The sequence below is a fragment of the Brassica napus genome, chromosome A1 (assembly GCF_020379485.1).
Source record: "Brassica napus cultivar Da-Ae chromosome A1, Da-Ae, whole genome shotgun sequence".
In the NCBI taxonomy this organism is placed as follows: domain Eukaryota; kingdom Viridiplantae; phylum Streptophyta; class Magnoliopsida; order Brassicales; family Brassicaceae; genus Brassica; species Brassica napus.
Genome location: NC_063434.1, coordinates 5,619,318 through 5,888,022, shown reverse-complemented (window position 1 = coordinate 5,888,022; position 268,705 = coordinate 5,619,318). Strand labels below are relative to the sequence as shown.

Genomic DNA, 268,705 nt, shown 5'->3' with positions numbered 1-268,705 from the left:
TTTATTTTATCTTAATTTTTACATTTAGTTAAATAAATTAAAATTAAAATATTAGTAAGCAAATAATAAAATTTAGGATATTAACAATATTTTATTTTTAAATATAATTAACTTAAAAAAAAATTATTTCTGTATATGGTGCAGGAAAACATCTAGAATACATAGAAATGAATCATTTAGTGAGGAAAATCAGAGAAACTTAATTAGCTGGCATGTGAAGATCATTGACAAGAACTACCAAAACAAGGCGAAAAACAACATAAGTAATTATATTAAAAAGAAATGAACTTGTTGACAACAACAAAAACAAATCTTTGAAATGAAAATTTCTTTGTGAAAAAAAGAAGACGAAGAAGCCAATAATAGTGTAAGTTGTCACAATGCATTAAGCATTGCTTTGTTTAATTTGAAATATTAAGCAATTTTTTGTTTGATTCTTGTGTTTTTTTTTTTGCTGTAAGCATAATATGTATGAGTCTGTATAAATTAATGACAAAAAAAAAAGATTTGAGACTAGAAAAAATATAGTAAAATATATCTGAATTTCATGAATAGATCAGGGCTAGATCATTTGCCGATTGTATCGTTGCCCTGGCACAACCAATATGTGATTATATGTCCTTTCAAATGAGGTGAGCATTATTAGCTGGGAGACACTATCAATGCATATTAAACTATGAGTTCCACCTTTAAATGTTTGTTGATGTGCATGATAAATTGTTTTGATTTGTGAACTTTATTTTGCTTATGACAAAAACACCGGTCTCAATAATTTTTTACAATACTACTTAGCTCATTTCTTTAAACAAGCTAAAAGAAAAGTTTTTAATATGGAAGAAAACGTTATAGTATGTCATTGACGTTGAGTTCAGGTTTGCAGTTAGCTAACTTTGTGTAACCTCCTTAATTCGCATCCATTTACTTATGTTTTGATTGCAAATTAACTATTTTAATTGACCTCTAGATGCATATATAAATAAGTAGATACTGGGGACCTAATTGTTTTACCACCTAACATGAATATAGACTAAAATTTTCAATTTTGCTATGAGAATAAAAGGCCATTTTCATCTTTCTGGTGAATATAATAATGTCACTGGAGTTTTTAATTGCATCTTTCTCTGTTCTTTAAAAAAATTTAGTATGAAGCCTTTTCAGTTTTGAAGAGAGAAACCTCCTTTTCTCTATAAATATACATTGCTAGATTTATTTTTACTTGCGTAGTAACAGAAAATACATTATTAAATCTTTTGTTTCGTTCTTGTTTCACATCCTCAGGCCTCAGATACAACACCATCGGAATCCAGAAATAGTATTTGGGATTTGAACAATAGAGAAACTCACAATCGAGACCATTACAAAGAGGTAACGTTTACTGATCTTCATTACTATAATGTTACATCAATTTTCCTGATAGTTTATTAGAGGGGGGAGTGTTTTGGTCTCGTGCCAACATTATAGTTTTATAAAAAATCCATATTAAAATCTTCTTCGTCATGAAGGTGTAAATGCAGATGACCAAACACAAAAATATTTGGTTTCATCCCCCCCCCCCCTACCCCCCCCTCCCCCCCAAGTTTTTAAAAAACATTAGTTATTAGAAAAATGAGTTTAAAGCACACATTTCATAAATACATAATATTTAATTTAAACCTTTCTCAATCGTCATTTGGTTTTCTTTTTATTTTATACCATTTTAGGCAATAATTTTTAAATAATAGAAAGCTGATAAAAGGACAGAGTGGCTGAATATAATTATATCTTCAGTTGGAAGAAAAATCCAAAGAAAAGGGAGAAAACTCTACCAAAAACCTATCCACCACTCAAACCTCTCCAAGCAAAATCACATGACTTGGTTTACCCTTTTACATAAAAAATCTAATCTCGTAAAGCATGAATCTATACCTTTATGCACTTTTGTTGGTCGTCTTCAATTTTCTGCAAACTAACTAGCATATTCTTACTTCTCTCTATTAAAAAGAATCAAATCACATAAAAATATTACAAATATACACCAAAGACGGCTGGTTTACCGGTAACTCAATATCATAAAACTGAGCGTTTAGAAGATATTAAGGTCTAGAACGTTTCGTGATTATGAAAAGGAGATCAAAAATGTAAAAGGGTGCAAAATGTGTGACTCCCTATAGAAAAGACAAAAGTTTTGTATAATGTTTCATTGGTAACCTTAGTTAGGCCCTTCTCTTTTCATGTGCTAACAAAATACATATATATAAATGTCTCACAACGCCATTACCTTCAGCCAGTCTCTTATTGTTGGCTCATTGGATTATTATAGGAGGAAACCATGGAGACAAGGAAAACTCAAGTGGCCGTGCCGGTTTTGTTGGCGATCATGACTCTAATTGTGAGTCAAGTGGCCTTCGCCGGTAAAGACTCCCTTCATGAACGGCATATGGCAGAACTGCAAGTAGTTAAGGCATCTTTGGTTCGTCGAAATCTACCGGGTTTCGTATCTCCTCCTCCCACCCCTCCTCAGGTATAATATACAACATTCTTTACCATAAATCATCATATAGTCTATCTGTTTGTTCAGAAGGTTTTGTCATTAGTTACAGTAATATGAAATGATAAATGATATTTGATGCATGAATGGTGTAGGCAGTACCCGGTCCACGCGTGTATCAAGTGATATCATATGGTGCCGATCCAACAGGGAAAGCGGATAGCACAAATGCGATATTGAAAGCTATGGAAGATGCGTTTGATGGACCAGATCATGGAGTTTTGATGGAAGGTATAAATGATCTTGGAGGAGCAAGAATCGATCTTCAAGGTGGTAGCTACTTAATCAGCCGTCCTCTCCGGTTTCCCTCAGCCGGTGCCGGAAACCTCCTCGTAAGTATCTCTTATTGAATGAAAGTTTTTAAAAAGAGTTAGATTTCCTCCGTACGTGTGCATATAGATACATGAACTAAGCATGTTTATATCAAAATATGTCTTCATGAATCATGGCCCATCTATGTGACGTGACATTCCATCCATACGTTAGATAAATATTTTAAAGCATGAAGTTGTCGGTAGAATCTTAGTTTGAACTTAAACTTGATTAAAGATGCTCGTACACGTTTGGTGAACCAAACAAAATTTGAGTAAATGATCATTACTTTTCTTTCACGAGAATAGAATGATTCTTTTCTTTTTATGCATGTTTCTCTCATAATTTCTGACATTGTGACATTTTTATGATTTCCCAACAAGAAAGTTTTCTTTCTGTTGGGTAAATAAAACTTTTTTGCTGGAGAATTATAAAAAAGGTCACAATGTCAGAAATTATGAAAATTAAAAAATCTACTTAAGTAGTATTGTGTTGTTTTTTTGACAGATTTTTTTTTGTTATATTTTGAAATGAATTAATATTGATGTTTTCTTTTATTGACTTGTGTAACACGTCAGATTAGCGGAGGGACATTAAGGGCATCAGATGATTTTCCAGTCGATAAATACTTAATTGAACTCAACGATGAATCGTCAAAGTTACAGTACATCTTCGAATACATCACTCTCAGAGACCTTCTCATCGACTGCAACTATCGCGGAGGAGCAATCGCCGTCATCAACTCTCTCCGAACAAGCATAGACAACTGCTACATCACACGGTTCGGAGACACGAACGGGATTCTAGTCCAAAAAGGACACGAGACTTACATTCGAAACTCGTTTCTCGGTCAACACATAACCGCCGGTGGAGACAAAGGAGAGAGGAACTTCTCCGGCACCGCCGTGAACTTGGTGGGTAATGATAACGCTATCACTGACACCGTTATATTCTCCGCCGCGATTGGGGTAATGATATCAGGACAAGCAAACCTTTTGTCTGGTGTGCATTGTTATAACAAAGCAACCGGGTTTGGTGGAACCGGGATTTATTTGAAATTACCCGGTTTAACTCAGAACCGGATTGTGAATTCTTACTTGGATTATACCGGTATCGTCGCGGAAGACCCGGTTCAGTTACAAATTTCTGGAACGTTTTTCCTGGGCGATGCGTTTATTTTGTTGAAATCGATAAACGGTGTGGTTCGTGGGGTTAACATTGTCGACAATATGTTTTCCGGGTCGGATAATGGGGTCCAGATTGTGCAGTTGGATCAGACGAATAAGGCGTTTGAGAATGTTGACCAGGTGGTCGTTGACCGGAACAATGTGAATGGAATGGCAACGAGATCGACGGTGGCTAAAGCATCGGTCGATGGAAACGGAACGTCTTGGACCGTTGATTTTAACCAGGTTTTGTTGTTCCCGAATTTAATCAAGCACGTTCAGTACACGCTCGTTGCACGTGATGGTGGTGCGTTTCCTATTCACGCGGTAAGGAACGTCTCGGATAATCGAGTGGTGGTTCAGACAAATGCACCTGTTACTGCAGAAGTTTATGTAACGGTGGACCAGTGAGGTGGAATGTCATGTTTTTAACCCTAATAATGATTTAATAATTGTAATCGGTGTTGGTTTCTGGTATTTTTTGTAATTTTTCCTAACCGGATAAATTATGTTTTTTATTAGTACTCCAGTAAATAAGAAACTCGAAAATTGTGATTGCAGTTGAAGAGTTGTTGGCAGACATTTACTTACTTTGTCAAGACATTTACTAGTCTCTCTCATATGAAATTCATTGCAATGACTGGTGAACTTTTTTTTCTTTTTTTCGTACTAATGTTAAGAATGACAGATGAACTTACATTAGTATCAAATAAAGCAACCATAAGTTGACCAATAACCAAACGGTCTACTATGCTTCACATTAGAATCAAATAAAGCAACCAGTAATTAGTTGTCTTTGTATATAACGTCGGCAACAAAAGAATAAAGATCCCTTAAGAGATCTTCATCCCTACTCTATTTTTTCCTCTAAAATAGAGTAAAAATGAATATGGAGTAAGAAATGCTCAAACCCAACTTCATATCTCACTCTATAATGAAATTTACTCTATATATAGAGTAATCTATTTTTGGTTGTTTATCACTCCATGAAATAGAGTAGGATTAGAGCAATTTTATTTCATTTTCACTTTTACTTCATTTTGGAAGAAAAATTGAGTTTAGAGTGAGGAATGCTCCAACATAACTTCATATCTCACTCTATAATAAAATTTACTCAATAAATAGAGTAATCTACTTTTTGTTTGTTTATCACTCCATGAAATAGAGTAGGGTTGGAGTAATTTTACTTCATTTTCACTTTTACTCCATTTTGGAGGAAAAATAGAGTTTTACATTAGAAATGCTCTAAATTTAAGTGTTATATTCCCAACTCCGTTTTCAGTAATTACTTGAAATCTTCTATAAAGTACAACTTTATTAAAAATAAATAAAACATTAATTAATTAAAACACAGTTAAAAATAATAGACAAAAGTACATGTTTACTTTTTAATGTGTGTGAAAACCTAAAACAACCTTTCAAATAAAGAGGGAAGGGAGTATAAAACTTGCATTAAAAGGTTAAATACTTAACAAACAAAAAAAGTGGGTGGAAATAAAAGTATTGTTTTCTTAGAGTATCTCCAATGTAAAACTCCATTTTTTACTTCAAAATGGAGTAAAAGTGAAAATGGAGTAAAATTACTCCAACCATATTCCATTTCCCACTCTATAATGAAGTGATGAACAAACAAAAAATAGATTACTCCATTTATAGAGTAAATTTCATTATGGAGTGAGATATGAAATGGGGTTGGAACATTCTTTACTTCATATCCACTTTTACTCCATTTTAGAAAAAAAAATGAAGTAAGAATGGAGATGTCCTTACAAGTGATGAATAATTTGGAAGAAAGCAAACTTTATGACGAATAAAGTATAAGATGGAAAGTCTAATACGAATGATTTATTTCCTCATAAATCATTAATGCTGTAGAAATTAGCAGAACATGAGAGATGCATAATAGATGATAAAACATAAATTAAGAAAGCAAATTATATGATTAAAAACTCACAAAATCACTTTGATATCCGCCAGTCATCAAACAACTCTTAAACTTTATGAACTTCAGCTGCTACCAACAACATGCTTTGATCTTTTCGAGTCTTTTGCATTTCCTTATGAATAAAGCAAAAACACCTAGAAGCTTTATGCTTAATAAATTGGAATTAGAGTCGGTTCATTGGAATAATAAAGCAAAAAATAAACAACAGAAACAATGACCTTTAATACACTGACACACGCTCATATCAACCTCTGCATCTTCTTATAAATCAGTCCTATTTTCTCTCTTTCTCTCTGTCAAGAAGAAGGCAAACATCAAGAGAACCAGATGAGACACTCTTGCTTTGTTTGCTTGTTACTGTTTCTCATCACTGTTTCAGTTCAGTTAGATGAGACAATATCCTTAATAAGAGACATGACAAAGCTTCTTGAAATCCAAGACAAGATCCAAGAAAAACTCGCTGTCGCTCCCTCTCTCCCACCTTTGTCTCCCCCTTCATCGCCATTTCCCAAAATGGTAAGCATCTCCCCACATTCCAGTATGTACATACATAAATATATACATGCACACGTGTGTAAATTTGTGAGCGTGTGGGGTTTGGTTTGGTGCAGGTAGGCAGAGTTATATACCCAATTAGCTACGGAGCTGACCCGACAGGTGGACAAGACAGCAGTGACGCAATACTTGAAGCTTTAACCGATGCTTTTCAGCTACACATTGAGCTTCACATGCTGCCACGTGTCACTGATCTAGGTGGTGTTGTTATTGATCTCCAAGGTGGCAGTTACAAAATCGGAAAACCTCTCCGGTTCCCTTCCTCCGGTGGCGGAAACCTCCTGGTTAGTAACACTTTTCTTTTTTCTTTTATTTTCTTTTATTATTATTAAGTTTAAATCTTTATTTATGTATTGAGTGTAATACAGGTAAAAGGAGGGACATTCCGAGCATCAGAAGTGTTTCCTGGTGATCGGCATTTGGTAGAACTCGTGGCTTCAAACTCGTCGCCGGAGGATACATTCTCCGACCAGAACTCAGGGATCTTCTTCGAGGATGTGACATTCAAAGACGTTCTTTTCGACTCAAGCTTCAGAGGTGGGGGTCTCGCGGTAGTAAACTCAGCTCGTATCCGTATCACAGACTGCTACTTCCTCCACTTCACAACACACGGGATCAAAGTCCAGGGAGGTCACGAGACATACATTTCAAACACTTTCTTGGGACAACACTCAACAGTAGGCGGCGACAGACAAGAAAGACAATTCTCCGGGACAGGTATCGATATCTCTAGTACAGATAACGCCATAACCGACGTAGTAATCTTCTCCGCTGGGGTCGGTATCTTGTTGAACGGCCAGGCTAATATAGTTACGGGCGTGCATTGCTACAACAAAGCTACATGGTTTGGTGGGATTGGGATTCTAGTGAAGTCTCATTTAACGAGGATAGACAACTGTTACCTTGACTACACAGGTATAGTCATCGAAGACCCTGTTCACGTCCACGTCACAAACGCTCTCTTCTTGGGAGATGCGAACATCGTGTTGAGATCGGTGCAAGGGAAGAAGATTCACGGTGTGAACATTCTCAACAACATGTTTAGCGGTGATCCTAAACACAACTTCCCGATTGTTAAGCTAGAAGGAGAGTTTAATGAGGTTGAGCAAGTTGTGATTGATCAGAACAATGTGGAAGGGATGACGTTGAAGTCAACAACCGGGAAGGCGAAGGTATCAGCTAATGGGACGAGATGGGTTGTTGATTTTGAACCGGTTTTGGTTTTCCCTAACCGGATAAACCATTACCAGCATTCGTTTTTGGCGCAGTCCGGAGAGATTCCTGCGAGTGCTGTGACTAATGTTTCCAACAATGTGGTGGTTGTCGAAACTGATAGAGATGTGATCGGAACCGTGTCAGTGATTGTTTATCAGTAGTGAAAAAAAAACAACATGTGTTCATATTTGATCATTGTCTTAATGTTTCTACGCAAATACAGACATAGTTTCGTGAACTTGGTCCTAACGATTAATACCAGCAATCAGCGACCTCACTACTAGCTGATTCTTCTGGCACTTGGAGCTTCTCAGGGGGACCAGAAGTTATGGGCTGTTGTTGGAAGTCACGCTTCCCTGGTTTCGCAATGTCTATATAAATCATCCTCCCATTGTACATCTACAACATGATAGAAACATTTTTGGTTAATTAAAAAAATGTAAACTTGGTTAAATCCAATTAAGGTTAAGCTTATTATTACCCTACGGTCCATGGTCTCTATGGCTAGAAAGGCATCGTCCTGAGACATGTATTGAATAAAAGCATAACCTTTTGATCTCTTCATTGACTCATCTTTGACTAGCTTAACTGTTTTTGAAAGACAAAGACACAAGAGCAAAGTTACATCAATTAACCAACAGTTAATATAGCTGATCGTATTCGTAAACCCAATGTTGGATTTGAGACCAGCGAGAAACAGAGGAAATAATGCAAACACACACACCTTCAGCTATCTCTCCAAAAGCTGAAAACTCCTTTTGCAGAAAGTCTTCACTTGTGGAAAACGGTAGATCTGCAGATTGTAAAGCAAAGAAACACAGAACTGATTGTTATTATGTTCACAAGAACTGATTGTTAAAGCCTCTAGACACTAAAACATGTTACAGCCACAATCCTGACTAAAAAAAATCCATTATTAACCATTAATACATAATAGCTACCTCAGCGAGAAGCGAATTAGAATCTGAAACAAAGGATAATAGTGAAAGGAAGAAACTTTACTTCTGACCATGATTTTGCTCGCGAGAGGGTAATTAGATAGCGAAGCTTGAATCTTGGGAAGTCTGGGTTTTGTGTAGGTCGATAGAGAAGTTGATGAAGCCACAAACGAAGGGAAAGCGAGCGTCGCCGACCACATGGTTTCACGGCTACCGGAGAGAGACAGAGAGAAGATACAGTTATGAAGAAGATATGATGTTACGTCTTTTCAAACGACAGCGTTTTAAGCTCGCTGAAAGCCCATTAATGGCCCAATGATGTTCTACTAAAACGAAAACAAGGGGTGTAAGTGTAACTGATAAACTCTATAGCTCAATTCAAAACAAATCGAAAACATAAAGGCCTTAAAGGAAATTACTATTTATTCACTTGTTGTAAAACCTCACACAAAAACCCTAATTTCGTCAAACACTCCAGAACTCTCTCCAGCAGCGATGGCTATGTACTCTCACCGTCTCCGACGAGCTTTACTCACCACCACTTCATGTCTCAACCGATCAATCACACTCTCTCCGTCTTCTTCCGTTGCTCCAACCTCTGTCACCCCATCTGTATCCACTGTGCTACAAAGATCCGTTTTGGGGCGTTTCACGGGAGCGTCTCGAGCTCCGGTGAGGCTGTTCTCTACAAGGCAGTACAAGCTTTACAAAGAAGGCGATGAGATCACGGAGAACACTGTGTTGTTCGAAGGATGTGATTACAATCACTGGCTCATCACCATGGATTTTCCCAAGGACAGTCCTTTGTCCCCTGAGGAAATGGTCTCTACCTATGAGAAGACTTGCGCCGCAGGGCTTGGTATCAGGTTCGTGTTTGAATTACATTAAATTAGATTTGTCTCTGTAGAAACTAAGACGAGAGTTTGATACATTTGTCTGAACCTTAGACGAAAGTGAGATACTTTGGTCGGAAATCTTTGCTTCAGTTTTGTTGTGTATGGAATAACATTCGATGGGTTTGTCTGCTGTTTGTGAGATACGGATGAGTTTTGTTTAAACTGATGCTTTAGTTAGAAACTAAGACAAGAGTCAGATACATTGGTCTGAAGCTTTGCTTCTGTTTTGTATTTTTTTTTTTTTTTGGCGTTTTATTGTGTTTTTTTTAATTGTGTTTGCGGTTGATTTACAGCTTGGAAGAGGCCAAAAAGAAGATCTACGCTTGTAGCACAACAACTTACCAAGGGTTTCAAGCGATTATGTCTGAAGAAGAATCAGAGAAATTCAAGGGTATATTTTTTTATGTGACTTTATTTTTGAAGAAACTGTTTGAATAGAATTCTCACTTGTTCTGTATTGCGAACAGATCTACCCGGAGTGGTGTTTATATTGCCAGATTCATACATCGATCCCGCTAACAAAGAGTATGGAGGTGAGTTTTGGTTTTTGATTCATCATACATAGAAACTGACTCTTGGAACAGTGTAAATAACTATTCTGTTTTCTCGTTTTTTATTTTATTTTCAGGAGATAAGTATGAGAACGGAGTGATCACACACAGGCCACCACCATTTCAGCCTAACAGAAGACAACCCCGTGATAAGTTCAATCAAAGACCTGACCGTCAAGGCAGTCCTCAAAACTTCCAGAGAAACCCTCAGTATGGTCAGCAACCGCCAATGCAAGGTGGTGGTGGAGGTGGATATGGTGGTCCTCAGCAGAGCTATGGTCCTCCAGGACAAGCTCCTCCTCCACCGTTTCCGGGAGGTTACAACCAAGGCCCTCCGAGATCTCCACCACCTCCGTATCAGGGTGGTTACAATCAAGGCCAGGGATCTCCCGTGCCTCCTTACCAAGGACCACCGGGTGGTTACGGACAAGGTGGACCTGGGAACTTTAACCAAGGGCCACAAGGAGGTTACAACCAAGGAGGGCCTAGGAATTACGGTCCACAGGGGGGTGGAAACTATGGTCCTGCACCGGGAGCTGGAGCTCCCAATCCTGGATTTGGTCAGGGATATGGTGGACCTGGACAAGAGCAGAATCAGACATTTCCACAGGGAGATCAGAGGAATGTAGCTGGAGACTGGAACAACAATAATCCAGCAGGCCAACCGGGACCTGACCAAGTAAGTTGTGCTTGACCGTAAATAAATCTTGCTTTTTTCCATTTTCCACATAGTTGTTACTGAGGTGGTCATTTCTGTTTCCACAGGGAAGAAGATACTAAGACAGAGAGACATGATGGATGCTTGCTGCTGTGAAATGAACTGAATAAGGAGAGAGAAGTATCGAAAGCCCTTTTATTTAAGTTTTAGAGTACATAGTTTGTTAGTCATCTCCTCTTTCTACTTTATTAGAACAAGAATCATCTCCTTTTTCTTCGTAAGTTGAGCTTGTTCAACGTTGTTTCGTGCATCTGTTGACTTCTTGAAGAACTTTTGCAAAACGTTGATTTCCAGTTACCTGTTACTCGAGATTTTTGCTATTTTTATGCTGAGTTCATATATTGACCAAAGATCAGAAAGGAATCTCTAATGAGTCAATTCTGATGGAAGTGAAGAATTTTTGTGAACATTTACGTGGAGATAACGTTTCTAATAATGCTATAACTGTCAGTTTACTTGTTCCTTCTGGACTGGTGGCTGTTTTGATAATACCTAAGTAGGAGACTCATTTCACCGAAGTGCTTCACCCATTTCCTGTGCTTGATGTCCGAGTAAACTATATCCTACTTTGTCTGTTCTGTTGTCCCACCATCTATCAACCAAGTCCTTCCATGATTCTTCTCCTACACCGTCTCAGACCGGATTTTGGTTTATGTAGATTCATATGAACATGGAAAACGATGGGGACTTTACCTTTTCAGTTGTTTCACTCCTATGGCTTTAGGGGCAAAAACATTAAACTCCAGCCCTTCAAGTTCCGGCAAACCCCAATCAGGAGCCTCACTGAGCCACGGCGAGAGACTACTGTCCTTTTTTAAAAATCAGGATGCCTTGGTTTTACTTAAGCGAGAAAAACGAAGTCAAAAACTAGTAGGCAAAGCACACACCATGTCAACATAACGGGAATAAGATGAGAATGCACTGAAACATATGGGCCATTTACCAATCCTTTGGCTTTAATTTTTGCGGCCATTCTTTAGGATTTTCAATGAGGCGATTTTAGTTAAAATTAAGATTGTGTACCAAAAACTGTAGTGAGACCCACCTTATATATGGTTTATTACAATGGTTATGTGGAGATTAATTCACTCAAATTCATGGGAATAATCGACATAATACTTATTTTTGTTCACACGTAATAAAGCTGTTCATGTGTTTCAAACATTTCCATATAATGATATCTTTAACGAGTAGTGGTTTAAGGCTCACATGGAAAACGGACTGAGCATCAATCTTATTTGGAGGATGAGAATTATAAAAAGCTTTCAGAAACATGAATAAAATCGCATTTATTATATGCGGTTTTAGCTATGCATCTCCGTTTCATCCGCTTCGGTCCGACATGTTTACTTATCTTTCTTATCCACTTGTCAGTTTAGGTTTACTAACATTGTACTAGTCTAGTTAGTTATAACATTTTGTTACTTGGTATTGTTAGCACCAGCTAGTAAAATAAAACTGCTTAACTATAAACACGACATATATTGTATACTTTACGGTTCATTGATGAGAGCATTATTCAATCTTAGACTTCCCCTTCTATATCATCTGCTTTCGTTATCGAACCAGCTAGGTTTATCGAGAAAATAATAATAATAATAATAGCTAAACTCCATGCACGTAAAACACGTACAAATATTAATTTGATTTATCTCGGCCATTTCACACTTGATCACATATAAAAACAAACATGTCATCTTTCACGCTATAACCTCAACTTTAAACAATTATAAATTGCAATAAAACATTTTTGTTTGATTAGGTGATACAATTAAACTTTTAAACTAATTAGATTGACTTGGTCGTCGTTTTGTTTGCTTTTTATTGTGTGTGTGTTTATTTTGCTTGTCGATGAAGTTAATTGTCCTTGCTTAATGCTCAAGAGTCACTTTATATTTTTTTAAATTTAACATAGCTATCAATACATTGTTTCCTTACATGTATGATAAAGTGTCAGTCTTTATCTCGCCAAGTATTTCTATTCATAATTTCGTAGAACCAATTAGCTTATGCGTGCAGGACAAAGCTATGCGTCTAACTTGTTTGAATGGGTCAGGTGCTATCATATGAAGTAATGAGTCAAAATCTAATCGAGAAATTAGAGTTTTCTTCGAGTCCATTCTCCAGTATGTTTTTTTTATACTGGATATTCGGCGATATGATATGCAATTTTTTTACTATATGGTTATTACCAAATCGTGACGTTCACGTTGTAAAAATGATTTCAATTTATTCAGTTAGAAAACAAACTGTATAGCCTATATATTCACTTGGATTCACTAAAACAAAATAACGAATGAACCAATATATGGTCCATCCAGCACCTATTATTACGTATAACAATTCAGATAATTTCTTTTAAAGCAAGTTTGAACCCAATTTTAGCATGTCAGTGAAATGTGAACGGAATCTAACAACCATTTACACAAAGTTGACTTTGCGATATAATCCGTAGGAGTGATATTAAACTTTGACCGAGAACTAAGATTTTTCATTATCTCTAAATCAATTGGAGACAGAATTGAGTAAATTTTTTGACTGCGGACATTGTTCAACTGATGATGCTTTTGGCCTTTATTTTGACTAATTCTCTCTGTCGGCTTCACTGATGAAATTACAGCATAAATAAATATCTCTCTTACGTTGCAGAATTTTCTTCATTCAAATGTTTGTAAACTGTCACCAATACATAAAAAATAACGAAAAATGTACGCGTTTTTGAACATGAGTATATGACTAAGTCTCCGACATCACCTTACTTCTTTATTAGTTTTATTTGTGTCATTCACTTTTGCATGTGTAATTATTGTATATGTACTAGATCAATTGTTCACACACGCATATCAAAAATATTTAAACCTAAGTTATAACACAAAAAGAACGTATAGAGAGTTATAACACAACAACAACAACAAAAAAAGAAGTATAAAGTACTACCTTATATCTTGGTCGTTGTTTAACTGTGATGTATATGATCCAGTACATTTTACTGAAACATATCAAAGTATTTGAAGTGATTTTCTTATAACATGTGGATTTAATATATAGTTCGAAACTTGACATAACATGTTTTTATCATCAATATATTAGTCCTGCTTTGTCATCAATATATTAGTCTTTTCTATAGGTACAAGAAAAATGTTTTCGTATGTACTTACATTCCTACAAATGTAAAACAAAATCACCCTTTCTTAAATCTTATGTCAAGTTTCGAACTATATATTAAATCCACATTTTCAAGAAAATAGAGTAAGATAATCGACGTACAAAATCTTCATCATCTATAGGAACAGAAAACAAAATGTTTATTACACATATTATTAGAAATGCTTAATGAAATATTCTTTCTCCTCCCCCCCCCCCCCCCACCCCCAAAAAAAAAAAAATCCCCTTGAGTAGTAACATCATGATAATCATTATTTTCATCTTCATCTAATTACTAAAAAGAAGCTATATTATAAATCAAGATCGCTCATCATAAACTCCTCCAACGTTTCCGTCGCTTGGTGAAAATCGTGATAATAATAATCCACATGATCCAAGCCATCATCATAACTACTGTTCACTGAATATTCCCTCAAAAGATCATGATCTTGTTGATCAAACACGGAGTTACTTTCTTCACCCAGCTGATAGGTCGTCGTAGCTTCCGTACCTGACCAAGTCACGTGACGCTCGTTATTCACATGCTGGTTAAGCACATGATCGTGACCATAACTCTTTCGATCTCCGGAGACCGGAAAGATAGCTTCTTTCGAGATTGTAGTTGGAGAACCGAAATCCAGAGTCACCGGACCCCTTCTACGGTTGGATTCACCACCAGAAGAGCGTCCAGTGAATTTCTGCACAAGAGCTCGGAAATTGCTAGGGTTTGCGTTCAGAAGAGTCGTTGGTACGGCTCTCCTCGAAGCCCTAGATCTTCTTCCAGACGTTTCATGAGCCTCCACAATACCACCGCCGTCTCCGAGGGATGATGGCATCATATTAATACCATTGAAGCATGGACTAAGCTCTTGAACTTGGTGTGGTTCATAGTGTTGTAACCACTGGCCTGCTCTAGACGAGTTGTTGTTCATTGGACTTTTTTTTTGTTTTCTCTGTTTATTTTATTTTTTTCTTTGGTGTACCGTGTATTCATTGCATATGCTTTAGGATTAAGGTTAAGGTTACACTTATATATGCGAAGGAGATGTAACCATTGATGGTCGTACTAACCCTGAAATAAAATAAAATAGAACTATTGATGGTCGTTGACTTGTACCTTCAATTTTTAATACGTTTTGTATTTTAATAACTCAATCAAATAATTTGGGCAGTGTGTAAAATCATTATGAGTGTTGAGGAAGTAATTGTATAAACTAGTATTTAGTTTAAATATTCGTATAATGTTTTCTTTTATTGAAAATATTCGGGTAATGTTCTATTGATGTAAACAATTTATGGTGATTCAGTAGTTGGTCACTACTATCTGCATAGTTCAGCTATGGTTAAATTATAAGGATGTTCAGCCTTTTCAGGGATTTTCATTATTCTTTGCATCGAAATTGACCCCAAAATTACTTCGGGTATATAGAAAACATTTGCTTCGTTTTGATTGTGGGTTTGATGGTAGGTTTTCTTAAGCGCAAGTAGGTTCATCCGTTAAATTTTCATCTTAAACATTAAATTTTCTTAATTATTTAAAATTTCAAATCGTTTCCTTTTTAGACTGGAAAATATTTTATATTATTTTCTAATGAACAAAATATTTGACACTTTCTAAAGCAACTGTATTTAACCAACTAATCATCACCCAGGATAAGTAAAATTTAACATTTTTTCTTTTGCAAATCGCTTCCACCAGAAGAAGAAAATATATGTTTTTCACAAACAAAAAACAAGAAAAGAAAATATATCCAAACATGATCATATCGAAGATGTCCGCATAAAACTACTATCAGTTGATTATATTTTTAGTTTTACCGTTTACATATTTATTTATTTTATCAGAAGTTTATTATAGTAATGTGCTAATTTTCAAAAATTCAATTTCATAAGATCGTTAGCTTATATGTAAGTTAATTTCAGTGTTGTATTGAAAGTTGTATATATATACATGTATGTGTAATGTACATTACACCAAAAAAATGTATAATGTACACCAATATTAATATTTTAGGTGGATGGAGATGGAGTGATCATGAAAATAATTTTATAGGAAACCACGAATGGTGATAACATGAAGCATGATACAGAAAGACTTGACTTTGATGATTTCCTCTCTTTTCGGTTCTCTCGATCGTTTACTGGTCAATGCATCTTTTTATATGCCATTGGTTTGGAAACTAATTACTTTTTAAACAAAATTACGATATTTACTTGTATGCAGGGTCGGCCCTTGAGGGCATCTCCAACCCATAACATCATTCTGGTGTCAAAATCACACCATTTTAGTATAATTTTAACATTAAAATTTTTTGAGTCTCCAACCACAACACCAAATATTACACCAAAAAGAATATTCTTTATTATTATATTATTAATTAAGATTCTTTTAGTTTTAATAAATACTAATTATTATATAAATATATTATGTAGCGAAATATTATATTAAAATATTAACATATTTCAAATGTAAATATATTATATTAAAATATTAATTTTAATTTCGTAATTTAAATTTTCAATGTCTAAATTAAAATTTGTTATGTATTTTCAATTTTCAATGTCTAAATTAAAATTTGTTATGTATTCTAAATTTTCAATGTTTACACTTAAGAGAACAAAATAATAATGATAAACTTATTTTTATTTAAAATAATTGATGCAATTGTAAAAAGGTAATATAAATCAAATGTAGTTATATAATACCCACTGAAATTAACAGTTGTGGTTTAACTAAAAAAACAGTTTGGTTTAACAAAAAAAAACAGTTTTGGTTTAACAAAAAAAAAACAGTTTTGAAAAAAAAACTTTTTGCCGTTGCTACAGTGTACCACCAAATATGGTGTAGCACTGTAGCAAGAAAGAGAATCACACTATAATACCGTCATATTTACAGTCTGGTTGGAGAAAAAAAACATTAAATTCAACACTATCTTACCGTTTTACCGTCCGATAGGAGTTGACCTAAGATTTTGGGGACTTATACTGGATCTATGTAAATTTTATTTTTTACAAATTCGAATGCCTAAATTTTTTTTAAAAAACTTATTTGTATATAATTTTTTCAAAAATTTTGGAGACCTGTTACGAATGTTTCACCTAGCGTCCAGAACCACTTGTGGGATGAAAGAAAAGTAATCTCCCCATTTAGACTCACATTCTACCAAGTCGTTTGGTAATTTATAAAATTCATCATTAATTCATTTAAAATGCATTTAGGATAATTGCATAGTGATAAAAAAAAAACTCCAAAATCAGTTTTTTTTCACATTTGACCAACTATTTAGAATATATATAGGATAGTTGCATATGTAAAACTTTTGCGGTCGGAGAGTGTGATAATCTTTAAGGATTGCTCATGATCATCGATATAAATTCAGGTATAAATTAGTTTTGCTAGTGCTGAGATTTTTTCTTGATCGATAACGAGGAGTCGATGACTAATTCATTCTTTCTTTCTAAAGGACTCAAACTTTTAAAATAAAATGTAAATGCTGTTAGAATGATTGGCTTGGATATCACTAAAATTTATTATAGTAGCTTCTTTTTCTTTAACTATATCAATTATATTATATTTGTAATTTTTGTTCAAACTTAAGATAATAAAAACTGAAGCAAACAAAATAAATTTCCCAATCCAGAAAACTTGCTATTAATTAAGGATCGTCTATATATGACGTGAGCAATGACGGAAGCTGATAACGTCGTTACAAGTAACAAGTTAAAGAATATAATATACTTAATTATTCATTAATAAATTTACTGTATGTATCATACTAACGTGACTATTTTATTGTAAGAAATTTTAAGCGTAAGTATTGTCATTTCAATAAACCCAAAATAGATTTAATTACCGTTTAACCAGCTGTCACTAGTTCGTCAATTAGGCGGTGGGTTTATTTGATGAAGCTTCCTAACGCCTTATTAAAATACACAAATCCAAGTACTATGTAATATGTACAAAAGAACGTACACGACCGATGGACCAGAAGACTTGAAGTTTTTATTAAAAAATCACCAATAGTATTTCAATTCTAAAAATTTTTAAAATCGATTTTTTTTGTCAACTTTAAAAATCGATTTAAGTTACTCAAATAACTTTAACATTAAAATTTACTTATCTTGAATTAAATATTAGGCATTCAAGTAATTGTAAAATACTTAATTAAACACTTGAAAACCCAATCCAAATACCAAAATTTCCACTATATAAGTACGAAAAAGGAGTCAAACACGCAAAAACTGTATATGCAGCCAATAAAAGATGCTTTCAAGAAGTCAATAGTAAGTTGGCGTCAAACATCTTGACCAAAAATCACAATTCTTAGTGCTCACCAATGTTCAAGGGACTATATGATAATATGATTTAAGTAGTTGACATGTGAGTTATATTATCTTTCTACAAGGAAAACCTCAAAGATAATTCTTCGTTTGAATTCAAACTTGTGGAAAATTTCTTCTACTTCTCATATTTGCTTTTGGACAGCAAAAAATTATGAGTAATTATATATATGATTAGTCTAACTACTTCTTAAACAAAAGTACGGTTTAAATTTGTTTTGACACAATATGTGTTTGCGTTTATATAAAAACAAAATAGAGAAACTATTATACTTTTGATACACAAAACATTTCTTAATTATGTGACAACCCGAGTTCAAACCCGACATAACGTGATCTCTCAGTCCATGTCAACCCGATTAAATGATTCAAGAGCAACTTCAGGACATGTTCGTGATCATACCAAAAATGTTCGTGATCTCTCAGTCTATCCTATCAAATATCTCACATTGAGACTTGAAAGACTTGTGGGCTAATATTTAATTGTATGGTAATCTTCCATTTTAATCTAAATCTGATACCGTATGTCAAATAAAATAACAATATTTTTTATTTACTTACTAAATTTTTCTATAGTGAAGTAACAAAAAACTTGTGTAATAGAATTTTGACAAAATAATTACCAAAAGGAATTTTATTATTTTATATTTAATTTGGAAAACAAAACTGTAACATACAAACATAGCCTTTAGTGAAGATAATATTTATTATAATTTTTCAATCTAAAAGCTTATTTTTTGCCCTTTTAGAATGAATACTAACAGATTAAGAGAAACTTATCCTAGTGATATTAATAGTGATATGTTCAAGAACAATATGTTTTCCTTCACAAAAAGAAGAAGAAATAATAATAAGGGAGAGAATTATGTCCTATATAAAATTTGTGAATATGTCCTATATAAAATTATGTCCTAAGCCAATGTTTCGAATTTTCAGCATAGCTCTGTGAATTATGTTCATATTAAACTTGTGGTAGAATTGAAATTTCCCTTTTAATATAATATAAGATTTCAATTTCTCTCGATTGTGGTTTGTCTATCCGTGGCAATCTGATCCCACAAACTTCACGTATTATTAGATATCTAATTCTGAATGCGAAGGGACATATCATATATATCTCATATTGAGATTTGAAAGACTTGTGAACTAATGAAATGTGTGGCAATCTTTCAATCTGTAGCTAGTTTTTGGATATGAAATCATTCAATTACTAATATATCATTCTGGTGATCTAAAGATAATTTTTTTCATTCAAGAAAAGGTCTCAAAAACGAAGATAAGTTTGTTTGGCAGTGACGAAGACATCTATGCATCTTACTAGTTTCAGATATCTCTGGGTCTTAACCGATGCTCACATGATTTTCTTTTGTTATATATATATATATGTGTGTGTGTGTGTGCGTGTGTGTGTTAAGGATCAGGAGGATTGTTTGATATAATCTTGACTCGAAAGCTACATGCAGAGAACCCTCAGATTCTAAAAAGGCATAACTCGTAAGAAGGAAACATTTTACCACCGCTAACAAGTTTTTTAGCTGTACCACTTGTCTGTACACAAACATTCAATTTTTTTTCCATCAAAACTTAAATCAAATATATTAAAATGTTAAACTCTCCTGCTTAAACGGACAAGTAACTCAGAGAGATACATTCTTGTTGGATTGTTGATGTTTTGAAGACTCGCAATGTTGCTGAGGATGATGTCTAAAACTTGTCTGTCCCTAACATTCATGAATAAACAAAAACTCTTTTGTGAAAAAAAAAAAAAAGAGAAGCGCAAGAAAATCCGAGATAGCTTCAAAAGGTCTAGTTCAAGTCTTTTACCATGTCCTGAAGTCTTTCATACATAACTTGATCTGGTCTGAAACTTAATTGATCCTGCCATAATTTTCAACATTGAATTTTAATTAAAACCAGCTCAAAAACTCATCTATGAAATAAATATTTGAGGTTATGCAGACTTGATTCAGTGAACAACTTACAGTTTCATAAAGCCTTTGCTGTGTTATGGATTGTCCCTGCAATGAGATATAATAAAAGGATCTTCAGCAGTTTAAACACCATAGAACATAAGCAGTTACATACATACCAGTGAGTGTATGTTTTGATGGGAAGTAGAATATCCATTTCGGTTTGAGGCCATCATGCTGATTTGTCCCTGTTGGTCACAGAGAAGAGCTAACAATGTTAGATTGAAGTTTGACCTTTTCTTATATTATATAGCTGTAAAGGACTTTTCTAGTGTACCATTTCATGTGACATTTGTTGAGCGCTGAGGTAGTCGTCAAGAATCGAGTAACGGTTTCTTTGTTCTTGCAAAGCAGTTTCTTTCCAGGCTTCATGTAATGAATGTTCCTTTAGACAAAGAGAAAGCCACGTTAGCCCAAAAACTTGGTCTTATGAAGACAATGATCATGAGATTAACCTGTCCTGTGTCAGCCACATTCTCATTAAATGAGTTGTTGTTGTTATGTTCTTCATGAGCTACATCAGAGTCTGACTCTTCAACAATGTGTATCACATTACTTGTGATCTCACACTTTCTAAAAGCTTCATTCAGCACATTCATCACAGCGTTATAACTCTCTTCAGATAAAGATGCTTCCTCACTCAACTTCAAAGACCGGAGACAAAGATCCGTATACCGCTGAGCCTTAGTTAAATCTCTAGACATCAGATCAGACTCAACAGCTTCTCTCCTTCTCGCATCTTTTCTCCAACGCTTCAACACATACCGAGAAGGAACACTAAGTTCTCCAGACATCTGCAGAACAATCATCGCGTGTCTACAAAGAAACCCTTTGAACTCAAACAACCTACACGAACAAACAACTTCAGATGATTCAGAGCTCCACACCACAACGAACGCACGGTTCTGCTCATAGTCTTGAACCCTGAAAGTCATCTTCTTGTTGTTACCCTCGTCGCTTTCTATCTTCGGATGACAAGCTACACCTCCCAACACCTCAACCTGAAACCTCTTGAACATCTCACGAGTGTACAGCTCAGCCATCTGCTTCCCAAACGGTGAAGGAGACTTCAAACCAGGCTGTTTACACAACGTATCAATCTCAGCCTTCTCTTCCTCTTCAACCCTCTCTTGCATCATCCTCTTGTACTGATCAAGAAACGCTCTCAAAGTGGTCTTCCTTTGAATGTACTTATCCAAAACAGAATCTGTACTACACATCCCCGCTAGAGAAACGTCTTGCATATACACAGGAACCCAATGTTCTCTATCTTCATACAGAGAACGAAGCCAATCATTGTCTCTCACATCAAACCTATCAACCACCTCACACCATCTCTCTTCAAACTCATCTCCCTCGCAAGAACCGTAAATAACTTCGTTTATCTCATCCACAAAGCCTTGACCAACCTTCTCAGACATCTGACCAAGAGTATCATACATGTTAAAACAATGTCTAGACGATGGCAAAGCTTCAGAGACAGCTTCTTTGAGGGTCTGGTCGTGTTTGGTGAGTATAACTCTAGGTTGACATCCGTGCATCGCCTTTAACCATGACTTAAAAAGCCAAACGAATCCTGATTTAGTAGACTCATCGTCTAACAACAATCCACAACCAAGTAACAACCACTGTCCATGGTGGTTAACTCCAATAAAAGCCACAAGAGGAAGCTTATACTCGTTCTTAACGAACGTAGTGTCTACAGACACAACATCAGAGAAACAAGCATAGTCCAATCTCCCCTTTGCGTCAACCCAAAAGACGCTTCTTAGAGTCTGATCAACGGCGTAGAAGAAGAAAGGATTCTCACCTTGCATATCAGTAAAGAAGCTTAGGAGTCTCTCAACGTCTCCACCCTCCAAAGCTTGAAACTTTCTGCTGCTTTTCATCTCCTTTCCACGTCCACAAGACTCTCTTATGGAAGTGGTTTGACCAGAGGGGAAGGTCTCGTGGTTATGTTCTTTGACCAAAGCGCGAATCACCCACCTCCCATCTTGTCTTTTCTTGACGTGTAAGCAGGCTTTACAATCTGTTTTGGAGGAAGAAAGGTTTGTTCTTCTCCCGCGTTTTCTCGCTTGAGGGATGTTTATGTCTTCTTCTTCTTCTTCTTCTTCTTCTTCTTCTTCTGCTTCATTTGTTTTCTTGGTTCCGTAGCGTGTACAAACGAACTTGGCGTCGATGAACTTCCCACTCATTCTTGAACGGCGGCTAGCTTTTATAATGGTGTTGAAACCGATATATTTGGCGTACCCTTTGTAGAACTCAAAGGCTTGCTCTTTGGATTCAAATTCTAAACCTTCGTTGATCCTTTGATCATCATCACATTCTCCTGACGACATTTCGAGATCAATCTCCATTCAATGAAGCTTTGCTTCACCCTTTTAAACTAAACCTGTGAACACAGAGTTGGTTAGTCATCCAAAGTTGGAAGCTTTACGTCATTAATGTAAAGCAAAACAGCTTCAGATATGGAAACAAATCATCTACACAAGAAAAGTCAAAACCTTTAATATCCATAATCAGCTCAAAACCAAATAGTTAAGAGATTTAAGACAAAACAATAAAACTCATGATTCAGACAAAAACACAAGGAACGACACGTAAGCAACTCTGATCGATGCACTAACTACGGTACAAAACAGGGGAAAACAGTTACATGAGGAGGAAAGAAGAGAGTGATGACTGGTGGCGAGTACAGAGTCGATCTTCGTTTCAGCGAAGTTTTGATCTTTAGGGCGAAGAACAGTCGTCTCCTCCGTCGTACTCGCCTTTTTTATACTCGCGGTTATGTTAGGCCTTATTGGTTCATTCTCATTTCTCACCACTTCTCCGGTTATTGTAATACTAAACCGGATTCTAATTGTCGATAACCGAATATCTTTTTTGTCGTAAACCGGATTCTTCTGTAAGGCTAAAAAGAATCTTGAGCTGTCCGGTTATGTTATTCTCACCACTTATCCGGTTATCGTAATTACTAAACCGGATTCTAATTGTCGATAACCGAATTGTTTTGCAACACCAATGAAAAATCTTGAGCCACACAGTTGTTTAAGTTTATCTTAGTTCACCTCTCTGCAGATTCTCTCGGACAAATCCGACACAAAGGTTTCATCTTTCATCGATTTTCATTAGAAATTAAGATCAAAGTTTCGACCTTTACGCTTCTGGTAGTTAGTTTCCTCAGGAAAGTATGCGTCTTGGAAAGTTGATTTAGCTCATTTTGTGTGATCAAGAAATGGTTTTTGCGGTTTGTGTTGGTAATGCATCTCTTGTATCTATGGAACTGAGGTGGGTGAGAAGAAGCAAATGTGATGATGCTGCATCTGCATTGCCTCGTTCGATACCAATTTTTATCTCTACCTTGAAGAAAGACATAAACCTAGAGGAGCTGAGGCAGTTGTATTCACGTTGTGACCACTCTTGCGACCGTTTGTCTAAGAATGGTAGTGGCATCGTTGACATGAAGAAGCTCCGTACAGCTATCTCCCGCAGCGATGTTGTTGTCTCTGTGTTTTGCAAACCTCATCACACGGCTCTTGTTGAAGATGATGAACAAGAAAGTTTGTCTTCCAAACAAAACAAGGATGAGAGTTCTCTGGGAGATATGTTTCAGGACGTGTTGCCTCTCACTCCTTCAAATGGTCAGCTTGTTGGATTCGGTCGTGCATATTCTGATTATGGCTTGACCGCTTCTATTCACGATCTAATGGTATTTTTTTTTATCTATATTCACAATTTTCAAAGATTGTTTAGTTGAATTTTGCTTTCATTACCAGGTCTACTTGAGATGTAGTAGTACCTTGTGTTTTGGTGCTAAGATGTGTAACTTGGTCTCAGTGTCTTCCAGGTTTTACCTTCACTTCAACGAATGGGGATTGGTAAACTGATTGTTAACAGAATCACCAGGTTTGATGGGACTTCTCTACTATGATCTTTCTTTACTTTAATCCCTTCTTGAAATATCAAATTGCCTCATTCATCGAGGGGGAAAAAAAACTGTTTCAATAGGCTTCTCACAAGTAGAGACATCTACGACATAGCAGCTCTCTGCTTCGAGCATGAAAGGTAATGTAATGCCTTTACCTCTGACATAACACTAATACACATCCTTAACAGCTTATGAGTTCTTTGTTGTATCCTTTCACCTCTAGGTTTAGAACCTTATTAAGGATTTGGTGATGGTGTCTTACTAATGATAGTGTTGAATATATATATATATATATATATATATATATGGGATTGATATTAGTACAAGATTGAATTAAAATGTGAATGGAGAGTCCTTATGCATAATCTACTGATGATAAAGTAACTCTTTGTGTTTGTCTCAGGCCATTCTTTAAAGCCTGTGGGTTTGCAGATGACAGAATGGGTTCCACAACGATGATGTTCACAAAGAGCTTAGAGGCCTGATCTAAACCGAGAAGAAGGCCGTTGGATCTTCTCAAACTATAGGTCAAAGCAAGTTGAATGATCTTTAGACAAAAATCTTTTATGAATCTCTCTCTCTCTGTGATGGTCAGAGAAGAAAAGCCAAAGATTCAGTGTCTTTTTTTTTGCATTTTTGGATTTGATGTCTTGTGACAAACTCGTTTTTCACTTCTCTCATGTCGTGTAAAGCAACGAATATAAGTTAGATTCGGACTATTATTACTCTGTTTCGAGAGGTGGAAATGTACATATCAATTGGATACAAACTATTTTGTCAAAAACGTACTGTTTCTATATGCTTTTCGTTAATAAATACTAAATTTTACTAACGAGAAGAAATAGATAACTTTCAAAGTTATCTTTGTGACTTGCAAAGTACTCCAATGACTTCAATAAATAGTTTACTCAAAGGAACTCGTAGTAATAAACAATAGAAACTATATAATTTAATACTCGATATATTAATATAAACATATAAATTAATAAATTTTGCAGGAAATTTTGACTTAAGCTCAAATTTTATACTATTTTTCAATTAATCTTTAAATGATAATCATTTTTTATAAATACTTTAAGTCTATTATGAAAAAAATAAAATTAATTTTTTAATCATTTATAAATGTTTAATAGTTAAATATAACTCCATCATCTAAATATTAAACACTAAAAAATAATAACTAAATCATAATCCTAAATATTATAATAATTTTGATCGAGTAATTTTAAAAGTGGTATCCAATTTAGTGTATTTCAAATAATTTTTCTAATTTTTTTCAGTCTTAAGTTGTCGATGTAAACTATAAAATAATAAGATAATAATTTAAAAAAACTCTTAAGTTTATACATGGTCCTATTAATACAATAAATTATAAATATATATAAAGTTATATAAAATTTATATAAACATAGAAACATTGTTTTGTTTGTTTATTTTTCAAAACTTATATTAACATAAACAATACATTACATTGTTTTTTTCAAAACAAAATTCATCTCTAACTTTTTCAAATATTTTGATGTTAATTTATCAAATTACAACTAAAACACACATATATTTTAGGATATGTGATTCCAATATCAAATAATCTAAATAAAGAAAGACACATGTGAATCTACAAAATTTAATTAGTATATAATACCTTTAAATCAAATTTCCTTCTTAAAAATTTAAAATTAAATATTATAGAATTATAATCTAAAATAAAATGTTTATTTAGATTAATAACTTATAAATTAACAAATTATCATAATTCTAACATTATTAAAGGTTTTACTGTATCATTAATACTATATTTCAAAGTTTAATTTATAAAGAGATAGAAAAAAGACTTCTTTTTACCATGTCTTTTTTTTGGGAAAATATTTTCATGTTAGGTCATATAACAAGTTGCAACTTCTTTTATTGAATTCCAGTTCTCTTTTGTAACTTAGGTATGATGTTTCCCCCTTTTGAGGAAATATGCAGAAACAAATCAACAATCTAAAGAAAGTGATGAATTATTGAATGCATGCCAACAAAAGATGTCTTAAAAGTGTGTTACTACCCAAAAAAAGTAAGAATGTCTGTTTGATTCGATAATAAATGCATCCACAAGTATACTACACATGTGTTGTTGACTTTACGCTCTCGGTTTTTTTCTGTCAACAACTTTTTCAGCTTCTCATACGTATAATTTTCACTTAAAAAAAGGGAAAATATTACAGTGTTCGAAATAGTAAGATGATTTTCTGCTCTTGGAACGTAAGTTATTGCAAAGAAAATCACCAAAAAGTTAATTAGGATCAGAGATTTAAGATTTCTGTTAAATTAATCTTCTTTTCCAACGGATATTCTTTATATTTTAAAATAAGGTCTCTTCGAGTAGTACAAAAAACTATCATATACAAAGTTATGAGAATTCTCTTAACATCATAATCTTTTATTAACATGGTTTATGGTTCAAATGATGTGATCAGCCATGCTAAACTGCTGGTCACGTGCTTTATACACGAAGTCTATGAATATATTATTTGTTAATAATTTCTTGATGAGGATCGATGACTATACTTTATATTTACCTTTTGCTCCAAATATATCAAAGTTATTTTTCAAAACATTTTGGACCAACCTCGTTATACTTTTTATATATGAGCACCACACAGTTTCATTTTTTTTGGTCAAAACCATATATTATAAATATAAGATCTTGAACAGAACTACAAAGGGGTTGTTGTTATTTTATTTTTTTGAACAACTTTGTTATTTTATTTATTTATCAAGATCTAAACTTTATCTCTAATTGATTTTTAGAAATATACTCATGGCCGTTTAACAGCACGTGCAAATGGAACGGTTGAACAAGGTCTGAAATATAAAAATAAAAAGTTTAAGATTTTTTTAAAAATATATAAATAAATTATGGTAAATTTTTTTTAAAATTTTTAGATATAATACTAAATTTATAATTTATAATTAAAAAACAGATAAAATTAATAAATTTTAAAATTACTTGATAAAATATACGATTAATAATTTTTTGAATAGAGTCTAAAATTAATTTGAAACGGCCATAAATGTACTCGTAGTTATCTTTATTACACCATCCGTATCTACAGATCCACAATGGATTAGATCGACCAAGTCACTATAAAGTATGAACTACTAACATGTTATCAAAGAACATAAAAAATTACTGACATTTTTCTTAGATTCATAATATAGTACATCAAATAAAATCAAAGTGATTTCTTAATATATAAAATGGGCGCATATTTCTATGCAAGCCTGTAAGCACACATATAAATATTATGATATGTGTACCGTTGTCACATGGGCCGGTTTCTTTTCTTTTCTTTTTTCTTTGTTTTAAAAACCTGAAATTTCCACTTGTGCATAACCGTGATGAAAATTGAAATGGATTAATTATTCAACCAACCATCAAAAACAATGGGCCAATGCAATTGATAAATAGAAAACGAGACATAGGAGGAGAAAGGAGAAGAAGGCGAAATCTTGACTCACCTTCATGTGTTTGATTCCTAGCCATGTGCACTGCATACCTACCATTATTTATTGACTAATCAATAGCAGTATATACACTCAAAACGTATTTTGAACAGATATCATATACTTGTATGTACTTGTAACCATATTGGTAGAATATGGGAGTGTAGATTAATTAAGCTACAATATAGTATTGGTAGTCTGCCAAGTCGATAAATTATATATAGTTACAAACAAAATGAACTACGAAAAAAAATCACATCTAGGTTTTGTCTATATATATAGAGAAAACATCGGCTTGTGCTTACTATTATTCCTAGTAGTTTTTATGTTTCTTTATGCTGATTAGGAGAATTTCAATCTGAACCCTCAACTAGTTTCCAAAATTTGTGAAAAATTACACTTTTTTTTTGCAATATGAGACGTTCACTAAGTACTAAAAATTGATTAAACTAAAGTAAAAGAACATAGATCATGGTATTCAAATAATTTTTTTATTAGTAATTCCTTTTTATTTGTTATAAAAGTAGTTACAGGTAACGTTTGCAACGGATTGTTCTCAATTGGTGAAGATGGTTTCGGAACCAGAAGAATGGCCAGCATTCGAAAGCTATTTGGAGGACATAAAGCTTCTCAAAGGAAGTTTCCTCAACTCTGATATAGTTCATGTACCTCGGACAGCGAATCTTCGGGCAGATAGTCTAGCACGCAGTGCTAGGAAACAATCGTCCTTTGTCGTTCACATGGATGCGGAGTTACCGATTTGGTTTACAGAGTCATCATGAGTCTGTAAATTCTTTGCTGTCAAAAAAAAAAAAAAAAAGTAGTTACAGGTAAGAAAATATTTTAAATCTCATTATATTGATCTAAAAAGAAAGAATAAAAAAATTTATATAAGACTTGAAAAGATGTGAATATCCTCTAAGACCTAGCTATAAATCGAGGGTATTTTAAAACTAATTGAACTAGAAACAAATTATAGAGGAACTAAAGAAAAAACTATAGAGGAACTGTATAAAATAATGCTACATGTTTTCGGGTTTCCCATTCACACTTACAAAGAAGCATTGAGATTTTCTTTTGTTTGGGCCAAAAAAGAGTATATTGTCTTTCTCTTAAATATATAACTAGAATTTATCCCGCACATCGTGCGGGTATATTTTTATTTTATAAATATTTAATTTTGATATTATTATATAAATAGAAATATACAATTTATATCTTAGTGTTATGTATTTTATAACTTTATATTTTTATTGTTTAGGTTTTTTATTACTTTATTAATATAGGAGTTTGTTTTATATATTTTACCATTTTTATTACGTTTTCGAGTTTTCATAATTTGAAATAATCAAATAAAAAATATTCTTCAACATATGATTTTTGAAAATATATATCTGTAGTAATAAATTTTTAACATATGTTAATAACTTCATTTGTATAAAAAAAATCTGACATGATTAATAAACTTGATCCCGTTTTAGTGGTAGATGATAATTTATTTAAATGAAAGCATTATATTACGTAATTACAAAATTAATTAATACAATATTTAATAAAAAATATTTAAAAAATTTAGTCGGATTTTGTTAGATTTTTCTCAACAGATTTGGTTATAACTGAAAATAAAATTCAAATCTATAGTTAAAATTAATTTATTATTAATATTTCTAGTAATTATTATGTCATATTATGTGATTAATGAAATGGTCCTAATAGACTTCTAAATAGTAGATAAAAATGGTACTTCTCTTTTAATAGAGAAGATATCACATAGTGTTATATATACATCAAGCAGGTTGTATATATTTTACATACAATTATATATAGACATACATACACACATACGCTTGTCAGATTATCACTTAGATTCTCTTCATCATAATACTCTCACTCCCTCTCCACTTTCCGACAAGTCACATAAATGGCTTTTTCCCGGCAAATAACCGACGGCAAGATCGCTGCCTCCACCACCGTGACTAAGAAGTCCGATGTTCCTACTCCGCGGCCAAACTGCTGTGTCACGTGCCTTACGAGGCTCATCAGAAAATTAAAGAGAAAGGGGAGGTTACTGGTGACGGCGACGGCTGCTCGGAGACAGGGGAGTTCGCTGCAATGTCGGTACGATCCAATGAGCTATTCACTGAACTTTGACGGTGGCGCGTGTGGTAGACTTCCCGATGATGAGGATTATTATTTCCGGTTCTATGCGTTTTCTTCAAGATACGTTACTACTAACATTACCAAGACGAGACCACCATTTACTCGTGAAACTCTCTCTACCAGTACACATGAATTCGCGTAAATTTATTTGTCGTTCACTCGTTTGACCTTTTTCAACAAAAAAGCGGTTAGAGCTCATTATTCTTTGTTACTATTCTCTACATTGAACTATTGGAGTCCGTAGTGCGCTATAATAGTTTTATTTTTAGATTGCCAAATAGAGCTCATTGTATTTGGTATTTTAATTAGTTCGTAGATTTAAATCAGTTTATTTTTTTGTCGATTAAGTTTATATACATATCACATTTTCTGGTTGGTGTTTATTAATCCCTTCACAAAAACAACTTGAGGAACTTATTTTTTCTTAAAACACACAACAATCTCAAAAGATCCAATCTTATACCACATTCAGATGTCGCACGTTAGCGCCACTCACTTCATTGTAATTCCGTCCAATAAATTATACACATATAATTTGATCAAAAAAATATATACACATATAATATTTTAACGCACAAATAAGTCTGAAAATGGTAGAGATCTGATTTACATAAACTGAAATCACTGTTTTTGTTTTTAACATCATTTAAGATATATATTTCTTACTTATTATTTATTACTTATTACATATGATGATCTTGTGACGAATGAATGTAACTTTTAAAAAAAAATGAATGTAACTTTTTTGCAGCACTTATAGATATATTAAACGGTTCAACATATAATTCAATAAAAAAAATTTTGTACCATGTTAAACCATGACAAACGAACTTTCTGATATGTTCCCAGTTCCCACTGATCTGCACTGGAATTTGAAATCTATACATAATGTAGAAATTAATTAACCACTGATAAATCGCTAGATCAAAATGATTTCCGCAAATCAATTAGCTTTAGTGTTTTATGATCGCATTACTCAAAACATATACTTACGTTCTTATTTGCATATATATTTTTTATAAGTATTTACATATATTCATCACCCTTAATAATTAATACAGATGATAAACACGACCGTTGTAGATTAAATACTAAATATAACTGTACGTCATTAGAATTAAAAATATAAAACCGAAATATAAAATTTGTTAGAACTAAATTATCATCCATTAGCCAGTTTGGACTTGGGTTTCGGTCCAAGTGGTTTACATGGGGGATCGTAACAGATGATCGGTTCATCCTTTAGTATTAGTATGGTAGTCAGTCCACTGTAGTACTAAGTATGTTCTTCTCGAGGTCAACCGGATCAGCCGATAGAATTTATCAAAAATAAAAAAAATTGTTAGAAAAATACATAAAAATGGGAATCCGTGTAAGCCATACTGGAAGGCGATGTTAGTGACTCGAGACAAGTTCGCCGAACACTATCTTAGTAGTCTTCTAGGGTTTCCTTTTTTGACTACTTGACACAAGAGTTTTAAATAGACGGTAACGATATTCGCATGTTACATTGCATGAAATTGCGAGCCATTCTAGACAAATGAGAAACTTAAATAAATAAAAATAAATAAAAAACAATCTTACTATTTGAAAATCATGTTTTCTATTCATTAGCCACAAAGCCTAACTTTTGATAAACTCAAGCATACTCCGTTTAAATTACACTGTTACAAACCATACATACGGAGTGACTGATTACAAACCATACATACGGAGCTGAAGTTTCTTCATTCTCTTACTACAAGCTCCACACCACATCAAAAAATTACTGACAATATTAAATACATACAAATGTACAATGCTTAGAATTAAGATATCACTGATCTAGCTTTTGGTTGGTTATCTAAACGTATTTGATTGATGTCTTCAGTATCCAATTAAAGCATATCAGGGAAAAGTTTGTTTAAAAATTAATAATCAAAATATTGAAAGTTAAAAGGAATAACCTAATGGGTGAAATCTTTTTGGGCCGAGAATACATCTGTGGATGCCATTTTAGGCCTTTGTCTGGCTCTATCTGAAAGTAATTGATCTGACTCTCAACTTCGGCTTTTTAGTAAAAATCAAAGTAAGGGTCTTTTATTTGCAGAGGTCAAGAATCTTTTCTATTGATTTTCCTGCGGAAAATTAGTGGTTACAATCATATGAAATTGTTTGTACGAAAACACTCAAGACTGAGAGCTTGATTGGTTTCCCCGCTACCACCCGCAAACGCAGCTTTAGCGGTTGGTAGCGGTTGACAGCGTTTCGAAACAATCATACAAACCGCTATAAATTGCTTCAAACCGCTCCGAACCTCTTAAATTCAAAAGCTGGTTCCAGCTAGCGTTTGCGGTTGCGGGCGGTTGCGGGAGGATAATTTTTTTTTTTTTTTTAAAAACCATATAAATACAAAAATAAAAATATTCAATAAATTTTTAAAAATGAAATTATAAAAATACTAAAATATATCTATGATATTTTAATTAATATTATAAAATTTTAAAATAAAAATATTTTCTATAATTTTAAAAATTTAAATCTATAACTTTGAAAATATAATTTATATATTTATTATAATATTATGATTTTTGATATTTTTATAATTATATAAAATGTAAATATTGTTAATTTATTATTTAACCGCTGCTGTATCTAGTAGTTAACCAGTCATAAGTATCCCGCAAACGCACCAATTTTTAACCGCAGAACCAGTCGTACAAATCTCTTAAAACCGCTAGAAACCGCAACCACCCGCATCCGCAAACGCCCGCAACCGCAACCGCAACCGCTGCGTTTGAACCAGTCAGGCCCTGAATTGGTGTCTTTCCTGTATGCAAAAGCTGATAAAAATGCCTCTTTATTTTTAATTTGTAGATTACGAACTAAAAATTATTAAAATCGGATAATATTAATATTTGTAAATATATTAGATTCGAACAAGAAAATAAAAAAATAAAATATTGCTAAAAAACTTAACTTTGATCTGAACAATAAAGAATTATACGAAAACATCAAAAATAACAACAACAATCATATTTGGTTACACAAAATTTGTGTAGACAATATTTTGAATATTTTAAAGATTTTGGAGGTTCCATATCAAATTTACCTGATCATTAGGGTTGTAATATTTAAATTTTTGGAATAGTTATGTCTTCATGAAATTTTTAAAGCTTTTTGTTTTGTATACTGTTGTTGTCTAAATCAAGTTTTAAAATATTTTACATATTATTTTCAAGTTTTATTTAATTATATGTGTAAGACTTAAATTTATATAAAAAAATTCAAAATATTTATGAGATATGGATTAAAACAATAAACGAATAAATATTTAAATTATAAATGTGATGTATAATTGTAAGAACCAAAATACAAAAAAAATATGAAACTTCAGATTTGAAGTTTTGAGTAGTGAAACTTCAAATATAGAATTTCACTCATCAAATTTTAAATTTAATGTTTTAAAGTTCATTTTTATAGAACAAAAAACTTTGAATTTATTTTGATTCTTGTGCCGCGGAGCCAGCCTATATTTACGAGCCATTTAATAGCGGGCCTCGCAGAACGATCATGTGTGGTCAGTTTAATTTATAAACCGGTACAAACCATAGAAACTGAGTACTGGTTTGGTAACTGAATGGCTTCCTTTTTCTTGGTTGAACACTAAACAGTTTCTTCACTCTTTCTAACTACAAACTCTACACCACACCAAAAAAAAAATACTGAAATTCTATATCACCAATTTCAGTTGTTACACCTACAAAAAAGCTTCAAGCAAACCCGTTTCATCTAGTTTTTAGTTGAATATCTAAATGTATTTGATTGATGCCTTCAATATCCAATTGACCATTTGCATATTAGGGAAATGTTTATTTTAAAGTATTAATCAAAATTGTTATTATGATTTCTGAGTTGTATTTAGTTAAAAGTTACGAAAATACAAAATGAATGAATTATTTTTGGGCCGAACATTCATGTGTCGATGCCATTTTAGGCCTTTGAGTGGCTTTATGTGAAAGTGATTGCTCAGAGCCTCAGACTTCTTTTTCACACATTTTACTTTCACTGAAAATCAACGATCTGAGTTAAAAGTAGCAAGTTGCTCAAAAAAAAAGAAAGAGTTAAGAGTAGCAATAATTTTTTAATAAAAATGAAAGCAAGGGCTTTTTGTACTAAAACCTGCGGGAAAATTCTTTGTTAATTTGATTACATAAATCTCCATATAAAATCAAGAACAGCAATAAACTCCGGTTATGACCATTGAAATGTCCTTAACGAAACTAGATTAATAACAGTAATCTACGACTACCATCACTCACACCCATTAATAACCACACTTCGGTGGAATATTCCATTTAGTCTCAGACACGGTCGTATTCAACGATACATATCGTTTCCAGTCTTCAAGAGCAGCCTTTAGATTATTCACTTTGTTGTCCAAACCAATACAACAATTAGCATGCATTGTGTTAACCACGTTGATGTCCCTGCTCGGCTGGCAAAACCCTCCAAAGTAAACCGTGTCAAGAAACCTAATGTTGATTCCAAGTTTCAAGACAAACTGTTTGTTTTTTATGAGGTTGAACACATCTTGATCGTGTTTTCCAGGGAACTTTCGACTCGATCTGATCCAGAACTTGTAAAAGTTCAACGTTCTGCTGTTTGCTTTGACGTATGTGAATCCGGAGTTCACGTGGTTATTCTTGTCTGATGGCTTTCCATTGTAATCATCGCATGTTATCTGAAAGTCGGCGTCTCGGAAGAACCGGGGAAATGGGTCTCTAAGCCACAAGATATCTGCATCCTGCATGCAAATACAACAAACTTATCATTTACACACTTCACAATCATCATATACAGTGTCCAGCAATCAAACAAGATATGTACAACTTAGTTATTGGTACCTTTATTATGATATGATGACAATTACAATAATGTAAAATAACGTACTACTATCTTAAGATAATTTCAGTATACTTACTTTATATCTAGAATTATATATCGTTGACAATAAAACCACTCTCTATATGTAGTTATGTACACACGTAAACATACATGTTATGCTGAAGTTAATCTCTATCTTAGAGTCCTAACCCGCCTCCTATTATGAACAAATCAATGGTTCAACAGTATATATCAAGAAAAACGGAATAAATGGAAGTCAGAGTTAGGCTCAAAATAAAACAAAGAATATCGATAGTCAAGTCTAAAACCTTCACCAAAAAAAAAATAAATAAAATCTAGCAAAAGGGAAAATATAGGGGGGAAAATATTCCTATTCATATCCATAGGTACATAAATGTCCGATAAATCAACAATTCATGTTTCTTATAATCATAACTATTTATATTCTTCTTGAAGTCATTTCTCTTCAGCGTACTTCGACCAAATACTAATATCTTACATAAAGTAGATCATTTTTCTTATTATATTATTAATACTTTTATTTGTATATAAATCGTATCATGAAAAATTGTTTGGAAAATACGCTGATGGTGGGAAAACATATCTAATTGGTATAGAGGAAATTTCATATTTTAAAGGATCAATATATATATATATATATATATATATATATATATATAAACTAATTATATATGAAATAAGGGGAAAAAATTAGTGTTACACGTACCGTGAAGATGAAGTTGTATCCTAATCCAAGAACTTCCTTAAGAAGATCCATTCGCCGCCAAATGAGTTTCAAGTAACCAGGCGTCATAAACCGGTTTGGACCCGAGAGTTGGTCTGAATCTGTGGCGTTAATCAAGTAGCAATGAGGATGAACCTCTATGCACCGATCGTATGCATGCTTATCCAAGCAAACCGCGATCACGTGTTTCAATAGTATCTCTGTTCCTATACCGGCTTTGAAACTCTCTCGAAACACGTCGAAAGTTGAGTTTGGTTTGACCCATGCTTCGTTTAACGCCGTGATGATCACCGTGTTATCCTCCATAGCCGCATTCATCAGTACTCTCTCTAGTTCTGAAACCGGTTCCCTCTTTTGCACCTACGAATATAGTTGAGATCAATGTTTCAAGAATCATTAGGTGAAAAAAAAAATCATTAGGTGAAAAAAAAATCATTAGGTGTACATAAAAGTCTCTGTCTAGATTGATTTTTTTTTAAAAATCGTTATAGAAAAATTAGTTTGCTTATGATCAATTTGTCACATAGATGAGTGTCTAGGCGCAGCCTGTACAGTTTTTCAAAATACTGGTTAAGATTAACATATCAACAACAAAAAAATGTCTGGTAGTGTAATTCTCATTAAATGTTTATGGTTCAATACTAAAAATCGGTTTGGAAAATCATCATTAACAAGTTCGCTACAAACATGAAAATAGAGCATTTACTCATTTATCAATAAGAAATCTACGTAAATATTAACTTTCCTGATGACAGTAAACAAAATATGTGCAAGTATATCTCCGTAAAGTTCTTCTAACAATAAAATAGCAACAATTCATTGGATTCGTAACTCATATCAATCTTCAAACTATATTGAAGTATTTAAATTATCAATGAACATATGTAATATACTCACCGTTAAGGAAGTCTCGTTAATGGTTTTTGAAGAATAACAATCGGTCTTCCATAGAGACACCACGTTGAGGGGATTATTTGCAGATTTATAGAACAAAAGGCAAGAAAGTGTCACGGTCGTGACCAACAACACGACTTTAATCATGTCTCTTCTTCCGAACAAACCATCGGTAGATATCACCGGCTTAGATTTTCCGTCGTCAATGCTAACTCCGCCGAACTTGTATCCCAAGGTAGAAGATTCACCTTTCGTGCTCTCCATTGTTTTGACTATGAATCGTTTCTTGTCTTCGTTCGTTTCCTTTATATGTATATTTTGTTGCTATAATGTTTCCTTTATATTGCCTTACCATATATCTCCATTTAGTAGTCTTGACTTTTCTTTGAATAGTCTTTTAAATTTAAGAATATAAGTTACTCGTGAAGACTTTTATAACGATTCATTATGTTAAGTAACTTATGAAGATATTTTACTTTCTCAAACGGGATACTTCCTTTGAATCATATGGTTAACCATGACCAAACCGGGTCATAACTTTTTATCGGTTCGATTCAATTGTGTCTCCAAATGAGAGTATAAGCACGTCAAGGTTACTAAGAAAACTATTACTATAACTAGATAATACTCGAACCAATTTGTTTTTGTCGAATATAAACTATCGTAGACATAAGTGACACTGGCGAGAAAAAAACAAATGATTTTGATTTCTGACAATCACATAATAATAAACGATAGGAAAATACAACTGTCATATTTATTGATGAATTAAAGAGGAAGAAAAGTGGTGATTAGTGACTTAACTATAAACCATATTATCATGTCACCATTAACCCATATTCGCCTAATATAAACATAAATCTAAAAGTTGAAGTATTATTCAAATTACTCCTAGACTTTAGTTCACCCATATAGTGTCAGTCTTGGTATAGTATTCTTTCTTTTTTTTAACTGAGAAGTTTCTTACAAGCATTAGAGTTAGAAATCATACCAAAACAAAATCAGAAATGATAACGTGCCATCAAATTTATGCTTTGTGTTATGGGTTGGTTCCGTTCCATGACATATTGTGTTACACCGGTTTAGCATCAAATCGGTCAATCATTACCAGCTTGAACCATCCGGTTTAAGTACTTAAGGATGTAAGTAGTAATTACATGTTTACCGTTGAATAGGTCAATAAGTTGCTACGACGTCTAGTTTAAGAAAAAAAATCCTTGAATAAAATGGCATTTGGGATATAAAGACTCGTTTTCTATTGGTCGACCTCTGGTCAGATGTAGTGTTAAAATCAATCTCTACTACTAAATTGAATCTCCGTACGAAAAAATGAAGTTGATATTTAATGTTGACGGCTCTCTAAATAACTGTTTTTTTAATTTATAATTTATCAAATATTAATTTATATTCCATAGAGTTTGTATCAAGAAAGTTACTCTTTCTCATTGAATATAAAGGCTGCATCAACATCAGTATGGCCTCATTTATAGAATTTCGCACCAAGTATGACCAGATCTTTATAATGGTTGTTTCTTGGCATTGCGTCAAGACTTTTAATACATGTAATAGAGTCAAATTGATAGAGAAAGTTTATGTGATCAAGGCCAGTAATAACAGATTCTGTTGTATAACTATAACCTTGAAATTGGTATCCTTTGATTCCATTTTATCTGTAACTGTCTTACAAAAAAATAAGAGAACAAAACTAAACATAAAAGACTTGTCCAACGTTCAAAAGGGTTTCATGAGGAACATGTAAGATAACACTATTCTCTCTACAAACCTTAGCAAGAAAAGCATAAACATAATCAATCGCAATCTTTTTGGGAAGCCCTGCTCCGCTTCTTGCTTTCACCACAGTGTTTCCCATTATATGAACAACCCCTGACTCTTTACATGTCTTCAAAAACTCCAACTCATCCTCCTCTTCTTCTTCTATAGTGTTGCTATGCCTGAAACTCATCCTGCTATGCGGAGAATCAACGGGAACTATGGTGTCTAAAGTCGATACCGTGTAGTCCACCATCGATGAGAACATATCCATGTTGTTGTTTTCATTGTTCTCATTGTTGTTGTTGCTGTTGTGGTTGTTGTTGTTGTTGTTATGGACTAATGCATCTGGTGTTTGGTTGACTGAGTATGCGCTGCTGTACGTGCTTGAGTTTGCACCTGGCTCCATCATTGTTTCGATATGGACGAATGATAAGAGTTTATTAAATAGTTTGGTTTCAAAATCATCGTCTTTCCTATGCAGATCTTTGTAACCATACCTATTAAAACAGTTTATTAAAACTCTTGTCTAAAGAACAGAGAAGATTTAAGGACTACTAGGATAGTACCTAGCTACGCAACGGAACATTCTGAATGTCTTTGGTCCGATTCTCTTGACAAGAAACCTCTCTTCTTCAGGGACGGTGTAAACAGGAAGGTACTTGACGCAGACAAAGACAACAACCGAGTGAATCGCTGGCAAGTTAGTGATGAAATGAGAGAAGATATGAGGGACACCTCTAGCTAACTCCGTGTAGACCAACCCTATCCCTGGGACACGGACAAGACCGAGGCTAGGACCAAGACCAAGTATCCAACTCATTGAAACTTTACTGTGCACTTCAAACTCATACTTCTTGACCGTTGCGTAATGCCAAACCGACATTACAAGAAGAGAGATGGCTGCTATGATGAGTGGAACCCATCCTCCTTCAATAAACTTAAAGATCACTGCTGAGAAGTAAGAAAGCTCCACTACCAGTGAGAGGACGGCGAATATAAGGACAAGGCTCCAGTGGCACCTCCACACAAGCAGCATGATCAGCACCATCAGCAACGTGGTCATAAGCATCACCAGCACAACAGCAGTCCCTATTAAGACCAAACAGATGAACATACAGTTTCAGTTTTGTTAGGAATGCTACTAAAATGTTAACATCTTTTTTCTTTTTTTAATACAAGGAAGTTCGGGGGTACCCCCAGGCCCGAAACCAATGTAATATTAGTTTCGTTTCAGCAGTCACTCGAACTGAAGACCTCAGACACAATGATCAGAGTCCTTTCCAGTTGAGTTAATGATCTCTGGTAAAATGTTAACCACTACAACCTTACCGTATGCATTTCCGATTTGGCTCTGATTCTTGAAACTAGCGGTGACGGCGATGCAGCCAATCATCAGTATCCAGTTAATATCGGGGCAATAGATCTGACCAAGGAACTTTTTAGAAGTGTGAACAATCTGAACACGAGGAAAACAACCATGAGACACAGCCTGCTTGACTATAGAATAAGTCCCTGAGATTGTAGCTTGGCTCCCAACGATTGCAGCTCCTGTCGCCGCTATAAACATAGGCCAATACACACTATCTGTAGACATTTCAGAACCAAAAGAGAGTTTTTGAGTGTTCTGTAAAAAATCTAAAAAGATCATGCACAAGGGACAGACCAGGGATAGATGCATAGAAAGCATCTTGGTAATGATCTTTGTTGTTCACAAGATACGCAGCTTGTCCACAGTATGCTAGAAGAAGACAAGGGAAGACGAAAAATGTAAAGGCCAGCTGTATAGCTAGTAACGGGAAGTAAGCAATGTCTGCGTATAGTGCCTCTGTGCCTGTAATGCTGAGAAGAATGCCACCGAGAGAGATCCAACCATCACGTCCTCGTCTTTTGAAGTACAAGTAGATGTATGTTGGTGAGAACGCTTTTAAAACGCTTGTGTCGTGTTTGCATATGTTGTATATACCAGTGGCTCCGATGAAGAGGAACCAAATGAAGACGATAGGTGCAAAGAGCCAGCCTACTTTGTCTGTACCGTAGTGTTGCATACTGAATAGTCCTATTAAGATGACGATAGCCACAACGACAACGATGTCTGCAAGAAAAAAAAGGAACATAGCAAGTGAGTTAAGACTAAACCGGTCTGAAACTTGAGTTGACATAAGCAATGCGCAAAAAATCGATAACTTGCAGAGGATTATCGACTAGGTGGATTATTCGTTAAGATTTAAACGAATTATTGATTTATTTTATATATTTTACATTTATAATATTTTACCGCTGCTCATCTTTGGATTGTTGACTTTGATCCCACCGGTAGCTGAAAGAACTGTAATGAAAAAAAGGTTTTGCAAGTTAAAAAGTTTCGGTTAAGCTGAAGAAAGAAAGAGGAAGAAGGTGGTTTTACCGGAGATGGCTGGGGTTAAGATACCATCACCAATGGTCATACAAGTCCCTAAAAGAACAATGACAAGAAGAGCTCTCTTCCTCCAATGTTTACCCTCTAACCACTTCTTTGTTTTAGCAGAGAAAGACCCTTCAGTGGATAGAGTTCGACTATAAGTAGTGAGATTCTCATCGCTGCGTTGATGATTCGGGATTAGACTCACTTTAGCATGTCTACAAAGCAACGAGTATATAGCTAAAGTCCCACCTGCACACAAACATTAACTATAAACTAAACCGGTTTTGGTTAAAAACATTGATCAAGTTTATTAGTTTATGCTTTTACCTTGACCATTGTCATTAGCTTTGCAGACAATGAAGACATACTTGATGAGAGGAACAAGCAAAAGAGAGTAAATGATCAAAGAAAGAGCTCCGATTACATCTTCACTATCTTCAATCCCATCAGGGAATGTATTGTAGAACACATACAGTGGAGAAGTCCCTAAATCTCCGTAAACTATGCCTAGACTTTGGAATGATAGTCTCAGTAGCATCAACATCGACAACTGGTTAAAGAAAACGCAAAATTGATTAAACTTTCTTCATTTCTCAAAGTCTATATATGTGAAAGTATTGACCTTATCTCTGGGCGTGGTGTTGAGCTTAGTAGCTTCTTCATCCATGGGTTGATCAAGCTTCTGCTCTAGCTCCCACATAGCTCCTACATGTCTTTCTTCTATCGTGTTTTCACCTTCTGGAACAGATGTTTCTACCCTTTCCGCCATTTTTTTTGTGATATGGAAAACAACAACAGAGCTTGTCCTAAATTGATTCAAGCCCTGATTTTTCAGATCAAACCGGTCGGAGCACTATGAATCGATAATCATGCGGAGGAATTGAGATGAGACCAAAGTTGAAACCTCTTGTTCTGTTTTTTTTCTTCTGAGTATAAGAAGCGACTTTGAGTTTATTACAGAGTTAATTAAATAAGAAAACAGAATCAGTCAATCATATGATAATACGAAAAAAATATATATACCAAAGAGGAATCTTTTTAACAACTATGATGATTACGCGAACAGAACACGGTTTGAAATAACGATGTTTTTTTCTTCTTCTTTGTTTCGGATATTAACAGAGAGTGACCAAAGAGAGAAAGAAGAGGAGAAGAGAGAGATGAAGACAAAGATTGAACGATGAAACTTTATAAGTTTATGAAAACGCTGACAAAACTCAAGTCTTGTGGCAGAGAGAGACACGGGCAGTTAAACTCTCTTTCTTTCTCTCTCTCTCTCTTTTTGTTTTATTTTCTGTTCTGGTATATACTTTTTCTTTTCTTTTCAATTGTTGGCCTATACTTCAGTTTCAGATTTTGATTGTGATATATCCAACTTTGATAAAACACAAACAAGGAAGAAAATATAGAGGAGACTACAAATTAAATTAAAATTTTATTTTCATGTTTATTGTCAAACAATCATAATTTTATTTGACACTGGATGGATATGTTTTTATTTAATTTTGTCTTGCTTTCATTTTCTCAAGGCAGGCCCGCACAACTTTTTGAATCATATACCAGGAAACCCTTTTGGTGAGAATATATATGCCAAAAAATACATGATCAGATTCACAATTGTTTGGAATACAAATATTTTCTACTTTATTATGCCATGTAATGATGTAAAATATATCTATTCTGAATATCATGTTACCTGACTATTCAATAATTTTGTTTAAAAAAAATCATTTCACACTCTACCTACAATTATTCAATAATGTTGTAAGGTGTTTTGATTAATACCAAGTAAACTAGTTTATTGAAAGTTGACTTTCCGTCCTACCTAATTCAGTATGTATATATATTATATTGTATGACCATGGTAGATTTTTGTTTTAATTAGTTACTTGTTTAACCATAAGTTTTAAAAAAGAGTAAGGCTAAACACTCTTAATAGTTATGTAGCCTATATTGATTATATACTTGGTTTCCTATATATTTATCATGGAAGACGTGAATATATGTTAAATTATATCTAGATCTATATGCATTTCTCCACAAAGAGAGAACGTGCATGAGATTACGCACATATATCATATTTTATGTGAAACTCGCAGATATAATAAGATTATTTTTATCAGTTTGTATTTTATATGTAGTATGTATTAGTATTAATTTAGCAACCGTCTGTCGAAGACCCACGTTAAAGAAACTGTCACCTTGATCGGATCTGCTAATAATTTCTCTTCCTTTTATAAAAACTGATAAAAAATAACAGTAGTACAATATCTCCTTGTTCTTCACATGACACAATTATAATCGAGAAGAGACCAAGTATATATTTCTATTGTTTATAAAAAAAATAGTTATTTCTATTGATTGAGCAAGTGTTTCATGGATTGTGACGTACTTAGTGGATGGCCAAAGGTTAGTTATTGGTGCCGTGATGTTATGAATTTCATAAAAAAAAATATGTTAAAGCGAATCTACATATTCGTTTTCAAAAAAAAAATCTATAATAAAATATAATTAAATTAGTATATAATAAGTATGAAGCATCTCAATTATTGTAAGTTTATTTTAAGGTTTTGATATGGAAATGCATAGCTTTTCAGTTTTCATAGATCAATAGTAATATGTAAAGATGTTAGGGTACTAAGTGGTATGATAAAATATGAAATCAAATCATTCTATTTACTGATTTGGTATAACAATCGTGAAGCTTACGTATACCATTTCATGTATGGCGCATCATATAAGCATAAATTCTGAAAAGAACACATATCTATGTATTTTCAAAACATATAGCTTGGGTGCACGCACGTACGTATGACTAAATATGTGAGCCTCAAATTTTGTATGTTAGCATTGAAACGTTATACACGATAGATGGAAAGAAAGGTAAATAATTTCCTCCGATAGAGTTTTTTTTTTCTGTGGTCAATGTCTTCACTTTATCTCCAGATTCAACATTGGTATTATTAATGGGAAAATAGTCTTAACTGAATTTGGAAATACTGTGAATAATTTGACTCCAAAAGCGAAAAGAAAATTTATAAAAAATCAAAAAAAAAATTGAGTATTTTTTGTACTTTCAATTTCATTATCTGACCGAAAACAACAACCAATGATGCATCACAGGTTATTAACAAAAAAATATTATTCTATCACGTCAATTTTCATTTTTGTATTACGTTGGTATATTTTGATCGTACTGGAAAAGAAATATAACAACGTTATCCTACTTATAATCTTTTTTTTTTTTGACGTCGTTTATCCTACTTATAATCGACAAAAGGAAAAACTAAAAACTGTCAATCAGCCCATAGTATGAGTTATGACTGGTGACGCATACTCTACTTAAGATCCATTTGCTTTAAATAAATGGCTACCAGATTATATGATTGGGACAAAAGTCTATAGACAATACATACCATACCTGATACCATCCATATGTATGTTGACCAAATAGTAAGTAGTACAATCAACTATGCAAATAGATTCAATCAAGAGAATGGGATCCCAATAATTTGCAGGCTTCAATTTAGATTATGGAAGTAAAGGGTCTTTTTACTATTTTAAAATGATTGTACTAGTAAACCGAAACTTTTTTCTTTCCATTGTTACTTCGGTGTGGAAAAAAAAAAGACTTCATTCATTTGTTCGCTTACCAAACAAAATCGAAAACCAACAAAACCAAACTTAAACCGTTTTGGTTATGCTAAGTACCTAACCAAAACCAATTGGTCACTCCTTTACTGCTCCCTATTACATCCACTTATAAAGAAGGCACACTTTGAAACCACAATATATGGTTATATCTATATATATATAAAGTAAGGTTCTCTCCTGTGAGAGCGCCACGTCACTAATTCGATCACCCTAGGTGCAACACCTGTCCTTTTTATTTATACGCTGCGTTTTGTTTGTGGTTTAGCTTATGATTTTGTGGACTTCCTGTTGAATCACGATTCAGCCCGATAGATAACAAGACCGACATCACCCATTCTAGGGTTCTTGTTCTTCTTCCACCTCCGAAGTCAAAAGTGTTTTTCTTCATGTTCTCTGATACCAGCTATGGAGTTTCGAGATGTTGAATTTACGTGTGGCTATGTGAATCTTCAATTTTGACTCTTTGTCTTCTCTCTTAACCATTGGAAACGTTTCAGCTAATTGATTTGTCGTCTTTCTCATAGTCCTTAACTCCATCTGCAAAGCGGTGTCTCTACTCCTACTAAAGGATACTTTGTACATTGATGGCCGAAACTAATATATATTTATGAAGGTTGGAAACCTTTGCTTCTTCGGTTTTCTCTGTGGGCCAGACCTACAAGTGTATTATGAGTTTTATTTTAAAATGAGGTTCATCACGTTAATCTTCTATTTATCACATTTATTTAGTATAATTGTTTTTAATTGATTTCATGATTCTTTGTTAAATAATATTATTTGCCGATTCCGTGATTTATGGGTTTATTCCCGCCTGACGTGCTAATCATTACATGCCATCTTTGAAAGCCGGTTGCATTGTGAAAGTCGATTGTTTTGAGGTTGCTAGGTGCTCAAGCATGTACAAGATAATTTATCATCCATTCCTCATTTGTTTCATCTCACCAACTATTATTGATGAAGTCATCATTGGTGCTCCTGAGATTAATCTCCATTCATTATTAGACTGTTTGACAATTTCCAAGTGATTGCGAACACAAACCTAGAACTCTCATGTATATTATCATATTGCATCTGAGTTTATAATATGTTTCGTTATCATAACTGATATTTAAACTCGCAGATGTGGTTGGGAAAATCCGTTCTGTCCAAGGCTCTGACCTTAGCAAAGAAACAACTCTAGTCGTTATCCGTCTCCTCATTGATCCGTAAGAAACAATCAACACACAATTCTATTTATATTATTATTTATATTGTGCTAACATCAATAATCAAAATATTTTCTACCCAAATTTTGTGGTCGTCTACTTATCCCCCTTACTTATCAAACTAATTTTACACAAACCTTTATTTTACAACTTAAAAAAAAACCACAACAACCCAAACAATCAAAACACCAAAAACTAGAATTCCAAAAAAAAGACGAATCATTAATGATCACCTCTCTTTTTTTTTTGTCTAATCTTAGAAATAAACTTCAAAACAAATATACCAAACCAATCACCTCAACTAATACTCAACGACACATAAATCGAGTCAGCTAAACAAATACAAACTACACAGCCAGCTATTTAACAATTTACAAACTTACTTTCACAACGACACATACATCGAGTCAGATAAACAAATACAAACTACACGGCCAGCTATTTAACAATTTACAAACGTACTTTCGTAACGAAGATACAATGATTTTTGTTTACATATTACCCATCAAATAAAAGATAAACAAACACAACCACAACATGAGATACAAGAGACAATCCCGACAGACACAAAGACGGCAATAACATCTCCACCTGCTCACTCCTCTTGTCTTATAAAAATGGCTTACATGCCCAATGTCAACATGTCAATGCTATTGTCTTCTTAAGAGAAATACATAAATTCGTTTAAAACTCATTAAAGCCCAAATACTCAGAACTATCAATCATTTTATAGTTATTTCTACAAGTCTTCATGTATTTGTTTTAAAGGTCCGGTAAGAGCAACAAGTGTAAAAAATAAAATAAAAACATATAACAAACATAATAAGGATAATAAAAATTATTACTTAATACACACAACTTACACAACTAAACTGGAAAAAATATCCAGAAACAAAATAACTTTAATATAATTTATGTACTCTCAACAGTACAAGAAACAAATTAAAAAGACAAACAAACAATAAGTTTCAGTGACACAACAAACAACAACACGAACTATATCAATCACATTATTAACACAGTTTAGTACTTTATAAGTGGAGAACAATGCATACACAATTCATCATCACAACTCTAACTCTATAACAATTAAAAAAACTTGAAAAACAACTCAAAACACAAAATTTACAACTACAATAACTCTAATAAATATTGAGATGAAACAAGAACTCTGTCGATAACTTTGCGCTTGCGGGGCAAAAGTGTTCCAAAAAAAAATAGCATCAAATTTAAAGAAACTGAAATAACCGAATTAGATTGAAAAGACGGACCAGAACCGAGCCGAGTGCATGTCCCTCTCTCTCTACACTCTATGCAACAGTTTGAAGAAGAAGAGCTTCGATGGCGTCACTTCTCGCTAAGTCGAATCGATTCCTCCTTAGACCTTCTGAGATACCCAACTCTCTCTGTTCCCTTTCCTTCTTCCGACTGATCTCTTCCATCCACGAACTCGACGACTTCACCCCTCCTTCCCCATCATCTCCACCTTCTCAATCTCTCGTCAAATCAATCTGCTCACTGGTCTGTCACACCTACCTCCGTCAAACCCACGTCACACTATCCCCTCACCGCGTCAACCTCGACCTCGACGCCAACTCTCTCACCCACGAGCAAGCAATCACCGTGGTGGCCTCCCTCGCGAGCGAAGCCGGCTCGATGGTGGCTCTCTGCTTCTTCCACTGGTCACTGGGCTTCGAAAAGTTCCGACATTTCATGAGACTGTACCTCGTAACCGCCGATTCGTTGATCGCCAACGGAAACTTGGAGAAAGCTCACGAGGTGATGAGGTGTATGCTGAGGAATTTCTCGGAGATCGGGAGGTTGAGCGAGGCCGTTGGTATGGTTATGGATATGCAGAATCAAGGGCTGTCTCCAAGCGTTATAACACTGAACTGCGTTCTCGAGATCGCGATTGAGTCGGGGTTGATTGAGTATGCGGAGAACGTGTTCGACGAAATGTCAGTGAGAGGAGTTCGTCCTGATTCTAACTCTTTTAAGCTGATGGTTATTGGTTGTTTTAGAGACGGTAAGATTCAGGAAGCTGATAGGTGGCTTAACGGAATGATACAAAGAGGGTTTGTTCCTGATAACGCCACGTGTACGTTGATTCTCAGTGCCTTGTGTGAGAATGGGTTAGTGAACAGAGCGATATGGTATTTTCGTAAGATGGTTGATTTGGGTTTGAAGCCAAACTTGATCAATTTCACGGCTTTGATTGATGGGTTATGCAAGAAGGGTAGTATCAAGCAAGGTTTTGAGATGTTGGAGGAGATGGTTGGAGTTGGTTGGAAGCCGAATGTGTATACACACACGGCTTTGATTGATGGGTTGTGTAAAAGAGGGTGGACCGAGAGAGCGTTTAGGCTGTTTTTGAAACTCGTTCGTAGTGATTGTTACAAGCCTAATGTGCATACTTATACTTCGATGATTGGTGGGTATTGCAAAGAAGATAAGTTGAACCGTGCTGAGATGTTGTTTAGCAGAATGAAAGAGCAAGGTTTGTTTCCTAACGTGAATACGTATACAACGCTCATTGATGGTCATTGTAAAGCTGGGAACTTTGATAGAGCGTACGAGTTGATGAATTTGATGGGTGATGAAGGTTTTAGGCCGAATATTTATACGTACAACGCTGTTGTAGACAGTCTCTGTAAGAAATCAAGGGCGTCTGAAGCTTATGAGTTGCTGAATAAAGCGTTTTCTTGTGGACTAGAGGCTGATGGAGTTACCTACACTATTCTTATTCAAGAACAGTGTAAGCAGAGTGACATCAAGCAAGCTCTTGCGTTCTTCTGTCGGATGAATAAGACTGGTTTTGAAGCTGATATGCGTCTGAACAACATATTGATAGCTGCATTTTGTAGGCAAAAGAAGATGAAGGAAAGTGAGAAGCTTTTTGGGTATGTGGTGAGTCTTGGCTTGGTTCCAACGAAGGAGACTTATACATCCATGATTAGCGGGTATTGTAAGGAAGGTGACATTGATCTAGCTTTGAAGTATTTTAATAACATGAAGAGACATGGTTGCGTTCCTGATAGCTTCACTTATGGTTCATTAATAAGCGGTCTCTGCAAGAAGTCTATGGTAGATCAAGCTTGTAAGCTTTACGAAGCAATGATTGACAAAGGTTTATCTCCTTCTGAGGTGACTCGAGTCACATTAGCGTATGAGTACTGTAAGAGGAATGATTCGGCCAATGCAATGATGTTGTTGGAACCGTTAGATAAGAGGCTTTGGATTAGAACGGTTAGGACACTAGTGAGAAAGTTGTGTAGCGAGAAGAAAGTTGGAGTGGCAGCTCTGTTCTATCAGAAACTGTTGGAGAAAGATGGTAGTAGCCTTGATCGTGTTACTTTAGCTGCTTTCACTACGGCTTGCTCTGAGTCTGGTAAAAACAACCTTGTTACTGATTTGACTGAGAGAGTCTCCAGAGGAGTAGGCTAGAAAGTGGTTTATATCTCTGATAAGAGTTGGAGAGTGTATCATCGCAAGAGGTTGAAGAGTTTAGTGAACAATGAAGTGAAGAAGTGATCTGCTTATTAAGAATTGGATTTGAACGAAGAGTTGGTTTTGGCGTTATGGAGAGGTAGTTATGGCAGTTAGAGTTGATCGAGCTGAGTCCACAGGAATAAGAGTCTCAAGTCATATTGTACGTTTGGCTTTAGAGGAATTGTATTCTTGGGGTTCTCTTAAGTGCTTTGCTTAGAGAATTGGGCTTAACTCGTTGAAAAAGGGGTTAAGAGTTACTTTGTACGTTAGATTGAGTGAGTAATACGAATATACATTCTTTATCAATCTCACATCAGCTGCTTTGAGCTCTCTGTTTAACGAGCAAATGTACCATTTTGCTAATGTAAAAGTAGAATAGTTATGACCAGTCTTCTCAAAGATATTAACTTTGTACAGAGAGACAGGCTGAGCCTAATTAAATAAAAATTATGTGAACTTTTTTTTCTGTTTTAGAATTGTAATTCGGAACATCCAAAATGATGAGGATCACAGGTGCTTCAGTTACTGGGCTTGACAAAAGCAGTAGCATGGGCCTCTGGATTGTATGCATATAAACACGAAGAAAGCCTGAAGCTACTTGATGTCTTACTCCAGGATCATCAGCAAGCAAAACAAACAAAGTTAACCGGATTTAATAGATGAAAGAACCAATAACGATAACCGGATTTAATTGATGAAAGAACCAACCAATGCATAGACCGCCATTGATAACATTATAAGACCGAAAAAGCGAAAAGTCGATTTAGTTTTTTTTTTTCCGTTAGTCGAGTAAAACCTCAGTGTGTCGATAGAGAGATTCGCACTGGCGTTAGAGATCTAGGGTTTATCCGTCGTCATGTGGAACAACAACGACGGTATGCCGTTAGCCCCTCCCGGCACCGGCGTCTCGATGATTCCGCCACCGCATCCTTCTTACACCTCCCTTCCTCCGCCGCATCCTTCTAATCCGACTCCTCCTCCGGTCGAGCCTACTCCCGAGGAAGCCGAGGCGAAGCTCGAGGAGAAGGCGCGCAAGTGGATGCAGCTGAACTCGAAACGCTACGGCGACAAGAGGAAGTTCGGATTCGTGGAAACGCAGAAGGAGGACATGCCACCTGAGCACGTCAGGAAGATTATCAGGTGAGGTTTTTGGAGATTCAGATCGTGATTTTACTTGAATTGTGCTTCTGAAGCTTGTGTGTTGTTTCAGGGATCATGGTGATATGTCATCGAAGAAGTTTCGTCACGATAAACGTGTATACCTTGGAGCTCTTAAGTTCGTGCCTCACGCGGTCTTCAAGCTCCTGGAGAATATGCCTATGCCTTGGGAGCAGGTTGTTATAACTGATTATCTGCTTTTTAGCTTCTTCAGCTGTGTTTATTGTCCTCTGTTTATTTATCTATTAGCTCTCTTTTTGCTTCCAGGTTCGAGATGTTAAGGTTCTGTACCACATCACCGGAGCTATTACATTCGTTAACGAGATTCCATGGGTTGTGGAACCTATTTACATGGCTCAGGTTGGTTAATAATAGCCTCTCTCTTTTCTTGCGTCTGAGTTTCCTAAATGTAAATTTGAGTGATATTTATTCTTGGTTTTACAGTGGGGCACTATGTGGATTATGATGCGAAGGGAGAAGAGGGATCGTCGTCATTTCAAGAGGATGCGGTTTCCACCGTTTGATGATGAGGAGCCTCCACTGGACTACGCAGACAACTTGTTGGACGTTGATCCTCTTGAGCCAATTCAGTTGGAGCTCGACGAGGAAGAAGATTCTGCTGTGCACACCTGGTTCTATGACCACAAGCCGCTAGTAAAGACCAAACTGATTAATGGTCCCAGTTACAGGAAGTGGAATCTCTCTCTTCCGATTATGGCAACCCTTCACAGGCTTGCAGGCCAGTTGCTCTCTGATTTAATCGATCGCAACTACTTCTACTTGTTTGACATGCCGTCTTTCTTCACCGCCAAGGCTCTGAACATGTGCATACCTGGTAAGCTACTTTCCTTCTCTTCTGGAATTTTGATAATTTTGTTTCACTTCGGTTTCATGTAATGCGTTCTGTCGCTCTTAACCAGGTGGTCCTAAGTTTGAGCCTTTGTACCGTGATATGGAGAAAGGGGATGAAGACTGGAATGAGTTTAACGACATCAACAAGCTTATCATTCGTTCCCCTCTTCGAACTGAGTACAGAATAGGTTTTCCTCACCTGTACAACAATCGTCCCAGGAAAGTCAAACTCTGTGTGTATCACAGTCCTATGGTGATGTATATAAAGACCGAGGATCCTGATCTTCCTGCGTTTTATTATGATCCGTTGCTTCACCCGATAAGCAACACCAATAAGGAAAGGCGTGAAAGGAACGTTTTTGAAGATGATGGTGAGGATGAGTTTATCTTACCAGAGGGAGTGGAACCTTTACTGAAAGACACCCACCTCTACACTGACACTACAGCTGCTGGCATTTCATTGCTGTTTGCCCCACGACCTTTCAATATGAGGTCTGGGAGAACAAGGCGGTCAGAAGATATTCCCCTGGTGTCAGAGTGGTTCAAGGAGCACTGGTAAGCTACTGGTCTACTTATGTTCTCTTTCCCTTTCATAATTTATTTGTATATTTCCTAATACTTTTCTGAACTCATTATCTGCAGTCCTCCGGCTTATCCGGTTAAAGTTCGAGTTAGTTACCAAAAGCTTTTGAAGTGCTATGTCCTGAATGAGTTGCACCATAGACCACCTAAAGCCCAGAAGAAGAAGCACTTATTCCGCTCTCTTGCAGCTACAAAGTTTTTCCAGAGTACTGAGTTGGATTGGGTTGAAGTGGGTCTGCAAGTCTGCAGGCAGGGATATAATATGCTGAACCTGCTGATCCACAGGAAGAATTTGAACTACCTGCACCTTGACTACAACTTCAACCTGAAGCCTGTTAAAACATTGACTACAAAAGAGCGAAAGAAGTCACGTTTTGGGAACGCCTTCCATCTCTGCCGTGAGATCCTCCGGCTGACAAAGCTTGTCGTTGATGCGAATGTCCAGTTCCGACTTGGAAATGTTGATGCTTTCCAATTGGCTGACGGTCTGCAGTATATTTTCTCCCATGTTGGCCAGTTGACGGGTATGTATCGTTATAAATACAGACTGATGAGGCAGATTAGGATGTGCAAGGATTTGAAGCACTTGATATATTACCGTTTCAATACCGGTCCTGTGGGTAAGGGACCAGGGTGTGGATTTTGGGCTCCAATGTGGAGGGTATGGTTGTTTTTCCTTCGTGGAATAGTTCCTCTTCTTGAACGATGGTTAGGGAATCTTCTTGCTCGTCAGTTTGAGGGGCGTCATTCAAAAGGAGTTGCCAAAACTGTCACGAAACAGAGAGTTGAAAGCCACTTCGATTTGGAACTGCGAGCTGCTGTCATGCATGACGTTCTTGATGCCATGCCAGGTTTCCCTTCTTTCAAATGTGGTTTTACTTGTGTTTTCAATCATGAAGTTGTTCTATATTCTTTTGGTTGATATTTTTCTTGATATGTACAGAGGGTATCAAGCAAAACAAAGCTCGGACAATATTACAGCACCTCAGCGAGGCATGGCGATGTTGGAAAGCTAATATCCCGTGGAAGGTCCCTGGGTTACCCGTGCCAATTGAGAATATGATCTTGCGTTATGTCAAGTCTAAGGCTGATTGGTGGACAAATGTTGCTCACTACAATCGTGAGCGTATCAGAAGAGGGGCTACTGTTGATAAGACTGTTTGTAGAAAGAATCTGGGAAGGTTGACTCGACTTTGGCTAAAGGCAGAACAGGTCTGTACATTTGTCTTAAATGTCTTCATTTAAATGCTTAAACAAATACTATAAATAAGCTTCATTTACAGTTTTGAGTAAATTAGTTCCCTGTATTCTTCATTATGAGTTCTCTGATGAATTATCCTTGTAAACCTGTCACAGGAACGGCAGCACAATTACCTGAAAGATGGTCCATATGTCACTCCAGAGGAAGCACTAGCCATTTATACAACTACTGTCCATTGGCTGGAATCGAGGAAATTTTCTCCAATTCCATTCCCGCCACTGTCTTACAAACATGACACAAAGTTGCTTATCCTGGCCCTTGAGAGACTGAAGGAATCATACAGTGTTGCCGTGAGGTTGAATCAGCAGCAGCGAGAGGAGCTTGGTCTGATAGAACAAGCGTATGACAATCCTCATGAAGCTCTGTCACGAATTAAACGTCATCTTCTCACCCAGCGTGGCTTCAAAGAGGTAGCTTGATCCTTCACTATATATGGGGGCAATGGTTGAACATATGTTGTCAAGGTTATTGTAGTAAACTGATGGTGAATATGTTCTCTGCAGGTTGGCATAGAGTTTATGGATCTATACAGCTACCTGATTCCAGTTTATGAGATAGAGCCTCTGGAGAAAATTACTGATGCCTACCTTGACCAATACTTGTGGTACGAGGGTGATAAGCGCCACTTGTTCCCAAACTGGATCAAGCCAGCAGACTCAGAGCCGCCACCACTTCTGGTTTACAAGTGGTGTCAAGGTATCAATAATTTACAAGGCATATGGGACACAGGAGATGGGCAATGTGTGGTGATGCTCCAGACTAAGTTTGAAAAATTCTTTGAGAAGATTGATTTGACCATGTTGAACAGGTATTTACTAGTCTATTAAAGGTGCATTAATTCTCAGCTTTAACTGCTAATAACTATTCTGTGTTATTTTTCCAGGCTGCTTCGTTTGGTTCTTGACCACAATATTGCGGATTATGTGTCTGCCAAGAATAACGTGGTTCTGTCTTACAAAGATATGAGTCATACTAACTCGTATGGTCTGATTAGGGGACTTCAGTTTGCATCGTTTGTTGTTCAGTTTTATGGACTATTGCTTGATCTGTTGCTTCTTGGTTTGACTCGGGCAAGTGAAATTGCTGGGCCACCACAGATGCCTAACGAGTTTATGACGTTTTGGGATACAAAAGTGGAGACACGGCATCCCATAAGACTGTATTCTCGGTATATAGACAAAGTTCATATAATGTTCAAATTTACCCATGAAGAAGCCAGGGATCTTATTCAGCGCTATCTTACTGAGCATCCTGATCCCAACAATGAAAACATGGTGGGATACAACAATAAGAAGTGCTGGCCAAGAGATGCAAGGATGAGGTTGATGAAACATGATGGTATGCTCTTTTCTTTTATGCGTTTCGATAGACATTCATGCATGCATTCGTTTTTATGTCTCATTTTTTTGTTCATCTTTCAGTCAATCTTGGTAGAAGTGTCTTCTGGGACATGAAGAATCGTCTTCCTCGGAGCATCACAACTTTGGAGTGGGAGAATGGCTTTGTCTCTGTCTACAGCAAGGATAATCCCAACCTGCTCTTCAGCATGTAATGTTTTATTCAATTATTCTTGTCCAGTTGTTGCTAGGCGAGGTCTTTGTTGGGACCATAATCTGTTAGTGTTTCTGTCTTCACTGATACTCTTGCAATTGTGTCTGCAGGTGTGGATTTGAAGTTCGCATACTTCCAAAAATCAGGATGACTCAGGAAGCTTTCAGCAACACAAGAGATGGTGTCTGGAATCTGCAAAATGAGCAGACCAAGGAGAGGACTGCCGTTGCTTTTCTGCGAGTTGATGATGAACATATGAAGGTGTTTGAGAATCGTGTGAGGCAGATCCTTATGTCTTCAGGATCAACCACCTTCACCAAAATTGTCAATAAATGGAATACAGCTCTAATTGGTATATGTTATGAGCCTGCTTATAGCTTTTCATAATGTGTGGCTAGCATTAAGCTGAGCGCAACTTTTTTTTGTGTATACAGGTCTCATGACTTACTTCCGTGAAGCCACTGTGCATACGCAAGAGCTCTTGGATCTACTGGTCAAGTGTGAAAACAAAATTCAAACTAGGATTAAGATAGGGCTGAACTCAAAGATGCCTAGTCGGTGAGCATATGGTTTTATTAAATTATGGTCTACATGTTAGAGCTGTATATTAATGTTTCTGTCATCTGATTCTTTTTTATTTTCCTTGCCAGGTTTCCTCCAGTTATCTTCTACACTCCAAAGGAAATTGGTGGGCTGGGAATGTTGTCAATGGGTCATATTTTGATTCCCCAAAGTGACCTTCGGTACAGCAAGCAGACAGATGTTGGGGTAACCCACTTTAGGAGTGGAATGAGCCATGAGGAAGATCAGCTTATACCAAATCTATATCGTTACATACAGCCATGGGAGAGTGAGTTTATTGATTCACAGCGGGTGTGGGCAGAGTATGCTTTAAAGCGGCAGGAAGCACAGGCCCAAAATAGGCGTCTTACATTGGAGGATTTGGAGGTACGTTTAACTTACTTGTCATTTGTTACATCCTTACTGAAGTAGAGTTCTGAGATGAATGTTAGTTTACTGGCTTGCCTTCTTGTGGTAGCTTGGAAGTTGTTTTTATTCTTTGCATGATATAGGTTTTTGGGAGGATATCTATGTGTTGCCTTGTTCTTTTTTGGAAGCCAAAGTTTAAGATTATTTTGCAATTTATGTCAGGTTTGCATAATATTTTTTTGGCCTGTATGATAATATGACAGGACTCTTGGGATAGGGGAATTCCTCGAATAAATACCCTCTTTCAGAAGGATAGGCACACGTTAGCGTATGATAAAGGTTGGAGGGTTCGGACCGACTTTAAGCAGTACCAAGTCCTCAAGCAAAATCCTTTCTGGTGGACGCACCAGAGACATGATGGGAAGCTGTGGAATTTAAACAATTACCGAACTGATGTTATCCAAGCTCTTGGAGGTGTTGAGGGTATCCTTGAGCACACTTTATTCAAGGGGACATAGTAAGGGCTTTTCCTTTGTTAATCATTGTTTCATGATAACATTTTCTGTTCAGTTGCTCGCAGCTTTTATATAAGGATATCACATTAAGTTGGCTAAACTTTTTTGTGCTTTAATTGAAATCAGTTTCCCAACATGGGAGGGTCTTTTCTGGGAGAAGGCATCTGGGTTTGAGGAGTCGATGAAATATAAGAAGCTGACGAATGCACAGAGGTCTGGTCTGAACCAGATTCCAAATAGAAGATTCACGCTTTGGTGGTCGCCAACAATAAATCGGGCGAATGTTTATGTGGGTTTCCAAGTGCAGTTGGATCTGACAGGAATTTTTATGCATGGAAAGATTCCTACACTGAAGATATCTCTGATTCAGATTTTCCGTGCCCATTTGTGGCAAAAGATCCATGAGAGTGTTGTTATGGATCTTTGTCAAGTATTGGACCAAGAGTTGGATGCTTTGGAGATTGAAACTGTTCAGAAGGAGACAATTCATCCAAGGAAGAGTTATAAGATGAACAGCTCTTGCGCTGATGTTCTTCTGTTTGCTGCCCATAAATGGCCAATGTCAAAACCAAGCCTGGTTGCTGAGTCAAAGGATGTGTTCGACCAGAAAGCTAGCAACAAGTATTGGATTGATGTGCAACTTCGGTGGGGAGATTATGATTCCCATGATATTGAGCGTTATACTAGGGCCAAATTCATGGATTATACAACTGATAACATGTCAATCTATCCATCTCCAACAGGTATTTATTACTTTTCCAGTTTTGCTTTGTTTTGTTAAGGTTTTACTTTTCTGCAGATCGTTTTATATTTTGAGAAAATCCTTGCAGGTGTAATGATTGGGCTTGATCTGGCATACAATTTACATTCTGCCTTTGGCAATTGGTTCCCAGGTTCTAAACCTCTTCTTGCTCAAGCGATGAACAAGATCATGAAGGTACTAAAATTTTTATATCGTGATGTCTTGCGCAGAGCCCTTTTTGTTTGAATATAGAGAATTTTTAAGTCAACTTATCGTTAAAACTATGCATATTGCAGTCTAATCCAGCTCTGTACGTGTTGAGAGAGAGGATAAGGAAAGGTTTGCAATTGTACTCATCTGAGCCTACAGAGCCATATTTGTCATCGCAAAACTATGGTGAAATATTCAGCAATCAAATTATATGGTTTGTCGATGATACCAATGTCTATCGTGTCACAATTCACAAGACATTTGAAGGGAATTTAACAACAAAGCCTATCAATGGTGCGATCTTTATTTTTAATCCAAGAACTGGGCAGTTATTCCTGAAGGTATGTCCTCTTCTACCATTCTTTACATTAAGAATCTGCATGTTGTGACGCAACTTTTTCTTTTCATTAAGTCCTGTAACATGCAGTTGGATGTTAAGTTCCGGCTTTTTGTTTCTTTAGGTTATCCATACAAGCGTTTGGGCTGGTCAGAAGCGTCTTGGTCAGCTAGCGAAATGGAAAACAGCTGAAGAGGTGGCTGCCCTTGTGCGGTCTCTCCCTGTTGAAGAACAGCCAAAACAAGTTATTGTTACTCGCAAAGGAATGCTCGATCCCCTTGAGGTCCACTTACTGGATTTCCCCAACATTGTTATCAAGGGAAGTGAACTGCAGCTTCCGTTCCAGGCGTGCCTTAAGATTGAGAAATTTGGTGATCTGATTTTGAAGGCCACAGAACCACAGATGGTCCTATTCAATATCTATGATGATTGGTTGAAGAGTATCTCTTCGTACACTGCCTTTTCAAGACTCATTCTGATCCTTCGTGCGCTTCACGTGAATAATGAGAAGGCTAAGATGTTGTTGAAGCCCGACAAATCTGTTGTCACTGAGCCACATCACATCTGGCCCTCTCTCACTGACGACCAGTGGATGAAGGTAATTCCGATATTTTAACATCTTATTCGATAAGATCCCTCTTAACCTGATTTTGTCTCTGTATCTACAGTTTTTTTTCACTGGTCTTGAGTTATTTATAGTATATTATGCTTCTCTTTCCTGATTCACAAATATGTTTAATTTCAGGTGGAGGTAGCTCTTAGGGATCTTATCCTATCTGACTACGCAAAGAAGAACAATGTGAATACCTCAGCTCTGACCCAATCAGAGATCAGAGATATTATCCTTGGAGCTGAGATTACCCCACCCTCTCAACAGAGGCAACAGATAGCTGAGATTGAGAAACAGGTACCCTTGATTGTGATTTCCATTAAAAAGAAATAAGTCCGTGCATGTAATTCTATGTTCACCGTGAACCTAAATCTCCTTTGCAGGCAAAAGAAGCCAGCCAGATTAATGCTGTCACAACCAGAACGACAAATGTTCATGGTGAGGAGCTCATTGTCACTACTGTTAGCCCCTACGAGCAAACTGCATTCGGTTCCAAGACAGATTGGCGTGTGCGTGCAATATCAGCTACCAACCTCTACCTCAGAGTCAATCACATCTACGTGAACTCGGATGACATAAAGGTTAGAATCCAATTTATCAGGTTCACTTTTTCCAGTTGAGTAAAAGCCTTCTGGGGTCTTACCCTCAACATTATTTCTTGCTGTTCGCAGGAGACCGGATACACATACATCATGCCAAAGAACGTCCTGAAGAAGTTCATATGCATAGCAGATCTTCGCACTCAAATTGCTGGATATCTCTATGGTATAAGCCCTCCTGATAATCCCCAGGTGAAGGAAATCCGTTGTGTTGTGATGGTGCCGCAGTGGGGAAGTCATCAGCACCTTAACCTGCCGTCAGCTCTTCCTGAGCATGAATTCTTAAATGATCTCGAACCATTGGGATGGCTGCACACACAACCTAACGAGCTCCCTCAGTTGTCACCACAGGTAATAATATATAACGCATTATCTTTCTATACCTTATTTTTCAGCCTGTTAAACCCATTACTAACTGATGTCTGTGATAGGATGTCACCTCTCATTCCCGCATTCTGGAGAACAACAAGCAATGGGATGGAGAAAAATGTATCATCCTGACATGCAGTTTCACACCGGGATCCTGCTCTTTGACATCATATAAGTTGACCCAAACCGGATATGAGTGGGGACGTCTCAACAAGGACACAGGCGGCAATCCTCATGGCTACCTTCCCACCCATTATGAGAAGGTTCAAATGCTATTGAGTGACCGGTTCCTCGGGTTTTACATGGTAAGGAGCGCAGTAATAATAGTGCCTCTTTTATGGCTTTGTCCTTGATGATGATATAACGCTGCTGATTTTGAAAATTGTGTTGTTGTGATAATAGGTTCCTGAGAACGGACCGTGGAACTACAACTTTATGGGAGTGAAACACACGGTGGGAATGAAATACAGCGTCAAACTTGGAACCCCAAAGGAGTACTATCACGAGGAACATCGACCCACTCATTTCCTGGAGTTCAGCAACATGGAGGAGGCTGACATCGCTGAGGGAGATCGTGAAGACACCTTTGCTTGACTATTATGTTTTAACCACGTTTTGTTAACTGAGTTTTACTGCATTGTGTGCGGTAAAGATTGAAATGTCCCTACATATTTTGCCAGTAGAGCTAAATCTTTTTTGTACACAATCGCTCATGGAGGGTCAAGAAACTTAGTTCTGTCTTTCAAAACTAAAATGCTATTTCGGAATTGAAAGGTAGGAAGGCAACTTTTTTGTAACAAAATGGGGAAAAGCTTGGTATTTTTTTAGCGGGATTAAATATATATTTACAGCAGGTTTGTTTTAAATACCTTCTCAAGTTTCCAGGAATAGCTTATCGATGATGATTCAAACCTAAACTACAGCAAGATCCTGATCATCTTATTGGTGCTAAAAGGTGTTTGGTTCTTTATAGGCAGTTAAGCAAGTGTAACACACTAGATGGATGCGAGGAGATTCTTGGGAAACATCCGTTTGTTTGTGACACTAAGATTTGACGAGATAATTGATTTCATTACTCTGCGTTGTAACCAAGAGAAGTGACACAAAAGGGAACGAGTTTGTTTTGTTGAAACGTTGATGCCTGTTTATGTGGTTCCCTTCAAGTGCAACAAGAAACTGTTAAGTGAGTATCTGAATCTGTTTAACTATACGAAAGATAAGTTCCAAGTCATCGGTATGAATAGCACTGTGAACATGAATTCACATCAAGCAGCGTTACAATGGAAGCCATCCTTCGATCAACCCTTTTGGGATTATCCCTTATGGACCAAACATCGATTACTCCTCACGTCATGGTCGACGCAGATTATCCATATGAAAATGTCTCCTAAAAGATCAAAATATTTCACACTTGAGTTGAGTTCTGTCTTCAGAAACTTAGAACTTACCAAATTAAGCTTGAGCCCTTAACATTCTAAGTAATGGTGAGTGCTACTTTGTTTTAAGAAAATAAAAGCTTCATGTTTGATATGTTACAATTTGCAGCAGGAGTTTACAGATATTAATTAAAAAAATTTATGGCTTTAATTGATGATCGCATTTTAGAAAGAAAAAAGACTAACATGACTTCATCGGTCTCCAAATTTTTTCAGTGATAAAAAAATTATTAAATTTTTGGTACATGGGTCACACTATATTCTTTTTACCTTTTCATGCTTAAATGAATTTTCGAAAAATAATTTCTTATCAAGTTTTGTTAAGAAACAAATCAAACAAAACTTTATATTTTTCATTTATTTAATCTTTTAGTTAAAATTATCATTTCTTTTCGTTTAACGTACGGTAAAACCTAAAGTTTTATATAAAATTTTAACAATATATAGCTTTCTTTGGCGATAAGTATTGAAATATATTTTGACAACTGAGATACTACTTTTATACTATTGTTTTTTCTTTTATTTTCTTTAAAAGGAGTCTCAATTATTCAATCTTGCGTTATCCATCCGAAAACAATATTTTAATTGATGATTGATAATAGCATATGATTTATAACAATTATATTTTCTCCCTTCTTAGACCATCTCCAATGTATTTCTCTATTTTTACCTCTAAAATAGAGGAACTCTATAATAGAGGTAGGTTTTACTCCAATGTATTTCTCTAAAATAGAGATCTCTACATATAGAGCAAAATATAGAGGAATGCTATTTCTTCCTCTATAAATAGAGGAGAAAATAGCAATCTCTATTTTAGAGGCAAAAATAGAGATGGGTTGGAGTGATTTTGCCTCTAAATGCTATTATAGAGGTAGAAATAGAGGTGGGTTGGAGATGCTCTTAGCTTGTACGCCTTATTTTCTATCAATTTTTCTTCAATCCCACAACAATAATTCTCCCCCAAATTGGGATTTTCTTGAATTATCCATAATCCAAATCCAAACCCAGCCATGGCCATATTGCTGGAAGAGATCATTCGATCAGTCGAAGCCTTTCTGAAGCTCAAAAACTCGACCCAGAAACCCTACGTCGACCCGAATCTCGACCCGGTTCTTCTCGTTCCGGGTATCGCCGGCTCCATTCTCAACGCCGTCGATCATGATTCCGGGAAAGAGGAGCGTGTTTGGGTCAGAATCTTCGGCGCCGATCACGAGTTTCGGACCAAGATGTGGTCTCGATTCGATCCTTCATCTGGTAAAATTGATTGATTTTGATGTTCGAAAAGATTTGATTTTTATTGTAAAGTCATCAGCTTTTGGTTTGTTTTAAGCTGTTAAACATGTTTTGTCTGAAACAGGGAAGACGATATCTCTCGACCCGAAGACGAGTATTGTGGTTCCTCAAGAGAGAGCTGGGTTACTTGCAATTGATGTCTTAGACCCTGATCTGGTAATGTTAGCTGTTTTGGTTCATGAGCTTTGTCTTTTCGTGTCTTCTAGTTGTTGATTAAGTCAAACGCTTTGTGTAGATTGTTGGGCGTGAGTCTGTGTTTTATTTCCATGAGATGATTACTGAGATGCTCGGATGGGGTTTCGAAGAAGGGAAGACTCTTTTTGGTTTCGGTTATGATTTTCGCCAAAGCAACAGGTGAGTACTCGCACACGTCTCTTCTGGTTTTGATTAAGGCGTTGTTATTGACTGTTTGTACAATGGTGTATAGACTGCAGGAAGCTATGGACTTGTTTGCGAAAAAGTTGGAGTCAGTTTACAAAGCGTCAGGAGAGAAGAAGATTAATGTTATTAGCCATTCTATGGGAGGACTGTTGGTGAAGTGTTTCATGAGTCTCCACAGTGATGTATGTTTATCTTCTCTCTTTTTAGTTAATGTTAGCTTTACATCACAATCTGACTTGCCTACTCTTATCAGATATTTGAGAAGTATGTACAGAATTGGATTGCTATTGCTGCTCCATTCCGAGGTAAGTTTACAGAGACTTGTAGTAGTTCTAATTGTACTCCAGACAGTTTACTAGATTAATTGGTTTTGTTTATTGATTCAGGTGCTCCTGGATACATCACATCAACTTTACTTAATGGAATGTCATTTGTCAATGGCTGGGAACAAAACTTTTTCGTCTCGAAATGGAGCATGCATCAACTGGTAACAATCATCCCTTTTGGTTATATTATATATCTTGTTTGTTTGATATCTTCTAGGGATTGACTGATTCAGTTTTCTTCTCTTGTTTCAGCTTATTGAGTGTCCGTCCATATATGAGTTGATGTGTTGCCCGTATTTCAAATGGGAACTCCCTCCGGTTCTAGAGCTGTGGAGAGAGAAAGAGAGCAATGAAGGAGTTGGGACCTCCGGTGTTGTTCTTGAGTCTTACCGTAGTCTAGAAAGCCTTGAAGTGTTTACCAAATCTCTTTGTGATAATAAAGTAAGTTACACCCTACCACCCATCTATCATCAAATGAAGTTATTCTGATCCTATGCTCTGCACATATTTGTCAGGCTGATTATTGTGGAGAGCCCATCGATCTTCCTTTTAACTGGAAGATCATGGAGTGGGCTCACGAAACCAAGAGAGTGTTACACAATGCTAAGCTTCCTCCTAAAGTTAAATTCTATAACATATATGGGACCAATCTAGCAACCCCTCATAGTGTTTGGTAATGTTTCTTGATTTAACGTCTCAGTTCTTGAAACTTGTTCTGCCTTTTTCTAAATTCGATGTACATACTCCGCAGCTATGGGAATGAGAAGATGCCTGTCAAAGATCTAACGGACCTAAGATACTTCCAGGTAACTATCATTGTAATAGACAATAAGCTTATCTTTTTTTTTTCTCATGTTTTCTGATCTTAGATTATTTTTTCTTGTAATCTCAGCCGACGTATATATGTGTTGACGGTGATGGCACAGTCCCGGTGGAATCTTCAATGGTATGTGCTTCCTCAAAAAAATCTTGGATTTGATTCGGTTTAGGTTTAATCATTGTCTCTTTGGTTGTTGTATTTTTTCTAGGCGGATGGGCTTGAAGCAGTAGCGAGAGTTGGAGTCCCCGGTGAGCACCGTGGAATCCTCAACGACCACCGTGTCTTCCGGATGCTCAAACAATGGCTAAACGTAGGAGAGCCTGACCCGTTCTACAACCCTATAAACGATTACGTCATCCTTCCCACCACATTCGAGATGGAGGAACACCACGAGAACGGAGTCGAGGTTGCTTCAGTGAAGGAATCGTGGGATATCATATCAGACGACAACAACAATAATGCGTCAACTGTGAGCTCCATATCGGTCTCTAGACCAGGGGATGATGAAAACCCTCAAGCTGAAGCTCGTGCAACGTTGACAGTCCATCCACAAGGAGATGGTAGACAACATGTCGAGCTTAATGCTGTTTCTGTCTCTGTTGATGCATAAGATGCGTCTTGCCTTTGTAATGTGTCAAGTGTATCCGCGTCTGTGTATAGCAAACGTATCCCAATGCCTCGTGTACATTAATCATAATAATAAGTCTCGTGTTCGATTTGTTGTTTAAGCGTACAAGATTCTGTCTTTAATAAAATAACACTTGAACAATTAGGAAAAAAAGTGAGTTCGCCCTAAAGCCCTCAGGCCCGACTATCGAGACTCGTTTGCAGCCGCCACCTTTCGACGCCGGAGAGGCCTCTGGCCGCCGGCGTCGGGATCTCCTCTTCAGTTCTTTTCGTCTTCCCTGTCTACAGTTTGTTTCCACCGTGTATGCCAGTTCTCCGACCTGGTGCTCCGTTTCTGACAACGTCTCTGCTCACACCAACGTTCCTCTTCGGAGAAAGCTGTTCGGTTCGAGTCAAAGCTCTTGTCTGTCTCTTTACAGATCTGGTTCCACCGGATCTGATATGTTCTGGGGGGTTCCCCAACCCGTCGAGTCTCTCGCCGGTTACAGTCGCCGTTCTTCATCAACATTGGTTTGCTACTACGCTTACCTCTCGCTCGACGAATATCCACCCCTTGTCGGGGTCGACACCAAGCATCCATCCGGAGTTGCGCCTCGTCTGCAAGATCCGTCGTCATCTCCACCGCCTGAGCTCTTCGTATCACCGAAGTTTCTCAGTCCTCGGCGGTTTAAGAAAAGATTTGGCGTTTTCCCTCCTCCGCGTCTCATCTCACCATCTGTTGGACGGAGGCCTGAGCCGATGGCCCGGCCCTCACCGTTTCTATCCTATCTACTTACCCGTCGCCGTACTTCCTCCGCCGTACTTTCATTATACCGACGAGAAGCGGGATCGCCTTATCTCTCTTATATGAAGAGTTTAATGTTTGCTCAGTCACCGATGGGTTCACCGGGATCGCCTTCATCACCACTAGCATACTTCTGCTTGGAGAAGCGAACCTTTTCATCCACTACCTCCTTGTTAAGGAGTGTTTCCCTTCCAAACATTAAATGGAAGTGTTCATCCATATCTATAACCGTTTTGCTATCTTGTGTAGCGGCTCGTTCGGGGCCTGAAGATGCAACGGATTTCGTTTCGACGATATTCCGAGGTGCAGATTGGGTGCTAACGTCACCTCTTTATGTGACTATTTCTCAGCTGTCCGACTTTGTTGTGAAAGCTTTATCGACGCATTCGAGTTTCGTCTTGAATTCGCTGTCATCTTCTCATGAAGAACTATCTTGTTTATCTACTTGTGTTATTGTATTTTATCTTTTGAATCAAAGAGGATGGTCCATTCCCTCTTTTTATTGTAACCGAAAGAGTTGAGTTTGAATGAAAGTAATTTGTGTTCAAAAAAAAAATAAAATAACACTTGACATCCCTAATGGAGAAGGGGTTAAGTGGGCATCAAATTTTTTCCTCTCCGCTAACATGTCGTAGTCTTCGAGTGAACTTTCGTCACGGGTCATCTATCTGATACCTCTAAGCCACGTTGGTTTACTCTTAGCCTGTGGACCAGCTCGAACCCCAACACTAACTCCAAGAAAGAAGGTGCACTTCCTGCTTTAGTTCACGTAGAAACCCATAGGAATCGCACTAGGAATCTTATGGTCTCAGTGTGGAATCGGATTCTTCTTGCATGGTAGATAGAGTAAGATAATGCTACTTACTTTTCTGGATCGTACAGAAGGCCCGAATGGTACTCATAATTAAAGATCATCGCAGAGAGTTTTGTAGTGTTTAGAAGAATAGCATATAGTTATCAAAGAATTATGGTTTTATTAGAATAGGCCAGCTCATAGCAAATTTCCCGTTTATGGGGATCCTTCGACAAAAATGAATTTAGACTCCTTAATAATTAAAAATATGATTTTATTATGATTTTCTAAAAATTATATTATTTGAAATGTTAAGATATAAAAACATATATAAAAAAATACATGTAAATTTATTTTGTTCTTAACAAAATTTAATTTTTTCTTTGAAAAAACAATTTTTTTTTCTTAAAATTGGATCTTTAATATCATGAGACCCAGAAGGCCAGAACGGTCACACTTTCGCCCTTGTGATTGAGCAAACACTGATTAGAATGGTAAATTATGGTGAAATATTGCAGTTTTGGTAGGAAAATGTGTGTTATTGGTTCAACCCAAGAATATGATTATTTGATGTGCTAAGCTTGCAACTGAAAGACGCAGTATGGACATGAGAGGTTTAGTGGTATGACGATGCGCTTTACAATCATATATTCTTTCCAGCAATTTATTGCTGCTATTGTCTAAGCCGTTGCTTGGACTTCGTAAACATATCATTTATACGATTATATGATTGGCCAGCCTTAGCACCGGACTTAGATGATATAAAATTCTTATCAACTTGTTTCCATGATGTTGATTTTTCGTATGTGCCCCATGATAACAATATCCGTGCGGACTCCCTGGCTAAGGGTGGATGATCACGAGGTCGCTGCTTTACCGTTGTAGACGTTCTGGTTCACTCTAGACTGGCCTTAGCAGCCGATCTAAACAGACCAGAGTAAGATCTTATGAATGATTGTTTTTGATGCCAAAAAAAAAAAAGCTTGCAACTAAAAGACGCAGTATGGACATGAGAGGTTTAATGGTATGATGATGCGCTTTACAATCATATATTCTTTCCAGCAATTTATTGCTGCTATTGTCTAAGCCATTGCTTCGACTTCGTAAACATATCATTTATATGATGTACATAGATCATAGTGACTTTTTTTTTTGATAAAAAAGGGTTAAACCCGGATCTATTAAAGACACAGATTTAACCTCCGGATGGAGATACAACCCATGGATAGATCCTCTCTTGGGCATTCAAATGAGCCGAAACCAATAGCCCATATCCGTGTAGCTAGTGGAATTCAAACCAGGGTTCGCCGTATTAGGCTTAGTCCCTCAAGCGTCACTGGACTACCACCATTGGTTAGATCATAGTGACTTTCGTATTCAATTTTATTGTTTTAGCTTACAAGATTTAATATTTTAATTCTTGGGTCTTATAGCAACACCTTTCACAACCAGACCGGACTTCCACAACCCACCTTTAACCTCATACATCGAAAACTCAATCTTCCCGAAAATATATTCCGGCGATGTCCTGAACTCACCGGCCAGAATCTCCACCCACCGGTTTCTTCCTAGCATAGTCATATTCTCTTGCCGCTCTTTGGTTTCTCCTGTCGGTAAAACCAGTTTGAAGTAAACCGGAACTTCCCATCCCTGCGCAGGATCAACCAGCTTAACCACAAACACAACCTCGTACAAACTGTTGGGAGTTAGATTCTCCATCTCAAAGTTTCCAAACACTTCTAACCAAGCTACCCATTCCAGCTTTGCAACCTCAATTCTTGCATCACTGTAAACAAATATACATATTTAAATGAAAACTTGAAAATACACAATTGTTTTAATCAAACATTTCGAACCTGGATGTTTGGTCTATATCAGTAAACCAACTCCAGTTATTATTTGTTTGAAACTCAGCCAATGAAATCGCTAGATCTCTCGCGTACAACATGAAGCAGTTCTTCTTAGCTTTACCCTCTATCCAGTACTTCTGAATATCAAATTCCATCATCAATAAAATCTAATTAATCTGCACTAACATATATATAAAATTTTATAGTCTTTTAGTTGGTGTTTCTCTTTATTGAATCAAACCAAGAAAAATAAGGGAAATTGCACCTTATAACCAACAAAAAAACAATAATTCACAAAATAATCAAATCCCCATTCTCTCTATTTTTTTCTCTTCCTATCTCTCTCTAACAAATTAATTTTAGTTTTTCTTTTGGTTATTTCACCAATTCACCCGAAAAATAATAGGAAGTTCAACAACAACAAGTTAAAGACCTGTTTCTTGTCCTTCAAGAAAACGCCATCGAATAGCTGAGGGTATAACTTGTCAAGAGACGACGTAGCATCAGGAGGAAGAGCAGAGTCTGAATATTTTAGAATCGCTTCGTAGTTATGTGGTGGTTTTGGCTTTGAGAAGATTGACGATATTGTTCCCATTGCTTAATCTCGCTCTTTCTTGATTTTTTTTTCCTTTTGTATATGTTTTCTTCTAGTTTTTAAGTTCATTTTTGTTCTTAATAACTATTATGCTGAGGTCTTTATAGACTCATATACCTGACCTCAATGATACCATGTTTGTATATTAGTATTTCAAAAATCCAGCAATAGTTGAACTCTCTAGACTTATGTTACACTTGTACTAAACCTGATCAAGGTATGTTATATATAATTTAATAAATATTGTTCGAAAGTTAAGTAAATATAAACTAAACAATGTTTTACATCGCAAACCAAATTTTGGCTGGCTGCAGTTGCTGGTATATATTCCATTTCTTTGATGTCTTGTCAAACATGTATTCTTTATTCTTTTCATTCGATAGATTTGCTTTATTCTTCGATTATTACCACGAAAATTAAATTCCGAATAATTCTTCAGAAAAGGTGAGCCAGTGCACCATGGCACACTTAAATAGAGAAACGACTGACTCAACACTCATCCCCACTCAATCACCAATCAATATTATTCAGTCTGGTTAGTTTTCAATCTATTTATTATAATAATATGATTAGAATTATTCAAAATACATCATAAAGATCTCGTAAATAATTCGCATCTATCTAAAATAGAAAATATCTCTATAAGTGTATATAAGGTCAAGATAAATTCTTATGAGACTTAATGTTTAATATTTCCATTTAAACCTGTCATCACTTCAATTTATTAGTACAAAATATCAACATGATTAACGGTATATCATTTTTCACGTGTTGAAACGGTAGCCCATTATTATTTTATTCATTCAAGAACTCATCAATTTTTACGTTGTTAGAAATGATTATGCTACTGTTGTGCTATATACTTTAAACATGTTAAATACATTAATAAAAAGTATCATTAATCTACTGAAATTTCTTCTGGTGTTTCATGATTATTTAGCGGTACATCCGTTCAACTTAAATATATTCACTTCTGAATTATTCAATTAGAAGTTAGAACCTACATTATACTATTCATGATCCATCTGATGTACCAATCAAATTCAAAATTAACAAATCTGTTTAGGTATTATTTTATTTTATTGCATTTTGATCGATACATAAGGCGGATTATTACTCTGATCTTATGGTCTCATACATAACAAATGTTCATTGATCGGATTATTTATTACATACATACACTCAAATCATAAAACTCGAATTCAAACTTAAAACATTACAACACCAACTCTCGGTTTTTGCTTTTATTCAATACCAACATCAAAGTAGGTATCTAAAGTAATAATACGATAGATCAACCTTATAATATATATGCACACATTCTTTCCATATAGACATGTCATGATGTGGAATATATATATATATATATATATATAAAGGTTCAGTGTGCATTTGGAAATTTATATTCCAAGATTAATTTGTATATTTGGGGCAAATTTCAACACCTTTGAGGAAGAGCCCTTTCTTCCAAACGCCACTTTCATGCTCATACATTGAGAAAACGATTTCTCCCGCGGAATTTTTCTCCGGCTTGAACTCTCCGACTATAATATCGACCCATTGATACCTTGGTATTTCCCTTAAACTCACCTTTTGCTCCTGCGGTTTATCTTTACCGTTAGGCAAGACTAACTTAATGTTCACCGGCGCGTCCCATCCATAGGCCGGATCCTCTAGCTTCACCTTAAAGACTACCTCGTACGTAATCCCTGGAGTGAGATTCTTCGTGTCGAATTTTCCCGTGATGTCAAGCCAACACACGTTTTTCAACGCCACAGCTTCTACACCTACCTCGCTTTTAAAATTCATTAAAGAAAACAAATCACGCGCGGTTTGTGTTAGATATATAACAAAATACCATACATACAAGTTTTAACTACAAGAAACCACGATATTGGTAAAGAAATCCGTATACACCACAAACCTTAGGCTTAGAAAGTTCCTAAATTTGTCACAAAAGTGATAGTTCAGGAATCATTTAACTTGTCTTTGTAAACGTGCTAATTAAACCTAATAATTGTGGATTTGTTTGTAATATAATGATTTTTGTGGTAATTTTGTAAAACAAAAACCTTAGTTTTAACAAAAAGTCTTCTTAATAGTGTAGACATACTTGAATGGTCTATAACAATAATAACATAGGGTTTACGATACAATCAATAATTCGAGTTTAATCTTGAATATTGCCTCTAACAAAAGCACTGATCATGCGACCGAACTATATATAGTGGGCGTTTTTAGATTAAACGTATCTTACTTTGGTGACTCCTTGTTGAGAAACCACGTCCAATAATTGGGGTCATCCGACCAAGTGATCGAGAGGTTCCTTGGAGAGAGCATGAAATTGCTGTTTTTCTCGTCCATCCAAGATTTGATATGTCCGTTGTTCTAAATGAATATCACCACAACAAATGGATTAGTGGTCCAAATTAATTTTAACATCATCAGTGGTCTCATTTTCAATTCCTATTAAAATAAATCACCATTTGGATATTGCTAGTCTAGTTTGATCAGTCTATATCTTATGTGTTGTATTTACATATAATTAAAAATATACGGACGTACCATTCATCTAGCAGAAAATAATAAAAATAAATTCTCAATTATCATCCAAACCAAGAGGTTTGGTTGGAGGAGATTGTTTAAAATGTGAATTAGTTAAGATAAAAACAAAATTAGGGTTGTACCTTTAGGAAAACTCTACTAGAAGCACTTAATAATTTCAGTTTAAGTGGAATATAAATAAAATCTGAAATTTTAAATATGAAACTAGAAATACACTTTGTTTTGCAAATTTGTTTATATAAAGATATCGTCGACGTGTTTCTCCGAAATAGATAACAAAATTAGTAAGCTAATTCTTTTTAGAGAAATAAGAGTACTAACCAGATTCTTGGGCTTCAGGAAAGCATGAGAACGTAGCTGTTCAGTGGAGGGAGAGATTGGAACCTTGGCGTTTTTGGGACTGGCCTCATAATTACGTGGAGTATCTAATAACTTCGGTTCACCCTTTTTTACCCTATCCCGATAGGTAAACATCTTCTCCAATTGATTTTTCTTTTTGCGTCTGTGTTACCTCAGTTTACAGATTGGCAAATGATTTCATCTAAATTTATAGCCCAAAGAGGTTTTGAAGAACTTATTCTGTTTTGTCATACTTTATTTCATTGTTTTTTTTTGGTTTATGATTCTAATTTTATATAAACGGATACATCAGAACTACAAATCAAGCTTTTCTCGTATTATGCAAAATTTGCATCTTTTTTGTTTGGTAACTAAAACATTAAGGAAAATGTTACAACAAGTTATATACCATTTTTCAAATTTACATTTAAAAGATAATTATTTTTATAAATAATTTAAATTTATGACAAGAAATTAACTCTCGTAAATCATTTATAAAAGATTATAATTAAACAATTTCACCCCTAAATAATAAACTCTAAACAATAGTCACTAATTAAATCCGAAACCTTTAGAACCTGTATATCCTTAATCTTCTTAAACCGGATATCAGAGAATGTTAAATAAAATGTAGCCTTGTTGGTTGTTAAGACATGAGATCTTCTGGGCTCTTCTCTTTTGGGTGGTAAAGTGCTACAATAGTTAAACTAGCAACATCGGATGGTTAGAATTTTATTTTTTTAAATATTTATAGTAGTCTCTAGTCAATAGAGAAACATGAAACTCGCACATGACGGATACCTAATAATAAAATCAACTATTACTTTTATTAGGTTTCAAAATATGACTTATAATTAGTTGATTTTCCTCTCAATCAAATGAATGTATTCTAACAATATAATAAATAGAATAACATCCAAAAATATTACAATTGCATTTTGGTTTAAGAATATATACTACTTGGTCCACCACTAGTCTTTAATACATTAAAACATTAGTGCTTGAAGGAGATAGTTAACATCAATACTGTAAATCAATAATTGAATTTTTTTTTGCTGACAAAAAAAAACTATAGTGCCAAGTCAAATGAGAGACTATGGGATGATTGGTAAGTGCTGTAGATTTATATTTTTTGCTGTAGAATTTAATCTGTAGATTTATTTCCTGTAGATTTCCTTGCTGTAGATTTCTAAAGCACTAATTTTTTGCTCTGGAAATAAAGCTCTCTACAGCCATATTTTAATTTTTCAGAGATTTTTTTGCTGTGAATTTTTTAAAGAAAGCAAAGCTCGATTGGTTGACATATATAGCTGTAGACTAAATTTTGGCTGTCTAGAGTATCTACAGCCCCAACCAATCATCCCCTGTATGTAACCAGTTTAGCTGTTCTTTTTTGTTTTGGCTTGACTTTACTTTTTCTTTTCCTTTTTCTCTTTACAGTTTTTCGTATAGTATATATATATAACATAGAAATTAAATTATCAGTTTGAAACGATTCCAACTTTGCCTTGAATTCATTCATTAAAAATGGCGCATCTTTAATTTGAAAAACAAAAATGTCCAGAAGTTTATACTTTGTTGATGTTGTTGTTATTGCCAGGGAGAACTTCATTAGATACGTCTTTTAAGAAAAGTCACCGTTTTATTTGTTAAAAATAGGGAACTTGAACTAACCATAGTTGTGTTTTGAATTTTTTTTTTCTTTTGCAGGGATAAAACAGTTTTTTCTCCTCACCCTATATAATCTAAACAACAATATACACCATAATGAAGAATAGAAAATATCAAGTGTAAAGAAAATATAAGGGAAGAGATATTACTTTAAAGATTTAACCCAAAAGAACAGTGTATTATTCTTGTGTGCACTAATTTTGGATACATCTCTCTCAAACTCTGACCTCCCCAAGCAAGAATATATGTCTCCATTTCTAGATATTTTCTTATATAAATAAAAAACAGGTGGGCATCTGTTGTTGTCGCCAAAACATACCTTATAGTGATTTCCTTATCGCTGATAGCTGGCGACGTCAAAGAAACAAGCAGGACATATCTCAGTATAATATTCCTCACTCGTTGAAACGAAAGAAGTTGGTGCCAATCAATTTATTGAAGATAAATTACCAAAAAATATCACATTCATAATATCACTTTTAATGTTTACACTAACCATTTTTACTCTTATTTTTAAAGAGGAAAAAAATATTTATAACCCAAAAGTTAATTAATCTATACTTAGAGTTTAAATTTTAGAGTTGAGGGGTGGGTAAGATTTTTGGAATGTGAAATTGATGATTCTAATAAATATATAAATAAATACTTTTAAAAATATAATTTAAAAAATAGTGTTAAAAAAGAATTTTTGATTTTTAAAAATAAAATTTGAAACAAAAAAAAATCAAAAAAAAAGAATTTATAAAAAGTTCAAATTTTAAAAAGTATAATTCGAAAACATAATTTTTTATTTATTTAAATAATTATTTATTATATATACACATAGAGAACAAATGTATAAGAATTTTTTGACTCTTAATGAAGAATGCATTTTTAAAAATGTATCTTTATTAGTGGTAAAAATAAATAATAATACCAACAAAATGGTAAACATAAAAATTCTCGTTTATTGATTTGATTCTGAATTTTACTGAGATTTTAGATGAGTGATTCATCCATTAATAAGATCTGAGGAGAATCAAACTAATACATGATTTATTTGTTCTAATTATTCTAATTAAAAATGATTAAACTCTGAATATTGAATAAGTTTTCTAGTTTGTAAATTTATATTTCTCATTTTTTTAAATGTAAGTATTGAGTAATACTTAAGGATGGATTTTCTGAGAACAAAAAAATACAAAATAAAGATCCAGAAGACAGATTAATCTTGAGTAATTTTTTTTTGAATTTTGTTTTATCATCAATCAATGAACATTTTTCTTTCTAAAATCCTTTTCTAAATATTATTGTTTATTTATTTTTAAAATAAGCCTATAATAGAAAACATTTTATTTTTTCAACCTAAGTTATTAGTAATATTTGGGGATTAATTAATTTCCCTTTATATATTTTTATTTATTCTAAACTATACAAAATTAGAATAAATAATGCTTATACAAAACCTGTATTCATATACTTATGTTCTATTTATAAATAAATCTTGGTAAAGTTTTCAATTAAAAATCATTTCAAAAAATTATTTATTATTATACTATTATGTTATTATTTTATTTGGTTTATGGCATCAAAAGTTCTAAACACGGCTCTGATTATACCTCCGTCTCAATGCTACCAGAATATATTAGAAGAACCTCTCCCACCAAACGTATGCACCCGGTTGTAATGATTTTTTTTTTGGACAACACACCCAGTTGTAATGATATAATGCAAAAGTCAACTGATATTATTAGAACAGCTGCATTGATTAGTTTTGGGCCTAGCTACTGCCTTGGTGCATCACACTCTAAAAGTTAGTATGATCAGGGCCGGCTCAGTGGAAGACAACCGGTGCGACCGCTTCGGGGCAAAACTCGTGTTCTCTTGTATAATAATAATTAAGGGATTTATTTTTTTATAAATCTATATTTTTATATATAAAAAATTATAAATATATTAACTAAAATTGAAAAGGGCAAAAAAATTATTTGATGTGTATATAGTTTGATTTTCATTGTAAATATATACAAAATATTACATATTAAATATATTTTAAAGATTATCCGTATATAAATTTTAGAGGGTAAAATTTTTTTTTTTTGGCCCTATGACCCTAAGAACGTTGAGCTGGCCTTGAGTATGATCCACTTGAACATGAAGACTCACACACGGAGATGCTAAGATTTTTATGCTACATCAACATATGTATTAAAAACTTTGGGTTGGATTTTCCGTAATTTTAAAATTTTAAAGTCCATAATACTATTGTTTATATATATATATATTAGAATTCCATGGAGAAAAATTTCGCATTAGAAAGATTCTTATTAAGTGATTTGAATAAGAGAGGGTATCTATAGTAAATAAGAAATTTTAGCAAAAAAATAATAGGAGATTGGTTTGTGCATGATCTATATTCACCCACCCTAGGGATCTATACTTGGCTCTTTCATTCTTTTTGTTTTTTGTTTTTACATTCAATTCAGTGTGATAATTAGGAAGTTCAGGCCAATAGACTTTCATCGCTCTAAAGTCTACGATGCGCCGTTATGTTGATTGCATTGGCAAGTGGGACTAAATTCCGTATTTATCCGTTTAAGATGATTTTCTTTTTTTGGTAATCATTAAGATGATTTTTTTTCATAGAACCAATCAAGAGATAGATCATAAGATTGCTTGCAGAGACGGATATTATCAAGACTTGTTTCAAAAATCTTTGTTTCTTTCTTGCGTGTGGTTCGTCGACAGGCAAACACTTCACAACTATCTTTAATCCAACACGTCTCGCCAATGGAGAAGGATCGAACTTGTCAGGACCAGGCGCCTTAACCGATGAGTCGTACTGCCATTTATAGTATTCATTTGGTTTCTTGCCAGGCAAGAAATCATATAATATACAATTACATTAAATTTAAACAAAATCATTCGTAAGCATATAGATAGTCTTTGTTTTGTATCTTGGATTTGGTATAGAATCTACGGAACTTGAGACCAAACCAGTTCGGTTTTCACAATTGACTAAACTTTTCGGATTCTCTCTCCTTCTGCTCTGTCCTCTTTCTAAAAATCAGACACAGAGGAAGGATTGAGATGAAATCTCAACCGGAACTTCTACCAAATCCATCTCCGGTTAGCAAGCTTGTTTTTGGGAAGCGGTGATTCTTCTACACCGCTATCGCCAGCTTTGTTTCCGGGAAACGGTGGCTCTACAGCACCGGTTTCGCCGGTTTTCGTCCCCGGGAAAACGGTGACTTTGATAGCACTGTCCTTTCGCCGGCGTCTTCTCCGGTTTGTTCCGGAACTAGTTCTTGATCTACGTTTTTGGGTTTTCTTTGTCCAATCGACTCTCGATCTGAAAATCGTGTGGATTTTTTGGATCGATCGTAGATGATTGATGTTTTATTGGAGCGTAGATCGATGGTTGGAGATCTTTAGTTTCATCGGTTTGGCCTCTATAGTGGAGTTTGGTCGCGTCGTTTCTCTGACTCCGGCGGAAGTTGATGTTCCTTCCGGTGGATGTCCGGTTATTGCGGCGACGGAGGTTGCATGTCGGTGAAGTGAGGGGGGCTTTGGTCATGACACGTGCCCCTCTTGGTGTTACGGTCAAGATATGGCGGCCTGGTGACACGTGTTCCTCGCTGTGAGGATTTCTACACGTGTTCCGTTTATGCATCACGCGTAAATGAAGAGGCGCCTTTTGGGTTTAAAACGTTGGGCTTAGGGCCCAATAGGTTTGCGGTTTGGTTAGTCCTAGTTTGTTGGGCTTTATTTTTCTTTTTATCGGTTGGGCTTGGTCTTTTGGACTTTGACCCTTTAATAAATTTTAGATGGAAAAAAGAAAAGAAAAGATAGTCTTTGTTTTGTTCAGTGTATGTGGGTAATAGGAGACGTGTGTAGAATATTCAACTTTGATACAAATGAAGTCGATTATGTGTCCCTTGGTCGTAGCTTCCGCATTCGTAGTACACTAATGTGTTGAAAAACGCAAATTTTGTTCATGACTTTGTCTCTTGTGCGGAAATGCGTTCTTGTCGGAAAAGGGAATTTTACGATAATATATGAATTGAATGTGTTCATGAAATTAAAATAGATCAAATACTTCTTTTATATTAAAAAATAGAAGTCAATTGATAATTTTGGGAATGATATGCGTCCTTTAAAAAAAAAACTAAAACAAGTTATATATATATATATATATATATATATATATATATATATATATATATATATTTGACAAATGTTTTAAAAATAAAATGATAACAACTGCTTTTAATTCTCACTATCTCCGTAACTACTTCAGTTTTCTACTATCTCAACGATTTTATGAAACTTTAAGTAACCATAACTCTTACTTTTCTCAGTCACTAACACTGGTCTCTGTTCTTCATTTTTTTTTCCGACACTACTCTTTTCTACTATTCAAAGAAACCACCAAAAAATGTATATTTTTTTAACATTTAGGTTAATCGGAGCATTCCGGTGTAAGTATTGTTTACAACTCTCTTATATTGAATTGTGGTTATATTGTTTAAAATATCGCCGACAGAACCAATGAGGATTATGATGAATACCGTGGCGATCAACCGTTACCGGAATCCAGCCATTATTTTGAACCATGTTTCTTACAGTAACTTTATATCTTGGATCTTTAATCCATCTCTGGCATTTTTTTGTGTATGAAAACTCTTTGCGTACGTACTTTATTTAGTTTTTATTTTTAATGGAAGGGGTCAATGTTGACAGTAGGAGAAGGAAATCAAAATATAAATTTATCAAACAGTGGATGAAGAGCCTAATAAGTACAATAATATGTGCAAAGAAAAAGGTATTAAAATAGAGTACGAGTATTTAGTTAGTTTTATTCCTTCAGAAAATAAAAGTGAGAAAATGTCGTATAACTGGAATAGTCCGTTGTCAAGCCATGATTTTTTTTTTGCTAACAAATTCAATCATATAAGAAAATAAGAAAATACATATTTGTGTTTTTCTTTATATACGATTGTTTGATTGTTTTAGTTACTAAAAAATCATATGTTTTATGGATTTTCTATATCTTAATAAAAATTTTGAATTTGTTTTTGGTGGTCTGACGCAAGTTTAGTAATTGGAACATACTTAACATATCCAAAACTTATTGTTTCCACAGTTTTGTTCGTAAAATTTTACGATATAATATAACAATTAAAACTTGATGAGATACATAGGGTTTGACTGGCGACCATTATGGAAACAAAATGAACGAATAGAAAAGAAACGTAAAAGAATAAAATTGCAAGAATAAAAAAGAATGGTTGTTCCTTTTCAAATTTAACAAGGAATACTTTTGTTTTTTATTTTTTCTCTACAAAAAAAAAGGTAGGAAATGAGAAGAAAAATTTATTCATCGTGAATGGTGATATTTTTGAACAGCTGGAATTTAGATTGTAATAATATTAATTAATAAATACTACAGCTATGCACATGTATAGCATGGACCAAAATACTAGTAATACTAATAAAACAAACTAATATTTGTTTAGTAATTTAGGGTCTGACTAGTTTAAACGCTAGCAGTTATAGATGCAATTGCAGCTGTTTGAATTTACGGAGTGAATGACTACATCATACGACTAGCACAGTGGTTAAAAGTTCGTCTAGTTACAAGATGTTTATATCTGATTGACTACTAAATAAACCAACAATTTAATAACAAATTAATAATATTAATAGATTTATAATTATAAAAATATAAAATTATATTACTATAAGAAAGTATTAAAAAATACTAATGAAGCGAGATAATATTTGCTTAGTAATTTAGGATATGATTAGTTTAAACATTAGCAGTTGTAGATGCGATTGCGGTTGTTTAAGTTTGTGGAGTGAATGACTACAGTTTCAAGTATCATACGAAATATGACTAGTGGCTAAAAATTAGTATAGTTACCAGATAATATATTTGATTGACTACCAAATGAATCAACAATTTAATAATAATATTAATAGATTTATAATTATAATTATAAAATATAAAATATAAAATCATATTACTATAATAAAGAACAAAAATTATTAGATTTTAAAAATTATTTTTCTGGTTTATATATGTGTATATATTTTAATGTCTAAAAATTATATCGGATATCATTAGTTTAAAGTTCTTATAAATTATGACATTGGTTAGTGTAAATAAATTAAAGTATAATATATATTTAAATGTTTTTATTTAATAATTTATATTCTAAAATATTTTTATTTTTATTTACGCACCTGCAGGCACAAACGTTAACTTAACTATTTTTTTAACCTTGAAAGGTTTGAAACGGTATAAATGATACGAAGTGGTTCTCAGAATGTTTTATGGTTGTTGTAAAACACTAATAACAGATATCACGACATTTTGCGTGTGGTACCAATAAAACCAATCAAGTCTTCATGTAATCTGAATCGCTTTCAATCGAAAACATAGGATACATTTTGCGTGTGGTACCGATATAACCAATCAAGTCTTCATGTAATCTGAATCGCTTTGTCATTCGAAAACATAGGATAAGTAGATTGCATCTGAATCGCATTACTGTTTACAAATTTGATCAATTACATGGCATCCAAATTGCATCGTTCACACATTCAAATCAGACTCATACCTTAATCGGAGAGGCGCAGTCAAAGCTTTTTATATTTTACTTTAGCATAAATACTCACACGTGTGTAGCGGCCACAAATCCGGAATGGAAGACCTTGTTGAGGACCATGCGACAACTAAATCCTATTCCAGGCGAGTCATCATCCGACACACATGCCGAGGCGGATGTAACGGCAAGGAGTGATGAATTCTACCAGGCGATGAACGATTCTTACATCTTTTTTATTTCGGTTCTTGTATTATAAATTCAAAACTTATTTATATATAATTTTTTTTGGTTTTTGATCTTTTTTGAATTTTAATTTTATTAAAAAATAAATAATTTTAATTATTGTTTAATAATATTTTTATATTTCTGTAAAATGTTGATGACAAAAAAAAAATTTCTGTAAAATAATGAAACGAAGTAAATTCGTAGCTAATGTTGCGACTTCGTTACGTGTAAGTTTAACGAGTCCTTTACGAGGAAGAGTTTAACGAGTCCTTTACGAGAAAGAGTTTACAAGGAAATGACGTGGAAAAGTATACGCGTTTTTTACGAGGAAAACTTCTAAGGTATTTACGTGACCTTTACGAGGATATATTTTCGATTAATTTACGTGTGTTTTACGAACAACTCGTTTCGAGGTATTTACGAGGAAATATAGCGGTGTCCTTACGTGGAATCTTTACGTGCTCTTTACAGCGAAGTGCTTTTCTTCGTTTTTACGACGAAATTATTTCCTCGCTATGTTACGACGAATTAGCTGAGGAAATATGCTTTACGACAAACGTTTAACGACGAAACGGGTTTCCTCGTAAATTTGCTTTTACGGTAAATTCACGAGGAAAAACGCCCTCGTAAATCTTTTGTTTTCTTGTAGTGCACATAGAGATAATAAAAGATAGTTATCAAGTGATAAGTGATTAAGAGATTGGTTTGAGAGAGTTTGGCATGCTCTAGAAGCATCCTGTGATTCTACACGTCGCTCATTGATTCTGTGTTTATTTATTTACTTCAGTTCAGGTTGGAATTAACCAGTTTACAATTTTAAACTTATCAAGAGATCCATGTGATATGCCAGATGTATTATATTGTTAGAACTTATATTGATTAGTTATGTCTATGCGGGGCTAGTTATTATCACGTATGACCCAGTAATTCCCCTCACTCTCAAGCTAGCTTCTCGGAAAAATCTATACAATTATCATTCAGGAGGTTTCAAACCTTTATGATATACAATATACACTTGTAAATCTGTCTGGAACTATCTTGTATTCAAGACTTGTGATATTGCAGAAAACATATTATCAAGATTGGTTGGTTTCAAGAACCTTTGTTTCCTTCTTGTTTATGTGTGTGTTTTGCAGTTCTCGACATACAGCGACTCTTCACGACCATCGACTTTATTCCAACACGTCTAGAGAATGGAGAACGTACTACTCTTGTCAGCACTAGATGCCTTAACCGATGAGTCACACTACCATTTATAGTATTTACCGATTCCTTGCGTCACACGAAATCATATCATATAACAATCAAATTAAATTTAAACAAAATCTTCCGTAAGGCTTTGATTATTCTACAGGATACGTGAGAGTGGACTATTCAACTTCGACATAAATGACGTTGATTATATGTCGCTTGGTCCAAGCTTTCGCATTCATATGACACTTGTGTGTGAAAAAAAACAAACACAAATCTCGTCCCAAGACTTTTCGCTTTCGTGAGATTTTAAACTAAGTAAAATTTCTCTATAAATACACAACAAACCCCATTCCTACGTCTCACACAGAAACTCAACAATGTCTTCCACAAAACCCATATCACTCCTTGTCTCCATCACTTTCTTCTTCTCTCTCCTCCTCAGTTCATCCTCCGCCCAGTCCGTCGTCAAAGCTTCATACTGGTTCCCAGGGAGTGAGTATCCCGTCACCGACATTGACTCCTCTCTCTTCACTCACCTCTTCTGCGCCTTCGCTGACCTCAACTCTCAAACCAATCAAGTCACCATCGCCTCCGCGAGCCAGCAGAAGTTCTCCACTTTCACTCAAACCGTCCAACGGCGAAACCCTTCTGTGAAAACCCTTTTGTCCATCGGCGGTGGAGCCGCTGATAAAACTGCGTTTGCGTCCATGGCAAGTAACCCCACTTCTCGAAAATCGTTCATTGATTCTTCGATAAGACTTGCGAGATCGAATGGCTTCCACGGTCTTGACCTAGACTGGGAGTATCCGAGCAGTGCCACGGAGATGAGCAACTTCGGGACGCTGCTTCGAGAATGGCGGTCAGCCGTTGTTGCAGAAGCTAGTAGCAGTGGTAGACAACGTTTGCTTTTGGCGGCTGCGGTTTTCTACTCCAACAACTACTATTCGGTACTGTACCCGGTTCAAGCCGTTGCCGACAGTCTGGATTGGGTTAATCTTATGGCCTATGATTTTTATGGACCGGGTTGGTCTAAAGTAACCGGTCCTCCAGCCGCTTTGTATGACCGTTCAAACGCAGGTACTTCAATAACCGACCTAATTTAATAAATTGAGACATATATACATGTACATTAATAATTCTTTGAAAATTTGTAAATAAGGGAATATAATTGGTATTGTATTAGGGTATGACAACCTATTTCTAATATAAAATTATTTTGAAAATTTGGTTTATAATATGAATTTTAGTTTTTAGGTTATGCTGAGTTCACTTGCATTAGTTTTGGTTTGTTGAGTGGGAAAACATATTACGGATTAAGTGCTTAAATCTTCTGTTTAATTTCGGTTATATATAAACAATACTAAGAATGGAAGGAAAACAAACCAATGTTAGAACCTGAAATATGAATAAACCGGTAAATCCCCATTTATATACTAAACCGGTTTAATGAAGCATAAAGCATAAAGCATAGCTCTATTTTAACGTGGCCAAATAGAAGTTATGTTACGTGCTGCCCAAGTTCAACTTTATCACTAGGTTATTATCACTTGGTTAAAAAACAATCAAGCCAATGTTAGAACCGGAAATATGAATAAATCCTATTAATTTCATTTGAATACTAAATCGGTTAATCATAGGTCCAAGCGGCGACGCTGGAGTAAGATCATGGACTCAAGCTGGACTTCCGGCGAAGAAAGCAGTCTTGGGATTTCCATACTACGGCTACGCATGGCGTCTCTCAAACGCAAACAGTCACAGCTACTACGCGCCTACAACCGGAGCGGCTATATCACCGGACGGTTCTATCGGATACGGTCAGATAAGGAAGTTTATAGTGGATAACGGAGCAACAACGGTTTATAACTCCTCGGTGGTCGGAGATTACTGTTACGCAGGGACGACATGGATTGGATACGATGATAATCAGAGTATCGTGACGAAAGTGAGATACGCTAAGCAGAGAGGTTTGCTTGGTTACTTCTCGTGGCATGTTGGAGCTGACGATAATTCTGGTCTATCTCGTGCAGGTTCGACTGCTATCCCAATTTCTAAATTTTGATACTTTTAGAAGAATCGTTAAGGTATAATATATGCGATTATTTTTTACAGCGACACGTGCATGGGATGCTGCGGCAACGACCAGAACTATACAGAAGTTTTAAGGTTCTCCACTGTTCCGACTACGGCAAGTGGGGATATTTTTCTCAGTGACTATACATTATACAACCAAATAAGCGTTTCTATTTGTGTATATGTTGTCAATGGAAAGGGAACAATAATTTCAAGATAATAAAAACAAGAAGCATAAGTTATTAATGCTTCTTTTATATTAAGCAGCAAATATACACAATTTTAAATTAAATCCAATAAAATTTGATATTATATTTTTACATTTTCTCATAGGAGATGAGCTATACGTACGCGTTTCACAATCATAATATGAAACTCCAGTTCCACCGGACGGATTGAATGGACAAATCTGTCAAATGTTATAACCAGATTTTTGTTTAGTTGAAAAGCATTGTTTGTTTGTTTTTTCTACAACGCAGAAAATTTGGATTGAATTCTAAATGTCTAAGTTTACAAGGTTGACTGGAAAACCACTAGCTATAGCCCACAAGGTCAAGCCACAATAATAATTGGTACATAGACCAAATATGTATACATACTGTTAGCAGTAGTTTAATTTTTCTAAAACAATGAGCCAAAATAATAAAACCGACTGAAATGTAATCCATCAAAAACCCATACATATTGTTAGTATAGTAGTTTAATTTTTCTAAAACAATGAACCGAAATAATAAAACCGACTGAAATGTAATCCATGATCAAACCCAGTCACAAATTGTTTACATCTGTTCACACTCAATTGCTACCGAACACACAAGTATAAATAAATTTCTCATCCCGTATAAATAATTTATTATGATACATTTTCATTATGCATATCATTTTTCCCCTTTAAACCGCTTTATAATTAAGACGATCAAGCGGAGACTCGGGCGTCAGGAATTGGACTAAAGCGGGACTTTCGGGCGAAGAAAGCAGTGTTAGTGTTTCGATACAGTAGCTAGGCATGGACTCTTGCAAACCCCAATAATAATAGCTATGGTGCAGAAACCATCGGACCAGCGATATCAAAATATGGTGATAAGTTGAGAGCAGATGCATTCAGTTAGAGGTAGGTAATGGAGAACGGAGCGACAACGGTGCATGGTGATTAGGTGGCAACAGTTCTAAATACAAGTCAAGGAGATAAGGTTGCCACTCTCTGGAAAGTCGAGGAAAAAATACAAAAATGAAGAAAACTAAATAATATAAAGTTCGAAGCTTGTGTGTATGTTCTTTTTTCTTTTTCGAAGCTTGTATATTATGATAATATAAACTATTAGATTGGTGGATTTAGTGAGTGTTTTAGCTCTATTTGAAAAATATCTACCGGGTTGATGATACACATTTTACCTACAAGACATTGATCTTAAGATCGGTTTGCACACCAATGAGGCTATATAGGATGTGAACAACTAGCAAGGATTGGAATTAACCGTTCAGATGCTTGTGATTATGTTACTGTTAAAAGAATATAATCAACTCCAGAAAGTAGACGTTGCAAATAAGCTTCAGCAAAGCATGAATGGGTTTGCATCTTTCTTCTCAATATCTACATGTAATACATTATTAAAATGTGCGGAAAATATTCTCAATGCCCGTTTTATTAAATAGCAAATCGTTTATTACTGCATCAAACAAAGAACATCAAATCCAACAAAACTAGTTGCTATTGTACATGTTTACCACAAAAAAAACAACAAAGTTCAGCTACGAATAAGTGTAGAAATGACCACGCAAAATGTTGTTGATCCGTAGAATCGTAGCTGATAATTTTAATACGGAGATAAGCAAAACTGATCATTTTCGTAACCTGTTAAGACGGTGCACCGAGATAAGATGCGAGCCTTAACATGTCGCTGAAAATACCACCGGCCGTGACTTGAGCACCAGCACCAGGTCCTCGGACAATAAGCGGATGATCCTTGTATCTTGTCGTTGTGAATGCTATTATATTGTCTGAACCTGCCATCTGTGCAAATGGATGATCTTTCTTGTATCTTCGTAGCTCCACTGTTCCCTTTTGGTTTACTGCGTCCACCACTCCAACGTATCTCAGGACCTGAATCAAGAGTTTACATATATATAGTTGATAATTGATCCAAGGACATGCTAATTAGCCGGTTTAAGATCATTGGAAAGTTATGGTGAATGATCTTACTTCCCCGGAGTTCTCAGCTTCTAGCCTTTCTTTTGCCAGGTCTCCGTCGTACTGTGGGAGTTTCTCCATGAATTCTTCAGCAGAAGCGCATCCCTGTAAGTAGATTTACAAACACATGGGATTAGATGCAGACAATGATTTCTCAGCTGATTCTGAAGTTAATAAGATATATATAAAGATGGTTTACTTTTAGAGGTTCTGGGACGAGACTTCTAATGGGAAGATCAGAGAGGTCCAGTTTAAGTCCAGATTCTCGAGCGAGAATAATCACCTGCACAACAGAAAGAGTATCGATTCCATGAGTGACTATCATAAGTTCCAGAACTTTGCTGCAACAATTGTTTGATGCTACTCTATTTACCTTTCTTGCAACATCAGTTCCAGATAAATCATCTCTTGGATCAGGCTCAGTGAAACCTGCCTTCTTTGCTTCAGCCACAACCTCGCTGAAACTTCGATCTCCAACAAAGTTGTTGAATAGATAACTCAAAGTTCCACTGGAACAAAAACACAAAGACAGGCCATCAGATTCAGCACCAGATGGCAACTCAAGAGTCAAAATGTGGGAGAACCGTTACCTGCAAATGCCTTCTATGCGTAGTATCTTGTCTCCTGTCTCAAGGAGACCACGTAAAGTGCTGATAATCGGAAGACCAGCTCCAACAGTAGCTTCGTAGAAGTAATGAGTGTAGGATTTCCTTTGAAGGTCTCTCAGCTTCAAGTACTGAGTACATAAACAAATAAACATCCGTCAAGTAAAAAACCAACACACTCTTAACAGAGACTTTGATGAGAAGAATATAGCACCTGATCAAGGGGACCTGAGTTAGCTTTTTTATTTGGGGTAATGACGTGGATTCCCTTCCGTAACCAACCATAGTAATTGCTCGCAATGCCAGAGTCGGCTGTACAATCAACCAGTACAGTGTTGGGGATAAAGTGATTTCCATGCACTTGTTGAGTGAATTTGTCCAGATTGGCCTCTGTGCCCTTCTCGTTTAGAAGTTCTCTCCATCGTGACAAATCAATTCCACTGCAATAAACAACATAGGTACAACTGTACAAGTCATGTAACTGTAAAACAGAGAAAAATCATCCGCAGCTTGAACCGAGTTTTCACCTGGTCAGAGAACTTCAGTTTTACAAGCATTGATTTTCTACTCATTATTACAGTAATAGTAGAGAAGAAAGGCGAAAAGGCATTTCACTGATGGTAGCACAACAATCAGGGGACAGTAATGGCCAGATATGCGAAGCAGGCAACTAGGTAAATCATCTATGTTGCATATTGATTCTTATCAAGAGTTCAGGATATCTTTTTTTCTAGAGAAGAGTATAATATGCACTAATACCATCAAGAATGAATCAATATTTCTTTCAGATAAAATCCTACACTGCGTCAGAATCAAGAAACAGTACAGAAGAAGTCATTCTTACATCTCACTTAGTAGCATAGTTTTTGAACTAGTGATTCCCAAGACTCGTAGATCAATGTTAAATTCTTCTTTGAGAACACCAGCCTGGAAAACATAATTTAATGCTTAATCAGCTTCTTAAAGGCGTAATAGTCCCAGAACGAAGGTAACATAACATTTTAAAAATAAAATAAAAACACGGAAAGCATTATAAAGTTTTACCTGGTCCCTCAGCTGATCAAGTAGTGTCGCACCAATCAAGCCTGGTCCTATGATTCCCACTGCTAATGTCGTTCTTGACAAGAAAAACCTCGAATGCACGGCTCTCAATGCCTTTACGCTATCCTCACGTTTGATAACTACAGTAACGTTGTACTCAGAACAACCTTGAGATATAGCACGGACATTAATATTAGCCTGCAAGTGAGATACAAAGACAAGCAACCATGAGGGAGCAATTTAGCAAGAAAAACATAGTATAAAAGATGTACTAGTCATTTTCTGGTTACAATATTGTACAATATAATCACCTTCGCCAGAGCACTGAAAAGTGTACAGCTAACTCCAGGTGTGCTAGCCATTTTCTGGCCGACTGCAGCTAAGATGCTACAATTTGGTATCACTTCAATCTGAGAAAAGAGAATGCTATTTTCAAAATAGTGAAACTTCCTAGACAAAGTTATCAAATGTCTATGCCTGATTATATTACGCAGGGGAGACTTGTGTCATCATTAGTGGAAACCAGAACATAGATCAGAGAGAGAGAGAGAGACCTGAGAAAGACGTCCAGCTTTTAAAGCTTCACTAAATCTCGATCGCAGTGCCTCCGAAACAGCGTTTACTTCCTTCTCAGGCACAGCAAAGCATATGGAATGCTCACTGCTAGCCTGAACAATGAATATCACAATGGTTTAAGCAACTGCCAATATAATGAAGAAAATTAACACAAGTAGAGTTTGCAATTAGGGCACCTGTGATATCATAATCACATTAGCTCCAACATCTTTTACAGCTCCAAAAATGTCACTTGCGGTACCAGGTACACCAGCCATTCCAGTACTATCGTAATGAATTGGAAGAGGTGAATTCAGCCATGTCAGTTCCAATTTACATAAAGAAAAATCACACATCCACGACAAAGAGAGCTTACCCTTCAACATTTATGAGCGCCAAATTGTCAATGGTTGCAAAACCTTTGACAGGAGTTGTCAGTTTAAGGTCACAATCATCTTCAGGAGGTTGGCAGATGATTGTTCCCGGTGCAGAGAGATTGAAAATATTTCTTATCACAATCGGAATATTATACCGCATCACAGGAATGATGGTGCGAGGATGTAAAACATTCGCTCCAAAATAGGACTGCATGAAGTAAAAAAGTTTTGATAAGAAGTTTGTATTTGGCATGATGAAGCTCTATTATCTAGGATAACAAGAACGCTAGGTTTACCATTTCCCAGGCCTCTTGATAAGAAAGTGTCTTGAGTATCACTGCCTCATTAACTGCAGAACAAAATTCTTATCAAAATCGCATCATATGAATAAAAAAAATGAATCAGATGCAAAAGGTTAGGACAGACCTTTGCGAGGATCTGCACTGTATACACCATCAACATCAGTCCAAATTGTTACTTGACGAGCCCTCAAAAGAGCACCGATTATAGCCGCCGAGAAATCACTCCCATCTCTTTTCAAAGTTGTTGGAATGTTTTGTGGAGTGCTAGCAATGAACCCAGTCGCAATAATTATCTTCGACGGATTTAAGGAAAACCACTTATCGAGCCTCTTCTCGGATTCACCAAAATCAGGATCCACCTGATTAGAGCTGGTAGGATTAACAATAAGCACGTCTCTAGTATCCATCCACTTGCACTCAAGACCAGTCTACAGACAAAAGAACAGAGATGTTACAAAACGCACAACATCAGTCATTTATCATACAATACGCATCATTCAAACCTTTCTGACAACATATGATAGCATCTGAGCAGACCAAAGCTCCCCATGTCCTGCAACAAAGTCCGAAAACGACTCTGACGCATGGCCCGCTGCAAAATGAAAAAAGACGTCAGTTCAGACTAAAAGAAAACATAAAACATAAACAAAAGAACATCGAGAAAAAGAAAACCAAAACGATTCGTACCTATGTATATCGCACGAAGCATAGCTTTAAGATTACTAATATCATCATGCAAATGCGACAAGAAGCTAGCGAGATCATCCCCATCGAGAAGGTCACGTGCCGTTAACCGGTGCTTTTCGAGTACAGCTTCCAACGCAGATAAATAAGAGTCATCACGTGACTGTGCCTTGCGAATTAAGTCATACATCATATCTGTCACCTTGGACATCGCCGAAACAACCACCAGCTTCCTCTCCGAGTTATCGTTGATTATAACCTCCGCAACGTTCCTAATCCTCTGAGAGTTTCCAACACACGTCCCGCCAAACTTGTGAACACTCCACATCTCACCTTTCGGAATCTGAACAGCGTTCTCCGTCGTTACACCTGCGACTGAAACCAAATCGAGCAAACACATTCAACATTTATAGAACCTCAAAAAGCTTATTTAGCGAAATCAAGAAAACGTAACCAGTAGTCGCTGTAGCCGATAGATGAAAATCCGGAAGCTCGCATCGAATCAAACCGCCGCCGCCGCCGCCAATCTTCCGCTGGAAACTCGTAGTGGAGACGAGCCGCCGCCGGTAACAAGGCGGTTTCGAGACGCGGACGAAGCATTGCGGCGCGAAACAACCGAATCTAATCGGATTGCTACTCGCCGGAGAAACAGCAAATGACGGCTGAGTCGTCGCCATAGATTGTACCTAGCAACGAATCACAGAGTTTCAGGCTTCCAATAACTGAAATATCGAAATCGTCGACAGAAACTGAATCTCTAATCCGATTTAGCTACAACAGTGAGGTGCTAAAACCCTAACGCTTAAGATAATTAGAGAAAGAGAAGAACACTGACAATGATATTTTATCTTCCGGCGACGGTACGGCGGAAGAAAGCAGGCGTTTCTCAGTAGCGCGAGAGATTTGAATTTGTAGTCAAAAAGGTGTTTTTAGAGTTTAAACTGAGACCTCCTCGCGAGTCCACCCACCACACAAGAGTGAAGAATCTCAAAGAAGCGGCTGCGCGATTGTCTATCAACAAACAAATTGCCACGTGTCTATCTGGGTTACGAGAGTTACGTTTTTGTCCCTATAATGGTTGTGATCGAAGGCCTTACTGGGCCCATTTTCAATTATTTCTTTATAATATCTACAGATCAAGTTTGGGCTTTTGGGCTCATACGAGAAACTCTATTCTAGTTCGTGTGTTGGAATGGAGGCTTCTTTTTTGAGCAACCAAAAAAAAGAGAAATCTTCTAATAAAATTACGAGAATTAAGAAAGAAAAATTTCATAGGATAACCATTTTTAATTTTTTTGTCATAAAAATAATATTCAATAAAGAAAATGACAAAACAAGTTTTACTAAAGTGTAAAAATATATTTATATTCTATGATTAATTAATTTAGACTTAAAATTTAAAATTAAGAGTGGAATTTGGGATATGGATTCAAATTTTAAAAATTAAAAAATAAATATTAAAAATTTCAAACTAAAAAAAGACTATTTTGGTCATTTTCTTCTTTGAGAATTATTTTTTTAATAAAAAACTTAAAAATAGTTATTTGAGAGAATTGCTCAATTAGAAATATAGAACAAAATTTACTTCCATTGTCCTAATAAAATGGTTTATCCCATTTTTGCTTTAATTACATTTTATATTATCAAAAATAATCAAATAAATAGTTTTTTAAACCAAAAAATTAATTTTTTTCAAAAACAACCGAATAAATATATTACTTAAATACTCTTATTAGTTTAGTAGTAATTTCTTTTGCGTTTTAAAACTTACTTAAGCACTTCAAATATTGGTCTACTGGTAGCGGAGTTCATATTCTACACAAAACATAGTGGAAATTAAATATTATGGTTTGTTAGACAATTTATGTTTATTAGAATCAGTAATATAACTTTCACAATATATTCTGCATCTGAGGAATATGACATCTACTGTTGTCAGTGTTTTCTAAATTTCTGTTGAATGCAATTTATTTTTTTTTTTTTATTTTTTTTTTTGACGTCAAAAAGCTATTCTATTACTCAAACTTGAGGTGGTCTGGGTAACCAAACCGGAATAGAACAACCAACAAAGTGTAACTCTCTACGAAAAGATCTAGCAGTCTTGGCTAGAAAATCTGCTATCTGATTTTGCGCCCGTGGAACGTAAGTGATGTTGAAGTCCGGGAAGCATATCTGTAACGTCTCTATTCTCTCCAATTCCGTCGCAAAGCTTGGCCACGCCTGAGGATCCTTAACCATAGCAATCAGTTCCTTACAGTCTGTCCCAAAGCTCTGGCAGGTCGAGTGCTGCAGCATACTCTCCATCGCCCACCGCAGTGCTTCTACCTCCGAATGCAAAGCTGATTCACAAAAATATTACTCAAAAATTATCTGAAGGCAGTAGAATATGCTTTCGAATCTATTGGCTAGTTTCTACGTATGGCAGAAGTAGAAGTGTAGAACCGTAGAAGATATGATCTACATAGAATCATGACCAAATCTCAAAAAAACTTGGAAATGAGTTATAAAATTGGCAGAAAATAATTGCAATTTTTGTTTATTTATTTTTCTACTTTAAATCAATTTTCAAAAAAAAAAAGAATTTTGTTATATTTATCTCTTTTTAGTTTTATTTAATATATTCAAATAACTATCATATATGTAAATACCCTAATATACACATTACAATGATTTACATCATCAAGATTAAACTATTGAAATATTTGATAAAATGTCATCTTGGCATTTTCTTAATTAGAGTAAAGAAATTACTTAAATATACTAATATGCATGCATTTAATTAGTACACTGCTAATTAAAATGTAATAAGTTAAATTCAAATTTAGACTATATAGTAATTTGATATTTTTGTGGAAAACCATCTTAAATTTTGAGCAACATTAAAATATACAATTTTTTAAAAAAGTAAAGAGATTCAATTTGGTGAAAATTAATTTATTATTAGCTTATTATTAATAACCTATCTTTATTTTATCTAAACAGATGATTTTATATTATAGTAAGTCCATTGTCTATTATTAGCGTTTAATAACATATGTAATATATATATATATATATATATATATAACTTTGAAAATTTTAGTAAAAAATAATAAAATTTAAAACGGACTTGGAGGTTTTACTTCTTAAATTGTTTTTTTTAACTTTTCTAAATATATAAAATTTCATTTATTTGTATTTTAAAATTGAAGTCGGTGTTTTATTGGGTTTTCATTATACTAATGAGACAACATCATATATTATCCCATTAGGATAATGATAGTAAAAAAAATTATGTATTTCCATTTTTTCCTAAAATTAATGTATCATACAAATTTTTTAAAGATTTATGATTTATCATGATTTTCGAGCATGGTATATTAGACCAATCCAACGATTAAACTGTTAACCGGCAAGACACCAAATTTTTATTATTTTTTAATGGCGGACATCAAATGTTTTTCATAAATAAATCATAATAACATATACTATAATATATAAGGGATATATATATATCTCATAATATTAAACTATTAAACCTCCAGGGTATTTTATAATTATTTTCACATATATTGTGTCTCTCTATCACAGTCTACAATAAATAAAATAAAATAAATTTATATAAATATTCGTCAGGATCGTCTCAAATTATATTAATGTTTTGTTCAAAAAAATATATTAACTATATATATATATATTTAACAGTGTAATGAAATAATTTTAAAAGTCTTATATTTGAGATTTCCTTTCTACTTATAAACTATAAATTTAAGAATATATTAAAATTTGAAATTTTAACCCAAATTTATATATTTATTTTGAAATTTTTCTTAATATTTTTGTATTTTTAGACTCACACCATGTTCGACTGCTCCACTAACCTATGTTATTAGACGGCCCTGATATTGGTTAGTCATTTCGTAATTGATCTCATAGTATATCAATTGGTAAACCATTTCGCTGTAGTTCTAAAAAAGACATTTCGTTGTATATTAACGTGTAAATGTCTGCATGCATGCCGGGCAATCATTTAGTAAAATAGTCCTTCCTATCATATCGGTTTAGACGATTCATACTGATATTGACATTTACCTAAAAATATCCAAACCACATTTCCTCTGATTGTTTTTTTTTTTCATAGCCGCCTAAAATTAATATAGAATCTTTGGGCTGCTTAGAAATAATGACACATTCTTTATTCATTTTCTGGTATAACTAAAAATTTAATTAACATTCCTTGCAAGACTTGGTTTGGTTGGGGTTGATCTATATGTGTGGTTGGCGTCATGACCTAATGCTCTCAATTTTTGTCGCCTACGGCTATTACCGTGTTCGTGTCACTAATCTAACTTTGAATTTTGATTTATTTTGTGATGTGAAAAAGTTTTAAATTAAGTCTGATGCATCCAAACTGATAGCAATAAGAAAAGAAACACTATAACTAACCATATGTATACACGACCAAAAGCTTTGTATAAACTATATATAGATATTTATATCTTAACGGTACTGAGCGAATCTAATGAAATGTATGCATAATTTAAAACACGTAAATATAATTATGTGTAAGCAAATTACGAAAGTGAAAAGTTTATTGGCAGTTTTTTGAGATTTGGTGTGAATCAATCATCTATATTTTTTTAGTTTCCCATATGATATTTAGTTAGCTATGATGCCTAGGTAGTTTATGTTTTGTTCGATTTCATTTTATATAGAACACGTAAATATTATGTGTAAGCAAATTAAGTGTAACCAAGTGATCCACTTGGTAATCTAGTGGAAATCTCTTTGGACTTTTTGTACCCACATTAGTTTTAAGTTCGATTTTTTTGGGAACAAAATTATCATCACTTGGCCAATCTGAATTTGGGTTTCGGTCCAAGTGGTTACAAGGTGGATCGTAACAGATCGGTTCATTCCTTGATATTAGTCGGAAGGTATTCCAAAGTCGGATCATGCAGTGTGGTAGCCAATCTACTATGTAGCACTAAGTTTATCCCTTCTAAAATCGACCAAATCAGTCGATAGGGAGTTATCAAAAACAAATTACAAAAGTGTAAAAACTACTAATTTGACAACAAGTAAAAACAGAATTTAAGAAATATAAATTATGATAACATAACTATAAAAAAATTTGTAACAACAGAACTATAATTCATTTGTTGATAAATTTCACATAGATTTCTTGAACAAAAAGGCAACATTTACATTTCAGAGAGAAATATGTTAGTAATTCATTTCGTAGTTTTTCCTTCTTTCTTAATTAGTTTCCCATATGATATTTGGTAAGCTAGATGCCTAGGTAGTTTCTGTTTTGTTCGATTTCAATTTTTTCTCAAATCATATGTATTATTTATTTGATTTCTAGAAGAAAGAATCATATGTATTATTGTTCTTCTCAAGACGTAACAAAACAGAATTAGATCGAAATATTGATCATTAATATACCTGTACTGCTCTTTAGAATTCCTGTGGGCTAAACTTTTGCTAATAAAAAGAAGTCTCATTTTTTAGACTTGTGCAAAATATATTTAACTAGTACAATAGTTTGGTTACAGGTCGGCAAAAGAAGTTTTTATAGGCTTTGAATGTTACAAACCATCTCGTCCCACTCTGCACTGCAGTTATCAGTAACAAAATTTTTTACATATATAATATGTCTATATGTTTTTATAACTGTGAAAACTGCACCGCAGTTGAACCACTAGTTTTACGCCGTTCAACCTGCAGCTACCATTCGGTATACTTCATTCAATTTTTTTAACTCAGTGGCCAAATAACAAAGTAGTTTGATTGTTCCAATATTAACATTTATTAATTAGTTTTACACGGAAACATGAATTGGTCCACAAAAGTGACTGAAACAATCAAAAGCCATTGTAAACAGAAGAGAGAAGACCATCGTAGAAAGTCTGATCAATTTTGTCCTTATCTCATCATGTACTTATTCAAATTTTAGTTTAGTGGTACACAAAGAAATAAAGAACATCCCACATTTTGTTCATAATTTCATATCAAACGTACTCAACTTTTTTTTTAAATGATATTGAGTTTTTTGGCCCCCTCCTATGACATTTGTGGTTGAGCTTTATTGTTGTTGACAAATCTCGTGATATTAATTGCTATATATGGGAAATGATATATCGTATTGTCACACTCAATTTAATCATTTATTGACTATAGTTGAATATAATTTAGAGAATTTGCACCCAATAACCAAACAAAAATCCAAAATTAACTAACTAACCAATTTTATGCTTTCTATCTCTTCTCCTTTCTCTTTCTATCTATCTCTATTTTTTCTCTACAAAAATAATTTTCTTTTTTTTATTATTTCAGAAATAACCCATATAATTTAATGTTGTTGGTTTCTTAACAGTTGGCCTTCATGTAATCTCGATAATAGGAGCATTTTATATTATTTTTGTCAAGACCATTTTATTAGGAAACGAAGCATCTTTATAAAATCATGAAATGTGATTTAAATAGACGCTCAAAATAAAATAAATCATACAAGTACATAGCCTGGTGGTGGTTTAGAAGATCTTCAGCGTTGATTTTTCAAAAATTGTAAATAATACATATTTTAAATTTTAAATATTAAGACAATTAAAAGGATGATTGGTTCGACTATAGGAGCTGACTTTAGCTTTAACATTAATCTATAACATTTAAAACATCAATCATGCTTTATCTTATTTTTTAAAGTTACAACAAAATAAAATAAAAAATGGTCGTGGAAACCTTATTTTTTAAAACCGCATCTTTTTGGCCGTAGAAAATATATTATTTTACCAATCAATTTTAAAGTTATATCACTTACAGCTAATAAAAAAATCTTATTGCCTAAATTCTACAGTAAAGTTTCTACAGTTACAGCCTAATCAATCACTCTATCGTGAATAATGTGGCCGTTATTTTTGTATTAATTAATCATTCAAATTCTTAAGCGTCCAACTAGTCATTATTATTGTATGTAACCCACGTCATACTGGAGCGTTGGTCATAATTAATTAAGGCATATTGAGTTCAAAATTTATCATCACAGTAGTTTATGCTGTCCAAATCATGACACTGGAATCACATAATACGTACTTCTTCCTTTTTTGTTTTATATGAAAAATATAAACTAACGCGTTGTAAGTGTGATTAGATCTGATCGATGTCGTGGTCAAAATCAAACTTAATGGGCGGGATTGGTGGGGAAAAGGAAATTATGGAGTATTACATTCTTCGATTTTAGATAGGTGGCTATGGCGTTGATGATGATAATATAGTAATGAGTTAATGACTATAAATCTGACCTAATTCGAGTTTCTTTTATACTAATAAGTGTATTTAAGAAATGTTAAAAAATATATTTCTCGTTAACAAAAATGATTAATGATAATTGTTCTTTCGGTTCGTAAGCATTTTTAATTTATCAACTTCTTCGTTTTCTGACCTTTCTTTTATTGCAAATTTATCAAGTTTGCTCCGTAATCTATCATTTTCTATAAAATATTTTCACTTTAGATAGTGCGATTTTTAAATGAAAATAAGTAACACTTTATTATATATCAAATATGATATGTCCATTACGACTAGCTATTTTAGAGCTTAAACATTAGACATTGAATATCATATTCCTGTAAATATATGTAATCATCCATTTTCATTATTTGTACCATATTTTTTATAGCTTATACTTAGATCAAAGACCAAATAGGATTCACCACAAGTATCAAATTGCAACGCAGAGAAATATTATAATATTATGATGTCTAAGCATCCAATCGTTGCAAGTATTAAAATTGAGAAGAAAAATATAATACCGGTTATAATATACTAATGAATTTACGTAAATCATCCCTTCAATCTGATTTTAAAATTTATTTTTAATTAAGGAATCAGTATTAGTTTTGATAGGACATACATATAAATTAATGTAGCTATTAGCAACTATGAGATTTAAAAAGTAACAAAATTAATATTTTATCATAATATATACATACATATATAAATACGTATATATTACCCATTTACGTATATTTTTTAAATGCAAAATATATTTAACAACAAAACAAAAGAGAAGAATGGGTTACACACAAAGGAGCTTGAATGTGCTTGTTTTGGCAACATAAATAGAGTAAAAGTTCATGGATACCCATTAAGACATATTGATTGTACATTTGGATAAAAAAAAGTTTTTAAATGAAATTATTCATTTTTATGTTTAAAAATTAAAGTTTAAAGGTGAATATTCGACCAAAAGTTATTCTAGATGAAACCATTAAGAAAAAGAAGAGTGAAGTATCCTTCTATAAAGTTTGCATTATTGTACGTTTCGTTTTCTGAAATGTTGTATTCTATATATTGTATTGAACCATTTGATAGTTTTATTTTTATATCGGAAACATAGCTAAAACTAAAGAACCGTAAGAAAGTATTAAATGAAAAATAGAAACAGTAAATTAAATTATAGGCAAAATAGACGAACCAAACTTAATTACACTGTGAATCTACAGCCGATCTAAATTTGAACTTAGGTCGATTCTAATCGTGTTATAGATAGGAAAATCAAATTTAATTTTAATGTAAAACCAGATAAGATACTCCTACTAAAGTATCACGTTTGTGCACTTTCTCATTATAAATTGGTTCACTTTTTTATCTCACTTTTTCTTTCTTTTTGTCCCAATGACTTCGGCAAACATGAAGGGAGGTGCAAAGAAAAGATGCTGATATCTATACTATTAAAGCAAGATTTTATTGTCTTTTTTACCTTAGCCTGCTCTTTTCTATACTAACATTGCATGTTTCATTAAGGGCAATCAAGTAATATTAATAACACATCTATATTGGGTCTTTTTTTGATCCAGCCCACATCATATTTCTCTTGGACCATTTGGGCCGATTAAGAAATCAGATCCAATTCTCACATTTTCTTTCCTTTGGGCATTGAGTCCAAGTTCAAATAATTTTTTTCAACTATCTTTACTTATTTTTTTTCTTTTCTTAATACAATTTAAGCATTCATAAAAAAATTGAATTTTTTTATTGAAAAGTATAAATCTTTATTAAAAGTAAATAATTTTTTTATTAAAATATTAACTACATAATAAAATTAATTTATCAAAGTTATACCAACTTAATTCATTAAAGAAATAATGTTTAATTGTTTTAACATAAATAGTCATTTAAAATGAAATACGATAAATAAAGATAAAAAGTTTAAGTCTTTTATAAAATAAAACACAAATATATGAAAATATGATATATACTAAATATTTGTCTATTGAAAAAATAATAATAATAAACCCGCGCTTTGAAAGCGCAGATCAAAATCTAGTATGAGAATATAATTGACATTATCCATTACTCTATACCTTTGTTTAATAATGAACATCTATAATAAATAAATAAACGATATCACTTGAAAATCAGGTTAAAAGGCAAAGTGCCTTTTTGTTCTACAAGTGTAATCCACCAGTTGTGAATCCTTTTCTAACCTTTTTCTGATGCTCCGCTCCATTAAGTTTTACTATTTAAGGCATCTCCATCTCTACTCCATTTTTTCCTCTAAAATGGACTAAAAGTATATATGGAGTAAAGAATGCTCCAACCCAACTCTATATCTCACTCTATAATGAAATTTACTTCATAAATAGAGTAAACTATTTTTTTTTATTCATCACTCCATTATGGAGTGGGAAATAGAGTAAGATTGGAGTAATTTTACTTCATTTTCACTTTTACTCTATTTAAAAAAAATGGAGTTTTACATTGGAGATGTTCTTAGGTCTTACTATACTTAATAATTCATAAAATAGTAACAAAACTCATATTTTCTAAAATTTTATATAGATAACATCTGGAATATGCAGAACCGGTCTTAGAATTTTATAGGCCAAGAACGAAGAATGTGACCACTTTTTGAAGAGAAAACAGAGAAAAAAAAACATAAAAGCTGAATTGTGGCCATGGCAGTTCGACCCTATGAACTAATGGATGTATTGCCATAAGAATTTCCACTAGACTAAAGAGATTATTTTGTAAAATGTGGCCGAAAAAGGTTCATAAAATAAATGGCCGCAAGCGTATACTTTTTCCGCTTTGTACAAGGACCGGCACTGAGAATATGACATGTAATCTAATGTTTATATTAAGGTCATCATAGTATTACCATCTGAACTATAGCCTTTAATGCACATGCTTGAATTAACACATGAAAACGCAATCTAGTAAGAACATCGTTATTGAGGGTTTCTCAGCCCAATTTCTTGCCCAAAATATAATTTAAAACAAAAAGAAAACCAATAGAGAAGATGAACAAAGCAGGAAAATTTCTGAATAAAGAAAATTTGACAAGATGGTATACACATGTCCAAATTATATTTGTTTAATATTCCAAATATTAAAATTAGTAGCTATCATAAAATTAGAATAACTTATTAATATAAAACTGTGAAGAAACCCTGTACAAGATACTAAACGTTAATCATGTTCTAATTTGATCTAAAACATTATGTTCTAACAAATTTGTGGAATAAAATGAGTACACTGTATCTAATTTGAATCGGTTTCACGATCTAATACATTGTATAAATATATATTGTTATAAATCATGTAACCTAATTATTGTGGCATATTACAAATGTTGCTTACTTGCTGTTGAACGATTATGAATTGGTGTTATATAAAAAGAAGAACGTACTCGTGAATATCATATAAAAATAGCATTTATAAAAAAATCTAGAAATTGGTCAATGATTATGCATTTATAGGACTTTGATTAAAGTATATATCATTATCATACTACAGACAAATTAGCCGTAGGTTCTGATCAGTCTCCACTAATTTTTTTTAAGCTTTGCATGTGTTTCTAAAAGTACACAAAATTCTTCACCTAATATGCCCTCCCTTCTCCAACTTAGCAATCACCATTTAATTTATTATACCATCTACGTGATAGATGAACCTCTCACTTTATTTTAATATATATACAAACTAGAATTGGGTTTTCTTGTATTCGTTTATTTCATTAAGGGGGAGGGGGGTGTCACCTTAATCTATCTCAGTATCTCCGTGTTTTCTTTCGTTACACGTTGCTCGGATCAATCCAGCCCTTACCGTCTATATGTAATGTCTCTTAAGTCTTAAGAAACACCAAACTTTTTTTCTGTTTTTTTTTTGTCTTTTTTATAGTAACTCATTTTCTGTCGTACCCTCCAGACTAATTTACCCTTAAATTATACGAATCATAGTAAAATTATATAATAATCGACACGTGAAGTCGTGAACTTCAAGAACCGAGTTGACCTAATCTGCTATAAGTTAAACCCGAGCCGCTGTGTATCAATCTCATTGAACCTACTAGTAGTTGGTGCTGAAAGTATGGACCAATTTGTTTTTTCAACACTTTATATGAGTTCTTTTTTTTCCACTCTCTCGTATTTTCCCTCTCTTTTATATTAAATACGAACGTAAATATATGTCATTATCTGTTATACAAGCATACATAACCCGTAGCATATAAAACAAAAAAAAAACGAAAAGCTTAACTGTAGTAGACAAAACATACAGAAAACAAATTAGTTGAACATATGGACAAAATATACAGAAAACAAAAACATAAGGTGCAACTTATCCGCGACGTGAAGGAATCTTCTAATATGTTTATACAAATTCATGCATTTGACGACAAATATATACTGTATTAAAAATTCAATTCACACTAGTTGTATATCTTTATTCTGACTAAACGTAGCTTATATGAGTATCTATTATTCATCCTATCACGTTTTCTTCGAAGAATGAACTCGGCCACGTATGTCTCCATCTATCTTGTTCGTTTTGTCTAGCTTAGGAAATCAATATATAGAGAAGAAAAAAATAAAAAGGAATATGAAAACGTATAATGGGACAAATAAGTCTATTCTAAAATGATATTAAAAAAACTCTGAGCAAGTTTTAAGATAGTGATGATGTTAGGCGTATTTGTTTGACAATGGAGGAAATCGAGTATTAGACAAACGAAGATGTTGACAAAAAAAAATATAAACGAAGGTGATCAAAAGGGACCGAAGATGTCTTTTTCTATAGAGTTTGGTTCACCCCAAAACTTATATTTTCTCAACTTTTTTTCTGTATTACTTTATACAATTGTTTATGGTTTTCGTAAAAAGTATAAATTAACACATGAGAAAAATATAATATAAAAAGATCTAAAAGTTCATAACTACTTTGTGTTTAGATGAGTAAAAAGAATAAAGTAAATCCGATGATGATTTGTCTATGACAGAATAAAAAGATTATAACTTCTTTTTAAATAAATAAATAAAAAGATAGAATTGGATCCAATGAAATTTTAGTCATTTATTCAGACAAGATATGAAGATATAGTTGAAATTGACGTACCGTGTCCGTGTACCTAACCGAAAATGCTTAATTAATAAAATCAAGATATCTTCATACTAATATAATTATTATTATATCCGTATATACTAGCTTCTGATATTTCTCAATTTGAATTAATAACTAAGATAAAAGTGAATGTGTAAACAATAAAGATGCATTAAAAATTGGTTATGTACATTAGATTTGCATCAGGATAAGGTTTAGTGGCTGAAAAGTATTAAGAATTAAACAGAGATAGACACGCATGAGTCCATGACTGTAAGAAAAAGAAAGACTTCTCTTTTCTTGTGGTCGACCTGTCCCACACCGAGAAAAATCACTCACTTCTGACAACACCTACTTGTCCGTACTTTAAACATTATCGGATGTTTCCTATGTTCCTTTCAACTTTTAAATTTATTATATTATTATTTCGGAAAATAATGATAACAAATTCTTTAAAAGCGACGCGAGACAAACAAAACGGTGGTACCGAAACAATTATTTATATAAAATTATTAAAGCTTCGAATGGTGACTGCAGTTTGAGCGGTGCGGGACAAACAGTTCAATTGCAGTACGGTTCTAACAGTTATAAAAATGTATAAATTTATAGTATATGTAAAGATTTTTGTTATTGCTAACTACGGTACGGGACGATGGTCATCATTCGAAGCGTTAAGCAGGGCCGTGCCTGACATTTGGCAGGCTAGAAGCAAGAAAAAAAAAATTGATCCACACCTGCTCTACCCATCACTCGAACCCAGGGTGCCCAACAAGAGAAACACAAATAAAAGCTTCTTTAACCATCTGTGCTATCTAATCTTCATGAAAATTGGCCCCAAAAATTGTTTTTTACTGATCGGCCCTCAAGCAAATGCTTGATGGGCTTGTATCCAGGCCCGGCCCTGGCGTTAAGTGTAGTTTCACGAAAAATGAAACAGAAAGGTTACTTCACTTTGTTGCCCAAAAAAAAAGGTTGCTTCATTGGTCCCACTTTTGTCGTGGCCTATTATTGGACCCACACGTCTCACACGTGCAGTTTTAGTATACTTGCTGTAAATATTTTTCGTAAAAAGAAAATTCATGGCTGCTGTGTCTTTTCTTTTTGGTTAATTTGAGAACTGATTGGTGCACAGTTATCTCAATATCACGACATGTTGAGCTTATTAAAATCTGACATCAGTTGTTGTATTTTAGAAAAGTTATAGAAATATTATTTTGTTCGTTTGATAATTTTTGCTTAAATATATTGTTGTAATGATATTTGTATAAGACACAATCGATATGATAAAGATAAGAATATATATTTTGGAAATGTTCTTCTTGTTTAATATTTGAAAAATAACTATTAAAATAAAATATAAATTACCGGGAAAAATAAAAAAAAATTATCAGCTCTCGAAAAATATAAAAAGAATATATGTTCCCGGGTCTCGGATATGCCACGGTAGTTTGAATTTTAAATCAATAAAACTGAAATGAAAACTATCTTTTTTTTTCTTACATTGCCTATTTAATATATCCTTTAATATGAATTCTATATAGGAAAAATTATTTTGTAGAGCAAAAAGATGATAACTATATCTCTTTATACTAATCTCTATTTTATGTCATTTTTACCTATAACGTTCTTTAATATTTTTGAAAATAAATTTAATAAATAGTTTTACAAACAAAAAAAATTAGAAAATAGTAACTTTTGATAAAATACCTATATGAACTTAGTGATATTTTTTTCAGTTATAAAAAAAGTTGAAATCATAAATTTCAGATTATGTTCTAAATAAAGTAGAAATGGCATTTTACGAAGAAGAAAACGAAATCCACATTTTTCATTGAATCTATAATATTTAGAATACGTGATCTACGTAAATAGGAGTATTCTAAAAATATTTTAAATACACATTCTGCGCTTAACTTACCGTTCTAAAATCTTTAGAAATCAAAATCTATACATTAATATAAATCTAAAATACGTAGAAACCGACTTCTACAGATTTACTATAAATCTAAAACATGTAGAAATCAAAATATACACATTACTATAATTCTAAAAACCTGTAGAAATAGGATTAGCTGTATTCTACGGATAAGAAATCAGTTCCTAAAAATATGAAAACAAAATATTTGGAATATTCACTTTTATATTTTGAAAAAAAATTGATTTAAAAAAACCGAAAAAGGAACTAAAAAACGAAAAAAAAACTTGGTAACCTTCTTCGCCGTCTTCTATATTCCATTTGATTATTCACAAAATTTTCACAAAAATTTTCACAAACATTTTCACAAAAAATTTCACAAAAACTTTCCTGGGCATGGGATCGATCGATCTATATTGAGAGATCGGTCGATCTATATAAATCGACCTTCGCCAATCGAGTGAAATGGACCAGGTAGATCAGTATATCCTCCGCATTTTTTGTCCTGTATAATGATCAGGATCGATCGATCCGGTGGACTTTGTAAATTCGGATCGATCGATCCCGCATGATCGAACTCATTGTTTATTTTATTTAAAAAATTACAATTTTAAGGGCATTACTGCTATTTTGAAAAAAAAATTAGTCTAATGAAACATAAAGTAATAGAGATTAGTTTAAAGAGACATAATTATCATTTTCTTGTTCTAAAAAACAATTTTTCCTTCTATACAGAGCATCAAAAGGGAAAATTAAGATATGGGTTGACTGAGAAAAGTGATTAATGTACACACAATACAAGAAACGTAACAATTGCATGTTAGATTGAAAACAGTTTTATACACTCTTGTTTTTAATGTTTCAGTTTTAGAAATAATACAGAATAAAATATTTTAATGGTACTTTGACTAGCTAAGCTAGTCTGTGACATACGTTTGTGTGCTAAGGAAACATACGTGAGTGCATCAAGAAGAAAAGGAAACATTAGAAAACATATCAAAATTTTTCTTTACAGACTCAACACTGCGAATTTCACGAAAGATACAGTATATCTCATATATTTTGTCTCTTTATACAGAAATAAAGAAGTAAATCTTTTGTTTAAGCTAATAAATTCTGTTATTCAAAACTTCTATTTTATTGAAACTAATTCTAATAATACCTAAAAGCATATCAAACAAAAATGGTAACTATAACCATAAAGGTTGTCTTCTTTCTTAGAAATGAAAATTATTTTGAAGAAACTAAATATATAAAAATATTCTTAGCAAAAAGTAGGAAAAATATTTATAGAAGAGTAAGATTTTGACTTTTTCTCTTCCTTAAATAAAAGCTAACTAGGTGACTTTCCCGTGCGCATGCACGGATAAAAATATTTAAAAATAAATATATTATAAATTAATTAATGTTTATGTTTTTATTTTAATTATTTTGTAATTTATATGTATGATTTTTGATTAATATTTTGTCATTTTCATTAAATATATCTAATAGATTTGATTATTATTTGGATATATTATAACGTAATTTGACTATTTTTTTGGTTCTAAATAGATAAAATTTGTTTAATGATTTTGGGTATAAAATTTTGGATTGTTTAAGTTACATACTTTTTAGGTTATATTGAGTTACATATATTTCTTCAAATCTATGTACAACTACTTTTGATTTTAGTTTAACAAAATTTGATGGATTTTATTTATTACAGTATTTCAGTTCTTCATCATAAATATGTAGCTATACTTTAATAAAATTTTAAAACCTCATGAACAAATAGATATCTACAAAGTAGTTTTTTCGTAAATTTTAAATAACTGTATACATTAAATGTATAAAAGATAAATTAAAAATTCTTCTACATAATCTTAACCATAAGAGTTCATATTGGTTTATGTATTCTTATTAAATGTATATTAGGTTGTATAAATATATTAAACTTTTCAATAAAAAGGAAAAAAATATGAAGCCTTACAGAAACTTTAGTGGTACATTAGGTTTGATTATAGTTTGTATATTTGTATTTATAATGTATTTTGGTAAAACAAAATTGCAAATGAAAAGTAAAAATACACAAAAACAATTATGCAAAAATGAAGAAAAATATCAATTATAGCATTTATAAAATATTTTAGTTCATCAAAGATATCTTAGTTTATGTTATTTAGATTACTTTTTTAATAACCTAGGAAAATTTATTGATAAAATTAAAATAATTTATTATTGGTAAAAGAGATGTTTATTTCACATTAATATCAAGATTGTTTTTTCGTGAACTTTCCTTTTTTTATAAGATCACATTATATATAGTATAAATTTTCCTAAAATATGTTCTTTCTTTTTTTGTAAATAATTTTTTTTTACTTTTTGAATATTTCGTTTTTATTATATATTTCATTTTGAAAATAAATAAAAAATACTAAGATTGAAAAATAAAAAAAATAAGAAAAAGGAAAAATACTTAAAATAAGGAAATTGAGAATATTATAAAAAAATGTCAATAATGACAATTATAATTATAATGAATCAATTCATTAAGGGTATCATTGTAATCAACTACTGTGAGAGTTAATGTGAGCACGACACATAGGAAACTGACTTCTCAAATAATATTATAGAGATCCCCATAGATTTCTTCACCAGTCACCACAACCCTCCTTCCTCTTTCTCTCCCTTCGTTCATAGCCTCTTGGATCCTTTTTAACAAACGTATCTATGCCTGTTCAAGCTAGGCACATGAACATTTTCTCTCCTCAGTTGTTATCAAACAGGTAAAAATATTCTCCAATACTGATTTTCATTGTTTTCCTTCATTTCCATGCTCCTCGAGGTTATTCAAAATGATTTCCTCTAATCCCTTTTTGTGTTATTTGCAGAGTTAACTTCAAACAAGACATGAACCACGGTGAATTTATTACCGGAGAAACTCTCGCCGTAGATCCTTTGTCAAACGCGGCTGCGAAACCTAGCTTCAACAAATCAGAAAGTGGTCTCACTTACAACTTCAACTCCTTCAACGTTGTTCCACCGCCCAGAAAACGTCCGCGAGTATCTCAATACCTTGACTCAGACGCTCGCTTTGCGTCTGCGGTTAAACTGGGGTCCGGGCCGTTTGGTTCACCATCATCGTTGATAAACGCTGAACTCGTGTCACACATCCAAAACCAACAACAGTTAGAGATTGATCGGTTCGTAGCTCAGCAAACGGAGAAGCTTAGAATAGAAATCGAAGCTCGTCAGCAAACTCAAACGCAGATGCTAGCGTCTGCCGTTCAAAACGCGTTAGCCATGAAGTTAAAAGAGAAAGACGACGAAATTTTACGGATGAGAAACCTTAACTGCGTTTTACAAGAGCGGGTAAAGAGTCTTTTTGTTGAAAATCAAATATGGCGAGATATAGCTCAGACCAACGAGGCACAAGCTAACAATCTTCGAACAAACCTCGACCAAGTTCTTGCTCAAATCAAAACGCTACCAACCGCTGTAGAAAACGACGTGGAGTCGAGCTGCGGAAGTTGCGTTGAAGGTGGTGAAGCTATTACAGCGGTTAGTGGCGGTTGCAAGCGGTGCGGTGAGAGAGAAGCGAGTGTGCTGGTGTTACCTTGTCGTCATTTGTGTTTGTGTACGGTCTGTGGTTCGGCTTTGTTACGAACTTGTCCGGTTTGTGATTCGGTCATGAACGCTAGTGTACATGTTAACATGTCTTCTTAACTTTTTTTCTCTTCTTTTAGTGCTATTATTAAATTCGTATTTTGTTTTTCTAGAAACTTTAGCTGTTTAATTCTTTTATTTTTATAAGTACAGTTTTTTTGTAAATGGGAATTTATTCTTGATTTTCTATTTTACGACTTCGATGGAATCCGAGAATAAAAGTTGTAAAAAGATGAAATAATTCAACGGGAAGATATTCTACTTTATTCCAAATTTGGGATATTTACAAATAAAATTCTCTTTTAAGTTGAAATATTTCATCGAGTAAAAAGATGAAATAAATCCACACGATGATATAATTCAAATCATAGATTGTTATATTTGTAAATATTCCAAGTTTAATTGAAAGATTAAGTTAAATATATATATATATATATATATATTCCAAATTTCTTTTAATTTTCTTTTAAGTTGCACCGTAGGTTGGTTACTAAATTCACAAGGTAAATTCTTTGAAGTACCTAACTCTATTTTCATAGATTTGCAGAATGTCGATATAAATTGAAAAATTATAAAAGCTGTACATCTATATATATACTCTTACGGTTTGGCAGTATCTTTTATCTTTCCAACCCCACAAAATATTAAAAATAAGAAGAATCATACTTCGCTATCAAAAATAAAATAAATTATCAAAGAAATAGAAAGAGTCTGAATTCGATTGCCTCAACGACATTTTCATATATACATTTCGCAATTACATACATTATAGTAGTCTTTGTCTTTTCCTATTTAATATGTGTGTTTGAAAATAATTAATTCCATATATACATTTCGCAATTACATACATTATATGTAATTATTTTACTAATTTCACATATACATAATAAATAGTACTCTCTCTGTTTTTTATATAAGTCGTTTAGAAGAATTTTTATGTTCCAAATTATATGACGTTTTCGGTTTTCTATATAAAATTTATTAACACTTAATGTTATATGACCAATGATAATATACTTTCTATTTTATTTTTGGTTGATTTGTGTTTAGATAAATAATTAATGATGTTTTTGTTTAGAAAATATAAAAAAAATAATGATTTCTTAATCTATGTGCACAATTCTAAAATGACTTGTATTAAAAAACATAGGGAGTATACAACAATTTTCTTATACATAATCATAAAATTTTGAAATGTCATATTAAAAAAAATTATTGTGTTTAGAAATGTCATATTAAAAAAAAAAATTAAACGGGTATATTTTAAAATATATATTATCACTTATACAAATATATATTCATTTATGAAAAAAACTAACATCCGCGCGGGTGCGCGGGTCAAGCTCTAGTTGAAAAATTATAAAAGCTGTACATCTATATATATACTCTTACGGTTTGGCAGTATCTTTTATCTTTCCAACCCCACAAAATATTAAAAATAAGAAGAATCATACTTCGCTATCAAAAATAAAATAAATTATCAAAGAAATAGAAAGAGTCTGAATTCGATTGCCTCAACGACATTTTCAGTCCATAGTCATTATAGTTGTCGTGTAATAAATATTTCAAATTTGGACCATATCATGTACGGTGCATGTCTAGACAAGAGACCCCTCCTCCCACTAAAAAAGGTTTTAAAATTCTTTAATTATTACATATATAAAATCCAAGTTGTTGATAATAGAAAAAGAATATAAACCAAATTAGAACGATGAATACGATGTGTGAATTCACGAATTACGATGATTGCGTCCAAGAAACGTTGCCATGTCTCTGTCCAATAATTGTCTATATTTTCTTGGATTGGGATCAATGGCACGTACATACATAATAGTGGCCAAAATGAAAATGGTACGACTGTATCGAACAGAAGCTAATGAATTTACAAGATTGTCAAACCACATATTTCAATGTCTTCGCTCTTTCACTGCTGCTCACGCTTCCCCTATTCATATTTTGGACACTCCCCTAGATACATATGTGAGGTTTAGATAATACATTCTCCTAAAACATTCTTTATTTTTTTATCATTAAAATAACATACAAAGAAAAAATGACCAAAATAAAATTCCTTAAAGAGTAAAAAACTAATGTACCATTAGTGAATAATACAATATAAATATCAATAAAACATTATTATTTAAATTTTATATCTTAAATTCATAAATTTTAGACTTTAGACTCTAATCCTAAAACCATAAACTCTCCTTTTCAAATAACTAAACTTTAATTTTTAACCAATTAACTTTGTGGATAGTGTTTTTAATTTCTCTAGTGAAAACAATTTTGGTAATTTTTTTTGTGAGTTATTTTTGTGATAAAATATTTTTATGGATATTTAAAGATATTTGACCTAATACAATGATATCTGGAAACTTGTGTATCGTTATAAGGCTTATGGATGGGTGGTTCTTGGACAGTGGCTCGTGGATGGGTTTATCGTGGATGGTGTGTTGTGGACCTTTTATCGTGAATATGTGAATGAGAATCTCATGGATGGGTTTATCGTGGATGGTGTGTTGTGGACCTTGTATCGTGAATAAGTGTATGAGTATCTCATGGATGGGTGTATTGTGGGTGATGTTTTATGAATGGGTTATCTTGTATGGGTATTGCAATGGATGGTGTATAAGGTGATTCGAAACCAAAAAGAGATGCATTGTCCATGGTTTTACGAGAAAGAAGAAATTTAAAGTTAACTTTTGACACCAAAAATTCAAGCCATTTTTACCATCCACTTATACAAAAATATAGTTATTTATATAAAAAAATTATAAAACAAAAACTGAATGAACATGATTCAAGAACTCTCGTTCAAGAATTCTCATTTAAACTAACTTGATCCAACAATAAGCGCAATTGTACTGACTATGCTAATGTTGTGTCTTCTAACCAAGTTTTCAGATTTGTTCATTGCTTATCAAACAAATTATTATTTTTTATTATGTATCCCTACAAACACCAAGCAAAACGAATAATATAACGTCTCGACTAAAGTTGGTCAAAGACACGATTTATACAACAATATCCAGCAACATCATAAGGATGCTACAATGACTAAATCTCCGACTACTACAAACATCATAAAACTTTGCTTCATCTTCGGATCAATATCAGCTGAGAGACTTTGGGGAGGTTTAAGACGAGCTGGAGACAGACTCAGAGAAGAATATCCAATTGAGTTTCTCATTTCTTGGGGTCGAACATGGCATCGACTCTGGTAGGCGAACGAATCGGCGACTCAGGTAAATGACTCGTGGAACAAATCAGTGATAATAAAATGTCAGAGAAATATGATTAAGAAAAATGAAATAGAAGAATCAAGAAGATGAGACGTTTTCTCAAAAAAAAAAGAGTCTCAAAGATTTTGCAACAATCACTATTAATAACAAAGAAATATCCAAGAATAAGTAAGCAGAGAGAGAGAGTAAAGAGAAAGTTTTGGTAGGAAAAAATAACTAACGAGAGAGAGAATGTTTGTCCAAACAAGAAAGAAAGAGAGAATCTTGTTTAAGGGGTGAAGTGGACAATAAACACAATAAATGTGTGGTACAAGTAGGATGTGTCTTTTAATGATATTAGGAAGTGAAAATGTGTCTTCAAATGGACAATAAATACAATAAATTTTGTCGATATAACAACAAAATTAAATATTTCAGTTTAACCAATGTATCTGTGTTTTTGATTTAACACTATCATTTGCCTATCGTCTTAAATGGGCTGCTAGTATTATCAGGCCAACTTCTTCCAAGCAAAAAAATCTACAATTGGACATGGATTTTCAAGTTAAACCAGAAGCTTTCAAAGACCGTTATGAGTCTTACGACATTTGCTGAGCTTGCTTTTTTCTCCTACCACCTCTCCACATGAGCCGCCCCTGCATAGAGCTGATCTTAGACCTTGTAGATACAATTGAATCAGTTTGTTATGCAGGTAAATTGACGATGGGCCTAAATAATGGCCTAATTCTATAGACTAGGCCTATGTACTGGCCTAATTTTATAGATTATGCCTATGTACTGGCCTAATTCTATAGACTGAGATACTGTTTCAGTTATTGGCCTGTAGGTTGTAGCTTTACCGGATTTAGATTACAGAGCCGTAATTAGTTAGTTATAGTTCAATTTCTAATCATGTAAAAGAAACAAACGTTTTATTAGTATTATACAACATGCCAAAACATCACACGACAAAGTTAAACCACAAGAAAATAAAAACATTAAAAAGACTAGGGACTCGTGGGACCAATCACATTATTAAATATCTACCAACATACATGTTCTTCCAAATGTGGTAGATAGTACCACGTAAGTGCATTGTAAGGAAGCAAAACCGATATAGAATCGAGACTCAAACCTAAAGCCAACTCCACATGCCGCAGCATCTGGCGGTTATTAGTTAGGCCCATTTGGCAAGAATCGACATTCCACCACAGCCGAGAAGAGCGGCTGCGAAACATTTGAACTGCATTTTGATGCTACCTTGAAGCTGTGGCCCCATGAACTCGGCTGCTAGAAGATCGACAAGCGCCATGTAGATTAGTAATCCGGCCGAGCATGCATTGAGAAGTCCAACGGTGATCAATGCATTGGGACTGTTTTCTCTGTAAACGGTTGATAATGCGATTCCTAACGCTATACCGAATGGCGTTGTCACCGCGAAAAAGAATGCCATAACAAACTTTTTCAAGTTCGTATACTCAGCCTGAAAACATCTCATTGAAAGTATTATTTTCAGTTTTAACATTGTGGTAGAAGATAGAATTTTCTTATATATAAATTAATATACCAGTTTACAAAAAAAATAAAAATTAATATACCTGGAGAATGCAACCACCAAGACCCATGCCTTCGAACATTTGATGGAAGCAAAGAGCTGCGATGAGTCCTTTGATGGTGCAAGTATCATTAGTTGCTCCTAGAGACAGTCCAATGACCACCGAGTGAACTATGATTCCGAGCTCCAACACCTACATATCAATAAATATTAAATACAATGATGTATTTAATACTTGTAATGTCTATAAAATTCAAGAAATAATAAAATGGTAACGTCAATTATTAATCAGTTTCTCTAATATGTCAACATGTGTACTACTACTAACCATAGCAATGACTCGATATCGCAAGAGTTGTGCAGTCTCGGAATCATTATCTTTTGTCGGAAAGGTAACATCATTTGCGGGGCCATGACCATGACCATGACCACGTGGCAAGATCCCAACTGCGTTCTTGCTAGTATAGAGGCTCGTAGCCATGGAATCGATGGCTAGAGTAATTAGACCGGACAACATAGCGAGAAACCCCGTGAAGGGAAACTTGTGCCACGGGTTCTCTTCAAGACATTTGGATGACAACATGTCAAAAGAATCAGGCAAAACGTGCATAAAACCGGTTCCGAGGATAATTCCCGAGGCAAAACACTTAACCACGGTGAAAATGTCTCCATCGGGTCGCAGGAACGGCACGGAACGGCTAAAGAGAGGAGCTCCAACACCAATCATGCTTGCGACTAGGATTGTAGTAATTGCTATGATTTTGAGAGGCAAAGCTTTAGCTTTGTTGACGCAAGGGTTCGCTGACTCGCTTGCGCATTCTTCAGGCACCGTTGAAGTTGCCGGAGAGATTGTGAAAGAGACAAGGATGAGTACGATGAAGACTGTTTTCATTAGGAGTGTTGATGTTGAAGCCATTTTATCTTTTGGTTTTGTGTTCTGTTCGGTTGTTTGTCTGTGTGTCTTTGCACCTGTTCGATGAGTCGGTTTATATAGAAATGTACGCCGGTTCTTTTCATGCCATTTATTGTTGGTGATGCAGAAATAATTGTTTACAAGTTATTAACATACCTCTTATATTCGCTTAGGATAAGAATTATGTTTTATATTGTCCTCTATATCTTGATGTACGGCTAACTCCATAATTTCATGGAGTATATAAATTAAATTTTTATTGAGTTTATGTGCTACTGTATATTCGGAATTTTGATAATATACATGTTATTGATTGTCAAATTTTTAAGTGAATTAGTATTGACATATTCCATGAAATTATGGAGTTAGCCGTACATCAAGAGCTGTTTTTAAACTCGTTGTTCCCTTTGAATAAAAAGCTGTTTTTTTGGGACGTTTACTATATGCCATTTTTACAAGTTTTGTTTATTTGTGTCGGATTTTTTTAATTTAAAAAAAAAAGACTTAGAATATTTCCACATCAAAGAAGAACACCATCGCAAATCCAAATAATAAATATTTGCAGTCGAGTGTTTTGATCGTACATGACACATCTTCAAAACCGTACCAAAAAAAAAAATTTGATTCCAAAATTTAATTCACATTAAAAAATAATATGTTGGTCAAAATGAAGGATTTGAAGAGATATTGAAAAAGATCGAATAATTTATAAAACATCTCGAGAAAGAAATCTTATTGACAAAAAAAAGAAGAAGCTCAGTTTGCATAATATATTATATTATATTCAAATTAAATGTCACTTATAATTTTTTTTGAACAAAAAATGTCACTCTTGTAATTTATTTATGCACTTCTAGGGACATAAGTTGGAAGGACGATGGCTAGGCATGGAGGCAAGTTTGGTGAAAGTTTAATTAGCTGAAGTTGTTAATTTAGAAAACAATGAATTGGTTTGGTGACGCTGATGTATCCATATTCCCAATTATTTGCTTTCATATCATTGTAAAGGTTTAAATATTCTTTTGTATTGGATATTATGTAATATGCCGTCATATATACTGGTATGTCATATATGCAATGTGCAGTAGCCAATTTCTCTGCAACTGATTCTTTTATTTAAGGCATTCTAATACGACCAACTGTCAAATTGTTTTTAATTTTGCTTATCTTTTGTAACAATTATGTGATATATATAGATTATTGACTGGCGAATAAAGAAAGATAATTGACTTGATAGTTTTAAAAATCATAAAAATAGTCACCGAAATTTTCTGGACTATGACTTGCGGGATATTGGTTGTCTATCCCTCACCCGGCTTCGATATAATTCCCTTTGTGTGGTGTGAAAAATGGGTTTTCAAAGTGAACACTAATAGACTAAAAACGAAAATGTCAGGTAAGAAAAGTATATGAAATTGCCTAATTTTCAAGTATTCTGCTGTAAATGGATTTGTTATGGGTGCTGTTAAGACAACCTAACCTTTCTTTTGTAATTTTATAATATACTTCTAGATATTCCACTATTGGATCTTGATCACCATCATTTGGTTACTGCTTTAGCTTCTTGTTTTGAAGTATGTTATTACCAAAACAAATCTAATGGTATTGGCCAGCCGGTAAAAATGTGAATATCACCAAAGAATACGCGTCGAACACATCAGAAAAATAAATTTCAGAATTGAAGCAGTATAGTATGCATGTTGTTAACAATGGGCATGTGTCAGTTACAAAAAAAAAACAATGGTCATGTGTACGGTGTACCGGCCTACTTATAATAGACTAATGTTACTAATTATGTTCCGATGTTTGGCATTCACCTTGCCGAATTTAAATACATAACAAATAATTCTATTTTCTATAATTTGCTAATCTTGAAAAAGAGTCTTATTTATGTAAATGTGATGCGAATACAATACACTATACGACAAGAACTATTACCCCGATAACAAATGGAAAGACTCGTGGGACCAATCACAATACATATAACAAAAAGACATCACATATGATAGATAAGTATCTTGTAAAGGGAAAAGAACAATTAAGAATCGAGACTTAAACCAAAAACGTTTTTTAGTTCGACAACAAAATCCAGATGACATCAGTTCCGCAGTATTATCCGGAAAATTAGTTAAGCCCATTTGGCGATGATCGACATGCCACCACACCCTAGAAGAGCCGCAATGAAACAGTTGATCTGCATTTTGACGCTACATCGAAGCTTTGGTCCCATAAACTCGGCCGCAAGAAGGTCGACAAGCGCCATGTAAATGAGCAATCCAGCGGAGCATGCATTGAGCAATCCCACAGTGATCAATGCAGAGGGGTTATTGTCTCTGTAAATTGTCGAAAGAGCGATCCCTAACGCTATTACGAATGGCGTTGTTATCGCAAAAAAGAAAAATGCCATAAGAAATTTCTTCAAGTTCGTTTACTCGGCCTGATAACATCTCAAACATTAAAATTTTATTAGTTACAACTCTAACATCTTGACATAAGATAATTTTTAGATATAATTTTATATACCTGGGGAATGCAACCACCAAGACCCATGCCTTCGAACTGTGATTCCAAGTTCTACTATGTATTCACAAGATTTATATTAGGCTATATCATTTAAAATGATATCATCAATTAATATTCGGTTTCGAATACGTCCATATGTGTACTAACCATAGCAATGACTCGATATCGCAAGAGTTATGCAGAATCGCCATCTTTTTTTGGTAGGGTAACATCATTTCCAGGGCCGTGACCATGTGCATGTGGCACGATCCCAACTGCGTTCTTGCTAGTATAGATGCTTGTAGCCATGGAATCAATGACCAAAGTGATTAAGAGAGAAAACCGGAAATTGGAAACTTGTGCCAGGGGTTCTCTTCAAGACATAATGATGACAACATCTCAAAAGAATCAAGCAAAACGTGCATAAAACTAGTGCCAAGGATAATCGCTGAGGCGAAACATTAACAATAGTGAAAATGTGCCCATCAGGTTGAAGGAAAGGCACGTTCCGGCTAAAGAGAGGAGCTCCAACACTAATCATGCTTGCTATCTACTAGGATGGTTGCAATTGCTATGAATTTGAGAGGCAAAGCTTTAGCCTTGTGGACGCACGGGTTAGCTGAATCGCTTCCGCAGTCTTCCGGTGCCGTAGAAGTTACCGGAGAGATATTAAAAGAGATAAAGATGAGTACGAGGAAGATTGTTTTCATGATGACCGTTAGAGTTGAATCTTTGTTTTCTTTTGGAGTTTTTATGTGTTTTGAATTGTTTACTACTTTACTGTTTATATGCTTATTGGACTTACGGGATGAGTCAAGTTGCCCGTTGTTTGCATGCCATATTTATTGCCACTGCCGACGAGAATTGTATGGAAAACAAATGAATCAATATTCCAAAAAGGGAAACTTGCCAAGAAACTTAAAGAAAAGAAAATAGATATTGTGATGTAATGGGCAGTAATGCCTTTTTCAAATACTTTTGGGAGTATGTATCCTTTGAATCAGTATAATGTATCTGTTCAGGACTATACCGTATTCTTCAAGATATATATAAACAGCTGGGAATTTATTTACGTTTATTAGAAATATATAAATAATAAACTGTTGATAACATAATTAATATATATATATAGGCATTGCAAGCTATAAGACGATTAGTTCTCATTTCTGATAAATTATATTTGTGTAATAGAATATATATAAAGTAACAAATACGTATTTTCATGAAAAATAAGTTTTTTCTGTGGAATTTGTTTTCCTTTCTATCCTCTTTGCATTTTTTAAAAATTATTCAATTTGACTTTTTTGTTATATCCTTTTTTTTTTGTAACTGTTGTTATATCTGGTTTGTATATATCTAATTATATGAGTTGATCAAGCTAACACGTCTTAAGTTCAATCTATCTGATGTACCAAATTAAGTTACATTATTCCTCAACATCTATATAGATATAAATTTTTGCATTTGCATATTTGGAGAAATAGTCTATTCTTGAACTACACCCCTCTTGATAATCATTAATCAATATGAATCTCTCCATAGATTTGAAATTCCTGCAAATATATAAAAAATAACTAAAAAAATTAATTGTCACATCACATGCATATATCACATCCGTTGACCAAAGCGGGGAACGCTAAACTAAAATGCAATTTGCACACCGTTTGTCGAGATTTCGAAGTCAACTCCATGCCTATAGTTCTGTCAATTCTCTCATAAACGTCTACTATAATCATGTATTTAAGCAAATACGTACTAATAATTGTGACTTTTCATAAGGTATATATATACTTTATTGAATTGCGATGAGCACAAAATCACACGTGACGAGCTCCTGCTAAGTGCATGGTTGCAGCCTAGTCATCCAGACACCGAGACACGTACTCACGATTTACATGCAGCAAGGTATGAAAGTAGATTGCAATTTTCATAGCTTAAATTACTTAACAAGTTATTGCTTAAATGTCATTATCACAATCATTGTAGCGAAAAGAACTAATTAATAATATGACTTACAAAATAGTTACATGGATCCTTAATTATAAAATTAAATGAAAATAGTCTTGTCTTATTTAAATAAGTTGTGAAAACATTTCCCCCAAACAAAACGAAAGATTCATCGGACCAAGACCACTGAGCAGAGCCGGACCTGTAGAAATTGGGGTCCCATTCAAAATTTTTTTTCAATCAAATAAATACATTTAAAAAAATTATTATACATATTTTATATAATTTCACATTATATTTATTTATACCTTATTTAATATTTCAACTATTATATATATATATATTTAAAAAGTTATATTTTGTTGTGTATTATATAAAAAAAACTTAATTAAAAGGTAAATATATAGATTTTTTTTTTAATTTGGGGCCCTTAAAATATTGGGGCCCCATTCGAATGTTTCACAAGAATGGGCTCAGGCCCGGCCCTGCCACTGAGTTTCAGAAACTAAAAAAATGTAATTGTTTGAAGTATATATGTTAGTCGTAAAGTACTATATGAAGTAATACGAGAAGTACTACATAAAACGAAGCTGTATAGCTGACTTAAAACTAGAGTGAATCTAAAACTAAACTAGAAACTACTTAGAGACTAAAAACAAAGATTTACTTTGGAAAAAAAGAAAATCATCAAGGAAATATTTCCAAAGGGCTTTATACAAAACTTTAGAAATATCTATTTTTGAGAAGTTTTCTAGAGGAAGAAATCTAAGTAGTTTATGAGGTGCTTTGTATTCAATGTATATGAATACAAAACATAAGAACAAAAAGGTCATAAGGGGTTTTTGTATTATGTATATATCATTGAACATGGTAGGCTAGTATTTTTTTAAGTGGGACATATGTAGACTTGAAAGAGGATTAGTAATACACTTTTTCTTTGTAAGAGAGACATTCATCATTTCATGCTGTAATACTTTGTGTCATAATAAAACATAGTACCTGGATGTATTATTCTTTATATCAGACCCACTTGCAGTTTTAATTGGTATCAGAACGGTCACCAAAGTCACTGATGAGATCTCGAAGACAAGATGGATAATAGAGTACCACAAGAAGTATAGTGGTTAATATGAATCAATATGTGCAGACTGTATTCTAAAACTCAATCATCAGAGAGATTCTCAATGCAGTAACGACAGCGCTTTTAAAAGTTGAAATAATACAACTCCCTAAGTTGTTCATGTACTAGTTGTGAAATAGTACAAAAAGTGCTACAGAATGTGAAGCTGTGTAGCTGATATGAAGAAGTAGAAGCCGACATAGAGCTAAATTAGATGTTATTTGGAATCTGAAAAAGCAAAGATTTATTTTGGAGAAAAGAAAATCATCAAGGGAAGATTTCCAAAAACTTTTGTACAAGATTTAGAAATATTCCATAAAGAAAATATGAAAATATATTTTCCTTGAGAAATTGGTTATAGAGGAAGCCACAAAATCTCTTATATATTATTTGAGTAGCATATACAACATTTGAGGTAGTCATGTGTCATCACCACAATGATTCTTAGAATCCCTAAGAAAATATGTTGGTCTTTCTAAATATATAATAAACTTTATATTAAACTAATCATATATTAATTATTGATGTTATTCATTCTCTCCTTAAATAAAAATTAAAAAATACCTAATGTAGCTAAAATATATATGACAATTAATGATTTTGAATGATAAAAATTTGATAAAAATCAATGTATCCTCTATCATTTTTTCTTAATTTTAAATTATTATAAATAAATTAAACAATCACATTAACCATATAATTAAAATTTAGTTTTTTTGTATATGTTATATTTTAAATTTTTTAAAACGACTATAAACTAATAAAACTATTAAAAGTCTCACACTAATTAAAAATTTTGAGATCCATGGTTTAAAATTTTTGTTATGACAAAATAATATAAATAGAAGGTCTCATTTAATAAAAATTAAGATTAAAAGATATATATATATATATTTATTTATTAATATCGTTTAAATTAAACTATATACATATAAAAATACATAAATATTTTAATTAAAAAATTTGCTTTGAACTTTTTTTGATAAAAGCTTTAAACAAATATTGACAACTTAATATTTAAATTTTAAACTTTGCCTTGATGTTTTTTTAAGTTATAAATTACTAAAACTATTAAATATTCCGTAAAAAAATTGTTATCAGTGATTCAAAATTTTTGTTATAAAAAGATACAAATCATAAAAATCATAAATAGAAACATCATTTACTAGGTATCAGTATTAAAAATATATAATATATCTATGTTAATATCATTGGAAGAAAACTAGTCGTACACTTTTTCTTTTTCTTTGTAAGAGAAACTTTCATTATTTACTTTGTATCATAAAGAAAATATAGTATATATATGTATTGTTGTTCAAAATTTTTTTTTATATGAATTAGTTTCTATATGAGATCCCATCTTGCACTTTCACAATCACCATACATCTATACTATTAAAGCAGGATCCTATTGTCATTTTTACCTTAGCTTGCATTTTTCTTTACTAATATTACATGTTTCATTAAAGACAATCAAATAATATTAATAACACATCTATATTGGGTCATTTTTTCGGATCCAGCCCACATCAGATCTCTCTTGGGCCATTTGGACCGATTAAGAAATCATATTCAATTCTCACTTTTTTTTTTTGGGCCATTGAGTCCAAGTTCAAATAATTTTTTTCAACTATTCTTAATTATTATTATGTTTTTTCTTAATATAATTTAGAGTCATTTAGCTCAATAACCATAAAAGGGTCGGTAATTGGGGAAATAACTATACATGTTTAAAGTTTTGAACGAACGTAGTGTATTCCCTTTTTGACCCTATAATTATGCATGCTTATTACTCTGACATTGTCCTTGCTCAATACTCTAGTTGGTAAGCTATTAAAGCCTATCACACGCAAGCTATTGTGTCAGAGATTGCAATTTCCCAAATCCTTTGCTTCATAGGGAAATTAAACACGCTTGCAGAGCTTTTGTAGCTGTTCTTAACACAAAAAAAAATAGGAGTGGTAAATTGATTTTCAGAGAGGATGATGTCGCCTTGAATTGAAGATTCATCGGAGAACATGGATTCCGTTTTATCGGAAGCGATACCAGAGATGATGTTCGCTGCCGGAGAAGAGCCCGTTGGAGTTCGTGTTCTGACCTATCAATCATCACGCGCCGTAAAAGGATTCTCAATGCGTTGGACGTGGAAAACAACATTGAGGATAATTACATATGCAGAAAGAGCAAGCGACAAAAGGCATTCCCCTTTAACTTATTGGCAGATTATCATTGCGGACAAGAGATAGTGGGTCTTGTTTGTCAACCTCTGAAATACCTGTCTGTGACAACTGATGGTCATGGAACTGTGAGAAAATACGAGGAGCTGGAAGGAAAACTTGAAAGCTCAATGTAAGTATTTGCGCGATATTTATATTTTAAAATACATGTTTTGTGGAGAAATCAAAATATAGAGTGACAAGGATATGTGCTTGTAGTTAAAACCGGATGTATGGTTTTAGTGATGGTTAATAGATGGTTAAACCGGTTTGTTTAGGTAGAAACCACATTTTACGATTTAAACCAGAATTTGCGCTTGAAAACGAGAAAGTTTTGTTTGAAACCCAATTGTGGGGGAATAGCCGGATTGCTACATTACTAACACCATATAAATTGGTCTAGGGTTATCAACGTCGGTGGATGTGCAGTATCTGAAAAACACCTAGTCGAAAAACTATTCTCGTACCAAATTAGTATTGTTTAGTTACCTTAATATGCCGAAAAACCGGTTTAGCAAATTTCAGTACGGATACTAAAACTGAAAACCGGTTAAGTAAACAGTGTATTAATGTTGTACGTAATAACCGGTTTTGATTATTTGTGGAGTTAAAGGGTTTGTCTCTGATATATAGCCAACTGATTTAGCGGCTAAGACAAACATATAGAAAAATTGATTTTTTTTACAAGCCAACTAATAGGCATGTTGGTTTGAAATATGAGTTTTAATGTTTATGATTTCCTAAAGCGAAAGTGTTTCAATGAGAGCATATATTTATGTCCTATGATTTTTAAGGTAACGAGTATGACTAATTTGATAGAAAAACATAGGTTTAGTAAACAAGAGTTGTGTTTATATAGTTAACTGGTTAAGCACATTTCAATATGGATACTAAACCAGAAAATTGGTTGAGTAAAACAGTGTGTTAATATTAGAAGTAATAAGCGGTTTTGATCACGTGTGAAGTTAAGGGATGTTCAAACAGGAACTCCTCAAACGTGAGAAGATGCTTTGCCAAATGTTTGCAATCTCCTGGGGTGGTTTTATTGTTGTGACTGCTACCATCATCTGCATGCTTAAGAACTAGACCTCCCATTAAGTTATGTGTCGTAATTAGATTATAATGTTTAAGCGTTTTTTCTAAATTCATGTGTCTATATCTGGCTATAATCCTATCTTTTCTGATAATAATGGTTGTTGATGTAATGTTTCTCTATTCTGTCTTCAAATTATGCACGTCAGTTTGTACTTTTAAATTCTTGTTATAAAATCATAATGCTTTTTATTTTAATTACATATCAATCAACGAAATTTACCTTTCTTCGTACAAATTAGAGCGAGATACTGTCCGTTCAAAAGCAACTGATAAATTGTATGACATGTGATATACATTTGGACGTGATGAATCGTTCACATAACAACATTACGATCCTGGAACCAGTAAAAAAAGTTGACTTAATTGACTGAAAAATGAAAATATATGCTAAACGGAGATGTAATTTACTAAGCCATATGAATAACACTATGATTAGGTTGTAAATGTCAATTTGCAAAACCAATTGTGATTGTTAATTGCAAGCACCAATTGTAACCACTCATTAAAATAATGAAACGACCTTGATTTCCACTCGCTTGGTTTAAATATCTGACACCAACACCACTCTTGGAGACAGCCCTAAGCATCTAGGTTACGTTAAACGATGATGCCTAAATCAGAACTCACGTTCACAAAGGACATTAAGGTCATATCGCATACTCACAATGACCATCTAGCTAAATACAATTGATTTGTGCTTGGTTGCCTAATATATCTTCTGTCTGTTATTATCCAGTGCAAATACTCTATAATTTAAGCATTCATAAAAAATTGATTTTTTTCATTGAAAAGTAGAAATCTTTATTAAAAGTATTTTTTTTTATTATTAAAATATTAACCACATAATAAAATTAATTTATCAGAGTTTTACCAACTTAATTCGTTAAAGAAATAAAGTTTAATTTTTTAAACATAAATAGTCATTTAAAATGAAATACGATAAATAAAGATAAAAAATTTAAGTCTTTTATAAAATAAAACACAAATATATAAAAATGTGACATTTACTAAATATTTGTCAACTGAAAAAAATACAAAAATAACCCCACATTTTGAAAGTGCGGGTCAAAATCTATTACTTCTTAAAAGACATTACACATGATAGGTACCATGTATTTTGTAATGGAAGAAACGATAAAGAATCGATATTTAAACCAAAAACGGTTTTTAGTTCGACAACAAAATTTCCCATTTCAGTTCCGCAGTACTCTCCAGGGAATTGGTTAAGCCCATTTGGCGATGATCGACATGCCACCACACCCTAGCAGAGCCGCTACGAAACACTTGATCTGCATTTTGACGCTACCTTGAAGCTTTGGTCCCATGAAATCGGCCGCTAGAAGGTCCACAAGCGCCATGTAGATGAGCAATCCCGACGAGCATGCATTGAGCAATCCAACAGTGATTAATGCACTGTGGCTATTGTTTCTGTAAATTGTCGAGAGAGCGATCCCTAACGCTATTCCGAATGGAGTTGTTATCGCAAAAAAGAACGCCATAAGAAACTTACTCAACTTCGTATACTCGGCCTGAAAACATCCAAACATTAAAAGTATTATTATTTACAATTTAACATTTTGAAAGAAAATAAATATTTCTTATGTATAATTTTATATACCTGGAGAATGCAACCACCAAGACCTATGCCTTCGAACATTTGATGGAAGCAAAGAGCTGTGATGAGTGATTTTATGGTGCAAATGTCATTTGTTGCTCCTAGAGATAGTCCAATGACCACAGAATGAACTATGATTCCAAGTTCCAATACCTATTTTTTTTGTCAACAATTTTATTTCATATCCAACTCAAAGCAGAGTACTTGAAATACAAAGTCTGGGTACAACACCCTTTGCAAAAGCAACAGCTAAACATAATGCTGTGCGTAGATTATAAACACATGATAACGGAGTGAAGAGAGGAACAAGGTTTTTGAAGCTCAAGAAACCTGTAATCTCATTCAAGTCCATCCCTAAGCGCAGGGAACAGAAGGGGACGATTGAGTCCGGAAGAATCTGAAGTCTTGAGAGTCCAGTTGATATTGCTGGTTGAGAGGCTTTGTGAATCATCACCGCTTTGACGACGTGTCCAGAGCCCACTCTACTCAATAAGCGATGGAGGACACGGCCTTGCATCCACATTCCCTTTGCCGGGCAAATCTGAAAGTAACCAATTGGGAAAGACCCAGCTACAAGCTCAAAGGCGACCAAACACCTCTTTGAAAAGACTGAGAGCTGTGAGGAGAACCACCATAGCCTAAACACGCCTGAGATAAGTGAAACCATGTCCACAGAGACAGCAGTCCAAATAAAATCCTCACACTGAGGTAACAAAGTAGTATCACAACGAGTAACTTCCTCATACTGAGGTAAAGAGAGCTTCAACCTGAAACTCAAAGGGAGTGTAACATCCTCAAAAAGAGGTACAGAGCTAATCCAGGATAGCATTACCTCTTCATTCCGAATTAAAATGGGGTTCGTATTGAGATAACTAAGATCTACTAGGAGGCAAGGATCGAACAATCGTGACTCACTCCAGCAAATTAAAAACACCATACCTTGCGAGAGCTTGAAGCAAGAGAAGATAGGCCTTGACTGAGAACTGCATAAAGCAGTAGAGAGCTCCACTTCAAAATGCTGCATTGCGGTATTAAGAGCTGCCAACAGAGAGAAAATCACCACCAATATTTCAACCTTCCAAGCCCAGTCCTCAAGACTTTGAAGAGATGAGTAATGAAGGGAAGTCAGCTTGCACTCAGCTATTGATACCAATAATCTTGCAACAGATAAGGAAACCACACACGACTCTTGATGATAAATCGTTGATGCCCTTAAGGCTGACTTTAACAAAACATGTTCCACACAAGAGGTAATAATTATCGGCTTTGAAACGGGATAATGTCGAAAGGAGGAGTAACTCAGGCCAGAGTTGAGAGCTCCGGAGGGAGAAATTCCAGCCAACGAAAGATGCAGCAGAGCAGGCTGCGTGGATAGCACATCGACGTCTGGGCAGAGAGGCTTGAGCAAGCAACCGGTTGAAAAGCAGAGATCCCATGGCATAAGAGATTCGATTTCCTTTTGATTGAGAGGAGCGGTGTAAGACGGCGAGAACTGGCGGAGAAAGGGACAAACCAGCAGGACCGGTGGAGGGTCTGGAGGATTTATCGGAAACACCACGACAAGATCCGGATCTGGTGGTTCAGGCGGCAGGGGAGGAGAACCAAACGGGACAGTTGCAGAGGAACCCATTGGAGGAGAAGAGGGAGAGCTTCGGGATGGTGAGCGAAACGTCATCAGCAGCGGAAGAGAGGCTCGTGATTAGGACAGGAGGAGCTGCACCGGAAAGAGACCTTCATTCTGGCGGAGATGCAAGCTGTGCGGCTGCCTTGGACTCCGTGCCTGAGAGAGAACCAGCTAGGGCGAACTGGAGTTTCTCGCTTTCCAATACCTACTTATTCATAAAATTTATACAGTTAAATATCATTAAAATGATACCGTCGATAAGTATTCGTTTTTTAATACGACTATATGTGTACTAACCATAGCAATGACTCGATATCGCAAGAGTTGTGCAGAATCGTCAACTTTTGTTGGTAAGGTAACACCATTTACAGGACCACACGGTACGACCCCATCTGCGTTATTGCTAGCATAGATGCTCGTAGCCATGGAATCAATGAATAAAGTGATTAGACTGGACAACATAGCGAGAAACCCGGAGAATGGAAATTTGTGCCACGGGTTCTCTTCAAGACATTGTGATGACAACATCTCAAAAGAATCAGGCAAAACGTGCATAAAACCGGTTCCTAGGATAATCCCTGAGGCAAAACACTTAACGATAATGAAAATGTTCCCGTCGGGCTGAAGGAACGGCACGTTACTGCTAAAGAGAGGAGCTCCAACACCAATCATGCTTGCTACTAGGATTGTGGCAATTGCTACTATTTTGAGAGGTAAAGCTTTAGCCTTGTTGATGCACGAGTTAGCTGACTCGCTTCCGCAGTGTTCCGGCGCCGTTGAAGTTGCCGGAGAGATTGTAAAAGAGACAAAGATAAGTAAGATGAAGATTGTTTTCATTAGAAGTGTTGAGGTTGAAGCCATTTTTTCTTCTTTTTCTTTTGGAGTTTTGTGTACTGTTCGGGTGTTCAATGTCTATGTATCTGCACCTGTTCGATGAGTCGGTTTATACAGTAATGTACTCCGGTTCTTTTCATGCCGTTTATTGTTGGTTATGAAGAAATTATTGTTTACTAGTTAACATAACACTTATATTATTTAGGATAAGAATATGTTTTATATCGTCCACTATCTTTATGTCGGCTAACTCAATAATTCCATGGAAAATATAAACTAAATTTTATTATGTTTGATGTGCTATAGTATATTTGAACTTTAGGATAATATACATGTTATTGATTGCCTTAATTTCCCTTTCAGAAAGGAACTGATTTTTGGTTCGTTTGTTCTATTCTATTTTTACATGTTCCATTTATTGTGTCAAATTTGCTTGTTTCTGGAAACACAATTGAAAATATGATTAGAAGTATTTCCACATCAAAGAAGAATACCATCGCAACTCCAATCTAGAGTCGACTGTTTGGTAGAAGTGCTAAAATGAGTTATATTTCATGAGCTTTTCAGCTCAATTCGATTTTTCATCAACACAAATTTTCTATTTTAGGTTTTTTAATAAATAATTTTAGTGAGAGAATTTAAATTAAATTACGAATTACATGAACGATTTTTAATGAATATGAGACAACTCATGAGTTTGATCAATTTTATAATTAAAAAATATATATATATATATATACATATCGAAAACTTCTATTTTCTTATGTTAAATAATGAAAATTTCTATATTAATAATATTTATCTTCTAAAATTAAAATGTAAAACTAATTTTTTTAGATATATATAGAAAATGTTAAAAATATTTATATCACTCATAGTCTCATATATATCTTTAAATTAAAATGTAAAGCAAAACAGATAATTCCGATATTACTCGTAATTATCTTATTTGATATTTTATTTTACATTTTAAATTGATAAAACATAGATAACTAATATAGAATTTATACTTTTAATATTATAAAATGTATTTTTAATATTTTTTTTTATTATAATTATTTTTATATTAGATCGCGAGTTATCTCATTTGATTCATGATTTAGATGAAGTTTGAATTTACATATTGAAGCTCGTATAATAAATTAGCTGAACCGAGCTAATTCATGAAAGATCCGAGCTCACTAGTAGATACAATGAGTTGAACAGTCTAAATGACATCCTTGCTATTTGGTTATAGTAAAAATTTGAGACAGTTTTTTCCCAGTATCACACCAAATAAATGGAAATAAGTATTTTGAGGAATTGAAATTCACATTTAAAAATTACATGTTGGTCAAATAATGGATTTAGAAGACAAATTCTTAAATAAATCACTAGCTATCTCATATCGCATAATATATTATATTCAAATTAAATGTCACTCATAATTTTGTTTATGTAATTATAGGGACATAAGTTATAGGAAGATGGATAGGCATGGAGGCAAGTTTGGTGAAAGTTTAACAAGTTGAAGTAGTTAATTTAGCAAAAAAAAAGGAATTAGTTTGGTGACGCCATGATGTAACCATATTCCCAATTATTTTCTTTCATCACTGTCAAGGTTTAACTATTGTTTTTGAATTGGGTATATGTGATATACCGTACAAATGTTAATGGTTAATGCAATATGCAATAACCAATTGGTCTGCAACCGATTCTTTTGTTTAAGACATTCTAATTTTGCCTTACCTTTTTTTAACTTGTAACAATTATGCGATATAGATTATTGACCGGCTAATAAAGAAAATATTGACATACCTTTTTAGATCACAAAAATATAGTCAGAAATTTTCTGGACTAGGACTTGCGGCCTTGCAGGATATATTGGTTGTCTTTCCCTCACCGGGCTTCGATCTAGCTCATTCCCTTTGTGTGGTCTGAAAATGGGTTTTCAACGAGTGGACACCAATAGACTTAAAAAATAAGGTAAGGAACTAACTTCCTTTTCAAGTATTATGCTGTAATGGGTGCTGTGTTGAGAGAACCCAACTCTTTCTTTTGTCATTTTGTAATACATTTCTAGATATTACCACTTTAATGGATCACCATCATTTGGGTAGTCACTAAAATGTGTAGATATTTAGAAATACAAAACAAATCTAATGTATTGGTTAAAGTCAACGGGTAGAACTGTGAGTATCACACTAAAGGAAACGCTTCAGATAAGAAAAGTAAATTTCAGAACTGAAGCAGTATGGTGTGCATGTTGTTAACAATGGACATGTGTACAGTGTACCGGCCTACTTATATATAGACTATAATGTCACCATTAATGTTCCAATGATTGGCATTCCGCTTGACGAATTTAGATTACGTAACATATCATTCTATTTTCTATAATTTGCTTTTCTTGAAAAAGAGTTTTATTTGTTTAAATGAGATGCGAAAACATTATACAACAAGAACTACTTCCCCTAAACAGAAGGAAATACTCGGGGTCGTGGTTCCAATCACAGTTACATGCATATGAAAAAACATTAAGATACCACGTAAGTATCTTGTAATCGTTCGACAACAAAATCCACACATGACTTCAGTTCCGGAGTACTATTCGGGCAATTAGTTAAGCCCATTTGGCGATGATTGACATGCCACCACACCCTAGAAGAGCCGCAATGAAACACTTGATCTGCATTTTGATGCTACCTTGAAGCTTTGGTCCCATGAACTCGGCCGCTAGAAGGTCTACAAGCGCCATGTAGATGAGCAATCCAGCGGAGCATGCATTGAGCAATCCTACAGTGATCAACGCACTAGGGCTATTGTCTCTGTAAATTGTCGAAAGAGCTATCCCTAAGGCTATTCCGAATGGCGTTGTTATTGCAAAAAAGAACGCCATAAGAAACTTCTTCAAGTTCGTATACTCAGCCTGAAAATATCTCAAACATTAAAAGTTTATTACTTGTAATTTTAATGTTTTATAAAGAAAATAGTTTATTATATATAATTTTATATGCCTGGAGAATGCAACCACCAAGACCCATGCCTTCGAACATTTGATGGAAGCAAAGGGCTGCAATGAGTCCTTTAATGGTGCAAGTGTCGCTTGTTGCTCCTAGAGATAGTCCAATGACCACAGAGTGAACTATGATTCCAAGTTCCAAGACCTATATATATTCATCATATTTATATTCGGTTATATATAATTAAAATGATACCGTCGATTAAAATTCGGTTTTAAATGATATGTGTACTAACCATAGCAATGACTCGATATCTCAAGAGTTGTGTATCCGCAGAATCTCCATCTTTTGTTGGTAAAGTAATATCATTTCCAGGGCCGTGACCATGCCCATGGGGTATGATCCCAACTGCGTTCTTTCTAGTATAGATGCTCGTGGCCATTGAATCAATGACTAAAGTGATTAGACCGGACAGCATAGCGAGAAACCCAGAGAAGGGAAATTTGTGCCACGGGTTCTCTTTAAGACATTGTGATGATAACATCTCGAAAGAATCAGGCAAAACGTGCATAAAACCGGTTCCGAGGATAATCCCTGAGGCGAAACACTTAACTATAGTGAAAATGTTCCCATCAGGTTGAAGGAAGGGCACGTTCCGGCTAAAGAGAGGAGCTCCAACACCAATCATGCTTGCTACTAGTATTGCAGCAATTGCTATGATTTTGAGAGGCAAAGCTTTAGTTTTGTTGACGCACGGATTCGCTGACTCGCTTGCGCAGTCTTCAGGTGCCGTTGAAGTTGCTGGAGAGATTGTAAAAGAGACAAAGATTAGTACGAGGAACATTGTCTTCACGAGGACTGTTGGAATTGAAGCCATCTTTGTCTCTATCTGGAGTTTTGTGTGTTTGTATTGTTTTATGTTTATGCTTTGGATTGGAGTGTTATGGAATGAGCCAAGTTATATATATATATATATATAGTCTGTGCTTTGGATTGGACTTATGGAATGAGCCGATGTTTGCATGCCACTTATTTTAACTGATGGCAAAAATTAATTGCTATGGGTAGTGGGAAAACAAATGAATCAATATTCCAAAAAGGCAACCTTATCAAAAGAAATTGAGATATAATATTTTTTTCAAATACTTTTGCGAGTATATATTCTTTTTTTTTTATAATCCAGGTGTATTCAAATTCAAGGGTTTGATAATTTTTGGGAGCCGGTTCACCGGCAACATGTAAACCCAGTTACTTTAAGTAAGAGTTAGATATCTATGTTGCCTAGCTACGTACATGGATAAACTCAGGACACAGCATTTTCCCGAATACGTTTTTGGAGCTTATTTATTTGTTCAAGACTATACCATATTCTACAAGATTTAAATAAACAGCTGGAGCTTTCGTTATTTTTATTAGATAATTAATTCAAATGTAGACATTCATATATGAATTCTGACGCGATTTTTCAAATTAATATTTTATAGTATATATTTTACATATATAGGCTTAGCAAGGCAACACGATTCGTTCTGATTTCAAAAAAAAAAAGAGTGGATTATATATCTTAGTCACCTGCTGTAAATAACAAAATATATATTTGCATGGGAAAATAAGCATAATTCTGTGAATTCTTTTATTTTTCTTTTCTTGTTGCCGTTTTTTTTTTTTTTTCAATATAGCTTGATTTTTTGTATATCTAATTATATGAGGTTTAATTGTAAACAATTATGTCTAGTTTACATACGCTCGGAAGATTGTTCTTCAAACAAATAATACTCGCAACTATTCCGTTGCATTTAAACAAAAAAAGTTGGGTATATCAGCAGCTGATACTTCTGAACCTAAATAAACAATCCAAAAACTGAATCATATTTTGATGCAATTTAAATAGTTTAAGTTTTTAATAATATGCAACCCGAATCACATCCATTGACCAAAGCGGGGTATCCTGAAGTAAACTGCAATTTTCATGCGGTTTGTCAAGCGGTCGAAGTCAACCCCATGCGTCTCTTTAGTCAATTCTCTCAGAAACGTTTACTTTCATCCTGTAGTATTAGTTAAGCAAATACGTACTGCTAATTGTGACATGAACGGGTTTATACTTTGTTGAATTGCGAAGAAAACAAAATTACACGTGATGAGCGTGTGCAACTACATGGTTGCAATCTAGTCATACAACATATACTGATTTTTTGTAAATATTGCAAGTATCATTATCAATTTAACTTATTGATACCTTAGGCTCGTAGCATGACTTTTTTAAATATTTGAATCATATATCTTCAAGGTTTTATTTTCTAACTATATATAGAACAACTTAAAAATAGGACAAGTAGCAACCTACGTTTTATAATGGGAGGAATGAATGTGCAATTTTGAAACTACAATTCTTATATATTTATATATATATATATATATATATATATATATATGGTGTTTAGTGATAAACCCTTTAATTATTTTGAATCAGGATAAAATCACTCAATTAATACTTTTGACGTTTTAAAAAACTCTCAGTTTATAAACCGTTAACATAAATCACCTTCTGTCTATAGTTTCATCTATTTTAAATGAAAATAGTTAGAAAGTTTAGTTGAAGGATTATATACTAAACCATGTAAAATCATTTATTAAAATTTGTAAAGTTTGATAAAAGTTTTAAATCATTAAAAATGATAAAAAAATTTAAGATTGTTTATAAAATCTTGTAAATATGGCTATAAAATTTCATAAATAATATATGAGAATATATAGGCATATAAAATCATTTATAGAGCCTTATTAATCACTTATAAAAATATAAAAAAAAATCAGTTGTAATAGTCCAAAACTAAAGAATAAGTATTTTAAAATTTATAATATTATTTTATAAAACTTTTTAATCATTTATATGATCTTAGAAATATTTTAATAGACTTATAAACTATTTATAAGAGTTATAAAATAAAGTATAATGCTTATAAAGATTTATAAAAGATTATAAATCATTTTTATAAAAATTGATAAGGAGTATGGTAGGAATTGTAAAGGCTTATAAAATCATTGATAAATCCTTGTTAATCCTTTGTGCAAGTTTGTTAAAATTGTGTCTACGAATATATTCATTTTTTTTGCCTGGCCAAATGTTGATTAATTTATAAGAATATATCTGAATTTTGATGATTGGTCTAAGACACTTTATTTTTCACTCTAAAATATAATAACTCTAAATAGAGTTTAGTTATACTCCAATGGTATTCTATTTTAAAGTTAAAAAATAGATCGATGAACAAAAATAAACAATTTACTCTATATATATATATGTAAACTCATTTTTACTCTATTATAGAGTGAAAAATAGAATATCATTAGAGCATTTTTGTTCTAAATTCAATTTTAGTGAGAAAAATAGAGTGGGTTAGAGATACCCAAACTAGTGTAAATTTACCCTAAAACTTATAAAATATTTATATATCAATGCCACTGAAGTAATAACTACTCTAATTTAATGATTTCCATGTCTTTTCCCTAATCATTTCCTAAATTAGTTATAAGCAATAAAGAACTTAGCAACAATAATTTCCTGTAATACAGGAAACAAACATTATCATAAGCATGTGGAAAAAGCCGATTAATAAAGAGTTATTCTTGGGTTCACCAACCAATAGGATTTCATTATTTCAAATTCGATATCTTTTAAAATAGGAAACAAATTATTTTCAAATTATATTAAGAGGTTCATCCTAGGGGGACTAAAAACAAAGATTTATTTTGGAAAAAAAAAGAAAATCATCAAGGAAATATTTTCAAAAGTTTTTGTACAAAACTTAGAAATATCTATGTTTTGAGAAGTTGACTAGAGTGAGAAATCTAAGTATTTTATGAGGTGCTTTGTATTCGGCACCATCCTAAACATAAAGATTTTGGAGTCTAATGTATGTGAACGCAAAACATAAGGACTAAAGTGTCATGAGGGGTTCTTGTATTATGTATAGATGATTGAACATGTTAGGCTAGTGTTTTTTAAGTGGGACATATAAGTAGACTTGAAAGAGGATTAGTAATACACCTTCTCTTTATAAGAGAAACATTCATTATTTCATGCTGTAATACTTTGTGTCATAATAAAACAGTAGGATGAGATCCGTGTCTTGCACGGGATGAGACATGTGTAAAAATGATAAAATCAAGATACTAAATCGTACGGTCTGTTTATCATAATATGAATAATATAGTGTAAAAAGTAAACATAATTGAAAATTTAATTATAATATTTCAGTTTACAAAAATATATAGATGTATATATATAATTGAAAAATATATAGTAAATAGAAGAGAAAAATAATGCATTGAATTACTTATGTAGTATCAAACGTTTTTTTTTTCTTTCTTTTCAAATTGTCATCACCTCCTAGTATCAAACGTTTATGAATAACAATAATTTTATCGGTCTCTCCTTTTGAATATATATTTTAGTGATCTACATTTAATGGAACTTATTACATAAATTTATTGGACTTCATTTTACTGAACCGTACGTGGAAAGAATAATAAAGATTTGTTGGACCTTATTTCATAGATGTCTAAAACTGAAACAAACATTTGCCCTTCCCAAAACATCATTATGTTTGCGTGAAAGGGGATCAGGGTTAGAAAAATCCAATTTGTTCAATTTCATAGAAATCTGTTGTGATCCTATAACAATCGTCTGTTGAATGTAGATCGGCCATCACGTTATTTCTTTCTCATGTTGATATATCTCTCAGCTCTAATTGTAGATCGGCCATCACGTGAGAATCCTTCAAGACATGCAATCAAAAATTAGTGTTTGTAGACATGTGAATGGTAAAATATCTGTTTCTTCCTTTCTTTTTGATTTTTTTTTGGAACCTTTTTTTTTTTGGAACGCTTCCTTTCTTTTTTGATATTTATCAAATTATTAAGACACAAGTCAGTTCTGAACTTTGTTTTTTTTTTAAACGTTGCAGTCCTTTGGGTTGAGTGATGAGTTTCAAGTACCATTGCAAAGATGTTGAGAAGATTTATTGATTGGGAGAAGTAAAAGAGGTTGAGATTCCCTTCAAACCTGCTCGGGTGCTTCTTCAGGTAACCACAGCTTAAGAGATGAAATATCTCAATGAGATAATGCTTGTGATCGATTGTAATGTCGTCTTTCTGTTTGTTTTCAGGACTCCACTGGTGTCCATGTAGTTGTTGATCTTGCTTGCATGAGAGATAGACAGTATAAAATAATGTTGGTGTTGATTCTTAGAGCATCTCCAAAAAAGAACTCTATTTTGAAGTTTCCAAAACTCTATATTTGAAGTTTCAATGTGTTCTTCTCCAAAAGTAAAACTTCAAACCTAACTTCAAAATTATTTATATTTTACACTATGGTCCTTATATTTGTCATAGTTGATATAAATTCATAAAACTTCTATAAATAACTAGTACATATATATAAATATTAATTAAAAAAATCTTACACTAAAATATAAAATTATAAATAAAAGTACATAATTAAATATTAAAATGCAAGCAAATATTACATTATTCCATAAAATTATTTCTATAATGCTCCCATATATGATCAACTAGTGCATTTCGAAGTAAGAAATGATTCAGCCCACATCAGATCTCTCTTGGGCCATTTGGACCGATTAAGAAATCATATTCAATTCTCACTTTTTTTTTTTGGGCCATTGAGTCCAAGTTCAAATAATTTTTTTCAACTATTCTTAATTATTATTATGTTTTTTCTTAATATAATTTAGAGTCATTTAGCTCAATAACCATAAAAGGGTCGGTAATTGGGGAAATAACTATACATGTTTAAAGTTTTGAACGAACGTAGTGTATTCCCTTTTTGACCCTATAATTATGCATGCTTATTACTCTGACATTGTCCTTGCTCAATACTCTAGTTGGTAAGCTATTAAAGCCTATCACACGCAAGCTATTGTGTCAGAGATTGCAATTTCCCAAATCCTTTGCTTCATAAGGAAATTAAACACGCTTGCAGAGCTTTTGTAGCTGTTCTTAACACAAAAAAAAATAGGAGTGGTAAATTGATTTTCAGAGAGGATGATGTCGCCTTGAATTGAAGATTCATCGGAGAACATGGATTCCGTTTTATCGGAAGCGATACCAGAGATGATGTTCGCTGCCGGAGAAGAGCCCGTTGGAGTTCGTGTTCTGACCTATCAATCATCACGCGCCGTAAAAGGATTCTCAATGCGTTGGACGTGGAAAACAACATTGAGGATAATTACATATGCAGAAAGAGCAAGCGACAAAAGGCATTCCCCTTTAACTTATTGGCAGATTATCATTGCGGACAAGAGATAGTGGGTCTTGTTTGTCAACCTCTGAAATACCTGTCTGTGACAACTGATGGTCATGGAACTGTGAGAAAATACGAGGAGCTGGAAGGAAAACTTGAAAGCTCAATGTAAGTATTTGCGCAATATTTATATTTTAAAATACATGTTTTGTGGAGAAATCAAAATATAGAGTGACAAGGATATGTGCTTGTAGTTAAAACCGGATGTATGGTTTTAGTGATGGTTAATAGATGGTTAAACCGGTTTGTTTAGGTAGAAACCACATTTTACGATTTAAACCAGAATTTGCGCTTGAAAACGAGAAAGTTTTGTTTGAAACCCAATTGTGGGGGAATAGCCGGATTGCTACATTACTAACACCATATAAATTGGTCTAGGGTTATCAACGTCGGTGGATGTGCAGTATCTGAAAAACACCTAGTCGAAAAACTATTCTCGTACCAAATTAGTATTGTTTAGTTACCTTAATATGCCGAAAAACCGGTTTAGCAAATTTCAGTACGGATACTAAAACTGAAAACCGGTTAAGTAAACAGTGTATTAATGTTGTACGTAATAACCGGTTTTGATTATTTGTGGAGTTAAAGGGTTTGTCTCTGATATATAGCCAACTGATTTAGCGGCTAAGACAAACATATAGAAAAATTGATTTTTTTTACAAGCCAACTAATAGGCATGTTGGTTTGAAATATGAGTTTTAATGTTTATGATTTCCTAAAGCGAAAGTGTTTCAATGAGAGCATATATTTATGTCCTATGATTTTTAAGGTAACGAGTATGACTAATTTGATAGAAAAACATAGGTTTAGTAAACAAGAGTTGTGTTTATATAGTTAACTGGTTAAGCACATTTCAATATGGATACTAAACCAGAAAATTGGTTGAGTAAAACAGTGTGTTAATATTAGAAGTAATAAGCGGTTTTGATCACGTGTGAAGTTAAGGGATGTTCAAACAGGAACTCCTCAAACGTGAGAAGATGCTTTGCCAAATGTTTGCAATCTCCTGGGGTGGTTTTATTGTTGTGACTGCTACCATCATCTGCATGCTTAAGAACTAGACCTCCCATTAAGTTATGTGTCGTAATTAGATTATAATGTTTAAGCGTTTTTTCTAAATTCATGTGTCTATATCTGGCTATAATCCTATCTTTTCTGATAATAATGGTTGTTGATGTAATGTTTCTCTATTCTGTCTTCAAATTATGCACGTCAGTTTGTACTTTTAAATTCTTGTTATAAAATCATAATGCTTTTTATTTTAATTACATATCAATCAACGAAATTTACCTTTCTTCGTACAAATTAGAGCGAGATACTGTCCGTTCAAAAGCAACTGATAAATTGTATGACATGTGATATACATTTGGACGTGATGAATCGTTCACATAACAACATTACGATCCTGGAACCAGTAAAAAAAGTTGACTTAATTGACTGAAAAATGAAAATATATGCTAAACGGAGATGTAATTTACTAAGCCATATGAATAACACTATGATTAGGTTGTAAATGTCAATTTGCAAAACCAATTGTGATTGTTAATTGCAAGCACCAATTGTAACCACTCATTAAAATAATGAAACGACCTTGATTTCCACTCGCTTGGTTTAAATATCTGACACCAACACCACTCTTGGAGACAGCCCTAAGCATCTAGGTTACGTTAAACGATGATGCCTAAATCAGAACTCACGTTCACAAAGGACATTAAGGTCATATCGCATACTCACAATGACCATCTAGCTAAATACAATTGATTTGTGCTTGGTTGCCTAATATATCTTCTGTCCGTTATTATCCAGTGCAAATACTCTATAATTTAAGCATTCATAAAAAATTGATTTTTTTCATTGAAAAGTAGAAATTTTTATTAAAAGTATTTTTTTTTATTATTAAAATATTAACCACATAATAAAATTAATTTATCAGAGTTTTACCAACTTAATTCGTTAAAGAAATAAAGTTTAATTTTTTAAACATAAATAGTCATTTAAAATGAAATACGATAAATAAAGATAAAAAATTTAAATCTTTTATAAAATAAAACACAAATATATAAAAATGTGACATTTACTAAATATTTGTCAACTGAAAAAAATACAAAAATAACCCCACATTTTGAAAGTGCGGGTCAAAATCTATTACTTCTTAAAAGACATTACACATGATAGGTACCATGTATTTTGTAATGGAAGAAACGATAAAGAATCGATATTTAAACCAAAAACGGTTTTTAGTTCGACAACAAAATTTCCCATTTCAGTTCCGCAGTACTCTCCAGGGAATTGGTTAAGCCCATTTGGCGATGATCGACATGCCACCACACCCTAGCAGAGCCGCTACGAAACACTTGATCTGCATTTTGACGCTACCTTGAAGCTTTGGTCCCATGAAATCGGCCGCTAGAAGGTCCACAAGCGCCATGTAGATGAGCAATCCCGACGAGCATGCATTGAGCAATCCAACAGTGATTAATGCACTGTGGCTATTGTTTCTGTAAATTGTCGAGAGAGCGATCCCTAACGCTATTCCGAATGGAGTTGTTATCGCAAAAAAGAACGCCATAAGAAACTTACTCAACTTCGTATACTCGGCCTGAAAACATCCAAACATTAAAAGTATTATTATTTACAATTTAACATTTTGAAAGAAAATAAATATTTCTTATGTATAATTTTATATACCTGGAGAATGCAACCACCAAGACCTATGCCTTCGAACATTTGATGGAAGCAAAGAGCTGTGATGAGTGATTTTATGGTGCAAATGTCATTTGTTGCTCCTAGAGATAGTCCAATGACCACAGAATGAACTATGATTCCAAGTTCCAATACCTACTTATTCATAAAATTTATACAGTTAAATATCATTAAAATGATACCGTCGATAAGTATTCGTTTTTTAATACGACTATATGTGTACTAACCATAGCAATGACTCGATATCGCAAGAGTTGTGCAGAATCGTCAACTTTTGTTGGTAAGGTAACACCATTTACAGGACCATACGGTACGACCCCATCTGCGTTATTGCTAGCATAGATGCTCGTAGCCATGGAATCAATGAATAAAGTGATTAGACTGGACAACATAGCGAGAAACCCGGAGAATGGAAATTTGTGCCACGGGTTCTCTTCAAGACATTGTGATGACAACATCTCAAAAGAATCAGGCAAAACGTGCATAAAACCGGTTCCTAGGATAATCCCTGAGGCAAAACACTTAACGATAATGAAAATGTTCCCGTCGGGCTGAAGGAACGGCACGTTACTGCTAAAGAGAGGAGCTCCAACACCAATCATGCTTGCTACTAGGATTGTGGCAATTGCTACTATTTTGAGAGGTAAAGCTTTAGCCTTGTTGATGCACGAGTTAGCTGACTCGCTTCCGCAGTGTTCCGGCGCCGTTGAAGTTGCCGGAGAGATTGTAAAAGAGACAAAGATAAGTAAGATGAAGATTGTTTTCATTAGAAGTGTTGAGGTTGAAGCCATTTTTTCTTCTTTTTCTTTTGGAGTTTTGTGTACTGTTCGGGTGTTCAATGTCTATGTATCTGCACCTGTTCGATGAGTCGGTTTATACAGTAATGTACTCCGGTTCTTTTCATGCCGTTTATTGTTGGTTATGAAGAAATTATTGTTTACTAGTTAACATAACACTTATATTATTTAGGATAAGAATATGTTTTATATCGTCCACTATCTTTATGTCGGCTAACTCAATAATTCCATGGAAAATATAAACTAAATTTTATTATGTTTGATGTGCTATAGTATATTTGAACTTTAGGATAATATACATGTTATTGATTGCCTTAATTTCCCTTTCAGAAAGGAAGTGATTTTTGGTACGTTTGTTCTATTCTATTTTTACATGTTCCATTTATTGTGTTGAATTTGCTTGTTTCTGGAAACACAATTGAAAATATGATTAGAAGTATTTCCACATCAAAGAAGAATACCATCGCAACTCCAATCTAGAGTCGACTCTTTGGTAGAGATGCTAAAATGAGTTATATCTGATGAGCTTTTCAGTTCAATTCGATTTTTCATGAACACAAATTTTCTATTTTAAACTTATTTAATAAATAATTTTAATAAGAGAATTTTAAAAAATTACGAGTTACATAAACGATTTTTAATAAATATGAGACAATTCATGAGTTTGATCAATTTTATAATTAAAATTATATATATATATATATACATATCGGAAACTTCTATTTTCTTATGTTAAATAATGAAAATTTCTATATTAATAATATTTATCTTCTAAAATTAAAATGTAAAACCAATTTTTTTAGATAATATAGAAAATGTTAAAAATATTTATATCACTCATAGTCTCATATATATCTTTAAATTAAAATGTAAAACAAAACATTCCTAAGAGATAATTCCTATATTACTCGTAATTATCTTATTTGATATTTTATTTTATATTTGAAATTGATAAAACATAGATAACTAATATAGAAGTTATACTTTTAATATTATAAAATGTATTTTAATATTTTGTTTTTATTATAATTATTTTTATATTAGATCGCGAGTTATCTCATTTGATTCATGATCTAGATGACTTGAATTTGAATTTACATATTGAAGCTCGTATAATAAATTAGCTGAACCGAGCTAATTCATGAAAGATCCGAGCTCACTAGTAGATGCAATGAGTTGAACAATCTAACTCATTTTGACATCCTTGCTATTTGGTTATAGTAAAAATTTGAGACAGTTTTTTCCCAGTATCACACCAAATAAATGGAAATAAGTAATTTGAGGAATTGAAATTCACATTTAAAAATTACATGTTGGTCAAATAGTGGATTTAGAGGACAAATTCTTAAATAAATCACTAGCTATCTCATATCGCATAATATATTATATTCAAATTAAATGTCACTCATAATTTTGTTTATGTAATTATAGGGACATAAGTTATAGGAAGATGGATAGGCATGGAGGCAAGTTTGGTGAAAGTTTAACAAGTTGAAGTAGTTAATTTAGCAAAAAAAGGAATTAGTTTGGGGACGCCATGATGTAACCATATTCCCAATTATTTTCTTTCATCACTGTCAAGGTTTAACTATTGTTTTTGAATTGGGTATATTAGGCATGGGCATTCGGGGTCCCAATCGGGTTTCGGTTTAGTCTAATCGGGTTTCGGTTTTTCGGGTTTATCAAAATCAGCCTCATTCGGGTTATATGAAAATTCGGTTCGGGACCGGTTCGGGTTCTATCGGGTTCGGATCGGGTTTAGTAAATCTTCAAAGAACCGGTATAACCCGATGTACTTTCGGGTTCGGGTCCCAATCGGTTCTTCGGGTTAAATGTACCTGATTTATATCTACTTTGTAACCAAAAAGTAACTAAAATCGTTCTTTGGTTTTAAAATACTTGATTTCTACCTATTTTGTAACCAAAACATAAATAAAATCGATTCGGAAAAAAAAGAAAGGAACATCAAATGTAATCATTCAAAATTAAGTGAAAGGTAAACATAGTTATTGATCGAAACAAAACCAAATAATTGAAAGCATGAAACGAAAATCAAGTTCTCATGAAATGAAAAACATTATTCAATGAAAAATAAAACCCAAATCTAAAAATTTCAACATTCAACCGCCACCTTCAACCACCGATCTTCATATAATAGATAATTATTTTAGATGTTCAATATATTTTGAATACATATTAGGAAATGAGATCATGTTTGGTACAAGTTTTTTTTGGAAATTTTGAATGTTTCAGGTTCTATCGGGTATCCATTTAGGTTCGGGTTCGGTTCGGATAATACTCATAACCCGAAATACCATAAAACAAGATCCATTCGGTTTTTATGTCGGGTTCGGATCGGTTCGGATTCATTTTTATCGAGTCGGATTCGATTCGGATTTTCGGGTTCGGTTTATTAGCCCAGCCCTAGGGTATATGTGATATGCCGTACAAATGTTAATGGTTAATGCAATATGCAATAACCAATTGGTCTGCAACCGATTCTTTTGTTTAAGACATTCTAATTTTGCCTTGCCTTTTTTAACTTGTAACAATTATGCGATATAGATTATTGACTGGCTAATAAAGAAAATATTGACACTTTTTAGATCACAAAAATATAGTCAGAAATTTTCTGGACTAGGACTTGCGGCCTTGCGGGATATATTGGTTGTCTTTCCCTCACCGGGGTTCGATCTAGCTCATTCCCTTTCTGTGGTCTGAAAATGGGTTTTCAACGTAGTGGATACCAATAGACTTAATAAATAAGGTAAGGAACTAACTTCCTTTTCAAGTATTATGCTGTAATGGGTGCTGTGTTGAGAGAACCCAACTCTTTCTTTTGTCATTTTGTAATACATTTCTAGATATTACCACTTTATTGGATCACCATCATTTGGGTAGTCACTAAAATGTGTAGATATTTAGAAATACCAAACAAATCTAATGTATTGGTTAAAGTCAACCGGTAGAACTGTGAGTATCACACTAAAGGAAACGCTTCAGATAAGAAAAGTAAATTTCAGAACTGAAGCAGTATGGTGTGCATGTTATTAACAATGGACATGTGTACAGTGTACCGGCCTACTTATATATAGACTATAATGTCACCATTAATGTTCAAATGATTGGCATTCCGCTTGACGAATTTAGATTACGTAACAGATCATTCTATTTTCTATAATTTGCTTTTCTTGAAAAAGATTTTTATTTGTTTAAATGAGATGCGAAAACATTATACAACAAGAACTACTTCCCCTAAACAGAAGGAAATACTCGGGGTCGTGGTTCCAATCACAGTTACATGCATATGAAAAAACATTAAGATACCACGTAAGTATCTTGTAATTGTTCGACAACAAAATCCACACATGACTTCAGTTCCGGAGTACTATTCGGGAAATTAGTTAAGCCCATTTGGCGATGATCGACATGCCACCACACCCTAGAAGAGCCGCAATGAAACACTTGATCTGCATTTTGATGCTACCTTGAAGCTTTGGTCCCATGAACTCGGCCGCTAGAAGGTCTACAAGCGCCATGTAGATAAGCAATCCAGCGGAGCATGCATTGAGCAATCCTACAGTGATCAACGCACTAGGGCTATTGTCTCTGTAAATTGTCGAAAGAGCTATCCCTAAGGCTATTCCGAATGGCGTTGTTATTGCAAAAAAGAACGCCATAAGAAACTTATTCAAGTTCGTATACTCAGCCTGAAAATATCTCAAACATTAAAAGTTTATTACTTGTAATTTTAACGTTTTATAAAGAAAATAGTTTATTATATATAATTTTATATACCTGGAGAATGCAACCACCAAGACCCATGCCTTCGAACATTTGATGGAAGCAAAGGGCTGCAATGAGTCCTTTAATGGTGCAAGTGTCACTTGTTGCTCCTAGAGATAGTCCAATGACCACAGAGTGAACTATGATTCCAAGTTCCAAGACCTATATATTGATCAGATTTATATTCCGTTATATATCATATAAAATGATTCCGTCGATTAAAATTCGGTTTTAAATAAGTTGATATGTGTACTAACCATAGCAATGACTCGATATCTCAAGAGTTGTGCATCCGCAGAATCCCCATCTTTTGTTGGTAACGTAACATCATTTCCAGGGCCGTGACCATGCCCATGCGGTATGATCCCAACTGCGTTCTTTCTAGTATAGATGCTCGTCGCCATGGAATCAATGACTAAAGTGATTAGACCGGACAGCATAGCGAGAAACCCAGAGAATGGAAATTTGTGCCACGGGTTCTCTTTAAGACATTGTGATGATAACATCTCGAAAGAATCAGGCAAAACGTGCATAAAACCAGTTCCAAGGATAATCCCTGAAGCGAAACACTTAACTATAGTGAAAATGTTCCCATCAGGTTGAAGGAAGGGCACGTTCCGGCTAAAGAGAGGAGCTCCAACACCAATCATGCTTGCTACTAAGATTGCGGCAATTGCTATAATTTTGAGAGGTAAAGCTTTAGCCTTGTCGACGCACGGGTTAGCTGACTCGCTTGCACAGTCTTCAGGTGCCGTTGAAGTTGCCGGAGAAATTGTAAAGGAGACAAAGATGAATACGAGGAAGATTGTTTTCATGAGGAATGTTGGAGTTGAAGCCATCTTTTGTTTTCTTTTGGAGTTTTTGGGTGTTCGAATTGTTTACTGTTTATGCGCTTATTGAACTTATGGGATGAGTCAAGTTATATAGTAATGTGTGCCCGTTGCTTCCGTGCCATTTATTGCTAAAGAAAGAACCTACCAAGAAACTTAAGAAACAAATAGATATATATATATATATATTTTTTTTTTTTTGAACAAATAGATATTGAGATGTAATGCCTTTTTCAAATACTTTTGCGAGTATGTATCCTTTGAATCAGTAATGTATCAGTTCAAGACTATACCGTATTCAAGATTTATATAAAACCCGAAAATTTACTTATGTTTATTAGATAATTAATTATTTGTATCATAAAATTGTAGATATGTATAAAGGAGTTTTTTTGTAACATAATATAAAGGAGATTTTAATGAAGATTAATAGTACATATATATATATATTTTAATGAAGATTAATAGTATATATATATATATATATAAATATATAAAATATACAGCCCTTGCAAGCTAACACATTCAATCTAATTACCAATAAACTATTTTTTTGTATTTGAATATATATCAAGTAACAAATATGTATATTTATGCAAATAAGCAATTCTGTGGATTTTTTTTTTCCTTTTTATTCGTTGCACCGTTAAAAAATAATAATTCAATTTGTTTTTTTTTGTATATCTAATTGTATGAGTTGATCACGTGCATGAAATTATTGTACAGCATACGACCATATTCACAATTATTCGGTTTCATTTAAGAAATAAAAGTAAGGAATTGTCTACAACTAATACTTATGAACCAAAATAATCAATCCAAAAAAAACTGAATCATATTAATATATATAGTTTAAGTGGTTTCAATTTTAATAATTAATATGCAACTTGAATTACTGAAAAAAATTAGTTGTCACATCATATAAATATATCACACCCATCGACCAAAGCGGGGAACCCTAAATTAAAATGCAATTTTCACGCCGTTTGTCCCGAGAGTTCGAAGTCAATCCCATGCGTATAGTTGTTAGTCAGTTCTCACATAAACGTCTACTTTAATCGTGCATTTAAGTAAATACGTACTACTAATTGTGACTTCTTTAGGTTTACATATACTTTATTGAATTGCGATGAGCACAAAATCACACGTGACGAGCTCGTGCTCAGTGCATGGATGCAATCTAGTCATCCAGACACGTACTCATGATAAACATGCAGCACGGTATGAAAGTAGATTTTAAAATTTTCTACATATTGCATTTATCTTTATTAATTTAATTAATTCATTACAGTACATTTTCAAGAGTCTTTGTTTCTCACCGTGAGCTATTTCTCCGTCTATTGGAATCCACGGACGCCTCTACATGCCTTTGGATTTGTTGGATTTGGTATTCCTTTCAGTGGCCAGAGATGCCAACTGTCTCTGCTTGTCAATTTGGTCGAGTATTTCTGGATTCTTTCCGTTTCTAACCATTTAGATGACTGCTAAAATGTTTTGTAAGTCCCGCGAGTTAGCTTACTAAATCTACGGATGGCCTGTCACTTTATGATTTTTCTTTTTATTTAGCTTTAATCTCTTTTTTTCTGAATTACATTAAATCTAATCAAGGATTTTAGGATCTTTTTAATTTTTTTGCGAGGTCTTACAATAGAATTTTTTTAACTTTTTTTTTTGAAAATAAATTTACATACTTGTATAAAAAGATCATGATTTTTTTATTTGAATCAATTTTTTTGTAATACAAACTTTCACTGAAATAGTTTAGCACCCACAGGGGTCAATGCACATCCTTTGGATCATCTATCTTTAAGGTTTAATTTATTTAGTAACTTACTTTTTTATATAATGTTTTATGTCAAATTGTAATCCTGAAAGCTATGTCCACTAATTTTCTTTTTGACATGGCCATATGGTGTCATTGATAAATTTTGTGAGAACTTATGTGATGCTTGACCATGACAAAAAATGTGATGCTTGGTGTCACAAAGAATCATAGTAATATTTTATATTATCCTTATAATCAATACGGTCCATGCCGAGAATGTATCCAACTATTCAGGGCATGCCTCCTTACCAGGGGCGGTCCTGAAAGAAGTGGGGCTCTAAACAAATGAAAAAATGGGGGCCCTTCTAACATAACTGAAATTTTAAAATTCATGAGCAAGAATTTTTTTTTTAAAGCAAAACAGAAAACAAAAAACTAATTCTCAAACAAAAAGCTAAAAAAACTGTAAATGTGAGAAGAGAAAAGATTTATTTTATGTAAGTCCCACTAAATTCTGTTGCTCGATTTTATTATTTATACATATAAATATTTTTTTAATGTTTTAAAAAAAAACAAAATATTTTTTTAAAAATGGGGGCCTTTTAATAATGGGGGCCCCAGGCCCATGTTTCAAATGGCTCTCCTCAGGGACGCCCCTGCTCCTTACAAGTCAACTTCGGTTAGAGTTGTTTTTTTTGTTTTTTCGAAAAAAAAGAGAGCAAATAATGACATCAAACTGGAATTACAATATTAATTGTTTTTAGAAATAAAGAAAGAATAAATAATGAGGACGTCAAATTGGAATTACAATATCGTCAAATTGGAATTACAATATTGTTTACCTGTCGCTTTTGTTTCCACGATTCATATAGTTGGACGAGCACGAACCAGTACGTGCCGGACTCGTACTCCACCGACGTGACAAAATGCCTACATCTCAATTGGACAACTTTTTTTCCATCTAAATGATTTCATTAGATTAAACCGTACTAATACAAAGTTTCCAAAAATAAACACCTCATAACAACCCATACACAAGATCAACCTATCATGTTTCTTCGATCACTAACAAAGACATAAGAGCACCATCGAGGTTGGGCTGCAGCAACATATGAATGGTACCTATTACCAGTCACAGCACTAATTGCTATCATTCGGGCTCCTTCATTGGCTGTATAATAAGCTTCAGCCAGCACCGGCCATTCCAAAAAATCCCTCAGTAGTAATCTGATTTCCGACACTTTAAACACTAACTGCTATCTCAGATTGGACAACTTTGATAAAATACAATAACGGAAAATTTTCCATATTGGGAAAGTAATCTCTATTTTTTCATGTCCAAAAATATAAATATATGCCAACATATCTTTGATTTGGCTTTATAACTTCATTTGTCAAGAACAGAAAGTAAAAACAACAAACTAAAATAAATGATCATTGCAGAAAAGCAACTTATCAAGAAGCACGTAGATTAACATATGATTTCACAAAAGGTAATGGCTAAAACTATATTAAGTCGCGATATTACGCTTCTTGAGAATTGAAAATTCGATAATATGTTCTTAAAACTAATAGTCCAAGATAATGAAACTTTGAGAGAAATGGTTCAGTTTTCTGTACGATAATCTGATTAATTGTATAGTTGTATTTGATGATTTTTTTTTTTTTTTTTTTTTTTTTTTGACAGCAAAGAATTTACAGACTCATGATGACTCTGTAAACCAAATCGGTAACTCCGCATCCATGTGAACGACAAAGGACGATTGTTTCCTAGCACTGCGTGCTAGACTATCTGCCCGAAGATTCGCTGTCCGAGGTACATGAACTATATCAGAGTTGAGGAAACTTCCTTTGAGAAGCTTTATGTCCTCCAAATAGCTTTCGAATGCTGGCCATTCTTCTGGTTCCGAAACCATCTTCACCAATTGAGAACAATCCGTTGCAAACGTTACCTGAAACTGTCTTAAATTCTTCATACATTCCATTGCCCAAATCAACGCCTCTATCTCCGAATGAAGGGGTGAAAGACATGCCCTTACATTCCTTGCCCCTAGCAGCCCATCAAACCCTGGTAAAGTACTATACCAGCCTTGTCCTGAGAACGTATCCTTATCCTTCCATGAACCATCCATAAAACACCATCGACCTTGTGTCACTAGGGGAACATTGATCGGTACCGAAAGCCCTCTCGTTGGGTCATTTCCCACCTGTGCTTCTGCCCAAAGTGATGATTCTATTTCAGCTAATTGAAGAGTATCCCTCGGATCCATATCCAAATTACTGAAAACTTTGTTATTTCGAGCTTTCCAAATATACCATAAAATCCATGCAAACTGATGATCATCCATCTTTGGCCGGACTCTCCAAAATAGATGATCCATATTAGCAAACAATGAAGAAGTAGGAAAAAAATTCGGAGCTGACGGAATCTTGGATAATGCCCACACTTGGCGTGCCGGTGGACATTCAAAAAATACATGGTTAATTGATTCTTCAGGCTCTCCGCATCGAGCACAAAATGTATCTCCATTTATCCCTCTTGCCTTGAGGTTTTTCATTACCGATATACATCCTGAGAGAAGTTGCCATAAAAAATGCCTTATTTTTGGGGGACACCGAACTTTCCAACAGAAAGCTTTAAGTATATCCACTGTAGGGCCATAAAAAACTGGTGGTTTTTCCTTATCCGGATAAATCCGTTCCACTTGATAGCCTGATTGGACTGAATATTTTCCAGTTTTAGTAAAATGCCATCCATTCCTATCCTCAAACTGATTCCTACTTAAAGGAATACTTTCAATTATTTTCGCATCCGCAGGATCCACAAGAGTCCTAATTACCTGTAAATTCCATGAGCGAGATTCCGAATTTATGAGGGAATCCACTGTAAGGTCCGGATAAAAGTTGGGGAAATTTTTGGTTGCTGGTCTCGGGCGAGTGGCTGGGATCCAAGGATCATTCCATACAGAGATAGACGAACCTGTTCCCACCCGTTTAATTAGTCCTTTACAAACCAGAGATCTAGCAGAAATGATACTCCTCCAGCCATATGACGGAGAAGAAGAACGAATCGGTTCCAGGGGTGAAGCATTCCTGTAATACCGTCCTTTGAAGACTCTTGAGAATAGAGTATTTGGTTTTTCCATCAGTCTCCATAGTTGCTTTCCAAGCATTGCCGTATTAAAATCCATAAGATCCTTGAAACCTAACCCACCGTTATCTTTGGTTTCACATAATTTATCCCATGATTTCCAATGCATACCTTTAGAACTTCCTCCTGGGCTCCACCAAAACCGAGCAACTGCGCTTGTTAATTTTTGAACTGTAGTCTTCGGTAACCGATAAACAGACATAACATGATTGGGCAAAGCCGTCACCACCGATTTAATAATTACCTCTTTTCCTCCTTTAGTAAAAAATCGGAATGTCCATCCATTAACCCTATTATTCAAACGTTCCTGAACAAAACCAAAAACCTGTACCTTAGACCCTCCAAGACTTTCTGGCAACCCCAAATAGGATCCCATGCCTCCTATGTTTTGGATTCCCAGAATATCTCTCAACTCTTGACGAATTGATTCTTCAATCTTATGCCCAAATTGAATTGAGGACTTCTGGAAATTAATTTGTTGCCCTGAGACAGCCTCATATTCCTGTAAAATCCTAAGAATAGTTTGACACTCCTCCTTGTTTGCCTTACAAAAGAATAGACTATCATCTGCAAATAGCAAATGAGAGATTGCTGGACACGCTCGCGCCACCTTTAAACCAGTAAGTTGTTTCTCTCTCTCTGCCCTCTTAATATTCGCTATTAATGCCTCAGTGCACATAATGAATAAATACGGAGACAGAGGATCCCCCTGCCGTAGACCTCGTTGAGGAATAATAAGTCCCTGTGGCTGCCCATTGATAAGTACCCTATATTGGACCGAAGAGATACATTCCAGCATCAAATTAACCCATCGAGGATCAAATCCCATTCTGTGTAAAAGTGCCACAATGAATTTCCACTCAATCCTATCATATGCCTTACTCATATCCGTTTTGATTGCCATAAATTTGTTCTGACATGACTTATTTGTCCTCAGTCCATGAAACATTTCCTGCGCGATAAGTATATTATCCGATATTAACCTACCCGCCACAAATGCCGATTGTGTCTCCGAAATCAGTCTTGGTAGGCAAATTTTCAATCGTTGACATAAAACCTTCGAGATAATCTTATAACCAACATTACAAAGGCTTATCGGCCGTAATTCCGTCATCCTTGTGGGTCTCTCTACTTTCGGAATCATACAAATATTAGTCATATTTAAACGTTGATCCATATTTCCTGTGAGAAGAAAATTGTTCACCAGCTCAACCACATCCCTCTTAATTATATGCCATGAGTGCTGAAAAAAAAGAGCTGTCATCCCGTCCGGTCCTGGCGCTTTCTCTGGATGCATCATAAATAAAGCTTGTCGGACCTCTTCCTCCGTTGCCATTCGCAGCAAATTTTGATTCATTCGGGGAGAAATAGATGGTACTATCTCCTCCAAAAAACTATCAAATTCCGTTGGATCCGTGGTCGTAAACAGACTCTCAAAGTAATCAACCGCCACCTTCTCAACCCCTTTCTCATCTGTTATCCAGTTACCTGTTTCATCATGAAGACCCACTATTTTGTTACGAACCCTACGCTGCTTCGTCAAAGCATGATAAAATTTAGTATTTAGATCTCCAGATGAGTACCACATATTCCTGCTTTTCTGGTGCCAATATTCCTCCTCATCCTTATAAGCCTCCTGCAATTTCCTAGAAACCTCAATAATCTCCTCTTGAGACCGATTATTATCCATTTGCACGTCTTCAAGTGCCTGTTGAAGCTTCTGTATTTTATCTTTTCCATATGGTTGATTATCTTTACGCCAAGTAGATATTTCATGGCGACAATTAGTAATTTTGGTAACAAGATCTCCTAGTTGTCCTTCCTGACTCCCCGTCCAGCCTGTTACAATCGACTCCATAAGACCCTCTTGGCCAATCCATCTTTTGTCAAATCTAAATTGCCCCCTTCTTTTCTTTATAAATTTATCCTCTAAGAAAGCCAACACTGGGCGATGGTCAGATCCCACCATCTTTAGATACTCTGTATAAGAACATGGGAAAAGCGTATGCCATTCCTCATTTGCCAAAGCTCGATCCAAACGACATCTGATCGTCACTGCTCCTTTCCCTTTGCCCCTTCTTCCTTGCCAAGACATTGTATTTCCTCGAGCCGGAAATTCTAGTAAACCACTATTCCTTATCATATTATTGAACGGGATAAATGAAGTAGCACAACGAAGAGAACCCCCATCCTTTTCATGATTCCCAGTAATTTCATTTAGATCCCCAATAATAAACCAAGGTTCTGATCTTGCCAAACCAAATCGGGTTAGTCTCTCCCATACTTGTTCTCTTAGTTTTGGCACCGGATCCCCATAAACAAAAGTAAGAAAGACTTGTTTTCCTTTAACCACCGCCTCAATATCTATCATTCTATTGCTAGAATATAAAATCTTCACCTGATACTCATTATAATAAAAAAGAGCTAAACCACCGCTCCTCCCATTAGGATCCACAGTAATCACACTATCATATCCAAAGTGTGATTGAAACCCTTGTACAAACTCGAACTCCTGTTTCGTTTCAGATAAAAATAAAAAATCCGGTTTGTGTTTATGCCATGTCTCCCGAAGATAACTTATGGTCCAATGACTCCCAAGTCCTCTACAATTCCAGCTTAAAATTTTCATATATATAATAATATCTTGTATTGCTCTCTCGAGCCCAAAATTTGGGTTTAAAGATACCCATCCATTTTATAATCCCAATAAAACAGTACCAAGCACCCATCCCTACCGACGCCCAAACAAACCATCTGGACCCCTTATGCTGATACTTGCATTCCACGCTACATCCGTACAGTCGCTCAAATACAATACTTGACAACTTAATCCTCAAGCTCAGAAATAAGACATTCATAATTATTCCTGCTAATTGATATATTGAGGTGATATATATTAAAAACATACATTTAATTATTTCGTGTAAAGAAATAATAAAACCTCGCATCCTCACATTCCAAATCGCCTTCAGACGAATAAAATTTGAAACCACTCCACTTTCAAGTTTCCAATTGTTCCACGTAGACCAAATTACATGTACCAAAGAAATAGTAACATGCATAATACGTACATAATCAAATGCATTATAGTGATTTCCTAAATGTACGTGGCCTTTGATTTCAACTACCAAATAAACTAATACCCCACAGATAACTCCGCACCACCGAGGACGTAAAGCGTTTTCAACACTCCTGATTACATCTTGAACCCACAAGCTTTGTATACTCACTAGCTCCCACCAAAAGAAAATCATGTTTACTAAACCCTGCCTATGTAAACATATAAATAAACCTAACCACCGATTCAAGATTAGACCGTTAATCCACCATCCTCCGTTAATCCACCAACCTCTGTTCCCATAAAATAATCTACAAACATATATATCAAAGTTCCTGTCTTCAAAAGACTTTAGTACAATAAGAAGGGAATGAGCAAAATAAAACTCATGATATCCACAATTCCAAATCCTCCTCCACAAAACCCTTTTGCCAGAAATCATCAACACGTATTTTTGAATAGAATACCAGGAACTCAATAAACCACTCTTATTCCAATACTCAATAAGAACCAAGAGAAACAGAGCAATGAATACTACCCCCAAACCCATGAAACCAAATAAAACTTCAAAGAAAATTAACTTTAATGATAAAATGAAAGCTTCACCCCCATAAACCCAATCCTTTATTCGTACTCTCATTGTAAATGAGATTTGATCCATAAACCTTAGAACTTTAAGTTAACCGGCTTCGGGATTGAAGGTCCCTTGCTCTCCGGTGGTTTGGTATTGTCTCCATGACGAGTCCCGACCTTAGCTGCTGCTGCTGCAGTTTTCTTCCTTGGTGAAAGAAGCGCAGACGCCATTCTCATTTTAGTACTGCCTGCAGTGCTGTTATTAGGTTTAAATAACCTCTTACGGTGACCCTGTCTCGTCGCCACCTCCCCTGTCCCCAGCTCCTTATTGATGTGCGCATCACCAGCCACCGGTTCTTCGGCATTCTGAAGAAGAACTTTCTCTATCTGAGCCTCAGAATCTTGCTCAAACTCCTCTTCTGAGAGAGTTTGAAACTCTTCCTCTGCCTCCAAATCAACACCACTCGCCATCATCGCCGCATTAATAGCCTCAATTTCCATCTCAATATCGTCAAAAGGCTCATCATGTTTCTCCATCAATCCTTGCACTGCAAGTAAATTCTTCTCCTCCTCCATAGCCTCCACGACCACCTCCGATCCTTCCGCCTGGGTTTTAGCAAGTTCCATTTGAAATTCTGCAGACGGCAATGTGGCATCAGCATCTTCATTCATCGTGATCTCCCCTTCTTCACGTGCCGGATGTACATCCTGATGCTGCCCCTGATCTTCTCTTCGTTGCAGTGGATATGTCTTAGTCGACACCCCTTGAGTACCAGAGCCCACAACTGGAACAGCCTCACGGTATGTAGATTTAACCCGTGAACCTTCCCCATTACCTCTGTAGTTGCCGTGGTGGTTATAAGATCTCCTATTACCCCGCTCAGGTACCTTCACCCACTTAGAATCAGGTGCCTCCCCCATCTTTCCCTTGCCCTTTCCATAATACTCCTTACAATCTCTTTCTCTGTTCTGTTGGGCCGTATTGCCGTTAATGACCACACCCTTATAGCTCCGAGCTCGCTCTTCATGTTTCACGCCATCAGTCCATCCCCCATTACCTTCTCTATGCTCCCTCCTTCTCTCTGGTTCCGCCTTCGTGTTCTTCTCATCAAGAGGGCATATCTCCTCCTTGTGACAAAGACTCCCGCATCCCTTGCAATAACCGAAGAGCTTCTCGTAACGGAGAGATACCGCCACCTCCTCTTCCTCGTAGAATTCTCCTCCTTTGAAATCTATCGACGTTTCAAAGCATAGTTCTTTGAAAGCGTCAATTATAACTTGAACTCGGTTTTGAACCACATCTACATCCACCACTCTCCCCAAAGCACCACCAATACTCTCCAGAGTAGGAGCGGTCCTAAATTCAAGGGGAAGACCAAAAACTCTGATCCAAAACGGGATCTCCGAAGGGAAATCCTTGAGTTGCTTTGGTTGCCACTTCGCCAATGCCAGCATCCAGTAGTCGAAGTGATATGGTTGCTGCCTCAACACAGCGTCAAGCTCCTCTTCCGTCATGAAGTCAAACTGAAACTTGCCAAAGCCCAAGTCACTACCCGTAACCCTTTCTTCCAATTTCCAAATCTTCGGGAGATTTGTAAACAAAGCCTTCATCTCTTGTTCCACGGGATTCATGCACCGTCCAATCAGAGTTTTGGAATAGGTTCTGATAAGCGCAGAGTTGTCGAAATGCGCCACTGAAATCTTCAACCTCTTCCGCTTGCCGTCCCCGTTCCTCTGCTCCTCACCATTACTCAACAAATTACTCTGCGCCATTAAAACACCACAAAGAGAGCCCTTTAGAACTTTACTATAATAAGATGAGATAAGAATGATATTCCAACGAAAGGTGACTTCCATCTTATTATATAGTGCCCAATTTTCCATATTCACCATCCTACAATAAACTCCCACGATCTCGTATCCCTGAAAATTGAAATCTGCCAATCTTACTTTCTCCAAAAACCGTAAACCCCATATCCTCCGTATATAATTGAGATCACTCCCAATTAAATAAAAGCAAAAGACTAAAGGATCGCAATCCATTATACAACCTGTATTGATTGAGCAATCTGTTGTAGTGATAGCCGAAATCCGTCGCCCTTCGATCCCAATCTTTATTTTCCTTAAAATTCCGCCCATCCCCTTTCTAATACCAAAATCGAATCCCCATCGGCCCGAGATGCAGCCCTGATACGCCGTCGCACAACCCTGATCTTTCCTGAACGGACCGATCCAATCTCCGGTACCAATCCCCGGTTCCCATCGTCGCGAAAACATTGAACCCTAGCTTTTTTTCATATAGTTGTATTTGATGATATTCCGTCAGTATTCATCGATCAAAGTATTTATAGGATACATTGGATCAGCTCAAATATGTATCTAAGTATATGTCCGATGTATACAATTTGAAGATTAATTATAGTATATCCAATTCAACATCACATGGTAAAAATTCATTTTCTGTAGTTTAAAGCCTACGAATTTTATGTGCTTTGGTTTGTTATTAATGAGTTTATGTTGGCATATATTTGGCATGAAATATTAGTTTGATTTTAAGTGTAATTTTGAATACGATTGTATTAATCCGTATAGTTTTGATATCCAGGGCACTATAGTTTCAGACCTAATTTCTCTTTCTGTAGAAGCATATAAACGTCGCATTCTTAGAAATAAATTTACAATGTCATATATAAATATTCTTTCAAACTCTTACAATGCCATATCAATATCTCAATTTACAATATCAAAATGAAAAATGAACGCTCAAAGGTACAAATGCAATTAACTTCTCCCCTCGATTGTAATAAATCAAATAATTAATTTAACGACAAAAAATAAATCAAATAATTTTTTTAAGAAAATACATTTTTAATTATGTTGAGTGTATTAGCCCCACTTGGCGACTACCGACATTACGGTGCAGCCGAGCAATGCAGCCGCGAAGCACTTGATCTGAAGTTTGATACTACCTTGGAGCATTGATCCCATGAACTCAGTAGCTAGAAGGTCGACGAGTGCCATGTAGATGAGCATTCCGGCCGAGCAAGCATTTAACAGCCCGATCGTAATCAATGCGGTTGGACTATTATCTCTATAAATGCTAGACAATGCGAGTCCGAGGAAGATACCACAAGGTGTTGTTCCAGCAAACAAGAATGCCATCAAGAACTTCTTCACATTGGTAAAATCTGCCTGTTTCACATAAGTTATAGACATATGAATATAAACTTCTAACCCATAAGTTGATATAAGAGACATATATATGTATATACCTGGAGTATACATCCACCGAGACCCATGCCTTCGAACAAGTGATGGAAGCAAAGAGCTATGATGAGTCCTTTAATGGTACATGCATCATTAGATGCTCCTAGAGATAGTCCAATGACCACGGAATGAAATAATATCCCAAGCTCCAATACCTATTCATGAAATTCAAAATGTTTTTATTTGGTGTTATGTGTTCAATATATGATTCTACGTCGAATTTATGATCGTCTAAAATTATCTTCATAAATCCACTAACCATGGCAATGATACGGTACCGTAAAAGCTGTGGATCGGAAGGTCCATCATCTTTAGCAGTTCCTAGCACAAGACCATGACCGTGACTATGATTGTGAATCGCCTTCTCATGATCAATGCCATACTCGTCAGGCACTGGTCCGACTACGTTTTTGACGGTATAAAGGCTTGTAGTAACGGAGTCAATAGCAAGAGTGACTAGACCAGACAACATAGCAACAAACCCTGCGAAAGGAAACTTATGCCACGGATCATCACTAAGACATTCCGATGACAAAATCTCGAAAGCGTGAGGCAAGACGTGCATGAATCCGGTTCCGAGGATGATTCCGGAAGAAAAACATTTTACAATCATAAATCCGTTGCCGTCAGGACGTAGGAACGAAATGTAACGGCTGAAAAGAGGAGCCATTACGCCTATCAAGCTAGTCGTAAAGATGGCTACAATGGCTATGATTTTGATTGGTAAAGCCTTAGCTTTGTCGATGCATGGATTATCCGAGCCGATGTCGCAACTTTCCGGGGTCGTTGAGATGGCCGGAGATACGGTAAAGGTGAATATGATGAGGAGGATGTAGACGAGCTTCATGACTAGTTTGGTAGTAGCCATTAGTATGGGGGTTAGTTTATAGTATATGGTGTTTGATGAAATAAATGTTTTGTGTTTTGGTTGGTTTATAAAGGAATATTAGCCGGCTTGTTATCGGTCTTGATGTGGAAAGTCAATTTATTGAGTAATGGACTAAATCAATAGAAGAAGAAGATAACATTGGAGAATCAGATTCCCGATTCTATTGATTGTGTATTTCTGTATGTACATTGTCAGGTATAAATTTAAAAATTATATTGAACATTATCCTGTTATTGTTTAATCGGATGGAAGGGGTGGCTAATCCCAAACATTCGTTTTATTATCATAAGGATCAAATTAAAATCGAATTACCGACATTGTTTAATTTAATATGTTCCAAACCTTTAATAACTTTCTCAGAGATTAATGATTGAATTTTTGTTGTCGTTTCAATTGTTAACATGTCGCTATATCCTACTACAATTTTCATTAGTAATTTAGGAATCATTAAAATCCGAAGTCAAACAAAAAGAAAACTGTAGCCCATCTATCGACATTGGGCCATATTGCTACTACCAAACTAGTCATGAAGCTCGTCTACATATGAGTCTTATACCACATGCCTTAATGAGATTCAGATGGTTCTCTACTTGACTATTTTGAAGTAGGTCGAAGTGAAGGAAATAAATCCTAATATCATGGAACATGCCTGGATAATAGGATACCAGCCAGCGTGTTATGTTTTAAGGAGACAACAAATGAGTGACAATTCTTATCAATGGGGAATAAGATAAAATTTCATAATTCATAACTTTGTCGATCAAATAGTAGCAAAGAAAGTTTGTAGAAGCAGAAGTTATTTGGACACTAAGATTCTCTAACTAAGCAGCTCATGTTCTAGTTAAAGGACATGAATCATAACTCTTCCTTTGTAACTTTCTTTTATGTAAATAAAAAACTTTATTTTGTTTTCCATCATGTATTATATCATTCCTACATGTTGAGTTAATGACCACTCTGTTTGAAGTCAATGAACGGGAGATGTTACAAAAAAAATCAACATCTTGGTTAAGACTAACGCATCATAACTACCCTAAATATATCTACAAAGTTAGATTAATTTAGTTTATTGTTTTAGTAATCACACATGTTATGTTTGTTTCCTCTGTTTGTTCCTTTGCCACAACACTCTTAAAAGCTATTAAGCCCTATTTGAATTAAGTTTAAAATAATTAAGCTAATGATTGATGTCTCCATTTTCAAACTTCTTGCTGCCACAACTGTCCTTGAGTGTCTTCTATTGCAGCAATATATATTTAAAAAAAATATATATTTTAACTTCTTTTTGTTATCTTTATTCAAAGCAATAGTGGGAATATAAACTATTGGACGATAAAAGTCAGAAAAAGAATTTTTTTTAATGAAGTTTACAGCCTTTTCTCTATTAAGAGGAGACAAAGTCCATGTGCTTCTTTGATTTCTTAAGCTATAATTCTTCAGGGCTTCCTAATCCATTACAATTACAGGTTAAATTATTTAATCTTCTGCTTATTGGTTAAATTTTTTAATATTTGGTCTAATAATTTTTAATTAAAATATTTGCTAATTAACAGTGAAACCGTAGAAAAATGTAAATACTTGCAACACAGTACGAGAATGACAGCAAAGAGAAACCAAGCACTAATTTTTTATATATAAAAAAATGCAAATTAAAATAAACTAATAAAAAAAAAGAGAGAATAAAGAAACAAAAAATAAAGTAAAAAACTTTTCACTTACGCCATTCCAAGAGAGAGCAAAAAGACCAGAACACCGATTCCTTCTTCTTCGTCTTCTCTCCACAATATCAAGTCGAATCATCCAAAACAATGCAAATAAAAGAAAAAGCTGAGATTTTGAAGATGACAGCTTAGATTTTCTTTTTACGTGATCTTAATTTCTCCCTCCACTTGATTTTTTTTTACTGGTAAGAGATTTTTCTGGGTTTTTTTTGTTCTTGATTAATGATCTTTTAAATTCAACCGATCTCGTTTTTATTACCATATATCTTAATTTAAATTTAAACTTTTGTTTTTCCTCTCACTCAAGTTTATGTAATAATAATTGAGGTTGGTTCTAGTAGGTGAACCAATCGTGTGCTGTTTCTCTTTTGTTATTTTCTGCGTGATTTTCTCGTGATATAAGCTGATCTGTTTGAAGTTAAGTTCTGTAAGATTAGCTGTTTTGGTGATCTGTAACGTAAAGTTCATTTCTTTTTCATTTTCTCTCTCTCTCTCTTGAAGTTTGAATTTTTAGAATTGAGATTAGATGATATCATCAAAGAGTTAAATCTTTATCACAATAAAATCTGCAGATCTGTTTTGGGCATTCCTTGGTTAGTTGCTAAGTAAAGAAAGTTTGTACCTTTTTTGTGTAGTGCCCCCAAAATGGAGAATCAAGAGGTTTCTTGTGGTGATGATGAGCTGCCGTTGAACCACGTAGGAGATGAGGAAGATTTTAGAAGCTGTTGTGGTGATGAAGAAGTCTGGTTAAAGGAGAGTGATGATACAGCTAAAGTAGCTGATGAGGAGGAGAATAAAGATGAACTTGTGGATGAGTTCTCTGTTAAGATGTTCTTTAAAGGAGTTTCTGTATCCGAAAGAGGAGATTTGAGTTCTGGTTACTCTGGAATTGGTATTGTGTTGGAGAGATCAGGAGATTTTGAGATGATTCAGGTCCAGAAGAAGCTGGACTTTTACGCTGAAGAGTCTGTAGCTAACTATTTAGCTTTAATAGATGGTCTTACAGTAGCTTTACAGAACAATCTCAGTTCTGTTGTTGCTGTAACGGACTCAGAGTTGCTCTATAATCAGGCAAGTCTCTTTCAATTAGTCTGTTTGTAGTTTTCTATCTCATATTCTCATGTTAATTACATTATATGAAATGGCTTTGCAGATAACTTGTGAGGAGAATCTTGAAGTCCCTCTTCTGGTAGCTCTTAGAGAAAGGGTACTGGAGAAAACAAGTAGTCTTGATGGGTTTGTTCTAAAGCTTGCTCCTTTCTCTGATCTTGACCAAGCTCTAAGCCTAGCTCAAGTAGCGGTAGGAATTTGTAATCTTGATGTGCATAAACCAGCTGAGAACTGCTCCATCTGCTGTGAAGACCGTCTCTCCGAGATGATGCTGACACTAAAATGCACTCACAAGTTCTGCTCTCATTGCATGAAAACATACGTTGAAGGGAAAGTAAACTCTTCAGAAGTTCCCATCAGGTGTCCTCAACTGCAATGCAAGCATCATCTCTCATCCGCCGAATGCAAAACCTTTCTCCCCGTCACATCTTTCACCTCATTCGAGGAAGCTAATCTGCGTAGCACCAACAACGGCAAGGTTTACTGTCCGTATCCCAATTGCTCCTTTCTGTTAGACCCGCGTGAATGTCTATCAAGTGCAAGTGCAAGCTCAAGCTCGTCTAGTATGTCAGAGAGTAGCTGCTGTGTGAAGTGTCCACTCTGTGAGAGGTTTGTGTGCGTGGACTGTGGTGTTCCTTGGCACGATTCTATGAGCTGTGAAGAGTTTCAGATTCTTCCGGTTGATGAAAGATATCCAGATGATATTACGTTGCATCGGTTGGCTAGGTATAAGAGGTGGAAACGGTGTCAGCAATGCCGTATAATGATTGAGCTTGCTCAAGGCTGCAACCACATGACTTGTCGGTAAGACATTACATCCACATCATGTTTCATATCTTATAGCTACACATTACGTAATTATCGTTCTTGAATGCTTTCATAAACTATTATGATATTATTATTCTTCCTATAAAAAAATTATATGATCATATGTAGGCCTGGGGGGTTCAGTTAGTTTGGTTTTCGGTTAGTTCGGTTCGACATAAATCTTACCGAATTAATCTGAAATAAAGTTCAGTTAGTTCGGTTTTTGAAAATCCTATCGAAGTTTTTGACTTTTTGGTTAGATTTTGGTTTAATTTTGTTAAAATTTCGGATAAATTCGGTTATTTCGGTTAGTACAGTGCGAAACTTGGTTAGTTCGGTTTTGGGTTTTCAGTATGCTTTGGTTATAATTTTTTTTAAATATAACCATAGTAACTGAACCGGAAACCGAACTTTTTTTATAAACCCACCAAATCGAACCGAACTTTTAACTGAACAAACTGTAAATTTGGTTTAGATGCTGTCAACGGAGCTTAGTCTCCACCATGTTGTTAATGTCTTCTATGTTGAATTTGGTAAGTATTGTTCTCGCTTTGTGGTTTCCCATATCAATGTTGAAACATCTCTGTGTGTTTATCTTAGGTGCGGGCATGAGTTTTGCTACTGTTGTGGAGCAGAGTACAGAGAAGGGCAACAGACTTGCACTTGCGCTTTTTGGGACGATGAGGAAGAAGATGAAGAAAACTCAGAGTCTGGAAACACAATCCAAGAGCTTGAGCAATGGCCTTGGGACACATTCAGCGCAATTCCTACTGTAATGGACGCTTACTCTGAGCAAGAAAGATCTCAGCTCGCTTTGATCCAACGGTTCTTAGCAGGTGGAGGGTTTAGTCTCAGTGATCACCATACTTCTTATCAGTCGCCACCGCCGCCTCCTCCTCCATGTACTACAGAGTCGTCGTATGTTGAAGCAGCCATGAAAGATCTTCACCAGCTTCCTTGGCTTGAGAGGTTTGTGGCGGTTATAAGTGATGATTACTATGAAGAGTTTAATATCCAGTGAAGAGGCTTAACGGGAGAGTCTCTCGCTCTCTGAAGAAATTGTTGGGGTTTTAGATTCTTGATTGAACTCAAAAGATGAACTGTGATTGAAACTATTTGCTTCAACTATATATATAAAAAAAAGAACATTTTAAGTGGTCCATTTATCAATCTACTTTTGAATTTGTGTATATGTAACAAAGTTGGGGTTTCTTTAATTGAACTCAAAAGATGAATTGTGATGAAACTATTGCTTCATTACTTTTCACTATGTGTTATATGCAACAACTAACAAAGTTGGGGTTTCAGATTTATTAATGAGGTTTTGATGAACTAAAAGAATGAAACTATTTGCAATTACAAAAAGAAGAATTTGATCATTTCGTTTTACATATCTTACAAGAAAGATTAATTCACGCGGATTTGGTCGTATAATCATCATAAGGAAAAACTTTCATAAACCATATATGATCATTTCGTTGAATGGTCCATGTTCTGATATAGATGTTTGGAATGTGGCATTGTTCTCTTTTAAAACAAAGCAAAGAACGAATAGTATATACTAATATGTAGAACTAAAAATATGAAAAATTCTCAACGATAGCTCTTTTAAAGTTTTTGTCACAAAAATAACATTTAATGAAAAAAATGATCAAAATAAGTTTTATTTAGACTCATGGTTTAGAGTTAAGAGGTCGGGTTTTGGAATACAGTTTCAAAATTTAGAAAACAAAAAGTAAATATTAAAATTTTCAAAAAAAAATGGTTATTTTGGTTATTTTCTTTTTTGAAAGTTATTTTTATGACAAAAATAAAGTTTATTTGAGAAAATTGTCATAAATATATTTAATACATTTTTATCTTTCAAGAACTTACGAAAATAAAACTTGGTCATTATTCATGCTCTTCAAATAAGACACAACAAACTTGGAATAAAAAATTAAATAAAACCTAGCTTAAAGTTTTGGGTAAGACTTTTTTCTACATTATAACATAAATTAAGAAGGGGTCCGGTCCGGTCCTCCCAATTTATTATCAATTTACTTTTTTCCTTTCGTGTATATTTTGTAAAGCTGACGTCATCAAAGACGTCATCGACTCACTTCAAAACAAGTCAAAAGTCGTCATGACAAATTAGGAGATAATAAAACCATGATTCATGACTCATAACAATTGTCAGCTTGTCACCAAAAAGACTTTACTGTTCTGTCTCTCTTTTGGCTCTTTGCATTATTTTTGCAAAACAATGTAAACTTAAAGAGTCGTTGAGTTTTGTTTCGTTCTTAACGAAGACCAGTCTTCTTGTTAATTCTCCACCGTTAGATAGAGATAACACCTCTGACTCTTCTCTTATTCGTCCTCAGATCTCTCTTCATCCATAGATCTTCATCGACTATATTCACTTGTTCGAAACAACATCCGATCTGTGAATTTTTATTTTCTTTCAATTCTTTATCTCATTTGTTGAAGATTCAATTAGGGTTCTTCCTCCATCCAGCCATCGTCGTTGACTTCCTCTTAAGGTATTGTTCTTTTCTTTCAACAAAGTTTTGATCTTTTCTTCATGGGTTGATTAGTGATCTTGTTCACAGCTCAAGAACACATGATTCTCTAAACAAAGACGGAGCCTTTTGATGGCGGCTGCAACTGCAATGGAGCCATCTTCATCTATAAGCTTCACATCTTCCCACTTATCTAATCCCTCTGTTGTCACCAATCACCAATCACCATCTCCCAATCTCGAAGCCGCGAGTCTAGCCAAGCTCAGCACCGACTTGGAGCAGCTCCTCACCAGCTCAGACTGCGACTACACCGACGCGGAGATCACATTCGAAGGAGAGACTCGCGCGGTGGGCGTTCACAGATGCCTCTTAGCTGCCAGGAGCAAGTTTTTCTTGGACCTGTTCAAGAAAGATAGAGGAAGCGAGGAGGAGAAGAAGAAACCAAAGTATCATATCAAAGATCTGTTGCCTCATGGACACGTGGGGAGGGAGGCCTTCTTGCATTTCTTGAATTACATCTACACTGGGAAGCTGAAGCCTTTCCCTGTTGAGGTTTCCACTTGCGTTGATACCGGCTGCGTTCATGACTCTTGTAAACCCGCCATTGATTTCGCTGTTGAGTTGATGTATGCTTCGTATACGTTCAAAATCACTGAGCTGGTTTCATCGTTTCAGGTCTGAGATTAATGTTCTTGATTCGTTTTAGATGTGTTAATGTTTGTTTTATTAATGTGTTAATGTGTGTGTAGAGGAGGCTTTGTAACTACGTTGAGAAGTCACTAGTGGAGAACGTTCTCCCAATCCTCTTAGTCGCGTTTCATTGTGACTTAACTCAGCTTCTTGATCAGTGCATAGAGAGAGTAGCTAGATCAGATCTTGACAGATTCTACATAGAGAAGGAGCTTCCTCTTGAAGTCTCTGAGAAAATCAAGAAGCTTCGAGTGAAGTCAATGAACACAGACGAGGTGGCTGATAAATTGATAGAGAGAACGGGGAAAGTACTCAAGGCGTTGGACTCAGACGATGTTGAGCTAGTGAAGCTTCTGTTAACCGAGTCAGACACAACTCTAGACCAAGCCAACGGTTTGCACTACGTAGTGGCCTACAGTGATCCCAAAGTTGTGGCTGAGGTTTTGGCTTTAGACATGGCTGATGTGAATTACAGAAACTCGAGGGGGTACACGGTTCTTCACTACGCTGCTATGCGTAGAGAGCCGTCGATTATCATATCGCTGCTTAAGAAAGGAGCTAATGCTTCTGACTTTACCTTTGATGGACGGAGTGCGGTTAATATATGTAGGAGAATGACTAGGCCTAAGGATTATTATACCAAAAATGCAAAGGGGGATGAAGCTAGTAAAGATCGGTTGTGTATTGATATCTTGGAGAGGGAGATTAGAAGGAATCCATTGGCTAGTGGAGGTGGGGATGCACCTACTTGTTCTCATTCTATGCCTGAGGATCTTCAAATGAGGCTGCTCTACTTAGAAAAGCGAGGTAGTGACTTGACACGATGTATGTTTATGTAGTGAAGCTTAAGGTTGATGACTCTTACTGAACTTGTCTTGTTATGTGTTGGTTGTTTGTTTGCAGTGGGGCTTGCTCAGTTGTTCTTTCCAACAGAAGCTGATGTAGCTATGGACATTGCTAATGTTGAAGGGACTAGCGAGTTCACAGGCTTTCCTGTTCCGCCGCCTTCGAATGGCGCAACGGGGAACTTGACTCAGGTTGATTTGAATGAGACGCCTTATATGCAGACTAAAAGGCTGCTTACACGTATGGAAGCACTCATGAAAACAGGTAAAAGCTTAAAGAGTTTATAGTGAATTGAGCTCAAGACTGACTCAAATCTGTTCATTTCGCAGTTGAGACTGGTCGGAGGTATTTTCCATCTTGTTCAGAGGTTCTAGACAAGTACATGGACGATTATATGGACGAGGACATACCTGATATGTCGCATCCGGAGAGAGGCTCGGTGAAAGAGAGGAGATGGAAGAGGATGAGATATAAGGAGCTGAAGAACGATGTTAAAAAGGCGTATAACAAAGACAAACAGGCCAAGATTGCACGGTCTTGTCTCTCTGTTTCATCACCTGATTCTTCTCTTAGAGGTTCCTTAGAGAACCAAACATGATCTTGTGCCATAATGAGACTTCTTGAAGAAAGTTGTTGGTTTAGCTGTTTTATAGTAAAATATTTGAGATTCCATTTTTGTTTTTAGGATATGATTTGTGTTAAAAGGGAATTTGATTATTGAAATGTATATTAGATGCTCTCAAGATCTTGAAGCCAAAGCCTTCAGTCACTTGGAACATATGAAAGCTAACAAATTTCCTCATAATGATCTTGTGCCATAAACTAATGCCAATAATGAGACATCTTGAAGAATGTTGTTAGTTTAGCAATTTTATAGTAAAAAAAATATTGGAGATCCCATGTTGGTTTTAGGACATGGTTTGTATTAAATGGAATTGATTATTGAAATGTATATTAGAATGCTCTGAAGATCTGAACCCAAAAGCTTCAGTCACTTAGAAGTTGTGACCCCCAATCAAGAAGGCTATAAATGGAAGAAGTAGAAGACGCAAGAAAACTAGTGATATAGCTGCTTGGCTGGAAGCTTTTTCTGGGACCCTGAAGATGTTGTGATATCTCAGATTTTGGCCCAATATCTTGAGTAAGGTGTAGAGGAGGACGAGCAGGTGAAATACCCTTTTCTGAGATTCAACGCTCCCAACGTCACTGTCAAGTACAGCAATTTTCTGCATTCTCAATGGTAATAGCTCATGTGGCGGCTATATAGGCAAGCTTACATATGAAGTGTGTGTAATATATACTAACAAGAGCAATACCTCAAATACAAATGTGTACTTTCCAACATCAAAGTTTTTGTGAGAAAGGAGTCCAGGAAGTACGTTGCAAAGATTAACTAATGCGAGCTCAAACTGTACCCTTTGATCCACAAAGCTTAGAGCTTGTGCGAGCTACACACTAAGAGTTGGTTTGGTGCCTTAGAACCGAGTACCAGATCATTAAAAAATACAAAACATAGCTGAAATGGTGAAAAATGACAGTAGATGGAAGGGATAAGATAAGTGGAACAGAGAACCTGAAATCATACAGAACGACCACATATGGCATAATCGAAAACCATTGATCACTTTTTTTTTTTTTTTTAAAAAAAAAAAAAAAAAAAAGAAAACCATTGATCACAAATTTTCTATCTTCTTATATAAATAAAAATTAAACCATTGATCACAAATTTTCAAAGTGAGATTTTTTTAAAATTTATTAATTTATATTTGTTTTAAAAAATTTAAATATAACATATATAGACAAATCGATTTTTTCATTAATTGATTAACTTATTTAAATAATAATAATATAACAAAATGATAGAGGATGTATAAATTATTGTCAAATCTTTATTATTTAGAATAATTAATTATCATATATATTTTGATTAGATTAGGTAATTCTGTATGTTCGATTTAAGGAAATAATGAAAAAATATTTTTATATTAATAATTAATTATATAATTAGTTTAATGAAAAGCATATTATCATCTATTGTCTTTCTTTATTTAGAGGCTTTTCTTCACTCGTATCAGTAAGAGTATAAAACCCATAATTACTAATCTTGGAAATACGACTATCTGATACCAATTAGCTCATATAAGTGTCTTTGTAAATACTCATTCCTAATACCTTATATGCTTGCTTTTTGGTCAGAAAATTGTAGTGTTTGGAATATATTATGATACGAATGTATGGGCCTAATGCCCATTAGAAAAGTCTTAAATATCCGACCCGACCCGACTCGTTTTTTTTTTTTGTTACCGCCATATAAAACCCTAATTCAATTTTCTGCTCTGTTCTCCTTCTTCTCCCACAAGGTTGCCATAAACCTTTCTCTTGTGCACTCTCCCTTCGAATTTCAAATTCGATCGACTCATTCCTGCCTGTAGACTTTGTTCTTTTGGTTTATTTAACGCGATGGATCGCGAAAGCATGTGCGACTCTGACGATGACGACGATATCGGTGAAGATCTTGAAGAGTTAAGACGCGCATGTATCGTCTCCGATTCCAATTCTGGCAGAGGGTTACCGTCTGATTCTGAAAACGAAGACGACTTCGATATGCTTCGAAGAATCAAAACTCAATTAGCTTCGTCGCCGGATCATCCGATGGGTTTATCATCACTGCCCTCTGATTCAGACAATGAAGACGATTTTGAGATGCTTCGGAGTCTTAAGAGACAATTGGCACTTCCCGTGGACCAAGAAGACGAAGATGATGAAACCCTTCTCGCTATTTGTAAGCGATTCTCTTCTTATGAAAACTCAGGTGAGCTCAGTTGTGACTTTTTTTGTTCTGTATTTATCTCAAAGGTGAAGACTTTATGATAATGTATCTTTGTTTGATGTTGTGCAGGTGTGGAAGGAAATGTCTCGAATGAGTCTTCTCGCAAGCAGGTACATGCCTCGTGTAATGAACCTTCAAGCGAAATATTGAGTAGGTCTAACACTTGTGAAAGCTTTTCAGAGGATATAGAAGCTGGCAACACTTCCGTTGAGCCTCCTCTTACCCTTGCTTCAAGTACTTTCCCTGAATCAGCACAAGCCTTTGTTGACGCGATCAGGAAGAATAGGTCGTATCAGAAGTTTCTTCGATCAAAACTGGGAGAAATCGAAGCGACGATTGAGAAGAACGAGAAGCTTCAGAAAGACGTTAAGATTATTGATTGTTTCGCAGTTTCTTGCAAGAGAAGGATGAAGCAGCAGGCGTTTTCTCAGGGTAAAGATCCACGTTTCGAACTAATCTCAATACGAAGACCTAGGACTCATGATAGCTCTGAGGTAAGGACATGCACTATGGTCTATTGCCCCCTGTCTCCGACACTGATGGAACAATGTTTCTGTGTAGGGTACTGGTGAAAAGACATCTCCTTTGACGTTAGGTCCATTAGAAAATCCTTGTGTTGCAAGTTATAGGGTGGCATTAGAGGAGTATCCAGTTTCAGTGTGTCGCACGAATTGGTCTGCTAAGGAGAACGAAGATCTTGCAAAAGGTCTCAAACAACAGCTTCAGGAAACAGTCATTCGTGAAGCTACTGAACGGTCCAGGTACTGCTTTCTCTTCCTTCTTTCTAAAACTTGCTTCTTAAGATCTCTATAACAGATTTTGTTTTCTTCTTAGCAGTGACTTGGAAGGGTGTTCAGATGATATAGACACCATTCTTGAATCAGTGAGTAATCTTGAGATCACACCAGAAATGATTAGGCAGTTTCTTCTGAAAGTTAATTGGGATCAGTTGGATATCAAGAACCGTTCTGCTGCAGAATGTGAAGCCCGGTAAGTTCCTCCTCTAGTTGAACTATGGTTTACTAAGATGAATCAAGTGTGTGTTTTCTTAATCTGTGATCTACCTCATTGTAGGTGGATGAGCTCGGAAGATCCATTGATCAACCAAGGTCCGTGGACTGCAGCAGAGGACGATTACATACGCTTAGTTACCCAAAACAAGAGTGTTACAGAATGGCTTGACGTTGCTGTTTCACTGGGGACAAATAGGACCCCGTTTCAATGCTTGGCTCGATATCAGAGAAGCTTGAATACAGACATACTGAGAAGAGAGTGGACTCCAGAAGAAGATAACCAACTTCGTGCTGCAGTAAGCTTGTTTGGCGAAAAAGACTGGCAATCTGTTGCAAATGAAATGGACGGTAGAACTGGAACTCAGTGCTCTAATAGGTCAGTGATCTAACAGTATACTCAAAAATTTTTAGATGAGAAGAGTAATAGTTTTATAAACCACCCATCGAGTCCATCTTTAGACGATGTGGGATTATAGTTTATAACATAACATTAATATGCTTATTTAAGTAGTCTCTTATTCACTTATTTTCTCTATACTTTCAGATGGAATAAGTCGCTTGTCCCAAGCAGGAAGAGGGTAGGGAAATCAAATTCAAAGGAGGCCAAGTGGAGCTCAGAGGAAGACAAACGTCTGAGAGTAGCTTTGACATTCTTTGGAGCTAAAAATTACAATAAAATTGCTCAGTTTGTTCCTGGAAGGACACAGTCTCAGTGTCGAGCGAGATGGAAAGATTCTTTAGATCCCAGACTAAACTTTGGGAGCTGGACCGAGGAAGAGGTTACAAAGTACAATGAAGCAGTTAAAGAACATGGTGATAGTAACTGGTCCAAAGTCGCTTCACATGTTTATTCTCGTACTAGCAAGCAGTGCTCAAGGAGATGGGAGACCTTAAACCCTCACCTAAAGCTTCTTAAGAAAGAAGCTTTGAGGTTAAGAAGAGAAGCTACCATAGGTAACTTTGTTGATCGGGAATCAGAGCGTCCTCTTCTTGTTGCAAGCGATTTTTTGGCACTAGCTGAGAGATCTTTCGAGCCAGAACCCGCACTGAAGAAGAAACGCAAAGCAAGGTTTGTTTGATTAATATTCCTTAGCTACTGATGCTCACACAATGCCTTTGTGGAACTAAATTGACCCCTTTTTGTGTGTGTGTGTGGATGCAGACAGAAGAAGGCAGATGCAGAATGCGAGAGTGAAGCAGTTTGTGATGATACAGAGAGACAACCAAAGAGGAGGAGAAAAGGATTAGAGAGATGCTCAGGAGATGGAAAGGAGAAGAAACAAAGACGAAAACGCAAAGCTGTTGCAGGAACATCATCATCAGATAACAGCACTGTGACCACCAACTGCTCCCAAGTCAATGTTGGTATAGAGAAGCTTAAGCCTAGGAGGAAAGTGTCTGCAGTAGTTCCCATAGAGAATCAAGATGCACTAAACTAGGATTTTTCCTTTGATGCTCTTGAAAATTTTGTATGTACACTAGTCCAAACAATTTATTAATTGAAACTAAGGTGGAAAAGAGCAATTGGAGTACACGTGCATTTTTATAATAAAAGCTTACAAGCTGTTTGAAAGTTTAGATCACTTTGCATTGCTACAGAACATCCAATTATAAAACAATACAAAACACCAAACGTGGCTTATGTCATGCCTGCTGGCTCCAGCCGTCCAAGTAATTAGTATAACACATTCTTGTAACACACTCTGGACCAACAATCAGTTTAGAGGACAACTATCAAAGAGACGGTTCAGGAGGAAGATCCTCAACAAACAATTTGCTGATCATCTGCACTGCACTACTCTCTAAAGAACTCTTCCAGTGAATTCAAGCATAAATAAGGGCTTAACGTTTGGCACATGGAAGATACCCTTTTGTTTCCTTAGTTGGCATTTATATCACAGAGCTCGCATTTTTACCACATCCTCACTATCTCTAAAATCAAGAAGCCGTGCCCGTAACCTTTCACTTCAGGTAGATGATTGGTTTATACTTTCCCAAACGGCTGGACCTTCAGGGTGGACATTGACGAAATACTTGACAAACCTAGCATCACCGCAAGTAAGAATAGTACTCGGTGATAGCATCGGCCTTGCTGCATCTCTTTCCCTCAACCACATATACATTGAGAATCTCTGATGTATTCTCTGCATATCATAGCACAAATACGCCGGGAAACTCACCAGAGATTCAATTGGATAGCCAAGAAGCTCGGTTAAAGAATGTATCTTCTTCTCAATGACATCTTTAGAGAGGTTAAGCACAATCGGAGCGTGCCTGATGATCTCCGCAACCGTATTGTGGTTTAACCCCGCTTTCACGAGGCAATCAAACCTCTCCTGCAGCTGATCACCCCTCCCTCGGAACTGTTTCAGAGCCTTCACCATCTCGTCCGAGTTCTCTAAATACCCTAGCCTCATCAAAAACGCAGTCTTCTCCGCGTGTTTCCTCGCATCCTCCGAAAGAAGTTTGCTTTTTCTCTTCTTTGTTGTAGTCACAAAGCTGAACAATCTCAGAGGCTCGTTCTTTAACATCTGACATAGCTCCTCCTGGCTAACGTTCAAACTAACACAAACGGTCCTAGGCGCTTGCAGAGAGCATGAACCAATACGCTCCGTGTGACTCAACAGAATCTTCCTGATAAAATGCGTTTCCATTCTAATACCGATCAAGAAATCAACCGTCTTCCTAATGTTCTTAACGCATTTGTCTGATAACATCTCAGGGTTGTCTATAAACAGACTATAGATCTCTTCCACGTGAAGCCCCAATTTAAACAACCCACCAAACAGAACACAGAACTTCTTACCAGAGCCTTCAATCACCAGAGCTGGATAAGTTCTCAAAAGACTACTCAGCTTCTCCTCTTTACATCCCATTCTCTCGAGAAACTCCATCGTCTCCAGAATCCTCCCCCAGCTATACGTTTTACTGTCAGACAAGTCTCTCCCGAGCCAATCACATCCCACCGGTAACCTCTTCAACTTATCAACCACGGAAGCAAACTCACCATCAACCCCACCAACAAGCAGCAAAGGACAGCTACTAACCAACTTGATAACTGTACCTTTTCTAAGACCCAAATCCTCATACGCCCTGAGTTTAGCCACCAACACCCCAGACTCATATCTAAAAACCTCTCTAGCTTCTTTATACACACGGCCAATCTTCCCACGAGGGACCCCGTAGTTGCAAAGTGCATGAAAATTCTCAAACATGACACCATCATCACTCAAAAACATTAGCCTTTGAGGAAGAAACTGCTCAAACTCAGATGGGCACATCCCCAAACTCTCGAAAAAGGGTTCGAACTCGTTAATGGGATTGTACCTAAGGTACTTACTCAACGCCCTGGAGACATCTCTCTCGTTATCATCGATCTTGGACAGCAAAAAGCTCAGAAAACGCGGCGAGTTCTTGCTTATATGCTCTGCATCAGTGAAAGTAAAGCTTCTAGTGCTATGCAAGTAATCAAAGAGAGCTACTTGAGCCTGGTTCCTAGTTCCCCTCGAAACCGGACTAACGAAAAACCGAGTGGGTATCTGCGACTTATCACTACGGACAGAGCTCTGAATCTGGAAACGCCGAACTGTGAACGAAACGCGAGAAAGGTCGAACCTTTGAGGAGCTTGGCTCTGATGAGGAGGAAGAGAGGAGGGGAAAGATATGCAATTGGTGAAATGGGTAATCATATTCAACGATTTATAAACCTTTTTGAGAGTTCTGAGCATTAACATTGCCACATTGAACAGCTACAAGGGAGATGAATCATCACCAGATACAGAGCTGTGAACAAGCATCGACGCATCGATACGAAGAAAAAGATTCTTACTTTCTCAGAACAAGAGACGTTACACGAAAGGAGAGCTTATTGCGAGCTTTGAATTCACCATTTTCAACGAGATTTTTAAGGGTTTCATCGTCGAATCTGGGTTACTTTGCTTAAACCTTGTTAGAGCAGCCCCATTAGAGGTTTTAGACAGGTTCATGGGCTCAGTATCATAGGGCCGGACCATTAAAAATAAAGATTAAATGGGTTATTTCTCGCGACCCGCCCCTTACGAGTGACCCCGTCCGATACGGGTTCACACCACGTGTCGCGAATTGATTGGAGACGCGGCGTCGACGTCACGCGGTGGAAAGGGGAGAGAGATTCATTTCTCTCTTTTGTCTCGAAAACTCTAGGGTTTCTTCCTCCCGGCGAAACCCCGTGCGACGACGATCTCTGTCCCTATTTCTCGAATTTGCTCCATCGATTCGACGAGTTATTGTCTCCTCTACTAACAGAGGTGGGTCTCGACTGGAATCTCCTTTATATTGATGTCGTTTTGGTTTCGAAATCGAGTTAGGGGAAATTTCAATTTTTTTTTTTTACGATTTAGGGTTCGAAATCGAGAAGGGTTTTGATTTAATGCTGTATTACCTCGTCTACGGGTTCGATTTATAGTTTTAAGGTTCGATTCTCGCGGATTGGAAATCGAAAAGGGTTTTTCGAGTTAGGGTTCAAAATAGAATTTGGGGGTTTCGATAAGTGGGTTTAGATCTTGTACTGGGTTCGATTCACGGTTTTGACTACTTTTGTCTCAATCGATTCACGGTTTTGATTATTTTTGATTCAATAGAAAAGGGTTAATCAATTTCATTTCTCTGTTTCAGATGGATCCCTCAGCCGAGATAACAGATTTTAAGAGGAAGCAGGAGTTCATCGACCACCTGTACAACGTTGCCGATTCGTCATATGGGATGCCGACAAGCTGTCCGTGTGGTGGTAGAATCATCGACGAGGTTCGGGTGAAGGAGGAGTACGACACGCGTCCCGGGAAGCGCTTCTTCAGCTGCATAAACTACGAGGTAACCCACATCATTCGCATTCCCTTCATTAATCTCACATGTCTTATTATGTTGTCTAAATTTTCTAGTTAAATATGTTGTCTGACTGATGTTTCCGTGGTTTAACCAAGGCTGATGGGTTGCATTACCGTCAGCCTTGGGTTATAGGTGTCCAGGAGGAGATGGTACGCATGCGTGAGCGTGTGGATGAGGCTGTTGAGATCATCAAATGTGTGCCCATTCTCACTAAACAGATCGACAGTCTTGAGGTTTGTGAACACTTTTTATCTCTTTGGGTGATCATCAAATTTGAGATCATCAAATTTGTGAACACTTTTTACGTTTTTATAAGTGAGTTACAAGTTTTCTTTATCTCTTATGTAGGCACAGGTTAAGAGGCTCACATTGCTGCTTGATAAGCTCACTGGTGACGTCTATAACCTCACAGTCCAGGCGGCTGCTCTGGAGAAGGCCTGTTTCGACTGAAACAGAACAGGTAAACTTTCAACTCGAGTAGGAACTGTTTCCGTGTGGAACTTGAGTAGGAACTGTTTCCGTGTAGAGTAGAAACTGAGACTTAACTAGGAACTTGAGTAGGAACTGTCTATAATACATTAGGAACTTGAGTAGGAACTGTTTCCGTGTAGAGTAGAAACTGAGACTTAACTAGGAACTCGAGTAGGAACTGTTTCCGTGTGGTTACTTGCTTCCTCTGGTTGAACTGAGAGTTAACTTGTTCATTAAATATCTAGAGTAGGGAGTGTAGTAGTACTTCATTAAATATCTAGTACTAGTTTGGTTCCTCTGGTTGGTTGCTGTGATGAATGCGCTTAAATTGCTGTGTCTTAAACGTTTTAGAGTTTTTTAGAATTGATTTGATGTGTAATGAATGTCTGTGAACAAGTTGTTGTCTAATTAAGTGTAATGAATGTTTGGTAGTTAGGAAACCACCCGTAACTCAAACGCAAGTAGTTCTTTAAAAAATACATAATCCTTTTTAAAACTTCTAACAAACAACAAAACACAACCCCAAACCAAAATGGATACGTTTTCACAAAGTTCTCCCGGTTTTGTGAACCTATTATCTTCCCAGTCCAGTAAAACCGTAGAAGTAGGGTCGTCTGAGGTTCCTAAACCGGCTGGTGAAAGGAGAAAGTGGACGACTCAAGAAGACATTATCCTCATCAGTGCCTGGTTAAACACAAGCAAAGATCCCATAGTTAGTAACCAGCAGAAACTAGGGTCGTTTTGGAGAAGAATAGAGGATTACTTTAATGCAAGCGCTCAGCTAGGTGGCTTTCTACCTAGAGAGTGGAGTCAGTGTAAGCAGAGGTGGGGAAGGGTGAATGAACAAGTGTGTAAATTTGTGGGAAGCTATGAGGCAGCATTGAAGGAGCAATCAAGTGGGCAGAACGAGAACGATGTCATGAAGTCAGCTCATGACATCTTCTTTAACGACCACCAGGCGAAGTTTGCACTTGAACACGCGTGGAGGGAGCTGAGGTATGATCAGAAGTGGAGATCGAACTCTATATCAAGAGATGGTGGAAAGGCGAAAATGAAGGAAGCTGCGGAGACGGTGCCTGACTCGGATGAGGCTAGGCCTCCTGGCGTTAAGGCTTGCAAAGCAGCCAAACGCAAGAAGCCTGGCAATGAAGCTGCATTTGATCGCCTGGAGATCATTCTAGAGAAGAAACAGAATATTTCGAAACAGAAAATACTTGATCGTCTCCTCTCTAAGAACATAGCTACTCTAACTGAAGCTGAGGTCGCTTTGAAGGACAAACTTGTTTCTGAGATGCTTTAGGTTGTTTAGTTGAAAATTTCTTGAACTCTTTGTTTGCTTCTTTACTTGCTTTGATAATTTTACAACTGCTTTTGTTGACTTGAAACTTATATTCTTCTGTGTTATTTTGCAGGTGAAAGGATCTGTGGGGCCGTTGGTCACGGGCATATGGGAGATAAAGTCTGGACTTGATGGGTTTTGTAGGTGTCACGGGTATTGTAGTAGTAGTAGTTCACGGGTTGTTCATGTAGTTGTAGTACTACATGTATCTTTTGGGTCGCAGCAGGTCAGTGTTTGTACTAGACACTAGTGATGAACTTGGTGTCACGGATTGTAATATGAAGTGTAGTATTTTGTTTGTCTCTACACTTCACGGGACTTGTAAAAGTTTGTTATAAAAAGGACAAGTATTTCATGTCTCTCATATATGTTCTCTTCTCTCTAACATGTGTTTATGTTCTCTTCTCTCAAATGCCAAAGCATAGTTCTCTTCTCTGTATCTACAAATCATAGTTCTCTCAAGGTCGATACCCCTCCATCTTGTTCTCTCAAACCATCCGCCTTACTCTTGTTCTCTCAAACCAGCTGCCTCACTCTTGTTCTGTCGAACCAGCCAACCACTAGACACTCGCCGACTACAAAATCGAGTGACCAAGTAAAATCTAAAATTCTTTGTTTTGTTATCTATAGTCTGTAATTAATGTTCCACATATAAGTTATAATTAAAAACGAAAAAATGAAATTCCAAGATTTATTGAAAAAAAAAAATTAAGGTTCCACATATAAGTTATAATTAAAAACGAAAATATGACATTCCAAGATTTATTTTTTTTTTTTAATTAATGTTATAATTAAAAACGAAAATATGATATTCGTAGAGATATTTAAAATATTTGTTTTTTTCAGTTATGACATCCTCAGAGTCAGATGGCGTTGATGAAGCCTTTGAAGATATGTTTGACGAAGAATTTGATAATATCATCGACTCCCTACTAGATGTTCAAACCAACAAGCCCAAAAAAAGAGCTTATATTGAAAGAGATCGGGAACAAGGACACATTCAACTATGGAACGACTATTTCCACGAAAATCCCACTTACCCGCCGGTGATGTTTAGGCGGCGTTTTCGAATGAACAAACCCTTGTTCCTCCGCATTGTTGATCGCCTTACTACTGAAGTTCCATACTTTCAGCAAAGAAGAAATGCTCACGGCAGGTACGGCCTATCACCACTTCAAAAATGTACTGCAGCTATACGTATGCTCGCATATGGTCAATCTGGAGATACGTATGACGAATATCTTCGACTTGGTGAAAGTACTGCACTTTTATGTTTAGAACATTTCACTAATGGGATAGTACAATTGTTTGGAGTTGAGTATCTAAGAACACCAACACCGGAAGATCTTCAACGATTACTCGACATTGGCGAGAAGCGCGGGTTTCCCGGGATGATAGGCAGCATTGATTGTATGCATTGGCAGTGGAAGAACTGTCCAACGGCTTGGAGAGGCCAATACACCCGTGGTTCAGGAAAACCAACAATTGTCTTAGAGGCTGTGGCATCAGAAGATCTTTGGATATGGCACGCATTTTTCGGATTACCAGGTACCCTCAACGATATCAATGTTCTTGATCGGTCACCAGTTTTTGATGATATACTGCAAGGTCGAGCCCCTAAAGTTAAATTCAAGGTCAACAACCACACTTACCGTATGGCGTACTACCTTACTGACGGAATTTATCCGAATTGGTCAACATTTATCCAATCCATCCCACTTCCTCAAGGTCCTAAAGCTGAGCTATTTGCCCAACGTCAAGAATCCACCAGAAAAGATGTCGAACGTGCTTTCGGGGTTTTGCAATCGAGGTTTGCAATAGTTAAAAACCCTGCTCTACTATGGGACAAGGAAAAGATAGGGAAAATTATGAGAACTTGTGTCATATTGCACAATATGATAGTGGAGGACGAACGAGACGGATACAGTCTTACTGATACATCTGAGTTCGAGTCAGGAGAGTCAAGCAGAGGTTCGAAGGTCAAAACGAGAGAAAGTTTGCATGCACATAATATGCTAGGCATGCGCAATGAACTTCGGGATTCAGGAAAACATGATAGGTTGAAAGCTGATTTAGTTGAAAATGTATGGCAAAAATTCGGTAATGAATAATCTTTCTATGTTCATCAATTATCAATGTAATGAATAAAATTTTATAAATTATTATATTTTATTCATGTATTAAAAAAAAAATCAAAACTAAATTTTTTTAAAAAAACTATTATTTTAGTTCCTATGAACCCCTTCTTCGGGTTCACTAATGGAGAAGTACAAAATCAAGAAGTTCATCACTATTCATGGTCCCACCATAAATATATTAAAAAATTGGTATGAACCCCAAAGGGGGGTTCACCAATGTAGATGCTCTTAGGGATCGACATTCAGATGAAAATATCAGGAAAGTCCCTTAACTTTTGTATTATACCAGAAACGACCGTAAGTTTTGTTCTTTACTCCAAATGGATCCTTATCAATCTGTCATCCAATTTTGTGGTTTGGTTTATACAGTTAACCAAAACTAGACCGCATTTTCCATTTCGGTTTGAATCGATTCCAGATTCGGTTCTTGCTGATTTTAAAATATTAAGCTTGATATATTTCCTGTGAATACCACACACTTGTCAAATTTGGACGTGTCAGAAGTGATAAACAATGAGCTAAATATAAAACGAGTCCAATCCCATGGAAAATGGGGAGTTCTTCCTTTTGATTGTCTACACGATAAAAACAGCTTGTAACAGTGAGTTTCTTCACAAAGATGAGTATTGTGTTCTCTCTTTCTGATATTTTTAATTTCACGAAATATTTAACTGGTTACTTAGGTTGATTTTAAGTGGTCCATACTATAGATTCAACTCATATGTTTTAGGTTAGCATCTTCAAGCTAACAAGCCTACCAAACATTCCAAACATTGAATAATTAATAAGTATTTTTCAAAAAATCTTCCATTTCAGTTCCAAAATATTTCTAACTGTCTGAATGCTTTTAGTTCAACATGTTAGAAAATAGGACTAGTTTCATGTTGGGATTTATTAGAGATGACGTTCCTCCTTTTTTGGTATTTTTTTTTTGTCTATTGGTTAGCTTGACTTAGATTTCCTGTTAGATGAGTTTGGTTTTATAAAATCTGAAGGTAAAAATGGAAAATTTTGATTCAGAGATTTTACACATAAAAGTAAATCCAAATCAATTCATAATCTTTCAAGTCAAATGAATTATGAATATCTATCAAACATGAAGAACACAAGATTTTAAATGTTATATTCAATTCTTTAATTGAATAACAATAAATTTAAAATCTCCTTACTGAAAAGATTATGAATACAAGAACAAATAATATAAGATTTTGAAATCATTTAATATAGATATTTTAAATACAATAACCAATAACTCTAGATTTGATAACAAAAATTAAAATCAGTCACTAAATAACATTAGATTATAAAAACAAAAAAATCCATTGGCAGTAAATTAACATAGATTTAATTTTATCATAATACATATTATAAATAGAGAAAGCTTACAAGAAAGTTTTTTGCGTTTACACCAAGTAAAAGAAAATTTTTAAGAATGTCGGAGTCCGTCAACTCTTCATTTGCTTCCAATCATTTCGACGGCCAGTTGTCAGCTTTGCGAGAGGCCAACGTGCAGTTAGGATTCCGGATAAGGACAAAAGTCCAGGAAATGGAAGAATTCAACAAGAAAACAGTAAGTTTGTAAGAAACGTTGGTGCTTCTTAGCAATTGTTTTTGCGTGTGGCCTTTTTTTGAATCGCTTATATTGTTTGTACTTGGATCGCTTATATTTTTCCTTGATTTAGAGGTGTCTGAGAGAAAGTTGTTTCCTTTTTTTCTTTGTTTCATATCTTTACTGTAGACCACCTCCAAAGATGAGCTCATAGCTTCCATAACTTGCATTGGCAAGTGCATTGACAGTCTTGAGAGGGCTTTGTTTCAAAATAGGGTGGTGATATATAATAAAGTGAATCCACCTATGTTGGTTAGAATATCTAAAGATATGACCAATGATACACTAAGGTCAAATGCCAAGCTCTTCATGGACCATTTCAAGAAACATACCCTCCAGTACTTTTCTAATGCTTTCTTCCCTCCTGTTACTGCACCAGATGGTGATGTTGTGCCCAAGTTTGCTATCTTCAGGTCTCATCTCGAAAAATGCGAGTCTCTCTTTGACCAGGTCATGATGGAAGGTTATGATTGCAACTTGCAAGACATCTAGCTGAAGATGATGAAGCTTCTAACTAGCTTACCTTACAGTAGCAGAGGCAAGATTGTTATTCATAAGAGTCGTTTTATTAATATAATTATATAATAATACTAAATTATTTATTTTATAAGAATTATTAATATGAATATTATAACTAAAAATAATATCAGTTTGTTATAAACCCCACACATTATAATTTTAACTAAAACTTATATGTTGTGAATAAATATATGAATATTTTTATATTATATCAACATATGTTTACATTTCTTTTTAATATTAGTGAATGAATAGGATTATATTAGTTTTGATTCTTCAAAATATTTATTTATCTAAATATATATTATAGTAAAGAAGAGAAAAATAATCAAAAGGATTAAAAGAGTTAAGAAATGATAGGGAAAAATGAGGTAATAAACATTAAAATATTATTTTAAAAGGCAGAAACAAAATAAAAATAACAAAGGTGTCAAGGGAAATGTTTGACCTCGAGACAAGGGGGTCAACTTAGGGTCTGACTGGTTCAAACGCAGCAGTTGCGGTTGCGGCTGCGGGCGTTTGCGGATGCGGGTGGTTGCGGTTTCTAGCGGTTTTAAGAGATTTGTACGACTGGTTATGCGGTTAGAAATTGGTGCGCTTGCGGGATACTTATGACTGGTTAACTACCAAATACAGCAGCGGTTAAATAATAAATTAACAATATTTACATTTTATATAATTATAAAAATATCAAAAATCATAATATTATAATAAATATGTAAATTATATTTTCAAAGTTATAGTTTTAAATTTTTTAAATTATAGAAAATATTTTTATTTTAAAATTTTATAATATTAATTAAAATATAATAGATATATTTTAGTATTTTTATAATTCCATTTTAAAAATTTTATTTTTATTTTTATTTTTGTATTTATATGGTTTTTTTAAAAAAAGAAAAAAAAATATCCTCCCGCAACCGCCCGCAACCGCAAACGCTAGCTGGAACCAGCTTTTGATTTTAAGAGGTTCGGAGCGGTTTGATGCGATTTGTAGCGGTTTGTATGATTGTTTCGAAACGCTGTCAACCGCTACCAATCGCAAAAGCTGCGTTTGCGGGTGGTAGCGGGAAAACCAATCAAGCTCTTATATAGAACTTTAACCAAATTATCCCACAATTACTTAACTTTCATGAACAAAAAATAATTTGTAAGAAATCACAGGGTCAGCTGACCCTCCAATGTTACCTTATCATGTTGGATATGCTTACGCACCTGTGGTTTCTAATGTTATTGCTGGATCAATTAGTTTATTAAGTGGATTTTGACACCTAATGATGTATGTGTCAAGTAATTATGCTACTCCTTTTATATATTCAGTCTAGTTAGGGGGCGACTGGTTTTCCGTTACCACCCGCAAACGCAGCTTTTACGGTTGGTATGCGTTTGGTAGCGGTTGTCGGCGGTTTACAACAATCACTCAAATCGCTCTAAACCACTCCGAATCTTATAAATTCAAAAGCTGGCTCCAACTAGCGTTTGCGGTTACGGGAAGGTAAATTTTTTTTTTTAAACAATATATATACAAAAGTAAAAATATTTAATAAAAAATTTAAAATTAAAATTATGAAAATATTAAAATATATCTATAATATTTTAATTAATATTATAAAATTTTATAATAAAAAAAATTTCAAAAATTTTTTAAATATTAAAATTATAACTTTCTAAATATAAATTTTATATTTATTATAGTTTTATGATTTTTGATATTTTTATAATTATATTAAATGTAAATATTGTTAATTTATTATTTGACTGTTACTGCATTTGGTAGTTAACCAGTCATAAGTCACCCACAAACACACCAATTTTTAACCGCAGTACCAGTCGTACAAATCTCTTAAAACTGCTAGAAACCGCAACCGTCCGCATCCACAAACTCCCGTACTCGCAATCGCAACCGCTGCGTTTGAACCAGTCAGGCCCTTAATGAATATGTGTTATTTCAATGTCTAATTTGATTTAAGTGATTTCTCTCCGGTCTAACTTCCTTCCTACAATATATACACCACACACAGAAAACGGATAAAAACTTAATAATCCAAGAAGAGGATCTCATGTTCTTATCACATTACCTCGGAGATGTTCACACCTTTTGTCATTCAAATGAATCATATCAGAACAAGTTCTGTTCTGAGTTATTTATGTAATTTAAGCATCCCTTGCACGATTTTGTTTCCTGGGAGATGAAGGTGGAAACATGATAACATGATAATTGAAGGGCTGGGATAACATGATAATTAAGTCTGCTCTTTAAACATCCACTAATGATTCAAGCACTCCAAGCCAATCTTACTTTATTTATGGAGCTCCAGTACGCATGTACGTTAACCAATCAACTCACATTGATTTGCTTTGAACAGCTGTCTGAATATAGCATGGCTGGTCAAATGATTTTCCATCGTGGGAATCATGTCCAATTAACCAAACGGGCTGTCCAAATCCGTATGCTATAGATATATCCTTGTGTGTGAAAATTATTGGTGAGTTTGGCAAATCTTGAAAATTATTAGTGAGTTTTGCAAATCTTGAAGGAAGGAAACGTAGTGGTGTGTGATGCAAGTAACAATAGTTCATATCAACAGCAAAAAAGTGGGAAACATTCATAACAAGTTTTAAAAGAAGTAGTTTTAATTATGTGTTGTAAAAGAGAAAGTGGCAACTTGTTGGATTTGAATCTGCTAGGAGCGAACCAGAAAGTAATATCAATAATTTGTTGGAGACATGATCTCTAGCTTGCATTTAGGATCGTTTCAAGAAAGATCTTCACAAAAGAGAGGAATGCAGACTATAGGGAGAGCTTCAGAATTTGGTTGTTTATCAGGTGACCAGAAAGCATTCTTCACAAGTTAGTTGGTTTCTCAGGTGTAAGACCTGGATCACAATGGATCAAGAAGATAGAAAACACAAACAATTGCGAAGATACTATTTGTGAGGACGACATTCATCGCAACTTATGGAGGAAGTTTTTTTTTTTTGAACACATACAAGGTTTGATACATAATAGGGACATTCATCGGAACTTATAAGGAGGAATTAGCTATCATTTTAAAATATTACACAAAGTGGCTGACAAGGTTTGATACAAGGTGTTATTGGTTTAATGATTCATAAATTTTATATCAAATCAAACGTTATTTAATTGTACGAATTTATTAATATATTTGATTTTATAATGGATTTGAATGATTTTGTTTGGATTTTTTAGTTAAAAATACAAAGACTCAAATCCAAAAAAAACCTTCTGGATTTGCATATTTTACTTGGATTTATAAATATTATATAGATTTCTAAATCAATAAAAATATATAAACTCTCAACATTCTTTACATGGTATAAGAGCCATAATTATCTGACAATCGATTCTGTTTCTTTCTGGTTTTTCATTCGATTTTCTTAAGCCATATAGCTTTTTTATTTTCTGATTTTTAAGCTATATAGATAATCCATGTTCTTGAAACCAACCGTGATATTTATGGATATGGGAGAAGGATTCTTATCAATCCGTGATCCAGTTTTGTGGTTTGGTTTATACAGTTAACCAAAACTAGACCATATTTTCCATTTCGGTTTGTAGCGGTTCCACATTCGGTTCTTATTGATTCCAAACTTTTGACTTTAAAATATTAAGCCTGATATATTTCCTCTGAATACCAAACACTTGTCAAAAGTGATAAACAATAATATCACACAAAATCGTATTATTAAAGTGAGCGTTACAAATTCTCATGTATATTAATTAAACGAGCTTATATAAAACGACTTCAAACCCATGAAAATGGTGAGCTTCTTCACAATGATGAGTAGAGTATTGTATTCTGCCTTTCTGATATTTTTAATTTCACAAATGTTTAACTGCGTTAGGTTAATTTCAAGTGGTCCATACTATAGATTCAACCCATATGTTAGGTTAACATCTTCAAGCTAACAAAGTAACAAGCCTACCAAACATTGATAGTCCCAGTTCCAAAATATTTTCAACTGTCTAAATGCTTTTAGTTCAACATGTTAGAAAATAGGTCACGTCAACCTTGATTTACTTGCATATGTTATGGTCAAAGGGGACTAGTTTTGATTTCTAAAACTGCTTTATGTTTTTGGTTATTTTAGATTTTTTTTTTCATTTGAATCATGGATATGAATAAGTTTTTTCTAAAAATCATTTGGCAGAAAATTAACATATATTTAATCTTATTCGAATACTAATTAATATTAATGAGAAACATTAGTTTTCAAAATTTTCTTAGTTTAAGTAAGTATTTAATTATATATGTATTATTTTAAAATAATATATGTAGATTATAACGTTTGGTTCAATCTTACTAACAAAATCTATATAACATTTATTCTCATTATTTTTACTTGATGTACAAGCCGAAACAATTCATAACCCAAATACCAAATATTTTGCAGATAGAGACATACTTGGTTGATCCTAAAATCCAGCTACCTTCCCTTTTTCTAAGACAAAACCAGAAGAAGATAGTTTCTTTATTTATATACTAAAAATTAGATTCTTCCCTGTTAACTTCCTCCCTTAAGTTTTCTTGCAAAACACAATTCAAATCGTCTTACTAGGCATTCTTCAAGCAAAACCTCTTTGTTAATTAATTAGTGGAATAAATAAATAGGAAAAAAATCTTTATTTATTTTTATTTACTTTTTTTTCTCGATTATTCTTAAGATAACTACTTGTGAAACTACTTGTGAAACTACTTGTGAGTTGTTCGGTTACAGCACCTCTTGCGAGTCAAGTAATTGAGTAAAATCTCTTATTACCTACTTGGATGATTTCTTGAAGCTTCTAAAGAAATACCCTTTTATCCATATCATCTCTGTAACGTCCTTCTTCTTACTCTTCTTCATCGTCTTGGCGTTTCTTCTGCATCTTTTTTTGCGGTTCACGTGTTGATTGCTTCTGGGTCTATCCTTGTTCGTTTAACTGTTTTAAGGTTGTCTCTGGTTGAGGTTTTCTCTGATAAACAAAACACAAAGCAAGAAACATAGTCTTTAATTGTTGTCTTCTTGAGCATACGAATATTCGAGAAGGTTAATGTAAGAATTCTTGCTCCTTTTGATGTATTTTACAAAACCATGACTATACGCCATCAAAGGTTATATTGTATTTTAATATTTTGTATTTAATGTGTTTTGAGAGAAGAGAATGACTCAGATGAACTTTCTTTCTCTTTTATGAAGCTAAGTTAAGTTTGAGAGGAAGAACTAAAACCATTCACCACAGAAGATCGAGAACTAGAGACAATCATGGACGTCATGTCTTACCAGAATCAGGCAGAGGGTTTTGTTAAAGGCTATCTGTTAGCAGATCCATGTCTTCCTTATACTTCTGTTCTTGCAGGAATCTTTCTCTGCAAGATGGTAAGTATGGTTCTAGTTCACATGCAATTTCAAACCTCACATCCTTTCTTTCTGATTTGAACTGTGTAGCTTATTCTATTTTCGATAAATAGGTCTATGATCTTACGGAGTCATTCAGCTCTATTCATATCAAATCATACTCAGCTCTCACAAAAATGAAGAGAATTGAATGGAACAACAGGCGAGTGTCCATATACTAGATATGCTCTTTATTTTCAGCCTGCTTATATTTTTTTTCTTTGTCTTTTATCACTTTGGCAGGGGAATTTCTACAGTCCATGCGATATTAATCTCATTGATGTCACTCTACTTTGTGTTCTTCTCTGATTTGTTTTCTGATCAAACAAGTCTTCAAGGCCTTATGGTGTTTCGTAGCTCGCCTCTATCTAACTTTGGTTTAGGAGTAAGTTTTCATCTTGTTCACTTCTCATGTTTCTTCTTGAAACCATCCTGATGAGCATTGATGTGTTTGTCATAATAGGTATCAGTTGGTTACTTTCTTGCTGATCTTGGAATGATCATATGGCTTTACCCTTCATTAGGGGGATTAGAATATGTAAGTTGTAGACACAAGACAGCTTTTGTGTTCTATCCATTAGTTTTAATGATCTTGATCTGGCTGATACAATGATAATGGCTGTTTTCCTTTATAGATTTTCCATCACAGCTTATCTGGAGTCGCAGTAGCGTATTCTCTGTTCTCAGGAGAGGCTCAGCTTTACACATACATGGTTCTAATCTCTGAAGTGACTACACCATCTATCAATCTTAGATGGTACCTTGATACTGCTGGTTTGAAGCGGTCTAAAGCTTATCTTATTAATGGTGTTGCTATTTTCTTGGCTTGGTTGGTGAGTTTTTGTATACCTTTTTTATTTTGTTTAGAATCTATAAAGGACTAAGGATTCATGTTGTGTTTGCAGACAGCAAGAATTATACTGTTCATCTACATGTTTTACCATGTCTACATACACTACGATCAGGTAACTAAAATTTGCGGTTTAATTCTTTCAAAACCAAACCGGTTTATATACCGAACGGTCTATCTTAACAGTCTGCTTTTGCTGTTGGTGCTGGTTAATATTAGCGGTAACGAATTAATGTGATATATGGATCTTTTGGCAGGTGGTACAGATGAATACATTCGGTTATCTACTGGTTTTCGTAGTACCGATTGCATTGAGTGTAATGAACTTGATGTGGTTTGGTAAGATAGTGAAGGGATTGAAGAAAACACTTGAGAAAAGACAGTGAAGAAAGGATCTTTTGTTGAATGTAAATGTAAAGAAGCTCTTATGAAGAAAATGTTTTAGCTTCATAAGCAACAAGGTTTTTATACGTTTAGCTTAAACACTAATTATGTTAAAAAAAAAAGAGTCTCAAATTTAACTTCAGAAATCAGAATCTTATTTTCACAATCGTCTCTCTCTGTTATATATTTGTTTTGCTTGCTTGCTTGTGTCATATATTATGTAATTTGCCCATACAAACAAAACTTGTGGTATTAGCTTATCACTAGACCACGCTACTAACGCAGTTGCGATTACCGTTTTCATTTGTTAAAAAAACTAACTCAGTAGTATTATTTAACGTATATATATCTTCTTCTTCTTCTTAATATCTGACTTGAAAGCTGTGCTTCTTCTTACACGAAACTCCCTAGTGTAACCAGTGCCTGTCCGGTATTAATTACCGCCTAAAGCACATTAAAAAAATCATGCCCCTTAATGATATTTAATTTTGGCATTTTTAATTATTTAATCAGAATAATACAAGCTATATTAAAATTTAATTTCTTTATAAAAATAAAGTATATAACTATCAGTATTTTTCGTTTTAAAAGTAAATTAATGATCACACAATTATTCAACTATTTTGAAAGAAAAATGGGAAAGTCATTGATATTTATATACTTTATTTTGTAAAACATATTAAATTTAATATATTTTATATTTATGTTATCTGTCATTCTGTATAAAAATTCTAACATCTCAACCATTTTTTATAGTTTCTTAACATTAACGTTTTCTATATAGATTTTATATCTACAAATAAAAAGCAGTTCTAATTTAATCAAATCAGGTTAACATTAATTTTAACTTGCAAATTTTTGCTGATTTTCAAAGAATTCCGGAGAGAGCATAATCTAATATATGATAGTTATGTTTGATTAGATTTTAAAAAGTCCTAAAAAGTTATAATAATAATCATAAAAAACAGTAGTAAAGTTAAGACATACATGTAAGAGAGTGCAATAAATAATTAGATTTTTGTTTGATACTTATTTTATAGATATTTAAAAAAAACGAAGATATTGCAGAAAACAAACGCATATTATAATCGAAACTGTCCCTCATAAGATAAAGTGAGAAATAGTTAAACCAGTGCACCAAAGTAAAGTTAAGACATACATGGAAAAATGTAAGAGAGTGCAATAAATAATTAGATTTTTGTTTAATACTTATTTTATAGATAATTAAAAGAAAACGAAGATATTGCAGAAAACAAACGCGTATTATAATCAAAACTGTCCTTCATAAAATAAAGTGAGAAATAGTTAAACCATTGCACCAAAGTAAAGTCCGTGTACTTTGGCACCTCTAATATATTGATAAACGTTGGTGCCTAAAGCTCTTGCTTTATGAATTTTAGGGCCGGCTCTGAGTGTAATCTCAGTCAAGGTTAAGAATGTTGTAGAGCTTGAATGAGAATCCTAGAATCCCTTTTTGGAAAAATATATATGATGATTTATTACATTTAAGAAAATGTTATTAAACCCTTCATTACTTCCATAATAATCAGGCCCGGCTCCAAATATATTTGGGCCTTGTGCATAATCATTTTTTTTATACCATAATGTTTCCTTTAATTAATCTTTAATCTTTAGATAAGTAGTGCACGCATTTATTTGGGTTATCTCCTGGAAAGAGATTATAGAGAAGAATATTGGTGGTTGTTGCCGACGCGTCTTTTGATCTTCAATCTCGTTTCCAGTCCACGAGCTCTCTCTCTCGAGCGTAATCATGGCTACCGCTGGAAACAAGACCATCAACGCCAAATTGGTCCGTCTTTTGTGATTTCAATTCATCCCTTTGAGTTTTGATCCTAACTTTTGTGAGGCTTTTATCAGTTTCCGATGTGATTCTGATTTGTAATCAAGAGAATGTTGATCTGATGCTATCTTCTCATCTAGCTGGTTGGTTGTCCTCATCAAAGGGTCTTAGCTTTTACTATTACTATTTTTTTTTATTTGGTTCTGCTTTCAGGTGTTACTTGGAGATGTCGGCGCTGGAAAATCGAGTCTTGTGTTACGTTTTGTTAAAGATCAGTTTGTTGAGTTCCAGGTTTGTCACAGTTTCTCCACTGCTCTCACTTTTTCTTGTTTGTTCATATTCTGGTGTCTTTGATCGATCGTTTTGTTATAGGAATCAACCATTGGTGCAGCCTTTTTCTCACAAACGTTAGCTGTTAACGATGCGACTGTTAAGTTTGAGATATGGGATACAGCAGGCCAGGAACGGTATCATAGCTTGGCTCCAATGTACTACAGGGGTGCTGCTGCTGCTATCATTGTCTTTGACGTTACTAATCAAGTTACCAACTCTTGATAACCTGTTTTAAAAAAGTTTATTGATCATTGGATGCGCTTTCTTCTAACTTCTTTTTTTGCTATCTTCTCAGGCTTCGTTTGAGAGGGCAAAGAAATGGGTTCAGGAACTGCAGGCACAAGGTATTGTCTCTAGCTATAAGTTATGATTAGAATAATTTTTTTTATGATTTCCACTTACTATTTATGTGTGTTTTGTGTGAGTAGGTAACACTAATATGGTCATGGCCCTTGCTGGAAACAAATCTGATTTATTAGATGCAAAGAAGGTTACTGCAGAGGTAAGCAATTTCAAGTTTAGAGTTGAGATGAGTGTGTGTGTGTAATAGCTTAATGGCTGATCCATCATGTGAGAAATCGTGTTCAGCTGTATCTAGTGTCATTACCGTCTTGGCTTCTGAATTTTGCTGCTAATGTGAGAAAACGTTAATGGTGTTTCTTGTAGGAGGCGCAAACATATGCTCAGGAGAACGGTCTTTTCTTCATGGAAACTTCAGCCAAAACCGCAGCTAATGTCAAAGAGATATTCTATGAAATTGGTGAGATATTGTAAACACTCTAGATTCAAATTCACACTGTTTTTTTTTGCTTCTGTTACGAAATGCTGTTATACCTTTCTCTTTTGACCGGTACAGCAAGAAGGTTACCGAGAGTGCAACCTACAGAAAACCCAACAGGAATGGTTCTACCAGATAGGGCCATGGATAGGGCAGTGAGTTCATCTTGTTGTGCTTAGTTATATGTAATGGAATACATGCACTTCCCTTAAAGGGGACCTTCTGGTCAGTCAATATTGAGTTATGGACTTCTGTGTTTTGAATATCTTTGCTTTGTTTTGCTTGTGTGAACATTCATTTTACCAATTAAAAAGGGTTGTACATGAAGATATCTCATATTGAGAGATATGATGTCTACCTCATATTGGAACTATGTATCCAATTGTCAAAACACCAAGTATTTTCAAGTTTTAGGAACTCTAGAATTTTTTTCCCTTTATTGGAGCTTCCTGATTGATCGATCACAAGTTCGTGGAATGAATGTTAATTTATATTCAAATAGAAAAAACTTCCAGATGATGACTTGTGCTTTCAAGTTTAAAGAATCGTAAATATATCAAAGAATAAAAAGAATGAGGCTTCCAGATGATGACTCCTGTTGGTTGTTTAGACCCTAGTGGAGAACCAAAATCTTAGACTTTCCTCCAGCTTATTGTCACCCAACAGTCGGATGGTTGATAACCTATTTCGCATCGTCTTATCCAGCATCTTGATCAACCGGATTTTCTGGTGGGGGTGTCTCACCATGGCGTCTACTGTTCCTCTCCCTCCAAATAGACTGTAGACAGTGGCCTAAAATATGTATCTGATCAGAAGGCCATTGATCTTCCCGAGCTTTACATCAGTAACCAGAGATATAATGTCAGTTCAACTTGTAGTATACTGATCCTCCATAATGCCCCTTGCGAGTGCTTCCCCGACAAGAGAAGAAGAGATGTTCCTTTGTTACCTGTTGGTGAGCTGGTACAAAACACAGTCCAAGTAGTTGATCATACTGTTCCATTGTAACATCCTGTCTCCAGTTGTGAGCTGGTCTTTCAACGATAGCCAGGTGATGAATGAGAACTTTGGGGTTGAGTGAGTGAACCAAACTGCTCTGCTCCCGTTGCAATGTGGCTTATTCTCACGAACTTGAAGCAAGGTCTTTTTTGAAGCGAGATGTGGCTTATAATTTTCAGTAATTTAATTTTTATTATTTAAATTTATATATAAATAGATTTCATAGCTATTTATTATTTGTTTAGTAATTTAAATACATATAAATAAAATAAAAAGAGTTGACATAAAAAAAAAGAATATGAAAAGTTATTTTACATTTTTATATTATAAATCTAGTCTAAGAAAACAAATGCAAAAGCCCACTAACAGCCTACAAAACTAGGTGGAACCTATATATATGATATGAGCGTTGGTTTTGAGATCTTTGATTATTTACATTTTGGAGGATTTTAGGGTTTGAAGCGTGTTTAGGGGTGGAGGGGATGCTGCAGTTCCACGTCGCAATATATGAGATTGTGGATGATCCTTCATTGGATTCAACAATCTCATGGAGCAAAAGCAGCAAGAGTTTTATCATCTGGAATCCTAAAGAGCTATTCACCAAAAAGATTCTTAAGAGATTCTTTTGCTGCAATCTATCACAGTTTATCACCGAACTTGACACATACGTAAGTTTTATTTTGTGGATATGTAACATGAATTTTCAGTTTTGAATCTGAGTTTCTCTTGTTTGGTGGGTACGTAGGGTTTTGTAAGAATTGAGGGGTCCGATGAGCAATTGGAATTCGGACATAAGCAGTTCTTTGTGAGAGGTAAACCTGAGCTTTTGAAGAAGATGCGTCTCCAAGCTGCGATGAATAGGATGAAGAAAAGTGCCAAGAAAGCCAAAGCTAGAGCTGAAGCAGAGAAGAACGGCGAGCCTCGGATTATAATAAATGCCGACGAAGTAAGGATGAGGTACAAGCAAATATTTGAATCATCATCATCATCAACGATTGCTAAAACGCCACTAGAGAATCGCTTCCGACATCTACGAATTTGATCACTTGTTCCAGTTGCTCCCTAGACTTTGCTAAAATAATTGAGGCTTTCCAGTAAAACAATGCATGTTTTGCTTAACCTTTATTTGACCTTCTATTGCTATTCTGTATCAAACCTTGTCAAGTCACTTTGTGTAATATTTAAATGGTTGCTTTCCTCTTTATAAAATTGTGATGAATGTCTTTTGCTGACAACAACACAAAATTCTTGTGAATGCCAAGGAAACATAATATACTCCACAATATATAGTTTACTTTTCAACTAGCCGCCTAGTTCGCGGAGTAGGTGTCAATTGCCACGGACATGCACCGGCATGGCGCAAATCCGGTCACAGCGGCCGCGTTTTAGAACAGGGATTAATAACCACACACGAAGGGTAAGTTTAATTAACGAATTAATCCAAGCAGAATGAGAGCCCAATGAGCATAAGAAAATGAATGCAAAAACCCAAAAATAGCCCAAAGAAATAAGATTTACTGTATATGGTCCCACACGCTTTTCTTGATAATTAGGGTTGGTGTCGATATCTTGGATTATTTTTCCACGTTCGTTTGTTTTAGGGTTTGAAGAGCTATGGCGTGGATGTCGCTGTCTCAGTTTTACACAGGTACATACAAGGTGGTGGATGATCCATCACTGGATTCAATAATCTCATGGAGCGAAAGCAACAAGAGTTTTGTCATCTGGGATCCTAAAGAGCTTGTCGAGAAAAAGATTCTTAGGAGATTCTTTCGCAACAAGTTGTCACATTTTATCAAAGATCTTAAATCCCATGTATGTTTTATTTTATAATATGGTATCACCCGATTTCTTTTGGAATCTTTGCGGGTTTTAAAATCTGAGCTTCTTGCTGGTTGGTAGGGATTTGTAAGAATAAAGGGGTCTGATGAGCACTTGGAATTTGGACATGAGCAATACTTTGTGAGAGGTAAACCTGAGCTTATGATTAAGCTGCGTCGCAAAGTTGCCTGGGGTAGGGTGAAGAAAGATCTCAAGGCAGCCAAAGCTAGAGCTAAAGCAGAAGCAGAGAAGAAGGGCTCTGTGGGAGATCAACCTTCTTATAGGAAGATGTGTCTCGAAGATGTACGTATTAGGTTCGACCAAATTATGGGGCATTCAACCAAAGCTAAAACGCCACTGGAGAACAGCTTCCGACATCTACAAATTTGATCACGGCACATGTAGCACTTGTTCTTGTTTCAGTTGCTTTCTTGCATCAAGGCTTTATTAAAATAATAATATTAGAAAAGGATACATGTATTTCTTCTTGACCTATATTTGATGCTATTCTGTAAAATAATCATCAAACATCAAGATTTAAATGGTAGCTTCATCTCTTATGAGTTGCGATGAATGTCCCTTCAACATCTCTTACTAACAACAACCAAAAGTCTTGTGAATGCCAAGGAAAAACTGTGGCTGCAACCCCTACAAGAATGTCTTCTATTAGTAGGCGTAGCCTTACAAATAGCATCTTCGCAGCCTTCTCAACTGTGTGTTTTTCTGTGTTCTTTATCCACTGTGATCCACGTCTCTACACCTGAGAAACCAGGCTAACCCAGCTAACTTGTGATGCATGGTTTCTGGTCACATTCTGAAACTCTCCATGTAGTCTGCATTCCTCTCTTTTGTCAAGAGCTTTCTTGATCATTCCGGTATTTTAGTTGACCCTACTTAAGCTGGTTTAGATCATTACTAAACCAAATAATAACCGAAACAAATTTTACTCACAAGAAAACGAATTGGGGGCTAGTATGTTATAAGATTAGTGTTTTCTTCTACCATGTTAGGGTTTGGGATAGGCGTCACATCTGTTCTTTTGGTGTGTAGTAGAGATGGTTCACGAATATCCAAAGGGATTGTGTTCGTTTTACAGCGATATATACGAGGTGGTGGATGATCCTTGTTGGATTCAATAATCTCATGGAGCAAAAGCAACAATGGTTTCGTCATCTGGAATCCTCAAGTGCTAATCGAAAGAAAGATTGTTTCGAGATTCTTTTGCCGAGAGTTGTCACAGTTTATCTCCGATGTTGAACTTTTTATAAGTTTTTTTCTTGTTACACAAGGTTGTCCTGCCTTTTGCTGTTTCGAGATTCTTTTGCCTTTTGTAAATCATTAATCCTTTTGGTATGAAACCAATTGGCCGCGTGCTCTTGTTGAGTTGATAATCTATAGCAGATGGTTTCACGGTCAAACTCCTCATGGTTTCAAAGATATCCTTCTTTGAATGCACCTATGTCGGATGGTGAAGAATCTGGCTGATCCAGTGAGCTTTAGTGCATGGTATCAACTCTCCAAATGGTATTAGATGTAATGAATGTCTCCTTGTTTTAACACGTGAGTTTAATTTACACACTCATTAAGCAAATAATTACTTTCCTTGAATAGAACCAGCTCGGATGCAGTGTAGGTCGCCTGAATTGTAAATGGTATATCTTGTAAATAATTAATCCTTTTGGTAGGAAACCAATTCGCCGCGTGCTCTTGTTGAGTTGAGAATCTATAGCAGATGGTTCCACGGTCAAACTTCTCATGGTTTCAAATATATCCTTCTTTGAATGCACCTATGTCGGATGGTGAAGAATCTGGCTGATCCAGTGAGCTTTAGTGCATGGTATCAACTCTCCAAATGGTATTAGATGTAATGAATGTCTCCTTGTTTTAACACGTGAGTTTAATTTACACACTCATTAAGCAAATAATTACTTTCCTTGAATAGAACCAGCTCGGATGCAGTGTAGGTCGCCTGAATTGTAAATGGTATATCTTGTAAATCATTAATCTTTTTGGTAGGAAACCAATTCGCCGCGTGCTCTTGTTGAGTTGAGAATCTATAGCAGATGGTTTCACGGTCAAACTCCTCATGGTTTCAAAGATATCCTTCTTTGAATGCACCTATGTCGGATGGTGAAGAATCTGGCTGATCCAGAGAGGTTTAGTGCATGGTATCAACTCTCCAAGTGGTATTAGATGTAATGAATGATCTCCTGGTTTCCACACGTGAGTTTGAGTTACACACTCCTTAAGCAAATAATTATTTTCCTTATATAGAACCAGCTCGGATACAGTGTAGGTCGCCTGACTTGTAAATGGTATATCTCGTAAACCATTACTCCTTTTGGTATGAAACCAATTTTCCGCGTGCTCTGGTTGAGTTGAGAATTTATAGCAAGTTTTTTTCACGGTCAAAATCCTCATGGTTGCAAAGATATCCTTCTTTGAATGCACCCATGACGGATGGTGAAGAATCTGGCTGATCCAATGAGGTTTAGTGCATGGTATCAACTCTCTAAGTGGTCTTAGATGTAATGAAGTAAAAAAAGCCAATAAAGAAAAAAATCTATTCCTAGTTTTCACACGTGAGTTTTAGGTACACACTCCTTGAAGAAATAATTACTTTCCTTAAATTGAACCAGCTCGTATATAGTGCAGTTCGTCTGACTTGTAAATGGTATATCTCGTAAACCATTTTTCCTTTCTGTATGAAATCAATTCGCCGCGTGCTCTGGTTGAGTTGATAATCTATTATAGCAAGTGATTTCACGGTCAAACTCCTCATGGTTGCAAAGATATTCTTATTTGAATGCACCTATGGCGGATGGTGAAGAATCTGGCTGATCTAGTGAGGTTTAGTGAATGGTATCAACTATACCGACATGAATGTAATTTTTGTTGGAAGAAATAGAACATGAAACATGTGTTCATGAAAAGTACATATCACAAAAAATTTGTTAGTATGGAAAACAAACCTTCTCATCTTGTAAAAGAAGATTAAAAGTTTAAAACTAATGATTTCATTTTTTCATTCTGGATTTTGGCTATCCAAACACGTAAAACTCTTCCTACTATTTTTTGTTTGACAATGTTTCATTTGAATATTTTCTAAAAGTTTGTAATCAGGTAATGGCACATAACTTTTTTCTTTCCATTTTATTAGATTGGTAAAATTTTACTTTGAGAAAGGCTTGGACATAAACTATTTATAGACTTCAAAAATCTATTTGAATAGTCACATCTTTTCAATCTAAAACATGTTCTTTTTGAAATGATACTAAGATGAAAAGTCACAACTTTTCATTTTTAATAGTCACAAGTTTTAAAATGAAAACATAACCATTCAATAAGTGGAATTTACTACTTTTGGAATTAATATGGACTGTTTTTTTTTTTTTTGAAATGATACTTATGTGAAAGGTCACAATTTTTTCATACTAAATAGTCAAAACTTTTAAAATGAACACATAACCTTTCAATTTAAGTGGAATTCATAACTTTTGAAATTAATTAAAATTGTTTTCTTTGAAATGATACTTATATGAAAAGTCAACTAGTCACAACTTTTAAAATGAACAAAAAAACTTAATTTAAGTGAAATTCACAATCTTAATTAGTTGAAATTGTTTTTTTTTTAATGATAATTATATGAAAAGTCAAAAAAATTCATATTAAATAGTCACAACTTCTAAAATGAACACATAATCTTTAAACTTAAGTGAAATTCACAATCTTTGGAATTAATTAGGATTGTTATTATTAGTAGATATATATATATATATATGTATGCATTTTATGCAATAAAGAAACATAGTGGAGTGGATCCCCAAGTTCACTAGAGCCCAATAGTAGCCCACTACGAAACTTACGGTGTGTATAAATAAAGGAGTTTTAGGGTTTATTTGCAAGAAAGAAAATTAACCTGAAAATTCGGCGATAAAGTATGTCGCAAAGTTCTTCCTTGAAATCTGATGCAGCCTCTGCATTTACCATTCTTCCAGAGTTCGCAGCGGCCAAGGCGGCGACCATGGAGTTAAACCAGAGCTTTAAGACAAAACTTGTGTCTTTTAGATCATTCATACGTAAAACCGTAAGCATTTTCTGTATATTAAGATTCTTCTTTTTTTTTTTCTTATGTTGGATTGTTAGATCTGAGTTGGGTTTTACCTGAAATTGTTATATTGGTGTGTCTCATATTTTTTATTGCAGACCACCTCCAAAGATGAGGTCAGAGCTTCCATAAGGTGCATTGGCAGATGCATTGACAATATGGAGATCAGTTTGAACGATTACGAAGTGATTGTCGAGGATAAGGTGGATCGACCCGAGGTTAGCTCCTCTGAAGATTTGAGCCACGACCAACTGAGGTCAAATGCCACGCTACTCTTGAAGTATTTCAAGAACCGCACTCTCGAGTACTTTTTTGCCGCTTTCTTCCCTCCTGATATTACACATGTTGACGATGCTATGGCCCAGTTTGGTCTCATCAGGTCTCATCTCGAAAATTGTGAGTCTCTCATTTACAAGGTTATGATGGAAGCTTATGACTGCATAGCAAGTTCTGAAGATGAAGACTCTGGGTATATATTTTTCTAGCTTACCTCATGTTGGATCCGATCGATTAGCTTATTTTATTTTAACTTTGATGTGGATTTGTGTTAGTTTGACACTCCTAATGATGTGCCACGTTTTTATGTTACTATGTCTCACTCTCAAACTAATGGATCTATGTTATTTTTAATGTCTTATGTGTTAAGAAGTGCTTTCTCTTAGCTAGTACCCAGCAGAGTCATTTCAAATGACGATGATCTTTCTTAACTTCATTCGTACATTAGTATGCACACACACGGGTTAAAAACTTAGTAACCACACAGAGGTTCTCCAAGAGAACAGTACGTCTAAACTTATTTGTATGAAATACCCGTCTAACATGTCCTAATTCCAATGTCAGAATAAAACTAGAAAACCCCATTTAGTGACACTCTTTAACAGCACACATAGTCTCAGCTCCAAGATTCTGCCATTTCTGTTTCAAAGCCACCATCTCCACATACTTATCACACCACCATGGTTCAACACAAAACTTTTAACAGAGGGATGTGGCTGGCTATTCAGCTGTTCTCCTTCTCTTTGGAGTTTCGTTTTCCTCATACTTAGCAGCAGACCGACGCCTCTTCTCTTCCATGCTATGATTGCTTAAACACCTCTGAGGAAGAGGGGATGAAGATGAAGATGAGGATAACCAAGAGGAAAAGGAAAATGAGTAAGCATGAAGAAGAAAGAGTGAATATTCGTAGCTGTTTGTTATGTTAGACTGTAGTAGCTGTCTGTTGTGTTTGTGTTGTTTGTTATGTTGAGACTGTTGTTTCAATCATACTTATCTTGTGGATTTTATATGAATCGTGTTAACTAACTACCTGATAGGCATAGCCTATGGATTTTATATACTCTTTAGTGAACCTTTATTTAATTAGCTTAGCTCCTGGATTTACTCGACTCGTATTTAATATGTTACGCATAATCATGACATGTGTGTCTGGGAATAGCAATGAAATTTTTATTAAATAGTAATCATTGTTCTTATTATAATGTGCCTTTTGAGGTTTGTCTCATAATTGGAAGCATGTGGATTAAAAAATCACTGAAGCCCAATTTGGTAACAGAGTATATAGAAACAATTTATTGTCACAATGTGATATTTGACATAAATTGGATTCTTGGAAGCATATGCCCTTGTGGGGTTTCTATGTCTTGTTATTCCCAACAAAGTTAGAATTTTCTTTTTAAAATCAGATTCAATAAAGAAACAAATAATTTAATTATATTTATCATGTCATTGAACAGTGACAATTCATTTGTTTTATTACAAGAAAATGATTTATAACTCAATCATTAGTATCTTTTTTAGAACTCTTAAACACTGGTTAGGCTACAAGGGTCGAAATGATAGAGCTATTATTTCAGAGATGAGTGTCCTGGAGATATTCTTATATCAAAGAGGAGTGATGTTTGGCGCCGGGGAAAGAAAGAGCATTCATTTGGATAACAGAGAATGATGCAAAACTGGGATACAAAACGTTGCTGGTGAGAAGTTTCAAGTAAAGCTCAGTCAGCTATTTTGGAGATGGTGGCACTTTGAAACAGAAAAGGAAGAGCGCATTTTTGGGGACAATGATTACAAAGAGTTGTTTTGTCTTGTGCACCACTTTTGACTCATTAAAAGAGATGATTTGCTTGGAATCAGTTCATATTTCAGTTGGAGAACGTTAAGGTTTGGAGTTAAGACTATGTGTGCTGTCAATGGGGGGGGGGGGGGGGGGGGGGGGGGGGTTTATTGTTTTTCTTACTCTTCTTCTAGAGTGTGTGTGTTTGATTGTAAATATTGTAGGAAGGAAGTTAAGAAAGACTCATTTGGATGACTGGAAAGAAAAACACTTAACACATAAGACATATAACACAGATCCATTAGTTTGAGAGTGAGACATAGTAACATAAAAACGTGGCACATCATTAGGAGTGTGACAAACTAACACAAATCCACATCAAAGTTAAAATAAAATAAGCCAATCGATCCATCACTTAGGTAAGTACATCCATCCACAGCATAAATGATAAGGTAAGCTAGGTAAACTATTCATCTTCAGAACTTGTTTTGCAGGCATAAGCTTCCATCATGACACGGTCAATGAGAGACTCAAAGTTTTCGAGATGAGACCTGATGAAATCACACTTGGGCACAGCATCGATATGCAGATCCAGAGGATCAGGGAAGAAAGCGTCATAGAAGTAGCGGAGGGTACGTTTCTTGAAATACTTCAAAAGGAGCTTTGCATTTGACCGGAGCTGATCGTTGGTCAAATCTTCAGAAAAGTTGACCACAGGTCGATCCACTTTACCATCGATCACTACAGCATGCTCAGTAAAAGATTCCTCAAAACTGTCAATGCATCTGCCAATGCACCTTATGGAAGCTCTGAGCTCATCTTTGGAGGTGGTCTGCAATAAAAAAAAAAATATGAGACCAAAAAACAAAATAGGAAACAACTGAGATTCTCAGGTGGGGCCCTTAAATCAAAAAAACAAATCCAAAAAAAGTCACAGACAAAAATAATGTAAGCACAAACGATATGAGCGATCGTCCAAGTAAAAAAAAAAGTCAGACAAAACGATATAAGGGATCTAGGCCAAAAACATAGCTTAGAACACCCGATAGAAACTTACAGTTTTGCGGTTGAAATGTCTCAATTCCTGGAGTTTGGTGTCAAAACTATGGGCTAACTGTATGGTTGAATGCTTCAGAGCTGAATACTCACAGAAAATAGTGAAGGGCGATTTTTCGGGAGAAGCATAGTCCGACATTTCCACTTTGATCTGCGTAATTTTCTGAGAAACCCTATAAACCTTTTTCGTATTTTATTGGTGGGTTGCTATTGGGCTTTACCTTTATTATTTGTTTATAGGGTATTCGGTGCCCAGTCCACAATTTTAAATGTATTAAATGTGACCACCACGGAAAGTAATAACCGACTTAATCATTCATTAGTGTCTTCTTAAAAACTGGTGTTATGCTACATGTAGGGCCCTAGCTATTGGAACCATGTGCAGAGTCTGATGATCCTGAATTTCTTCAATGACAAAGTTGTTACTCCTGGGCCAGAAAGTTGTTACATCTTCAATAATGAGAAAGTTATTAACATTACCTGGCGATGATGTGGAATACTGTCACACAAACTTGTGAGAATCAGGAAGCTCAAATGAAAAAAAAAGAACATTCTAGAGTTCCTAAAACTTGAAAATACTTGGTGTTTTGACAATTGGATACATAGTTCCAATATGCGGTAGACATCATATTTCAATATGAAATATCTTCATGTACAACCCTTTTTAATTGGTAAATCAAATTTTCACACAAGAAAAACAAAGCAAAGATATTCAAAACACACAAGTCCATAACTCAATATTGACTGACCAGAAGGTCCCCTTTAAGGGAAGTGCATGTATTCCATTACATATAACTAAGCACAACAAGATGAACTCGCTCCCCTATCCATGGCCCTATCTGGTAGAACCATTCCTGTTGGATTTTCTGTTGGTTGTACTCTTGGTAACCTTCTTGCTGTCCCAGTCAAAAGAGAAAAAGGTATAACACCATTTAGTATTAGAAGCATTAAAAAAAAACTGTTTGAATTTGAATCTTAAAGTGTAACGATAGGTCGATAGCTCACCAATTTCATAGAATATCTCCTTGACATTAGCTGCGGTTTTTGCTGAAGTTTCCATGAAGAAAAGACTGTTCTCCTGAGCATATGTTTGTGCCTCCTACAAGAAAGTATATTCTTTGAAAGTATGAGAACATTGACAAATATGAAAAAACATAGATTTTTGTTTTCATGACAAAGTTAATAATTTTGTAAAAGTAAGTTTAACATATAAATTTCGTGATAAATATGAAAAAGCATAGATTTTTGTACAATTTTGACAAAACAACTCAAAACATAGTTCTCTAATGTCTTAATAAAATATTATTTAAGAGTGCAATAATTAAATATATCAATTCAATAAATTTTGTAATTTAAAGACAAAACAATAACACAAATTTTTTTGAAACATTTATTTAACCTATCGATTTCTTTTCATGAGAATCCAACTAAAGAAGATAAAAAAAAACAATTAGATTTATTTAATTACCATTTTATTCAATTTTGATTAATTTCAAATTGTAATAATGTATCTTTTTGAAGTTACAAAAAAAATAATATTTTTTCTTTATTACACTAGCATTATATATAGATTCCATATACACAAATAATATAATATAACAACATAAGCTTGCTTTCTCCGATTCATATGAAAACTTTTTAAGTTATCCACCAAAGCAAATTAATTAAATCAATCAAATTGTTAGAATACAACAAATTAATATATAATTTTATTATAAATTAAATTATTTTAAAAGTGTATTTTCATTAATAACAAAATAATAAATAAGTAAAACTGATTTGATGGTAATTTTTATGACATATATATATTATATGAAAGAAATATAAGCTTAATATGAAAAAAAAATCTTAAATACAAAAAACTCTAAAATTAACAAAATAAAAATAAAAATTAGACAATATTAATAAAGTATTTAAGCGGTAATTAGACAAATTTGATTTTTTTCCATCCAAAAGTTTATTATTAATTAGCATCAGTTATTTCAAGATGTTTAAGAAATGATGGATTTAAATGATATATGAACTATGAATAGTAGTACTTTGTAAAGCTGACTTAGGTAACACATCTGCACATCATTTCCAGTTCTTTTTGATGCCTAAATTCAATTTCTTCAGAGCAGTTATTCCACAAAGAGATCGTATGAGATATTGTTTTGATATTCAGATTTGTTTCTTGACTGTTAAGAAGATTGATAACTGTAAAAATGTCTCATTCGAATATTATATGTCTATAACTGAATCCCCAACATGAGACAATTTTGTTTAAAAAGTAAATAATTTTATTTTTTTATATTATATAATAAATATATATTATTTACTGATAATAAAAATATAGTTATTCATCTATCACAAATATCTATGCAAATATGTGAATCAAGTACAACAATCAAATAACATAATGACTTCCACAAAGAAAATTTATAAAATATATTTATGTTATGTAGTCTTATTTTATATTTTTTAAATAATGTAATACAATATTATATATTATTTTTTTCAGAATTGAGAAATACATATAATTTCTTATCTGCGTAGCGCGGTTAAAAATCTAGTAACTCGTAAAAGCCCAATATAAGGAAACAAATGCAAAAGCTCATTAAAAGGCCCAAAGGCATAAGATGGTTCACACGCTTGCGTCCTCTCGATAATCTAGGGTTGGTATCCAGATCTGGGATTGTGTGTTTCATCGGGTGTTTAGGGCTTGAAGCTATTGCGGGGATGAAGCAGTTCCACGTCGCAATATATGAGATTGTGGATGATCCTTCACTGGATTCAACAATCTCATGGAGCAAAAACAACAAGAGTTTTGTCATCTGGAATCCTAATGAGCTATTCACCAAAAAGATTCTTAAGAGATTCTTTTGCTGCAATCTGTCACAGTTTCTCACCGAACTTGACACATACGTAAGTTTTCTCCTTTTCTTTTTTTTTTTTTTTTTTTTGGAATTTTGCAGTTTTGAATCTGAGTTTCTTGTTGGTTGGTAGGGATTTGTAAGAATTAAGGGATCTGAGCACTTGGAATTCGGACATAAGCAGTACTTTGTGAGAGGTAAACCTGAGCTTTTGAAGAAGATGCGTCTCGAAGCTGCGATGAATAGGATGAAGAAAAGTGCCCAGAGAGCCAAAGCTAGAGCCGAAGCAGAGAAGAACGGCTCTGTGACTGTGAGACGTGAACCTCGGATTATAATAAATGCCGACGAAGCAAGGATGAGGTACAAGCAAATATTTGAATCATCATCATCATCAACGATTGCTAAAACGCCACTAGAGAATCGCTTCCGACATCTACGAATTTGATCACTTGTTCCAGTAATAATTGGGGTTTTCCAGTAAGACAATGCATGTTTTGCTTAACCTTTATATTTTAATCTATTGCTATTTTGTATCAAACCTTGTCCCGAATATTACTTTGTGTAATATTTAAATGGTAGCTTTCTCACTGGCTGAAACATCCACAAGAATGCTTCTGTTATTAGCCTACAAATGTTGTCTTTGTAGTCTTATTAAAGCCTCTCTCTTACACCTGAGATCATAACTTTACTGGTCACTTGAGAACAACCGCATTCTGAAGCTCTCCCTATAGTTTGCATTCCTCTCTTTTTGTTCTTCTTGATTGCAACCAATCCTAAATGGAAGCTAGATAATCTTCTCATATACCTTGCCTTTAAGCCTCATTACTATCTGTCTGCTAAACATTCTTCTCATTTGGCTCTTGTAGAGATTTTGATTTCCCAATCTTCATGTTTATGTGTACACTTTTTTTATGTTTGGCGGCCTGACAAACAATTTGTAAGAAACAAATGATTAGACGAGTCTTTGGTTTAATAAAGATGATAAGTTATATGCTAGAAAACAAACAAACAAATTATTCGATACTTTGTGATTAAAATCCATCGAGTTTGCCACATTCTCTATTTCAATACAACTGAAAGCTTTATCGTTCAAACACTTGTTATGATTGTTTCCCACTTTCTTGCTGTTGCCGATGGGTGATTGATGCCCTGCCGCTAAATTCTTGTGCACATGCTGAGATACCACTCAATTGGCGGCCACAGTGAACAAGTTACCACTACGTTTCCTTCACTTCCTTCAAGATTTACAACTCTCACCGATAATTTTCACAGATGAGACATTGTACGGGTGCACAAGTAAACTGATCTAAAAACCTAAACCGAATCCGACATCTAAATACCTCATATTGGAACTATGTATCTAAACACCAAGTAGTTTCAAGTAGTATATTCATAGCCACTTGTCTGTATTCTCCTAAATGGAAGCTAGAGATTGTTTGTACTTTAGCAGCGTCAGCTATAAAGGTTTTTCATCCGAAAATTCAACTGAACCGATTTTGTAAGTTTTAATTGATATAAAAAGTAAAATTTTATAGATAACTGGAAAAGGTTTCTACAAATTCTATAGAAATCTCTGTATTTAGCACATTTATCTATTCGTAAAAAAAAATTTAAAACAAGTAGAAGCCAGTACAGAGCAAAATTTCAACCATGGGAACCACAGTGGACAGACTTATCACACCAACATGGTTCAACACGAAACTTTTTAACAGAGGTGTGTGTGGCTATTCAGCTGTTCTCCTTCTCTTTGGAGTGTCGTTTTCTTGATACTTGGCAGCAGAACGACGCCTCTTCTCTTCCATGCTATTGTCGTCTTTCGCCCACTCGATCACCTGCAATGACAGTAAATAAATAGTCGCGAACGCATACAAACGAAGAGGCTTGAGAGAGAGATAAGAGTGTAACATAAGTCTTACCAAATGGCGTCCGTAGAAATGGGTGCTCGACAATGCTTTTTTGGCGTTTGAAGCTTCTTGCTTTGTCATGAACTCAACAAAAGCATAACCTGCGTACTGTCCTATATTCCTCTTTGGAAGCCTGAGACCCTTGATCTGCATCAACAAATAGAAACATGAATGAATCCAAAAACAACAACTAATTAACACACAGGCTAATGTTCCATCCCCTTGTAGCTGTTGTAGCGATCTTCAACCGAAACACACATAAGACCAAAAACTTAAGCTATTGCACTGTTACCTGTCCAAATGGACTGAAAAGCTGTCTTAGTTCCTTCTCGGTTGTCTCAAAAGCTACATTTTTCACATGTAGCTTTGTTGAAATTTTGTCTGAGCCTTTGGCAACCGTGTCCCTACGCTTGTGTTCAGTGAACCTCAACTTCAAAGCATGCCCATCAAGAGAAGTTCCCTGAAAATTCAAACAGAAAAAATGTCACTTCCCAACGTCGATTCGAATCCAATCAAGTTTTAAGTTTCAAAGAGGCTTGACTTATTATATACCTGTAGATCTCTAAAGACACTGGTCGCTGTCTCAACAGAGTCGAATTCGAGAAAACCATAACCGCTTGAAACATTCTTCCCATTCTTTACATGCTTCATTATCTGCTCATATGATGGATTCATAAAGAAATATTTAAAACAGACTCAATAGTTAAATGCATACCATTCAAGTGACATCACCAATGAACAAGAAACTTACCTTCACACTCAGTATCTTTCCCTGCTTCACCAGGTCTTTCAAATGCTTCATCAAACTCTCATCAGTCGTCTTGAAGCTCAGATTCGTAACATGAAGGACATTTGACTGGAATACAATGCAACGAGCAAAAAGTTACAAACAGACTAATTCACAAAAGAGATTATGCAGTATCTAACCTGAGACTCGTAATACTAAAGGTAAGACTCAAACCAACTTTACAGTTAACCAAGCTAATCAAAAGATTTTTTTCAACACACACCTACGTTGCACGGAAGCTTCATCGGACGTCCGCTTCCCGCTTCGGAACCGGAATCGGAATCGGAACCTTGTGGAAGCTTGCGGAATCTCGCTTCCAAAACGTTTCTAAAATATTCTTTTTAAAAACCTGTTGGAAGCTTACGATTCCGTTTTGGAATCACGCTTCCGTTTTTAAAAAAAAATACAATGTATATCAATAAAATATAAAACCATATTTTTAATCTATATAAAATAAAATAAAATTAATAGTAATGATTATTAAGTTATAAATATACAAATATCAAAAATAATACTATAAATTATCTTTATGCATTGGGATTTTTTATTAAAGATATAGCACATATTGAAATATATTGTGTCAATTTTTTATGAAGTATTAAAAATAATTAATATAAGATTTGTTTGTAAACTAAATTATGTGTATTTTTACAGTTTTAATATAAAATCATTTCAAAATTATTATAAATGAATAAATGTTTTATTTCAAATTTAAATAATATAATTTTAGTCCTAATTTTTTAAAAAAAAATTATATATATATATATATACGCTTCCAACACGTACCCGCTTCCTAATATTTTAAAAAATCTCGCTTCTGCGCTTCTTTACGCTTCCGCTTCCACGTACCCGCTTCCGTTTCCATGTAACATAGACACACACATTGCGGAGTATATGATACGATAACGTCCACAGATATCATAACTGGACATACCTCAGTTACGTCAGGATCGAGGTTAACCTCCTGCTCCAAGTTGACTCTTCTCACATCATTTACTCCAGTATCACTCTTCTCTTCTTTGTTCTCAGGAACTGTTTTTGGCTCAAGAATATCTGCGGGAGCCCACTCGAGATACAGGGGAGCATCTCTGCAGTAACAACAAGAAATTTGATGAGGCAGTTTTGTTTAAATTTATCTCCAAGAAGCACTCTAGGGTAAGAATGAGGATTACAAATATTTAGACGGAAACAATTATCACTTTACTATTCTTCCCTTCTTGGTTTAATAAACATCAAAGTGAATGTTTAAGCTTACTTGTAACGCTTGTATGCCATCTTCTTAATAGCTGAACGTGCATCAGCAGGTTCAAGGAAAACAACCTGGAGGTCATGTAATAAAGGGTTAGAGAACACGCAACTATATTGGTCGTAGAACACACAGAAGGAAAGAAAAAATACCAAGGCCATCGTCTTCGTTGGAGGTAGAATAATTTTTTCAATTCCAAATTTTCCAAACATTTGTGCCAGTTCCTTTTCAGTGGAAGCAAACGGCAAGTTCTTAACTAAGAGGATATGTTTGCTTCGGTTCTTCTCATCACCTTTCCCTGTAGCGAACGCTTCCAAAGCAGCGACATTTACTCCAGCTTTAGCAAGGGCTTCTTTGGTCTCCGCAATCACTTTTGTTTCCGCCAGAGCAAGGCGTACGGCAGGATCATCAGATTCACGGTCAAGCAGCTCGCTCTTGCTTACGCCATACACCCTGACTGTGTTTTCTAGAATCTACAACATAAAAAGGGGAAAAATCATTAAGCAAAGTAAAAAAAAAAACAGATATTAGAATAAACATGCATTTTTGAAACAAGAAAAACGTACAGTGTCCTGTCGCATGAACAAACTATTCCAAGCCTTTGTGTTTCCCCCGGCTTCAGACGCCTTTCTTGCTTCCTCCTTCTTTTGCTTGAATGTTTTAGACAGATTAGAAGTCTCATCCCTGTTGAGAAAAGCCATCGTAATTGGTAAACAACTAATGAAATTTCTCCATAAAAAACTTTTAAGACCGAAACTTAGAAAGGGAAAGGACACTGACACTTGTTTATCAAACGTTACACGAGGCTTGGATGGTAAAACGTGAAGCAACCGCCCCTGGAAAAAATCGTTATCTAATACCTCCATTGCCCTGCATCACAATCCAAAATTATTCAAAACCACCCAAAAAAAAAAACATAAGGCTAAGTGTTAGCATGTATAATACCTTGCAGCATGTTCCGGAACCTGGTAGAGGATGTAGGCAACTCCTTTGGACCTTTTAGTCTCCCTGTCAAGAACAAGATGGACCTCTGATATCTCACCGAATGGGCTAAAATGTTCCATAAGATCTTCTTCCCTGTTGCATGATATTATTGACAGCAATCAGAGGTGTAAAAGATGAACAACAGAAGATGAATAAGACAATTCATTACGTTGCAGTGTAAGGCAGGTTCCGGACGAAAAGGCGACCAGTCTGGAGAACATCATCACTGTCAGCTTTTGAATCTTGAGCCATCTTGCCATCATCTTCTTCTCCCACCTCCATGGCATCTTCATCACCACCTTCCTCAACTTCATCATCATCGCCATCAACGGGAGAAATACGAGTATCAGCGCCAGCTTCACCATCATCATCATCAGCTTTATCTTCATCACTACCAGATTCACTATCACTGTCCGAATCCGACAGGTTTTTCTTGACCCTGCTCTTGAAGTACTCCAAATCATCAACATCATCAGTAGGAGCAACAACGTTCCTCTTTTTACTCTTTTCAGTATCTGATGACCTCTCAGCAGCACCACTGGAAACAACAACTGGCTCATCAGCTTTCTTCACCAACACCTCCTTCTCTTTCTTAACGGATGGAGCAACCGACGTGTCATTGGACCATATCTTCGACTTGCCCCTCAGCATAACGTCGAGAAACTCCTCGCGCATAGGATCATCAACCTCTTGTTCCTTCTTGCTCTTTTTGTTCTTTTCACTATTCTCTTTGAGTTTCTCTTCTTTCTTGAGCGAATGACGACTCCAAGGACGGGGAGCGTTCTCGTCTCCCACTTTACGAGCAATCTATTAAGTTAAAAGGAAGAATCTAAGTCTACTCTACACAGGTGAAAACAAGAGTCTCTCAAGTTTTTTTAAGTGCAAACCTCAACAGAGATACGGAAAGTATCAAGGTAAGAGTTGTTGAAGTACTTAATAGCTTCTTGAGCGTCTTGTTCACTACGGAACCCAATAAAAGCCATTTGTCTACTTGTACCTTCCCTGCAAATCAAATAAATAAAATATCCAAATTAAAACGAGAAAAGACACAAACTTAGTTGTGAATATAGAAGTAGTAGTAGTTAGTACCTGGAACGCAATAACTTAGCGTCTGTGATTTCTCCTTTCTTTGAAAAAACATCGCGAAGACGAGCCTCTGCCACTTCTTTGGGCAGATTCTTCACACAGATCCTCGACCTGGAATTTACAAAAGCCAGACAAAAGAAGATGAGTTTAAGTTGTTTCTGCGAAACCTCAGTAGAAAGAAGGAACAGTTGTTTCCGGGAACACCAGACTTACATCGTTTGGTTTTGCAACAGAAGAGCTGGTTATGAGAACTGTAGACTCCGAAGGGAACTCGAAGCTAGGGTTTCTGAGAGACCAAGACAAGACTTCAATCCTTTTGCAATGTTTCTGGAAGACTAGTGTCGGAACAATTAACTCAGCCGCCGGGACGAGGGAGAGAGATGAAGGAAAAATAAGAGGAGCAGCGAGAGGGTTTTTAGGTCTTTTGCTGTTCCTGCTTTAGGTCGGCTTCCTACATTTTATTTTGAACCGAACCGGTCCTGTCCAAATAACCATATATAGTTGTATTTTTTAATACTGAATAAACCAAACCGAATCCCAATTATACAGCCAAGAACTTGTAACCGAAACTAAAATGAGGCTTTTTTTCTTTGTTCGTCACTCATACAATAAGTCTTACTCAACAGATCTGTTCTTGATTTGATTAATCAATTTCCTCTTAATTTAAAACCTAGTCAGCCTGAATTTTTGGCTAACCGGTTTGGTCACCACGATAACCGATATATGAAAAATTAACAATGACCAACTGACAAATGGAACAAAGGTTAGACCATTGTACCGAAGTTCTAACCAAAAACACAACATTGACAAATCATTTGACAAGTCTCTAAATATATCGGTAAAAAATCTCCAGGAGGTCTTCTCTTCTCTTATATAATACAAATGGAATGCAAATAACGATCAAAACTGTAGAGTTCCTAGCCTATAAGGAGGTTTCTGATGGCTGATGTAAAGCTGATTTAGTTTCTCAACTGTTGGTTTATGATTGTAGTACAAGTACCAAAGAATAAGGGAGAATATAAATCCAACATTATAAATACACTCAGCTTGTTCCACATCATGGCTGGGAATCAAAAGTTTGTCAATTGTCTCTTAGAGACCCATATGAGAATGTTCAAAAACAAGCAGATCACTTTACCTCTCTTGGGAGTGTCTTCTTGCCTCCCTGTCACCATGACTATTATGACTACTATCTCCTCGGCTTGTCTTTTGACCTCCTTCAGCATCCTCACTGTTGTCTATGTGTTGCTTCTTTCCTTCTCCCAACTGTTTTTCACAAGGGCTTTCCATTTTTCTCTTCCGACTAGGCATTGTAGATGAAACATCATCAACCATTTCACCTTCCTCGCTGTTGCCCACCAAGTTGTTTCCATCAAGAATCTCGCCGTGCTCTGTACCCATCTTCTTCTCGTTACCTTTGGCATCTTCAACAGCTATTTCCACATCTTCCAGTTCTCTTTCTATCAAATCATCCTCATCTATCACATCCTTTTTCTTCGTCTTCTCACCTTGGGACTTCTTAGCCTCCAGTTTAGCCTTCACTTTATCTCTGAGATATTTTATATCTTTCGGCGATTGACTCACCGGGGCATCACCTGACTTAACAACAACACTTCTAGATTTATCAAGAGGGACGCTATCATCTGGAAGATTTGCATCTATTCTCTCTGTTTTGTCCTTTCCAGGTGCCTCAACTTTCGTTCTAGACTGATCCGCTTGATGAGTTTCAGCATGCTCGGTAATGACACTACCTGCCTCACCACTCCCATTATCATTGCTCTGGTTTTGTGTAGCTTTTGACGAGCCCCAGGGGTTGTCAGAATTCGAATGTTCATGAGCTGGACGGGCTGATATTGGCCTAGAACCAACTTGTTGAGACGATCCTCCACCTACACTACTTTCGACTTCGCTTACTTGAGATGCAGGAACACTGTTTTGCTCATAGAGCTCAAGCATTTGGTTGCTCACATCTGAAGCGTACAAAAAGCAGTAGCTGTTAGCATCATATCCAGAAAAAAAAGCACGCAAGCCAAACAGATATGGTGGAAAAAAATCTCACAAAATTCCTTTATAAAGACTCTTACCCTCCAGTATTCGAGGTGTGACATCAAATTCTTGCCACCAAACCTTATCTCCATCCGATGGTAATTTCACTTTAAGGAACTTAGCAGCAAGAAAAATTGCACCAGCCGCAATGTGGTGAGGCTTAAATTGCAGGCAGAGTGACGTCCGCAGACTGCAAGCATCTTTTCATTGTATGAAGACGAAAAATAAAAAGGCACATAGATGTAACTGAATCTTTTGAAGGAAACAGACTTTTAACGTACCCATCGTTAACAAAATTCCATGCAACTTGGGCCAGAGCATTCTGTGCGACCTTGAATTTCTTTATGGCTTCTACAAGAGGTTTGTAAGGATGATTTACATTGAAGTCAAACCCCAGTGTAGAAAGTACAATCTTTTCTCCGATTAGTATAAGCTCTTTCTGTTGCTCATATACTTCCTGCAATAGTCGAATAAGTTCGTTCAGCACACAGAAGAGAACTACTCGATACAGTGACCAACACCGATCTTAGTAATAGAGAAGGAATGTACATAAACAACGAACAAGCACAATCTGGAGGTGTAAGTACAAAATTAATGTCACAGGAAATAGAAGATACGGGGCAAAACAAGAACTTTGAGCTAGCTAAACATCAAGCAACGGAGTAGAGAAGGTGTAAATAGAATTGGGACCTTTTGCTTGATTTTCTGTGCAGTAACAGGATCCTTCTTATGTATTATCTCATAGGAGACAACAATAACATCTTTTAACGGCCTTGGAGTTTCTTCAACTTTTCCAGCAAGGAACATGCATACTGTAGCAATCATCTGAGTGTGGAGGAAGGAAAACAAGGGGAAAAGGGATCAACATTAGTGGTAATACACAATACTGTTCTGCTCCAGAAGGATACATCAGTACAAAGAACTATATGCAATGATCCCAACTCCGAAGTAGACAAAAAGAAGGCTCTTAAATAATACGCATCATGACAGATATCTTTGCAGCAAATCAGTATAAATTCACCAAGTGCATCAGCTAGTTTGTTCTCTATGTATACAAAGGTAATTAGCAGATATGGAGACGAAGAATATTAACTGGCACCAATTAGCCATTTCAACCACTAAATTCACGCACGCAAACAAGAGTGCAGCAGACTGACTCGAACAACAAAGAAAGAGTAGGGCCATATCTCAAAAGCATTCAACTAGGTAACGTGCAAGCAAAAAGAATATATACTCACCCGTCTATCATTCCTCGCATGTGACTGGCGAATGAAGAATCGATGGCAGAATATTATTGATGTAGCTATCGTAATCTGAGGACTGTTAAGAGAAAACTATATCAGTCGAAAGCTAACAGTGCTGATGAAACTATACATGGAGAACGATTAACAATATATAAACTAAGTTTTGCAGAGAGCCATTAAAGGACTGTTGAAATATATCACACAAAGGAGAACCCACAAATTTCACCTTCACTAAAACTCTAATTATATTATTCATGTCCTAAAAAGACCTCTACCAAACCAAATTCTATAAGATCCTACAAAACCTATATGTAAAGGAATCACTACAATCTGAAAGCAAAGTAGAAGTAATGAAGGTTAGACTTACACTTTCAATTTCATGCCCAAGTCCTGCAGAAACGTACAGTAAGACTTGCGGAGGTATGTTTCCTTCTTCAAGTCAATCTTATCCAACCTCGACGGCGAGTTTTCTTCTATCTCTTTCCTTGCAAAATACCAGCGGGAAACCTCTTCCTGGCTCTCATTAGGATTCCTGGAATGTGATGAAACGCCACTCTCGTTGTATGAACATTCCCCACCCAATACTCCAGCCATTGCTATCTTCCTCAAAACTCAATCCTAGCGAAACCCAATTGTAATTGCTATTTAATCTCTGCGTCAAAGAGTTGTAATTGAATAAGAAAGGTAAGCTCTTTAACGAATTGAAGTAACAGTTGTTGAGAGATTCAATCAATTCGCAATGCAAATTTCAATTCTTCACAGAGAGATCCGAACAAAAACCCAAATTTACGAAACTATTTGGAGAAAAATTAACTGGAAAACGTAAAACCAGATCCGAGAGATGCAGACGATCGTAAGAAATTCGCAAAAAGAGAACGAAAAACCTAATCGAGGAAGATGAAATTGGATTCGATGATTACGTACCAGGTTAATCGATTCTTCGATCGGGTAGAACAGCTGCGTTCGTCGAGCTCTAACCCTAGAGAGAACGAGAGAATAAGGAGGAAAGGGCAAAAAGGAAGAAGAGGATTTTCAACAAATATCTCCCCCCCGACATACAAGTGATTTTGTTTGGTTAAAACTTAAAAAAACATTTGGGGGAAAAGTCAAACCTTTTGATAAATTAAAGGACGAAAAAGGAAATGATAGTAAGTGGAAATTAAGATTTTACCATTTTTGTTCTTTTTTAAAATTGGAAACGTGACCATTTGCGTTGACCTACTTTGGTTGATTAATTATCTGAAAATATTCAATCAGATAAACCAATGTATAGGCAATGAAATATCTGTGGGATCCTTCAATTAATCAAATCCAGAAATTACAAAATCATAGCAAGGCTATAGCTAGACTATTTTTGGAACTTGACAATGACTTGTTATGTTCCAATTATGTGTACAAAGCAAAGCACAGATTTTTAATAAACTAAATAAAAAAGTTTGGACATTTCACATTGAAGATGTTAGAAGAAGAACTTCCCCTTGTTACAGTGTACTTTTCCTAGTTTAGATGCAAAGCATTTATATATAATAGCCATAAGACACAAAAAGAGATATGATCACTGAGGAGTCCCTAAAAGCCATTTCATTGTTTCACAGTTCTAATTATCACTCCTTGATTCACCACTACTTGACTCTGCAGGACCCATCTGTCTTCAGCTTCTTACGAGCCCGCTCTTCTACTTTGAAATCAGAGTTTGCAATCCCTCTAGCAGCTTCTTCTGACTCCTCAACCACTACTCTTTCTTCTGTTGCTTGCTGGGATTTCTCTATCTCAGTTGCCTTAAAAGACCCAAGGCAACTTCGACACTTCACGTGCTTGTTAACAAAAAAAACCCTTATATACTCGTGTTGTGTCTCGCATATGTTGCACATTGTCCAAAAGGTACTGACTTTTGATGTGGGCGTGTTGCTTCTACCTCTGCCGTTTCGAGATGGCTTAGAACTTGGCTGTCGTGGTTGTTGTTTCTGTGGGCTCGGTTGTTGTTTCTGCTGGTTTGGTCGTTGTTTGGGCTGCTTTGGTGGTTGATGCTTCTCATTTGCCTCTTGTTTGGGCTGCTTCGGTGGTTGCTGCTGCTCATTTGCCTCTTGTTTGGGCTGCATTGGTGGTTGCTGCTGCTCGTTTGCTTCCTGTTTGGGCTGCTGCTTTGGTGGTTGATGCTCCTCATTTGCTTCTTGCTTTGGCTGCTTTGGTGGTTGCTGCTGCTCGTTTGCTTCTTGTTTGGGCTCCTTCGGTGGTTCCTGCTGCCCATTTGCTTCTTGTTTTGGCTGCTTTGGTGGTTGCTGCTGCTCATTTGCCTCTTGTTTGGTCTCCTTCGGTGCTTGCTGCTGCTCCTTTGGTGGTTGCTCGTGTTGGTTTGTTGGCTGCTCCTGCTGCTTTGCTGGTTGCTTCTGCTGCCTTGCTGCTTGTTTGGGCTGCTTCGGCTCCTTTGGTGGTTGCTTCTGCTTCTTTGCCGGTTGCTTCTGCTCCTTCGCTGGCTGCTTCTGCTTCTTTGTAGCTTGCTTCGGCTCCTTTGGTTCTTGTTTCTGCTTCCTACCCTTTCTCGGTTTAACTTCCTTCACCAACACCACCCTCCTCTTCTGATCAAAAGCAATCCTCTTAACCTTATCAGACAGCAGAGACCAAGCTTCCAAAATCAACTTAAACGCACCTTCCGCGCCTTCACACTTGTTCTTATCAGGATGAAGCAAAAGCGCCAGCTTCCTATACTGCTTCTTCACAACCCCATCATCAGCCAAAGGATCCACACCAAGAACTCCATACCAATCAGGCTCCCCACCATTAATCTTGTTTCCTGCTGAGATATACACATCGATCAACATCAACACTTGCTTCAAACCGTCGAGCTGTGGGTACAGATTCTGAGCCTTGACAGCAAATGTTCTCGCCCCGGTGTAGTCAGTTTCCGTAACTTTCCTTTTGGCTATATCCATTGCCCTTATAGCTTCATCCTTGTTGCACTCCATGTCTTTGTGGAATAGAGAATCTTCAGACAGAACCTTCCAAAACTATTATTTCTCTCGCCTGTCTCTACAGAAAACCATACATGCAAATCAGTTAAGTCAAAAGAACATCTCTTAGTCCTTACTTACCCAAGAGTTCTGAAGGTACTGTGTATCTAAACGCTAGAGAGAATATCACACAGTGTTGAAAAAACAGATTTTGAAGCTGAGAGTATAAGAGAGTAGCAACAATACACAAAACCCATAAAGAAAAGAAGAATCTTTGAGAAGCAAAATCACATCTTACCGATAAGTAGGAAGACCTTAACTTTTTTTATTTGAACATTTCAGTTTGCTGCAAGATTCGATTTTTTATAAAGAGATTATTAAACCCAGAGAAGCGAGAAACGGAAGAAGAAAGAAGAAGAGCAACGAAGCGCCTCCATTATAATGACAGCTGATTAGGAGATTAATTCTGATTCCGTAAAAGTAATTGGGGTAAACGTCAAACGTTTTGAGAATTTGAGGGATTGAAAGTGAAACTATTAGTTATTTTTTGGTCATTTCATTTTGCTGCAAGATTCGATTTTTTTCTAAAGAGAAGCGAGAAACGGAAAGAGAAGAAGATGAACGAAGAGCCTCTCGATTATAATGAAACGTTTAGGAGACTAATTCTGATTTCGTAAAAATAATTAGGGTAAACGTCAAACGTTGTAAGAGTTGGGGGATGGAAAGTGAAACTAATTAGCTATTTTTCCCTCTCTCTCTTTCCCGCGCTGTTTTTCCCTCTCTCTTTGTTTCTCGCGAGTTATTTTGTCACACCCCTATCTCGATGTATTCAAGCCCGGCCCAATAAGTTATTTTGTTGTTGCTTCACATCTAGTTTGATTTTAAAGCTACCGTTCCTCTTGCAACCCTGCAAGAGAAAGTAGGAGCTCTAAGGGAAATCTTACGATCATCAAAGCTTAATATTCTTTCTGTTATGTATTTTTGATCGTGAAACATGTTATGACAAGCTACTATTAAAACTTTGGACAATTTTTCCAACATGAACTATATATGAGAAATATCTTTTGAGCAACGACATAATACTCTAGCAGAAAATATGCTCGTACTATCTACTTATACAAAGGCTTTCAAATTTATACACCACACACATATATATATATATATATATATATATATATATATATACATACATACATACAAATTTGATGTAACATGTAATTAGAGTTAATCAAAATCATGTCAATTTTTTGGTTGATCAAATGCATGTCTTAAAAGTAACATTTGATAACTTATACCCACATATGTCTTTCACTAAATGTGAGTCCAATAAATCAAGACGTACCAAGTAGACTAACGTTGATGCTTGTTTGGCTTGGTTTTGTTTCATATATTATTTCACAAACACACATATATAGCCGTAGTTTGCAACTTGATTGATCCAACATAGAAGACTGAACCTTTTTTGAAAAACTTCTGATCTTATGTAGGATGATGATGTTCTACGTTTTGATTCCACATATCCTTTCATCTTGGAAGACAGAAAATCATTAAAAGGCCACACAGATCAGAGAACAGACGACAGTGACATGGAGATAGAAATGCAATTAGCGTTAATATACTTAAAAAAGAAACAAACATGATGTTCTAGCTAGTACTCCCTTACCTTATCTTTTCTGATGAAGAATCAGGCTCAAACCATCTTCTGGAGAATAAGTATCAGCTCTGCTTTTACTAAGCCTGGTGACTGGCTCCGATTGATCATATCTAAAACTATCTAGTAAACACATCCCTTCTCTTAAGCAACTGACCACATAGGCTGAAGGAGTAATGGACTCAGAGCTGCTATATATATAAACTCTTAAGATGTTTCAGACCGTATATAGACAACAATAAAGTTCCAGACCAGGTTTCTTATCCTTCAAGCAGTGGTGATCAGCAGCTATTAACAGAATAGAGAAACAATTTTCCCCAGTAGATAAGAACATACTGTACTAGGCGCAAAATGAGCTCAGAAATATATATATATATATATGACAAAGAGGAACAAATGTAATTTGGATAAAAAAAACTCATTGACCATGAAAGTAAATAATTTATCTAAAATATTTTAGAATACAGATGAAAAAAGATTTATAACATTATCATAAATAATCCTTTAAAGGATAAAAGTAGGAACTTGGTAAAATAACTCTTTACTTGTTAAACCATATGATCTTTCCTCAGCTTCTTAGAAACACTCTCAATAGCAGCAGCAATCGTTTCTTGTGAATCCTCCTCAAGTCCTCTTTTAGATCTTTCTTGTGCTTGACTTGCGGCGTTTCCGCTACTAGAAGGTACTGACACTGAACACTTGTGGTGGACACTACCAGAAGATGAAGGATAATAAGTACCACCACCACATTGTTGTTGTTGCTGTTGTGGAGATGATGAGAGGTTGACGCCCGGAGACACAAAACTTGCATGTGCACCTTTCCTCCCATTGTTCTTTTCTGCTGCACTCCATTGTTGTTGTAGTTGTAGAATTGAAGAAAATGTGGAGAATACTTGCTGCAAAGTAAACTTGGAGTCTGGAACTGGACCACCTCCGTTGTTGGTGTTTGCTGCTTGATTCTGTGCATTCCAATGTGCTTGTCGCAGCACAACAAGAGACAGTGTGCGGTTGATTTGACTCACATGACTTTCCCATGGATGATTTTTCTTGGTTGCACCAGAAGCTCCGTTTGTGTTTTTGTTCGCTGCTTGATTTTGATGAGCACTACTACTACTACTCCATTGTCGTAGTCCAATCATATATAATGCCTTGTTCAATTGCCTCACATAATGGTCCCATGGATTCTGCTCGGTTGCAATGTAACTCTGTCCACAGTTTTGACAACGCATGGTCTTGTTTTGATAAAGATCCCTCTGACACTCGCTTTGTCTCTTGCACCCATTGCACATTGTCCAAAACATCTGTTTTGATGAATTCGCAGGCGTAGGAGCAGGCCCAGGACCAGGACCAGGAGCAGGAGTAGGAGCAGGAGAAGGACCAGGAGCATAAGTACGTGCAGGAGCAGGACCAGGAGCATAAGTAGGAGTAGGAGTAGGAGCAGGAGCAGCCTTATTACTTGTAGCCTTAGCATTTGGATCCATACCATATCTAGCATTTTGATTCACGTTAGAAGAAGCTGGTTTGTGCGGATTCTGCGGCCCACTTGCAGGATGATTACTTCTAGTGTTACCATTTGGAGGCACACCGTTTCTACTAGCATTTGGATTACCACTAGAAGAAGTTGGCTTGGGTGCATACGTTGGTCTCTGCGGTCCACTTGCAGGATCGTTACTTTTAGCTCTAGCATTTGGATCAACACCGTATCCAGCACTTTGATTGGCACTAGAAGAAGCTGTCTTGGGTACATACGGTGGTGGTCTCTGCGGTCCACTTCCAGGCTGGTTACTTCTAGTGTTAGCACTTGTATACACATTTTGATAAACGTTAGAAGAACCTGGAGGCTTGTTGTTGTGTTGGCTTGGTGCAGGTGGTTTTTGCATTCCGGTACTTAACTTCCTCCTCCGATCATAAGCACTTCTCTTAGCCTTGTCAGACAACAGCGCCCAAGCATTCAAAACCAGCTTAAACGCACCTTCTGCGCCTTTACACTTGTTCTTATCAGGATGAAGCAACAGAGCCAGCTTCTTGTACTGTTTCTTCAGAGCTTCATCATCAGCGAGAGGATCAACACCAAGAACACCATACAGGTCAGAGTCTTTTCCTCCGTTGATATTGTTTGCTGCTGAGACGTAAACATGGATCATCGTAGACACTTGATTCAAACCATCAAGGTGAGGGTATAGGTTTTGAGCCTTGGTGAGAAATTTCTTGGCGCCAACGTAATCTTTCTCGGAGAGTTTCTTCTCAGCAATATCCATTGCCCTTTTAGCTTCATCCTTGTTACATTCCATGTTGTTCGATGGAAACGTTTTAGCACCTATAGAGAAAAACGAACACAGAGGAGAGTCAATGAAATAGGGTTTATGTCAAAATTAGTAACGAAGTAAGTCAAATAAAACATCATCTATCGACCTAGAAGTTAAACAGACTAATTAATATACTGACGAATCGGATTAGGGTTTTGTAAGATTTTTAATAAAATAATCTTCCCGGAAGTAGTAGAAGGACCAAAGCGAGAGACGAATAGGTTTCGTGTAGACGAGTTTCATCATACCTTAAGAGAGGAAAAACTGCGAGGGAGAGAAAGAAGATGAAAACTGAAATATTTCTCAAGAGTTTGGTTGATATTTATATATTAGTTTCCTTTGTACAGTTACATCTCCAACCCAAGCGTATTCTTTACTCTTCCCAAATAAAAACAAAAAATAATAAAAACTTGTTTTGAGAGAAGTTGTATTCGTCTTTTTTTTTTTGAGAAAATTAGAAAAATGGGACACTTAGAAATTGGATTTGTCCCTCTAAGATTTTATCTAGATTTTTTGTCCTATTACAATTTTAATTACTGTTAATACCATTATGCCCTTAGATTTTCGAAAATTAAATTAATTTAAAATATAAAATATTCCTATTTGTTTTTAATACAATTTCGTTAAGTTTAAAAAAAAACTAAAACCGAAAAAGGTGAATACATCGGCTAAACCTAAATTCTTTTTGTTACTTTCTATTTCTTCTCTACAGATCCTCTTCCTCCTCTTCGCGTTCTTCTTCTTCTTCCTTACATGGTTAAGTGTTCATCTCTGTTCTTTGTTCTCTATTCTCTGTGTTTTCTTCTCTGTTTCTTCTTCTATATTCTCTGTTTCTTCAGCCTTGTTTTCGCTCTTCACCGTCTTCTCTCGTCGGTTCAATTCTACACTTCGTTACAGTTTCATCATAATCCTACGATTCCTCACATAGGGTATGTGTTAATTTGATTTTAAAACCTAATTTTTATGATTTGATTTGTTTCTCTTCTTGTCGCTTTTCTCTCTTTCGTCTTCCTCCTTGTATATCAGTTTCAAGAAGTATTGTTCTTTCCGATTTTGACTTCTTGTTAAGTTTGTGTTTTGATAAGTTTTGATTGGTTTGTTTATTTATATGGTTGTGAGAAAGAGAAGCTGAGATCATAGAGAGAAGATTTCTAAATGGCAGTGTCAAATATCACCACTCTTGGTAAGCGTAAAGGTCATAACTTTGTAGACTTAAGTGATTTGTTTATGTAGTGGGATTAGTGCATGTAAGAAATCCATCTTTTCTGATCGTTGATTATGCACAGAACTGTACACCGTTTCATTTTTCAGCGTCTACAACCTCGAATATAAGAGTTTCAACATAAAAGATTTGTTCACTAGTCTTGGAAGATGAATTGACTTTCGTGTGCTGTATCAGGTGGGTAATACTATTGCCCTCAGTGCAAGACACAAAGTTGCAGCAAGCGAGTACTACTCTGGACTGAGAGCGTCAAGGGAACCAAATGAGGTTTAAGCAGCAATAATTGGAATTGTGAAGCTATTAGTTTCTCGTTCATTTCCTTCATTCAGATTCTCATGGTTCATGGCTCTTGATGAAATTCTTGATCATTTTTATAAATGTTCTGGTTTCAAATCAAAAGTTTTAGAGCTTGTAACAGTTTCATTATGCTCTGTAATTGTTTCTTTATCGAATGATTTTAATGGCTTGAGGCTGTTTATGAAGAGTCCTTGATCTTGTTACTGGAAAATACAAATAGAGGTAAAACCTCAGCAATACAAATTATTTTCTATGAAAGTTTCACCTGTTAATGTTTTCATGTTTCTCTGGTTACAACGATTGAAACTTCAATAAATCTTACCATTGGACCATGGTTTTTTTTGCCGTGAACTTCATTGTTCACTGCAACTTGACATCCATACACCACACTGAACATAGATTAAGACCATTTAACATAGACTAAGACCATGTTGTATTGTTAGAGAGAAGAAGACATGATTATGTAAGATCGTGACAGGAGGAAAAAAAAAGTGAGAGAAAATATTTTTTTAGAGATTTCGTGTAGATTTAGTTTAGATTTAGGAAACATTTTTAACCGAATTTGGAAGTTTCCATATTTTACGGATTTGCCTAGAATAGGTATACTATCTATGCAGAACACAGTAGAGTAGGTGGAAAACATATTCTTCTTATATGCGTCATATAACGTAAAAGGGAGAACATGTTATGGTACGTAATCTAGTCAAGGTATATCATTGAGTTGCGGCTATATGTTGTTATCAAGCTGTAGGTAGACTGAAGACATCTTTCTTGATTATAACGTAACAAATTCTAGACTTGTTAGAATATACAAGAAAAGTTAGTTTACGTTGTATACCCAAGATATATCTATGTATAAAACTTAGTATCTGATTTCTAGACTAAGTAGATGACCAGAATGAGTATTCTAACTGTAGCTAGAAGATAAAATAAAATATGATTCCACTTTTAAAAAAAAACTTTTAAACATATATATTGTCATACTTATGTTTCCAATAGTTTTCATATTTTTTAACATTTTTAAAATTCAGTTTACTATTTTTTCCATAAAAGAAGGGTAAAATATGTCCAGAATTGTCCAAAATATCAGAAGTCCTATTGTGACAAATAAAAGTTCAAAGTGTCCCATTTTTCCAATTTTCCCTTTTTTTTTTTGGTCAAACAAGTTGTATTCGTTTTATTTTCTTTTCTAGTCAGCAAAAGAGTAAACAAATCTCAGCCCTACATCATATATTCAGTATTTTCTTCAGTATTCCCTCATTCTCATAGTTATTATTTTTTTCTTTCCTTTAAAACATTGATTTCAAATGATGTATTATTAGAGTCCTCGCTGTATTTTGTTTGTTCTGAAACATAAATGTAATTATTTATATTTTTACTTTCAAAATTATATTTATTTGTTAATCTTTAAATATGGTATATAAAAACAAAAAAAAAACGAAATAAAACCAAAAATAGATATTGTGTTAAAACTTAATTCTATACTATTTGAAGTTTTTGTAATTTAAAGAGATTTCTGCATATAAATATTTTAAGAAAAAGAATTTATAAGAAAAAAAAGGATTCAATAAAATTGTAAGTAAAACTTTTGAGAAGTGACCAAACAATCTATTCGAGCTAAAGGGAAAAAAGGAAATACAAATCATATTCGAATCTGAGAACATCTACTGTATACAAATATTTGCAAGAGAGTGGAGAAGTTTCTAAACTTAGTAGATGAATATCGTTAATTGCGTTAATCAAGGGAATAAAAGATCTCAAAGAATCGATTACGATATTTTTTTTCTCCTCATAAAATCTATCAAATCTACTATGAGCCATTATCCAAATCTAATTTCATAGTAACTGTAAGAAGTTAGAGAACATTGTCGTATTGCACACATTATATTCACAATTCTTAAGGATTTACCAAGAATCTTGAAACTAAACCATCTACAATAATTGTTTTGGTGAAAACATAGCTTCTTCAAAACTCACCTACCTAAAAGTTCTTCTTAATGCCCAACACCGTTCTTCCAAAGCTTCTAGCTAAAAGAAAAAAAATCTAATACCACTACTACTTCACACCATCTTCAACGACCATTTCCCTCAAACCTTTGGTCAATTCATCACAGAAACACCATCCATCAATTCAACATGAGCACCTGAGCATCTAGAATAATCTCACTGGTGTTGCTATTAGAGAGCATTGACTTCCCATCTCCACTGTTTTGTCATCTTCATCACGCAGCTCCACATCTTCTACTTCTCTTTCAGACAAATCCTGCTTTATACCTTCCTCCTCAGATGACTTTTTATCTTTATCTCCTTCACCCTCCACCTCCTCTGCACGCAGTTGCGAGTCTTCATCAATAGAATGGCCGTCTTGATTCTCTCCAGCTTCTATTTCTGAGTTGTCCTTTTCAATTCCTTCAGGCCTAGACACATCATCGTCCACTATCTGATCATTGCTCTGGCTTAGACTGACTTTCGATGGGCCTCCTCCAGTATCAGAACTTGGACATTTATCTGTGGAAGCCACTTCTTTTGAGACAGGTTGATGCACCATCTCTCCACCGTTGCTTCTTTCGACTATGCTTCCTTGAGTTGTAGAAACATGCTTTTTCTCATAAAGCTCAAGCATCTGGCCACGGATATCTGAAAACAGAAAAAAATGATAAAATAAACCGAAGCAACAAAGTCTAGAGAGACATCAAAGTCAAAAAGATTAACACATACCCTCTAATTGACCTGGTGAGATATCAAACTCTTGCAACAAGCCCTCTCCGTATGATTGTAAGTCCACTGTTAGGTGCTCAGCAGCAAGGAAAAAAGCACCTGCTGCTATTTGACGAGGCTTATATTGCAGGCAGAGTGTGGTCCCATAACTGCAAAATGACTTGTGATGATTAAATAAAGAAGAAGAATTCAAAAAAAGGTTTTCGAATGGAACATTTCAAGCATTACCAATCGTTGACAAAACTCCATGCAACTTGAGGAAACTGGGCCTTGACCTCTTCAACCTTATACTTCTTAATTGCGTCTATCAGAGGTTCGTAAGGGTGACCAACACAGAGATCGAAGTTTAACGTAGAAAGAAGTAGCTCCTCTGCGCTTAACACACTCTTTTTCTGTTGCTCACATACTTCCTGCAAAACCGAAACAACACTTATATGTAACAGTAATAAACGAAGTGGAAATGGACGAGGGCTGTAGGATTGGAAGCATACCTTTCTCTGGGCAGCAGGGACATCCTTCTTGTGTATAATCTCATAAGAGACAATAGCAACGTCTTGTAAAACCCGTGGAGTTTCCTCAGCCTTCCCAGCAAGGAACATGCATGCTGTTGCAATGGTCTGCAGAGAAGATGTAACAGGCAAAAGGCATAAGTACTAATCACAAATTCATTAACCATGCACACCCCTATCCAAACCGGAAAAATAAAACAGAGAGCTTGATCTCTATCACATACGGGCATTTCTTTTGAGGTAGACTCATATGATCAATCAACTAGTACAATTTGTCTAGAACTAGCCGAAAAATGACACAGAGATGGAGAACACTCTATAGAGGAACCTCGAGGAGCTAGGATATTCTAAGAAACCAGAGACTTAATAGGCGAATAGACTCACAGAAGATCAGAGACTAAATAAATACCATTTTGTTAACGTCAAACTAAACTCACCCATCTGTCATTCTTAGCGTGTGACTGACGAAGGAAGAAGCGGTGACAGAATACTATAGCAGTGGCTATTGTTATCTGGGGACTGCGTTAAGAGATTATTATTATTAGCCACATTCATCCACGAAACCAAAAAAAAAACGAGAAAGTTTATTCACATTCTGATGAAACTACATATGTCATTAGCAGCTTTAAAACCAATGCTAAACTAAACTAACATTGAGTTTCAATTCCCCTATATGATAGCACCAAACCTAACTATAGAATTTCTAACACACCAAAGCCTACATTCAAGTCAAAAGGATTACATTTTCTTAACTCAAGATGGTGAATCTTAAGGGAGGTAGAAACTAAGCTAGCATAGCAAATGCAGGTAAGGAGAAGAAACATACACTTTCAACCTCACACCGAGATTTTTCAAGAAGGTACAGTAAGACTTGCGTAGGCGAATCTCCTTTTTCAAACCGATACCATCTCGTCTTGATGGTGAGTTAGTTTCAATTTCTTGTCTTGAAAGATACCAAGAGACAGACGTAGCGTCATCGCCCTGGTTGCCAGGAACCTTCACAGGCAACGTTCCATCCATTGGTACGCAGAAAGCGATGATCTTTTTGACTGTTAAAGAGATTGTGATGAATATTAGAATTGTGGTAAACCTCTTAACAAGAATCAACTTAACAATGCAGTAAACAACGAGGTGAGACAATGAAGAAGAGAAGCGACGAAGAAGCGTATACTCGGATGAACAGAAGAAAAAGGATCGATGCTTACCTTAAAAGTCTAAAACATGCGCAGAACCCACAGAACGACGAAATCTCAATTGGGGGATTAACACAAAGTCAAGATCGATTCTTTCCTCAAGCAGATGCACGCTTCCAGAGAAAGAAACGCCCAAAACGAAACCCTAGAGGAGCCAGAGAGAGAGGAGGAAGATTTGAGTTACCCTTCACCACTGTCACTACCAGGGACTCCGCTCCTTGTGGGATTTTCTTTTTGGGAGGAAAATCGAAGATTTTGATAATAAGAGGGCTGAAACTGAAATTTCTTATTATTAAAAGGGTATACACTTGGCAAAGCTTATAACCAATCATATTATAACGCGTGTACTGAAAACATTTCGTAATATCCCTTAATTAAATCACCTTCTCCTTCCGTGAAGAATGGCAACTCCCTCCCCTCCTTCAGTGTTTGATCTGATTCTAGACGAGAGGATTCAAAAAAAAATTCTTATTGAACATTGTTTATAAATGTACTGGTGTCCATGACATCTGACTATTCTTTATAACAAAGATATTGTTTTGGTAATGCAAAAAATGATTTTTTCTTTTGTTGCGCCTCATCTCTGTTTCCTCCGATCTGGTTTCCTTGCTTGTGGGGTGTATCTCGTTTTGATGGTGGTTCAGGTTCAGTTTTCGTCCGGAGAGTTGGGATCTGTGGTGAGTCTGGCGCCATATGTCAGATCGAGGATCTGTTGACGGTGCAGTGTCGCTGCTGGGAGCAGGACAGGTGCTTTCGCTGACGTCGCTCCAGTTCTTTCTTCAACTCTAGTTTGGTTGCTGTTCGTCTGTTGTTCAGAACGTCTTCGGTGCGTCGCTATCGCGATCTGTTCTCTTAAGCGGGCTCGTTTCAGAGCTTAATTTCCGTATTGGTGTTCCTCATCTCGCTTGGTTTCTTCAGATGGTCTTTAATATGTGGTGGCTTCTCCAATTGGTTCTGGTTTTGTTTGAAGTCTGTTGGTTTCTTGATCCGTATGCAACAACGGTGAGTCGTCTCGTGGATCCTGGGTTGTCTTTGGCTTCTTATCGGTGAAAAGGTTGTAATTGAGGCAGTATATTGGCCTCTCTTAGTTCTGCTGTTACTTGTCGCAGCCTGATCTTTTCTGTTCTTCGATTTGGTTGTCAAGCTTGCCAGGCGCTCATCCTCGGTTCGTCTGGCTGTCCCTATGTAAGCCTCCGGTGGTTATGGGTCTTTAGGCTACCTGTCTTCTTTAAAGTCGTGAACTTCTTTGAACTTTAGGTTTTTGGTTTGACTTATCCTTTGTCTTTGTGCACCCGTGTTTGGGTTTTAGTGTCCCGTCTGTGGGTTTTAGTGTCCCGTTTTTGGGTTTTAGATTCTGGGGATATCATCATTTTCCGCCAGCCTATGTATTTCATCTTTGGATCAATATAATTTCAGTTGGGAAAAAAAAAAAAAAAAAAAGATACTGAAAATACAATTTTTTTCTATCCCATCTTACATTGTGAAGTCATCTCAACATGTCTTACTCGGCACATAGAATGTTTGCTGTGACATGCATTTCTTATTTGGATTCATCAACTTTCCTACCCTAATTGATCTGCTGATTCACATTGTTCAAAAAGAGTGCGTCTCTCTTTCCTTTGTCCTCTGCAGATACATTCTTCTCTTGTATCTCAGCAAGACAAACTTGGGTTTTGTGCCTCTGGCTCTCATGGCTTGTTGTTCTATGATGATCCGCTAGAATGTGGAACGTTAAGTTTCATCTGAATTTCATTCTCTGGATTATCCCGTAGCTCCTTCAATGCATTCACCACGTTTTGAGCTAGATCTTCATAAGCTTTTGATACTACAGAACCAGGTGAAGAAACAACCACAGGGACACCTTCATCAGAACCTTCTCTGATCTTCATTTCCAGTGGAATCTATCCAAAAACGATATCCTGTAAGGCTACAAGGAGAATCTACAACACTATAATGCTAAAACAAAAGCATCGGTTTTGGATTTAGAATATTTACCTCACCGATGAGTTTCAAACCCTTCTTTGCAGCCATCTGCCGTGCTCCTTCTTTCCCAAATATGAAAGAAGCTTCATTACAATGAGGACAGACGAAGCAACTCATGTTCTCCACAAGTCCCAAAATCTAGTATACATGATAAAAGGTTAAGAAGCTAAGACAAAACATATGTTTCCAAGCACACAAAAGCAGTATAGATGAACGTACAGGTACTCTAACTTTATCGAACATGGAGATCCCTCGATTAGCATCAGCGAGCGCAACATCTTGTGGAGTTGATACAATTACAGCACCTGGAACACATAAGCACATTCTGAGTAACTACATGACTTTTCCAATCAAACAACAACTCTATAGATATATTTATATACACACACAGACCTGAGAGTTTAAGATTTTGGGATATGGTAATCTGAGCATCACCGGTTCCAGGTGGCATATCAACAACAAGAACATCGAGATCTCCCCAATCTACTCCTCTTGTCATCTTAGCAAGAGCACTCATTACCTGTAACAACAATACCTCTCATCAGATTTTGTTGATGTTGCAAAAACTATACAAAGGGTATTTGCAAAGAAACACAGACCATAGGACCTCTCCACACAAGTGGTGCATCTTTGTCTACAAGGAGTCCCATTGACATGCATTTAACTCCATAGTTCTCCACCGGAATCATCTTCATATCTTCAAATATACATAGTACTTAAAACGCTAGTCAAGAATGCAAGATGAACCTATCTATCTGTTAATCTATACCTTGGTTGACTTGAGGCTTTTGACTGATATTCATCATGATAGGAACAGAAGGTCCATACACATCAGCATCAAGCAATCCAATCTTCAGTCCACACTTGTTGGCCAATGCAACAGCTAAGTTCACTACAACACAACCAATTTCAATTATTCAAATCTCACACCCCAAAAACTCAAGAGAGAATGGAATGATTACAAAACAGAGGAAAGAAGATCTCATTGTAGTAGTACCAGCAGTCGAAGACTTTCCTACTCCGCCTTTACCAGACGCAACGGCGATTATATCTTTGACTCCGGGTAACCGGAGCTCCGTCGTCCTCCCGCCGGCGCTAGCAGAACTCTGCAAAATAAAAAGGCGGAAACTTTAGTAATCCGCAATTACAAACAACCTCAAGTTCTCAAGATAAACAGTAAATGAAAGAAAGAGCTCAATGAGGAAGGCTATACGAATCTATACGCCGAAGAGACAGAAACTACGTAGACTTCTCGGCGGCGGAGAGACCGAAGAAGCCCGACGGTGGCCATGGGAGAGAGAGAGAGGTCTAGGCAATCCAAAACGGTGTCGTTCAAAAGTAGTAATTGAATGATTCCTTATTGCAGTTTAAATTTGCTTTGTGCTGAAATAGAGTGGAAACACGACCAGGTTATACATTGATTGGTTTTGCTTGCATGTCATCTCTCAATTGGTTTTTCTTTGTAAGGCTGTTTCATTTGATCCACTGGAACATTAACTTCTACTTGTGAGTTTTGTAAGACTCTGAATCATTGCTGTCACATATGAGTTTGTGTTTTGGAGATGACTTTTATGATACCTCGGCCTTCGACCATTACTATTGAATACATATAACAGTTTTTCTTTATTAACATTTCTAACATGTGATTACAATTTGGAACAACCCTCAAAACAAACTTCCTTTATTTCAAATGAATACACTGAATATAATCACATTAAAAAAGTTTCTCCAACTGAAAAGAAAGAAATATATACGTCTAAATCTACTGCCTCTTTTAAAAACTTTTGTCCACTCACTCGTTTTTACCTCTTACAACTCGCATAAAATAAAAGAGGATAATAAAAAAAAAGCAACATGGAGGTAAACCTGAAAAATCCAAACGAGAACAGAGATCGTTACGATACAGAGGTTCAACCCGTCATAACTCTACAGTAGCTGAACAAAACCCTCAAACAAGATGAAACCCGATGAGCACATTATAGATCATATTTTGTATTCTACTCAATGTTTTTGGTTGCAGAGTGGTTCATTCGTGATGGAGGCAGCAGAAATAAGGAATTTGTTTACCTGTAAGTTAAATCTACAAAGACGAGTAATCCATCCTCATACCAAAATTCTTTTTTTTTTAATCCATCCTTCATCACTCAGCTTCGCGTCCCTCTTCTTCCTCTTTGAAGTGTTGTGCAAAGAACTCATCTAGTTGTCCCCAGTTTGGGATGCCTGATTCATTTGCATTGTCCGATGGTAACGATCGGATGCATTTGAGGATCAGCTCAACGTGAAGCTTCAGCCTGATTATAACCAGACGCATGTTAATCACAGAAGTTGAGTTGGCTTAGTTTTTAGAAAAGAAGGATATAAAGCTTACCTTTTCTTTGCCTCTGGAGAGCTTATTTCCAAGTTGGAAAGCGTTTGAGAAGTTTGTGTGTGGATGATTGAAATCACCTGCCTACAAAAGCCACGAAAATTGTCTTAAGGTGTAATGTAAAATAAGTGACCTGCAAGAGTACTTCCTGCCTTACGCATTTATAAGAAAGAAACAATAATCTGTTGTCTTATACTATAAAGCTAAAAGACGAGTGAAACACTGCAAGTAATTCGACGCATGGTTGGCACTTGGCAACAAGGACAACAAACAGAAAATTTCGAAAACTTAAATCTCTGTAGCCATAAATTTAAGTTCTTTAGATCTAAAATGTAACTATTTGAAAGTTATTGAGATCTCTGCCAATCTGAGGTGCCTTAGCACAAGATTGCTTGTTTTGTTAACTTGACTCCACTCTAATTCTAAACAACTGGTTGCCTACTATCCTACAATACGTCAGCTCTAGTCCAAAGTACTATTTTCTGCATCCTTAGTCTTTCCTGTGGAAGTTGCGTATATGCTCACCTGAAGATTGCTTGAACATCTGCTTCATGCAATGTCTCAGATAAGACCCGATGAAGGTAGCCAACTTCCTGTAAAATTATATGCACATTAAACATTTATTATCTTTATGAGATTAGGGAATGAGAATAAATACCCTTGTGAGTGGCCAAGCAAATTCTTTAGTTTGTTTATTGGTGTCTGGCGGTCTGTTCCAGCTCTCAACAACTTTCGGCAACCCATGAAGATGCGCCAATAGTCTTTCTCTCATTATCTGGACCAGTTTTGCGTATATTTCATCTCGATGAACCCTATAATCCTGAAAATCGGCGACAAACCAGAAATAATGGAAATATACATTAAAACCGCCATCTTAACACTTATATTCTAGGCACCTAGAGATGATTAACTAGTGTGAATTTTGTTTCAACTACATTCTTATCAGGCGTGCAACGACATCTAAAACCTTAGAACCTGTAAGAGTTAAGCGAAAAAAGAGGCAGCAGTCAAAGAGAAAAACATACCTGAGCGACTCTATCAATCTCTACTGACAAGAGTGGCTTTCTCGTCTCGGGTACTTTTGAAAACATAATTCTTCTGGATTCTAGGACCAGAAAAAGAACGATACATTATTAACTCCGCTAAACACACATTATAACTGCAACAATTAGAAAGAAATGACAAAATATCACCTACCAGGAATAATAGTGTAAGTGAAGTCGATTACTTGACTTGCAAGTGCCAAGTGTTTTGCCTTTATGGACTTTAAACCAGAAACCTATAGCATGAAAATTCCCACTCAAACGGTCAATATTACAGATCACATCTGTTTTGCGTAAACAAGAACCAAAATTTATGTCAAAAAGTTCAATTGCGAAAGACAAATAGGTCAGGTGTGTACATTTGGTTACGCAAAAGATCACAGATCATTGGTTAGAAAACTCAATAAAACTAATCAGCAATTACCATTACTATTTTCTACATTTAAAGCATATTTTTACCTGCATAGCACCAGCACCCAGAACAAGTTGGCATGTCCTAGTGTTGAAAAATCTCAGCACTTCAACAACACGAAGAACAACTTCCGAGGACAAAGCTGGCAAAGAATTATTCATATCAATGTATTCTGACAACATCTTGAGTAATATTAACCCACTGCAGACATTCAAGGAATTGCATCAGCATAAGCAAAATTAACAGCCGGGACAGCAGCTAAACCTAAACATTAAGGAATCAAACCTAGCAGACGGTACAAATATATATAGAGAGAAATATTCATTGATCAACAGCCATTCGAATTACTAGAGAAAACGGATATGTAACATAACGCTGAATAACAGGAAAACTAACCAGTTTACCATGTGGTAACCAACTCCTTGATAGAAAAGGTTAGATTTTACGTGCGCTTTCGCAACTGAAGATACACCAGCCTTGCTTCTTTCAAGAGATTCAGGTGAAACTGTAGATTTCACTTGTGCATTACTAACTGCAGGACCTTCACTAGATTCAGAATTTTCATTTCGTAGTTCAGTATTTTGATCTTCAGTTCCTGAAGGGAGCGACCCATTGGGAGTGAGTGGGTTTCGGTGGTATGTTAAAGTATCAGCATCATCAGCTTTCCTAGAAATCAACTCCTGGGATGCGAAAAGAGAACTGATTATGGATTGGAATTCTTCGGGAACATCCATCTCATCCCATGTTTCTTGATCAAGGACAGCTTTCAGTTTTGTCATCTACAACAAAGTAAGATAAAACTTAGAATAACGACCAGAACACTTGATAATGAAAGAAGTTAGGTGGTAAAATAATTACGGACTATGGATCTATGGGATGAAGTCAATATAGCTCAACACTACTCTGTTATTAAATGTAAGTTTAACTTTTCTGCTGCACAAAGTATAGAGATGGCTTTGGGCATATTGCTCTTAGTGTAACTATTTTCTCCCACTTTTTTTTGTAAGCCATGGAAGTAAACAAAGATGTAGATGTCCTTTCTGTAAAACTTCTAAAGGTATATATATACATAGACTAACCCGAGCTTCATGCTGGGAATCTACAAAGGCTTTGGCTTGTGATTGCAGCGTCCCACGAATACTAGATCCCAACCGTCCGCCAATCTGATAATTTCCATAAGAATGTCAGGCAAGAATAGCAATGCAATTTCTTATCTCTTTTATGAAAGAAAAGTTTTGAACAAACACCTTTTCTGTAGCTGTTATAAATTCTTGGGTGAGATCATAAATGCTCATAAACTCCTGCAATTTTAATTTTGGATGAAGAAGAGCACGGACTCCTAGTAGCTTTGCCCATCTAGCATGAGTAACCTCACAGGCCGCAAAGACAGCTTCTGTGTTTTCTCTCAAGACATCGGCTCTATATAAATAAGAGAAATAGAAAACCTACTTTAGTTTCAAGAATAACAAAGGTTTGTGTTACAGGCAACTGCGACAATTTGGAATAAATAAATAAACAAATAAACCAGAAAACCTGAAGTTTCTTGACATATTTATCAAGCTTGATGTGTCGCTTGTTTTTCTCTGCAATGGAGAAGCCTTTAAGGTAGCCTTACCCAATGGAGAAGACAGCTCGCCTTGGAAACCTGTTTCCTGGATTGATTCGGCCGCTACAGCACCAACAGCAATTGCAGCTGCAACGGAATCAGCTGCATAATGTCCATCGATATTGCAGAGGATCCATTCAATTGCCTTTTTCACTTCCGAAGCCCGAACAAGATGTGCCTGCATTCACTAAATGAAATGAAATCATGTTACATCTTAACCAATCATCTAATTGGTTCGGGGGGTGAAACGTTCTTAGCCTCAATAAGGTATATGTATCAAAGTCAAAATAAAGATGCTGCCAATGGTGTAACATAAACAGACATATACGTGTTTAAATAAAAGATATTTCATAATTGATGCATATATTACCTGAACAATCCTATAAATAGCAGTTAAGAGATTAACAAATGCCTCAGATGACAGCGCCCTCAACTTGCTCGCGAGAGATAATCCACCACCTGTATACGCACTAGGAATAAGAATGGATTCCGGAGAGACAAACTACCAGCGAAATAAAATACATTATCCTAAGAGAAGGATAAAAATAAATCTTCAGCCAACATTCTTCATCAGTTAACTAATTTCCATGTATACTACGTCCCTGCCGGGTCTCAGATCAAGTTACTAAGTTAGAGGACAAAAAAAAACAAGCACATGTAAATACACAGTATTTTCAAGTACTAAACTTATGTTCAACTATGTATCAGACATAAACTAAGTCACATGACAATCTTAATACATAGTAATAATAATTATAATCTCACCATCAACATCTACTGAGCGCTCCCCATGTGAAAAATCAGATTCGAGCGATCTTGCAACAAGAACTGGAAGCAGCTCAGCAACTGCGTTCTTGATTGCGTTTTTCATTTCAGATGTCAGTGCCTCACGATACATCCTCAAAATTGATGGGAACTTTGCCTACAATAAACAGTTCAAAGAAAAACAAATGAGAAACATAATTCAGACTAAACAATTAATACGAATCAAACAATAATGACCAGAGATAGCACTAACGAAGATATTAAAACAAAAAACCATTGTGAACCTCAGTGCTAGCATGTGTTGAAAAAAATAAAGGAACGGCCACTCACCGTTCTTAGCAATCCAATTACTAGAGGAAGAAGCCGATCACATAAGGTAGACGTATCTTCTTCTTCTATCTTAACCTGCAAAGGTGGAAGATTATTATTACGAGTCATGCTGGATATTCTTCCACTTATTTTCTGATTAATCTACCGCTTCTCACAGGTAAAGATTTATTCAGTTTTAAGCTCCACATGGTACAAAAAGCGCCCAAATTCATCAAAAATATGCATCTGTATCGGATGAGACTTACTTCACTCATCTCCCCGTTAGAAGATATGGATCCACGTTTTTTTGCAGCAGATAAAATCAGTACATCTATTTCCCCAGTATTGTGTATTGAGATACGCATAAATTCAGCTGTGAGAATACTACAAAGAAAAAATCAACAAGTCATCAGACATTAGACCAAATAAAAGAGAGTACTAGAGAAACAGGATAGTTAAATATAGAAGGTGAACTAAAACAGTGAACTACTAAATCTTTTACCAAGCAGCATTACTAAAGAAAATCAGTATACTAAACATTTAATTGATACAAATGCCTACAAGCCTGGGTGTATTCATAATCATCAGACGGAGAAAATGTCTGCCGCATGAAATGATTGATTTACAGTAAGAAACAGTGACCTTTGCAGGTTACAGAAATACTATTTGCTATGAATAACTAGCTGCCAAAGAATATCACAGAAGGAAAAAAACAGAGCTGCAAGAACCTGATATCAACTGCCTTACTATCTGATAAAAATTCAAGAGGCTCAACAACAAAACTAAAAACATAATCACTAGATTGGCTGGTTTGGTATGGTACTTGGCACAATTAACATGAAATCCGACTGGGTCTCATTGTGTTCCATTCTATCCACGAATATAAGAAACATTTTACTGCCGGCAAACAAAAGCTCAAAAAAATTTAGCGCTTCTCCTAAAAGAGCAGTACAGTCAAACTGAACAATGCCTATTTTAGTCAGTTATCATATTCGCACCTGTTTATGGACTCTATGGAAGTAGTGACATGATCTCGAAGGTGACGGAAGCAATGTAGACCAGTTAGCTCATCCCCGGCCTGATAAGGATATAAAACAATTTTAGCTTCTTACGAAAGATCAATCTAACCATCTAACAGTACCCCCCCCCCCCCCCCCCCCCACATCAGTCACAGATGACTTACCAACAAGTTCTGGAGATCGTCAGTTATATCCAACGCTCCAGCACAATCTGCGGACGCAACAAGCTGAACAATAAAGAATCAAACTTCTATCAGGAAAACAGTGGAAACACTCAAAAGTAGCTAACTTGACACTACTCAAAGCGAATCAGTCTAAGAACAATTACCAATTTGAGTGCAGAGAGAGCTTGGTTAACATACAAAATGACCCTCAATTTACGCTGCAGCTCCAACATATTAATCCTAGTCGAGCTCAGCTCCTGAATCTGCCTAGCAGAATCCACCAAGTTCCTATCAAGAAGCCTAATAGTCTCTTTCAACTCACGGATCCTACTACACCCCTCAACAATCTTCACATTCAAATCCTGCAACTGCCCCTGCGCCTCGAAGAACGAATCAGACCTCACCGAGATCTCCTTCACAAGATGCATCTCCACCACATCGAGATACTGCGACAGCTTCTCCTGAAGCGCTAGATTCTCCGTCAACGTCGAGAAAGGACACGCGGAGCGAAATGTAGCTCCGTCCTCCAACGCGAAATCCTCCTTGAAGTAGAGCGAAGGGACCTCGCGGAGACACGAAGCTAAACCGGACACGTGGCTCTCCTGATCAAACCCGGAGCTCTCTTCCTTCGCGTGGTTGATGATATCCTCGAACCTAGCGTGAGAGTCGGAGATCGAGGAGACGTATCCGTGGAAGTCGGATCTGGTGAGGTCCGACCCGGGGAGCTTGGTCGAAGCGACGGGAGCGAACTCGGAGGGAGCTACGGAGGTTGAGGATGACCACCAACCAACCCAGGAGGCGTCGGAGCCGTAGACGCCGGATTTGCCTCCGTGCGGGTTGTTGAGGATCGAAGAGAGGCTCTGGCTACTTGCATCGGAGATCGATTTGGTTAGCGATGAAGGGGAAGGAGAGGAAGGCGTTGAACGGCCGAGATCTACGCTGGATCGGTTGCTGTTGCCGATGGACCTTCCGATTAAGGAAGGGTGCGAATCCATAAGGTCTCTCACGGAATCAGAATCATGAACCGAAACAAAAGGTGATCTGGGGGAGGATTGAATCTCGAAAATCGGATTAGAGATTTGGGAGAGAGTGAATCGAATTGAATCAAAATTGTAGAATGGTGAGAGTTTGGATCGGGAGAGAAGTAAGAACGCAAGGGAGGAGAGTTGTGGAGGACTGAGGAAGCCCTCTGGGTCGAGACTCGGTGTGATGGTTGGTCCGAGGGGAGGTGGTGTTGAGCTGTGCGGGTTCACTGCGAAAAGATTTAATCGACGGTGGATAAGATATCCACGTCATCTACGAAAAGTAATATAATCACACGATTATTTGCGTTAATATAGTTTTCACTTTTCATTGTATAGTTTGTTTTGTAATAATATAGTATGAATACTTAAGTGGTTCTTCATTACCAATCATCAAATCCTTACAAATCTTGCTATGACTATGAGAGTCTTATGACAACAAAAGCTTTGCTATTTTTCCTTGTTCTGTATCAAACTATCAATGGTCTCGTCTCTCTAGCAGATGAACTATATCATTGTGGTGCTTCCACGTTACTCTTATTATATAATCCCCATTGACAAAACTAAAACTTCGGTAGCTTTTGTCCAACGAGCCTGCCTGTCAACAGTTATAACGTTAGAATTAAGACCAGGAATCAAGAACATCTCAATAGTTCTCATGCATTTACCTGTATTAAAAACGATTCCCTGTCTAGTGATCAAATGTTGTTCCCTACACTTGTTAAGTTGTAATCGGTGTGAATCCGGATTATAAGCCCGCGCGTCTTGGGTGCTTAGATCCATCGCGCAGCAGAAACTGGACCAAGATGGACCTGCAAAACGAAGCTAGCTTGAAATCATCATTCATACCGGTAAAATCATCAGTTATTTGAGAAAGAAGAAGCAAATGGTGAAAACAGTTATTGAAGGGTCAGAACAGAAGCTATACGTGATACAAATCAGCAACCTACCTTGTATGTATGTCAATGAAAGTGTCGGATGTTTTACCTTATAACGGTTTGTCTCCAGAGACACTCATTAATCGGCATCTCTTATATGGTCAATCCACATGCTCCACTGGATCCATGCAAGAAGCTGGACGTTTTGCACTAAGTGCGGTATCACATTTGGCATGTACCTAGTTTATACATTTATATATATACAACTTTTCACCTGCAACTAGAGTTTATTTATAGTATAAGTACAAACCAACTCGGGTAAGATAAATTTACCTCTGCTATGCAAATAATGCTCGAGAGTTCAGATAAGCGAAAATGACTTGCACTGATTCTCCATTACCAAACATCAAAACTTCACAGCTCTTTCCGAGACAAAGCTTACTCCTCTTCCTGCTCTGTATCTATGGCGTCTTTACCAGAGGTTGCTTGGTTTGACTTAGACGCAGAGAGTCTTTTGGATTTCTCAGTAAACACCCATGTAGGATGATCAAAAGAACAACTAGGACCCACTGCACAGTTTCCAGTGCGAACATACGATCTGCACAGACTTTTTACCTGTGAAAATAGTTGGAAAAGAATTAAGGAAAGAAATCACTCACATGAGTATCCTGCAGACTTCAGGTTAAAGTTCCTTGGACCAGTTTCAAAGTATGGTAGGGTTGAAGGAAAATAAAGTCTACAACTACTAGCTCTTACTGGACAGAATATGAGGCCATGGGGCTCAATGAACTCTCAGGGACAGGGGTTTTACCTTAGAAAAGCTTTTGACTGTAGGGACGCTCATTTCTCGCTTCCTTTTTCTTAAGCTTAAAATAACAATTTCAATAACTCCCTTCAATCGACATCTCTTATATGGTGGTGCCACATGCTCCATGCTAGAAAGCCCCCCTGAATCCATGGAAGAAGAAGGACGTTTTGCGCTAAGAGTTGTATTACCTGTCGCATCGGTGATTAAGTAGACTCCACATCTCTTAACTGTGCAGCTATCACCTAGAAGCTGGTTCTCCGAATTGACAGGATGGAACTCAAAGGTCACTGAATCAGCCAGAAAATCATGGTTAACAGCTTCTGCATGATGCATTTTCACACTCCCAAAAACAAACATATGATCCCTTTGAACGGTGGTGGGTTCCTTAGGAGCCCAACAATGGAAAATTCTCTCTAATCTAGGCGAGAGGTCTATTCTGCTCTTCCTGCATATACACTTTATGCCAAAACCAGCAGTGTTGCTATAATTATTCCAGAATTCAACTACTACTGATAAAACAAAGCCTGAGAGAGTCTTTAACATGCCAGGAGCTAGCTGTATCATTACAGAAGAACCAGCTTGAAAATTAACAGAGGATTGGTGCCCTGCAGAGGCAGGTATACAGATGCTGAATGCAGGAGCGTTGATGTGTTCCTGTTCCTGTTCCTGTGAAGCCTAAAAATATCATGTGTATGCCAAAAGTGAGTCTAAAAACACATGTGAGGGAAATATTGACAAAAAGAGAGGCAGAGACAGACAGAAACAGAAATAGAGAGGATACCTGCAGAATCCCCTTGGCCATGCCTTTAACGCTATCAAGAGCTTTTCCTATATATTTTCTAACCACTTTTGGGGACAGATTAAAGCAATTGCTGAATGTGAAGTGCCTTGGGAACTGCTCGAAACTCGTTGGAAATGATTTGAGAGACACGCAGCCATGGGCGTTCAAGGTTACTAGACTTCTAGGAAGCTCAGGTAGCGATTTGAGGTTTTTGCAATGGCGCAAATTAAGGCTATGTAGTTTACGAAACTCCTTGATGCTTTTAGGAATCTGGCTGAAAGAGTTTCCACCAAGATCTAGTCTCATCACCGAAGCAAGCCAACATATATCTTCAGGTATATCCACCAGGTAAGCATTACAAAGGAACAACGATACTAGCGCATATAGCCTAGACGCCAATGAGTGTAAAATGGGTGAGGGGAACGGAATAACAGTGACCCATGTCCAGCTTTCTTGTGGTATTCCGTTGTTCGACAGACATTCAAATGCCGGTAAGAATTCTTCTAAAGCTTCTCTGCTGAAACAAGAACCATGAATATCTGATCTTAGTTTCAAATTATCCAAATTCAGAAGGGTTTCAGCGCCATCTAACCTTGATTCTTGAATAGCGGAGTGAAGGTTTATGGACACAGATTCTTCCATGGTTATCCTTGTGTTAGAACGTTGTGAATCTTGGAGAAATAATGCATCAAGAACTGGAAGGCTCTTCAGATTTGAACAGCCAGACAGCTTAAGTGTCATCATGGCTTTCAAGTTACTTATCCCCGGTGGCAGGTGCTGAAGACTTTCACAATTCTCCAGATCTAATGTAACAAGTCTAGTGAGATCCCCAATCGACGACGGCAGTTCTCTAATAGCAGCCCCAGCTAGATATATTTCTTTCAGGTTTAATGAGAAATCCTGAAGGTTCTCGAGCTCTGAGCAGCCAGATAGATTAAGAACCTCAAGAGATTTTAGATGAACCGTGGTAGGCATAACTCGCAAACGAGAACAGTTTCTCAGACTCAAGAAAGTAAGCTTGTGATGATGAAGAATAGATGAGTTAACCTTAACCAGACTCGTACATCCTTCGAGATCAATATGCTCAAGGTTCCTGGCCTTTGAAAGCCTTGGGAATTTAGTCAACTGTTGAGAGTGACTCAGAATGATCCTCTTTAGCTTCTCAAGATTCTGATTACAGCACAAAAAAAACAAGATGAGTCATCAAGTAAATGCTAACTACTTCATGTATGCAGCAGATTGTACCATAATGTCAAGACATACCTTTGTTCCTTTCCATACTTTTGTCAAGTTGCTATATGGCATGTTCAGTTCTACAAGATTTTTAGGGTTGAAGTTCCGAGGTAACGATCCAAGAGGATATTTTTCCCAGTGGAGTAGGCGTAGCTCATCAGGCAAAGAGTGGAGGCCTTCAGGTAGACAAACCTTGCAATGATTTACAGAAGTTGGACAGTGGATCTTGAGCAATCTAAGTCTATACATCCTCTCAAATGCAGTAGAGCTCAAATCAAATGTCAAGCCAGATGCATCCAGAAATATTCCCTCAGTTGCTTCTGTTCCCTGAAAAAAATGGCAAACAGTTTTTTTCTGAGAGAAGAAAGGAACCTCAATCTTAAGTTTAAATAGAATATCATTACACATTTTCAAAGACTTACTGTATTATTTTTCAGGACACCAGCAATGTCACTAGAATCCCACAATCTGCTACGGTTGCCTGGCTCTTCGTGTTCTTGACAAACAACAAATCGACCCGCGTCTTGGAAAATGTTGGGCATTTCTATCTTGTTATCTACAAGGCTGATGAGAGACTCATCAATGAGACCATAGATTCCTAAATCTGTAGAAAAACCGCAACCATCAAGGATTTTCACCACACGATCTCTATCCTCCCCTCTGAAAAAACAAGCCAGGTCCAAAAATATGCTCTTCTCGTCATCATCTCGTCCATTAAAACTTATTTTAAATGCATCCAGAATTTTGACTGGAGGATGTTGACGCAGTCTTCTCAGATGTTGTTTCTGATCTTTCATAGATTGATTTTGAATAGACAAACCTAAGACTCGCAGAGCCAACGGATTGCCACTAGCGTAGTCCACAAGCTCCGATGTCAACGATATTCTTCCTTTACAATTTTCTTTACTGGCAAACTTGCAACAAAGGTGAAGAGACTCAAGCTTGGGTAGCTTCTCGATCTCGTAAATCACTTTGGCGTTACACTGTACAAGAACTTGCCTATTCCTAGATGTTAAGATGATTGTATGTCCACCAGAAAACCAGCCAAACCCTCCAACCAAAACTTCTGCATCTTTGGCACTACTCACACCATCAAGAACAATCAGAACCTTTTTACCGAGGAACCTATCCCTTGTGACGCTTGGTTTTGTATCACATGCGTCTACGAAAACTTTCTCTGCGCCAAATATTTTCGAGAAGAAATCATCACGCAAATAACTCAGCCCTTTTGTTTGACACATTAGATGAAAATCAGGTAGAAAGTAGCACACGTCATATCGCTCAGCTTGTGTTCTGAAAAAGTCTCTCGTGATGGTAGTCTTCCCTATGCCAGCCATACCCCAAAGTCCAACAATCTGTGGGGATGAGGGTTGAGAACGATTCAGCAGAGACAATATACTTTCTAATGAAAGCCTCGTTCCTCTTAGCTTCATGTTGGTTTCGGAACTGAGTGGCAAACAGACATCTCTGACAATATTCTTGGCCAGAATAACCTCATCCCTGCACAAAGAAAACATCAGAATCAGAGACATATACCACGCCATACAAATATAAAAATCCTGCAAAAAAGAGAGAAATCAATATACCCCTTCTTATACGCATATCCAATGATGGAAGTTAATTCGATCATAGCCTCCCTCCATTTCAGAACTTCGGAAGCCTTGACTGAATTCCTAAGTCGTGTGAATGCTTTTCCAAAAGAGCCACTTTGTCCCCTGACGGTTGAAACACTTACTTTAAAAAACACAGGAATAAGGACAAGGTCATTTGCTTTCAAATGATCCATGACTGCCACGAATCCATCCAGGCAATCTCTGGAATGAGCAAAGTTCATCGAGAAAATGATAATACCAACCCGTGATATGTGTAGCAATTTCTGATTTTCAGTCACAGCGCTCTTTTTTATATCATATCTCAAAGGGGCAAAGCCACGGACACACAACTCGTTGAAGATGTAGCTGATGAGGTATATCTCCTCGGAGACCTGGTTGTCACCACAATAAATAACTAATATAGGGTCAGACCCCGTAACGCAATGCTCAGATAGTTTTGGCTGGAAAGGAGTTTCAACTTCCTTGAGATTCATCTCGCCATGCTCTTTCTCACTAGCTTTTTCACTCGCATGCTCCTTGAAGAACCTGCCCACACCACCAGTATCGTCCCGATCCAGTGAATCAACACCACTACTCAAAACATCGGCCTGAGGCTGAAACCTATTAACAATACCAGAGGAGGAACGCGTCTTGCAAGCCTCCCACGCGTCAAAAGAAATCGCCAAATCGTCGGGACCAGAAACGCCAAGGGACTTGTAAATCCGATCCAATTCGCCATCGCCGCCTCCTGCTAAGAGACGGAAACTAGTCCTATCGGGTAACTCCATCGAGCACGTCGCGAAAGAAGAAGTCGAGGCTGAGAGATCTTCAGCGAAGGAACTAGAACACCGTTCTAGCCGGCGGCGGCTTATCCCCCTCCGACTCGAAGATTTCTTCATACGGTCGAGGATTCTATCCATAAATCGCGGCGGGAGTGACGGCTCGAAATCGCGCAATCCCTGACGGCGGAGAGCGCGGAGTCTGTCCATTTCTACGACGGAGAATCGTTTCTGCGTTTTCGAATTTCAAGTGGGAACAAGTTGAGTGCGAATCATAGTGTATATTACTACCCACTGTGAAGAGTTACTGTTCATAGTCAAAAGAGTTACTGTTCATAGTCAATTTTCACCCACCGATTCCAAAACCTTATCGTTCAGTTTCTAACCATAGAGATACTTTTGCTCTCCGTGGATCCTTCCCGGCGGAAAATACGACTCGTTTATCAGTTTTCGAGGTGCAGACACGCGCCATTCTGATAGGTTAGCAGTGCCTTTGGCTTTCGTATGCTGGCAAGGACGATCAAGAAGGGAACAAGCGCACTGTTATGAGTTGGGCGAGGTGGGCGAGCGAAGTGGATAAGAGAGAATGAACGAGTGTGGGAGACTCTCAGTGAGAAAGAGAGTTTCATTATCTTTAGTCTGTTTTCTAATAATCGAGTCTTGTGTTACGATGTCGTATTGCTCATATGTATTTAAAAGAAACCTGATTAGAAGAAAACAAAGTATATTTGGTTTTTCCTCAAGAGATCTACATGAAATGATATGGATGAAGCTGTTACCCATGGCAACATGGGCATTTGCCATGGGTCCAAATTTTTTTTTGTGTTGTCTTGAAGGTCCGTTTCAATTTGTTAAATTATCAAAAAGACTCATAATTAAGTAAACCTAATTTATTTATTACAAGACAAAACAATAAAAAATCTGTACATTCACCATTAGTTTTGAAATATTTTTTTCTATTTGTTTCAGGTAGTGTTTTGAAAACCGGATCAGACGTTGATTTGGCATTGTAACTAGATCAATGGTCGGACCGGTCCAACTGGGTTTTAAATTTTAATTAAATTTTATATTAAGTAACTATTATATGTATAACATAAAATTATTTTTATAAAATTTTATATAATTATTAGAATCTAAAAATGATATGAAAGAAAAAATATTTTTTTTTAAAAATAATGAAAATAATTTATTTAGATAGATACTTAGAAAACAATATGAATTTTTTATGAAATATTTTTAAAATTTGCAGTTTAAAAAATACTTGAATTTGAAAAAATAGGATTTTAATATCAATCTTGATCATTAGTTTTAGCGAGTTTTACCGGGTTTTGATCGAGTTTGCTAATATAACACAAATCCGGCTTTTAGTACGAAACCGAATAGATGGCCGAGTCACGGTCCGACCGGCCGGTTTTGGTCTAACCGGCCGGTGCGGTCCGGTCCAGTTTTTAAAACACTGGTTTCAGGTCGTAGAGTTCAAGTTAAGAGAAATGCAGTGATGAAAAATATAGAAAATATTTATAAAAGGGTTCATATTCTGTGTTTCGCTCAGGGTTAATATATTGGTTAAGACGGCACTTACTGTTGTGTCCAAGAAGAAGAGCTAATGAACGGGAAAAGAACAAACGAAGAAATCTGTTTTGCTGATTAGGAGTGTTCTCTTCTTTGTTACATGGAGCCTGCAAAGTCTAATATCTGGAAATAACTAATTATAGAAAGTTGATTTCATACAAGGGTTGGGTTCAGATAGAATCATGTTACAAATTTATCTTAGCTCCATCTTTTTAGTGAACTACAGAGACTGTATATAATTTTGTAGTTTCAAGTGGCTAATCTTAAGCAGTTGTCAAGAATGGGGAACTGAATCTCTGTAGTGCAAGTTAGGTTTCTCCAGAAAGAGTTTCATCAGTACAACAATATCAAAATCAGTTTCTTTTTTCTTGGGAAGCATTCTTGAAAATGTAAAAGTTAAAGTTTGACTTGTGATAAGATTCATTGAGCCTTGAAGTAAAGTTCCAATGTAAACTTATTACAGAAATAACTCTTGCATGTTAAATAATTAATACTCCAATACAAAGGCATTACCAGATCATTTGCCACCGCATATGCATTAAATTTATGCATGTTTGATACTATACAACGAAATGTATAGTCTAAAAAGTTAAGAAAGTCAAATGCTTGAGTTGTAAAATACCAACAAATCCGCATTAGAAAAATGACCTATCACAATCAAAAAGTCAAAAAGTGGAGGCCAAACACACTAACTAAATAGTTTTGCTTCGGACCTTACCAATGTTTTTAGGCCATTGACCTATAATATATTATAGATGTTTAGTTCCTCAATATACCATACCATTACTATTTTTAATATTTGCATGATATTTACGAGTGTTCACATTGTTTATGTGTAAAAAAGTCACGCAACAAGTCACATGAACATTTCCCATATGTACAACTAAAGTGATCTCGCAGAAGTGATTGAAGCCTCAGCCTCACGTTTCTTTCTTGGTCATATTTAGACGTTACCAAACCACTAAAAGAAAATCTTATTAAAATTGAAGTTAACTTTAATGGACCATCTCCACTTTATCATTTACTTATATTGTAAGTTTATCATTAATTTCTCAGAGATGAGAAATCACAATTTTCCTTTTATCTATCATCTAGTTGAACAAACAGACACAACATCAGATTGCCCAGATCAAACAATGGCTTCACAAACCAAACTCAAGAAACCTAACTCTCATTTCAGCCTTTGCACTTTCCTTTTCTTCACCGTCCTCTTCACCATCCCGGCTCTCTTCCTCCTCCGCACCTCCTCTTCTTGCTCCTCCACAACCGCCGCAGTCTCCCCCTCTTCTGACACAAACCAGCCACCGTGGTCTGGCGATCTCCAAACAGCCCAATTTGCATGGAACCGCCTTTCTTTCTCCTTAACCAACCCTCCTCCTAAAATCCTAAGGCTCGCAGTTTTCTCCAGAAAATGGCCCACCGGGCCCAACCCCGGTGGCATGGAACGCCATGCCTTCACTCTCTACACTGCTTTAGCCCGCCGTGGACACCACGTCCACGTTTTCACCTCTCCCTTAGACCCTTCCCCTCAAACCAACAAAATCACTTCCGCTTCAGACAAAACCATAAACCCTACAATCCATTCCCACGGCGATGCTGAGCCCGGAAAATGGCGGTACAACAAAGCATGGGAGCTTTACCAAGAAGAAAACAAAAAAGAACCGTTTGACGTGGTTCACACGGAAAGCGTGGCTTTACCGCACTGGATCGCCAGAGAGGTTCCAAACCTAGCTGTCTCGTGGCACGGCATTGCACTAGAGAGCTTACAATCAAGCATTTACCAAGACCTGATCCGTAAACCAGGCGAACCAAGATCACAAGGCTTCAACGCAAGCCTATACGGTGCCGTGCTTCCCAAGATACTAGATGAAATCAGATTCTTCCACAACTACGCTCATCACATCGCAATCAGCGATAGCTGCGGGGAAATGCTGAGAGACGTTTACCAAATCCCGGAGAAAAGGGTTCATGTGATCCTCAACGGAGTCGACGAAAATGGGTTCAAATCAGACAAGAAGCTACGTTCTCTGTTTAGGTCAAAACTAGGGTTACAAGAAAACTCATCGGCTATTGTCTTAGGAGCCGCAGGGAGATTGGTGAAAGACAAGGGACATCCGATTCTCTACGAAGCCTTCGCAAAACTAATCGAAACACATTCAAATGTTCACCTTGTGGTAGCTGGGTCAGGACCATGGGAGAACCGTTACAAGGAACTTGGCGAGAAAGTTACTATTTTGGGATCTCTGAACCCAAATGAGCTCAAGGGTTTCTACAACGGGATCGATTTGTTTGTGAATCCAACGCTTAGACCACAAGGTCTTGATTTGACGTTGATGGAAGCGATGTTGAGTGGTAAACCGGTGATGGCGTCGAGGTATGCGAGCATAAAGAGGAGTATTGTGGTGAATGATGAGTTTGGGTTTATGTTTGCACCGAATGTGGAGGCTTTGACGGCAGTTATGGAAGTTGCGGTGGCGGAAGGAGCGGAGAGATTGGCTGAGAGAGGGAGGAAGTGTAAAGAGTATGCGGCGGAGATGTTTACGGCGAGTAAGATGGCTTTAGCTTACGAGAGGCTTTTTCTTTGTATTAAGGATCAGAGGTTTTGTATCTACCCCTAAATTAGTAAGTATAGTTTTAATTACTCGAGTATCTTTGATTTATCAACATTTTAATATATATATTTATATCTGTAATGAAAAGGTGAGTCTTCAGTAATGTAATCATTTCATAATTGATGGGGTACTAAAAATCACTTCAGAATTAACGGTTACAAGAGATTGCACATCCAAATACATTACTTTCTCGAGCAAAATATTTTTTTTTTAATTTTTTTATATATTAATTAAAAACTGTATTTTAAAAAACGGTATTAATTTATCAGTCAGGAAGGTTTCCACCACCATAAAAGAAAGAGCATAAATTGATTTAATTGCAAGTAGGGCTGTCAAACGTAAATTCTCACAAAATAAATAATATTATTGTAGAAATGATAGGATAATTTAACAATTATAAGAATTTGAGACTAAAATAAATCAGCGACAACAAAATATTATCAGCCAAAATCCATAACAGTCCATTAATACGTCTGTTAAATATAGATCCCTACATATACTGTGATATACACAAGCCGTCGGGGAATGAAGGTAAAATTTCTATGAATCAATATTTGAACTTATCCGAGCTTGTTCAAACCGTTGATAAGCTCTTCTAGTCCTAATAAACAACACAAGACTAGAAGCGAGTCCAAGAACCGACAAGCATCCCCACCACACAAAGGTCAAGTAATAGCAACCCCGTCCCATACACACGACGGAGTCTTTCATTGATTTGATCACAGTCGAACCATGTGAGTCATAGACCAATGCAGCCAAGAATCCATAGATCAACGATCCTATTGGTATGTTCGTGATCAAAATGTTGTGATTAACACCAACACTGTTTGGTCCAAAAAGCTCTGATGTGATCGAAACAGCTGCTGCGAATATGAATCCTGAGCTTAGACCAATCAGAGCTGTTCCCGCTTGTAACGCTGACGCGGTTCCTGATGATGCGAGCAAGAAAAGCGCGATTGGTGTTGGCAAAAGCGCGATTGCTAACCATCCGGTTCTTGCAAAATAAACCTTCCTGTACAACTTAAACCAAATCAAAACCCGCGAAACCAAACTATAAACTCTATAAATTAATATTTGATAAATTAATAAATACGATAAATTAATATGGATCAAATGCACTTACGCTCGGATATAGTCCGGTGTTGCCGAGAGTAATCTTCCAAAGAATGAGAAGGAAGAATAAAGTGTGACAAGAGTTGTAGTCTTTGAGCTTTGTCCTAAAGACTGAGCAATCTGTCCGAGGTTGTTGCTGTACACAAGTCCGATGGTTCCACCGCAGAAGTACGCAATATAGTAGAACCAGAAGTCAGCTCTACGTAAGAGCTGCGACAAAGAATGTTCAGTTCCCAATATCTCAAGCTGGCCTCTTGTAATAAGCTTCTTGCAACAAGACTCATCAGTGTCACCATCCTCTGGAGCTGTAGTCTTAATAACAAGGTTTTGCACAACGTCGTCGTTTAGCAACTGGTAGCTTTCTCTATTGGCTTCATGTGCAACCATCCCTTTATGCAACTCAAGCTCATCAGGATGAACGAGAATGAAACCGGAACCTTCGAGGCGGAAGCTTGTGTGGATCGTGCGATGATACCAGTTACGGGCGATGACTAAACCGGGGATACATAAAGGGAGGACCAAGAGGATGATTGCACCACCAAAGAGGAGACGAGCAGAGGTTATATCAGAGGAGTTTGACTCAAAGAGGAGGAGGTAAACACCGTTTAGAGCGGCGAGAATGTTGAGCAGTAGAAACATGAGAGAGTCACGGCGAACTCCATCCGGTGGAAGAGGCTCGAAAGGCGGTTGACGAAGGATCGGGATGATTGCAGTGAAGGAGACAACGAGAGGTATGAGAGCGTTTAAGAGAAGGTAGAGCTCTGGAGAGGTTGGGTTGATTGCGTTGTAAGCAAGTGTGTATAAGGCAGCGCTTACACCGTTGAAGCTTACTGTGAGGGAAAGAGCAAGTGCTCTGTTTGCAGGGAAGTTGCTGATGCAAAGCACAAAGCAGACTGTGTTGAACCAACATATACTTAGACCAGCAAGTAAGCAACAGAGAAACACCTGTATAGTAACGAGCCAATATTAATCAAAGTTTCTTCAGAGACAAGAAATTTAAAAAATCTAACTACTAAATTTGATTTGACTATTTTACAAATTTTGTTTTTGATTATTTTACCCCAATAATGATTGAGTTTGACTGTTTGAGAAAGACAACATTTAACTACTAAAAGCGTCACATTTAATATTTGTATATCTATTTCATTGATTTTTTTCAACCACAAACATCTTACTCATCAGAAAAAGACGTTTAATAAAAAAATCCGGTGGCCATTTTTTGCATATCTATATATATTTAGACAATAAGTTGAGAATTTTATATAAAGGATAAATAAATTTTCCTTTTTGGACGGCATATCAATACTATTAAAAGAGAAGGAGTTTTAATAAATCTACTTAAAAAAGTTGTTTGGACTCTTTTATTAACTAATAATATTTTGGTCTTACTTTGATTTGGACAAACAATATATTACCTTAAATTTCTCTAACAATCATTTAGTCAAAGTTTTTATTTATTGGACCCATATCTTTTTGTAAACGAAAAGATTATACCATATATATACTACCACATAAATTTGGTTCACGAAAATATAATATCACATACACTTTATTATACTCTTCTCTAAATATGTCTCATTAACTTCATAATTAAGATAAATTTAAAAATTATATATTATGTTAATTTTATTTTATTGATAAATAACAATTTAATATTTAAGATAAGCTTAAATTATCAAAAACCAAACAAATCTTTTTTTACTGCTCAACAAAAAACCTACAAATCAATACTATTAAATTAGTCAAAAACCTCTCAAATAAATCTTAAGTTTCACCAACTGAACAAATGTAACTTTTATAAAATGCACAAAAATATAGTGAAATGTTAGATTTGGTCATTCGGATCTTCGGGTCAAATATAAATCGGTTTCTTTCAGATCCAAGTTCTTTGGGTCTTGGGCATTTATATCCAACTAGGTATTTGAATGATTTTTGTTCAGATCGGTTCCTTTTAGTTCCAGGTCAGTTTGAGTCAATAATTCAAGTATCTATAAAATTTACTATGTAATTTGGCTACGTAATGAGTCTAGCTCGGTTCGAGTATTTCACACAAAAAGATTTAAAGAATCCGAAAAGTCAAAAAATCAAAACATGAAAATACCCAAAAAAAAAATACCAGAAATAACTAAATATCTAAAAGACCAAAATCTTACCCACAAACCAAAAATATCCAATATTTTAAATATATTTTGAAATTTTACCCAAAACTTGAAATTATAACAGAAAATGCGAATCCAAATTTTACAATAATATTTTTATACTGAAAACATATATGAATTACTCAAATATACATAATATGAACAAAACATTCAGGGTACTTTAGGTACCCGACAGAGACCCACAGGTCCAAAAAAATATAATAGGTAACTTTTTTCCAGTCCCGAACCTCAACCTGTATTTCGTATTGGTTTGGTTCGTTTATCAAATTTAGGTAAAATGTTAATACTTAAGAAAGATTTACATAAGAGTGTATATAAAAAATCCCGAATAAACTTATACATAAGTTATATAATTTTAAACAAATTTATGTATTCGATATAATACGACTTTATAACATAATAATACACAATATACTCAAAATACTATCACATTTTCAACTTCGTATATAACCTATAAAACCCGCGCTTTCGAAGCGCGGGTCAAAATCTAGTTTTAAATTATAAAATAGTTGCAGATTTTCGAACTAGCCATCAACCACGAGACAAGCCCGAACATGCCAAGAAGAAGACTTGTTGGACCAACAAGTTTTATGGAAGTTCCTAAAAATTAATGTATTTACCAAGAAAAAAAAAGATAAGAAAAATCGACAAACAAAAGAAACAAGTGTGAACTACCTATCTACCAATCAATCGTCACCCAGTTTGTGACTCGTAAAGTTTTGGTTTAGTCTCATTTGTGAATCGTGACAAAATTATATGTATGAACATATGAATAACTCTAATATATAACAACTAACATGAAAGTCATTTCAAAGAAATAGAAAATTCATTAAACTTTCCACATAAAACTACTTCTGATTAGAAAGAACTATGTCTTATAATTCAAATATAATTTGCATGATATGCAATAAAACTATTTCCACATGAAAATATCGCAGTTTGATGACTTTTATGATTTTATGATATCATATTTAATAATTTTACAAAATAAATCATATACTTCAATTTCACAGAAATTTACAGTATATATTAAAATACACTTGTACATTTAACTATGAAGTGGCTTATATTATATTTCAATTTCTCAACAAACAACAACGAAGATAATTTTTGTAGACTATTACATTCTCTGCACATTTATTTTGTGTCTTCACAAGTTTTTCATTTAGTAGTGATTCTCAACAAAAGAGTAGTGATAAGAAGTGTTCCATAAAAAAAGAGAGTAGTGTATAAGAACCTTTTTTTTTTTTAAACACACAATTTCATCAAAACAAAAAGTAGAGACGAGTAAAGCTGACCTAATATAACTTTTCGTTTTTTGAGTTACGAATGAAGAATGACATCAAATTGTTGGGATTTTATTTCATTAATCAACAATGAAGACAATTTCTAGTTTATACAAATCTCTACCTTTCTATTTCATTCTTCACGAGTTCTCTCAGAATAATGAACATTAAATAATAAAGAATTATGCCGAATCATGATTTTCTTTCTAACTTTTTATATATTATTATTTATAAAGTTGTGGTTGCTAGGTGGTTGCCAACAACAACAAGAAACACAATATTTTAAAAATGAATAGAAAACAGTTTCATCAAAAAGAAAAAGTAAAAGAATAGTGAAGTTACCATAATATAAGGCAGAGAAATGAAGTTAGTGATGACAAGCCACTGTACTCCGTAACCGACGAATCCCATAGACGCCGCAGCGAAAAGCACCGTCCAAAGCGGGAAGTACATCAGCGCAAGCCCCGACGACCACCCGAACACCTTCCCGAGATCAGAAGCCACGGCGAGGTAGTTAAGCTGCACCTGCGAAATCTTCAAAACCGACTTCAAATCTGAAGAGTAAGCCGAGAAATCGAAGTTGGTCCCGGTAAAAGCCTGAATCCAAATCGTTGCCACCAGAATCATCCATTTTCGCGACTGTCCCGCCATAATCTTTCCGCCGGCGTCGGGTACTGAAGATTGAACCACCGAATATATTTTGGTTTGTATGGTAGAGAGAGCTCGAGGTGTTTGTGTGAGTGACTTTTTTCTGCTTGGGAGGTGTTGTATTTATCACAAATAAACTAATCAATTCTTGTGCTGACAATATTTAAGTAGAAAAAAGACATTAAAGTAGAATAAATACAACTCTTCTGCAACGTGGCAATTTTTTTTTCTTCTAAAAATAAGACACGATTTTGAAAACGGTGTCTTTTGGAGATGATTAGAGATGGCTTTAAGATAAAGATAGGGTATGAACGTATATGGCCGTATAGTAGTTTTGACGTAGAATAGTAACTCAATAACACAGTATGAATGTGATATATATATATATATATATATATATATATCATATATATTTTTTTTGATAATCTTGGTGTAATCCCAAAGGTTTTCTAGGCCCAAAGAATAATCACCAAAAAACCCATAAAATCTGGATTTTTTTGCCATTTAAAACATCTATGGGTAGTCAAGAAGAATCGAACCTATGGCGGAAACTCCAGCTGGAACCTCTTTATATATCGTATATACTACTAAATAAAAATGTTAATGTGGAAGAGTAAATAATATAAAAATAACAATGTGAATGTGGAAAGTCAAATTTTACAAACTAATATTTTGTGTGATATTTTTTATTGGATCCAGTTGTTGATAGAAATGATAAGGGGGAAAAGAGCATATAAACAATATTGATATAGTTTTATTTTTAAAGCTACGAAGTCATAAAAGACAGCAGTATCAACATTATATCAAATTTTTAGCACATGCGCTTTAATGTTACCAGTGAAACCCACAAGTATATAAAAGCATCAAAAATAATTAATAGTAGTCAATAAGGGATAGACATACTGCTGAACATTGATGATAAAAATTAAATACTCCTTAAATATGATATGACATATATATGATGTAGTATTAATCAAACAAATAAAGATAAAACTAAATATTAAAATAAAATAAATAAAAGTTCATTGTATGATTTGCTTATTGTCTAACGTCTCCTTAAATGTTTTTATTTAGTTTTCACTTATGTGCAAATATTTTTTGGTAAAATATACAAATAATGAGAAAACGCCAACAATTTGCTCATCTAGCGAGACCTCTTTGATTCAGTGTCCTCCAAGTGAGCAACTTTTCAACAGCACGTACACTAGTTGATATTGTTGAGCAGCTCTACTTTATGATAAATTACTAGCTGATAATATATATTAAGTTCTTCCCTTTAGTTGAATATGGAAAACTGTGAAATGAATTTGAGAAATTATAGAGGTCGCCTGACGCGGCTCCCGTTAATTCAGATATCCGGAAAAGATCACGCTCATGATACTCACTGGAACATGGGAAAGAGAGAAGAATCGGTTGTAAGAACAGCTCAGGCAGTTATAGTCAAAGGAAACACATCTTGCTGTGTTTGTACAAGGATCATGGGTGTCATAAAAGCACAGAGTTGTAAACTTGTAATTGGTTGCATGTTGGTAACCATTGATGGTTCAATAAAGGGGTCAACCCTCTTTAGAGCCTACTGGAAGCTCCTTGGAGATTCAAAGGTGTTATATCCCAGCCTTAGTCAGCAAAACTCACACCATAAGCTTCAAGACTATAGACAATCAAGTCATCAAGTTATTAGCATGTTAGATACGTTGAATATATAAATTCGTTACAAATTCATGCTCATCAAAAGAGATGCTATTGATGACGTGAAACCTTGACAAGGTTGCAAGATTTAATTTAAAGAATCATCTTATTTCTTGGATCAATGTTGTATAAATCTATACTATACAGATCAAACTGTTGTATTGAACTACTTTATAGGATTCTATAATCATCGTTTGCCGACAAAATAAAATACAAACAACTATGCAGCATGTGAAGTTTTTTATATGTTAAAAGTGCAGCATGTGAAGTTACAGCTTACTTGTTGTTGTCTTGTTGATCGATTCTTTTCGTCTAGCTTACTAATTAAGCTTTTTACCGAGTATGTACCATATATACTATTGTGAGGAAATCATCAATCGAATACTAGAAAAAGTCGAGCGATGGATCTTATTGAACTAAGAGTAAAACAAGTGGCAGTCTGAAAACATTGTGACAAAAGCATGTTGTCTTTCTTATACATCGCATAGTTACGAATGTTAGTACTGCAAGTTGGCGTGATCCCTGAGTCAATTTGTGTTTTCACGTGAACCATATGCTAAAGGTTCATTCCATAAGGTGATAACATTATTTTCTTCATGATTAGATTAAAACTGACAATGTGTGGGATATGTCATGTCATGTCACACCGTTACATTTCATGATTAGAGTGTGATTGTATTGTACTCAGTGGCGGAGCTACCATACGATCACGTGGGTCAGATGACCCATGTGAATTTTTGAAAAAAAAAAAATTTGCGTGTATTTCCTATAGAAACATATGATTAATTTTACTTACTGACCCTAGTAAAACTCTTGTATCATCAACTTGACCCCTTTGAAAAACATTTCTCCCTCCGCCACTGATTGTACTATAAACTTTTGGTCTAGTTTTTTATTTACTCCAAGTTCCACTAAAATTATACCAATCAAGTAGAAATTAATGTTTCAATTTTTACTCCACTTAATATTTAAAAGAGAGAGAAATACACACTAATTTTTACTCTTTATTTTGCTAGAGTAATAAGTAATAACTAATAACACTTCCACTTCTTTTTTTCTCTTTCTTGTTTTTTCACCATTTTTAATTTTCTCTCATTTTCATCTTTTTATTTACTCTCTTTTACTCAAGTGGTATCCAATCACACTCTTAGTATCTTTAAAAATTATGATATGAAAGAATTTTGCCAAACTGTTAGTATTGTTATTTTAAATTCAATTTTTTATAGGAACTCTACTGGAGGTGCACAAACAAAGTTTCTTAAGTGTATATATTTTGGGTTGAGAAGGGATTTTCATGATTTTGAGATCCCAAAACCACACTTTATAAATATGTATTTAAAAAAAAAATTAAGAACTCATGTAAGAACTTTTTAATGGTTACTTTTGTTATTATTGTTACGCTGTTTTCCCACACGTTAGAGCATCCATATTAACAAAAAAGCTCTAACAAGTAAGGCCATTATTATCGCTAGGACAATTTTAAATCCTTAAAATAAAAAAAGCAAAGGACGCAAGAGATATCAAAGGACGAAGAACGAGCTGGGACGTTGCTTATATAACGACTTTTCCCCTCGGTCCTGGTGTTTTTGTGGGTCTCCTGCCCTTAAGGACCAGCTGGGACATTGCAATAATGTTGCCCTAAGCTCTCAACGTATAAAAGTAATAAAACTTAATACTATAATTAAATTATAAACATAACAAGAATTAGACCAGTAGTGATATGACACGTATTAGAACATGTTCTCATTGTGTTTTCTAGTGCTCTCAAACGAGAACACTATCTCCCCTCCCTCTTTCTATTTTTTCCATCTCTCATACATTTTGCATTAATATTGTTATTTTAATTGTTAGAGCACTTGCAAGAGAAAGACGATGTGGATGCTCTTCCATGTTTCCATCGGAATCACATTAGGTCGATACGGAACTTTAATTTTATGAACAGTGGTTGCATTTATTTATAGAAAAATAAAACAATAGTTAACTGAAAGCCCATTTCGCATTAGGAGGAATGAAACGGAAAACAACACGAATTTCATTGCGAGTTATAATACCTGGATTTAAGCTCATTTAGTGTTATATCGTATACATGTTATTTTAATGGGCTTAGCGTTCGCAGGCCCATATTTGTCGATCTCGTTCGTGTCTCCCAAGTCTGAACCCTGGGTTTTGCCCAATCGCCTCCGTCTCTCTCTCTCTCTCTCTCTCTCTCTCTCTCTCTCTCTCTCTCTCTCTCTCTCTCTCTCTCTCTCTCTCTCTCTCTCTCTCTCTCTCTCTGTGTTCCATGAACAAGTCTCTCTCTCTCCCATGGTGTGGCTCAACAACAGCTTCAATCCTTCTTCAACATTGATCAATGGCGTCTTTACATTTTCGAAAATTTTCATAAGTTAAGATGACTTACAGTAGTGAACAAGTTGTCTCCGTCTAAGATGACTTGCAACGTTCTGCTGACTTCTCTGGTGAGAGCTAAGGAGTTTCGGAAGTGTTGCGAAGTGTTGCGAAGTTTTTGAAGTTGTTTGCAAAGGAGTTTCTCCTTATGTTTACTTGTTCACTAAAGTGATCAACGCGTTTTGCAAGAGAGGGAGAGTGGAGGAGGGTATTGAGTTGTTGGTGAAGATGGAGGAAGCTGGTGTTGTGCCGAACGTTGTGACGTACAACACTGTTATTGATGGTCTTGGAGTGATTGGGAGGTACGATGAGGCGTTTATGTTTAAAGAAAAGATGGTGGAGAATGGTGTGGAACCTACTCTGGTTACTTATAGTGTTCTTGTTATGGGCTTGATCAAGGCTAAGAGGATTGGTGATGCTTATGGTGTTCTGAAGGAGATGACGGAGAAAGGGTTTCCTCCTAATGTTATTGTGTATAATAGTCTGATTGATGGTTTGATCGAGGCAGGGAGTTTGAGCAAAGCTATTGAGGTGCAGGAGGACATGGTTTCGAAGGGGTTGTCTCTGACATCGTCGACATATAATTTTTGATGTACATAAAAAAGTAGAAAGAAACAAGAATTAAAATCTTCTGCTTCCACTGTTGATGCTTTTGTTTTTATTATACCCTAAACAGATATTGATTTGAGAAAATGTAAAAATCAATACAAATCAGAGATTTATTTTCTAGACTCACGTTGCCAATCATATATTCAGTGTAGAAAGATGGTATGATAGTTACTGAACAGTGGATACATGAAAGTATAGTACTCACCATTCCTAAAGTGGGTGTCAAAATGGATAAACCAACCCAAACCAAACTATACCCAAATGGACTGAAGAGTTTATGGATCATGAATTAATCCAACCCGTTAACTAAATAGTTTGGATTAAGCCATAATCCATATAAATTAATGAATTAGTGGTTTCAAAAATGCTATTAATAAACTGAATTCAAATATATTATTACATCACAATAAAATTACCATATGACTTACTAACATTTAATAACAAAAAATGCTAATAAAAAAATTAACAAATTATATATTATAACTTATCAAAATATTTGAAGTTTTGAACACAATATATTTATATAATAATTCAAACTCCAAAAATCCAAATGTTGCAACGCTAAAAAAAATATGTAAAATATGTTTTTCACAGACTCAAAAGGAAAATATTACTCAGGTTCAACAAAATATAAAAAGGTTTGGGCATTTTACGAAGGTGTGTATTCTTGTCCCAAGCCTCTGCTGTTTTTGTCCTTACATTCTTGTTGGAATCCTCCTGTAAAATATTCAAGAAATAGAGTTTAAGCAAGCCTCGAGAATGCTTACTTAAAACCTGAAGCTATGAACCAATCCAACAAACCCAATTTCAAAATCTCTACTTTTTGTGTGGAAGTTTAAACGATAAGATTGACATTCAAAGCTGAAATTCCCATTACCAAACAAGAAATTCAGAACCAAGTAAAAACTGGTTTCAGTTCATCTTTTCAAGTCTAATGTCAGACAAGAAACAAAGTACCATCTTTTTTTAAGTCAAATGTCAGACAAAGAACAGAAATTCAGAACAAACAAGCTTAAAACACACACAAAAAGACAAACAGAAATTCAGAACTGAGCAAAATAAAAGAGACTTACTCCTTTGGTGGATGTGTGATCATGTCTTCACGTCATTTGGACTCGGTCTAATAACAACTGTCTCACCTTCGCCATTATCATCTACAATTTCACAAGAAAATAGTGTTACACTTTCATATACATGATCAGTTTATAAGAAAAAAAGTATGTGTACCTTCATCATCAAATATGTAGCCATATATCCAAGAACGAGTACACAATAGAGCTTGGACGTGATGCACTCATGGATGATTGACCACCACTATTTAGAAGATCTTCATTATTCATCATCTTCGTTGATGCCAAATTTGTTGACACCTCAAACAACACCACCGACTATCAATTTATCACCTAGTCCATTTCATTTTTAAATTAGCAAAAGAAAATCAAATAGACGGCTACACGCTGTTGCCATAACTGAAATTTTAATAATAATTTCTTATGTGAAAAAGAACTCACCTTGCTGCTACAAGTGTTCCACAAACACGCAAAGGCTGGTGATCTGGTGCACAATGCATTAGATAGATACCTGTCAACATTAAAAAAGTCTATTAGCACTATGAAGAGACAGAGTCAAAAAATATTCTTCCAACCACAAATAAAATAAAGCTTGAAAGTCTACAAGTGTTTCTTCATAAACTAGTCAAAGAGACCCCTTAGCAATGAGCTTATATGATGAAGCGAAAAATCTGAATTTCAATAAAGACAACAAGGCAAAAGGCATTTTCCAATAAGAAAATATCAAATCAGAAACCCAAAATATCATACGCATGATCAAAGAAGCCATCTTAAGCCATGAGAGTCCAAACTCAAATACAATCCATAAGATAGAAACCCTCTTGACTAACGAGTTGGGTTGGATTGGATAACCCGTAAACCCATTTTGATCCAAACCATTATTAATCCAACTCACTAAACTCACTAAAGCCACTAAACCATTAATCTATTAAGATCCAAATTATTAACTCATTAGAACTATGGATTGGTTTAGTTTTGGTCAATCCATTAATCACAATCCATTTTGACACCCCTACCTAAGGTTGTTTTGCCAATTGCCATTATTATTATCTTATTACGAATGACTATTTTAAAATTATAGGAGTTAATCATCCGCTATGGAATGTTAAAATAAGTTTCTTCACCTAAGGCCAGGTATTATCAGATGGATTCTCGCAATGGGGATGTTACGTAGTTTGTACACACTTAACGACTGAAAAGTTAACTGAGTTTGGGTGATTTGAGAGAGACGATTACCCAAAACGCTGGGATATGTGAAACATGAAAATGCGTAAGCTCACCGGCTTTTTAATGAAAGGAACCAAGGAAACATACAGATACCAAACAACGTGCACGTGGGTATGGACCATACTTTCTATATCCGTATCGAAGTTCCATAGATTCTAGGTTCTTCTTCTGTCATAACGTGTGAATAGAATTATTCTATATTTATATATATAAATCATTTATAGGAAAAAAAGAATTTGTGAAATGGAAGAGGTAAAGTCATTTGTCAATGCAAAGTACATTTCATTTTCATCCAGCTTTCATGCCCCCCCCCCTTTTCACCGATTGAGATCCAGCAATATAGACCACATGATCTACCGTCTAAATAGAATATGCACATATGTATGCATGATTCATTATATACTGTAATCATATATGCGTAATATAGCATGCAGAAATGTAAAATCATACATCAAACCCCTTCCGTACAGTACGGACGCTCAAACTGAATCTTTAGTCTGAAAACACTCGACTTAACTCTTGAGTCGAAAATGAAGAAACAAAGATTCACTCCTCGTTTTATGTAGAAGTGTTAACTCTAAAATGTACGTCATGTTTTAAACAGATGAGCAAAAAAAAAAAAAAGAATCAAACCAAAGTAAAAATGAAAAAAAAAACAATAGAAAATTAAAATTGTAAAAAGTTTAAATGATGTTTTTTTAGAACTCGAACCAAATCAAAATCCAGACTTAACCAAATGCGAGAGTAGTCCGAGAATCTCTAATAATTGCCGAATTATATATAAGTAATTATCGTATTTTATATTTCAAAATTTATGGACTTTAATATTCTTTACAGGTTTCTGCCTCTTAATTGTTAGGTAATATACACCTAAAGATTGCGAAAGCTTAAAATTGCCACTTTATTAAATGTACGCTTAGACCCAAACCAATCAATTTTTTTAGTAACCAATGCATGATTCCATAATTTTAAGATATTTAAGAATCGGTTCTTAGTTTTTTTTAGTTAAAAATTAAGAGACGATTTCTTATATACCGCTAAAAACTCATCCTAAAAACTTCCCATTAATCATGCTCTAAGATATACCCATCCACAAATGAAGCTTTTTGGTTTAATGTTTAGGAAAAAAAAATATTTACATCATACCAAACGTTTAACACATATATAACATACATGAATGATGTGTATGTATAGATGTGTGCATATAAATATCTTAAGGACCGAAAAGAGCAATTCAACACCAATCACTTCATACCATATAGCAAGCACACTCAACCGTCTCATGGCTACTAAATTCATCATCCTCGCTCAAGTCCACCGCTCCAAAATCTCAATTTCGACCCGGAAACCTCGTAAACGCAACGAAAACAAGCCCCGGCCATCAAAATCCATAAGCGAAAACATGTTCAACAATGCTTTTCCTGGAAAAACGCGTACGGAAATCTATCATAATGACCTTAAAAAATCAGACCCTCTACCTAATGCACTATTGTTTATGGAAGACCAGACAGTTAAAGAAGAGGAGACGAGCCAACAAGAACACGGGGAGCTGTACAACCTCAACCTCAAAGACGGTAAGTCGGTAATCACAACAGAATACGGAGATTTGAGACGTGAAGTTGCTCAAATAAGCTTGTTTTGGTACATGAAATGTTCCATAAGCTATATATTAAGGAAGGCAAGAGCGTTTTACAATGAGTTTTCTTGTGATGCTTGTGTTGGGAGTAGCACTATGGTTGTGGTCGAGCCATATTTTTCTGTTCCGGTTTTACCTTACAATAATTAATTAATATCTTAAAGTGTACGTGATAGAAAAGGTTGGATTTAGTTAGTAACTTCGTTGTGTTGTAATGTGTTGAAAGTCTTCATATGTATAATCAAAAACATCAATTTATGTAACTAATGTTGTATTTATATTAATTATGTGTAGTATTGTGTTTCGACATGCGTACTACTATAAGAAATACACTTCCAATATTATATTACAATATCGAATGAACGAGCTACAGCTAATTAACTAGAGCTATATGATAACAATAATTAACTAGATGTATATGAGCTAGGCAATAAATATGAATAATTGGGAATGTTAACACACCATGTTTGTTTTTGTACTTATGTTAAATTTGAATATTTCGGAATATTCAAAAGTACTCATCATATTTTTTTTGTACATATCTTCAAATTTTGAAGATTTCGGAATATTCAGAAGTTACGATGTTTGTGTTTTGTACATGTTTTCTTAAAAAATATTGGGAAATCTGTTTTTTTAGAGCAAAAAAAAGGTAACTATGTCCCTTTAGACTAATCTGTACTACTTTATGTCCTATTAGACTAATTTTTTCGAAAATGGCAGTAATGCCCTTAAAATTGTAATTTTTTTAAAAAGATAAATAATGAGTTCGACAAGCGGGATCGATCGATCCAGCTTTACAAGTTACAGTGGATCGATCGATCCCGATAATTATTCAGAACAAAAAAACGCGAAATATATACTGATCGACCTGGTCCATTTCACTCGATCGGCGAAGGTCGATTCTTTACAGATCGACCGATCCACTAAGGATAGATCGATCGATCCCGTGCCCAGGAAAGAATCCCAAATCGATTTTTTTTGGTTTTGTATGATTATATCCGGGTTGATTCCCACTTGATTTGAACCGACTAAGCATGATTTCAACTCTTTAAACTCGATTTCTCTGGGACGAAATCCTTAATTTCCCATTCACGAACAAAGGGGGAGAAAATCAAATTCTCACCCAAACTCGATTTGTCGTTTTTTTTTGTTCTTTTTCGTTTTTTTTTTTTAAAAAAAAAAAATCGATTTTTAAAAAAATATAAAAGTGAATATTCTCAAATATTTTGTTTCCATATTTTTAGGAACTGATTTCTTATCCGTAGAATACAACTAATATGTAGAAATCAATTTCTACAGTTTTGTAGAATTATAGTAATTTTTAGAATTTGATTTCTACATGTTTTAGATTTATAGTAAATCTGTAGAAGTCGGTTTCTACATGTTTTAGAATTAGATTAATGTGTAGATTTTGATTTCTAAGAACTTTAGAATGGTAGGTTAAGCGCGGAATGTGTATTCTACATATTTGTAGAATACTCCTATTTACGTAGATCACGTATTCTAAACATTGTAGATTCAATGAAAAAAGTAGATTTCGTTTTCTACTTCGTAGAATGTCATTTCTACTTTTTTTAGAACATAATCTGAAATTTATAATTTTAACTTTTTTATAACTGGAAAATATACCATTAAGTTCATATAGGTATTTTAACAAATGTTACTATTTTTCCAAATTTTTTTTGTTTGTAAAACTATTTATTAAAATTATTTTCATAAATATTAAAGGATATTATAGGAAAATATGACACAAAATATAGATTAGTCTAAAGGGACATAGTTACTATTTTTTTGCTCTAAAAAAACAGTTTTCCCAATAATATTTAGTAATGATAAACCTTTGCCATGTATGACAAAGAGATCGATTGTCTAGGTGACAGAAAGCCGTTTTGCTCTAGTGTAAGATTTATATAAATAATTAAGATGTGAAATTAGCATATCTGGTGATCAAAATTTACAGTATTAATTCATCATCACACATTACACTAAACCAGATTTCAAAAGTTATATTGAACACACATTGACAAATACATAGAAATATGAAATATGAACACGGAACTAATAGTCCGGCCCTAGAATATAGATTTTTGAACTTAATCCCCTAGTATATTCCTAGATTAAAATCAAGTTCGGGAGTTTTTTTTTTTCTGGAAGTAGTATTGTTGTTTCTTGTTACTGTTGTATACTGAGAGAAACAGAAAGAGTCTAGTTACTTCTGTTGTACACTGAATGTGTATTTATTTATGTTGTACGTATGAATTAACAGCAGCACAACTGTCCATGCACGCAGAATCACATGCATAACGTTGTAATTATATTACTAAATTTCGCGAGGACCACACATTACAAACACTTATATATGGTCCTCTACACAAGTCATAAATGTTTCTGCACCGTTATATATGGTAACTTATGTTGACTCTTACCTGTCACATTCAATACGAATTACATGTTCTTATATGTTACTTCTAGAACTATATATGATCATGTTGAGAAACTGAAGTGGTAATTCACAAAAAAAAGAAGTTGAAAGTGGTAATGGGTTACAATTAAGAACTGAAAAACATGGCCGCGATGATCTTTCCATATGATCACCAGAGGTTAGCTACCAACAAAAAGGTTATATTGAAGGTGATACAATCTTACAAATGATGATAAGTCTTGGCCATGGGCCCATGGTGTTAATTATGACGATGGTAGTCTATAAAGAAAATATGAATAGTCTTTAATCATGTTGTTGTTGTTGATGATGATGAAGATGTCATTGTTGTCTTTATCAAATTAGCTGCTACAGCTAAAAAATAGAAAAGCTACTACGGGTAATTATGTGTGATTCCACCTTCAAACGTTTGCAATTTTAAGTAAGACACTGGATTATCTATACTATATTAAAAGGGATATATGAGCTCCATTGAGCCTATCCACGTCAGCTGAAAAAATCAATCAATCAAAAGTTTATGTTTTGCCACGTCATTTTTCATTCACTCGAAATTCTCCGCTTCGTCTTTCTCCAAATCGCGGAGCAAACCTCCGTTCCAACACTTCTGATTCTCCTTTGCCGTTTCATAAATTTCATGTGTTTATCATAACCCAAACGACATGAATCTGTTCTCCTCCCATCAGCTCCATAATTATATATCTCCCTTTTTTGCTTCTCCCCTTTACTCTATCCACCAATCAAACTCTACGGCCGAAGACGAATCAGAATCGCTCTGCCCCCCCACAAGCCACCTTCGTCGCAACATGCATCACCGGCGACCTACACGCCAACGACATCGGAGGCTGAACAGCACGAACGCCGTTCCCGATTCCCATAAGGTCCAAATAATACACAGGACGCGCCATCAGGATCTGGTAACACACGCCTCCTCTTCCGCCAAGTCTAAGCTCAAGCTGCGGCAGAACAATATCAGAAGTCGCCGGTGTAGCTGCCGGAGGTGAAGCGCAATAGAGGGTGCTGGTCTGGCTTGGGCTACGCTCAAAACCGCCGACGGAAACGTTCTCGCTCAGCTCGATAAAGTTAGGAAAATTAGTCTTGGCTTTAGCACCACGAAATTCACGCGCCGCCTTATCATATGCACGCGCCGCCGCCTCGGTGGTATCGAAGGTTCCAAGCCAGACACGTGTTTTCTTGCCCGGACCTCGGACCTCAGTGGCGTAACGACCCCAAGGACGCTTCCTAACGCCTCTGTAACGAATCTCCATGGCGTTACTGTGAACCGGTTCAGGTTTCAAACCCATCTTGACCATAACTAAAAATTGGATAGAGAGAGAGTGGTGGTGGTGGTGTGATAATTGAAGGTGGAAGAGACAGGAAAGATGGTAGTTTATATAAGGTTATGTGAATCTGAACATGGTAATTAGCAGGCTCATTGCTGAGCTTGGGAAGAGGAACACAACATGTCTTTTGCATATGATCGTGTTCCTCTGCTAGCTATGTTAGATGAGTACAGTATGCTTACTGCTTAGGCAAGAACGAGAATACGAGAAACGGAGGCTGAGGGTAAAGTTCATTACTTCTACTCTATATATAGTGAACGTGACATGCGATAAACCCATGTTTTGTCTTAACAAACAGGAACAAAAGAAAGTTCAAGAACAGCCACACGTGGAGCAAGACACTGCCTTCAGCACCAGGCCAAGCCCTGCGAGACCGGTGAGTGCAAAGAAACCGGTGGGGGCACGAGCTAGCAACGGAGGAGCCAATGGAAGGCCAAACCGGCGTCTGTCTTTGAATGCAAACCAGAACGGAAGCAGGTCTGTTGCAAAGGAAGGAGGGAGAAGTGTGTGTAATTTTGCTTTTGTAAACTTGAAAATTTCTATATATATTCATAAGCTAAAGCTCCAACCTTATTATGATTTATTTTTGTTTTTTGTCGTTCTTTTCAGTTGGTGTATTATAGGATGACGGGAATTTTATTCTTGAGCTTGATGTTGGAATGAAAAATGGCTGCATTGACCTTGGTTTTGAGGACCAACCAGACACTGTCACATTCTCTGAAGGTTATCAAGATATCAGTAGGAGTGGCATCAAACAGGAGGGCTGTGAATCTGGAGTTTGGCACTATAATATAAGGATGCGGCCAAATGTGACAGCGCCACCATGATCATGAGTCTCAAGGCCACTATTCAGTCCTCTTGGCCTGTTTTAGAAGCAGCACGGGCTCGAATGGTCTGATTGACCAGTTAAATCTTTGCAGAGTGCTTTCTTTGTTTGGACAACTCCATCTACCTTCTCTGCAGAGTCAAAGAGTAATAACATTGATTGTAGGGAAGGAGACAAAGTGGAGAATATGAAGAGTTGGTAAACGTACTTGCATAACCTGTTCATAGATGAGACGAAGCTCAAGACCAATAAAGAATCCACCATCCGCTGTGTTTTGTGCTTCCAGATGTGGTTTAACCGCAACTCTAAATCTCCCAAACCCGGAGCTGTCGTTGAAGAACAAAGCGGTGAGGGCCGTTTGATTTCGCGGTTATCTCTGCCATTGACGCTTGCGATTATATATAGGGTATCAAGCCTGGGGAATCGAGTAAGTTTCATCCGTTGGGTTGATGTAGTTAAGGTTGATGCTTTATGACTGAATGTGGTGGGAGAGAGACCTTAAAGTGGTGAATCTATGCAACTTGGTTTGGGGTTAGGGGTGAAAGATTAATTGGGCTGAGGCTGCCGTGAGATGGGCTTCGAGTAAGTTAATTGAAGTTGTTGCTCTTGATTCAGATGTTCCTTGGTAGTTACGTGGGTTGGTGTTTGAACAAGAAAAGTAACATATGCCACACACAACAAAACTGTCTATGTGATGTGTATATAAGGCATAAGTGTATGTATATTACAGGAATAAAGTGGAAACTCAGTGATATGTTTTTTTTTTTCAAATAGATTAGGGGTCTGGATGTACATTTTTGTGTTATCAACTTTTATGTACATATACTAATGGCATTTTCATATATTCTTATTAGTTATCAACTTATCATATGTCAAATAAATTAAATTTAGTTGCTCAAACAAAAAAAATTATGGCATACGAGTCTAAAGCCAAATTAGGGTTCTTCCTAGAATTTTGTTAATTTCACGATAGAGTAAATTGTATTTTTTTTAACACATAGAGTAAATTGTATATCAACTATAAATACATAGAGAGATTGTACCTTTATTTTGTATATGTAATCTACAATTATTATTTCTTTTATTTTTTAAGAAAATGCTGAAAAATTAGATTTTGGATTTTCTAATTCTAAAACATCTGAATAATATTTGTGAGAGAAACAATTATTATAAATGTTCTTTTGGTTTAATTATATAAAATAAAATAAAAAAATGAATTTTGTGTGTAACTTAAATGACAAAACCAAAATGCACTTTCCAAAATTAAACATCCTTTTCTTTTGTCTTTTCACATGTAAACATCCTTACCAAATACTTTGGTTTGGTGAGCTTCTTTTTCCGTTGAAAAAAAAGCTTCTTTTTCCAACATAAAAATATTTACATTTACTTATATTCTTACTATTATCATTTTACATTGAGTTTTAATCCAGATTAATATTTTAGCTATAGCTAGATTGTAAGATTTTTTTTTTGCTTATAACTAAACAAATAATATAGTAATAATAATTTCTGGAAAAATATAGTAATAATAATATTTTCATAGAGTTTTCAGTGTATTTATAACATTCAAAAATTTTAGAAGTTTTTTATTTAAAGAAATGAGTATTTAAATAAGCTTTACTTAGTACAGTTGTAAAAATAGATTATAATCATAAGAAAATATATTATAAAATATTAAATAGCATATAAATAAAAATATAAATATGATATAAATAATACATATAACAAAGACATATGTGATGTGGAGATTACAAATATATTTTCCTAATAACCTAAATATGTAAGAAAAGATATTTTTGATAATGGCTAAGGTTTAACAAATTCTTTATTTATTTCGCATTTGTTCACCATTCCATACATAGTTTAGATTAAAAAAATAAATTGTAAGTTTTACTCATTTCTAATTCAATTACTAATTATATTTTTATAACATAAAAATAATATATTGTAATATATTTATTAAATACAACATTATTTGTAATATAGTGTATGAAGTTTAACAAAAAATATTAAAGACACGAAGTAAGAAAAAAACTAAATCACTATTTTTTCAATGTAAATTAAAATAATGGGTGTGATTGGTAACCATAGTATGAACATTAAGAATAAATAAGAAAATAATAAATATGAATAAAATTTTGGGAATGATGAGGATTGATGGTTTCTTATCAAAATTAACAAAGAACAATTTTGTATTATAATTCTCTACAAAAAAAAAGAATAAAAAAAACGAAGAGGAACAACTATTCCTTATAAATGGTAATTTTTATAATGAACGTTAAGGAATGTTGTGTTCTTCTTCTCATTCCATTGGTCACCAGTCACCTCCACTAAGGCTATATCAAATTAGAAATAATTTGTATTTTCAATTTGTGATATTAGTACAAGATTTTAGAATGTTTTTACTGGAAATGAAAAAGTAATAAGAAAATAATATTTTTTGATCATAGTTTTGGACTAAAATATATTAAAACTCCCCTAATTGGTATACAAAAAACTTTGGATAATTCCATACATATTTTAGATAGTAAAAAAATTGTAAATTTTACTCGATTCTAATTCAATTTTTATAACATAGAAGTAATATATTGTAAAAAATATTAAATAAAATGTTATTTGGATACACCCGGGCGTAGCCCGGGCAAAATCTCTAGTAGACTATAGTTGTGCATAATAAGAAACTCAAAAAGTAGTTAAATCCTAAAGCCCAATTGGTGTCTACCGGAATTGTATATAGACCCATTAAACCTACCTTAACAGCCCATAACCAAATTCAAATTACTTTGTTTCTGCGTATCATGAAGTTTGAACCGATTATGTGATCAAGAAGCATTTTTAATAAATAACCTTCCTTTAGTGCAATTAATAACAACTTTACCATTATAACCTATGTGGCAAGCTCACAGCTCTTCTCAGCCAACTAATCTAATAGTCTTTAAATTACTAGAATATTTACCAGTATTGCCATTAGTACCTATTATACATATATTAAGATTATTAATATGTTATATAAAATGTATAGTAAATGTAATTATTTCGAAAACATTAGTACTACGTATTTAGGATATACACTGTTTGGAGTTCAATGGATTTTTATAAAATTTGTTTTAAAACTCGAGTACCAATTTTTGGACGTTTCCTATTAGTTGCTAAGTCATAACGATGGTCCATCAAATAAACTTCAATGAACGATGCAAATTATTTGTAGCTTAACCATTGTAAGTTCCATCAAATAAGCCTTACAGAATTAATACTGGCATTACACTAATGTTTTATGTTTATAATCAACAAATATAATTGTCATCTTAACTCACCCCGTGCTAGGCACGGATCTTCATCTAATTTTGTAGTATTGTGTAATTCCTACTGATATCAACAAAAATTCAAACATATTTCATTTTTTTTCATTCCCAAATTTTATATTAGTGTATATTTTATATTGAACTAAACAAAAATGCAAAAGTATTATATAAACTCTCAAAACTGTACTTATATTAGATGGATCTTGGACAGCCTCTGATCGCTTTAGTAGATGTGGATAGGTCTGGATGGATAGTAGGGAGAACATACAATTTATGGGAACACAGAATTTCACTCGATGTGAATCAGCGTTGCATTTGGAGGTAGAAGCGTTGCGATGGGCGATGAAAAATATGCTTCAACATTCGCCGTGCCAGAGCTTTGGAACAGACTACAAGGAGCTGATTGCAATAATAAATGAACCCCAGGAATGGCCAAGCTTTGCGACAGAACTGGAGAATATAGAGACGCTGCAGATTTGTTTTCCGGACTTCAAAATCACCCATGTGCCACGAGTGCGCAATCAGCTTTCTGTTTTTTTAGGTAAGACTGCTATGAGCTTTCGTAGGGAGTTACTTTTTATTGGTTGTTCTATTCCGGTCTGGTTATCCAAATCATCTCAAGCTTGAGTAATAGAATAGCCGTTTGATGTCAAAAAAAAAAAAACTGTACTTATATATATTGACTTTCAAAGATGTTAGTAATCCATTAATTTATCAAACCAACGTCATTTTGGATAGATTCCGTAAAACTAAAAATTTAAAAATATTACATGAACTCTCAAATTTGTGCTTATATATTAACGTCAAAAGTGTTCGTTTATCAAAATGACGTTATTTTGGATAAATTCTCAAAATCGTGTTTATATATATATATATATATATTGACCGTCAAAAGAGTTAATCATCCGTTAATTTATCAAAACGACGTTATTTTGAATAAATTCTGTAAAATTAAAAAAATTAAATACTACATAAACTCTCAAAATTATGCTTAAATATATATATTGACAGTTAAAAGTGTTACTCATCCGTTAATTTATCAAAATAACGTCATTTTGGATAAATTCTGTAAAATTGATATTAAAAAGATATTACATTAACTCTAAAAATTGTGTTTATATATATATATAGTTCTGAAACTTCATAACGTTATATAGTTTTGGCCAACAAACTAAAAACTCCAATTTTCTAAGCAACTTTTTACTTTCCTATTTAGCAAAAAAAAAAAAAAAACTTTTTACTTTCCTACAATTTTAATTTGGTACACCAAAATCTTCTACGATGAATTAAGCCGATCTAGTCGAATAAATGACCAAATGGGGAGAAAATAATCCAACTCGTGTAATCGTTGGATCATAAAGTATATATATATATATATATATAATTATGAAATAATCATGTGATTAGCTTTACTGGCTTTACATAATAATTTTGGTTGATGTTTCTTGGAAACAGCCCACATGGAATGTTCCTATGCATATTCACAGATGCAGTGTTGCAACTTGCAGACATCTTTGAAATAACGAAAAGCTATTATTTTGTCCTCATATACATTTTTTCCCAGTTAACCCTTATGTTTTGATTTACAATAAAACTTCCACATCTTTATAAAAGTACTATTACCTACTCCCTTTGTATCTTTTTTTTGAACTGAACTCCCTTTGTATCTTGAAAACAGTGTTTTCATACAGACAATAGGTAATTGATTGTGTTATTTTCTGATTGGATCAACCAGTAATTGGATAATCATCCATCCATTCATGAGCGGTAGATATATAACGACCAATAGGTGTTGAGCATGGAGCAATTCTACTCAAAAAAATGTTTTCCCTGTATAATAGACCAATCAATTAACAAAACCTGTCTAATTGGTTTGTTAAAAGTTCATTAAATTAATAGTGTAACGATTTAATATTGGTACGTAGCTGGCCAGTTAATGTTTTCTTAAATGCGAACATGTTCTTGTTCATACTACTATTAATGTTATGTTTACGAGAATACTCCATACTGTATTTTTTTTGTACTCCATAGTTTTTTTTTTTTTTGACGAAGTACTCCATAGTTTTTTCTCTAAATAAGGTTCGAGCCCTTGATAATGAGATAATATTTCTTCCAACTTAATTTGACCATTCTATAATAATATAGCAATTTGTTATATAAATCATTAATTTACATTCTACTTTATGGCAAGTTTGTAACACAGTACCAATATGTAAAGAATGATGCAATGTAAACTTCAAAAAGATGATACAAAACATCATTTTATATTCAGTTTCAAAAAAAAAACATAATTTTATATTATAGTCTAACTATTATGCTCCATATATAGTGGATTTATAACAATAGTCATTAGCGGCACGATCAATATCGGCTTGCATCTATACTATTAAAGCAGAATACTTCTTATGAATATGCCCCTGAATTTTCCTATTAATTACAAAACATTCAATTTCCTTTTTCAATTGTTTTAAATATTTTTCGAAAATGAAAAGCTTAACCAATTTGCTACTTACATTTTCGTTTTTAAGCCCATTAAGTCGTTTTAAATCTCATTTCGTACTCAGAGATTTACGGAATCAAATCAAATAAAAAGAACATTCCCCAACTTGAGGAACACACAAAAAAATATTTTAATTGTTTGACATGGTAACTGAATTTTACAAAAACTAATCTTAAAATATAGAAAGATTCGATTTTAAAGAGAAGATCCCCCAACTTTCTCCCCAAATTTCTCCTAAAACCTAACATCTTGCTTTGAATCTGATCAATATTATAAATAGGTAACACCGGTTTCCTATTCAAACCCACACCTTCGAACAAACCAACATGATCTACGTAGGATAATATAGGACAAACATTTTAATTTTAATAATGATTAAAAAAATAAAGAAGACAATATTATAAAAATTGACTATAAACAAATAAAAAAATCTATTAAAATATGGATTAGACAAATATTTATTAATTTAAATGAAATTTTAAAAAGAAACGATACCGCGCTTTGAAAGCGCGGGTCAAAATCTAGTTATATATAAAAACCATAATCATGCAGGTTGGACCAAAATAACTAGTAAACTATAAGAACATCACTTATCCAAAAACCTATAACTAAGAACATCATTATCTGTTTTTCAAAAAAAAAACATCATTATCTGAGCATGAGCAAAACTAATTTATCATTATGTGATTCTCCAAAACATGATCTTCCGCTCGGAAACACATCTCAGCCAAAACACCCAACTTTATAAATGGGAGAAAGAAATTTGATTACAAGATAAATATTGATGATGGAGTATTCTTTGCAATATGTACTCATATATAAATATATATGGACAGGGGTGAGGAGAAAATGAGCATTTTATTCCCTAAGTATTTAAAATCAGCAGTTTTAATATTCAAGTACTCGCACATAATTATTCTCCAACTAATAGTTGACTGCGAGAAATTGAGAACGAAATAGTCAACCGTTAACTGATAAATGGAAAAAACAATGTTTCCGTCAATTTTTTAATGGTTGAATATTCTAATCATAATTTTGCACAGTCAATGATTAGCTAGGGAATAAATATGTGCATATAATACTTGAGTATTTAATTTGTCGACTGAAAATAGTTGAGAAATTAAAAATTTATTTTTTTGTTATGTTCCTTACAAGATTAAAATCACGAACATCAATTCTTTTTATAAGAAATTATAATTAAAAATATTTTCAAGTAAAATAAAATTATTATACGAGATATTTCCTTCATAAAGAGATCGTTGAGTTTTTACAAAGACATATAAAATAATACAAAATAATTACAGTTACATCATATGGTTGATGTACTTCATGTTTATAAAATCACTTTAGATGATTTTCAAAATAATTTCTAGTTAAAAATTTCTCAATCTAAATCAATTTACAAGATACTTAATCCCATAAAAGGATTTTACTTTATTTATAAAAGCATATGAATATAAGCTAATTACATTTGCATTGTATTGCTTATGTACAATATATGATTGTCTAAAGTAGAGATAATTACATATGATTGTTTAAAGTAGAGATCCAATGTACAACATATAATTGTCAAAACAATACGAAATTATCCAGCAGTGATTTTATAGATATGAAGTACATCAACAATAAGATGCAACTATAATTATTTGTATTATTCTATACATCATTGTAAAAACTCAAAAATCTCATTGAAAATGCAAAAATTTCGTATATTGGTTTATATCTAACTTAAGAATATTTTAAATTATGATTTTTCAAAAATAGTATTGTTTTAACTCTTCAAGTATTTTCAATCGGTAAATTAAATACTCAGATACTATATGCTCATATTTATTCCTCAACTAATTATTGACTGCGTAAAATTATGATTAAAATATTCAACCATTAAAAAGTTGACGAAACCGTTATTTTTTGGT

The 268,705-nt window shown here is 35.2% G+C and overlaps 50 protein-coding genes, 3 long non-coding RNA genes and 2 pseudogenes across 69 annotated transcripts; 24 read left to right on the top strand and 31 right to left on the bottom strand.

The window, feature by feature from the left end:
• Nucleotides 1–2,008: 2,008 nt before the first annotated feature.
• On the bottom strand, nucleotides 2,009–2,858 carry LOC106437480. The gene is made up of 2 exons (XR_001287275.3): nucleotides 2,630–2,858; nucleotides 2,009–2,545 (listed from the first exon to the last, which is right to left on the bottom strand). It is a non-coding gene; the product is annotated as an uncharacterized LOC106437480 (long non-coding RNA).
• LOC106437332 (polygalacturonase QRT3) lies at nucleotides 2,306–4,587 on the top strand. The gene is made up of 3 exons (XM_013878312.3): nucleotides 2,306–2,500; nucleotides 2,623–2,859; nucleotides 3,418–4,587. The coding sequence occupies exons 1-3, from the start codon at nucleotides 2,309–2,311 to the stop codon at nucleotides 4,414–4,416; spliced, it is 1,428 nt and encodes a 475-aa protein (XP_013733766.1). The 5' UTR covers nucleotides 2,306–2,308; the 3' UTR covers nucleotides 4,417–4,587.
• Nucleotides 4,588–5,468: 881 nt separating this feature from the next.
• Nucleotides 5,469–7,958, top strand: LOC106437488 (polygalacturonase QRT3). Its single transcript, XM_013878382.3, has 3 exons — nucleotides 5,469–6,466; nucleotides 6,562–6,789; nucleotides 6,874–7,958. Exons 1-3 carry the CDS (start codon nucleotides 6,278–6,280, stop codon nucleotides 7,879–7,881), a joined length of 1,425 nt encoding a protein of 474 aa, XP_013733836.1. The 5' UTR covers nucleotides 5,469–6,277; the 3' UTR covers nucleotides 7,882–7,958.
• LOC106437495 (organelle RRM domain-containing protein 1, chloroplastic) lies at nucleotides 7,847–8,977 on the bottom strand. Its single transcript, XM_013878394.3, has 4 exons — nucleotides 8,723–8,977; nucleotides 8,445–8,513; nucleotides 8,202–8,308; nucleotides 7,847–8,119 (listed from the first exon to the last, which is right to left on the bottom strand). The coding sequence occupies exons 1-4, from the start codon at nucleotides 8,856–8,858 to the stop codon at nucleotides 7,973–7,975; spliced, it is 459 nt and encodes a 152-aa protein (XP_013733848.1). The 5' UTR covers nucleotides 8,859–8,977; the 3' UTR covers nucleotides 7,847–7,972.
• Nucleotides 8,978–9,098: 121 nt separating this feature from the next.
• Nucleotides 9,099–11,143, top strand: LOC106437506 (multiple organellar RNA editing factor 1, mitochondrial). Its single transcript, XM_013878402.3, has 5 exons — nucleotides 9,099–9,524; nucleotides 9,848–9,945; nucleotides 10,022–10,087; nucleotides 10,183–10,784; nucleotides 10,871–11,143. Exons 1-5 carry the CDS (start codon nucleotides 9,154–9,156, stop codon nucleotides 10,883–10,885), a joined length of 1,152 nt encoding a protein of 383 aa, XP_013733856.1. The 5' UTR covers nucleotides 9,099–9,153; the 3' UTR covers nucleotides 10,886–11,143.
• Nucleotides 11,144–13,737: 2,594 nt separating this feature from the next.
• LOC125575899 lies at nucleotides 13,738–15,005 on the bottom strand. The gene has a single exon (XM_048735112.1). It carries the CDS (start codon nucleotides 14,897–14,899, stop codon nucleotides 14,279–14,281), a length of 621 nt encoding a protein of 206 aa, XP_048591069.1. The 5' UTR covers nucleotides 14,900–15,005; the 3' UTR covers nucleotides 13,738–14,278.
• A 4,795-nt stretch (nucleotides 15,006–19,800) lies between these two features.
• LOC106437517 (protein FAR1-RELATED SEQUENCE 1) lies at nucleotides 19,801–23,098 on the bottom strand. Of its 2 annotated transcripts, none has more exons than XM_013878413.3 (7): nucleotides 22,935–23,098; nucleotides 20,734–22,670; nucleotides 20,556–20,663; nucleotides 20,398–20,466; nucleotides 20,291–20,326; nucleotides 20,133–20,186; nucleotides 19,801–20,029 (listed from the first exon to the last, which is right to left on the bottom strand). In XM_013878413.3, exons 2-7 carry the CDS (start codon nucleotides 22,633–22,635, stop codon nucleotides 19,946–19,948), a joined length of 2,253 nt encoding a protein of 750 aa, XP_013733867.1. In that variant the 5' UTR covers nucleotides 22,636–22,670; nucleotides 22,935–23,098; the 3' UTR covers nucleotides 19,801–19,945. The 2 variants fall into 2 exon arrangements, with proteins under 2 accessions (XP_013733867.1, XP_013733877.1); XM_013878423.3 differs by having other exon boundaries at nucleotides 19,801–20,023.
• A 213-nt stretch (nucleotides 23,099–23,311) lies between these two features.
• BNAA01G10340D (uncharacterized N-acetyltransferase ycf52) lies at nucleotides 23,312–25,003 on the top strand. Of its 2 annotated transcripts, none has more exons than XM_013878434.3 (4): nucleotides 23,312–23,987; nucleotides 24,126–24,184; nucleotides 24,287–24,343; nucleotides 24,610–25,003. In XM_013878434.3, the coding sequence occupies exons 1-4, from the start codon at nucleotides 23,514–23,516 to the stop codon at nucleotides 24,689–24,691; spliced, it is 672 nt and encodes a 223-aa protein (XP_013733888.1). In that variant the 5' UTR covers nucleotides 23,312–23,513; the 3' UTR covers nucleotides 24,692–25,003. The 2 variants fall into 2 exon arrangements, 1 of the variants encoding a protein (XP_013733888.1); XR_002661789.2 differs by having other exon boundaries at nucleotides 23,324–23,987; nucleotides 24,116–24,184; nucleotides 24,610–24,757.
• A 4,405-nt stretch (nucleotides 25,004–29,408) lies between these two features.
• BNAA01G10330D lies at nucleotides 29,409–30,238 on the top strand. The gene has a single exon (XM_013813609.3). The coding sequence runs from the start codon at nucleotides 29,617–29,619 to the stop codon at nucleotides 29,995–29,997; it is 381 nt and encodes a 126-aa protein (XP_013669063.1). The 5' UTR covers nucleotides 29,409–29,616; the 3' UTR covers nucleotides 29,998–30,238.
• A 3,816-nt stretch (nucleotides 30,239–34,054) lies between these two features.
• On the bottom strand, nucleotides 34,055–36,700 carry LOC106437545 (uncharacterized protein At4g15970). Its single transcript, XM_013878453.3, has 3 exons — nucleotides 36,385–36,700; nucleotides 35,470–35,847; nucleotides 34,055–34,641 (listed from the first exon to the last, which is right to left on the bottom strand). The coding sequence occupies exons 1-3, from the start codon at nucleotides 36,643–36,645 to the stop codon at nucleotides 34,162–34,164; spliced, it is 1,119 nt and encodes a 372-aa protein (XP_013733907.2). The 5' UTR covers nucleotides 36,646–36,700; the 3' UTR covers nucleotides 34,055–34,161.
• A 1,315-nt stretch (nucleotides 36,701–38,015) lies between these two features.
• On the bottom strand, nucleotides 38,016–41,870 carry LOC106357938 (potassium transporter 9). The gene is made up of 8 exons (XM_048777279.1): nucleotides 41,178–41,870; nucleotides 40,883–41,105; nucleotides 40,559–40,804; nucleotides 40,430–40,480; nucleotides 39,818–40,246; nucleotides 39,484–39,738; nucleotides 38,721–39,243; nucleotides 38,016–38,651 (listed from the first exon to the last, which is right to left on the bottom strand). The coding sequence occupies exons 1-8, from the start codon at nucleotides 41,322–41,324 to the stop codon at nucleotides 38,087–38,089; spliced, it is 2,439 nt and encodes an 812-aa protein (XP_048633236.1). The 5' UTR covers nucleotides 41,325–41,870; the 3' UTR covers nucleotides 38,016–38,086.
• A 4,543-nt stretch (nucleotides 41,871–46,413) lies between these two features.
• On the top strand, nucleotides 46,414–49,235 carry LOC106437564 (pentatricopeptide repeat-containing protein At4g19890-like). The gene has a single exon (XM_013878473.3). It carries the CDS (start codon nucleotides 46,756–46,758, stop codon nucleotides 48,856–48,858), a length of 2,103 nt encoding a protein of 700 aa, XP_013733927.2. The 5' UTR covers nucleotides 46,414–46,755; the 3' UTR covers nucleotides 48,859–49,235.
• A 435-nt stretch (nucleotides 49,236–49,670) lies between these two features.
• Nucleotides 49,671–59,485, top strand: LOC106437553 (pre-mRNA-processing-splicing factor 8A-like). Its single transcript, XM_048738970.1, has 24 exons — nucleotides 49,671–50,043; nucleotides 50,114–50,237; nucleotides 50,329–50,421; nucleotides 50,506–50,896; nucleotides 50,982–51,468; nucleotides 51,556–52,346; nucleotides 52,439–52,707; nucleotides 52,852–53,166; nucleotides 53,260–53,564; nucleotides 53,640–54,094; nucleotides 54,178–54,304; nucleotides 54,418–54,659; nucleotides 54,742–54,865; nucleotides 54,958–55,255; nucleotides 55,501–55,754; nucleotides 55,879–56,495; nucleotides 56,583–56,689; nucleotides 56,791–57,045; nucleotides 57,166–57,639; nucleotides 57,787–57,948; nucleotides 58,035–58,232; nucleotides 58,323–58,601; nucleotides 58,682–58,924; nucleotides 59,022–59,485. The coding sequence occupies exons 1-24, from the start codon at nucleotides 49,760–49,762 to the stop codon at nucleotides 59,211–59,213; spliced, it is 7,086 nt and encodes a 2,361-aa protein (XP_048594927.1). The 5' UTR covers nucleotides 49,671–49,759; the 3' UTR covers nucleotides 59,214–59,485.
• Nucleotides 59,486–60,676: 1,191 nt separating this feature from the next.
• LOC106437573 (lecithin-cholesterol acyltransferase-like 4) lies at nucleotides 60,677–63,603 on the top strand. Its single transcript, XM_013878482.3, has 11 exons — nucleotides 60,677–61,309; nucleotides 61,413–61,504; nucleotides 61,584–61,702; nucleotides 61,776–61,911; nucleotides 61,983–62,034; nucleotides 62,116–62,216; nucleotides 62,308–62,496; nucleotides 62,571–62,728; nucleotides 62,807–62,861; nucleotides 62,948–63,001; nucleotides 63,084–63,603. Exons 1-11 carry the CDS (start codon nucleotides 61,066–61,068, stop codon nucleotides 63,483–63,485), a joined length of 1,602 nt encoding a protein of 533 aa, XP_013733936.1. The 5' UTR covers nucleotides 60,677–61,065; the 3' UTR covers nucleotides 63,486–63,603.
• A 2,826-nt stretch (nucleotides 63,604–66,429) lies between these two features.
• Nucleotides 66,430–68,212, bottom strand: LOC106437621 (protein PHLOEM PROTEIN 2-LIKE A2-like). Its single transcript, XM_013878542.3, has 3 exons — nucleotides 67,363–68,212; nucleotides 66,936–67,066; nucleotides 66,430–66,865 (listed from the first exon to the last, which is right to left on the bottom strand). The coding sequence occupies exons 1-3, from the start codon at nucleotides 67,522–67,524 to the stop codon at nucleotides 66,493–66,495; spliced, it is 666 nt and encodes a 221-aa protein (XP_013733996.1). The 5' UTR covers nucleotides 67,525–68,212; the 3' UTR covers nucleotides 66,430–66,492.
• Nucleotides 68,213–68,651: 439 nt separating this feature from the next.
• On the bottom strand, nucleotides 68,652–70,659 carry LOC106437600 (protein PHLOEM PROTEIN 2-LIKE A1). The gene is made up of 3 exons (XM_013878511.3): nucleotides 70,411–70,659; nucleotides 69,782–69,912; nucleotides 68,652–69,319 (listed from the first exon to the last, which is right to left on the bottom strand). The coding sequence occupies exons 1-3, from the start codon at nucleotides 70,561–70,563 to the stop codon at nucleotides 68,938–68,940; spliced, it is 666 nt and encodes a 221-aa protein (XP_013733965.1). The 5' UTR covers nucleotides 70,564–70,659; the 3' UTR covers nucleotides 68,652–68,937.
• Nucleotides 70,660–80,454: 9,795 nt separating this feature from the next.
• LOC106437640 (class V chitinase) lies at nucleotides 80,455–82,495 on the top strand. Its single transcript, XM_013878564.3, has 3 exons — nucleotides 80,455–81,188; nucleotides 81,749–82,138; nucleotides 82,221–82,495. The coding sequence occupies exons 1-3, from the start codon at nucleotides 80,489–80,491 to the stop codon at nucleotides 82,271–82,273; spliced, it is 1,143 nt and encodes a 380-aa protein (XP_013734018.1). The 5' UTR covers nucleotides 80,455–80,488; the 3' UTR covers nucleotides 82,274–82,495.
• A 1,311-nt stretch (nucleotides 82,496–83,806) lies between these two features.
• LOC106437630 (bifunctional aspartokinase/homoserine dehydrogenase 2, chloroplastic) lies at nucleotides 83,807–88,984 on the bottom strand. Its single transcript, XM_013878552.3, has 18 exons — nucleotides 88,769–88,984; nucleotides 88,388–88,619; nucleotides 87,937–88,308; nucleotides 87,753–87,841; nucleotides 87,374–87,677; nucleotides 87,244–87,296; nucleotides 86,947–87,155; nucleotides 86,768–86,855; nucleotides 86,570–86,683; nucleotides 86,327–86,425; nucleotides 86,019–86,213; nucleotides 85,819–85,901; nucleotides 85,189–85,414; nucleotides 84,960–85,105; nucleotides 84,743–84,878; nucleotides 84,569–84,652; nucleotides 84,382–84,474; nucleotides 83,807–84,282 (listed from the first exon to the last, which is right to left on the bottom strand). The coding sequence occupies exons 2-18, from the start codon at nucleotides 88,608–88,610 to the stop codon at nucleotides 84,037–84,039; spliced, it is 2,760 nt and encodes a 919-aa protein (XP_013734006.1). The 5' UTR covers nucleotides 88,611–88,619; nucleotides 88,769–88,984; the 3' UTR covers nucleotides 83,807–84,036.
• A 15,825-nt stretch (nucleotides 88,985–104,809) lies between these two features.
• LOC106437648 (E3 ubiquitin-protein ligase BOI-like) lies at nucleotides 104,810–106,048 on the top strand. Its single transcript, XM_013878574.3, has 2 exons — nucleotides 104,810–104,979; nucleotides 105,085–106,048. Exons 1-2 carry the CDS (start codon nucleotides 104,924–104,926, stop codon nucleotides 105,917–105,919), a joined length of 891 nt encoding a protein of 296 aa, XP_013734028.1. The 5' UTR covers nucleotides 104,810–104,923; the 3' UTR covers nucleotides 105,920–106,048.
• A 2,731-nt stretch (nucleotides 106,049–108,779) lies between these two features.
• On the bottom strand, nucleotides 108,780–111,609 carry LOC106373443 (fe(2+) transport protein 1-like). Its single transcript, XM_048776122.1, has 3 exons — nucleotides 110,964–111,609; nucleotides 110,679–110,828; nucleotides 108,780–110,563 (listed from the first exon to the last, which is right to left on the bottom strand). Exons 1-3 carry the CDS (start codon nucleotides 111,549–111,551, stop codon nucleotides 110,258–110,260), a joined length of 1,044 nt encoding a protein of 347 aa, XP_048632079.1. The 5' UTR covers nucleotides 111,552–111,609; the 3' UTR covers nucleotides 108,780–110,257.
• A 2,048-nt stretch (nucleotides 111,610–113,657) lies between these two features.
• LOC106373471 lies at nucleotides 113,658–114,890 on the bottom strand (annotated as a pseudogene).
• Nucleotides 114,891–121,487: 6,597 nt separating this feature from the next.
• LOC106437675 (fe(2+) transport protein 1-like) lies at nucleotides 121,488–125,120 on the bottom strand. The gene is made up of 3 exons (XM_013878605.3): nucleotides 123,964–125,120; nucleotides 122,046–122,195; nucleotides 121,488–121,956 (listed from the first exon to the last, which is right to left on the bottom strand). Exons 1-3 carry the CDS (start codon nucleotides 124,525–124,527, stop codon nucleotides 121,651–121,653), a joined length of 1,020 nt encoding a protein of 339 aa, XP_013734059.2. The 5' UTR covers nucleotides 124,528–125,120; the 3' UTR covers nucleotides 121,488–121,650.
• A 1,764-nt stretch (nucleotides 125,121–126,884) lies between these two features.
• Nucleotides 126,885–128,466, bottom strand: LOC106437665 (annotated as a pseudogene).
• Nucleotides 128,467–135,876: 7,410 nt separating this feature from the next.
• LOC125575807 (fe(2+) transport protein 1-like) lies at nucleotides 135,877–137,865 on the bottom strand. The gene is made up of 3 exons (XM_048734901.1): nucleotides 136,695–137,865; nucleotides 136,453–136,602; nucleotides 135,877–136,363 (listed from the first exon to the last, which is right to left on the bottom strand). The coding sequence occupies exons 1-3, from the start codon at nucleotides 137,256–137,258 to the stop codon at nucleotides 136,058–136,060; spliced, it is 1,020 nt and encodes a 339-aa protein (XP_048590858.1). The 5' UTR covers nucleotides 137,259–137,865; the 3' UTR covers nucleotides 135,877–136,057.
• A 1,534-nt stretch (nucleotides 137,866–139,399) lies between these two features.
• LOC106373483 (fe(2+) transport protein 1-like) lies at nucleotides 139,400–142,012 on the bottom strand. Its single transcript, XM_013813653.3, has 3 exons — nucleotides 141,308–142,012; nucleotides 141,063–141,212; nucleotides 139,400–140,974 (listed from the first exon to the last, which is right to left on the bottom strand). Exons 1-3 carry the CDS (start codon nucleotides 141,887–141,889, stop codon nucleotides 140,669–140,671), a joined length of 1,038 nt encoding a protein of 345 aa, XP_013669107.1. The 5' UTR covers nucleotides 141,890–142,012; the 3' UTR covers nucleotides 139,400–140,668.
• Nucleotides 142,013–150,328: 8,316 nt separating this feature from the next.
• LOC125607462 lies at nucleotides 150,329–152,757 on the bottom strand. The gene is made up of 2 exons (XM_048777273.1): nucleotides 152,479–152,757; nucleotides 150,329–152,191 (listed from the first exon to the last, which is right to left on the bottom strand). Exon 2 carries the CDS (start codon nucleotides 152,057–152,059, stop codon nucleotides 150,521–150,523), a length of 1,539 nt encoding a protein of 512 aa, XP_048633230.1. The 5' UTR covers nucleotides 152,060–152,191; nucleotides 152,479–152,757; the 3' UTR covers nucleotides 150,329–150,520.
• Nucleotides 152,758–153,221: 464 nt separating this feature from the next.
• LOC106437731 (fe(2+) transport protein 2) lies at nucleotides 153,222–155,157 on the bottom strand. Its single transcript, XM_022690814.2, has 3 exons — nucleotides 153,954–155,157; nucleotides 153,700–153,849; nucleotides 153,222–153,619 (listed from the first exon to the last, which is right to left on the bottom strand). Exons 1-3 carry the CDS (start codon nucleotides 154,560–154,562, stop codon nucleotides 153,314–153,316), a joined length of 1,065 nt encoding a protein of 354 aa, XP_022546535.1. The 5' UTR covers nucleotides 154,563–155,157; the 3' UTR covers nucleotides 153,222–153,313.
• Nucleotides 155,158–156,279: 1,122 nt separating this feature from the next.
• LOC106437714 (E3 ubiquitin-protein ligase RSL1) lies at nucleotides 156,280–159,383 on the top strand. 2 transcript variants are annotated; one of them, XM_013878660.3, is made up of 4 exons: nucleotides 156,280–156,489; nucleotides 156,940–157,375; nucleotides 157,458–158,218; nucleotides 158,822–159,383. In XM_013878660.3, the coding sequence occupies exons 2-4, from the start codon at nucleotides 156,950–156,952 to the stop codon at nucleotides 159,240–159,242; spliced, it is 1,608 nt and encodes a 535-aa protein (XP_013734114.1). In that variant the 5' UTR covers nucleotides 156,280–156,489; nucleotides 156,940–156,949; the 3' UTR covers nucleotides 159,243–159,383. The 2 variants fall into 2 exon arrangements, with proteins under 2 accessions (XP_013734114.1, XP_048600536.1); XM_048744579.1 differs by lacking the exon at nucleotides 156,280–156,489 and adding an exon at nucleotides 156,625–156,761.
• Nucleotides 159,384–160,400: 1,017 nt separating this feature from the next.
• Nucleotides 160,401–163,001, top strand: LOC106437694 (regulatory protein NPR4). Its single transcript, XM_013878638.3, has 5 exons — nucleotides 160,401–160,743; nucleotides 160,813–161,397; nucleotides 161,472–162,219; nucleotides 162,316–162,522; nucleotides 162,588–163,001. The coding sequence occupies exons 2-5, from the start codon at nucleotides 160,855–160,857 to the stop codon at nucleotides 162,854–162,856; spliced, it is 1,767 nt and encodes a 588-aa protein (XP_013734092.1). The 5' UTR covers nucleotides 160,401–160,743; nucleotides 160,813–160,854; the 3' UTR covers nucleotides 162,857–163,001.
• Nucleotides 163,002–164,414: 1,413 nt separating this feature from the next.
• Nucleotides 164,415–167,580, top strand: LOC106437735 (snRNA-activating protein complex subunit 4). The gene is made up of 7 exons (XM_022710423.2): nucleotides 164,415–165,070; nucleotides 165,158–165,582; nucleotides 165,650–165,849; nucleotides 165,926–166,078; nucleotides 166,163–166,477; nucleotides 166,646–167,170; nucleotides 167,264–167,580. The coding sequence occupies exons 1-7, from the start codon at nucleotides 164,719–164,721 to the stop codon at nucleotides 167,538–167,540; spliced, it is 2,247 nt and encodes a 748-aa protein (XP_022566144.1). The 5' UTR covers nucleotides 164,415–164,718; the 3' UTR covers nucleotides 167,541–167,580.
• Nucleotides 167,581–167,625: 45 nt separating this feature from the next.
• On the bottom strand, nucleotides 167,626–170,050 carry LOC106437705 (transcription termination factor MTEF18, mitochondrial-like). The gene has a single exon (XM_013878648.3). It carries the CDS (start codon nucleotides 169,833–169,835, stop codon nucleotides 168,069–168,071), a length of 1,767 nt encoding a protein of 588 aa, XP_013734102.2. The 5' UTR covers nucleotides 169,836–170,050; the 3' UTR covers nucleotides 167,626–168,068.
• Nucleotides 170,051–170,169: 119 nt separating this feature from the next.
• LOC106437741 (putative nuclease HARBI1) lies at nucleotides 170,170–177,268 on the top strand. 2 transcript variants are annotated; one of them, XM_022692440.2, is made up of 5 exons: nucleotides 170,279–170,949; nucleotides 171,060–171,197; nucleotides 171,313–171,424; nucleotides 172,848–176,482; nucleotides 176,651–177,268. In XM_022692440.2, the coding sequence occupies exon 4, from the start codon at nucleotides 173,623–173,625 to the stop codon at nucleotides 174,883–174,885; it is 1,263 nt and encodes a 420-aa protein (XP_022548161.2). In that variant the 5' UTR covers nucleotides 170,279–170,949; nucleotides 171,060–171,197; nucleotides 171,313–171,424; nucleotides 172,848–173,622; the 3' UTR covers nucleotides 174,886–176,482; nucleotides 176,651–177,268. The 2 variants fall into 2 exon arrangements, with proteins under 2 accessions (XP_048590852.1, XP_022548161.2); XM_048734895.1 differs by having other exon boundaries at nucleotides 170,170–170,387; nucleotides 170,755–170,949; nucleotides 171,060–176,482.
• Nucleotides 171,968–173,024, top strand: LOC106357981 (glutathione S-transferase T3-like). The gene is made up of 2 exons (XM_013797717.1): nucleotides 171,968–172,717; nucleotides 172,848–173,024. The coding sequence occupies exons 1-2, from the start codon at nucleotides 171,968–171,970 to the stop codon at nucleotides 173,022–173,024; spliced, it is 927 nt and encodes a 308-aa protein (XP_013653171.1).
• A 4,281-nt stretch (nucleotides 177,269–181,549) lies between the features above and the next one.
• LOC106373490 (TLC domain-containing protein 4-like) lies at nucleotides 181,550–183,840 on the top strand. Of its 4 annotated transcripts, XM_048734877.1 has the most exons (9): nucleotides 181,566–181,880; nucleotides 181,996–182,098; nucleotides 182,243–182,422; nucleotides 182,515–182,603; nucleotides 182,684–182,825; nucleotides 182,904–182,978; nucleotides 183,076–183,273; nucleotides 183,346–183,405; nucleotides 183,548–183,840. In XM_048734877.1, exons 3-9 carry the CDS (start codon nucleotides 182,309–182,311, stop codon nucleotides 183,674–183,676), a joined length of 807 nt encoding a protein of 268 aa, XP_048590834.1. In that variant the 5' UTR covers nucleotides 181,566–181,880; nucleotides 181,996–182,098; nucleotides 182,243–182,308; the 3' UTR covers nucleotides 183,677–183,840. The 4 variants fall into 4 exon arrangements, with proteins under 4 accessions (XP_022546528.1, XP_022546526.1, XP_048590834.1 ...); XM_022690807.2 differs by having other exon boundaries at nucleotides 181,550–182,098; nucleotides 182,248–182,422; XM_022690805.2 differs by having other exon boundaries at nucleotides 181,553–182,157.
• Nucleotides 183,841–185,276: 1,436 nt separating this feature from the next.
• On the top strand, nucleotides 185,277–186,959 carry LOC106437750 (ras-related protein RABF2b). The gene is made up of 7 exons (XM_013878709.3): nucleotides 185,277–185,484; nucleotides 185,689–185,766; nucleotides 185,848–186,015; nucleotides 186,104–186,152; nucleotides 186,237–186,310; nucleotides 186,475–186,568; nucleotides 186,665–186,959. The coding sequence occupies exons 1-7, from the start codon at nucleotides 185,446–185,448 to the stop codon at nucleotides 186,763–186,765; spliced, it is 603 nt and encodes a 200-aa protein (XP_013734163.1). The 5' UTR covers nucleotides 185,277–185,445; the 3' UTR covers nucleotides 186,766–186,959.
• Nucleotides 186,960–187,134: 175 nt separating this feature from the next.
• LOC106358002 (heat stress transcription factor A-4a-like) lies at nucleotides 187,135–188,808 on the top strand. Its single transcript, XM_013797738.3, has 2 exons — nucleotides 187,135–188,253; nucleotides 188,331–188,808. Exons 1-2 carry the CDS (start codon nucleotides 188,068–188,070, stop codon nucleotides 188,625–188,627), a joined length of 483 nt encoding a protein of 160 aa, XP_013653192.1. The 5' UTR covers nucleotides 187,135–188,067; the 3' UTR covers nucleotides 188,628–188,808.
• A 319-nt stretch (nucleotides 188,809–189,127) lies between these two features.
• LOC106358009 (heat stress transcription factor A-4a) lies at nucleotides 189,128–191,545 on the top strand. The gene is made up of 2 exons (XM_013797746.3): nucleotides 189,128–189,400; nucleotides 189,488–191,545. The coding sequence occupies exons 1-2, from the start codon at nucleotides 189,200–189,202 to the stop codon at nucleotides 189,794–189,796; spliced, it is 510 nt and encodes a 169-aa protein (XP_013653200.1). The 5' UTR covers nucleotides 189,128–189,199; the 3' UTR covers nucleotides 189,797–191,545.
• A 1,745-nt stretch (nucleotides 191,546–193,290) lies between these two features.
• Nucleotides 193,291–194,144, top strand: LOC106437760. Its single transcript, XM_013878721.3, has 2 exons — nucleotides 193,291–193,493; nucleotides 193,613–194,144. The coding sequence occupies exons 1-2, from the start codon at nucleotides 193,347–193,349 to the stop codon at nucleotides 193,997–193,999; spliced, it is 534 nt and encodes a 177-aa protein (XP_013734175.1). The 5' UTR covers nucleotides 193,291–193,346; the 3' UTR covers nucleotides 194,000–194,144.
• Nucleotides 194,145–195,846: 1,702 nt separating this feature from the next.
• On the bottom strand, nucleotides 195,847–196,939 carry BNAA01G10130D. Its single transcript, XM_013878734.3, has 2 exons — nucleotides 196,625–196,939; nucleotides 195,847–196,399 (listed from the first exon to the last, which is right to left on the bottom strand). Exons 1-2 carry the CDS (start codon nucleotides 196,760–196,762, stop codon nucleotides 196,034–196,036), a joined length of 504 nt encoding a protein of 167 aa, XP_013734188.1. The 5' UTR covers nucleotides 196,763–196,939; the 3' UTR covers nucleotides 195,847–196,033.
• Nucleotides 196,940–197,226: 287 nt separating this feature from the next.
• On the bottom strand, nucleotides 197,227–197,869 carry LOC125575791. The gene is made up of 2 exons (XR_007314381.1): nucleotides 197,629–197,869; nucleotides 197,227–197,519 (listed from the first exon to the last, which is right to left on the bottom strand). It is a non-coding gene; the product is annotated as an uncharacterized LOC125575791 (long non-coding RNA).
• A 1,322-nt stretch (nucleotides 197,870–199,191) lies between these two features.
• On the top strand, nucleotides 199,192–200,062 carry LOC106437773 (heat stress transcription factor A-6a). Its single transcript, XM_013878748.3, has 2 exons — nucleotides 199,192–199,527; nucleotides 199,609–200,062. Exons 1-2 carry the CDS (start codon nucleotides 199,207–199,209, stop codon nucleotides 199,918–199,920), a joined length of 633 nt encoding a protein of 210 aa, XP_013734202.2. The 5' UTR covers nucleotides 199,192–199,206; the 3' UTR covers nucleotides 199,921–200,062.
• A 922-nt stretch (nucleotides 200,063–200,984) lies between these two features.
• LOC106437782 (multiple RNA-binding domain-containing protein 1) lies at nucleotides 200,985–205,918 on the bottom strand. The gene is made up of 15 exons (XM_013878758.3): nucleotides 205,696–205,918; nucleotides 205,486–205,593; nucleotides 205,284–205,398; nucleotides 204,566–205,203; nucleotides 204,358–204,489; nucleotides 204,193–204,282; nucleotides 203,979–204,096; nucleotides 203,565–203,885; nucleotides 203,422–203,486; nucleotides 203,101–203,254; nucleotides 202,131–202,235; nucleotides 201,932–202,033; nucleotides 201,672–201,839; nucleotides 201,392–201,526; nucleotides 200,985–201,307 (listed from the first exon to the last, which is right to left on the bottom strand). Coding segments are annotated over exons 1-15 (2,361 nt in total). The 5' UTR covers nucleotides 205,698–205,918; the 3' UTR covers nucleotides 200,985–201,199.
• Nucleotides 205,919–206,422: 504 nt separating this feature from the next.
• Nucleotides 206,423–209,862, bottom strand: LOC106437790 (cyclin-T1-4). Of its 2 annotated transcripts, none has more exons than XM_013878769.3 (7): nucleotides 209,697–209,862; nucleotides 209,140–209,424; nucleotides 208,767–208,848; nucleotides 208,219–208,353; nucleotides 207,810–207,985; nucleotides 207,567–207,718; nucleotides 206,423–207,452 (listed from the first exon to the last, which is right to left on the bottom strand). In XM_013878769.3, the coding sequence occupies exons 2-7, from the start codon at nucleotides 209,364–209,366 to the stop codon at nucleotides 206,617–206,619; spliced, it is 1,608 nt and encodes a 535-aa protein (XP_013734223.2). In that variant the 5' UTR covers nucleotides 209,367–209,424; nucleotides 209,697–209,862; the 3' UTR covers nucleotides 206,423–206,616. The 2 variants fall into 2 exon arrangements, with proteins under 2 accessions (XP_013734223.2, XP_013734231.2); XM_013878777.3 differs by having other exon boundaries at nucleotides 209,140–209,390; nucleotides 209,697–209,833.
• A 303-nt stretch (nucleotides 209,863–210,165) lies between these two features.
• LOC106437801 (adenylate cyclase, terminal-differentiation specific-like) lies at nucleotides 210,166–212,453 on the bottom strand. 2 transcript variants are annotated; one of them, XM_013878797.3, is made up of 2 exons: nucleotides 212,019–212,453; nucleotides 210,166–211,793 (listed from the first exon to the last, which is right to left on the bottom strand). In XM_013878797.3, the coding sequence occupies exon 2, from the start codon at nucleotides 211,733–211,735 to the stop codon at nucleotides 210,395–210,397; it is 1,341 nt and encodes a 446-aa protein (XP_013734251.1). In that variant the 5' UTR covers nucleotides 211,736–211,793; nucleotides 212,019–212,453; the 3' UTR covers nucleotides 210,166–210,394. The 2 variants fall into 2 exon arrangements, with proteins under 2 accessions (XP_013734251.1, XP_013734245.1); XM_013878791.3 differs by having other exon boundaries at nucleotides 210,166–211,799; nucleotides 212,019–212,438.
• Nucleotides 212,454–213,804: 1,351 nt separating this feature from the next.
• Nucleotides 213,805–216,859, bottom strand: LOC106358017 (protein enabled-like). Its single transcript, XM_013797756.3, has one exon. It carries the CDS (start codon nucleotides 215,660–215,662, stop codon nucleotides 213,920–213,922), a length of 1,743 nt encoding a protein of 580 aa, XP_013653210.2. The 5' UTR covers nucleotides 215,663–216,859; the 3' UTR covers nucleotides 213,805–213,919.
• Nucleotides 216,860–219,011: 2,152 nt separating this feature from the next.
• Nucleotides 219,012–221,919, bottom strand: LOC106437816 (cyclin-T1-2). Its single transcript, XM_048734852.1, has 7 exons — nucleotides 221,629–221,919; nucleotides 221,250–221,472; nucleotides 220,861–220,942; nucleotides 220,406–220,531; nucleotides 220,143–220,324; nucleotides 219,915–220,063; nucleotides 219,012–219,833 (listed from the first exon to the last, which is right to left on the bottom strand). Exons 2-7 carry the CDS (start codon nucleotides 221,441–221,443, stop codon nucleotides 219,349–219,351), a joined length of 1,218 nt encoding a protein of 405 aa, XP_048590809.1. The 5' UTR covers nucleotides 221,444–221,472; nucleotides 221,629–221,919; the 3' UTR covers nucleotides 219,012–219,348.
• A 1,139-nt stretch (nucleotides 221,920–223,058) lies between these two features.
• Nucleotides 223,059–224,982, bottom strand: LOC106437869 (iron-sulfur protein NUBPL). The gene is made up of 8 exons (XM_013878873.3): nucleotides 224,813–224,982; nucleotides 224,597–224,705; nucleotides 224,369–224,491; nucleotides 224,199–224,296; nucleotides 223,993–224,119; nucleotides 223,819–223,904; nucleotides 223,612–223,737; nucleotides 223,059–223,517 (listed from the first exon to the last, which is right to left on the bottom strand). Exons 1-8 carry the CDS (start codon nucleotides 224,888–224,890, stop codon nucleotides 223,320–223,322), a joined length of 945 nt encoding a protein of 314 aa, XP_013734327.2. The 5' UTR covers nucleotides 224,891–224,982; the 3' UTR covers nucleotides 223,059–223,319.
• Nucleotides 224,983–225,264: 282 nt separating this feature from the next.
• LOC106437855 (vacuolar protein sorting-associated protein 54, chloroplastic) lies at nucleotides 225,265–232,500 on the bottom strand. 2 transcript variants are annotated; one of them, XR_007314361.1, is made up of 19 exons: nucleotides 231,447–232,500; nucleotides 231,283–231,345; nucleotides 231,098–231,177; nucleotides 230,366–230,483; nucleotides 230,121–230,195; nucleotides 229,791–229,947; nucleotides 229,396–229,484; nucleotides 228,953–229,203; nucleotides 228,667–228,838; nucleotides 228,499–228,582; nucleotides 227,816–228,198; nucleotides 227,467–227,620; nucleotides 227,162–227,243; nucleotides 226,990–227,069; nucleotides 226,623–226,784; nucleotides 226,490–226,557; nucleotides 225,968–226,048; nucleotides 225,667–225,890; nucleotides 225,265–225,465 (listed from the first exon to the last, which is right to left on the bottom strand). XR_007314361.1 is itself a non-coding variant. In XM_048734847.1 (18 exons), the coding sequence occupies exons 1-18, from the start codon at nucleotides 232,275–232,277 to the stop codon at nucleotides 225,740–225,742; spliced, it is 3,081 nt and encodes a 1,026-aa protein (XP_048590804.1). In that variant the 5' UTR covers nucleotides 232,278–232,500; the 3' UTR covers nucleotides 225,265–225,739. The 2 variants fall into 2 exon arrangements, 1 of the variants encoding a protein (XP_048590804.1); XM_048734847.1 differs by having other exon boundaries at nucleotides 225,265–225,890.
• A 165-nt stretch (nucleotides 232,501–232,665) lies between these two features.
• LOC106437886 (disease resistance protein RPP2A-like) lies at nucleotides 232,666–238,984 on the bottom strand. Of its 4 annotated transcripts, XM_048734842.1 has the most exons (11): nucleotides 237,860–238,079; nucleotides 237,591–237,719; nucleotides 236,427–237,504; nucleotides 236,035–236,331; nucleotides 235,364–235,941; nucleotides 234,772–235,288; nucleotides 233,994–234,665; nucleotides 233,516–233,797; nucleotides 233,292–233,421; nucleotides 232,973–233,116; nucleotides 232,666–232,902 (listed from the first exon to the last, which is right to left on the bottom strand). In XM_048734842.1, the coding sequence occupies exons 2-8, from the start codon at nucleotides 237,632–237,634 to the stop codon at nucleotides 233,621–233,623; spliced, it is 3,363 nt and encodes a 1,120-aa protein (XP_048590799.1). In that variant the 5' UTR covers nucleotides 237,635–237,719; nucleotides 237,860–238,079; the 3' UTR covers nucleotides 232,666–232,902; nucleotides 232,973–233,116; nucleotides 233,292–233,421; nucleotides 233,516–233,620. The 4 variants fall into 4 exon arrangements, with proteins under 4 accessions (XP_048590799.1, XP_048590787.1, XP_048590794.1 ...); XM_048734830.1 differs by having other exon boundaries at nucleotides 237,591–238,984; XM_048734837.1 differs by having other exon boundaries at nucleotides 232,666–232,898; nucleotides 237,591–238,984.
• Nucleotides 238,985–240,929: 1,945 nt separating this feature from the next.
• On the top strand, nucleotides 240,930–242,678 carry LOC106437877. Its single transcript, XM_013878882.3, has one exon. The coding sequence runs from the start codon at nucleotides 240,946–240,948 to the stop codon at nucleotides 242,563–242,565; it is 1,620 nt and encodes a 539-aa protein (XP_013734336.2). The 5' UTR covers nucleotides 240,930–240,945; the 3' UTR covers nucleotides 242,566–242,678.
• Nucleotides 242,679–242,996: 318 nt separating this feature from the next.
• On the bottom strand, nucleotides 242,997–248,046 carry LOC106353158 (protein NUCLEAR FUSION DEFECTIVE 4-like). The gene is made up of 3 exons (XM_048734824.1): nucleotides 247,460–248,046; nucleotides 243,683–244,617; nucleotides 242,997–243,571 (listed from the first exon to the last, which is right to left on the bottom strand). The coding sequence occupies exons 1-3, from the start codon at nucleotides 247,766–247,768 to the stop codon at nucleotides 243,100–243,102; spliced, it is 1,716 nt and encodes a 571-aa protein (XP_048590781.1). The 5' UTR covers nucleotides 247,769–248,046; the 3' UTR covers nucleotides 242,997–243,099.
• A 4,667-nt stretch (nucleotides 248,047–252,713) lies between these two features.
• On the bottom strand, nucleotides 252,714–255,699 carry LOC111200125. 2 transcript variants are annotated; one of them, XR_002653834.2, is made up of 4 exons: nucleotides 253,960–255,699; nucleotides 253,676–253,818; nucleotides 253,522–253,602; nucleotides 252,714–253,165 (listed from the first exon to the last, which is right to left on the bottom strand). It is a non-coding gene; the product is annotated as an uncharacterized LOC111200125 (long non-coding RNA). The 2 variants fall into 2 exon arrangements; XR_002653833.2 differs by having other exon boundaries at nucleotides 253,676–253,851; nucleotides 253,960–255,696.
• Nucleotides 255,700–255,964: 265 nt separating this feature from the next.
• LOC106373497 lies at nucleotides 255,965–256,690 on the top strand. Its single transcript, XM_013813665.3, has one exon. It carries the CDS (start codon nucleotides 256,028–256,030, stop codon nucleotides 256,529–256,531), a length of 504 nt encoding a protein of 167 aa, XP_013669119.2. The 5' UTR covers nucleotides 255,965–256,027; the 3' UTR covers nucleotides 256,532–256,690.
• A 1,546-nt stretch (nucleotides 256,691–258,236) lies between these two features.
• LOC106390882 (ethylene-responsive transcription factor 4-like) lies at nucleotides 258,237–260,131 on the bottom strand. The gene has a single exon (XM_013831427.3). It carries the CDS (start codon nucleotides 260,129–260,131, stop codon nucleotides 259,583–259,585), a length of 549 nt encoding a protein of 182 aa, XP_013686881.2. The 3' UTR covers nucleotides 258,237–259,582.
• On the top strand, nucleotides 259,574–261,850 carry LOC106390891 (65-kDa microtubule-associated protein 1-like). 3 transcript variants are annotated; one of them, XM_048734818.1, is made up of 3 exons: nucleotides 259,574–260,384; nucleotides 260,460–260,638; nucleotides 260,771–261,850. In XM_048734818.1, the coding sequence occupies exons 1-3, from the start codon at nucleotides 260,325–260,327 to the stop codon at nucleotides 260,787–260,789; spliced, it is 258 nt and encodes an 85-aa protein (XP_048590775.1). In that variant the 5' UTR covers nucleotides 259,574–260,324; the 3' UTR covers nucleotides 260,790–261,850. The 3 variants fall into 3 exon arrangements, with proteins under 3 accessions (XP_048590775.1, XP_048590774.1, XP_048590773.1); XM_048734817.1 differs by having other exon boundaries at nucleotides 260,460–260,664; XM_048734816.1 differs by having other exon boundaries at nucleotides 260,460–260,670.
• The last annotated feature ends 6,855 nt before the right edge of the window (nucleotides 261,851–268,705 follow it).

Excerpts from the sequence above, each read along its gene's own strand:
- LOC106437332 (XM_013878312.3), top strand. The coding sequence starts at position 2,309 with ATGGAGACAAGGAAAACTCAAGTGGCCGTGCCGGTTTTGTTGGCGATC. Across the intron at positions 2,501-2,622 it reads CTCCTCCCACCCCTCCTCAG|GCAGTACCCGGTCCACGCGT; the intron begins GTATAATATACA and ends TGAATGGTGTAG. Across the intron at positions 2,860-3,417 it reads CCGGTGCCGGAAACCTCCTC|ATTAGCGGAGGGACATTAAG; the intron begins GTAAGTATCTCT and ends GTAACACGTCAG.
- LOC106437488 (XM_013878382.3), top strand. The coding sequence starts at position 6,278 with ATGAGACACTCTTGCTTTGTTTGCTTGTTACTGTTTCTCATCACTGTT. Across the intron at positions 6,467-6,561 it reads CATCGCCATTTCCCAAAATG|GTAGGCAGAGTTATATACCC; the intron begins GTAAGCATCTCC and ends GGTTTGGTGCAG. Across the intron at positions 6,790-6,873 it reads CCGGTGGCGGAAACCTCCTG|GTAAAAGGAGGGACATTCCG; the intron begins GTTAGTAACACT and ends AGTGTAATACAG.
- LOC106437495 (XM_013878394.3), bottom strand. The coding sequence starts at position 8,858 with ATGTGGTCGGCGACGCTCGCTTTCCCTTCGTTTGTGGCTTCATCAACT. Across the intron at positions 8,309-8,444 it reads TTTTGGAGAGATAGCTGAAG|TTAAGCTAGTCAAAGATGAG; the intron begins GTGTGTGTGTTT and ends TTTCAAAAACAG. Across the intron at positions 8,120-8,201 it reads TAGAGACCATGGACCGTAGG|ATGTACAATGGGAGGATGAT; the intron begins GTAATAATAAGC and ends ATCATGTTGTAG.
- LOC106437506 (XM_013878402.3), top strand. The coding sequence starts at position 9,154 with ATGGCTATGTACTCTCACCGTCTCCGACGAGCTTTACTCACCACCACT. Across the intron at positions 9,946-10,021 it reads AGAATCAGAGAAATTCAAGG|ATCTACCCGGAGTGGTGTTT; the intron begins GTATATTTTTTT and ends TATTGCGAACAG. Across the intron at positions 10,088-10,182 it reads CGCTAACAAAGAGTATGGAG|GAGATAAGTATGAGAACGGA; the intron begins GTGAGTTTTGGT and ends TTTTATTTTCAG.
- LOC125575899 (XM_048735112.1), bottom strand. The coding sequence starts at position 14,899 with ATGAACAACAACTCGTCTAGAGCAGGCCAGTGGTTACAACACTATGAA.
- LOC106437517 (XM_013878413.3), bottom strand. The coding sequence starts at position 22,635 with ATGGAGATTGATCTCGAAATGTCGTCAGGAGAATGTGATGATGATCAA. Across the intron at positions 20,187-20,290 it reads AGCAAAGGCTTTATGAAACT|GATCAATTAAGTTTCAGACC; the intron begins GTAAGTTGTTCA and ends AAATTATGGCAG. Across the intron at positions 20,030-20,132 it reads ATGAAAGACTTCAGGACATG|GGACAGACAAGTTTTAGACA; the intron begins GTAAAAGACTTG and ends CATGAATGTTAG.
- BNAA01G10340D (XM_013878434.3), top strand. The coding sequence starts at position 23,514 with ATGGTTTTTGCGGTTTGTGTTGGTAATGCATCTCTTGTATCTATGGAA. Across the intron at positions 23,988-24,125 it reads CTTCTATTCACGATCTAATG|GTTTTACCTTCACTTCAACG; the intron begins GTATTTTTTTTT and ends AGTGTCTTCCAG. Across the intron at positions 24,344-24,609 it reads CTCTGCTTCGAGCATGAAAG|GCCATTCTTTAAAGCCTGTG; the intron begins GTAATGTAATGC and ends TGTTTGTCTCAG.
- BNAA01G10330D (XM_013813609.3), top strand. The coding sequence starts at position 29,617 with ATGGCTTTTTCCCGGCAAATAACCGACGGCAAGATCGCTGCCTCCACC.
- LOC106437545 (XM_013878453.3), bottom strand. The coding sequence starts at position 36,645 with ATGGAGAGCACGAAAGGTGAATCTTCTACCTTGGGATACAAGTTCGGC. Across the intron at positions 35,848-36,384 it reads TTAACGAGACTTCCTTAACG|GTGCAAAAGAGGGAACCGGT; the intron begins GTGAGTATATTA and ends CTATATTCGTAG. Across the intron at positions 34,642-35,469 it reads GATACAACTTCATCTTCACG|GATGCAGATATCTTGTGGCT; the intron begins GTACGTGTAACA and ends ATTTGCATGCAG.
- LOC106357938 (XM_048777279.1), bottom strand. The coding sequence starts at position 41,324 with ATGGCGGAAAGGGTAGAAACATCTGTTCCAGAAGGTGAAAACACGATA. Across the intron at positions 40,805-40,882 it reads AGCTAATGACAATGGTCAAG|GTGGGACTTTAGCTATATAC; the intron begins GTAAAAGCATAA and ends GTTTGTGTGCAG. Across the intron at positions 40,247-40,429 it reads CAATCCAAAGATGAGCAGCG|ACATCGTTGTCGTTGTGGCT; the intron begins GTAAAATATTAT and ends TTTTTCTTGCAG.
- LOC106437564 (XM_013878473.3), top strand. The coding sequence starts at position 46,756 with ATGGCGTCACTTCTCGCTAAGTCGAATCGATTCCTCCTTAGACCTTCT.
- LOC106437553 (XM_048738970.1), top strand. The coding sequence starts at position 49,760 with ATGTGGAACAACAACGACGGTATGCCGTTAGCCCCTCCCGGCACCGGC. Across the intron at positions 50,897-50,981 it reads TCTGAACATGTGCATACCTG|GTGGTCCTAAGTTTGAGCCT; the intron begins GTAAGCTACTTT and ends GCTCTTAACCAG. Across the intron at positions 56,496-56,582 it reads AATCTATCCATCTCCAACAG|GTGTAATGATTGGGCTTGAT; the intron begins GTATTTATTACT and ends AAATCCTTGCAG.
- LOC106437573 (XM_013878482.3), top strand. The coding sequence starts at position 61,066 with ATGGCCATATTGCTGGAAGAGATCATTCGATCAGTCGAAGCCTTTCTG. Across the intron at positions 62,217-62,307 it reads AATGGAGCATGCATCAACTG|CTTATTGAGTGTCCGTCCAT; the intron begins GTAACAATCATC and ends CTCTTGTTTCAG. Across the intron at positions 62,729-62,806 it reads GCAACCCCTCATAGTGTTTG|CTATGGGAATGAGAAGATGC; the intron begins GTAATGTTTCTT and ends CATACTCCGCAG.
- LOC106437621 (XM_013878542.3), bottom strand. The coding sequence starts at position 67,524 with ATGGGAACAATATCGTCAATCTTCTCAAAGCCAAAACCACCACATAAC. Across the intron at positions 67,067-67,362 it reads TCTTGAAGGACAAGAAACAG|AAGTACTGGATAGAGGGTAA; the intron begins GTCTTTAACTTG and ends TTTGATATTCAG. Across the intron at positions 66,866-66,935 it reads GATATAGACCAAACATCCAG|TGATGCAAGAATTGAGGTTG; the intron begins GTTCGAAATGTT and ends ATTTGTTTACAG.
- LOC106437600 (XM_013878511.3), bottom strand. The coding sequence starts at position 70,563 with ATGTTTACCTATCGGGATAGGGTAAAAAAGGGTGAACCGAAGTTATTA. Across the intron at positions 69,913-70,410 it reads TCCTGAAGCCCAAGAATCTG|AACAACGGACATATCAAATC; the intron begins GTTAGTACTCTT and ends ATATTCATTTAG. Across the intron at positions 69,320-69,781 it reads CTCAACAAGGAGTCACCAAA|CGAGGTAGGTGTAGAAGCTG; the intron begins GTAAGATACGTT and ends GAATTTTAAAAG.
- LOC106437640 (XM_013878564.3), top strand. The coding sequence starts at position 80,489 with ATGTCTTCCACAAAACCCATATCACTCCTTGTCTCCATCACTTTCTTC. Across the intron at positions 81,189-81,748 it reads GTATGACCGTTCAAACGCAG|GTCCAAGCGGCGACGCTGGA; the intron begins GTACTTCAATAA and ends GGTTAATCATAG. Across the intron at positions 82,139-82,220 it reads TTCTGGTCTATCTCGTGCAG|CGACACGTGCATGGGATGCT; the intron begins GTTCGACTGCTA and ends TATTTTTTACAG.
- LOC106437630 (XM_013878552.3), bottom strand. The coding sequence starts at position 88,610 with ATGGCGACGACTCAGCCGTCATTTGCTGTTTCTCCGGCGAGTAGCAAT. Across the intron at positions 85,902-86,018 it reads TTGATCAGCTGAGGGACCAG|GCTGGTGTTCTCAAAGAAGA; the intron begins GTAAAACTTTAT and ends TATGTTTTCCAG. Across the intron at positions 84,475-84,568 it reads TCGTCCCAGAACCTCTAAAA|GGATGCGCTTCTGCTGAAGA; the intron begins GTAAACCATCTT and ends ATCTACTTACAG.
- LOC106437648 (XM_013878574.3), top strand. The coding sequence starts at position 104,924 with ATGCCTGTTCAAGCTAGGCACATGAACATTTTCTCTCCTCAGTTGTTA. Across the intron at positions 104,980-105,084 it reads CCTCAGTTGTTATCAAACAG|AGTTAACTTCAAACAAGACA; the intron begins GTAAAAATATTC and ends TGTTATTTGCAG.
- LOC106373443 (XM_048776122.1), bottom strand. The coding sequence starts at position 111,551 with ATGGCTTCAACATCAACACTCCTAATGAAAACAGTCTTCATCGTACTC. Across the intron at positions 110,829-110,963 it reads GATATCGAGTCATTGCTATG|GTGTTGGAGCTCGGAATCAT; the intron begins GTTAGTAGTAGT and ends ATTGATATGTAG. Across the intron at positions 110,564-110,678 it reads TTGGTGGTTGCATTCTCCAG|GCTGAGTATACGAACTTGAA; the intron begins GTATATTAATTT and ends AGATGTTTTCAG.
- LOC106437675 (XM_013878605.3), bottom strand. The coding sequence starts at position 124,527 with ATGGCTTCAACCTCAACACTTCTAATGAAAACAATCTTCATCTTACTT. Across the intron at positions 122,196-123,963 it reads GATATCGAGTCATTGCTATG|GTATTGGAACTTGGAATCAT; the intron begins GTTAGTACACAT and ends CAAAAAAAATAG. Across the intron at positions 121,957-122,045 it reads TTGGTGGTTGCATTCTCCAG|GCCGAGTATACGAAGTTGAG; the intron begins GTATATAAAATT and ends GGATGTTTTCAG.
- LOC125575807 (XM_048734901.1), bottom strand. The coding sequence starts at position 137,258 with ATGGCTTCAACCTCAACACTTCTAATGAAAACAATCTTCATCTTACTT. Across the intron at positions 136,603-136,694 it reads GATATCGAGTCATTGCTATG|GTATTGGAACTTGGAATCAT; the intron begins GTTAGTACACAT and ends ATGAATAAGTAG. Across the intron at positions 136,364-136,452 it reads TTGGTGGTTGCATTCTCCAG|GCCGAGTATACGAAGTTGAG; the intron begins GTATATAAAATT and ends GGATGTTTTCAG.
- LOC106373483 (XM_013813653.3), bottom strand. The coding sequence starts at position 141,889 with ATGGCTTCAACTCCAACATTCCTCATGAAAACAATCTTCCTCGTATTC. Across the intron at positions 141,213-141,307 it reads GATATCGAGTCATTGCTATG|GTCTTGGAACTTGGAATCAT; the intron begins GTTAGTACACAT and ends ATCAATATATAG. Across the intron at positions 140,975-141,062 it reads TTGGTGGTTGCATTCTCCAG|GCTGAGTATACGAACTTGAA; the intron begins GTATATAAAATT and ends AGATATTTTCAG.
- LOC125607462 (XM_048777273.1), bottom strand. The coding sequence starts at position 152,059 with ATGAATCCCGTGGAACAAGAGATGAAGGCTTTGTTTACAAATCTCCCG.
- LOC106437731 (XM_022690814.2), bottom strand. The coding sequence starts at position 154,562 with ATGGCTACTACCAAACTAGTCATGAAGCTCGTCTACATCCTCCTCATC. Across the intron at positions 153,850-153,953 it reads GGTACCGTATCATTGCCATG|GTATTGGAGCTTGGGATATT; the intron begins GTTAGTGGATTT and ends TTTCATGAATAG. Across the intron at positions 153,620-153,699 it reads TCGGTGGATGTATACTCCAG|GCAGATTTTACCAATGTGAA; the intron begins GTATATACATAT and ends TATGTGAAACAG.
- LOC106437714 (XM_013878660.3), top strand. The coding sequence starts at position 156,950 with ATGGAGAATCAAGAGGTTTCTTGTGGTGATGATGAGCTGCCGTTGAAC. Across the intron at positions 157,376-157,457 it reads CAGAGTTGCTCTATAATCAG|ATAACTTGTGAGGAGAATCT; the intron begins GCAAGTCTCTTT and ends ATGGCTTTGCAG. Across the intron at positions 158,219-158,821 it reads TGCAACCACATGACTTGTCG|GTGCGGGCATGAGTTTTGCT; the intron begins GTAAGACATTAC and ends TGTTTATCTTAG.
- LOC106437694 (XM_013878638.3), top strand. The coding sequence starts at position 160,855 with ATGGCGGCTGCAACTGCAATGGAGCCATCTTCATCTATAAGCTTCACA. Across the intron at positions 162,220-162,315 it reads GCTCTACTTAGAAAAGCGAG|TGGGGCTTGCTCAGTTGTTC; the intron begins GTAGTGACTTGA and ends GTTTGTTTGCAG. Across the intron at positions 162,523-162,587 it reads GGAAGCACTCATGAAAACAG|TTGAGACTGGTCGGAGGTAT; the intron begins GTAAAAGCTTAA and ends TTCATTTCGCAG.
- LOC106437735 (XM_022710423.2), top strand. The coding sequence starts at position 164,719 with ATGGATCGCGAAAGCATGTGCGACTCTGACGATGACGACGATATCGGT. Across the intron at positions 165,850-165,925 it reads GAAGCTACTGAACGGTCCAG|TGACTTGGAAGGGTGTTCAG; the intron begins GTACTGCTTTCT and ends TCTTCTTAGCAG. Across the intron at positions 167,171-167,263 it reads AAGAAGAAACGCAAAGCAAG|ACAGAAGAAGGCAGATGCAG; the intron begins GTTTGTTTGATT and ends GTGTGGATGCAG.
- LOC106437705 (XM_013878648.3), bottom strand. The coding sequence starts at position 169,835 with ATGTTAATGCTCAGAACTCTCAAAAAGGTTTATAAATCGTTGAATATG.
- LOC106357981 (XM_013797717.1), top strand. The coding sequence starts at position 171,968 with ATGGATACGTTTTCACAAAGTTCTCCCGGTTTTGTGAACCTATTATCT. Across the intron at positions 172,718-172,847 it reads TCGCTTTGAAGGACAAACTT|GTGAAAGGATCTGTGGGGCC; the intron begins GTTTCTGAGATG and ends GTTATTTTGCAG.
- LOC106437741 (XM_048734895.1), top strand. The coding sequence starts at position 173,623 with ATGACATCCTCAGAGTCAGATGGCGTTGATGAAGCCTTTGAAGATATG.
- LOC106373490 (XM_022690807.2), top strand. The coding sequence starts at position 182,309 with ATGGACGTCATGTCTTACCAGAATCAGGCAGAGGGTTTTGTTAAAGGC. Across the intron at positions 182,826-182,903 it reads TATCTAACTTTGGTTTAGGA|GTATCAGTTGGTTACTTTCT; the intron begins GTAAGTTTTCAT and ends TTGTCATAATAG. Across the intron at positions 183,406-183,547 it reads TCTACATACACTACGATCAG|GTGGTACAGATGAATACATT; the intron begins GTAACTAAAATT and ends ATCTTTTGGCAG.
- LOC106437750 (XM_013878709.3), top strand. The coding sequence starts at position 185,446 with ATGGCTACCGCTGGAAACAAGACCATCAACGCCAAATTG. Across the intron at positions 185,485-185,688 it reads AGACCATCAACGCCAAATTG|GTGTTACTTGGAGATGTCGG; the intron begins GTCCGTCTTTTG and ends TTCTGCTTTCAG. Across the intron at positions 186,016-186,103 it reads TCTTTGACGTTACTAATCAA|GCTTCGTTTGAGAGGGCAAA; the intron begins GTTACCAACTCT and ends CTATCTTCTCAG.
- LOC106358002 (XM_013797738.3), top strand. The coding sequence starts at position 188,068 with ATGCTGCAGTTCCACGTCGCAATATATGAGATTGTGGATGATCCTTCA. Across the intron at positions 188,254-188,330 it reads TCACCGAACTTGACACATAC|GGTTTTGTAAGAATTGAGGG; the intron begins GTAAGTTTTATT and ends GTGGGTACGTAG.
- LOC106358009 (XM_013797746.3), top strand. The coding sequence starts at position 189,200 with ATGGCGTGGATGTCGCTGTCTCAGTTTTACACAGGTACATACAAGGTG. Across the intron at positions 189,401-189,487 it reads TCAAAGATCTTAAATCCCAT|GGATTTGTAAGAATAAAGGG; the intron begins GTATGTTTTATT and ends GCTGGTTGGTAG.
- LOC106437760 (XM_013878721.3), top strand. The coding sequence starts at position 193,347 with ATGTCGCAAAGTTCTTCCTTGAAATCTGATGCAGCCTCTGCATTTACC. Across the intron at positions 193,494-193,612 it reads GATCATTCATACGTAAAACC|ACCACCTCCAAAGATGAGGT; the intron begins GTAAGCATTTTC and ends TTTTTATTGCAG.
- BNAA01G10130D (XM_013878734.3), bottom strand. The coding sequence starts at position 196,762 with ATGTCGGACTATGCTTCTCCCGAAAAATCGCCCTTCACTATTTTCTGT. Across the intron at positions 196,400-196,624 it reads GACATTTCAACCGCAAAACT|ACCACCTCCAAAGATGAGCT; the intron begins GTAAGTTTCTAT and ends TTTTTATTGCAG.
- LOC106437773 (XM_013878748.3), top strand. The coding sequence starts at position 199,207 with ATGCAAAAGCTCATTAAAAGGCCCAAAGGCATAAGATGGTTCACACGC. Across the intron at positions 199,528-199,608 it reads TCACCGAACTTGACACATAC|GGATTTGTAAGAATTAAGGG; the intron begins GTAAGTTTTCTC and ends GTTGGTTGGTAG.
- LOC106437782 (XM_013878758.3), bottom strand. Across the intron at positions 204,097-204,192 it reads GTAACGTTTGATAAACAAGT|GGATGAGACTTCTAATCTGT; the intron begins GTCAGTGTCCTT and ends TTTTCTCAACAG. Across the intron at positions 201,527-201,671 it reads TTTTCAGTCCATTTGGACAG|ATCAAGGGTCTCAGGCTTCC; the intron begins GTAACAGTGCAA and ends TTGTTGATGCAG.
- LOC106437790 (XM_013878769.3), bottom strand. The coding sequence starts at position 209,366 with ATGGCTGGAGTATTGGGTGGGGAATGTTCATACAACGAGAGTGGCGTT. Across the intron at positions 208,354-208,766 it reads ATGCGAGGAATGATAGACGG|ATGATTGCTACAGTATGCAT; the intron begins GTGAGTATATAT and ends CTCCACACTCAG. Across the intron at positions 207,453-207,566 it reads CACACCTCGAATACTGGAGG|ATGTGAGCAACCAAATGCTT; the intron begins GTAAGAGTCTTT and ends TGTACGCTTCAG.
- LOC106437801 (XM_013878797.3), bottom strand. The coding sequence starts at position 211,735 with ATGGAGTGCAACAAGGATGAAGCTATAAGGGCAATGGATATAGCCAAA.
- LOC106358017 (XM_013797756.3), bottom strand. The coding sequence starts at position 215,662 with ATGGAATGTAACAAGGATGAAGCTAAAAGGGCAATGGATATTGCTGAG.
- LOC106437816 (XM_048734852.1), bottom strand. The coding sequence starts at position 221,443 with ATGGATGGAACGTTGCCTGTGAAGGTTCCTGGCAACCAGGGCGATGAC. Across the intron at positions 220,532-220,860 it reads ACGCTAAGAATGACAGATGG|ACCATTGCAACAGCATGCAT; the intron begins GTGAGTTTAGTT and ends TCTTCTCTGCAG. Across the intron at positions 219,834-219,914 it reads CTCACCAGGTCAATTAGAGG|ATATCCGTGGCCAGATGCTT; the intron begins GTATGTGTTAAT and ends TTCTGTTTTCAG.
- LOC106437869 (XM_013878873.3), bottom strand. The coding sequence starts at position 224,890 with ATGGCCACCGTCGGGCTTCTTCGGTCTCTCCGCCGCCGAGAAGTCTAC. Across the intron at positions 224,297-224,368 it reads AAAGCCTCAAGTCAACCAAG|ATATGAAGATGATTCCGGTG; the intron begins GTATAGATTAAC and ends GTATATTTGAAG. Across the intron at positions 224,120-224,198 it reads TTGTGTGGAGAGGTCCTATG|GTAATGAGTGCTCTTGCTAA; the intron begins GTCTGTGTTTCT and ends TTGTTGTTACAG.
- LOC106437855 (XM_048734847.1), bottom strand. The coding sequence starts at position 232,277 with ATGGATTCGCACCCTTCCTTAATCGGAAGGTCCATCGGCAACAGCAAC. Across the intron at positions 228,839-228,952 it reads AATATGTCAAGAAACTTCAG|AGCCGATGTCTTGAGAGAAA; the intron begins GTTTTCTGGTTT and ends TTATTTATATAG. Across the intron at positions 227,244-227,466 it reads TGGGTGCTGGTGCTATGCAG|GTTTCTGGTTTAAAGTCCAT; the intron begins GTAAAAATATGC and ends TTCATGCTATAG.
- LOC106437886 (XM_048734830.1), bottom strand. The coding sequence starts at position 238,585 with ATGGACAGACTCCGCGCTCTCCGCCGTCAGGGATTGCGCGATTTCGAG. Across the intron at positions 236,332-236,426 it reads GTGTCCTGAAAAATAATACA|GGAACAGAAGCAACTGAGGG; the intron begins GTAAGTCTTTGA and ends CATTTTTTTCAG. Across the intron at positions 234,666-234,771 it reads TGGCCAAGGGGATTCTGCAG|GCTTCACAGGAACAGGAACA; the intron begins GTATCCTCTCTA and ends TGATATTTTTAG.
- LOC106437877 (XM_013878882.3), top strand. The coding sequence starts at position 240,946 with ATGGACCATCTCCACTTTATCATTTACTTATATTGTAAGTTTATCATT.
- LOC106353158 (XM_048734824.1), bottom strand. The coding sequence starts at position 247,768 with ATGGCGGGACAGTCGCGAAAATGGATGATTCTGGTGGCAACGATTTGG. Across the intron at positions 244,618-247,459 it reads TTTCTCTGCCTTATATTATG|GTGTTTCTCTGTTGCTTACT; the intron begins GTAACTTCACTA and ends GTTACTATACAG. Across the intron at positions 243,572-243,682 it reads ACACCGGACTATATCCGAGC|GAAGGTTTATTTTGCAAGAA; the intron begins GTAAGTGCATTT and ends TAAGTTGTACAG.
- LOC106373497 (XM_013813665.3), top strand. The coding sequence starts at position 256,028 with ATGGCTACTAAATTCATCATCCTCGCTCAAGTCCACCGCTCCAAAATC.
- LOC106390882 (XM_013831427.3), bottom strand. The coding sequence starts at position 260,131 with ATGGTCAAGATGGGTTTGAAACCTGAACCGGTTCACAGTAACGCCATG.
- LOC106390891 (XM_048734816.1), top strand. The coding sequence starts at position 260,325 with ATGAGTACAGTATGCTTACTGCTTAGGCAAGAACGAGAATACGAGAAA. Across the intron at positions 260,385-260,459 it reads ACGAGAAACGGAGGCTGAGG|GAACAAAAGAAAGTTCAAGA; the intron begins GTAAAGTTCATT and ends CTTAACAAACAG.